Raw genomic sequence first — 288358 nt, forward strand, 5'->3', positions numbered from 1 at the left:
GCGCCACCCAGGCGCCCCTGTATACTTTTAAATGTATGTATGTTTTATTGGAAAAGAGTGAATAGATTTTTGGTTTTATGTAATGCAGGCTGTGTAATTTAGACTGCAACTTACACATAACACAATTTTAAAACTATACAAAATATTTCAAATACCTTCTCTAGAATATTAAAGAGAAAACAACAGTACTCTGACAAATAGCAACAGGTTGACAGTTGTCCCCTCAGTAGCGAAATGAAATCAAAAGACTGTAATAATTTATCAGTATGCTGAAACTAAACATCTTTTATCTAAAAGAAACTCCTTTCAGTATGGGACCTAAAATAAAGCCATTCTCAAACCAAAAATGAAAGAATTCACCACTAGCAGACTGATGCTAAAGGAAATTCTACCAGATAACAAGTGAATAATGCAGGGAAAAACAAAAAAAAAAAACAAAAACAAAAACGAAGAGCACGGAAGCTACCACATATGTGGGACAACTAAATTAACATTGGCTTGTAAACTAATAATAAATATAACAAGAGTAATAATAATGTTTCATGGCATTTAAAAGTATATAGTGTGGTGTTAGCCTGGGGATACAGAAATAGGTGAGTGGGATAGAGCGTCTAGTAACGACTCAGTGATGTATATATACTTGGCATATGACAGACATGGTTTTGCATAGAAGCGCAAAAATAAATGGTCTTCAGACAATTAAGTATTCATGTGGAAAAATGAAATAGGGCTCTCCTCCAGACTACCAATATTCACAGAACTAAATGTAGAAGAGAAAAACGATAGACAATAGAGATTTTAGGAGATAATAAGGAATATCCTGATAATATTTGGACAGGAAAATATTTCCAAAACAGGATGGAAAAATAAATAATGATAAAGAAAAGATTTATAAATTCAGCTGCATTAAAAGTCAGAATTTCTGGGGCGCCTGGGTGGCTCAGTTGGTTAAGCGTCTGCCTCTTGATTTCTGCTCAGGTCATTTCTCAGGGTTAGTGAGTTTCAGCCCTGCATCAGGCTCTGCATTGACCATGTGAATGGAGGCTGCCTGGAATTCTCTCTCTCTCCCTCTCTTTCTGCCCCTCCCCTGCTCTCTTTCTCTCTTTCTGTCTCTCAAAATAAATAAATAAACTTTAGAAAAAAAATCTAAAGAAAAAAAAAGTAAGAACTTCTATTAAGGGCACCATTGGGCGTGTAAACATGCAAATCACATAACAGAATACAGTTAACAGCATATACAAAGAGCTTGCTTCCAGTACATATAAAGAATGCCTACAAATCTTAAACAGAAAAAGGCAACCCAAAGGAAAACTAGCAAAGATGAAGAACGGCCACTTCACAAAAGAGAATATGTAATTGGCTGATCTACACATAAAAAGGTACAACCTCATTATAAATCAGGGAGTTTAAAATTAAACTCCTAGTGAATTATCACTATGCAGGCACCAAAATGGAAATAATAAAAATATGACAGAAAGCATTAGAAAGAATGTGGAACAACAGGAATTCGTACGACGCTCCTAGGAAGATAAACTGGTACGATTACTTTGTAAAAAGCACCCTGAAATTATCTACTAAAGTTGAAAATATACAAAGCCTAAGGCAAGCAAATCTACTCTTATACCTTGAGCCATGGAAATTGCAGGCATATGGACCCCTAGGAAATAAGCATGAGTATGTGGATAGCAGCCTTGTAGGAGTGCCCTAAAAATCCATCAATAGCAAAATAGATAAATATATCTTGATTCATTCATACAACGGAATCAGATAAAATAAAAGGAATGAATGGAACTGAAACATTATTGACAAAATTGTAAAAGCAGTACAGAGCAACAGAAGTCAAACACAGAAGAAATACATGTATTTCCTTGTTTTTTTTTTAACTTTATTTACTTTGAGATAGTGCATGCGTGTGAGCAGGGGAGAGACAGTGAGAGAGGGAGAGACAGAATCCCAAGTGGGCTCCGTGCTGACACCACAGATGGTGCAGGGCTCCATCTCATGAACCTTGAGAGCATGACCTGAACAGAAATCAAGAGTCAGATGCTTAACTGACTGAGCCACCCAGACACCCCAGAAATACATGTATTTCTGCATGATTTAATTTGTATAAAGTTTTAGAATAGCAAAAACTAAGTTATGGTACTTAGGAATGCATTTTGGGGTTTAGAAATATAGAGAAAAACAAGGAAATGATTACATAAAAGTTGAGGAAGGGAGGTGGAGAGTAGAAAAGGGCAATTGGGGAACTTCTGGGAACTCACAATGTTCTCTTGACCTGGGTAGTTTAATTGCTATTCACTTTTTAATAATTTGAAACTGTGTACATTTATGTTTTGTATATTTTTTCTGTGTGTAACTTCATCATATTTTAAAAGAGATAAAAATTGTAATGCAAATAACTAAATTCTGGAAATCAAATGTTTAGACACAAAAGCTGAAATGGTATAAAGATTAAGAAAATAGGAACATGAAAAAATTATATGACATACTTCAAAGGAGGTTGATAGATCTAAAAGGATAAATTAATATAGTACTTGAATTGAATATTTAAAACACTCTTAAGATCCCGTAGGAGAAACAGTAAACAACTTGACAAATCTGGGAAGTAGATTTTTTTATTTTTGTTTTTAAAATCTCAGTCTTCTGACTTATGCTAATACTAACTTTCCTGTAATAAAGTATGTGGGAAAAAGGCCCTGCGCCCCCTACTTCTGAGCACACCAAAGAAAATAAATTTGTCTTCCATTACAGAAAAGAGTGATTAAGAAGTAGAATGAGAGGGGAAAATATAAGGCAGTAACAACTAGAGAAAAAGGGTTTATGGCATTAATATTTTTAATGGTAAATGCTAATGAGACGTAATAAAGAATCATGATTTTATGATTAAATAGTGACTGAAGGGAAAATCTCAGGCCATAAATGTGATGTCAAAAACTGACCAAGAAGGTAAAACACATCAAATAAAACAGGCAGAAAAAAATGCTGTAAGAGAACAATGAAAATCTGTATACCGTATCTCTAAGAGACAGAGATATGGAATTAATACATAGTATGTGTGTGGAATTTCAATTTCTGTCTATAGCTTCAAGAATGAGAATATAATTGTAATGTAGACAACATTAAATCTTCATTATAATAAAAAAGTATGAAAGTTGCATGAGGATGAAAAAAGGAATAATATAGTAGAGTGAATTGTAAAGAACTATTACTACTGAGAACAGGTCCAAAATGGAGTCACTTATGCAAACCCCTGGTCACCCAACTGAGACTTGACTTAATTATGGTTCGGTTCTCCCAGAAATGGAATCTTAAACCGGATAATTAGGAATCACCTGATCAGCACAAGTTAGGTAAGGAAAGTAACCTTGAAATAACCAAGTGCTATTTTGCCTGGTATAACTTCCTTGTCCCTGTTCCCCTCTGCCTGTAAAAGTCTTTCATTAAAAACAAACAACAACAACAATATATATATATATATATATATATATATATATATATATATATATTTAATATATTTTTTTTTTTGAGAGAGAGACAGAGCATGAGCGGGGGAGGGACAGAGAGAGAGAGGGAGACACAGAATCCAAAGCAGGCTCCAGGCTCTGAGCTGTCAGCACAGAGCCAGATGCAGGGCTCGAACTTGTAGCCATGAAATCATGATCTGAGCTGAATTCGGACACTTAACCAACTGAGCCTCCCAGGCGTCCCTGAAAGTTCATTTTAGACAGCTCCTTGGAGTTCCTTTCTATCTGCAGGATTAGATGCCACTGATTCATGAATTATTAAACAAAGCCAATGAGATCTTTAAAATGTACTCAGTTGAATTTTTTTTAATGGCCAAAATAAATTTTTTCTTTGCCTTTTAAGGCATCAATATCCACCTGCTCCCACCTCCATGAAAATTCCTTATTTAAAGGGATTCTGCTCCTCGGCTATCCTTCAAATGTACATATTTTCTGTGGTTCCATCCTTGAGCCTCTTCTATTTTTTCTCTGTTTTCCTTGATGTGATTAAAATCATCCTTTCAAGTGATTAAAATCACCTATATATCACTGATTTCCAAACACAGCCCTTATTTCTGTTGTTCTCATTGCCTGCTGGATATTTCAACCCAATCCCTCCATTTTCCATTTCCCCAACGGAATATATAACTTTTCTGTGCAGAATCACAATTCTGAAATCAGAAATTCTGAATCAGAATTTCTTACATGTGTGATTTTGGCAAACAGTATTAACCATGCATGTAAGTAATTCACGTAGAAATCTTGAAAAATTCCCTGAGCTCCCTTTTCTCTGTCAGTGACATTTTCAACCTTCTCCTCATATACACACACAGAGATCATCATCATCATCATCTTCACCTTTGCCATTCTTACCAACACTCTCCACATAATTTTGTTCTCTATGACACTGCCAAAATTCCCTTCTTAAAAAGCAAGCCTGAATGTATAATATAGTTGCCTGCTTCATGTTCTCTACTACTTCATAATTCTTCTGCTTGTCACTTAGAGAATTTTTAAGCCAGCATATAACAACCTAGTTTTATATCTAGTTTTCTACTTCGTTTACATGCCCATCTCTACCAGAATGTAAATGCCTCAAGAGTCACTCATGGGCTTCAATCCTCAAAATAATCAATATAAAATACCAGAAATGTATGGACTGGATGCATTCTTTGCATGGTTGCTTGCTGTAGACTGAGCATGCTTTAAAGCAGGAATTATTATTTTTTTAAATAGTTTATTTTTTACTTTACATCCAAGTTAGTTAGCATATAGTGCAACAATGATTTCAGGAGTATATTCCTTAATGCCTGTTGCCCATTTAGCCCATCCCCTTCCCAGAACCCCTCCAGGAACCCTCTGTTTGTTCTCTATATTTAATAAGAGTCTCTTGTGTTTTGTCCCCCTCCCTGTTTTTGTATTATTTTTGCTTCCCTTCCCTTATGTTCATCTGTTTTGTATCTTAAATCCCTCATATGAGTGAAGTCATATGATATTTGTCTTTCTCTGACTAACTAATTTCACTTAGCGTAATACCCTCTAGCTCCATCCATGTAGTTGCAAATGGCAAGATTTCATTCTTTTTGATTGCTGAGTAACCCTCCATTGTATATACATACCACATCTTCTTTACCCATTCATCCATTGGTGGATATTTGGGCTCTTTCCATACTTTGCCTATTGTTGATAGTGCTGTTAAAGGAGGAATTATTAACCTAGGGTCCTTGGATCCCAATGGGGTCCATGGATAGAATTTGCAGGTCAGCAAACTTAGTTCGAAAAATATGTACTTGATTTTCACTAACCTCTGACTAAAGTTAGCACTGTCTTCAAACCATAAATTATAACTTTGACACTAATAAAATCATAGATTTATTCATATTATATATGAGTTATTATAGATATACTGAAATATCTTTAAGCCCATAACTACTTTGGAATAAGGCTACTATGAGATCCATGCTAAACTATTCTATGTAATATGTTAATAATCATAAGCATATATTACTGCATGAAAATTTAAAATATTTTGGTAAACATATTCCACAGTAGTACATCCTTTGCATTTCATTTTAGTTTTTTATTATTCATTAAACTGTGAAAAAGAAGCGGGGGGTACCTGGGTGGCTCAGTCAGTTAAGTGTCAGACTTCAGCTCAGGTCATGACCTTAAGGTTCCTGACTTCCTGGACCACGCTGGGGCCTGAACTGACAGGGTGGAGCCTGCTTCAGATCCCCTGCCTCCCTCTCTCTCTGCCCCTCCCCCATTTGCTAGATAGGCATGTACTCTCTCTTTCTCTCAAAAGTAAATAAATATGTAAAAATTTTAAATCTGAGAAAGAAGGGTCCCATAGACTGCAACTGATGACCAAGTGGCCCATGCCACTAAAAATGTTTGGAATAGCTGTTTTAAAAATGAAATGAACAGAACACACCATTAACAGATTTATTCACCATTAAGAGATTTATTTTGATTCTTCTATTAGATAAAGAGCTCTTTTTTTCTACACACAAAATCACTAAAGATGGACCAATAAATAAGTTGAGTAAAAAACCCCCAAAACCTCAAAGGATGTGAAGGCCAGCAACATAAGCAGAAAGAAGAGGAATTACTATCAATGCCTACCCAAGGAGACAAAGAGAGGCATGAGTAGAAAGAAAGGTAAACTACAAAACTAAAATTAAAATATAAGAATGTATAGCAAGGGCTAAAAAACCCTTGGATAATGGAAATAAATGGACATTGAGTTGTTTAATTAGAATGTCTAAGTCTCCTGGAAAATACATAACAAGACAGAAGCATTTCCAAAGAAAATGGTTTGCTGAGATGGATAAACAAGAAGATTTGAGGCACTTAAGAATACAAATAAAGACCAAGAAACAAATAGAATAAAACCCAAAATAAGATAAAACGAATAAACACAGGCCTAACTTGTAAGTTCGTGAATTGTTATAAATTCCACATGGAAGAGAACTTCATTGTCAAATATCAAGTCACAATTATATAGTTTCCTTAAATAAAACTGTTATTAGTTTTATGCATTTAAACTATCTCCTTAGGAAATTCAACTTCAGTTATATTGTCATTATTGTCATATTTTGAATTTCCTGCTTTAGCTTTTATTAGGTTTTATTCACATTCAAAATATAGGCCAACCACACTAAGTACCTGTTATCTACCCTATTTACCACTATCCAGTGATAAAGTATCTTTGGATCTTTTTACCTGTATTTCTTACTACCAAGAACAGAGAATGAGAAGAGATGGGAACAAGTATTTACCCAATGAAAGAGACACTATTTCACAACCATTAAAAACTATGACTGGGGCGCCTGGGTGGCTCAGTCAGTTAAGCGTACAGCTTCGGCTCAGTTCATGATTTCGCAGTCCATGAGTTCGAGTCCCGCATGGGGCTCTGTGTTGACAGCTCAGAGCCTATAGTCTGCTTCAGATTCTGTGGGTCTCCCTGTCTCTCTGCCCCTCCCCTACTCACACTATGTCTTTCTCTGTCTCTCAAAAATGAATAAATGTTAAAAATAAATAAACATTCTCTCTCCCTCTCTCTTTGCCCCTCCCCCCTCACTCTTAAAAAAATATTTTTGACTGACTGTACTCTGCTTATATACAAAGGTGCCACGTGTCATTCTTTAAATATTGCATGATACATTGAGTATTATTCTGGGTCTAGTTAGGCCCTGTGTTAGTTACTAAGGATAAAAAGGAAAAAAAAGCAGACACCATCAGTACCTTCATGAACTCGTCATCTAGGTAGACGTCACATTCAATCAAATCAACACACAATATATAATTTAATATGGCAAGTGCTACAAACACTATAAAGGAAAGATACATGGCGTACACAGGGAGAAATAACCTAGTCTGAATCCCTAAGGAAATGATATTTGTGCTAAGATCTGAATGATGAGTTGGCTAGGTGTTGAGGGAGGTGCATTAGAGGATGGGGTGGCACAGACTCAAAATGAGAATGAATATGATATAACCCAAGAAATGAAAGGTAATCAATGATGTGTACTGAGCATGAGGTAGGTGGCAAGAGGTAAAGCAGAAGAGATCACACAAAACTTTATAGATAGTTTGACCATATACTACAGTTACCTTGAATAGTCTGAGTTTAAGATCAGTAATAATTAAGAATAATAATTAGTAATTAATGTTGCCCTTTCCAGTCTCGGAATTATTCCTCATTGGTGATATATTATTATTCTACTTCTCTTTAGAAGTATGATAGGATCATGGTATTAGTTAGGAATTGCACTTGGTTGCTAGTATCCCATGTCAGAAATAATAACAGCTTTAAAAAAAAAGATAGAAGTTTAATTTTCTCTCTCTCTCTCTCTCATACACACACACACACATACACACACACAAAGTACAGATATAGAAAGTCCTGATGATCTGATGCAGTTATCTTCTTTGTCTCTCAACATTCCTAGATTATGGTTTCTCCTTTTTGTCATTGCATGGTCCTGGATGACTTTTTAAGTCCCAGCCATCATGTCCACATTCCAGGCAAGATAAAGGAAGAATAAGAAAAAAACAATAAAAATAAAACAACAAGGTCTATATCATATTAAGGAGGCTTCACAAAAGACTGAGGTTAGGAGGTTAAAAAACCTTCCATTTATGTTTCATTGACAGGAATTTAGTCACATGGTATCACTTAGTTGCAAAAAAGGCTTTCTAGTTGAGCACACTGCCACCTCATCAAATGGAGGGAGTAGATATTGAGTAGGGAATTAGCAATTCCTGCAAAAAAACACATTAACAGTTTTTTATTCTAAATGAAATGGAAACCATGAAGAGATTTATGTTTTTAATTACTATGCTTTCCTACCTTTCTCTCTACAAGAAGCATCCTTGATTCCTTCAACCGTAAGAAATTGCTTCATACACTCTAGCCTGAATTGCTATACTGCTTGATCTGGACTTGTAGCCAGTCATTTCTAGCCACGATTAGTTATAATTATTTATAAAAATGTTGTAATTAGATTACCTACTAGGTGGTAAAATTCTCCGAGGCAAGGACTGCTTCTCATTCATTTTTTTTCCTATGACCTAAAAGACCATAGTTCTATTGTTTATTGGGTAGTAGCACAAACCCTACAGTCACGGTCTTGAGTAGACTCGATGTTACTGATTGGCTGTGTGACTTGAGCACAGCCACTAAAATTTATATGCCTGTCTCCTTGCAAAATGGAGTAGAAATCTTTCTTGTATGTTTGTTATAAAGATTAAATGAGATGATGTATATAAAAATTTTAATATAGCTCCTGATGTATAGTGAGAACTCATGAAATATTGATTATTTCCATTTTTCCAGCACATAATAAGGCCTCAGTAAATATCTGTTGAATTCTAGTGGGGCGCCTGGGTGGCTCAGTTGGTTGAGCATCCGACTTCCACTCAGGTCATGATCTCACAGTTCATGGGTTTGAGCCCCACAACCAGCTCTGTGCTGACAGCTCAGAGCCTGGAGCCTGCTTTGAATTCTGTGTCTCCTTCTCTCTCTGACTCTCCCTGCTCACACTTTCTCTCTCTCTCTCTTAAAAGTAAACAAACATTAAAAAATTTTTAAAAATATTTGTTGAATTATTGATTCTGTTTTTGAGATTATATATTGATCTGGTTGGTAAAAAGCACAGAAGAGGCCATACCTAGTTAAAGTCACAGGAAAATATTTTAAAATATAATGGCAATCAAGCAGTTCTGCTTTAAGGTAAAATGACTAATTATCCATTCAAATTTTAACTCTCAAGGAATAGCTGTCAATTATTACCCAGTAGTTTATTCTTACGCATGTAAGAATGACATTCATGAGATAATATCAGATAGGGAAGACAAGGGGCAGCTTTATTTGAAAATTTACCCAGAATATTGTAAGATTTCCATCTATAAAAATGAATAATAAATCAAAACCCAAGATTAAGGCTAATTATATTTGTAATTTAGGAAATGAAAATAAGAATTATTAAACATAATTATTCAAATTAAATCAATTGGGACTGAGAACAAATGGGTTTATGGGTTGTTTATTGTTCTAAACAGCAACAAGAAAACCAGATGTTTTCTAAGAAATAGGCAGCAGATAATTATTTTCATCCAACCCTGGATTGTAGTCTTTATAGATTGCCCTCCTTTGATTCTCATGTTGAAATAGTTAATGAAGGATGTTATGACTAAGTTACGCAAATAATATTGCATGCTTGAATTTCTTTTCTTCGACTATTGAAAAGTACAAGTACTATATCATCCTCTCCTGTTATATTTATTTTTGGCTACATGGGAAATGCTATATGAACTACAAATCATTGCTATAGTGGAAATACAAACATAGGTCTGTATTTTTTCTCCAAAAACTTCCCCAAAAGAAAGTTATTGTATTACTCTGGATGGGGAAGGGAGGCATTACTTTAAATGAATCTGCATAGCATTTAAAATGCCACACATGCCTTACTTACATGGTTTCTCTTATCCTTCACCTTCTTAGACTTTCACTCTCTCAGAAGATTTTAACAGAATACTGATAATAATACTAACACTCTTGAAATGCTGAAGGGGAAATAACATTAGAGGTAGGGAAATCATTTAGAAGAGTATTTTAATCATCCAGGTGTAGCTTGATGAAGTCTTGAGTTGGGATTAGTTTCTGTTATCTAAAAATAAACTTTTTATCCTTTATAAATTTTTAGTTCAAGTTCTGGTAGTAAAGGTGTTTCTCATAAAATGGACTCACAATTTAATGAAGCAGTAAGCCATCCAAATCTGAAATGTATAGGGAGAAAGTAGGTGATATACTCAGAGTTACTAGAGTTGAAACATAAATTCATTTGATTTCATGAGTCCTGGAGCCTCTGTGTGATTACTCAGTTCAAGTGGGGAATCTTTGAGAACCTTAAAGCAGTGAACTCAGAGAAAAAAGGAGCTAGCCTGACTGATTGGAAAAGGCAGAAGGGAAAGCCCCAGAAGCAGATAATGTGGAAGCTGGATTAACACATCATGTCATGCAGCAGCAGAAATTCTCTTTAGGTGGATGTAAGATGTTCCAGAAGATGCAAGGGAGCTATTTCCTGAGGGATTGCCCTGATGTCTCTAAATTGGAGTCAGCCTAAAATATCAGGCATGATTATACAGGGGGATAGAGCATTAACAGAAAGGGGAAAAAAAGTTATAGTGTGGGGAAAAAAAAGTTAAAAAGTACAAAACAAAACCCCAAAGCAGTGGTTGCCAAGGGCTGGGACTGGAAGCAATGGATTATTTTTGCTAATAGAAGCAAAAAAAAAAAAAAAAAAAAAAGCACTACATGTGTGAGTGAATTAATCCATGACATTTTAATTTTTTTAAATGCTTATTTATTTTTGAGAGAGAGAGAGAGAGAGCGGGGTAAGGGCAGAGAGAGGGAGACACAGAATCTGAAGCAGGCTCCAGGCTCTAAGATTTCAGCACAGAGCCCAATGCAGGGCTCAAACTCACAGACCACGAGATCATGACCTGAGCTGAAGTTGGAGGTTTAACTAACTGACCATGACCCAGATGTCCCAATCCATGACAATTTTAAACTACAGCATGTGAATTAAGAGATGACCAGAGTTGAAAAGAAGAAGGGGATGGGAAATTGCATATTAACTTGATTTTTTAATTACTGGCTTAGTGATACTGTGTATTCTTTATGTGCAGGGATTTTACATAGTTCTGTGCCTTGAACACGGATCCTGATGGCAGAAATAAAGAGAGATGGTTCCCAGTTTGCCTTTCTAAACTGGTGGATCATCTGTTGGGTTTTCCAGAAGCAAAAGGTGACACTAGATTTAGTCAACACGGTATTTTTTCCAAAAGAGAAAGGGGAATAGGCAAGATTGGGCAGACAAAGGAATCCAACTGCGATGAACTCAACAAAGCTTGGACAACCGGACATGGGGCTCTGGAGAGAGCCCAGGTGGTCCTCATGGGCATGTATTGATCCTCCCTTACCCAGTCGTGCTAGTAAACCCCAGGCTGCCTAGTGTCCACGTGGTGGGGCACCCTGGCCCACTCCTGCCTTACTGTGTCACTCGTTGTGTGCTGTAGCTGAGGCACACTCTGAGGAAGCTGACCCTGAGGCTGACTGCTGACTGCACTCCCAGCAGCAAATCAATATTTGAAGGGCATCTGGGTGGTGCATCTTCGTATTTGTCACAGTTCACCCTTTGCACCACCTTTCAACATATACTTCATATATGTTTAAAAATCAGCTCCTGGTGGGGCAGAAACTGGCAGGCCTCTTTTCCTAAAGGGACTGTTAGAAGTAGGAGGTTAGTGAGACAAATGACAGGACCTGACATGGCAGTTGTGCTTGGAGCCACGCCACAGCTGATACTCAGTTGTGATCTTCTCCCTCCCCCACTATCTACTGTAGGTTTCCTTCAACCTTAGCTACCCCTCTGCTAACATCAGTGACTTACCTGGTGGTGTGAACCAGACCCCCCATTGCAACAGGCCTGAGTCCCTGGTCACCACACTTCTCAGCCTGGGGTATGATGTACCTGTCTACCATCATCATTGGGTAAGGGGTTTTCAACAGGTGCCAGTGTGGATCACCTGAGTTCCACCTGTATTCTCTCTCTGCTCCTAGTGCATTGAAAGAACCCCTATTGCCTCCTGATGATCAGAATCAATTATTCCTGCCAAGGAAGTTATTCCTCTTCTTTCATGTTGGTCCATAGACACAAGGAACCCAGAATGGGCAGATAGCTGCTGTAGGTTATCATGCAATGAGATACTGGCTGTGGTCCTTGGAGAAAGTGTGTCCTCTTTGGGGACCAGGGCATTGAACACTGTAGGGACTAGAGTTGTGAGGAAAAAAACACAAAGTCATTGGGAATGATCATAAGTGGGGCCACTTCTTCCACTCTTTGATTCTGTGTCCCCTCTTTTCTTTATTTGGGAATATAGCATCATTGAAGAATACTTGATTTAATGCATAAACTATACTCTGGAGGATGGCACACTTTATCCTGTAAATTTTGGGTCACTCCAGCTGTGTCCTCCACAGTCCATTGCAATGCTCTATTATGCCAGAAAACTTTTAATGCAGGAAATGTAATAACCAATAGATAGCATGGTTAAGTGTCCTCTCCAGCATTTCCTTTGCTAAAAAGAGGGTTCCCTGATCTGATCCGTTATATGGGATCACATGTTGGATGGATGGATCAAACATTCTATTGGTTTTCAGATAATAGTGGTGGCTGAGGCCCTATATTCAGAGAAGGCAAACCCTTATGTGAAATATGATGGGCTCATTATGACTAAAGGGAACCAAAATGGTGCTCTTGATATAGAATGGTCAGCTGGTCTCCTTAAGGTATGGTGCCATATCATATCAACTAAGCATTGATCTCTATTACTGGCAGATTGAATATGTGGCAGAAACAGTACCTGAATCAGTCTTAGTAAGTCAGAGTCTATACTTTTGGGTCCAGGCATAACCTCCAATTTTACCTCATGGCTGCTTTATGTGTCCGTCATAAGTTCATGGGAGGGGTCAGTGAAAGAAGCTAGCTACTGGTCACTTTGAGTACTTGATTGTTCATGACTCTTGTGGTGAATGCTCTCTTGGGCCATTAACATGTGGAGTGAACATTTTTCCACTTTATGACTACTCTCCTGTGTTCATCCATATGCCTATACTCCAGACATTTTTGTCCCCAGTCTTCCAATCGTTTTCTTTTCAGGCCTCTGAGCAACATCCAGGTCATTTGCTACTGCCTATGAATCAGTATGCATTCTAGTTTTTAGGGGCACCTGGGTGGCTCAGTTATTTAAGCACCTGACTTTGGCTCAGGTCATGGTCTCACTGATTGTGAGTTCGAGCCCTACATCAGGCTCTGGGCTGACAGTGCAGATCCTGCTTCAGATCCTCTGTCTCTCTCTCTTTCTGCCCCTCGCCCATGCTCTCTCTCTCTCAAAAATAAACATTAAAAAATTAAAAAAAAAAAGAACTCTAGCTTTGAGCCACAACTTTGTCTACACAAAGTAGATGATCAGGTGTCCCACCTGAAACTTTTCCTATTAGGGTTTCCCCTCATCACTGTCTTTCAAGGCTGTCCCTGAATAGATCTGTAATACAACTGCCCATGTTGAGTGGACCCATCCATAAACCAAGTTTGGCCTTTTATTTCCTCCTTCATAGAGCTGTATGGGATCCCTCCTACAGCCCTAAGTGTGGACTAAGGGAAGTGTGCTGATTCAGCAGTTGTGCCTGCCAGGGGGGTCTGGGGTAACTGCCCCTATAACTTGCACTCTCTCCTGCTGCTTATGCTTGATTTCAGATGCACCATTGCTATCTTATAGTCGGTCACTGCTGGGTTTGCCTGACCTTATAACTTAGTATGGCTGACAGAACTAGGCCGATTATTGGCAATACCATCTGCAGAGTCGCTGGATGTCCCATGAAGAGGCCCAGTAGCCAGGAATTATTCTATCAAAATGTATACAAGGTGTAAAATACTGTGCTGCAGATGACATAATCATGCTTCAGAACCCCAGCGACCTTCGGAACCCCAGAGTCTCCTCCCACTGGGGATGGCCACAGACGCTATATGATAATTTTGTTTCTCACCATTGCTAGCACCAACACAAAGAGGGAGTTGAATTGTGTTTCTCAAGAAGCAGAGACCTTTCTTCCTCTGGGCCTCACTCAAAGACAGCAGCTTTTCACATCTCTCCATCTATGAGCCAGAACAGTGTCTACAGGTATAAAATATGCTGCCTCAAACACTCAGAGGCAAACAGATGGCATTCTTCCCTTTTCATGGTAGGAGGTACAAAATGTAATAATTTATCTTTGTTTTGGAGGGGATATCTGGGCACACCATGAAACACTAGACCCCTATAAATTTTAAAGAAGTGGAAGATTCCTAAATGTGTTTATCTCCCATCCATGCATCTTGCCATGAACTCCATTGTGCTTGCCATTTCTTGGTCATTCAGCCTGATAAATATGATGTTATCAATGTAATAGATCAATATGCTATCCTGTAGGATATCCAGATGGTCAGCTCTCTTCATACTTTATCATGAGAGAAGACAGGAGAGTAGCAGAGCCTTGAACAAAACGATAGATGCATATTATTGTTTGGGGTGCCTGGGTGGCTCAGTCAATTAAGTGTCCGACTTCAGTTCAGGTCATGATCTCATGATCCGTGAGTTCCAGCCCCGCATCAGGCTCTGTGTTGACAACTCAGAGCCTGGAGCCTGCTTTGGATTCTGTGTCTCCCTCTCTCTCTGCCCTCCTCTGCTTGCACTCTGTGTCTTCCTCTCAAAAATAAACATAAAATTTTTTAAAATGCATATTATTGTTCATTCCATATGAATGTGAACTGTTCCCATCCTCTTTTCTAAATGGCATAGAAAAGAATGTATGTACTCTAATTGGTGACCCCATGCCATGTATTGGGAGCTGGATTCATCTGCTCTAGCAAAGAGACCATTTCTGGCATGATGGCAACAACTGGGGCTACTCCATGGTTGAGCTTGTGATAGTTTATGATCACACATCAGAAATTATTTTCTAGGGGTGGCTGGGTGGCTCAGTCGGTTAAGCATCCGACTTCAGCTCGGGTCATGATCTCGCAGTCTGTGGGTTCGAGCCCCGTGTCGGGCTCTGTGCTGACAGCTCAGAGCCTGGAGCCTGTTTCAGATTCTGTGTCTCCCTCTCTCTCTCTGACCCTCCCCCGTTCATGCTCTGTCTCTCTCTGTCTCAAAAATAAATAAACGTTAAAAAAAGAAATTATTTTCTATACGAACCAATTCAGCTAATTAAGTGAAAATATTATGGTATCACCATCCCTTCTTCCTTTACGCCTTTTAAGGGTGGCACTGATCTCCTTAGCTCTACCTCTGGCTCCTTACCATGTGCTCTTGTTTTTGATTTCCTTTCTTGGTTGGAAGGGAGTGGGTTAGCTTCTAGGGCCTTTACTTGATCTTCCCGCTATAGTAACTTTCACCTCAAAGACCAGGCGTTCAATGTAGAAATTACTCCCCAACTATCCAGTGTTTAAATCCACTGAACGGGTCCATTGACTCAGTGAATTTACTGTAAGCTGGATGTTGGCAATACTTCATTTATTATCTGGAGTGGAGTCCATATGCCCAAAATCTAAGAAGGGGTGTGATGATACTTTGGGTTTTTAGGTGTCAATGTCCAGTCATTAACTCTGTCCTCCAGTCCTCATATTTGGGCTTCCCTCTTTCCTAATAAAGTAGCTATGGCTCCTTTGGGAAAAGACTGGGGGAGACCACTCAAGTATAACTGTTACAGTTTTACAGGGCTGTTTCTCCTAGGAATCAGCCACCTCTGTGATCAGCGTTCCAATTGCAGGTCTGGAAATAGTGGAAATGATCTGTGTGTGTGTGTGTGTGTGTGTGTATGTGTGTGTGTTTATGGGGTCACTGCCCTCTACCTCCCCACCCAGTGATCCAAGTTTGATTTCTTCTGCTGGTTCAAGATGAACAGTGCCCTTGTCAGCTGTCCATCTATTATGCCCATTGATATGTCATGTTCTATTAATCATCTTATTAACTTTCTGTGAATGAGCCCAGTTAGGATGCCAGACCAGACTTATTAGTCATTACATGTATCAGCATATCCTGAGTTTTGGAAGTTAAGCATTATTATCTGGGGGCTCAGTCAGCTAAACATCTGACTCTTGGTTTCGGCTCAGGTCATGACCTCACGATTCATAAGTTCAAGCCCCACCATCAGGCTCTGTTCTGACGGTGTGGAGCCTGCTTGGGATTCTCTCTCTAATCCTCTCGCTGCCCCTCCCCTGCTCACACTGTTTCTGTCTCTCTCAAAATAAATAAATAAACTTAAAAAAAAAAAGCACTGTATCTGGATTATGTTGTTTTGAGGTCATATAAGTCCTACTGTTATTAGTGAGTCTAGTCTTGCCTGAACTACAGAGGAGAGATACCACTGAACACTCTAGTGATGCTGGTGCCCCTGTCACTGGCACATTCATCATGCCCTCACTTAACACTGTGCTGTATGGCCTTCCTGTGGAATAGATACATTCTCTTGATGCTCTTTCTCTGGAGAATGCTAATAGCATTCAGCTAATAGCAGAATGCTGCTATTATGTTTTCTATTTTTTAAGGAGCCTTTTAGTAGAGAATTCATACCAATTCCTGAGGTAGGTGCCACTGTGGTAAATTCTGTATCTGAAAATGCTCTTTTCTGATCCTAGGCAATTCTCAGACACCAGCAGGGTGTCCAAGAATTCAGTTCGATTCTGAAACTATCTACCTAGAGATAGAATCAGATTCCACACGTAAAGGGCTCAGTTCCACAAGACTGCCCTCCACTTCAGATGCCCAGGATGTTATCCCTGCTTCTGAACAACTGGCTATTAATCAGAGGTTCCTACTACCCCTCCTTGGGTTCGATTAATTTGCTAGTACAGCCCACAGAACTCACAAAACCTGTTAGGTCACTAGATTACCAATTTATTGCAATGGATATTAAAGCATACAAATCAACAACTAGATGAACCCATACATAGGGTGAGGTCCCGAACAAAGAAGCTTCAGTCGTTGTAAAGCTTGGGACTAGGCACAGTGACACAAGGAAGAGCTCTTTTTCCTCAACCTGGAGGCTCTCTGCACCCCCTCCTTTTGGGTTTTATGGGGGCTTTGATACATTTACATGATGAACCCAATGGCCATTGATTATTGTCCCAACCTCCAATCTCTCCCTCTCTGGGGAAATCAGGGGTGGGACTGAAAGTTCCAACCTTCCCTTCAGAGTTGTTTCCCCTAGCAACCAGTCCCCCTCCCCAGGTGCTTTCCAAAAAGTCATCTCATTAACATAAACCTAGTTAAGGTAGAAAGGGGCTTTTTATAACAAGACATCCATTTCACCTTTATGGCTCTGAGGCATTTCCAGGAACTGAGAACAAGAGACCAAACAGTATAACAAAAGACGCTCTCATCACTCTTATCGCTCAGAAAATCTCAAGGGCCTGGGGAGCTGTGAACCAGGAAATATGAAGACGAAATATACACTGTCCTCTGAATGACCAAATACATGTATTTTTTATAAATTATACTATCGCAACTGCCAAGTCCACCAACTTTTTACTGTTTAATTTTATGTTTTGACCCCCTTGATTAAACGTCCTTGGAACTCAGTCACACAAGCACTCCCCCAGTTTCACTGGCCACGTCTTGTAACTGCTTTGGGGTATGGTCCTGTTATCCTAATAGATACTGTTTTCTCCCTACAATAAACAGTCTGATACTTAGCTCTCACTAGTGCATACCTTCCACTGGCTTGTCCCCCAAACACTGCTGAAAAGTCTTAACAAATAGACCACCACCTTGTCCCAGAAGTTGTTTGTGATGGCGTCTTCACTGCCAGCAAGGTGATGAATAATGCAGCTCTAAGATCCTATGGTTACATTTGCATTTTCAGACCCCTCTTGATGCCAGCTTTCAAAGGCTCGATTACCTAAAGGCAGATTCTGAGAAATTGAGGGTGCAACATATTTATTAGGAATCAACACCTAAGATGGGAGAGGAGAGTTAGCAGGATTGGGCAGAAGAGGAAATCAAATTGTGACAAAAACTGGCAGGGATCTCCAGAGCAAGTATTACCCACCAGCACATCTCACCTCAGGCCAAAATGACTGGGTTTTTATACACTTCCCACACTCAGTCAACAGATGCATGCTACCCCAAAAAAGAAGCTGACATCAGAAGATATGACTTCCTGCAGCTAAGACAGAGCGTGAAGTTGCTGACATGCCTGCTAACCACACTGTGCATCCGGGCTGCATCTGGGATCCTGGAAACACAAACGTTTCTACCACACGGTCTAAAGTTTTCAAGAACAGTACATGAAACAAAACAAAACCAAGAAACACAGAACAAACTGCTTGGTTCTTTTCCTGTATCTCGCGCCTGATTTTCCTAAGAAAAATTGTAGGCAAGTCCACTTACTATTTAGCAATTTTCTGCTAATATTCCTCCACTGGTTTTCCAAATAGAGGAGGTGACAGAGAAAAAAGCAAAGGAGCAAAGTGTCGCAGATTGTGTTTGCCAAACTGCAACAACCCCTCCCATCCCATATGCTTTCCTAAGATATATCCTGGCTGCTCCCCATCTAAAGGTAGGATCTAATTCCTCTTCTCTGATGTGGTAGGTAGAATTAACCTTCCTAAAGATATCCACGCTCCAATCCCTGGATCCTGTGAATATGTTGTTTCAGGATTTTGCAGATATACGTAAGGTTATGGGCCTTATGATAGATTATGCAGGTAGGCCCAATATAATTACATGAAGCCTTAAAAGCAGAGAAGTTTCTCCAGCTAGAGATAGCAGAGATGCAATGTAGGGCAAGTCAGAGTCGAGGCATGAGCAACAGGTATTGTTGCTTCTTGAAGATAGAGGGTCAGTGTGATGAGGAAAAGAGGTGACCTTAAGGAACTGATAGTCACCAAAGAACTGAGGACCTCAGCCCTACAACTTCGAGTACTTGAATTCTGTAAGCAACCTGAATGAAATTGGAAATAAAATTTCCTCCAGATTGTGAGACCCAGAGCAGAGGAACTAATCAAACTCACTCCGACTTCCAATTGACAGAACTATGAGCTCATAAATTTGTTTTGTTTTAAATCACATGGTGTTTGATAATTTGTTACAGCAGCAATAGAAAACTAATATGGACTATGACTCACTAGTTATCTGTAGAATGCAGTGGAAGAGACCCTGAGTAACTTCTGAATTTAGGTCAATTTCCACGTGGATCTTGGAAGGCTAGCTCTCACTAGGTTGCCTTTTGGAACACAGTCATCATGCTGTAAGAATCCCAAGCCATAAGGAGAAGCCATGTTTCAGTGCTAAGGAGACCCAGGTGAGACTAGCCTTTGAGTCATTCCAACCCAGGAATAGATGTGTGATTGAAGAAGCTTCTAAGTGATATTAGGACACTGTGTTCTGACCTTTGTGGTTGAGGCTCTAGACATTATGGAGCAGAGGCAAGCCAACCCCGCTCTACAAACAGAATCCATGAACATACTGAAATTGTTATTGGTTTATAATACAATTTTAACCTTGTTATATAAAAATAGTAACCAGAGCAGAAAGGAAGAAAAACCACTCAAATAAAAAGAGGGATGATCTTTAAAGATCCCACACCCAGCTCCATATCTAGAAAAAGAGGTAAAATTCTCCAGAATAGTTATGAGGAAAAATTTTATTAAGCTATAATTTGGTTGAGAGACAGAGGGAGAGAGTACAATTTTATGTACTACTCTACAACTGGGTCTGTAGCTTATAATAAATGATTTTTCTTATAGCTAATCATATATATGAGTAATCTTAACTGAACAGGAATTTATTTAAAGTTATGAAGCCAAGAAGTGATTTTTATTTATAAAACTATTTCTGGATTTTGCAATTGTCTGTCTGATTTTTTCTTTAAAAAACTTATTAAGGAGATAAACTTAAATATCAAATTTTAATTAATTTTACTTTGCCTTTGATTGTTTACACAATTCAAATGATGTCAAATCAGTTTGCTTTACTTATTTCATTTCTGAGGGATTATTTCCTAAAAATTTACATATTTTACATATGATAATACCACCTTTCATTTCTATTAAGCTTTATAATTTAGAAGGCAATTCCATTTAATTATCTGGTTGACCCTTCTTTTTTTATGTTTATTTTTGAGAGAGGCAGAGCTTGAGTGGGAGAGGGGCAGAGAGAGAGGGAGACACAGGATCCAAAGCTGAGCTCTGAGCTGTCAGCACAGAGCCTGATGCAGGGCTCAGGCCCGGGCACCATGAGATCATGAGCTGAGCCGAAGTCGGACGCTTAACTGACTGAGCTACCCAGGCACCCTATCTGGTTGACCCTTCTTACTAAGCCAAATCAAATTTTTACTACTTATGAAGACAATAACATTTAAACATATTTGTGTCTTTGCCAATTTAGTGCATTAGTGAAGGGCCCAGCTAGACCTATATCCAGTATTCAGATGCCGAATATCTGAAATACTCATTTCAGACATTATATTGCTTTGACAGTTTTTTATTTTATGTTTTAAAAATCAAACTTAATATGATAACACATGTCCACAGAAATACTTGTATTTAAATATTTATAGAAGCAAATAATAAAAATCATCCAAATATGCATCAACATGTGACTTGATAAAGAACTTGTGGTATTTCCACACAATAGAACACTACTCAGCAATGAAAAAAACAAACTACATACACACAACTAAATGAATGAATTAAAGATATATGTACAGAATGAAAGAAGTCAATAGATTATATCATTCTATTTATATAACATTTTAGAGTAGGTAAAACCAACTAGTCTTCGATGATAAAAACCAGATCAATGATTGCCTGGGCTGTGCAGACAATTGACTAAAAACAGCAAGAGGGAACTTTCTGGGATGATGGAAGTTCTCTAAATCTTGACTGGAGTAGTGGTTAAGTGGATATATAAATTTTTCAAAATTCATCTAACTACACACTTAAAATGCAAGCATGTTTATGTAAGCTATATTTCATACACATTTATTTAACATGAAATAAAGCTGCTATATTGACAAAGAAATCCACAATTTCTGATTGAGTCTTTGGCCTCATGGAAGAAAGCACATTCTCCTTCATAAAGTCTGAGGAAGAACTGTATGTGTCTTTTTTGAAACCTATTTCTGAGTGTGTGGGTAACTCTTCAACTCAATGACTAGGATGGTCTATTCCTGTTTGGATTTAAAAAAACCTACAAAGAATATCATTTAAGAAACCTAATATCCAAATATTTATAATCTGGTGTGTATGTATGAAGAAACATAATTATGCAGTGGATGTAATCACAGCATTAGGATCATAATCAGTCTGAAAATTAAATAAACAGTGTATAGGCTGCTTGAGACAAGCACTACATACATCGAAAAACTTGATCACAGTGCCTGGCAGGTTGTCTAATAAATATCCTGAATGAATGAAGTTCATTGAAGATAAATATTTCAAAGTCATTACTGGATTCCATGACACTGGCCTTGTATTGAGAAGTGGAAGTTTCTCAATGAAAAACAACAACAACAACAACAACAACAACAACAACAACAAAATCGATAAATCTCAGGTAACCACTTACACTGCTAGGCTCCAGCCCAAATCCTAGGGCTAAAAAGGCATAATCACATTCTGTTCATTTGAAACTGATACCATATTTCATATAACAGATCTCACAGAGATCATTTCTTGGGAAAAACCTGTAACAAGTGATAGTACAACATCCTTATCAACAAGATCCCAGAAAAATTAGCCAACATTAACAAATCAATTACTATTACATAGCAAAAGAGCACAAAACAAATATGTAGCTTGGGTCAATTCCTGGCAGAGAGGAAGCAGAAGAAGAGTTCCTGAGTGAAAAAATGTAAGTGTGGCCTGAACTTTAGCCAAAGAAACAAAGTAAAGGCAGTTGAAATTTCAGTTTACTGAAAAGCAGGTAGCTGAGAGTATTTTAGCATGAAATTCTCTAGTGACCTGTGAGGCATTATGTAAATACAAATAGTGACTCAACCTTCAAGGACATACCCGGCATCTGGCAAGTTACTCAATGTTACAAGTTAAACAGGTAACTTTATGGTTGCATTTTATGAAGTGCATCCATATAAGTTAAGTATCTATTTTTAATGTTTTTTAACGTTTATTCATTTTTGAGAGACAGAGCATGAGTGTGGAAGGGGCAGAGAGAGAGGGAGACACAGAATATGAAGTGGGCTCCAGGCCCTGAGCTGTCAGCACAGAGCCCGACGCGGGGCTCTAACTCACAAACTGCGAGATCATGACCCGACCGGAAGTCGGACGCTTAACCAACTGAGCCACCCAGGTGCCCCAGTAAATATCTATTTTTAGTTAATTATAAAAAAAAAAAAAACCCTCTACATAAATATTTCCTTCACTTGTTAAAATTATGCATGATCTTTGTGGATCTTTGCACCCTTGAAGTGCTTGAAAGTACCACAGAGTTTTAGAAAGTTAAGATTAAGTGACCCACCTAAGTAAGACTACATGCATAGGAGAAGGCACTGAAACTTAGGTTCCTAGGTACCATCTTCAGTCATCATTGATTCATTTAAGTAAGTTCAGTAAGTATTAAATAATTATAAGCCACTATTTACAAGATCCCTGCCAGAATGGTTTACAGTTTATAGTGAAAACTTTTAATCCAAGTTTCTAATTTTATATGCTTTCAGAATAATTGAAATATTCAGATGAAGGCATGTATAAGACACTTATAATTAGAATCTATTAAGCTTACTTCATGGATAGCATTAAATAAAATGTAGAATTAGAAAAATGCCAATGGATAGGAGTTTCAATGCAGAATCCATCAAGAGATTTTTAGAACTCCAAAGGTCATCTATTTTGACAAAAGACCTCTCTGGGCAATTGTATAGTTATGGAAAGTCATGCCATACAGCAATGTCCAACACAGTTGTTTTCCCTTTTTTTATTCTTTGCACAATGAGACTAGGTCTGCATTCTCCACAATTCTATGGGAAGCTTCCATAGAAGGTATTTCCAAAGTAGCCTATATGGATGTACTCAAGATAAGAGTCTATAAGCAGTGGAAAGATGTCTTTCACATTTTGTACATTCTGTGAAACCAGGTCAGAGCAATCATAGTCACAGCTGCTAGCCAGCTGCAATCTTAGTTACTGGCTGGCAGGTACACGTTTCTTTTCACTCAGGCTAAGGGGATTATTTGGACATTTGGCCTTTTGTCCTTAGTTAAAACCCATCTATTGTGTGTAGTTTACACACACACACACGCACACACACACACACACACACACACACATACACACCTACTCTGGATTCACAGAGTCTTGCCATGAAAAAGCTGTTAAAAATCTATTGTGAGTCGTGAAATATCTATAGTTAGTCTTAAGAACACGTTATGGAATTCTCTTAAGCTCAATGTTTCATTGGGTCTTTATTTCATTATGACTTATAGTCTTACTATGTAACATTGTGTATTGGTCATAATAGGCTAGGCTATGTTCTTGTAACAAATAAAGCCTGAAATATTAGTGGCTTAACACAATAATGGTAACTTTCTCACCCAAAGACCAGTGCAAGTCTTTATCTTTTAGTGACTCTAGTTTACAGCTACTATATCTAAAACATGAGACTGTTAGAGCAGGGAAAGACAAGAATGGAGGAGGCACACTGGCTCTTAACTCCCTTTGCCCAGAAATGATATATGCCATTTTCATCCATACTCTATTAGTTAGAACTAGTCACATGGGCCCAATATAACTGTAAGAGAAACTGGGAAAAGTAGTGTCATGCAGATCATGGATATTGTGAACACCAACAGCCTCTAGAATATATCCGTTGCCTAAAGTCACACTATCATTTCTTTCCTCCAATTGTCAAACATTATTGATTACCTTCTAGCTGCAAGAATTTGTGCCGGACGCTGGAAGACTGCAGAGATGAATAAACCGTCCCTAACAGATTGGGGAGACAGAAAAGAAATTATAATACAGCCGTACTGTGAAGCAGAAAGAAAATGCCCCAAATAGAGGCATATACCACGTTCTATGAAAAAGAACAAAGAGGAAGATGGAATTAATTCTTATTGGAGGAATCCCTGAAATGCTAGAGAGATGATGACATATTTGCTGGACCCAAAGGGGAAAAAAAAAGACTCAGACCAGTTTGAGATGGAAAAGAGAACATGGGGAATGCAACAAGTTAGCAAAATGTGCGAAGATATGGCATGTCTGAGGAATGAAGAACCTGAGAGTATATAGCTGAGGGTAGACAACCTGGAATATGAGGCTGGGGGTAGACAGTGAAATATGTTTAGCTTTATTAGTTTATATGTTATTTGTATATTCACTAGCTTACTTATTTGTGGAAAATGGGTTGCTAGAATATTGAGTATATTGCTATTTGTTTCTTGCACTGTTATTTCCCCTTATGAATACAAATTAAGGCAAAAATTTTTACCAAAAACATTTCAAGTTCTGGTCATATGGTTTGCCTTTTCCCTACATTGTATTCTTTCCTCAACTTCTGAATAATATTAAGACTGTAAGTCACAGGATAAATTGACTGGATTTACTCCTACCTAATTCTCCTTTGAGATTACTTTTTTTTTAAGTTTATTTATTTAGAGAGAGAGAGAGAGAAAGAGAGAGAGGGAATCACAAGCAGGCTCTGCACTGTCAGCACAGAGACCAATGCAGGGCTCCATCCCACGAACTGAGAGATTCTTGAGAGATTCCCATGAATCTGAGCCGAAATCAAGAGTCAGATGCTTAACTGACTGAGCCATCCAGGTGACTTGTCAGATTCCTTTCTAATCCAACCAGATATTTACATAGCATGCCTGGCCAGAGCTACAATGCAACTTAAGGATGAATCCCCAAATACTAACACTGGGGCAGTATGTAAATTGGATTGAGTTTTTAATGTTGGAAAAACAAGACTTAAAAAAAGAATTCTTGTTACAGTTATGATTAATGCTATGGGTAGTGACGTTTAGGAGTTTGAAAATGAGTTAAATAGGCCAAGAACACGGCGCAATAAAAACAAACAACAAAATGAGACAAAAAATAAAAAATAAGGAAAATGGAGAATAGGGTCAAAATTCAGGAACTATATGGTCTTTCTTCTTCTTCTTCCTCTTCTTTGAAAGGAAATGAGTGATGAATGAGCAGGACAAATGTCAATAGCAAACACTCAAGAACATGACCTAGAGAGGTATGTCTTAGTGTTGCTTCTTTTCAAAACGTGCCATTATTTTTTGTAATAAAAATGAAGTGCTTACAGTCACTGTTAAACATCCCATCACTATAGAATGTACCTTATTATAAATGTCATTTTACACATTTTTGTTTTTATTTTATTTTTAATGTTTATTTTTGAGAGAGAGAAAGAGAGCCAGTGAGCACAGGGGAGGGGCAGAGAAAGAGGGAGACAGAATCCAAAGCAGGCTTCAGGCTCTGAGTTGCCAGCGCAGAGCCCGATGCGGGCCTTGAACACAAGAGCAGTGAGTTCATGACCTGAGCTGAAGTTGAATGTTCAACCGACTGAGCCACCCAGTTGCCCCACTTTTAAAGAAAAACTAAAGTTCTTTCTAGAATTTTCTGCCTTCGTCTTGTAGTTTCTGACACCCCTTCCTCGGTAAAACTGTCATTTCAACTTTTTTTAACAATTTTTTTTTCAACGTTTATTTATTTTTGGGACAGAGAGAGACAGAGCATGAACGGGGGAGGGGCAGAGAGAGAGGGAGACACAGAATCGGAAACAGGCTCCAGGCTCCGAGCCATCAGCCCAGAGCCTGACGCGGGGCTTGAACTCACGGACCACGAGATCGTGACCTGGCTGAAGTCGGACGCTTAACCGACTGCGCCACCCAGGCGCCCCATGTCATCCCAACTTTTTAAAGTTACTAATAATAAGGCACCATTAATTCATCTCATATTATCTACCAGCTATATCACATATATCATCTCACCTAAATCTTATGACAGTAATACGAAGTTGACATTATTTCTATTTTGTAGCTGCAGATACCAAGATTCAAGTTTTGCACAAGACTACAAACTAGCCGTGGCAGAAACAAGGCAATGTGAATTTAGCTAAATGACTTAACTTTGAAGGGGAGCAGAATATGCCACCCCCAAACAAGCCACTTTGGCATATTATTTGCTTGAGAAACAGTCAGTTCAAGGACACTCTGACTCTGCTCTGTCCCCCTTGAAACAGGAAGTAAATCTTTCAGATGAAGTTACCCTCCCAGTACCAGGAGGAAGAGAGCCATCCTTATCACCAGATATAGGGAATTCAGGGCCAGAAAGGAAGTATAAATAAACCTTGTCTACTTTGGTCACTTTCTGGAATCTCCTATTTTATGGGCTCCTAGACATATGAAATTAAATTTGTTTTTCTCCTGTTAATCTGTCTTGTGTCAATGTACTTATTAGGCCAGCCCAACAACATAAAAAGGAAGAAGGGAAGAGTTTTCCTCCCCTACACCTATTTCCAAATTTGTAAACTGTGAAAAATCTTAGTATTCATCCAATAGGCTTATTTAATTAATTGAGAAAACCCATAAAACTGCTTAGGACAGTGCCTGACAATGATAAGGACTTAATAAATCAGTGTTGTTGTTATTATTATTATTATTATTATTATTATTGCTGTTACTATTATTACCATTTGGATTCCTTGTCCCGTGGGCTTCAACGCTCCAGTTACTTCAACTAAGTTATCCTGGCTTCTTACAAATTATTTCAGTTCTAGAATAAACAAGAAAAGCTTCTAGGGAGTTATATTAATATTTAGGATTCACATCACTTTGTATGTTTCACTTTTCAGGAGCAGACACGTGTGTCCGTGGGGGAGGGGTCTGTTACATGGGCAGAAAAACTGCAATATGAATTCTCACATTCAAGCCCACATTTAGTCTTCTGTTCCTTTTCTCCCAAGCAGCACTTCAACAGTAAAGGCACTTAAGGAACCCGATCTTTGGTGTGACTTACATGTTCATTTCCTCTTTTCAGCTTCCCCAAGAAACCTGTTCTAGACAGTGGAGGGAAAAAAAAATACATAAAAGCAGGAGACACCACACCAATGGCTGCGGGAGTAGCACTATCCCCAGCGCTACTCGTTGACAAATACGAAGCCCTACTTTGAAGACTTAAAGCATTTGAGAAACAAAAAAATGGAAGGGACTGTTTGTAAGGGGCTTTCCTATTTCCAAGTTCTCCTCGTACTACTTTCGGCACTCCTCGTCCCACGGTGTACATTTTATTTTTCCTTTAGAGTGTGCCGGTTGGTGAGCCTCAACTCCCGACACCGCCATTCCTCCCTTCGCGGCAAAAAAAGACCTCGATGGCAAAACGGCCCTATCCTTTCGCGCCACACTCGCAACGACAAGCTTCCAACCTCCCCGCACCGTGCCGGCTCCTCTCCGGCGCACACGCTTTCCTCTCACACCGATTTCACAACTCCCCGGGGGTTATCGAAACGGGGCAACGGGGACACCTGGCTGCTAGGTTCGCCGCCAAAGTACTTCGAGTAAAGCGTGTCACGACCGATCCGGAACAACAGTTCTCCCCACCTGATTTCTGACTTTTTTCCCTCCGGGCCTAAACTAAACTCCGAAGCGGCACGCTCCGAGCCCCAGAGAAAGTGTCTACAGCGGCGACGGTCGCTCGGAGCATGCTCAGTCGGCCCGGAGTCACTGGGCGGGGTTCGCCCCCGCCCGCGGGCGGCCCGCTCGCCGATAGCCCGGCGCGCTAGCCCCCGCCCTCCTTCTCCACCTCTCCCCTCCCCCCACCCACGCCGGGCGCGCGCTCCAGGGCACCCACGAGGGCGCCCGGCGGCCGCGCCTCCCCTCCGCCCCCCTCCTCCCCCGCCCCCGGCTGCGGCGGGCGAGGACAAGTCTAGGGCCGTAAATAAATAAATAATTCCATTCACCCGGTGACGGCGAGGCGAACCGGCTGCGGCGGGGGGGGGTGGGGGCGGGCTGGGGATCGGAGAGCTGCGGCGCCCACCCCGTGCCAGAGACCGGGTAAAGTAAGTACACCCCGGGAGGAAGGGAGGAGGCGGCGGCGGCGCTGGCCCAGAGGCGGGCGAGCGTGCCTCTGCCACGCCAGCTGCCAGCGGAGCCGCACGCGTGTGTAAAAATAATGGCCAGCCCCTGACAAACGCGCCGACGCAGAGCTGGCTAGCGAGCCCTTATATAGACAAAAACCCCCGAAGCGGCCGCGGGAGGAGAGCTCGCGTCAGTCAGACGCGCAGACAGCAGCGCGGCAGCTGCCGGGGCGCAGCCGGCGCGGGGTCGTGCGCGCGCGCGCGCGCGTCGGGGAGGTGGGCCCGGGGGGTCCCGGGCGGGGAGCGCCCGCGCGCCCGCGCGCCCGCCGGCTTATGGCCAGGAGGTGCCTGTGTCCCGAGCCGTTGCGCGGAGACTCTGCCGACGCTGTGCTTCTCCCCCTCTGCTCGGCCCACGAGTCTCCCAAGGCCGGTTCCCACCAGGCGCGTCCGCTGCCTGCTTGTCACCAGCATCTCGCCCCAGGCCCGCGAGCACCCTGGGGTGGCCTCGTTGCCGCAACACCTGGGGACGAGTGGTGGTGAAAAGTGTGGGTAGGGGGCGTCTTTTCTTGTAGCAGACGATCGGGAGTCCGAGAGGCTGGGAGGGGACGGAATACCAGGGAGGGAGGTGTCGTTTTCTTTTTTGGTCCCCAGGTTGCATAGTGGGGCGGAGGCGTTTGGAAAGATGTGTGCGGGAAAGGCCTGCGCTGGGGCAGAAGGGAGCATGACGGGACCCGGGCCGAGGAGGGCCTGCGCCGCCCGGTATCACGCTGGTTTCCTGCGCCGCTGCGCCGCTCTGGGGGCGCCAGGTCTGTGCAGGTAGTGCGGGAGGCTGGAGACGCGGCTCGCGTGCGAAATGCCTCCTCTGAGCAGATGTTACGTTGCTCGGCAGCTGCCCTCTGCGGCCCCTTTTCTCCTTTACTTCCGCGAGAGGGATTGCAGACTGCCTTGGCAAAGGCGGTCGTGACCAGGGCCACTTTCCCGGTAGGGCTGGCGAGGGGAGTTTGTGGTCTACTCCAGGGATATTAAAATTATGTGTGTGTGCGCGCGCGCGCGCGCACACACACACACACACACACACACACACACAGAGGAAATGAGCGGTTTCTCTACAAGTGACTCTACCATCCCTTCCTGGAGAAGTAGTACTCAGTGGGATGGGTTGAGTGAGGGCTGGCTGGTGTTAGTAGGAAAGCTAGTATTTCATGTCCTCCTGCCTTTCCTGGTCCAAGAAGATTCATAGTGGAGAAATGAAATAGCAGTCGTGAGGGTGATGTGAAAAAGACTGGGCAGGAGTAAACGGTGGGCGCTAGATGCCCTTTCCTGGCACCCTGTACATTATGGTTAAACACAAACCGAGAGCTCAAGAGCAAACTTTCAAAAGACACGTTAGCTTGAAGGTGCTGTCATTGGAACCACAAATACTAAATGTGCAGTTTGGGGGAGTGTGGCTGAGAAATCAAAGCTGGGTGGTGGCTGCAGAGAGTAGACGAAGGTTGAACAAGGTGACCCTTATTTAGCCCTGGTGAAGCAATCTTAGCTTCGCTTTCTGCTTCTGAACACATTGCATTTAAAGCAATCTGAGCGAGTGGGAAACTGAATGATTCAGTGAAAGGGAAAGATTATTACTTTAATAAGCAACTCAGTGTGTTGTGTAACAACTCATAAAGTCAGAAACCGTTTTTTTTTTTTTTTTTTTCAAAATTCACATCAGCAGATTGCAATTACATACTGCTTCCCCCTGCCCCCCAGGGTGTGTTTTAATAATGGTAAGTGGGCTGAAATTTTAACACCTGTTTCCCAAAGTACATGTTCTTGAATCATCCTATAAATGCTCAGTTTATTTCTGGTTATGCATTTACTCCTATATAATATCCGGCTTGTGTTTTCTGCCTAGAACCCTCCCAAAGAGAAGAAGGGCAATGTGACCTACAGAAATTTTCCTTATCCAGAGTCATATTCCTTGGTCATGAATCTGGAATGAAAGGAAATTCCCTGCATTTACTTTTACTTCTTATATTTATTCACTGAACATTTTTTTCGAGACATTCACATGGGAAAAGGTAATTAACTTCAGAGTTAGATGTACTTCAAGGTCAGTTTTGCACTTTCGTAAGGTTGAGTAATTATTTAACAATCTCCTCAGTTTTTTCTTATCCTTAAAATATGGTTGGTGGTGCCTACCCTGATGTGCTATTGTGAGGAATAAAGTGTGTGGAAAACACCTAAAATATAGACTAGCTAATTTTGAACCCCTGAAATCATTCTAGACACTGCACTGTGGTTACCAAGATGGGTGAGGGTGAAATTCTGCTCTCTAAAGATTCATGTCTGGTTATCCAGGCTAATCTTCCTCCAATACTTTTAGCTTTCTTTGTTTCTTTCTTTTTTTAATATAAGTGTTTTTAATTTTTAAGTTTTTGTCAAATTCCAATTAGTTAATATACAGTGTAATATTAGTTTCAGGTGTACAATATAGTGATTCAGCATTTCCATATAACACAGGTGCTTATCACAATATCCTATTAGCTTTCAGTCAATTTCTTTCTCAGTGGAAGAGACATATATCCTAAATAACTTGAAAGAAATGTTTATAAGAACTGCTAAAAGGCAATTGGAGAAAGGCACCTCGCCTCAGAAACTGGTGTATTCAGCCCTATTCTTTTGCCTGTTGAGAGTGACCCTGTAAAAACAGGAAATGGTGATTTTCTTCTTGCTGTGAGGGGAAGACACTCTCCCTGGAAATTATCTTTGCCAATGAATTGATTTCCATTTTTTTAAAGAAGAGACTAAATTGCAGTTTATTATATGCTTTGATAGACTACCATTCACCTGCTCTGAAGAACCCAAGAGTATAGTAACTGTAACAACATCTCTGTAATGCTTACAATGTTCTAGGCACTGTGTTAGAACACTACTTTCTGTAGGTCTATTAATATCCATGTTTGCAGAAGAGGAGTTTAGGTACAAAGAGTTAACTTGCTCAATTTGCACAGCCAGAGGCCTAGATCTCTGGCAAAAGAGGGATGAGGGTAAGAGCAGGCATCTGTAGTCTGGTCTGTCTGGGTTTTGATCTTGGCTCTGCCATTTACTAGCTAGGGCAAGTTGCTAAACCTCTAAATCTCGGTTTCTTCATGTGTGAAAATGTCTCAAAATCTGTTTCTTCATGTATAAAAAGAGGATAATATTCAATTCCATATATTGGTTGTAAAAATTAAATGAGATAATACCTGTGAAATACTTAGCACTGTGCTGAGCACATGCATAATGGTAGCTAGTGTTAAGATTTTTTTTAATGTTTATTTATTTTTGAGAGAGAGAGACAGAGTGAGTGGGGAAGGGGGAAGGAGAGAGGGAGACACAGGATCTGAAGCAGGCTCCAGGCTCTGAACTGTCAGCACAGAGCCTGACACACGGGGCTTGAACCCACAAACTGGGGGATCATGACTTGAGCTGAAGTCAGATGCTTAACCGACTGAGCCACCCAGGCACCCTGCTAGTGTTAAGATTTAAATGTGTGGCATTAAGGCTGTTAGGTTGTTAGAAGGATCACTGGCTCATTCTTCTTAACAGATAATTTAGAAATGCTTGGAAATGCCTGTTTTCCCATTAGATGGCCTAACAGTGTTGGATTGCATCATAAACCGTTACATGGGCTCTCATTGTCTGAGAGGTCATCCAGGTTTGTCACAGGCTTTCTCAAAACTGGATCAAAGCGATTAGGAAATGTGTTGGGAAACAACTGTACACCAAGTCTCAGTGAGAATCAGAACTTAAAAAAAAAGTTAAAGAAAAAGCTTCATTTTCTCAGGTGTTCCCCTAAATGGTGAAGCCAGGGGCCTGGTCTGCCTACTTGGGAGATTCAGGAGTTTACAGTCATGATATGAGAGAATAGCCTAATGTGGACAATTGTCTAGAGAAAAAAAAATAACATTTACCCCACATACATGGCAGTTAGTAAACAAGAAGGGGGTATGTGCATTTATGCATAAACTGTAATCATCAAGAACACTGGGAAAAAATTAAGCACAAGTTAAACAAATTGAACTTGACTATAATATAACTAGTCCACCCAGCACTGGAGTAATTGGTGCTTGGGTGCACCAGAGACGTGTTCAACATATTCATAAATATCAGTGTTAACAAGTGATGCCAATATTTTTGAAAACATTTTTTCTGTCCTAATATCAAAACCTCTTGCAGATGTTCTTATTAATATTCATTGAAATCCCAAATGAGTTCATGAAAATCTTATAGGGCATTTGAGTGACAGCAATGAGACACTGGTATAAAGATATTTTTTGTTAAAAGTTGTGTGCAATTAGGATAGCCATACAAAAGTGGGTATATTGAATGGTTCGATGATCTAAACAGGTAATGAATTTTTGGTAATATTTGGCATTAAAACAGCAATTTTTCAGTTAGAAATATTTAGTATGAATGGTGCACGCAAGAGAAATATTTGTTTAGAAAACAAAGATCTGGATAAAATGTTGGTATTTTTAGGAAGTGTTTTATGTCAAACACCTGCAGTTTCCCCACCTAGTAATACAATAAAATGTATGCGTGGTAATCGCCTATAGCCCTAAACAGACACTGATGAGAGCTTATATGTAGGTGAATTATAATTTATAAGAAGAAGCTGTCCTGCTAGATAATTTACTTGAAGACCACTTTCTTTAGGAAGTAGATTAGATATGAATCAACAGCAAAACTAAGAGGCGTGAATTTACTTGAAGAGTTTCTAAGGAAGGAACTATATTAATGAGTTTCCCTTATTTTAAATCTGAGTCTCCAAAATTTCAGAATCCAAAATTCTATCAGTTGTTTTCAACTATGCAAAAGGTGTATTCAGTGATAAACAGTGTCATGTGACAGTGTTTCTCAACAGGTGGTACTGTTGGCATTTTGGCGGGGACCTCTTCTTTGTGTGGGAATGCCTCTTTCATTGCAGAACATTTAGTGTCTATGGCCCTGTTAGCTTACCCTCAGTCATGGTAATCACCAAGAATTCCCCTGATATTTAAATACGCCTCTTAGAAGAATCGTACTAGATGTGGTTGAAAACTGTTGGCCAATACGATCAAATTGAGAATGTTTGAAGAAATGATCCTTGAGATTAGAGTATTTCCAAAAGCAACTTTTGTCTTTGCTTCAAAGGCTAGCTCACGTGAAAATACTTGGATTTGAAGGACTAAGTTCTTTCTTGTAAGATGTATTAAGCATAATTATTTAATAGTCATGTTATCCTAGGCTCCAGACTTTTGTTTGCTTTAACTTGTCATCAGCCTTGGGCAGTGTTGGCATCTGCTGCTTCTGAAACTCTTGTTTTGGCTTCCAGGTGCTCCTTGTTTTCTTACTTCTCTGACTGCTTGTTTGCAGCTCCTTCTTGGGCTCTCTTTTCACCTCCTGCTCATTAAAGTATGTGTTCCTCAATTTCTGTGCCGAGTTTTCCTTTTGTGTATATTCTGTCATTTGACAAAGCTCATCCTCTCTTGGCTTCTGCCTTCTCAGTAGGAATAACTCCCACGACATTATCTTCAGCTTTGACCCTCACAAAAGCTTCAAGCCTACCTTTCCAAGTGCCTGCTGGACAGCTCCCCTTCACTTGCACTGCTAACATCTTCAACAACACCCTCTGAGCTCTCTGTCTTCCTTCTTTCCTTTGTTCCCATTGCTTTGGTTGGTATTAGCATTCTAGTCTAGAAGATTTGAGACCTCTCTCCTCCTAGAAATGCATCTCCGAGTCAGTTGCTAACAACTGACAATTGTACAACCAAAATGCTTCATTTCTCAGAAAATTCTCATTTCTGATGTTGCCACAGAGTTTGGGCACTTTTTACATGCTACCTAGAATCATGCCAGTCTCTTAGCGGCTCCTCTCACCTCTGGCTTCTCACTCTACCACTTAATTCTGTATGTTCCACCAGATAGTCTTATTGAAATACACCTCTCTTACTGATACATTCCTAACACGATGGTGACTTCCATTTTCTGGGTCCAAGGACTAGCATTTCAGCCCCTGTAATTCCAAAAATTTTTCTGGGCTTATCTTCCACCACTATCATACTTGAGTCCAATTGAACTGTCCCCTCTGCCTCATTTTATTTCTGGCCACTTCCTTTGGCCATGTCATCCTTTCTTTTTAAAATGCTCTAACTTCCTGCTATTTCGTTTCTAGCTTTAACCTCACCTTCATAACTAAGTTTATGTTCAAATTTCTTCTGAAGCTTGTAGATAAGTAGAAGAAACTTTTACACAATTTTAGTAACATTGCATTTGTAATATGTCTTGTTTTAAACATTTTATTATAGTTGCATTTGTAGAAGTCTTTAGTTTCTCTATATAGTGCAGCTTTCTGGATGCCAGGTATAATTATCCATATTTACATATCTTTTAGCACTTTGGTGCAAGAAATTTAGAGGACATCTGTTTCCATTTTTATGTACTGTTTCTTCAGCATCTTTCATAAACCACCATCTATTGTTTATTTTAAGTATACATACTGAGGGAGTCTATTCTTTTTAAGGCATTTCCAATTATAACAAAGTTGTTTTTGATTCTACCTAGAGTCCTTACTCAGCTTTCTGAGTCTACACAAAATAAAACCCTTTTGGGTTGATTGACACCCTGTACATAGGTGGTGACAACTTATGTCTTATATTTTCTCTATCAATTTCACATATTCAGTCTTTCTTTTTTTTCAAATGTTTATTTATTTTGAGAGAGAGAGAGAGAGAGGCAGAGAGAGGGAGACAGAAGATCCAAAGCAGGCTCCACGCTGACAGCAGAGAGTCCGATGTGGGGCTTGAACTCATGGACCATGAGATCATGACCTGAGCTGAAGTTGGAGCTCAACCAACTGAGCCACCCAGGGACCCCTCACATGCTCAGTCTTTCTACCTGTTGTTTTTGTAACCTGGTTAAGGCTGCTATGCTTTTGGAGCCATTCAGGTTTAGAAAGTCTAGATAGTGTCAGTGGTTACCTCAAATCCACCTTGGGAACCAGCATAAGTTGTGCCTGTGATATTTCAGAGGTATAAGCAAGCAATGACCCAGGTCAAGTTAGTCTTGCTAAGTAAGCTAAATTAAGCTTTGTTTATATGAGTCAAACTGATTTTGTCCACCCAGGAATTCTCAAGGCTGGTCTCTGTTTTTTATTTTAGTAAGACTGTTTAAGTGCCGCCTATGTGTCTGATTTTTTATATACGGTATTTCTAATTCTCATTATTACCATGTAAGATAGATTGTATTCATTTATAGATGAAGCGAATAAAGACTCAGCAAGATGAGGCTGCCCATTAGGGAACTGCAAGAATCAATGCGTTAGTAAATGTTTCAATGCAGGTGAGATGCTAATGGCAACTAAATCTTGCTCCCATATCTTAAATCATTTCAAATCAGTAAATAATTAGCATTGCTATATGAAGTACTCTCCAGAGATAGCTGAATATATGTGTAAGACATCATTCCTGACACCCTGAGGAGATTATAATTTCAGAGACCTTCTTGATGTGCGTACTGGTTATGGGTATAATCCAGAGTAGAATTGTCAAACGGTAGAGAGCAGTGATAGTCTGCAGCAGAAGTTGACAAACTATAACCCTGGGACCATATCTAACCTACTGCTGTTTTTGGTAAGTGAAGTTTTCCTGGAATACAGCTACACTCATTTGTTTCTACATTTTCAGTGGCCGATTAATTTCTTGCTGCTGGATAGAGTTGAGTAGTTGTGACTAAGCCTGTGAAACCTAAAATATTTACTATCTGGCACTTCAGAGAAAAAAATATTTGTTGATCCCTGCTCTAGGATTTCTGAAGAGGGGGACTTTACTGTGTGATGGAGGAATCAAAAAAGGCTTAAATGAAAGAAGTGGACATGTTTTGGAGCTAAGAGGATAGTCTTTCAGTGAAATGAGGAGCTGGTCAATGTAAGTGCCACAGAACTCAAAAGCAAAACCAAACACATGGATAAATATAAAAATCTGCTTAATAAGGATCATAATACTGTATATAGTTCATGTAATATTATAACCATTTGTCTGTGAGTGTACCTTTTGTAAATAGAACAGTGGTTCCTAAACTTGAAGGTGTTGCAGGATTTTTTACCACAATACCCGGGATTTGTTGTCTGGCCACTTCAAAGAATGAAGAGGTGGACACAAAATGAGCAGTAGGCAAAAGTTTATTGGAATATAAGATTAGAAAGGAAGAGTAGTAGGAAAGCTGTCTTTACAGAGAGGGGACATTTGAAAGTGAATGCCCAAGGACCATAGGCAAGGTTCTGGTCAGCCCTTCCCCTTCCCCCCACCCCCTTCCTTCTCAGGTTCTACCCTTCCTTATTGGCTTGAGAGCTCTAGGTGCTGGGTTGTCCATTCCTGATTGGTTTGTTTCCATTGTATGAGAGGTGGGCTGTGGCCATACTTAGGTCTTTTGTCCAATTCCAGAGGGGAAACCTGAGGGGGAGTAGGTGGGGTCTGTTACATTCTTACAGGAACCTTATGCCTGAGGGGGCTTGCTGTAGTCAGAAGCTCCCAGCATTGTTCCAAAATAGGGGTTTTTCTGCACCCAGGGACCTCAGGCCCTAATCGTTTCGTCTCTGCCTACTGAATCCTGTCTTCTATCATAAAGGGACATTTGAACCAATTGGTGAATTACTTCAGGATAAGATTTTGGTTTTACTCAGTAATCTGTGATACTAAAGTATAGCCCATGTGGAAAATCACTGAGTCAGAATACTCATTCACTTGATAAAATTGATTATTTCCTGTAGAAGGACAGAGAAATTTTTTTCTCACAAGTTATCCAAACCTTCAAAAAGTACATGTGTGCTGGACATGTGTTAACTAGTTTTGCTAATCACTAGTTTAGTAAAAAATAAACAACAAAAACTAGATATTGAGAACACAACTAAATGCCAGCACTGTGTCAAGAGCATTTCATACCTTATCTCATTAAAAACTTACAATAGCCCACTGAGGACTAAGGTGGATGTTGTTATACCCATTCTAGGGAAGAGAATACTAAAGATGAGATAGAACAGATTCTTGGTTTAAGGCTGTAATACTAGTAAATAGATCACCATTGTTCAATATGACCAAGAAATTGACTTTTTTAAAAGTAAACTTTTGGAGCTGGGACATAGATAGGAATGGACTTCAATACATTTAAAAAAAAAAAAAGTGAATCTGCCGATTTGTTCTATTGTATGACTGAACTCTTTTTTGTTAAAAGCATTGTGCTGTGTTTTTATAAAACTTGAGTCTTTCACTACTAATTTTTCTGCAGATTTTTATTGAAAATACCGGTGTTTTATTGACCCAGAACTGTCTATGTCCTCTCTGTTTCTTTTTGTCTCTGTCACTTTCTGTCTATAATCCCTTCTCTCTTTTCTTTACCTGTTAATGCTTAGTTGTTTATAATGTCTTCTTTTTTCCCCCTCCATTTTCCTATAGTATCCCTTCCTAACTTTCATAAAAGTCCCACTTACTTATGGCATGGTGTCTTCACTGAAGCAATCAAGTGCTTCAATGCATTTTCCTAAAACAATGGCTTTTTTTAAAGGAAAAGCAAAGAATCAATGCAACTTAATACAAGTTTTTTTCCCCCCTGAACTTAGAAAGCAAGAGATACTGCAGAAATATTTGCATATCACTAATGGATATGACAAAATAATAAGTAGATAGGAAAAGGTGAATGATTCAGAAGAAGCTGCAGGGAGTGTATGAAAATGTAAATTCATCCCTCATGGGCCACATTAGCATCTCTGTGGAGAGTAATCTGGCCACTTGAGCCATGGAGAAGAACATTAATTACATACATTAATGGCCTGCTACAGGATTCACAGATAACAGTTCTAAAGCTCACCTAAAATTATTTCCTTTTTTATCATTAATTGCCAAGTAATAAATGCTGTTAATTAAAAAAAAAAAAAGCTGCTTCATTGAGGAGACATGCAAATTTTTATTGTTATTTTTTTTTTTTATCAATAACAGACTTGTTACTCTATCTCAGTAAGGTACCTGGCTGGGCCCATTATCTACATTTGTTTTCAAATGTTCAATAAAAGGGGGAAGAGACACTTCTGTAGACTTATCACCAATTAAAATTAAAATCTTATTTTGAATGCTTAGAAACTTAATTATTGTTCATTGGGATATTTCACTGCTTATGATAAAAATTATTATGCATATTGGGTCTATAACTTTCACTTAAGAATGAATGTTCCCTCAAACGTCTTTAGTCTATTAGCTATTTAAATTATTTCACATTTTATTAGTCCTCTTACTTTACTAGCTTTTGTCTTGTAGCAATAATACTTAACGCCTCCTCAGCTATACATTCAGATATTGAGTTGTGGTCTGTAATAAAATCTAAATTTAAAAATGTGACTTTTAAAGTATTCTCTTGCGTCCTAAGGATTTTCAAAAAGATTTGCTCACTCAGATTTTTGGTATTGGAAAAGGGGAAAGAGAAGACAAATAGCATAGTTGGTGCAGGTTATGTGCCAAAGAGAAGGTGCAGGATTACCTCACGGAATCCTGAAAGTCATTATCTGAAAGCCTCAACAACACTGTAACATGGGTCCCATTCTCACTAATTTAGGATCCAAATGAAGCATCTCATGTCTCAGGCATGTTAGATAACAAAGCTCTATTTTCAAAATCCACATTTATCCTGTTCCATGTAGTCTTCCCAGGCAGAGTGGAATCTTCCCTCCTGGAACACACATTTTCTAGAAAAGGAAAATATGGGGAAGAGAAAAGAAAAATATTTAGGGTTCTGTCCTTTTAAATTATGCTAATTAAAAAAAATGCATTTTTAAATACCAAAATCACACGTTTAGGTTGTTCTCAAAAAATAAAAGACAAAATTAAAAGGACAAGAAAAATGTTGACAAAATTGTATTTTGCCCCTCTTCCACATTGTCTTAGTCTGTTCAAGCTGTTGTAACAAATGCTGCAGACTGGGTAGCTTATAAAAAACAGAAATTTATTTGTCACAGTTTTGGAAGCTGCTGGTCTCAGATCCGGGTGCCAGTGTGGTCGGGTGAGGGCCTTCTTCCTCCAGGTTGTAGACTTCTCCTTGTATCCTCACATGGTGGGAGGGATTCAGGAACTCTTTGGGGTCTCCTTTACAAGAGCACTAATGCCATTCATGAGGGCTCCACCCTGATGACCTAAGCCCCTGACAAAGGCCCCATCTCCTAATATCATCACCTTGGGCATTAGGTTATCAACATATGAGTTTAGGGGGGCCCCAAACGTTCAGACCATAACACACATACATGATCCTTCTTTTAAAAAATGTCAACTCTGAACTATGTATGTTGCGACTGATGTTAGCACCAAGAAATTTGGTAGACATGGTTAACACTATTGAATTAGGACTGTGTTTAAATAACTGGGATTTGAATATTGTTTTCCTTTTTTTCTGAGTGCTTGATTATGCTTTATTAATAAACAGGTGCATTGATCTCCATTTATATCTTAATAAGAAACTATTCACATCTAAAATCCCAAAATCTTAGTAATAATTGGTTCATTAAACTACCAGAATCTCATCATCATTTGAATTCAGTGTAAGAGTCCATCTTAAACCCATTTCAAAGGGATTTAGGAAAACCTTCATTATATGCAATTTAGCTCGTAACTATAGCATCAAAGGTCAAGTACATTAAGCTGTAGTACCTAGAAGATGGTGCTATAATGAAATTACAGTATAAAGATTAAAAATGTGTTTTTTTGTAGTAAAACAATTTCAGAATACATGATTGAGATACTACGTGCTACAAAATGTGAGGCAGTTGAGTTGAACATTGTCTTGTTTACCAGAGTTTTATTGTGTCTAATGGTCATTCAATGTGAGTGGGATTTTTCATTATAGATGACAAGAGAATATAATTTATGCATTGTAATTATAATATCCCTTCTTAATTCCAAAAAGGTATCCAATCAAGGAGGTATGGGAAAATTATCAGGTATTATTAGCACTTACTGAACAGTATTTTATAGGAGAGAGTTGATGGGTAAAATAAGAAATGCTCCATTGTTAATTGAACATTTTTATGGACAGATTAAGAGCATAGTCCATCTATTTTTAGATAATCTATAGTAATTAAATTTGGTAGTTTACCAAAACCAAGAGTCTAAGGACAATAATTCAAACAAAGAGTGGTTATACAAAGCAGATATTCCTGTATGCATGGGTCTTGCACAAAAGTAGAACTAGAGGTTCAAATTGATCTATTTGGATTATTAATCCTGAATTAAAATATCCCCATATAGTCTGTTGGGGTGAGAAAAGTTTCTATGTGGACTCTTTTGGCTCCTGAAAAGGGCCATCTTTTGTAATCAGATCATTAATGATTTAAAAAGAAATAATTCTAATGTGCTGTCTATGTTACTAAAAAGTATCAGAATAATATAAGCTAATCAAAGTGCCATGGTTCTTTAACGTTATTTCATTAGACAGTCAAGTTTGTTTTAAAAACTAGACATTCTTTGTCTGTACAGCCAGCTCCTTCCTACATTCCTGGAAAGTCTCTCAGATTCCTAGAAATCTGAAAATAGAAATACACATAATCACATAATTTATCAATTTTTCGGTATAATTTCTGTCTTAAATATGCCAGTGATCACTAATAAAAAACTTTCTTTTCCTTTGCTTGACATTGACTTTTACCTTTTTTTTTTTTCCTTTGTAATCTCTTAAATGAGAAATTACCTGATAGGGTTAAAAACAAGTATATGGAGAAAAGTGTGTGTGCCAAGATTGGCGAACGAACATTCAGATGCTCAATTTGCTGCCTCTGTGAAACCACCACACTGTGTGTGTAGCCACACAATTGCTCCAGTAATAATACTAGCAAAGTTATCAGTCATTCATATCTTTGGTGACTATTCCTGTTCTTGGATTGCCATGGATGGTGTTGCCATTGCTCCAGAAATCTGCCTTTGGCCTGTTGCTGAAAGTGTTCTAAGCAACGTAAAGACATTTGTGTGGCTGACAGTTGGATTATCTGGCCTTTACCTTGCTCATAAGATGTGGATTTATCCTGTGAACTCTAAAGTGCCAGAGTCTAAAATGATGAACCTGTTGAAGCTTGCTTGTTGCCTCATCTTGGACCATGACTTGACTCTGTTGGATGTTGGCATTGACTTTGGCCAGGACCTAGTGACTGTTCCCTGAAATGCCCTTCAGTTTTACTGGAAGGCGAAACTACAAATAATAGTCATAAGAACCTAACAGTTGCCAGAAGTCAAACTGAGAAAGAAAAGTGTAATGGACAGGCAACAGCATGATGCCTATAGAACTGGCTTTTAGCTTTACTACCCCAGGCCTGTGACCTTTAAGTATAAATACATAGAATAGGGATTTCATTGTTTAGTATCTTAACTGTCATATAACAGAAGAGTTGGGGGTGCTTATTAAAATATTCTGCAAAGATAGGAAGCATCCTGATAATACCTAAAATATCATTTTATGGGAATTCTCTCTTTTGCTTCTAGCCAAAGTATTTTATCATTTAGTTTGAACAAAACTAAAAAAAAATAGGTACCAACAACAAAAATCATTTGTCATGCAATTGAAATATTCTAGGTAGGCCACTAAAACTTTCTAAATTTGTGCTTAAAATCTCTATAAGGAAGTTCATAGGTTTTCCTGAATTTATTTTCAATATTGATGGATATTTTAGTTTCTTTTTTCTAATTAAAAAAAGCAAGTTTATTTATTTTGAGATAGAGAAAAAGAGAGAGAGCCTGGGAGTGAGTGGGAGAGGGGCAGAGAGGGAGAGAGAGAATCCCAAGCAAGCTTTGTGCTGCCAGCACAACACCCCATGGGGAGCTCAATCCCAGGAGCCATGGGGTCATGACCTGAGCCAAAGTCAAGAGTCAGATGCCCAATTGATTGAGCCATCCAGGCACCCCAGGTGTTTTAGTTTTTTTAATGAAAAAATATTGAGTTATTTATTTTTCACAAATGCAAAAAAGAAATATTCTGAGTTGATTTTAAGTTACCTGGTTAGGGTTTTATTGTGTAAAAATAACTCCATTATCTTCTCAAGACTTTGCTTGATTCTATTTCTTAGTTATTCAGTTGTCTTAAATCAATTGTTTGTAAGGGTGAAAAATAAAGAATATTCAGTAGAACGAGCAGGGGGAACTGAGTCACTGTTATTCTGGAAAAAAAAAATTATCCGTGGATATAAAGGAATTACAGCATTTCAAGAATAAGCCCGTTATATGATACATGTTTTTTATTTACACAGTTCCCCTAACATTCATTATTTAAAAAGGGAACTGAAACTCATCTCTTCTATTATACTTAATAGTATATTTGCTAGCATCATTCCCCAGTTAGAAGTCATATTCTGTCTGAGAATTTACTTAACATGAGTGACATTTTATAGATTTTAATTTTACATGTTTTGGCACAAATACATTCTTTGGAGAGGTGGCTGGCTAATTTTATTAAATAATCTAGATTTTTTAAGCATTATTGTTAGGCCCATTTCACCATGAAGTATGGAATCAGAAAAATTAATCTACATATATTAAGTGCTCTATTCTGTCAGTCTTTAGTCATGTGATTAGTCATGTGAATGTATTACTTAAATTAGTACACATTAATAAGGGCTTCATAAAGGCAAAATGGTTTTTTATTAAATATATGCACCCTTCTCATCCATCATCATTACTATGCTTATAAAGTTCTGCTTGGCTTTGGACAAGCACTAGCCTCTAGTCTAAGTTCAAAATTTTCCAAGCTTATTTGATTACAGAGGTGATTTTGAATAGAATTTCATAGCTTTGGAATTTAATGGAACACCATTTAGGAAGCATTGCCTTGAGACAAGAGCTCTGTGTTTAAGACAGAATTTGGAAGTATTTATAAAGCACTGCATGTGTCTGAAGAGTAACTAAATTTTGGATTTCATTGTCACAGTTTTAAACATATGACATATTCTCAGGTGTCTTACAAAGCATGACCAATCAGGTAGCTACTATCTCTGTTTTCATAAGAGAATGACAAACATCAAGGTCATATGGGTTAGTAAAATTTTAATATTGATATGGCAAACAACAATAAGAAGCAGAATGATAAATGGAATTGTTGAGGTGGGGAATCCATTGTTGAGACCTGGGGTCTGTCCTAGTAGACTCAAAATCCTTTAATCTAACTCATGAACTAAATGAACAATTCCCATGTGAGAATACTATGGTTATCTTGTTTGTTATTCATAGAATCACTCTGCCTTTTCAAATCTTGGGATTTTAATCATTAGAAAAAGCATTTACTATATTGACATCTGGTTCTCCTTGTGTATGTATGATGTGTATTGCCACATCATACATAGAGGCAATCTAAATTTTGAATTCCTTAGCTTGTAAAAGCTTTAGTTACTGAAATATAGCTGTATTTTACCATAGTTGACTGACCACATTTTGTGCAATCCTGAAAGGTTTTTGTTTTGTTTAGTTTTACGACACAGGAGGCAAAGACATCTAGTGTGTGTTGCAGGAATACTAAGAAAAAAATTTAAACCATTGCTTGTTATCTGTATATAGTGTTGTATTGTAGCTTGTAGTCATATCAATGAAGTGCTTAATTATCAACACCATTTATATGACTTTACCAATGTCCTTAAACACATAACTCAACATCTCTAAATCATTTTTCTTACCGCATTCTGAAGTTTTCTGCCATACACGTCACATTCAAACATTTATTAAAACACATGGCTAACCAACATAAATTGTTATATTATAGATTTAAAAGTATGACTGCTTAGTATTTTTTACTCATTATCTTTCCATATACTGTCATTCCATTCTATCTAGTGTGACGGAGACCAGTGAACCTAAAAATATTGTTGTACTCAATAATGGGGCTAAAAGATGAGTAAAAGTCACCTGCCTTCAAGAAGCACAAGAGCAAGTTTCCTGAATTTTGACTAATGTTTGCCAGTCTACTAAAATAGCGCACTAGACTTTTCCTTCCATACTTCCCATACCCTTTAAGGTAATGAAAATTAAGACGATGCAAAGCTAATCCTTTCAAAGTAGAACATTCCCTTCCAGGTCCAAAATGCATGACAATTAGCAGTCTTCCTTGCTCAACACACACTTTGATAGTACGTGATTTTCCCTTCTTAATAGTGGTTCTGGTTATAACGTACACAAAGGTATTCAGGTCAAGAAATTCCAAAGAGAAATGGTTGTTCCTTTTGATCACTGCTACCACCATCCCCTCTTCCTTCCCACAACTCACTTTTTTCTTGATTTTGTGGGAATCACCTATCTGTACTGAAATTTTGGTGCAATAAATGGTATCTTTGATAGTAGCATAATGTTTTGCTTGGAAACTGGCTACACTTTCTACGTAGAATTCTATGCTGATATGATTTTGTGATTTTTCTATTCCTCTATTTTCCCATTTACAGTACCTGACATTTCCATGGATCCATCTTATTTCTCAACCACACTGAAAATTCTATAGGCTAGATGTATCTAAAATGAGCATTTAAACTTTTTGAGTGAGCTCTCACTTTAACATCAAGATTTTACCCCATATTTTCTGTTGAAGTAGACATTTACCTGATTTACAGGGTATTTACCCTTTTAATCATTAGAAAAAGCATTTACTGTATTGACATCTGGTTCCCCTCGTGTATGTATGATGTGTATTGCCACATCATTTTATAGGATTTAAAGGATTGAAACATCATTTTATAGGATTTAAAGGATTTAAATGATTTATAGGATTTAAACAAAGGAAAATTTAAGTTCTAGATTTGCATTGAAGACTTTACTTGAATTTAAGTATCATGGATTTTACACAAAATCTATATAAATTGAATCATGCACTCAAAGAAACTTAGAAGTTGTTTAGCCCAATATTTCAACCAGTGTATTAATATTACTTGCTGAATCCATGAAAAGTGATTACCCAGCTTCAATTAAAAGGTTTGCAGGCATACAGTGAACTCACCATCTTACAAGCAGCTCATAGATGTCTTAGCCAGCTTCATTTGTTGGTAAGTTCAGCCATAGAGAAAAAGTCCCTATGAATTGTGTTCCTGACATTTTTCTTAATCTATGAATTGGCAACATAGAAGAGCAGGCAGAGAGAAGAATGGCATATATGCTCAAAACAAGCAATTATAATAATGCTATCACAATGACTTAGATTTATTTAGTGCCTACTGTCTCAGACACTGTCCTAAATATAAATACTTCATGTGTTATCTTGTTTAATTCATGCACATAAGATAGGTACAATTATTACTTTTTTTTTTTTTTTTAACAGAAAGCACAAAGGCACTGAGACATTAAGTGATTCAGCCAAGTTCACAGTTAGTAAATAGTGGAGATAATGTTTGGGACTAGACACTCCAGATTCCACATTTTAATACTTAGATCATATTCTTAGCATCTGAACTGTTCAAGGCCCTAGAGAGACAGAGGGGGCTGGCAGCTGCCTAACAACATATGAGTTCTGCAGTTGAATTCTGTGTTGACACTGTTTTTGTTTTTTTCTCCTCTTTTCCTTAAGCTGTGCCGAGTGGATTTTGATTTTTTTGCAACCATAGATCCCTGCCTTTGAAAAAGTTTTGATTAATCATGTTATTCTAAGTTCTGACTGCACAAAGAACTCTGAGTGTTACAGATTCATTGTTGAGATTCTAGATGCAAAGCAAAACATACCAACTTGGAAATTATCTACCAATTCATGTAAAAACCTTTTCCTCTGAGGATGTCCAAGTTATTGAATTTATATGTTTATGAAAAATCGCATATGGAGATATCACACTATGGTTTGCATTAGAATTAATACTGAGGAGGCAGGCATCAACCAAGTGGTTACAAATGGGTTTTAAAATGCAGTTTTTGCCATGGGGTGCTGTAGAAGTCATCACATTTCTCGGCATTTTCATTAGCCTGGAAAGTCAATGACTAAGTTTCTTCTCATCAGTTCCTATTCTTGGTTTTGCAAAAAGAATGACATTTGTACTCACAGCTCTGTGACAACAGGATAGAATTAGGGTTGTGTGTCTCCTTTGGAAGGAACAGAACATAGGAAATTGGCAGGAGAAAATGAATAAGAGTCTGTGTAGCAGAGGAGGAGGTAGGAGGCATGTACTTGTGAGGAAGAGAAGTCAAGCGTACAATCAGAATATACCTCAAAAGGGAACCATATGGGACTGTTAATCAGAAATATAAAATTATGCACAAAAATTCATCCCCTCCAAATCTTATGGCCTTTTGTCTGCTTTCCTTAGTTGTGCAAAGTTGGCCTACTGATTAGTTGTGCAAAGTTGGCCTACCAGCTAGCTCAAACCTAATCTCCTTTGGCAGGCCAATCTGAATCGAAGCAGAATATATAATTAAACAGTCTCTGCCTAGGATAGTAGGAAGTAGTGAGGCTAAACTGGAATTGGGTGACCCATTGCTGTCAATCAGAGGGGTTGGCTTTTACAGTGTTTTTCAACAGCAAGTTTGTTTCAAGAGTTGGCCGACTGGTTGAACCATGGGTCTCTACCATTGTTCTCTCAAGTGTATCCTCTTCTTTAAAAGAAAATTTTTTAATGTTTGTTTTTGAAGGAGAGAGGCAGAACTTGAGTGGGAGAGGGGCAGAGAGAGAGAGAGGGAGACACAGAATCCGAAGCAGACTCCAGGCTCTGAGCTATCAGCACAGAGCCTGACATGGGGCTCGAACTCACAATCTGTGCGATCATGACCTGAGTGAAGTCAGTTGCCCAACCGACTGAGCCACACAGGCGCCCGTCTTTTTTTTCTTGATAATGTGAGTTACATGCCTGCATTCATGAGCCTGATATTCCCAGCCTCACTTTCTTCTACTGTTAGGGCTACTTTATACCTGTCTCCACATACCGATCACTGCTTGTAGAATTCTCTGGCTCCCCTATCCTCTATGAATACTGGGCACAGACATGTTCTTTACAGTTTCCTTCCCTGGGGAGAGGGGTCTTTGAACTTCAGTCTAGGAGCTAAAGTCCTGCTATCCTAAAGTGGATCATATTTGTGGTAACTTCTAGTTCACCTAGACTGTCAGCTATCACCCATCATACACACTCCATTCATTAGATTGGGGTCCTAATTCATGGTATGGATTCTTCCTAATTATTACTAGTGATTGTCATATGTCCTCTGATATTCAACCTGATATGAATGTCCTATTATCTCTGCAACTGGCTAGCACTATTCACCTTGTACAAGAATTGCCACACTATTAATTGTTTTCCTTTCATTCTTAGATTACAAAGACCTTGAGGGGTGAAATCATGTCATAGTCTCGTGGGATCCACACAGTGTTCCTATTGTCTATTTCTTTCTGACAAATTAGGTCTACTTGTAGAATCATTGGCTCACTGCCTTTTCTGAGTGTGATCAAATGACTGTGTATTACTGTTTGGCACTTCATGATACTAAGTGATATTTTAAATTATTTGAAGTTGTTTAATATCACTATTGTTTTTACCATATGCCAGAAGCTCAAAAATCTTCTCATGCTTCTTTTAGAATTTGGTTAAAACTAAGATTTAGTGCAAACTATGCCACTTGGGTATGTAGTGTGAGTGTAGTTTTGATTCAAATTTTGAGGTATAGAAACATCAACTTTTAAAATTCATTTCATTAAAATATGAAGATTTTTTTTTCTATATGGAAAGTTAGGAAATTGTGATTTGTTTTTTATCCTGTCTGTGTTGTGTTTTTGGAGGAGAAGAGGGTAAGGAAGTGGATGGTGCATTGAATAATATGTATTCATGTTAATTTAGGATTGGAAACTTGCTTTGAGGAAACTACGCATTTCAGTTATATTTTGAGTATTTCCTCATAGTTTACAACTTAATCTCCTTTTTCCATTCCACCCTCCAGGCACACACATGCCTTTATCTTCTCTGATTCTTCTGATTGAGACAAATATGAGATTAATGCCTTAGTCACCACCAAATTTTGCACCTGAGTGAGAAGGTGGTATAAATATGCTCTGTGTGTCCCAAGTACTCTTGTGTGCTCAAAGTAAGGTGAAAATAAATTGTTAAGGGAACTAGAAAACTGTCTTTTAATGAAGGATAAGCTAACAGTAGAAGTATCTACTTAACTACATGTTCAAATATTATCAGCCTACTTATATGTTGCTGGGATGCTGTCTAAACCAGTATAATCTTTCATCCAGGCCAGAAAATAGATTGTTGTTGGCCCTCCTTACTCTTGATGATTTAAAATGGAACATGCAAATTTGTCAAACGTTTTAGTATATATATTTTGATAAAATAAGTCAAATTGTAATTACCATTTTCTGCCATCACATAAAGTACCTGATAAGTCTTTTGTCCATTTTTCTATGTGAGTGTTTATCTTTTTATTGCTTATGTAGGTGTTTATATATCCTGAATGTTCCATATATACATGTTACAAATACCTTCCTTCAGATAAAGGCTTTTTGGGACGCCTGGGTGGCTCAGTCGGTTAAATGACTTCAGATCAGGCCATGATTTCGCGGTTCCTGAGTTTGAGCCCAGGGTCAGGCCTGGAGCCTGTTTAGGATTCTGTGTCTCCTTCTCTCTCTGCCCCTTCCCCACTCACATTCTGTCTATCTTTCTCTCAAAAATAAACATTAGAAAAATTAAAAAAACAAAGATAAAGGCTTTCTTTTTCATTTTTATATAGTGTCTTTTGATAAATAGTTCTGAATTTTAATAGCTGAATTTTATCAGTTATTTCCATTTTTTTCTTGTTTGTTTAATTTGTTATTTCTTGCTTGATATATCCTTCTCACCCCCAAGAGCATGAAGATACTATCCTAAGTGTTCTCAGCACTGTCCAATAGACTTTCCTCTACTGATGGAAATATTTTATGTGTGGCACTGTCCAAAATGATAGTCACTAGCCACATATTGCTTTTGAGCACTTGAAATGTGAATAATGTGACTGAGGAACTAAACTTTTAAATTTAATTTTAAGCAATTTAAGTTTAAATTTAAAAAGACTCACGTGGCTCTTGGGTTGGATAGCTCAGCTATCTAGCTTTGTTTTCTCATCAGTGGTGATTCATTTATTCTTTATTTTTCTTCACGGTGTGAGGGGAAGATCTTATGTCATAATTTCCAGTGCGGGTGACCAGTGCTTTCCCCTACTTATTGGTAATGCCAGTTTTGGAATAAAAATAAATTCTGTGTGTATTTATTTCCTGGCTTTCTGTTGTGTTTCTTTGGTAAATTCATCTATCCTGGCACTGTCACCTCTTAGTCACCATAGCTGTAAAACAAACCTTGATATTTAGTAATCTATGACCCCCTCCATTTGTTCTGGTTTAGAACTGACTTTGCCATCCTGGCCTTTGATCTTTCAATACATTTTAGACCTAAGTTTCAAGTAAAAATTAAAAAAAAAAGGATTTTTCATTGCATTTGAATCAGTACATCAATTTGGCAGTTTTAACGTATTGATATTCTTAATTCATGAGTATTGTTTATCTCTATTCATTCAGGTCTTCCTTCATGTCTTCCATTTTGAAAAATTGTATCTGAAAAGAATTTGCCACATTTTGTAATATTTTTTAAGAAAGAACTATGTAATGAAGATATATGTTGTCTTTTAAAATTACGTATATTTTGTGATGTATAAATAATTTATTCTTGTATGATATTTTATCTACCAAACTGACCATCTACTTGATTCTAGTATTTTATTTGTAGATTTTTATCCTATGCAGAGAGATATATCTGTTATCTGTGTATAAAAAGAATTTTATTTCCGACCCCTTACATATAATTTCTTTTTCTTGTGCCTCACTGCTTTTCCTGGGACTCTTAAGACATTGTATAGATCTGATTCTAGTCTTATTCCTAATCTCTTACAGTGATAACAGTAAATATGATGTTACACATTTTTATTTGTTTTTCTTTTTGTTTTGTTTTTATACATTTTATTCACGAGATTAAAGCATTTTTCTTCTAATTTTAGGTTGGTAGGATTTTCAGGTGATTTTATGATTTTTCCTGGATTCTATTAATGTGGTGAACTATAATAATTGTTTTTTAAATAGTAATGTGTGTATATATGTATGAATGTATGGTTTGGTCCTCAAGTTTGTGACTTGCTCTCATTATTCATAGGTATTTTAAGTCACTTGTTAAAATAGTGAAAACCAATGAACCCACTAACCAATTCAAGAGCTAAAGTATTAACAGAAATCGAATCTTATCTGTGTTCATCTCCCTAGCATCATTCTTTCTTCCTCATTCTGCGCCCCTCCCAACTCTTCTCAGAGTTAATCACAATTAGAAATTTTATATTTATTATTCATTTGCCTTCTTTTGGTTTTATTTGGTTTTAATAATAAGTCATATATGGGCATAAGTTTTTGATGTTCAGTTCTTGTACAGTTTCTTCACGGTCTCTTATTCTTTAATCACATTTTAGTCCTTTCCTTTATAAAGCGTATTTAATTTATATTTTATCTTTGATAATTTTGTTATCTAATGTCTTTATGGACCTGATTCTCTGTCTGTAGTTTCTCCTGGTTCTTGCTTAATAATGCCTTATTGCTTAGATTTTTGTCATGTGGGAATTATTTGAAGTTTGGGCTAAGCTGGGTTTTTAGTTGAGAGAATTTACATTTCCTTTTGCCAGGAATCTAGAGCATTACTCAACACTGTGAACTGGTTTTAGATGTTTGAGCTACCTTGATAATATGAAATGAGCTGCAAAGCCATGTGAGTGATGACTGTTGGTCATGAATCCTCAGGTGGTTTTTGTTGTTGTTTGTTGTTCCTCTTCACTAGTGCCAGGTTTGGAGGCAGACTGTTTTTTTTTGTTTGTTTGTTTTGTTTTGTTTTGTTTTGTTTTGCAGTTGCCAGCTGTGTGGGTGTGTATATGTGTGTGTATGTGTGTGTACTCTTATAGACTTATTTCTCCTACAATGATGATATAGTTTTATTGGATTATAGGAGGGCATATCACCTTTTGGAGACTTTCCATCTCTGGCTGGCTTTGTGAATTGTGATCTTTGCAAGCAACCTTTGGGCTGTGAAACCTTAAGTCTCAGTCCACCCAGTTCATCAAATGTCCCAAGAGGAAACCTGAATAATGTACTCCTCTTAACCATCTGGTTTCCCCTTTCAGTTAGTTTCATTCTCTGGATATTTCTTTCTTTCTATTTTTCCTATTTTATGTGCAATTTTTAGTTGATTTCCATGGAGGGATTTTTTATGCTACAAAGCACAGAGATTTGTACAAATGAACTCAAATAATAAACTCATTGATTGGAAATACAGAGGGATTTCTTAGAGCCTGATTTCAGGAAGTACAGTCAGATCTTGCTGGAATGGTAACGCATGACTGATTTTCCCCAGGGTCTGCCCATTTTGCATGTTGTTGCAATGCTCAGTGACCTCATGCTTCTAGCATCCAACACAGTCCAACTGACTCAGTCTCTCCATGAAGTTCTTCAAATTCTTGAGGTAGAAAATAAAATTGTCTTAGCCTCACCTATAGATAGTAGTAAAGTGGCATACTATTTCAGGACAGTATACCATTGTGGTTAGAGTTCAGGTTCAGCAGCTGGACTGGCTGGATTTGAATCTCAGCTCCAAATCTTGTTAGCATTGTAATCTTAGGAAGCTTTCTTAATGATTCTGAGACTCAGTTTCTTCCTCTGAAAAGGGGGATGATAATGATAGTAACTACCACATAGCTGTGGTGAGCAATAAATGAGTTACTACCTGTGAAAAGTAATAAGTAAAAGTGATGACTTATGTATAGTGGCTGCTCAGTGAATGTTTATTATTTCTTTCCCTTCACTTGATGTAATTGCTGGTCTAATTGGCTATGGCCTGGGGTTAGGATCATGTGGTACAAGCCTGTCTACCTAGGTATGTTCTATCACCATCATCAAGAAGCAAATTGAAAGAAAGGGAGGCAATTGAAAATATGTCTAATGTAGACTGGTGAATTAGAAACAAAACAACTTGTCATTTTGGGGAAGAAAATTTTTATGTAATTTCCTTTACATAAAAATATGCTTGAGTAATAAAATTGTTACTAAAGAGACAGAAATTTCAATTTATCATATATTTAGTGACAGTGATATTTCTTATTTTGTCTCTCGACTTTCAAGCTCATGGCTGATGACAAGTTGGTCAGATTGAGTTACAGGGAAAACAAATTTTGTTTGGTAAAACCTAAAAGGATATAGATTTTAACCTGGACAGTTTTAATTTCTTTGCCACTGAGTAAAATAGATTTAACTTTCCATCTGAATATATTTTATGTGGGAGTTTAATGTGTACCAACAAAGAGACCTTGTTCTACAACATCTATAAATATTATTTAATATGGTTTTTCTCCTACTCTCAAGAACATGGAGAGAAGTTGTTTAAAGTACTTGACCTTTAAATGCAGAGTGTATAAATTAATTCATGTTATTACTTCAGTTTCACAGTTGAGTTGTCTTGTAAATAAAACTTTTCCCTCATTAGAAATGAAGCCAATCTCGCAGTTCCCTGTAGGTCTCATATCACTTACACCATGCTATGCTTCGTATGTTGACCTGGCACCCAAGAGAGTTTATGCATAATTGGTGAATTAAACCAGAAATAATTTCCTGTGGCATTATGTCACAACCTCAACGATGAAAAAAATCCATTGATTTCTCTTGCATTTAATATGAAAATTTAAATGAATTCTTTCAGAAGTACATAAAATTTGGTAGGTCAGTATTTAGATTTCTTGTGCTATGAAAAGTACATATGCCTTTCTTATGTAAACTGTGTAATCATGCAGTTGTCTCTGTGTATGTATGTACTAGTCTTTTGATTTATATTTATTTATCTTGTCCTGTCTGATGTTTGTCATTAATTTTACTAGAGAGAAACTTTAGCCTCCCGAGGAAAGATTTTTTTTATCTTTCAGTAATGACATATTTTTGTCCACAAAGCTTCAGAGGAAGCAAGATTAAATATGAGGACTCTCTCTGGATAAATCTATCATCTTTACTTAGTTCCTGTTCTTTTTTATACATTTGACAATCTTCCTCCCTATCTTTGTCTCCTTCATAGACTCAACTATTTTTTTTATTCACCCAACACTATTTATTTCTCAAATGTCTGCTTTTTGCTTTCCTCTGTCATTTTTTTTTTTTCTTTTCTTTTCAGTGACACTCCTGTCTTCAGAGTTTCAGCTTAGCCTTTCCAAGGGGATATTTTCCAGGTCTACAAATCTTGCCCTAATTGACCTCCTTTGATTCAGTCCTGCATGGCCATTGCAAATATTCTGTTCTCCCACTTCTTGGTGTTCCTCCATCCATTAATATCCACCCAATCTTGACACTGGATATACAAGGTCATTCTTGACACGGCTAACCCATCTATATCCATATTTTCATCAAAGCCTTAAGACTTGATAACCCTCTTCTCTCTTTTATAATTCTCCACATCATCTCAAACCAATTGTACTAAAAAACAAAACTAATTATGTCCCTCCCATGCCTGAAGATTAACTTTCTGCTTACTGTTGTAACCCTTAGCTTTCCTTTTACTATCAAGTACTGTCATACATTTTCAGTCTTCATTCTTGCTTTTTGTAATCATGCATCCAATGATTCACGGCCATCATGTGCTAGACCCCTTCAAGAATTATGACTTTGAATATTCTGCTCTTTATATCTAAATGATCTATCAAACCTTTTCCTCTAACTGCTTATCGTTCATGATTACTTTCCATTGCCACTTCCTCTACAAAATTATGCCGGAATCCCATAGGAAGTCTTCATTGCTTTCACAGGAACTTAATCTACCTCCATTGTAGCTTTTAGCACACTTGACTATAATTATATGCTTATATAATCTATCACCCCTACCATGTAGTAAAGGAAAACACATCATATTCTTTTGGTGTATGTGTGTGTTTTAATCCACCAGTTAGCTTAGGGCTTTCCATATGGTAGGTCCTCAATTACTGACAAAATGAATGGATCAATTAATTAATGTCCCACCAGCACTCAGATTAAATTTTCCCATCCTTAGGATGAAGATAGAAATATTTTTTTTTCTTTTTTTAAGATAGAAATAATTTCTTTTTTTTAATTTTTAAAAATATTTTTTAAAGTTTTTTTTATTTATTTTGATAAAGAGTGAGTGAGAGAGCAGAGGAGGGGTAGAGAAACTGGGGGAGAGAGAATCTCAAGCAGTTATCTGTGCTGTCAGCACAGAGCCCGATGTGGGGCTTGAACCCATGAACCATAAGCTCATGACCTGAGCCCAAACCAGGAGTCAGACGCTTAACTGACTGAGCCACTCAGGTGCCCCAAAATAGAAATCTTAGAAAGACTACATTGAGTCTCAAAAGACTATCTTCTCTTTTCATTTTTAAAACAGTCAGTTTGTCTTTAGGCAATCGGTCTATCTACCTAGTCATCTGCCTTAGTTAGTTGCAGTGTTGTAATGAAATCTCATAAACTGGTTGCTTAAACAACATTTATTTCTGCCAATTCTGAAGATTGGGAAGTGCCTCATCAAAATGCTGATTCCTGGTAAAAGCCCTTTTCCTGGTTTGCAAATACCCGTCTTCTTGCTGTGTCCTCAGATGGTGGGACAGAGACAGAGACAGAGAGAGAGAGAGAGGGAACAAGTTCTCTGGTTTCTTCTTGTAAGGACACTAATCCCATTATGAGGACCCCTACCCTCCCACCCCCATGACCTCGTATAAACCAAATTACCTCCCAAAGACTCCACCTAATGTCATAATGGGGATTATGTCTTTAACATATGAAGTTGGGAGGGGGACACAAACATTCAGTCCATAATGTTTTTCATCTGACTGTATCTGTCTCCATTTTTTGTCATATGCAATGATAGAACAGTACTTGGACAACCCACTTTTCTCAAATGATAATAATAAAATTTTCTATCTAGAAGCTATGTGCCTGACTATTAAAATGATATGACCTTCTTATATTTAAAACACTTTATTTGACCAGTGTTCATATTATACATTAAATTACAAAAATTATCTACACATAGGTCGAGCACCTGGATGGATCAATCGGTTAAGCGTCTGACTCTCGGTTTCAGCTCAGGTCATGATCTCACAGTTCATGAGTTTGAGTCCTGCATCGGGCTCTGTGCTGACAGCATGGAGCCTGCTTGGGATTCTCTCTCTCCCTCTTTTCTTTGCGCCACCCCCCCCCCCCCGCCTTGCTTTCTCTCTCTCTCTCTCAAAATAAATAATTAAATTAAAAAAATTATCTACACATAGGTGATAAAATGAAAGAAAATAAGTTGTTTTATGAGCAACTTTTTTTTTTTTTTAAGTTTATTTATTTTAAGTAATTGTCTAAACCCAGCATGGGGCTTGAACTCACAACTTTGAGATCAAGAGTCACATGCTCTTCCAACTGAGCCAGCCAGGTGCCTCTGATTTTGTTTTTTGTTTTTTTAATTTTTATTTACTTGTTTTGAGAGAGAGAGAGAGAGAGGGAGAGAGAGAACGAGTTGGGGAGGGGCGGAGAGAAAGGGAGACAGGGAATCCCGACTAGGCTCCACATTTGCCAGTGCAGAGTTCAATGTAGGGCTTGAACTCATGAACCATGAGATCATGACCTGAGCCGAAATCAAGAGTCGCATGTTCAACTGACTGAGCTACTCAGGTGCCTCCAGATGCCTCTGTTTTATGAACAACTTTTAAATGGAAGTGGTTGATGATCCTTATAAGTCATTGTTTTAAAAATCCTCCTCTACAAAAGATTTCAGAATGTGTGCCTACGTAGTTTCTTAAACTTCACATTTTATTGTCATTTCCCAAATATGTTATACAACTTTCTGTATCCAGACTTTTGATTTCTCAACTTAGTGTATTTTCTTTTACAATCTGTACCTATTGATACTAAGGCTGTCCTTCAAGGGCAGCTCAAATTCCACCCTTTTGAATAATGTGTATCCTCATGACCCCAATCAGAATAATCTGTTTCCCCTTTTGAATTTTCATAACACTCAGCAATCGAATAATATTTAGAACTCATTGTATATTTTGCTTTGTAAATTTCTATGAATTTCCTGTAAACTTTTTGAAGAAAACCGTTTACTTCTTTTATGCTGTATAGGAGGCACTAAGGTGCCTTATACACAGTAGGTCCAAATAAAGTTGTTGAAGCAAGGAACAAAGAAGTGTGAACTGAATTGACACTGTGTGAATTGTGATCCTTTCCGATTTTCCCTTGCTTCTCTGTATGCTCCACCGAAAGCCCAGAAGAATGGTAGCTTCCTTTTGTCACTTATCTTGATGTGGTGCATTTCCTCTTGGGAAGCTCAGTCCTTGCTTAACCTTAAATATTATTATAGCTTAACATCAAGTTGCATGTATTGATGCACTAGTGGAGCACTCTTAAAATATAAACAGATTTTCTGCCCTTCGTAGTGAAAATGTAAGCCAGAACATTTTCTGGATAGCAGTAGTTTGACATGATTGGACGTTCATGCTTTAGAAGCACTGTTTACCAGTGGTATGAAAATTGGCAACTTGCTAAACCTCCTTGAGGCTGTTTCCTCATCTGCAAAAGGTAGGTGGTACAACCTCTCCTAGCAACGCTGGATGTTGCAACCAACACGGAACATATGGAAATTGAATGAGACACCCATGGAAATTACTTGGCTCATAGTGGGTGTTCAAAACAAGTCAGCTGTCTTTTCTATGGATGAACAATTAAAATGATTTTTACGTAGCACAGAGTCAGGTAACATTGTGAGAAAATCTAAGATAGTAGTTCTGTGACCTCACCTTTTGGAAATGATCATGTCAATGGAATATATAGGCATTTAATCTTTAGTAGAGTTTGTTTTTTTTTCACACTATTTCATAATAAACTTGTAAGATCAGAATTTAATCTTTCCCAGTGCTACTTAAAGGTTACGCCAATTCCCAGATAAGAAGATGAAAAGACTTGGGGAGCCTGGGTGGCTGTCAGTGGAATGTGTGATTCTTGGTTTTGGCTCAGGCCGTGATGTCAAGGTTTGTGAGATGGAGCCTGGCATGGGCTCTGTGCTAAGGGTGAGGAGCCTGGTTGGGGTTCTCTCTCTATGCCTCTCCCTGCTCACACACTCTGTCTTTCAAAATAAAAAAATAAATATTTTAAAACAAGGTGATGAAATTATTAAAATCAGTGGTTTCATGGTATCCACAGGGGAAAGGCCTTCAGTTTCCTTTCTGTCAAATCATATATTTAGAAACATATATTACATTTGTTCAAGGATAAATAGCCAAAAAATTTGTATTGTGTTATATTCTATATTATATTCTTTTTCTTTTCTTTTTTTTTTTTTTTTAATTTTTTTTTCAACGTTTATTTATTTTTGGGACAGAGAGAGACAGAGCATAAACGGGGGAGGGGCAGAGAGAGAGGGAGACACAGAATCGGAAACAGGCTCCAGGCTCTGAGCCATCAGCCCAGAGCCCGACGCGGGGCTCGAACTCACGGACCGCGAGATCGTGACCTGGCTGAAGTCGGACGCTTAACCGACTGCGCCACCCAGGCACCCCTTATATTCTTTTTCAATAGGAAGTGTTTATAGTTACATATTAATCACTTAGGCAGTCATAGCATATTTTTTATTAAAAGTCAAAATTAGAAATGTTTCAGAATAGGTCAAGGTGAGTAGGGTTTGTTGGAATGTGCTTTCAAATGGCATCAATTTGGCTTCCTGAGGAGTTTGACAAACTACAAAGCTATTCCTTCTGTTATTAGTAATTGAGTTTATTTTCTTACTGAATTTGGACTCAGAGCTCAAACAAAGGCAAAGTTCTGCTTCTGCTAGAATAGGCCTTTGGGAAGGAAAGATTCTGGGCATTTGTTCGTAGCAAAATGTCAAGTCAGTTACCTGCTGAAAACAAGCCTTAAAAACTCTGGAAGATCAAACTTGAAATAGGTGGAGACATCTGCAAGAAAAGAGATTTGGTACCGGATTCAACAAGGCCAGGAAATATTATGGTTCATGGTGTCTGTTATGTATTATTTTTTTTTACCTGCCTCATTGATCCGTTTAAAACATATATTGAGGGGCGCCTGGGTGGCGCAGTCGGTTAAGCGTCCGACTTCAGCCAGGTCACGATCTCGCGGTCCGTGAGTTCGAGCCTCACGTCGGGCTCTGGGCTGATGGCTCAGAGCCTGGAGCCTGTTTCCGATTCTGTGTCTCCCTCTCTCTCAGCCCCTCCCCCGTTCATGCTCTATCTCTCTCTGTCCCAAAAATAAATAAACGTTGAAAAAAAAAATTAAAAAAAAAAACAAAAAACATACATTGAGTGCTTTCCATGTTCAAAGTACTGTTCTACATAGAGGCAGTTGGGAAAATAAATATAAAGAAAACCTGTACTGTGCCCATAAGGAGGTTAAATTACTATGTGTGCATTTGTATGCATGTTTGTGTGGGGTGAGCAAATAAGTGACTGCAGTGCAATATAAGAGGGAGAGAGAAATACATTTGAAAAGGGAGGGATCACATTTTGACAGCAAAGGTATGTTGACATCCGGGAGTTAAAGGCAGTTGGGGTGAGTGAAAGCAGCAGATGGAAAGCCTAGGGCCTGGACACAAGAGCCAGGAAGGAAAGGGTCGAATTAATTTAACTTCATTGCAGATGTGAATGGGAGTAAAGTGGATGGAAGATAAGGCTAGAATTCGGTATTATTTCACTTTTAGGCACATTTAACAAAGTGTGATTTTAAATTGGTAACTTTAGGGGCGCCTGGGTGGCTCAGTCGGTTAAGTGTCTGACTTCGGCTCAGGTCATGATTTCACGGTTTGTGGGTTCGAGCCCCACGTCGGGCTTTGTGCTCACAGCGCGGAGCCTGGAGCCTGCTTTGGATTCTGTGTTGCCCCTCTGTCTGCCTCTCCCCCACTCACTCTCTGTCTGTCCTTTCTCTCAAACATAAATAAACATTAAAAAAAGTAAATAAATAAATACATTTGTAACTTTAATTAAAAAAGAGAGGGAATCATTTTTCCAACCCTGATTTTCTTTAGATTCTTTAAACCAATCTGGGTTTCTCAACCTTAGCACTATTGATATCCTGGACTAGATAATTCCTTTTATGGGGGCTGTTTACTAATGAGGCCTGGGAGGCAGCCAGGCTACAATATTTAAGGAGGCACCCCTTATCACGGCATGTCGTTTAATCTTGCACTTGTATGACCCTATGAATGAGTGAGTGTGTTCTTAAATTTTAAGTCCTAGGCACTTCCCTTGACTCACCATAGTTTTTCACAGACTCCATCCCCTAGCAGCCTTCCCAACTGCAATGGCCAAATATGTCTCCAAACAATGCCGAATGTCCCGTGGGAAACAAAATCACCCCCGGTTAAGCACCATTGCGATCTGGAATAATTCAGCATATTTCTTTTTCAGTTGTAAAATGTCCAGAAGAGCTGCCAGCAGTGTGACCTTTTTTGTACTCAATGTAGCAACTAAAAACAGGTGTATTTTGGGCAGCTTATCAGTGCCTGAAACACACTTGGTACTCAAGGGAGCAGTACAGGTGTATTTTGGGCAGTGCAGGGGTTTTCAGAGTGAGCTATGGAAAGAGACTGCTGTGATTAATGGGCTGGTGGACACTGAAGTTAGGAACAGACAGAGGTTTGTAACCTTCAGGTTACCTAAACGTGAGGAATCCATCCTGCCATTAATAATATACCTGAATTCTAGGCCATGGCCGTGTGGAAGAATAATAATTCTGCTGTTAATCTTGGGGTGGAGATAACAAGATTTCCAGGTACTTTTTCCTGGTCCTTGTACATAGGCTCAAGAAATCCACAACGTGCACTTATTTTCTTTCTACAAAATTTGGCAGTCTTCTTGGCTAATGCTTCATTATGGTATTTATATTTGTTATTGTCGATTCCGCTCTTCCCTCCTCTATTTTCTTGGATTGGGGAATCGGTGGCAGCTGGGCAGTTGCAGTTTGTACAGTGTGACTGCCAACAAGGCTACAGATACATCAGCCCCCAGCAGGCTGCTAATCAGATCAGTTAGTGCAAGGTCACAAAGCACATCACGGTGTATGCTGTCCATTTTCACGGGAAGGGTTAACTAGGAGTGACACGGTTACTTAATGCTGAGCAGTGGAGTGTGGTTCCTAAGATTCCATGTGTCTCACATCCAGTAATGTGTCAAGTAGCACATTGCTTCATATCTTTTTGCATCACTTCCTACGAAAGTTGGTACATGTTAATAAAAATAGCGAATTAAACAAGTGAGTTTCGCAGCTCACTGACTTCTGCCAGGCAGTGTCCTGTGTGTTCTATTTGCATTCATTTCTCAGTAACCCTTAGTGGTGGTTAGTAACATATTCCTTATTTAATGGGTTTGGAAACTGAACTTAGCTAGGTTCATTAACTTGCCCATAGTCACATGGTTAAGACCTCTTGATTTCAGATCTGTCAACTCTGGAGTCCATGTTACTTAAATACTACTTCAGAGCTGCTTGCAGATGGCCTTGCAGACCGTGTAGCCGCGATTCCAGGTGGCCCTGTACATTTTGCGTGCATTGTGAGTGCTCTGAGATGACTCTGGTAGGTACACAATAAGTGCCAAGTGAATTCCAAGGCATTTAAGTGGTATTTATTTTTACATTTTTGTTCTGAATGGTATATGATGAGTGATGGGGCACTAATGTCTTCCTCCCTTCCACCGTCCTTCCTTCCTCTCTTCCTTCCTTCCTCTCTTCCTTCCTTTTTCTTTCCTTGCTTTCTTTCTGTAGGGACCGTGCTTAGCAATAAATTCCATTGAGGAAAGGATGGACTTCACTCGAAAGATTGTGCTTTGCCTATTGTGTTTTCTGTATTCTAGTGCAGCTGATGCACTGAGGAGAATGAAACTACCCCGTTAGAACTATTTCTATAGCTAGTGTTAGTGAAAATTGTATAGTGCCACCAGAGTTCTTTTTCTGAAGCCTGAGGCTAGAATATTGTCTTACCATTATTTATTATTGTCATGGAGCCATTAGCTTTTGCCATTAGAAACTATACTTATACTAAAGGTGTTACAGCTGGATGTATGTGCTCCAAATTCTCATTACATGCTGCTGACCTTTCCCTATAAATCTCAGCTTGGAGTTATCAGCTTTCTACTTGTTGGCCCTAATTGGAAAGTTCTCTGCTATATCCAGGTACAAAATGTACTATCAGAGCTTGAATTTCTGCCCCTTATTAACATTGCCTTTGTGACTTATTTCCTCAATTCTCTTTCCATTGGCAATCCCGCTGAAACAAATTCCTTAGTTTTATATACAAATTGAGCTTATGGTAGAACATGTTACAAATCATGCAATGCAATAAACTCAGAGAGCACAGTCTAACACATTTACCATTTAGAGGATATTAAAATGTCTTTTACTAATTAATTATTTGCATGCCATTTTTTGACCTAATAATCTACAAATAAATTCATGAATTTTTGGCAGTCATTTTACAGTCTGAAAATCCAAGTGTCAGGTATCCAATAGCAAATTTCATGAAGGGCTTCGAGGGAGTTGGTTTTATACTTTCCTGAAACCTACCTATACTTTAGATGGATTCCAATTTGGCAAGATTTGTGTAATCCGAAGATGGTAGAAGGAATGTTTGTGACTTGATTCATCTGTCTATGAGGAAAAGTATTTCCCTGAGAAAATCCTTTATATTTCCCATTTAAGTCATTTGTTTAAGCTTAAATGGTGGGTTTCCAAAGTGGTTTATTACCATGTTCCTCTTTTACAATGTAGGGACCCTATATATTGTATTTAGAAACTCCTTAACACTCAAATACCCCTGTTACAGTTTTATTTGACATATATATTAATAACGAGATGCTAGAAATCAGTATTACTCACAAAGATCCACCTTAAATGCAAACTTAGAAGTATTTATGTTTTCAGTACAGATTTAAATAATCAAACAATGATTTCACAAATCTCAATTAAATAGCACTTAACTTTGAAACAATTGTGTAGAGTATATTGAATGCGAGTTTTCTTCTTCTTAGGCTTTAATTTACTTAATTTTCTATTAAAACCATATTACACAGTGTAAATAAATGAGCTCAAGCTTCATGAACTCATGAGATAAAATGATCAAAACTGTATGTGTTCTAAGTTACGACCTCTATAGAATTATGGGGTGGTGGGCAAATTCACCTGGAGACAATAGGTGTGTTAAGATGAACTGAGGCACATTAAACATTTTCAGAGTTTATTTGAGCAAAACTATATTGAAATTGGGCAGTGCCAATCTGCAAGTGTTTAGGAGTGCCCCTCCGACAGGAGCGTGGGGGAGACTTTTAGAGAGAGAAGGTGGAAGCAAAGTAAGGAAATTATTGACTGGCTGCAGCTTAATGACTAGTTGAGTCTTCGTGATTGGTTGCCTGTAGCGTTTTCATTTTGCAAACTTGAGGCATCTACAGGCTGAGATTTCAGTAGGTTTATGTAGGCCACCATGGCATCGCAGCCTCAGTCCGGTGGTCTCTTTGTTTAATTAATTAGACAAGTAGTCCATATTTAAGGAGATATATTACGAGTTTGATTACGTGAATTTAAGACCAGAGATTTCAGTGTCCATGTAGCACCAGACACGATGTGTTAATCTAAATTGTATTCTCTGAGCACACGGGCTTACTATTTTTCGGATACTTTGTAGATTATGAGAAAATAGTTCCGGATTTCAAATAATTTACAAAATTCTGTTCCTATTTCCGATATGGGTCCATACCAGTCAAATACCACTGACCTCTTTGCTCATTTCTTTGTAGAGAAAATGGAGACCCTACTAATGGTTAAGAATTGTAAGCTTCAACCCTGTGAGTATTAAAGAAGAAACTATCAACCAAGTCACAGTATTCAATTGTAAATCTAGTCTTTTGTGGTTTAGTAGAAAAGTTGCCTTTGTTTCAACCTCAGATTGCCCTTAGGAAAGAAGCAGGTCATGCCCTATTCTTTTTATATGCACACTGGAAGAAAGCTGTCACATATATTTAAAATTTTCCAAGGTACATAAATTTAGTATACCATAAAATCTTAATCTCAAATCTAAAGTTTTCTGCTTACATGGCTAGGGCTTAAAGGACTAACAGAAAACATTTGGGGCCAAAAGGATCTTTTTCCCTAAATAGTTAGCATATAATAATAGTCTGACATTTTATTGTGACTCGCCATTTTCAACTCTTTATGTTCTGTGGCTTTCCTTCTCCTTATCATTCTCTTTGTTTTCTCCTTCCTCTTGCTGTAAATAGAAATGTATCCTACTGGCATGGTCATTGCCTTTTTAAAGTTGCCATTATTTTCCAGTCTTGTGTTTCTTATTTTGCAGAATTCTAGCCGGAGGAAGAATTTTTAAAATAAAGGTTCTAGCAACATTCTCTTTTCTGTTGTCCATTCCACTGGGTTAATAACTGTTTTCTGAAAAAAAAAATGTATAATGCTGTGTGTCATACAGGTACTAAGCTATCTACAAGTAGCAGATCATTTATTCTTTCAATGACCTATGAGGTATTCCCAGTTTAAAAATGAAGAAACATAAAGGGGTGCCTGGGTGGCTCATTCAAGTGTCTGGCTCTTGATTTTGGCTCAACCATTTGTGAGTTCGAGCCCTGCCTCAGGCTCTACTCTGACAGCATGGAACCTGCTTGGGATTCTCTCTCTCTCTTTCTCCTCCATTTGCACTCTTTGTCTCTCAAAATAAATATATAAACTTTAAAAAATATTTCAAAAACAATGAAGAAACATTGGTATTCAGGGGTTAACTAAAATTTCCAAATTCACATAGTTCATTAATAGTTGCCTGAAGAAAAAAAACAACAGATCCTCACTCTTAATTCTTAAATGGTCTGTAACTAATTCTTGAATATCTTAGAATTAAATATTTACTAAGTCTTTAGTCCATCAAGTATAAACACCAAACTCTCTTCCATGATAATTTTTTAGGTAAAAAAAAAAAGTTTTACAGACTTCTAAAAAAAGTAGATTAGAATCTCTGATAGTTGTTTGCTCATAATTAACACAGGGAACAGAATACAACTTACATGAATATCAATTTAAGAGACAGTGTAGGTATTTTCATGTGTCCTGATGGGTTACTATGTATTTGTATACCTTTTCTATTAATAATTGTACTGTGGTTGTTGACATTATTTGAGTTAGAATGATTAATTCTTATATGAGCATCAAATACTGATTTAATAACTTGCAATTCTATCAAGTTTTTGTCTATCATTTGAAAGTATCAATTCAGTAATACATACCTGATCAAACTTAATAATCCTTTTTGCTCCTAGACTTTCACATTAAAGCCTTTAAAAAAAACAATGTTGATTTTATTTTCCAAAGATTCTTTTTTTAAAAAAAAATGTTTATGTATTTATTTTTGAGAATGAGAGAGTCAGTGCACACAAGATGGGCAGAGACAGAGAGAGAGGGAGAGAGAATCCCAAGCAGGCTCCGTGATGTCAGCACAGAGCCCAATGCAGGGCTCGATCCCATGAACTGTGGGATCATGACCCAAGCCGAGATCAAGAATTGGCTGTATAACCAACTGAGTCACCCAGGAGCCCCTTATTTTCCAAAGGTTCTTGGCAATTCCAAGACTTGATTCAGGAGTTTTGAAAGCTAATTTTTCATAACAGTCTTGTAATTGTTACCATCATTCTTTGGGTTTTATCATTCCCTGTTCTGAAAATAAGTTTTTAGTTTGTTCCATCAATTTTTGTATGACACAAAACAGGGTTGTTGTGCCACTATCTTTTTTCTTTTCTTATATTGTTTTTATAGATATCACTATTTATAAGCGATAAAACAAACATGAAACAACCTAAAAGTACACCACAAAACTCTTTGTGATAGTGAGGGAGTTGAAGCCATGCTGTATAGCCAAAATGATGTAGCAAAAGGCAGTCTTGCCAATAAGGGATGGTAGTGATTTCCACTGGATCATTCTCCTCATGGGCTTGCAATTCACATCTAGTTAGAGCAACATCAACAGCCTGTTGACCTGTATTTTAGCCTTGTGCCAGATTTAAGTGGTTGTTAGGAAACCCAGGAATATTACTAGAAACATAGGAGGCATTGGCTTATGAATAAGTAGACCAAAATGACATTTGTGACTTATTACTTGTTTTTAATATTTAACTTTTGGGGGTAATTCCGTGCTTTCAAATTATACATTCAATAGTGGATTTTGGTGAATGTCCTTTTTTGTCATTTGAAATGAAATCTTACATTAACTTGAAGTTTGCATTCTGACAGAAAGAAAATACATCAGAATTTTAGTTTTCTAAACATTGTGATCGTTATTTTTGTTTGCTACAAGAAATTAAATGGCTGAGATTCTGAAAAAAAAAATAGTGCTTTCTCTAAAATAATCTTGGATTTTATCTACCCAGATAGCAGAAGGATCCATGTCACTCTTGGCTACTGAAAGTACTTACCATGCCAAGTGTTTGCAATTGTGTAGGCTTTTTTTTCAATGGTATGTTTCTTTTTTACCATTTGACTGACAGATATAATGAAAGTCACTGGTGGCCTTACTAGAAACAAGTACTGCCGTCTATTAACAACTGAAAACATACACCTTTCATCTTGAAAATCTAATAAAAAGCTTAATAGTCTAAATGTCTTTTCCAAAAATTTTTAAATTTTAAAATGGAATATTTTGGTGGTTAGTCAGAGTTCCCTCAGGAACCTTTAAACTAATGGAGTGCCAGTTTTTTGAGAGGAGTTGCATGTATGAAAAATGACTTGGATGGGCAAACTGAGAAGTCTAACATAGTTTCTAGTTGCACAAAACATTGAGGGCAGCATTTACATAGAAATTCTTTTTTTTTTTTAGTTCATGTATATGTATATTTACACATTAACATACATATTAGTTGAAACAATCTTACGTAAATTCTGTAAGCTTAAATTTCTCTGTCTATAAATTGGAGGTATGATAGCTGCCAGGATACCCTGTGATGAGAGCTATGTGAAACATACAAAGTATTTACCTAGGTAAATATTGTATCCTACCCCCACCTTTCCCATCACAGAGGCCTTCCCTAACCAACTAGCTGAAGGAGACATTTCTCCCACCCAGTATTCCTCAGATTCTTTTTTACTTTACTTCATATAAAGCCATTCTTTTAATTTGTCTGTTTGTATCCCCTACTATGGTGAAGACACTGTATTCATTCATTTGCCACCAAATTCTCCTGAGTTTAGTCTTATACATAGCATGCATTCATTTATTCATTCATTTACAAATATTTTTTAGAACTTTTATTGAGATGGAAAAATGTGATGAAAAAATGAAGACTTTGCTCTGATGGGACATAACACTAATTGTTGTATTAATAAATACATTTCTGGGGCACCTGGGTGGCTTAGTCAGTTAAGTGTCCAACTTCAGCTCAGGTCATGATCTCGTGGTTGGTGAGTTCCAGCCCCTCATCAGGATCTGTGCTGACAGCTCCCAGCCTGGAGCCTACTTCAGATTCTGTGTCTCCCTCTCTATCTGCTCCTCCTCCTCCTCCTCCTCCTCCTCCTCTCTCTCTCTCTCTCTCTTTCTCTCTGTCTCTCAAAAATAAATAAACATTAAAAAAATAAATACATTTCTTTTTTGATGGGTCCAAATTTATTTTACAATTGTGCAGTAGTTTCTAGGGTTATTATTATACATGTATCAGAATGGAAATTAAGTCAGTCTTGTTTTTTCCCAAATGTCTTCATAATGTTTCTACTTTTACATTCAAGGGAGTCATTTTAGTGTGTGTATTTCTGACTTGGAGACAATCACTAAACGATATTGGGTATCACTGGTTCTTATGCTCTCCATTTGTCAAGAGGGAGCTCATTCCCATGCTTTTCTATAACCAAGGGCTTATTGAACCCTTATTGTTACCAGTTGTACCTGTCCGTGTGTGTCAGTTTCTCTTTATAGAGCGCCATTGTGGTCTTTCCTAGATCTCACTAATAAGATTAGTCAGTTTAGAACTTGTGTTTGGTGGGAAAAATGTACAGTAATGCGAATATTCCACCATTTTGGAATATCGTGACTGTATCTGTGTGATCTGAAACACTGAATAAAATATAACAAAACAGATTCTTCCTAATATTGCTTTATACGGTGGTAAGAGAAAAATGTTTGAATTTACAGATTAAAAAGGATTGTAATGTTAATTCATCTTAAACAAAATCTATGACAAACCCTTTCCTAATTTATGCTGGAGACATCTTTGTGAATTGACGTAACAAAAGAGTTTCAAAGTAAATTTGCTGTGTTAGTGAACAGACCATCTATGGTTTCAATGCTTCATACTGGCCCTCAGGCCTGGAATGCCCCTCCCCTTGTTCTTTTAAGCCTGTTGTTTCCTCTTTATAAGAACCATTGCTTTCTAGGATTCTGTCCCAGCTCCTCACTTACTCCAGGCTGGTTAGATATCCCTTCTCTGTTTTCAGAAAGCCATGCACACAATTATTTCACTTGCCACATTTTTCACACCTGTTTCTAAGTTTGCATTCCCTAATTAGATTTGAGCTCTTTGATACTAGACACCTTACTGTGTTCATCTTTGTAACTCTGTATTCTAGCATGCTATCTGGCATATAGATTGGGCTAGTCTGTTTCTGCTGCTATACCAAAATTCCACACACTGGGAAGCTTCTAAACAACAGAAATTTACTTCTAACAATTCTGGAGGCTGAAAGTCTGAGGTCAGGGTGCCAGCGTGGTCAGATGAAGATCTTTTCTGGGTGGCGGATTTTGTGTCATAGTCTCAGATGGTGGAAAAGAAAAGATAGCTCTCTACAGCTTCTTTTAAGGCAGGAATCCCGTTTCTGATCGCCTCTAAAAGACCACATCTCCTAATACCATTAACTTAAACATTAGGTTTTCAACATATGAATTTGGGGGAGCACAAACATTCAGACCAGAGCATGGATGGTACTTAGTATATGCCCATGAATGAATAAATAAATGTTAAGATTTTAGACTGGATCCGATTGTTCATGCAGAGGAAAGAGCCCGAAAGCAGGTATAGTCCAGAACGGAGAACACAATCTAGGGAAGATTTGCTTTTTACATTGTGATAGTGGTTGGAATTATGAAATATAGGGGCAATAATGAAATGAAAGTTGATTGAAAAAGAGCATGCAATGTAGGCCACAGAATTGAACTAACCATGAATTAAGATTGTAGTTATGGGGACCAACTGAGATAGATTCCAAATGCTTAGGAAGGATTTGGAAGTAGTGTACAGAATAACACATGATGAAATTTAATTGAAAGCAGCTTACTTAAACAGCTTCTAATAATTGGGAATATAGGCATAAAGGCGCTGGAAATTTCTGTTTAGTGCCATAAATTATTGATGAATTATCACTGCGAACGTATGCTCAAAATAGATTGATTTTGTCAATTTTAAAAAGCTCTTGGATAACATTATATATATATAAATAAATATATATAAATAAATATATATTATATAAATATATATTAACATATAAATATAATGATAAACATATATTATAATATATTATAATATATAATTAATATATATTTGTATACTTATATATATATAATTCACTTACAAGCTATATGAAATATTAGTAAGTGGTATTACCTACCACATGAAAACCTTGCTCTGTGCCACGGACTGAACTGCATACTTTTGTATGCATTAATTTTAATACTTCAGTGCAGTTGTTCATATTTTACAGTTTTTTAATACTTACTCCAATGCAAAACAGAGAGAGGGTTATAGAGTTCAGTCTGCTTGCCTTTGATCACACAGCTATTAAGTACCAGATCTGGTATTAAATTCATTCCATTTGAATTGAAATTCTGTGCTTTGTTATAGTATGCTATTCTATGTGCCACCAAATCTCTGAAATACGTATGCATTTTCAGCATGAGTTTAGAGTGACAAGCATAAATGTATACAAATGTAGTTATCTCTTCCGGTCATCATTCATTCATTTATTCACTCATCAAACATTTCTTGGTTGGTCCTCTGGGCACTGTACGAGGTGCTACATGTACAACATATCCACAAGCTATAGTGAAAGAGAATGGCATTAGAAATATATAATAGAAACTGTGTAACAACTATTTTGATAAAGGCTATGAAGAAAAATATAAAGCCTTTTATTAAGTGGATTACAGAGCAGGATTCTCATGTACTTGCTTTCCTTTGGTAAGTGTAATTAGATTTACAATATAGCTTACTGTAACCCAAGAAGATGCTTAAAATAGCTTTAGATAAGTTGTACCACACCAGTGTAATCAAGCTGAACAGTTTGAAAACTGGTCTTACAACAGCCTTTCCACAGCACAAAGGGAATTCTGGTGAATTGAAGAAAATTGTGTTATATAATGGCTTTGAAAATTTACCAAATGTCAAATCTGTATTCCAGCTTTGGAAGGTGACTTTGAAACTATCTCAGCAATGACCTACATCTGTTCACAAAAAAAGCATAAATATCCATGGAGATGATTCTTGCACTGACCTTTAAAGAGTCGTATCTATCCTGCTGCAACTCTGAGCATGTGGAAGGTTTTGTATTAAAATATTGAGGGAGTTTTTGATAAATTTGAATATTTGGCCTCATCTATTGCTAACATGTGGCATAAAATCTAAACAGTGGTAAAGAGAGAATTTATGTCGTATAGAACTTAATAAAGCTAGATGGCCCAAATAAAACAATTAAACAACCAAAAATAAATGCAAAGCAAAGCAATGTGAAACATTGGCAGATGTTAATAGCAACCTAGGCTGTTTTTATTGCAGTTCAAGGTTATAAAATCCTAAATTTCAGTTTCAGAAGTTACCTTTGGGCTGTATTATAATGATATTATAACTAACTGGTATTCAAGGAATTTGTGAAAATTACAGAAAAATCAATATCAATGTCTCTGTATATTTGATGTTGATTTTCTCTCCAACAAACGTGTGTTGTAGCCTGACTTCTTTTTCCACCCTCCCCTTTTCAACTCACTTCATAAACAGATGGAAAGCTGGTAATTTCCTGACAGTTGGAGATATTTTTGTAATTATCTGCAAATTTGAAAGGTTTAAGACTCTATTTCTTAGCTGTCAGGGAGCAATTGAAATGCTTTTCATGAAATAAGTGTAAATGTACGTGAAAGATAGAAGTTAAGCAAGAAACCCAATATCATAATTGAAACTCATTATCATCTATCAGCTCTAGATATTGTGAGGCTTTCTTATTATCACCTTTTCTGGGAGGGTTTTTTTTTTTTTTTAATTCTGCCAATACTTCTCATTATCCTCTCTTTCATGTCTTTCCTGTACACTACCCTCACAGAGAAGGGACTCTTAAATTGGGTCTTGAGGAATAAATAGGAGCTTGCGTAACAAAAGCGAGAAGGTTCATCTATAGGCACTGACACCAACTAAGGCAGTAAAGGCACAAAGGTGTGAAATAGTATGGGAATGAACTGGAAACTGAAATTAATTCAGTGTTAGAACATATAGTGCAAAGGAAGAAGTGGCATTACAGGACACTAGAGTGGGGGTTCGATCATATGGCGAAACTCTCAGAGGTCAAGAAGAAATCATCACCTATCAGGTGAGGGTCTATTTGGTGACCAAGAAGGGCAGGTTTTGTGTCCAGCAAAGAACAAGACTTTGTGAGATTTCATGCCTGGTCTGATGGCTTTCTTTTTCTCTGATGGAGAAAAATGGATGGGCCACAGGTGATGACTGGAGGTGGCTGGGGAACTTAAGGAGAGGGGAGGATGTATAGAACTATAGTGGAAGGGAGAGGAAGATACCAACAGGTGTGAGAAAAGCTTACTGGAGAGGCATTAAAGATCTTGCTGAAATTGGAATGTGTAGTGGCATTGGTCTATACAGTTAATCCATTTTTTTCCAGTTCTACTCAGTTATTGCAGGGTCTACTCTAATTGCAGGGCCCATTCCAAGTTTGGAGTTTTCAAGGTCCTTGTTGCCGGAAGACAAAGGTGTGAATGACCTAAAATGTTATAGGGTATATTAATATTTATTGAGTACTTATAATGTACTAGGAATTATACTTAGTATCTTATATATGTTACCATATTTATTCCCTTCTTTCCTATGAGATATAAATATTATTTCCATTAAAAAAATGAGGATCCTGGGGCGCCTGGGTGGCGCAGTCGGTTAAGCGTCCGACTTCAGCCAGGTCACGATCTCGCGGTCCGTGAGTTCGAGCCCCGCGTCGGGCTCAGGGCTGATGGCTCAGAGCCTGGAGCCTGCTTCCGATTCTGTGTCTCCCTCTCTCTCTGCCCCTCCCCCGTTCATGCTCTGTCTCTCTCTGTCCCAAAAATAAATAAACGTTGAAAAAAAAAATTAAAAAAAAAAATGAGGATCCAGTAATTTCCCAAGGTATCTTACCAATAAATAGCAGAACTGGGATTTGAATGAACATGGCAACTGAACAGAGAAGAAATTGAGGTTAAAAAAGGTCTAATAATTTGAGAGAAGATGTCAGTGTCAAGGGAGTGAGTATTTCAAGGAGATTCCAGAACAGTATTGATGGAAATGACATTTTTAAGGTTGCACGAAAGATAGGAAACTAATTGAGAAGTAGAATTTCAAGGTTTAAGACTCCAGTGGTAGAGGCCTTCAGCTTGGCCGGTAGGATCCAGTTTGGAAGTTGGTTACTGACGTGAGAGTGGAAGTGGAGGTCATGAATTCTCTGGATCAATAAGATATTGATTGCAATGTGTGGGTATTGATTATGAATATTGATTATGGTGAGACCTTGGAATGAAAATAAATGAATTTTAAGGAAATGACCTGAAAGCTGATGTGTCCTAGTATTCAGGGTGATATAGCTTGGTGAAAGGAACTTAATTGAAAAAAGATTTCCTTGTATAAGTTAAAAAAGGAAAAGTAGTTATATGAAAGCCACAGAGGGGAAATAGGATTATGTTGAGCCTCTGTTCTGGATTTGATGATATGGGTATGTCTTCAGGGACTTCATGTGAGTCAGGTCCTCAAGGAGAAAAGGATGTGGATACAGCACAATGTCCATGCTAGGAATAAGGAAGTTTGTTTATTAAAAAAAAAAGGGGAGATCAAGAAGATATGGTGGAAAATGTTAGGAAGTATATTAAGGGGGTGTGGGAAGGTGGAGAGCATAATGGAAAATAATACCTAGCCATGTGAGTGTGAGATTGAGAAAGAGGATTAGTGATTAGAGGAACATTCATTTAGGGCTTGAGAGTGATGGGGACCAGAGTCATTAGTGGAATTTGATGGCTTCAAATTTGTAAATGGAACTTTGCTTTAAAGGTATTTTACTATTTTGATTCCAAATCGTGCCCTGACTTGGCTTCAACCACATTAACATTTGAACTAAGTGGGGGTGGTGCTGTTTGAAGTTCTCTAGATGCTGGGCTGATACATGTGCCTTGTTGGTCTGTTCAGTATAAGATTTGGGTAAAATTAACTGGATTTCTACCTCTGGTTTTGTGATCTTGCTTAATAGTATTTTGCTTAAAAATTCCTAAACCTGATATTAGTACATATTTCATAGACGTATCTTTCTAATATTTTACTTGCTCAAAGCATTACACTGTACTGATTTAATATTTAGTGTCTAGGATTTATATATCATCATCTTTTGATTATAAGAACAGATACCTAATTCATAATGTTAATTTCCATTGCTGTATTTAGAAACAACATAGTCTTACCTGAGCACTTTGGTAACTGTAATCTGAATTAAGAATTTTAAGTTGGCTGTATTTATACATTTCCTTGTTCCACAGTGTATGAAAAAGAAATGTTACTTATATGAAATAAAACAGCTCTGACATCGTCAAGTGAATTTTCTCATAAAATTCATCAAAGTTTAGCACTGGAAGTGTTTTTACATACCACACAGTTTGACCATCCCTTGGTGACTGAGGCAAGCATTCAGGATCTTTTCATAGCAGATATGTCTTCTGACTCTATGGTAATTGTGGGGGGAAAAAAGGGTGAACAAATTTGAGGTTGGAATATTGGCTCCTGCTCCTGAAATTGTTTAACCCTGAAAACTTGGCTTCTCCAAGCTGAGTGTTTCCTGTCCTGTGAAATGGAGATGTTAGTATTATCAAAGAGTAATTGAGGGGATTGGAGCAGTCCATTTAATTTTTAGATACCTCTGATATCAGAGGTTATATTTACAAGGAACAAAAATCTCTTTGTAGTTTTCTAACCCATTTGTTGTACTTTAGCTTCCTAGAATAACATTGGAAAGCTGAAAATAATTTTATTTCTTTAAAAAAAAATTTTAATGTTTATTTTTGAGAGAGAGAGAGAGAGAGAGAGAGAGAGAGAGAGAGAGATAGCATGAGTGGGGGAGGGGCACAGAGAGAGGGAGACAGAGGATCTGAAGCAGAGAGCCTGTTGTGGGGTTCAAACTCAGGAATCATGACCTGAGCCACCCAGGTGCCCCTGAAAATGATTTTAAAACTAAGTTTCACACTTAGTCAGTTGCTGATATTTATGAAGCAACCGGGCTTTGACAACTCAATAATAATAATGGTTTATTTTCCCCAAAGATAGCTATTGAATATCCAACTTAGGCCAGGCAAGACTAGGCCCCAAATTGGTCACCAGAGGAGTCCCATGTGTCCTAGGTACAGTCTGCCTTAATATCCCTGAGGTGCTCACGTGTAGGCTGAGAGCACCCAGTGGGAAGTGTGGACTCTGTGCAAATCCAGCAGTGGATTTCAGAGCTCAGCAGCTGGGGCCGTTGGTCCATTACACTCCCTCTAGTTGGAGGTTTTGAGGCACATTCTTAAGGGGACCATACCATATTTGTCCACCCTACTCCTGTGTAAAAATAATATTGCTAAAGGCTCTGGTGCACAATTTGCTTCATAGAATGAAAGATAAATGTAAATTTGGCTGTAGGGGAGAGAACCACTAAGCCTCTAATAGAAGCTCCTATGTGTTTGAGTCTCTTCACTTTGCCCATGCAAGCCCCCTCACAGCCACCCCCACCTGCATCATAGAAATAAACTTGGTGACATATCAACAAGACAGGATTATTAAGATACGCTTTTGCAATATGTTTTGGATTTGTCCCTCTTTACGGTTAATTTTCAATATAATACTAAAGACATCCTATTTGTTTTCAATACCAGTCAATTTTCTTTCATCTTTGACTTCCTCAGTTAGAGGGGAGAAGGATTTATATCTCCATAACAAAGATATTTGAGTGAACTTTTTGTCAAAGTTCTGCAATAAACCCTTTGTTTTAATGTGTTTTCACTTTGTGTTCATTCTGAGATAGTGAAAGTCATTTCCTTAGATTCCACTCATGTAATTTTATTACACTTGTTTAGAGATTTTAGATTATGCTGCTTAGTAAGGTGTGCAATAGCATGTCTTGAAGTTGGCCGTGAAAATGGCTATACACAGTAGCTGTAAACACTTATTTCTGTAGTTGTATGTAATAAGGCTTAGGAGAATCTGTCTCCTATGACTTTCAAAGATCACCTGCGGTGGTTGTATAAACTTGAAACAGTGGATTTGTTACGGGATATCTAGGTATGACGTGGTGCCACATGTCAGTCACGGAAGCAAAAGGAATGTTACTCTTTAGCTTTGCCATAATGCCCTCACTGTTCTTCAACCCTGGGCCTGTCAGACACTTGTCAGCTGATGTGATTTTACGTTTTTGCCTCAATCATAACTTACTCTAAATTCTCCTTTAAGTGTTTGATGTTTGCTTCCAAACAAACATCTGTTCTGGGTTTGTGAGGAAAAGAAGGGAGAAAGAGATTTAAAGAAAAATAAAAGAAGGGTTCTGTTATTTTGGGCTTTATTGCTGATGCTAACTACTATCATAAAGTATGGACTTACGATTGAGGGATTAATGAATAATTCATTCCAAGAACTTTTTCTTAAGCCCTAGTGAACACTGAATGTTTAGAAACATAAATGGATGATGCTGTTAAGTTTAAGGAGAAAACACTTTCTCCTAGGAGAGGAGAATTATCTGCTATTTCTTCTGAAAGTTTGAGTGTGGATTTATATAGTGTTAAATATTCTTTTTATGCTTTACTGTGTTTTCCAAAATAGTTCCTTATTTTTGGAAGACTTCCTGTCTATGTTTTCAAATATATCAATAAAATTACCTATTTCAGCTAATATAGTTTTTCCTGTTTATCACTCTGTCGGTAATAACCAACCATGTGTAAATATGAATAATATATTTCCCTTCTCAACATCATACATTCTTAGCTCTTTTAATAAACAACTTTATAAAAGTATATTTTATTTATGTCTTAATTAAAATTTTTTCATGAGCTAGAAGAGATCACAAACCCTGGGTAATGCATTTTAGTTGCAATGAAAATTCCTAAGTCAATTAATTATGAGATGACCATACACCAGACATAGAACTTTATGATGCTGCGGAGTATTAAAATGGCAATATTGAAATAGCTGCCATTTCTTTCTAAAAGGTAGGGCCATTTAAATCACCTAAGTAATGGTCTCTGAAATTACAGAATTAAAAATACCATATTTTTTCCTACCTGATAATTGGATGGGACATTGGACATTAACATAAACTTCCAAAGGCTTAGAGTTTCCTGTGGGTTTTTGTTGTTGTTGTTTTTCTTTGTTTCCTTTTCTTATTTGTATTGATTTCAGCATAATGGATCAAGGAATTTCTCTTGACTTGTAGACTTTCCTAGAAGTACACCTAAGGTTGGTATCAGTTTTATATTCAGAGAACTATAAAACAAGCTTTTTTTTTTTCCAATTAGTAAAAGTCTATGTAAAACTTATCTGTGATATAGAGTTGCATGTTTCAGCAGGTCATATATCATAACTTTTGTACAAGGTGAAGATTACTCACAAAGTCAAAAGGCATGCCAAAACAAACAGAAAACGTTTTATTTCATTTCAACTTCCTTTCCTTTAAAAAAACATATTTAATGGATATGATCATTTAACTGTCAATTTAGTCCTTTTGTTTTTTGCATATCAGACACAAACACATACCTTTTAAGGTTTGTTTCTGTTTCTGTTTTAAAAAAAGCTGCACATTAAAGTGAAGGAGGGAACTTCTATTGCCCTATTTTTGCATAACAAACTACTGTAAATTAAACTTAACTCTGATTTTCTAATGTTCTAGTTTTAATATTCTAGTTTTTAATGTTCTAGTTTCTAATCAGAGAATTTCTAAACTCACATCATTTTAATAGGTTCATAGTTGAGACACAGAAAAAAAACCTGCCTTATCTCATTATTCTCAAATATGAGTGACATTATTTTATCTCACATGAGAATCAAAATATGAGAGAAGTTGCTTTTCAGATATGGGATAAGGAATGTAATTATGCTGATGAAAGCGGATTGTAGCAAATAGTACCAGTATGTCATTGTATCTATAAATGAAATGAATTCAAAATTATATACTTCAGTGGTAGTCACTGAAGCAAGAAAGAAAATTAATTGTAGTAGGATGTTATGTTCTTAGATATGTTAACTTTATCATATAAATTTTACTTATTGTGGTATGATAATGCTAGTAATTTTATAAAATGTATTCTAATATTGATTCTAAACTCAAATAGATTTAATTATCATTGGAAGAAAAATTCCTTGCAGGTAGAATGGACAAGTTTTCATGTGGTATTTACTGAATGAGACAATTATATGTACATAGTCCGCTTATGATAGTCTTGGAATTTCACACAGTAAACACTTTCACTGCCAGCCTAAAATTCCTTCCGTTGTAGGCTGTAATGTCAAAGTTCTCTGGTCAAATTAGGTAATGATATCAGTACTATCCAAATGACATTGTATTACCTCCATTCTCTCCTCTTAGTCTTTGCTCCTGTGACGTACATTTAAATAACTTTAAAAATTTTTTGATCTTTTTAAAAATATTTTATTCTTTATTTTTGAGAGAGCACAAGCAGGGGAGGCGTATGGGGGGAGGGACAGAGGATCCAAAGTGGGGCAATGAACCCGATGTAGGGCTTGAACTCATGAACCTTGAGATCATGACCTGAGCGGAAGTCAGGCATTCAGCCGACTGAGCCACCCAGGTGCCCCTTGATGATCTTTTTAAAGTGTTCCTAATTTCTTGTTAGAGCTTTGAAATCTTACTGCTGCTTCAGTTTGTTTAAATTAATAAATTTAATGTAAATAGAGTTTTAATGTATTTATGTAATAATTTCAAACTATCGCTTTATAAAAAAGACCTATACATACACTTATATATTATCCTACCAAAAGTGGAGGGAAATGTCTCCCAAAAGTTAAAAACAGGTTATAGTTTTGAAATCCCAAATACATTGGACTGAAGTGGGTCTCTCTGATGTTTTGTTAGGAACTCCTCAGCACTTTGGGAAATAGAACTTACGACGGAAAACGTAAAGGCAGGCACAAACCAAGGCAGGCACCACAATTATGATGTAGGATTCATGGTGAAGTGAAGTAATATAATTAGATCTGTCCGTATCTAAAGAGGGCCTTTAAATAAAACTCTGGAGACCTAGAGAAAGCAAACAGCAATTTCAGCCAGCGCAATAGAAAGCTACATGCTATATCTTTCAGAGATGGAGTGAGGTATCTTTTTCATTTTTTTTTTTAAACATGCATCTCAGTATTTTAGATAGTTATTCTCAGGTTCTTTTAGGAGTGGCTCTTCAGATGTGATGCTTTCCTGTGAAAACTCAGACACGGGAATCTTAGGAACCAAAGGACTTAGGACTCTGTGCCGACAGAACTGCTTTGTGAGGGCTCTCGGTGGGTCTAGTTTCTGCCAAGTCATGCTGCTTGTGGAATTGGTGGATCTTAATGTGAATGGGCATATCGTCTTGGCTGGTGTTTAACTCTGTTTTTAAAAATAGAATGGATTTGGAAGTTGGCACTCTTAGCCTCTAGTCCTTCTATGACTCCGTATTCTGTGTGATCTCAGGCAAGAGATTAAGCTTCAGTTTCTCTGTCTATAAAAGAGAGCTGGATATAAACCCTTCCTTCACCAGAAGAATATTTTAAAGGTAATAAATAATAAATTTCAATAATAATAATAAGAACTATGTTATTATTACTAATGTGAATGCTTGTTTTAAAGGAAATATGGAGACTGTAGGTACATACTTTTATTTTTATCTTTGGCACCCTTTGAAAAATAAGTATATTTTGAACAAAAATAATGATACTGGGTTTCTTATGTTTATATTTTATTTGTATGAAGCTTTATTACTCACAGAGTTTTCACAGTCATGGTTTAATCTGATTTGATTCTCAGTATAATCCTGGTGTAGAGTATGTCAGGTGTTATTTTCATACTGTGTAGATGAGAAAACTCGTTTGGCACTGGATCAAGACTCATGCATTGTTGAGAGATCATTTGAAGTCAAGTGTTCTTGTAACCAGTGCATGCTCTTTTCAGAGCTATGTTTAATTGGCCAAATTTCCTTTTTGGATTTGGATTGCTACATATTTTAGCTATATTCATAGAGTAGCATGATAAATTTATAAAGATGTGTCATACTCGTGACGTGTATGATCTTCTACCTTAAGTTCACGAACAGAGTATGGTTATGTCCATATGGCAGGCAGAATCATGTCTCCCCACATCCTAACCCTTACACCCTATGAATATGTTCCTTGGGGTGGGAGAAGTAAAGTTGCTAATCAGATGACCTTGAGATTATCCTTGATTCTATGCATGGACCCAATGTAATCACCAGAGGCCTGATAAGTAAAGGAGAAATGGTAGCCTGAAAAGGACTTCAGGTGTTATTGCTTGTTGGACGATGAGGGAATGTGGCCGTAGGCCATGGAATATGGATGACTTTTAGAAGCTGGAAAAGCCAAGGAAACAGATTCTTCCCTTGGCCTCCCACTGACACCTTGATTTTAGCTCAGAGAGACTTCTGACCTTTAGAACTATAGGACAAATAAATTTGTGTTGTTTTAAGCCACTAATTTTGTGCTAGTTTATTGCAGTAGCAGTGGAAAACTAATATAGGCTGACACACTGCAGCTAGGAGAAGCTTGAGAGTAGAGTCATTTATGCTAGGATGACCTCAGGTCGATCATGGGGGGATTTGCTCCTTTGATTTAATTTTTGTTCCATACTAGGTTTATAATTGTTGAGGTAGGTTATAATATGTCATGTGCTTCCTTTGGGATGCATTGCTTATTAGGGGAACTGGCTATTCCTTAACAGTTAAGTGTACAGATTATGGATCCTGAATATATAAGTTCAAATGTTGGCCCTGATTCTTACTAATTATAACCTGCCGAAACATCACTTTTTCATCTGTGAAATGAGAACAGTAAAAAGCATCTTCTTCATAAGGCCGCTGTGAGAATTAACTGTGTTAATTTATGTTAAGTACTTAGCACAGTACTTGGTACATAGTAGGGGCTATCTAAGTATTACCTATTATAATTATTATTTTTATTCCTTAAATATTTTCCTTCAATGCTTTCTAGAGTCATACTTTATTTTCAGATATAGTCAGGAGAGCGTCCAAACTTTAGGGTGACTATCTTTGGGGTAGAGGCATTCTAATGCAACTAAATTCTGTCAACTTCATAATTTGTTATTGAATGTAATTTTTAAAATTTCTTGTACTTTTAAATAACTCTCTTCCTTGCCCGTTCTCATTATCACTAATATGTAGATGGAGCAAATTTTGCATATTCTATAATCACTTCATTTAATTCATTTGTATTTCTGTTTTATCTGTCATATTGTAAGCTTTTAGGTTTATTTTGATGTCATTGTTTAAGCATGCATATTTCTTGGTTCTAGGAAAAGTATGCAACACCCTGTAAAAAGAATTCCTCGGTAAAAAATAAATAAAATACTCTGCAAGTGAGAGAAACCTAGTCAGAATGTTGAATTTTCGAACATTATGTTAAGAGAGGAACCTCTGAAGTAGATGGATAGAAATTGCTACTTCTGTCAATGTTACATTCCATGTGTCTGGCGATGATGCGGTAGGTCTTCTTTAGGCCTAATAATATATATTTGATCAGCCTTTTGACTTTGGCCACAGTAGCTATATTCCAGGGCACGATACAGGAATTGATTCAGTCAACATGTATTGTGTACCTCTGAATGGCAACAGATAAATGAAGTCTGTTCAAGACTTTCCTCCTGTGGTGGGGAAGAGCTAATGATCCCTGAAATAGCAGAGATCCTAGTAGTGGAGTTAGTTGGATGTAAGAAGTTGAAGAGTTAGGTTGGGTGTGACATCAGATCTATGTACTCGCTCTGGCTACCTACACACAATAGAAGCATGCCACGGTTTCTTAGATAGTTTGTAGTCATGAATTGTTCTTATAGAATAGCTTGTCTCTACTGGTTTGTTTCTTTGTTTAGCTCCCCAGGTTCTCTCTAGAAACTGGATACTTAAAAACTATAATCACAGACCAATGAGTATATGGTTTAGAAACAAACCCCAAGGGGTGCCTGGGTGGCTCAGTCAGTTAAGCCTCTGACTTCAGCCCAGGTCATGATCTCGTGGGTTGTGAATTGGAGCCCTGTGTTGGGCTCTGTGCTAACAGGTCAGAGCCTGGAGCCTGCCTCAGATTCTATGTCTCTTCCTCTCTCTGCCCCCCGCCCCCCCCCCCTGCTCTGTCTCTCAATAATAAAATAAACATGAAAAAAAAAGAAAAAAAAAAGGAACAGGCACCAATAGTCACGTTGTGTGCTTTTATTTTTATTTTTTAATGTTTTCTTATTTTTATTTTTTAATTAATTTTTAAATTTACATCCAAGTTAGTTAGCATATAACATTGTGTGCTTTTAGTTCAATGATATTTCTATTTTTCTTCAAATACATTTGACATCTTGGTGGTATGCTTTAGTTGATCCCTTCCATACCTATTTCATAGCCTCATTCCTCCCACACTTCACTAAACAGCATCTCTTTTGCCTGGCAAAGCTAAAAATCACAGAAAATTAGGAGGGGCTTTCCTTAAAGCACTTAATTGTGTGGAAATATGTAGATTGTTGTATGCCTTTAGAGAAACTTCTGAATCTACAAAGATATCACTCTTGCCTCTGCTTTAACTTTAATCCAGCAGTTGACAGGGGATGGCAGGAAAAAAGAGAAATTATTTCAACAAAAAAGTCACTGGAATGAATGAGTCAATGGCAGGTTTCAAGTAAATTACATATAGAATACCTTGTCATGTTTTCTTACCTCTATATACCTTTTTACCTTTGAAACCACATCAAGAAATGAGTAGGGAGGTAAACTGAACATGCCTGACAATATTCTCCGTATTAGATATTCTGCTAAGTCACTCACTGTGTCCTTGTTTCTTTTATGTAAACTTTGGATTCTGTTGGTAATGTCAATGGTGATGACCAATAATTAGGCGTTTTCTTTCAGGCAGAACTGGCCAGATTTATGTACTTTTGGCAGTGTCTTAAACCTAGGGAAAATTTTAAATTAAATGTGTAGTCTTCTCCATTCATGTTACGGTCCAGAAATAATAAATTGAGAGTTCCCATATGAGCAAATCAGTCACATTTGCTAATGTGTCCATGGAAAATCTGGTTGATAATAAATATACTGGTTTCAGATCCAGGGGAACATTTCTATGATATTGTTCTGACTACCAAATTCTAACATTTCTTAACAACTTTTTGATGTTACAGCACATGCCTTGAGTAGGTAGTTTTACGGTTTTGGTTCTTACCTTTAGTGTATGTGAATGTATGTAGCAATGAATTAAATTATACAAGAACTACAGTAGATGACAACTCTAATAATACTTTATATCTCTATTTTAACTTTAATAATTCAGACTTGTTAACTGTATATTAATCTATCTTCCTACACGGAAGAGTGATTGAGAAAAGATAATTTGTTTTATTTATCTTGGCATCATAATATCTTTTGTATATGCTAGCCGCTCACCAAATGTTGGTTAAATTGATTAGTTAACACAAGGGAAAAAATAGATTCAGCTAGTCCTTTGACTCATCTATTTCTTTAAAATGATGCTAAGCTAGAGAATGTGGTTTGGATATATGGTCAAATGGGGTTTCTAGTTGAACTTATTTGCAACACTTAGGCTTTTCTTTTGTAGGAACAGAATTTGGCCCAGTAGAATTATCACATGGTATAGACCAAACCAGAATGCATCTCCTCTGTAGGAAGGCACATAAGGAAAAGAGAGAACCCAGAAACGTCCATACTAAGCTTGCATAGTTGTTTTTTTTTTTTTATTTTTCTTCTTCCAAAGTCATCAGTCACATGGGGGATGAACTGAAGTGTTATTTTACCAGAAGTGTCTCCATAAGGAAATATGAAACCAGTAGATAGGTGAGAAGCCTGAGATTCAGAGACATTAGGTAATTTGTTAAGGGTAAAAAGGAGAGGGTATATCTGAACCTAAACTTTTTAACACTAAATCGAGCACTTTTTTTTTTTTTAAAGAATCCTTTAGAATAGTGTGAGGAAGGACAGAAAGGGGCTGTGCTGCACCATGGTAGGAAATAGCTTGTTCCCCAAGGGGTGAAGCCTAGTGAGTGGGCTGTGGCCTGTCTCATGGGGCCACAGCTAAAGGCACAAAAGTTATGTGCTCTGGCTGCTGCTCAGTGGGACACCAGGAAGGTCAAAGTCAAAGTCAAGTCCATACAGGGAAACCTGAGATGAATAAAAAAAATTGAAATTGTATGATTTATTTATTTATTTATTAATTTTTTTTTTCATTTCATTTATTTGAGAGAGAGAGAGAGAAAGAGAGAGAGAGCAAGTGGGGGAGGGGAGCAGAAGGAAAGAGAGAGAGGGATAGAGAATCTCAAGCAGGAGCTATGCCCAGTGCAAAGCCTGCCATGAGGCTTGATCCAACAACCCTGGGATCATGACCTGAGCTGAAATCAAGAATGGGATGCTCAACCAGCTGACCACCCAGGCACCCTGAAGCCATAGGATATTTGTCACCTTCTAGACATGATTATAATTCCTAGAAATTGCCTTTGCCATATGACTTGACTTTACTTTTTTTTTTCCCCAGCTCTCTTGTGATATAGTTGACATGGAACATTGTGTAAGTTTAAGGTATACAAGGTGATGTTTCGATACAGATGGATATGGTGTAGTTATTGTCACCATAAGGTTGGTTAACACATACATCACCTTACATAATTATCATTTTCTTCTTGTTATGGTGAGAACAACTAAAGCTCTACTTTCCTACCAACTCTTAAGTATATGAAATGGTGTTGTTGACTATAGTCACCGTGCTGTACCTCAGATCCCCAAAATGTATTCATCTTATAACTGAAAGTTTGTACCATTTGGCCGACATTTCATTTCTCCCACCCTCCAGCCCTCCACCATTCTACTGTCTCTGAGTTCAATATTTTTAGATTCTAAATATACATGAGATCATACCTATTTGTCTTTGTCTGACTTACTTCACTTAGTATAATGTCTTAGAGGTACATACATGTTGTCATAAGAGGCAGAATTTCGATCTTCTTTTATGGCTGGATAATATTCCAATGTGTGTGTATGCCTGTGTGCCTGCACACGTATCACATTTTCTTTTTTCATTCGTTCGTTGATGGACACTTGTATTGTTTCTGTATGTTGTTTTGGGTATCCGTGAATAATGCTGCAGTGAACATAGAACATAAGAGTGCAGGTATCTCTTCGAGATAGTGATATCATCTTCAGCCAGTATATATATGCATAGAAGTGGGACTGCCAGATCACCTGGTAGCTCTGTCTTGAATTTTTGATGAACTTCTGTACTTTTTCCATAGTGGCTGTACCAGTTTGCATTCCTACCAACAGTGCACTAGGCTTCCTTTTTCTGCACATCCTCTCCAGCCTTTGTTATTTCTGGTCTTTTTGGTAATAGCTATTCTACTTTTCTTATTTATATTACATTGCATCTGCATTTGAAGATTTTGTACTTCCATTTAAAATAATTTAAAGGGCACCTGACTGGCCTAGTAGGTAGAGCATGAGACTCTTGATCTTAAGGCTATGAGTTTGAGCCCCATGTTGGCTGTAGAGATTACTTAAAAATAAAATCTTAAAAGTAAAATAAAATAGGGGCGCCTCAGTGGCTCAGTCGGTTAAATGTCCGACTCTTGGTTTTGGCTCAGGTCACGATCTCATGGTTTCGTGGGTTTGAGCCCTGCGTTAGGCTCTGTGATGGTGGCGCGGAGCCTGCTTGGGATTCTCTCTCCCTGCCTGTCTGCCTCTTTCCCACTTGTGCTGTCTCTGTCTCTCTCAAATAAATAAATAAAACTTTCAAAATGAAATACAACAAAAAGTCTTAAAGGCTTTTTAAATTAACTTTTACTAAAGATATAAACTTATTTTGAGGTGTGGAAGACTCTCATACCTGGTGACATATGACTGGGCCAGTAGATAGAATGTTGCCTTAAACTCTGTTGGCTCATATCTTGTTAATGTCTAATGCCTTTGTGGTATTTTTAAAACAAGGAGGATTAACGGCTTCTAATATACTAATGGCAGTGAAAAGCGAGTGCACGTTAAAACACCAATGTTAGTATTGTTGGCTCTAGCAATAGATGGAAACTACACACTTGATCATATTATTTTATAACCTATCTCCTGGTGTGTGTGTGTGTGTGTGTGTGTGTGTGTGTGTGTGTACTCACACATACAGATAACTGTGGTGTCAGTGTTGGGAAGAGGAGGCAGGGAGTTACTGACCAATTTTGACTTGGGGTGTGCCATGGTCTGAGCTTATGTTAGCTGTCTAATTTAGGCAACGATATTGAGGCTTTACTCAAATAGAGAGATTGGATGCCGGGACGACAATTGGAAAGCTACCAGATTTATTGAAATTAAATGATGCTTGTGGGAAAGAAGAAAGGTAGATCGATTTGAGTCTCTGTGGCAGTAGAATCTACAAGGATTGGCAACTTTGATTTGATGATAGAGAAAAGAAGACAATACTGCTGACTCTGAGACTTTGAGCTGAGTCACTGGCAGGATGCTAGTTTATTTAATAGAAAGCTATGAGGCCCTAGTGCATGCTGAGGGGATGGCAGAGAGCTAAGTGGATTCAAAGGCTTGGGCTTGAAAGGTTTTTTTTAAAGCACTCTGAACATGTTTCCTATATTGGGTGAATATAGTAGGATCTTCTGTTGACTGGATGACGGTCAAAGAAGGAAGGTTCTTAAATGTTCCATATTCTCAAATCACTCTTCCAATAATTCTGTTCAACTAATGAGTAACTATCTTCAGCAAAAAGGGGGAAGTCTGTTGAAATGGTAGAATACTTGTATATTTTGTGTTTGGGACCATGTTGCTCCCATCTTATTTTCCTGTGGTATATTGAAACCTTAAAGGAAGTATTCTGTGCAAGTTTACTGAAGACTTTTTCCTTTTTATGCTTATCAAGGTTAAAGAAAAAGATTCCTTTACCTTGTAACCTAAGGGATAATGATCTCAGGATTGTTTTCTTCTGTGTGCTCCTTTTAGCTCTATTATTATTCTGGACTTCAGAAAATAATAGGATCACAATCAGTAGTGCAAAATGAGTGTTCAGATGATGGTACTTGCTCCAGGAAAAGAAGAAGAAAAAAAATTTTACTCAGATGAGGAAAGCAATCCGTTCAAAGGTTCCCACTGTGTTTGGGAGGTATTTATTTGATTTTTTTTTTTTACCTTCTCACTAGTTCTCTGCTGTTTCTCACCCTAAGTATATACCTGAACTTTCTGCTCTGTGGAATTTCTTACAGTTTTTATTCAGATGACAAACTTGGGCTTTCCACATTAATTCAGTTTTCACTCCTTAGTCATAATACACAAAGCATCAAACTCTCACAAGGGAAATGTACAAATGCTGCGTGGAACTTGGGAGTAATGCTATAAACAAATTCATTGCCAAGAACTTATTGTCATGTTTCAAATGCAGAATTAATAACCTGTTCCAAGAGCACACATGCTATTCATCAAGATTTTCCCCTGAGACTATATTTCCTCTCTCTACTGTCCCCACATTATTGAAGAATTGTGGAAACTGGAATTTAAAAAAAAAAGTCTCACATTATGATAGTTTTGAAATTGCTCTTGAGAATTTGTAACCTTGGCAAAGGTTAGTCACCTTCAGCCATTTTTCTCCCCAGGGCTCCTGATGAACAAGTCTGTTTTGCATGTGGCTTTTCTTTTCTCAAAGGTTTATGTAGCAAACATGACTGTCTGTATTTATCTCACATCCCACAGAACTGAATTGTTCAACTTTAATACCAACGTGATTTCTCTGTGCTTTAAGATATATTTCTTGTTGAAAGAAAGAGTCAAATTGTTGAATATTTTAGTGTGATTACAAAGCTGTCCAAAATTGCATATTTAAGTCAATTCATTATTTTTGCCGTTTTTTTCTACTTGAGTAAACACTAAATCTGAATTAGGTGATTTTGGCTTTTTGGTAGATCTGCTGAAAATGCATATTTAAGATGATAAAATAATTTAGTACAGAAATATCTTATGTGACAAAAATAAATTCTACATTGAGAAAGCAAATATATTATTTATAATCAGAGATCTTTAAATTTGTCTAACAAACTCTATAAAGTTAACTAACAGACCATGGGTTCTATCACATAGTAATTTTTTTAAGGATTTACTATTGTGACACCAATAAGCAAAATCATACAAAATAAGAACAAGATATATTGTACACATTCCTTCCAATTCTAATATTTCTAGACCTTATGTTGTTACTTTCTTGATATAATTTTTACATATCAAACTTTGATATGTCTGTATTTCTCTTTTTATTTAACTTTGGAAGTTTTTATATATATGCACTTACTTAACAAAGTTAATAATCATTTCTTTGCAAAAGTTGAGTCTTGTTGTCATATTTCCATTATATAAAAGCAGTTGATAAAGCATGTGACTTTATTGAAATTTTGTTCAATAATTTGGACAAATTTTTTGGAAGGCAGCTATGCTCACCACTAACCACCAATGCCGGCTATTTTTCCACTTTTTTTTTTTTTTTTAAAGTTCACGTATTTTGAGAGAGAGAGCACAATCAGGGTATGGGCAGAGAGAATGGGAGAGACTTCCAAGCAAGTTCCATACTGTCAGTGTAGAGCCCTACGCGGGGCTCAAACTCACAAACCATGAGATCATGATCTGAGCCAAAGAGTCGGACGCTCAACACACTGAGCCACACAGGCACCCCTGTTCTTCCACTTTTTGGGAAAATAATCTACTTTGAGGTGTATCTACCAAATACCAAATTAAGTTATTATTAATTGATTAATCACCTATATTACATTAGGCAATTTTACTCCAAATAAATATAACTGAACATTGGCTAGCTACTAAGCACTTTGCTGTGTTGGAACAAAGGTATTTGAAGAGTTCTCAGTAAAGATATTCTTTGCTTTTGATTATCAGATATACTACATAATTGTAAAATCCATACTACAATTTGTTCAGGATATTACAACCTCAGTGAGTGTCCCATTTTGTGTGAGGCAAAATTTCTTAACAATTTTATTTTATTTTTTGAATTGAATTTTAATAAGGGAGAGAGAAAAAATACCATGTCATATTTTGTAAAGGCATTTGCTTTATATCATTAAATAAATTAGGGGAAATGCCCAGAGACTATTTATGCTATTACTTGGTGATTGAAACCATGATATGCATTTAGAAATCCAGCCTATTGAAATATTTGGGGGACACCTGGGTGGCTCAGTCAGTTGAGTATCTGACTCTTGATTTCAGCTCAGGCCATGATCTCACAGTTCGTGGGTTTGAGCCCTGTGCTGGGTTCAGCCAGTGAAGAGCCTGCTTGGGATTCCCTCTTCCTCCCTCTCTCTTCCCCTCCCTGCACTTGTGCTTTCTTGTCTCTCAAAATAAATAAATAAACATTTAAAAATAAATAAATAAAATATTTAGGAAGCATATTTTATAGCTAGTTATTACTTAGTGCCTTGGTCTTAATAATGGCATCTTTTACATGGGGACTCAAATTCCTCTCACCCACTGACTATGCAAAGGATGGTCTACTGTTCAGTGGAGAGGAATACAGATTTGGATTCAGACAAACCAGAATTGGAACCCAGGACCCAATAATTATCAGCTATATGGCCTTACATATGAGTGATCAAAACTCAGTGCTTCAGTGTTTTCATACTTAAAATATGTATCATAATGTCTATATTTTACAGTTTATTTTTATTTTTTTAAATTTAATGTTTATTTATTTTTGAGACAGAGGCAGAGCTGAGGAGGGTAGAGAGAGAGAGGGAGACACAGAATCTGAAGCAGGCTCCAGGCTCTGAGCTGTCAGCACAGAGCCTGATGCGGGGATCGAACTCACGAACTGTGAGATCGTGACCTGAGCCCAAGTTGTGCGCTCAACCAACTGAGCCACCCAGGTGCCCCTATATTTTACAGTTTAGAGAATGAAGTTGTGGATATGAATTGTTTGCTAAAATAACTACCGAGGATATGAGAAACACCCAGTAAATGGTAGCTCTTCGTTTCTCCAAAGGTCAGTGTAATTTCTTCAAATACAAAGATGGCAACACTGACCCATCATCAGAATTACTGTCACATTCTTAAGTGAGGACGCTTTCTGATGGAGGTCTTGCATTTATAGAATGGCTGGTCGAATAAGGAGTGTAATTTGTGATTAGGCAACAAAAGGAAGCTGAGGACTCCTGGAGGGATTCAACACATGACCTTGGCCTTATTGTTCATTCCTTTCTGAATTATCTAGTTTTAGACTCAGTGAAGATTCACTGGCACATGAACTTATATATTATAGTACGTTTGCAGTGTCTATACATGAATGAAATCACATTGTGGTAAATACATTTGAAACTGTGGTATATCAACTCAGAGAAAAAGGATTAGAAGATTAAATTTAGCAGTTCAAATTGCCAGACTTGGTTACCTTCTTTGACCCAGGATATAATTTAAGCCAAGTTAACTTTATACTGTGAAAAGTATGAACTAATTGTGCCTGTCAAAGCAAGTTCCTCAAGAAAAGAGGCTACCTTTCCCCTATTTGAGAGAAGAGAGAGGGAAGGGAAAAGCAGTCTCTTGAGATAAGTGTGCAAGTTTGCTTCTGGCTAAAAGTTAATGATTAGTTGCCTCTGTTCTCAACTCTGAGCCCTGAGAAAAGTAGAAAACTCGTGTTCCCTATTCAGGTAACTTAAACAGATTGTATCCATGTTAAGCTTTCCTTAGATTATAGACATGCGTTTTTTTTTTTTAATTTCTTTAATATCCACTGATTTCATGTTATAAGCTTAATGAAAGAACAATGAAAAACTGTAGAAAAAGACTAGCCAACATTTAAAGATTTTGCTTTTGAGTTGTATGGAGTTAAGGCTAGTGAGGTATTCTGTGTCTGCATTAGGGAAATAGGATTTTAAATGTTTTTCTAAAACTAGTCATTCTTCAACCTCTTGGCTGAAAGATGTATTAACCGCAATTATGTAAAATAATATGGTATATTATGTAGCCTGCCAAGTCTTCATTAGTAAGGGAAATCTTAAAGTTTGCTTAACACTGACATTTTGAAAATAACACCATCTTCAATCACTAAAATTTCATTTTTATTTGATGTTATATAACAATGTCAAAAATAATCTAATTTTTCTTATTTTAAGTCATTATGTTTTATAACTGTCTGTGTGTACTTTGCTGAAAAAATTGCAAAAATAAATTTATTCTTTATGGGGCTTAGGTAATTTGTTCCCAGAATGTTCGAGACTGTATTATGGCAAGATAAGAAGTTCCTGACAGCTACATTGCAGGTGATGCTGTCTTTATAGGTTAGATGTAATTAAAGACATTGCTTACTAGAGTTTACAGTTTTCAAAGTTGGTTTCTAAAAATAAAAATATTTACTCTGTACGTTTACAGAGTAATCATATTCTGTATTGAATTCTGAGGATAAAGAGATATATTGCTTAAGCCACTGGAGCCATAAATTAGAAGAAATTTTATGTTGGGAGTCTTGGTTTTTTTCTAGAGTGTCTGACCATTGTTATCGTAATTCAGCAAGTATCCAAGGCCAGGAAAACTTGTTTTGGTTGTGTTGAGACTCAAGTGATAAAGACGAGTAAAAATTAAAAGCTAAATGTTAATTGTGGTAGTTTTCCATGTATGTTTCTTTTGAACTGCAATTAAATGTCAATTGAGGATTGATGATTTTGCAATTGAAATTTGGAGCTACCAGGGATCTTGAAGACCATCACATTATGTCTGAGAAGCGCAGTCCAGAGATGGAAAGTAACCACAGCTGCTGGGAGAGCTGGGACTAAAACCAAAGTCTCTACTTACTGGGGGACAATGGAGTTAATGGGTTATTAGTCAATGTTTATACTGGTTTTGAATGGGAAATCATATTTTAGTCCTTAAAACATTTTTATTTGGAGGTGTAGCTAAATAAGCACGAGCATTATTAAGGAATTGTTTTCTAGTGATATTTTCCAGATTCACCCTTCGCATTGCTAAAGTTTGTGTATCCATTTATTATAATGTATAGAATCCAGTCTTCTCTCTGAATATGGGCATGCTTAGGTACATTTAAGTTCTCAAGGTTAGAGAAGAGAGTGTTTCTGGTACTCGTATGAGACACAATAAAGCCATGCCAGCAGGTTCCTCATTTATAACTTAATGTTTAAGTGGCTGTAGTAACACTAATTAAAGAAATTTAAAATATGAGTAGAATACAAATATGCAGATAAATATGAAGTATCTTTATTTAAAGTTTGAAACAATCTGGGAGCACCTGGGTTGGTCAGTCCGTTAAGCATCCAACTTCGGCTCAGGTCATGATCTAATGGTTTGGGAGATCGAGCACTGCTTTGGGCTCTGTGCTGACAGCTCAGAGCCTGGAGCCTACTTCAGATTCTGTGTCTCATTCTGTCTCTTCCCCTCCGCCACTTGTGCTCTGTCTCTGTCTCTCTCTCTCAAAAAAAAAATAAATGTAAAACAAAAAACGTTTGAAACAATCTGCATGTCATCCAAGATAAAACAATTATTTGACTTATGATTAAAAAAATTAAGTTTTGAGGCCCTAACAATCAAGGCAGTGTTTTTATTTTTTTTAAATGTTTATTTATTTTTACGAGAGAGAGAGAGAGAGAGAGAGAGTGAGAGAGTGAGAGAGTGAGAGAGTGAGAGTGTGTGAGCAGGGGAGGGACAGAGAGGGAGGGAGACCCAGAATCTAAAGCAGGCTCCAGTCTCTGAGCTATCAGCACAGAGCCTGATGTGGGGCTAGAACTCACAAACTGTGAGATCATGACCTGAGCCAAAGTCAGACGCTTAACTGACTGAACCACCTTGGCGCCCCAAGACGGTTTATTAAAGTGAGGTATGCATAGATTTCTTATCATATTTTTTAGTAAACTCTATTCCTCTTTTATTATTAGATATTCAGATATTCAGAATCATAATATGTAGGTCCTTTTTCCAATTCACTGTGTCCATTGGATATTCACCTACTTCTCAGTTTTCCTTTGGGAATATACAAATCAAGTTACCATCAAAAACGTTGTCTGTGTTCCTTCAGCCCATTATCCCATAAACTCCATGAATTGCTGAAAAGTTCACTAAGGCCCTTTGGCAATTACCCATAGATATTAACACATACATGCGTGTGCATGCACACACACACACACACACACACACACACATGCACACACAAGATCTATCTCAAAGGTAAACAGAGAGTACCAGTCCTTTCAATGCTGTAAAGGGTAGGTGTCAAAACCTAGCTCACGGCCTCAGCATCACAGTTAACTTGCTTTGCAATCATGGGTAAATCACATAACCTGTAAGAGCCTCTGTTACATGAGTTATAAATGGGGGCTATAGCAATAATAGTGCTTCCTCCACTTGTTTAGTATGAGAATCATGTGAATTTATATAGAATGTTACCTGGTAAACTATAAATCCTTGCTAAGCACTTCCTAGGTCTGCTGTAACAAAGTATCACAAACTAGATGGCTAAAAACAACAGAAATGCATTCTCTGTATTTTGGAGACCTGAAGTCTGAAGTCAGAGCTTTGGCTCCTCTGGGCTTTCTTGGAAGCTTTCTAGGAAAGAATCCTTCCTTTCTTTTTATACCTTCTGACAGTCCCAGGCTGTGGCAGCATAACCCCAGTCTTTGTCTCTGTCTTCACATGACATTCTTTCTGTGTCTCCGTCTTCACATGGCCGTCTTCTTATAAGGATTCCTGTCATACTGGTGTATGATTAGGAGTCCACCCTACTTCAGCATAACCTTATCTTAACTATTTCCATCTGCATTCGCCCTATTTCCAAATAAGGGCACGTTCTGAGGTATTGGAGGTTAGGACTTAAATGTACTTTTTTTTTTTTTTTTGAGGGACACAGTTCAACCAATAACACTCTGCCTCTGACCCTCCCCAAAGTCATGTCCTTCCCGTGTAAAAATACATTCACCCAATCCCAGTATCCTCCAAAGACTTTAACCATTCTGGCGTCAGCTCTAAGTCCACATTCTATCTAAATCAGTAAAGGGTGGGACTTGGGGTCTAGTCCCTCAGGGGCAAAATTCCTCTCCGTTTGTGGACCTGTGAAGCCTAGCAAGCAAGTCACCTGCTTCCACAATGCAAGAGGGCAGATGCAGATTAGATACTCCCCTTCAAAGAGGGAGAAATTGGAAGGACGGAAGGGTCACTGGTCTAAAGCAAGTTTGCTACTTAGCAGAGCAAATGCCATTAGGTTTTGAGGCTTGAGAACCATTCTCTGTGGCTCCATGCTCTGTCCTCTGTATTAGGCAGGGTTCTACAGAGAAAAACAAAAACAAAAACTGAGAGATTAATTTTAAGGACTTGGCTTATGCAGTTACAGGTCCTGGAAAGTCTGCAATCTGCGAGGAGGCCGGCAGGCTGGAAATTTGTGTAAGAGTTGATATTTCAGTCTTGAGTCCAGAATTCACAGGGCCTGCCAGCAGGCTAGAAACTCTGACAGGATTTCTATGTTACAGTTTTGAGGTAGAATTCTTTCTTCTTTGGGAAACCTCAGTTTTTGCTCTTAAGGCCTTCAGCTGATTGGATGAAGCCCACCCATGTTGTGGAAGGTAATTTTCTTCACTTAATTAAAGTCACTTGGTTATAAATGTTGATTACCTCTGCAGAATACCTTCACAGCAGTTATCTGGACTATTGTTTGACCAAACAACAGGTCCCTTAGCCTCGCCAAGTTGGTACATAAAATTAACCATCACAAATAGGAGGTATATGGAGAAGCCCTTGATTTCTTTTTTTCTTTTTGCTAAGTGTTCTGTCTTTTTTTTTTAAATTTTTTTTAACGTTTATTTATTTTTGAGACAGAGAGAGACAGAGCATGAACGGGGGAGGGGCAGAGAGAGAGGGAGACACAGAATCCGAAACAGGCTCCAAGCTGTCAGCACAGAGCCTGACACGGGGCTCAAACTCACGAACTGTGAGATCATGACCTGAGCCGAAGTCGGACGCTTAACCGACCGAGCCACCCAGGCGCCCCTGTCTTTTTTTTTTTTTAAGATAAAAGTTGACTGGGAATTTGGACATTTTCTAGGGAAACTAATATTTCCACTTTTTATCTTTTGCCTCTTCAGCCTTCCTTCTTTTAAGTCTTTTATGACTTATTCTCAGTGTGATATAGACTGCTGAGAAGTTGGTAGACACCTGAATCCACGTATAGTGCATTTTTTATCTCCCACCAAACCAGAGTTGTTTTAAAAGAACATAACTATTCTTCTTGTAGCTTTTTATTATTTGCAGTGTGCCTCTACATCTATTTCCTTTTGTAAATTATTTTTAAGTTTATTTGTTTTTATTTAATTTGAAAGAGAGCTGGAGAGAGAGAGAATTCCAAGCAGGCTCCGCACTGTCAGCGCAGAGCCGAATGTGGGGCTTGAACTCGCACGAATTGGGAGATCATGACCTGAGCCAAAATCAAAAGACAGACGCTCAACTGACTGAGCCATCCAGGTGCCCTGTCATTTTGAATTTTTCAGGCACACCAGCCTCAGGGCCTTTGCATGTGTTCTACCTTTACCAAGAATTCTTTCCTCCAGACATACTTTTTATCTTGTACTCACATCTTTTCAAATCTTCTCTTAAAAGTCACTTTCTCAGTGAGGCTCTCTCTATGCAGCACTTTCTGACTCTGAGGTTTAGACCTGCAGCAATCTACCCTCAGTTCTCCATGTCTCCCTTTTAGGTTTGATTTTACTGCAAAACGGTCGCCATCATGGGGAATGCTTCACATCTCACTTACTTGTTCCTTCTCTGCTGCCTCCTCTTTTCTACTGGAACATAAGCTCTGTAAGGGCAGGAGTATTAGTCTGTTTTGTTTATTGCTTATACTCAGTGCCTAGAATGATGCCAAGCACACAGTACGTACATAATATAGTTACTGATTGAATAATTAAATCTTGTCTTAGTTACTTAAGTACTAATAATTTGTAGACACAGAGGAACGCCCATGTTACTCTCCTGTCCTGTTGCTCCCCTTTTCCCCTTACCTGCTTCCTGTGATAATGGCCTTGCTGAATTTGAAGGTTATCATTCTCATGATTTTATACTTTATATGTATTTATTTATATTTTGTTATATTTGTTTATTGTATTTTACTATACTTTCTGTTCATATAGATTACATATTTTTTTTACAGAGTTTTATGAGTTATCAGGCCTCGTGATAAATAAAAGCATGCATTATTTTGCCACATGCTTTATCTGAGGTGGCTCAGACACACAGCTTGCTCTCATTCAGTTTAACTCTGTATATTCCATTTTATGAATATGTATACTTTATTTTTTCCTGTTTATTTTTTTAAAATTTTTAATGTAAATTCAAGTTAGTTAACATACAGTGTAATACTAGTTTCAGGTATAGAATTTAATGATTCATCACTTATATACAACACCCAGTGTCATCACAGGTGCCTTTTTTAATACCTGTCACCTATTTAACCAATCCCCTGCTCACCTCCTCTCCAGTAATCCTCAGTTTGTTCTCTATAGTTAGTCTCTTTTTGGATTGCATTTCTTTCTTTCTTTCTTTCTTTCTTTCTTTCTTTCTTTCTTTCTTTCTTTCTTTCCATGTTCATCTGTTTTGTTTCTTAAATTCCATATATGAGCGATTACATACGGTATTTGTCTTTCTCTGACTGACTTATTTCACTTAGCATAATACTCTCTAGCTCCATCCATGTCATTGTAAATGGAAGCTTTCATTCTTTTTGACAGCTGAGTAATATTCCAGTGTGTGTGTGTGTGTGTGTGTGTGTGTGCGCATGCGCACACCACATCTTCTTTATCCAATCATCAGTCAATGAACATTTGGGCTCTTTCAATACTTTGGCTATTGTTGATAGTGTTGCTATAAACATCAGAGTGCATGTTTCACTTAAAATTGCTATTTTTGTGTCCTTTGGGTAAATACCTAGTAGTGCAATTGTTGGATTGTGTGATAGTTCTATTTTTAACTAACCGAGGAACATCCACACATTTTCCAGAGTGGCTGCACCAGTTTGCATTCCCACCAACAGTGCAAGAGGGTTCCCCTTTCTCCACATCCTCACCAACATCTGTTGTTTCCTGAGTTGCTAATTTTAGCCATTCTGACAGCTGGGAGCTGGTATCTGTGGTTTTGAAATGTATTTCCCTGATGATGAGTGAAGTTGAGCATCTTTTCATGTGTCTGGTAGCCATCTGGATGTCTTCTTTGGAAAATGTCTATTCATGTCTTATACACATTTTTTAATTAGAATATTTGTTTTTTGTGTGTTGAACTTGATAAATTCTTTATAGATTTTGGATACTAACCCTTTTTCAGATTTGTGATTTGCAAATATCTTCTCCCGTTCCATTGGTTGCCTTATAGTTTTGTTGTTTCCTTTGCTGTGCAGAAGCTTTTTATTTTGATGAAGTCCTAATAGTTCATTTTTGGTTTTGCTTCCCTCGCCTCTGGAGATGTAAGAAGTTGCTATGGCTGATGTCAAAGAGGTTGCTGCCTGTGTTCTCCTCTAGGATTTTGATGGTTTCCTGTCTCACATTTAGGTTTTCATCCATTTTGTGTTTATTTTTGTGTATGTTGTAAGAAAATGGTCCAGTTTCATTTTTTAACGCTTGTGCTGTCCAGTTTTCCCAACACCATTTCTTGAAGAGACTGTTTTTTTTTTCCGTTAGATATTCTTTCCTGCTTTGTTGAAGATTAATTGGCCATATAGTTGTGGATTCACTTCTGTGTTTTCTATCCTGTTCCATTGATCTGTCTGTTTTTGTGCCAGCACCATACTGTTTTGATGACCACAGCTTTGTAATATGGCTTGAAGCCCAGAATTGTTATGCGTCCAGCTTTGCTTTTCTTTTTCAAGATTGCTTTTGCTATTGGGGGCCTTTTGTAGTTTCACACAAATTTTAGGATTCTTTGTTCTGGCTTTGTGTAAAATGCTGGTGGTATTTTGATAGGGATTGCATTACATGTGTAGATTGCTTTGGGTAGTATAGACATTTTAACAAGAATATACATACTTTAATTACCTATTCTTTTATTTATATACATTTAAATTGTTTCCAATTTTTAAAAACTCCTATTTACAGAGAGCTATAAACATTTTTTACATGTCTTCTGCACAAACACGTTCACCTAGGAGAACTGAGGATTGTGAGATGTGCAGAGCTTCAACGAACATTTCTCAAAATGGAGAAGAGTTCCTACTGTTCCACATCCTGTGCTTGTTTGAAATCTATAGCAATCTACATGTAAGCCATGGACTAGCTTTGTTTGACTTTTGTTGCCCAGTTCTGCCTGTGTCCCATTGGCTCTAATGTCAAGAAATATTGTTCCGGTTGTGATGGGCAATGGTTTGCTTTTTTCTTCCTCCACTCAGGAGGAATTGAGGGAGGAGAAGACAGGCCTGGACTGGCACCCAGCTTACATCATTGGGCAAGTCTCTAATATCTGGTGTTTCATGGATCACTTGCTCAAGTTCTCCCCTCTATTGTACAGAAGATGAACTTTTGCTTCATTGACCGCTTCTGGTTCCAGATTCCAGCAGAATCGTGTTTTACCACATCGTGCTCTGGTCAATGGAAATGTTTCTTGTTGTTGTTATTTGTTTATTGTTCTTCTTATCATCATCATCTTCTTCATTTAGATTAGTTATTTGCTTTGATTTTCTCTTTTCAGGTTTTATTTTTCATCATCATGTACTTACAGCAGACGGGTTATATCCAAATGCAAATTTACAGAATTATCTTGATCTTGACTTTGGACTAAAGTTGTATAGCAAATAATTAAGACTGAAGTGTTTGGCAGTTCTGTATCACCTATTGCAATAAGATAGATCCACTTTGTATTCTAATTCGGTGGATTGTGAAAATGGCATTGTTACATACAACTCAGAGCCTTGCTTGTATCCTTATCTAGGGGAAGAATGTACCATCTCTGTATCAATATGGTTCTGCAAGGGTACTTTATAGTAAGTAGTCCAAGGACTTTAATTCAAATGCAGTTTTGGATCTAGTCAGCTATTTGAATTAAAGCTTTAATAAAGTTACAAAATTCTGCACTCTGAAGCATAAAAGGGTTGACTCTGACCTGGGATGTTTTGTAGGCAGGAAGTTTCCATTTCTATCACCTCTATCATAAAATAACTTACAAGGCTCTTACAAAATTTAGAATTTTGAGCAGTGTAATAAGCATGTCAGGATGATTTTGCTATATAATACTCCCATGTGTAATAAAGCTAACCTGTTGCATAGAATTTTTAGCATTTTATACCTGTAGAAGAATAGCTACCAAAAACGATGAGTTAGGTTTGGTGTAATTAATACTGAGCTATTCTTTCAGACAGTAATTAGCAATAGAGTCCGTTGTTTCTTGAGGCTACCTTTGAAATATCTAGTAAGACCATGTCATCAACATAGACAGAATAAACACTGAAGATAAGAATCCAAGAACGTTGAATAAAATTAAACCTAATTCAGGAAAGTGATGCACTGTTACTTAAAGACTAGGCAAGTTGCCAGCAAATGTGGGTTTTTATTTTGCTGTTCTTGTTGTTTTTCTACTGGTAGTTCTTAGTGGTTCTTAGCAATAAAACATTTTATATTAACATTTAATCAATACACTTTCTTTTCCTTAGTGTAAGTTAAAATTATGTAGACTAAGAGGCTATCAGCAACAGTGAAAAAAATCGTAACATCCATTTCTTATCCATTACATTGAACTTACTTTCGGAAACACTTTATAAGGATGAAACTGTGTTTCTCATTCGGTGTGTTAGTTCTTCCAAGTGATTATAATTTTAGTCTGTATTGGACTTTGCTATGCTGTTTTCTGGGGCATCATTGGTTAGCTATCAGAAAGAGGGAATCGATTTTATCTGTTAGTTTTGCAAGTGTACTAGCATCTCTCCTCCCAAGACTCTGTGCGAAATACTCTTTAGTTTTTCTTACTTATTTTTTTAAATGTTTATTTATTTTTGAGAGAGAGTGCAAGCAGGGGAGGGACAGAGAGAGGGGGACAGAGGATGCAAAGTGAAGTAGTCTCCTTGCTGACAGCAGCGAGCGTGATGTGGGGCTCGAACCCACGAACCATTAGATCCTCACTTGAACCGAAGTTGGCCGCTCAACTAACTGAGCCACCCAAGCATCCCCACCTCCCGCCCCCTTTTTAAAATAGTCTCCATGCCCACCATGGGGCTTGAACTCACCACCCTGGTATCAAGAGTTGCATGCTCTACCGACTGAGCCAGCCAGGAGCCCCCAAAATATTCTTATTTGATTATTTTCCTCTTTTCTTTTCACTTGACTGTTCATGTTCATCAATAAAGGCTCAACCAAAATATATTTATAATCTCTTCAGGCTGGTTTGTTTGTACTTCCTAGTGCAATAGTTATTGATACAGACTGTTTTTTTTCTCAACTGGAGTTTGATGAGACAATTACTCTTAATGCCATAAGTCTTAGAATGGATTGAATTAACTTACTGTCTATATACTGAGGTACACACTGTTTATGTAACATACTTGAGACAACTGAGAAAATAGTCACTCAAGTCATTTCTGTATTTGCTGGTTCAGATCATTGTAGTTGAGAAAAGCTGCCACAGGGTATTATTCCCCACCCCTTTAAAATTTTTTTAAATATTTATTTATTTTTTGGGAGACAGAGAAAGACAGAGCATGAGTGGGGGAGGGGCAGAGAGAGAGGGAGTCACAGAATCCAAAGCAGGCTCCAGGCCCCGAGCTGCTAGCACAGAGCCCAATGTGGGGCTCGAACTCACGAACCATGAGATAACTTTCTGAGCCACCCAGGCGCCCCTGCCCCCTTTTTTATTGTTATCTGCCAACGAATTACATACTGTGTGAATGCATGGGCTGCATCTTGTTCCATGGTTGTGTCCCTAATCTTAGCCTGTTGACCCCTTTCCATGTAGTTTGAAAATATTTGTGAATCAAATGCTGGAATGAAGGAAGCTTCTTTTGGCAGAAGTTTGATAGTAGAACTATTTAAGGCGATCACTAATTCATGTCACAGTGTCCAAGGAGGAATATGTGGAATAGTGGTATTCCACTAATGAATCACTAATTCATGCCACAGTGTCCAAGGAGGAATAGTGTTAGTATTTGAAAGGCCCGGTGAGGTGGGGAGAGTGGTAGTAATCTGCAATTGTAATTGTCTCAGAGTGTGGTAAGACTGATCCTCAGCTATCAGGTCATTTTACTCATGAGCTAAGTTAGTCTGGATCAGCAAGAACAAAGACGGAATAAGGCCACTTGTCTCTTATTACCCAGCGGGCTACCTCAGACTCCTTTCTTGGGTAGTGATGATGGGGGTCCAGAAAACAAGAAGAAAGGAGGGACTCAAATGCACAAATGGTCTTGAAGTCTCTGTGTGATATTTGCTGTTGTTCCATTGGCCATAATGTTACAGACTGAATACTTGTGAGTTCCCCTGCTTCAGTCCATTTATTAAACTCCTCATTCCCAATGTAATGGTATTTGGAGATGGGGCCTTTGGGAAGTAACTGGGTTATGAGGGTGGGGACGAGGTCTGATGGAATTGTTACCCTTATACAAAGAGAAATCAGAAAGCTTGATATTTCTTTGCACACATGCATTAAGAAAAGGCCATGTGAGCACATAGAAGGTGGCTTTCTGCAAGCCAGAAAGAAGGCTGTCACCAGAATTCTACCATGCTGGCACCCTGATCTTGGGCTTCCAGCCTCCAGAAGTGTGAAAAAATAACTCTGCTGTTTGAGCCACCCAGCCTATGATATTATACCGGGACAGCCTGTACAGACTAATACATACACAGTAAGTCACATGGCCAAGCCAAGAGTCAATGTGAAAGGGAACTATTTAGAGAGGTGGATACAGAGAGGGGAATATTTAGTAGGCAATTTTGCCTTATTACCATTTTGCATCATGGTCTTTAAATAAATATGATGCATGACGTAATAACATTTATGTAGGTATCATAAATTAATGAATTATGTTTCTTTGCATATGAAACATTCTTTAAAAACTCCAAAAGCTAACCCTTTAGAAAAAATGATTCGGAGTCACACATTCTGATGTTATTCAGTGCTTATATGCCATGTAATTACTTGTTAAGTATACTTCAGGACTATTGTGTGTTTTACTAGTTTTGCAGGCTATGTGGTATCTTCCAAAGGATATGTACATGAGACCAAATGACAGTGCAGGTTACATATTCATTAAATCCACCTTCACATAATCTGTTCAAAATTTAAAATTTCTATTATTTCATTGCCAATTGACCTTGAGGCAAATTGTCAAGAAATTTATGAGGGTAACAGCATGAATATTGTGTTCTCAAGTGCCTCCTGGGTAAAATATGACTCATGGCTTTCTTGCTTCTAAAATGATTAAGCCTCAAACCTGAAGTTGACAGCAGAGTCATTGTACAGATTGATGTTCTCAATGACTAACATTTGACAGAGCTTGCTTCTGATTTATTATGCTTCTAGGTAAAAAACAATTTACCTCATTTTTTAGTATTTTGACTATGCGCTTTCACTAATTGGATAAAAAATTCAATTTCTTTTATATTGAGGACATGTGCATTTTAAATAATCTAATCATTTTAAATTAAAGCTTTATTTTTAAAAAAGTAAAGTTTCATTGTGTTTTTAATTATGCTGACATGGTCCTGCTCTTCTTTTTAAATGGCAAGTAGCTCCTGAGATTTTTTTTTTAATTTGTACCTAGCAGTAAACCTAATACTTATATGAAAAAATCTGTTTACTAGTTATTGGATTTTTGCTACAATTATCTATTTGAGTACAGCAAATGTACTTGAAAAACAATCATAGATAATTAGGTGCAGCCCTCACTAACTGAACTTGTAATTTCTGGAAAACAGAAAACTAACAAATCATTTTTCTCTTTCTTCTCAAGGGTACTTTGTACTATTGTAACGTTATAAATTTATTTTTTTAAAGAATTAAAGTGTGTCACATTGAAAAGGAAACAAAATGCAAGAAATGGAAGGAAGGAAAATAATACACATTTGCTATAGTTTTCTCATCTACTAATATGAGAAATATAAAATAACATTACTATTACTATGTATTTTCTTTATCACTGAAACATATGTGATAAATACAAAACATTTTAAGTAACATTTACATAAATTAGAATGCATATTGATATGATAAATATCCAGAAACCTACCATTCAGCTGGATAATTTACTAGAAACATCCCTTGAAATGACTTTATTCCCCTCCTGTTTCCTCTCCAACCTGCTCCCAAAGGAGGTAACAGTTATTCTAAACTTTGTATTGATCCACTTTGTGTGTGTTTCTCAGATTTATTGAGATATAACATTGTGTTAGTTGTTGTGTAAGATGTGTTAAGATGTAAAATGTGATTTTTTTTTAAGTTTATTTATTTTGAGAGAGAGCAGGGGAGGGGCATAGAGAGAGTGAGAGGGAGAATTCCAAGCCTGCTCCACACTCTGTCAGCGTGGAGTTGGACACAGGGCTCCAGCTCACAAATCATGAGGTCATCACCTGAGCCGAAATCAAGAGTCCAAAACTTAACCAACTGAACCACCCAGGCGCTGCTACACTGTGATGATTTGATACATTTAAATATGGTAAAATGATTACCACAATAGGGGTAGGTTACACCTCCATCACCTCATATAATTACCATTTTTATTTTGTGGTGGGAATATTTAACATCTGTTAGTAACTCTGAAGTATATAATAGTTTTGTTAACTATAGTCTATGCTCTATATTAAATCCCCAGAACTTATTCATCTTATCAGTGGACATTAGTACTCTTATTTAACATCTCCCCAATTCCCACACCCCTCAACCTCTAGCAGCCACCATTCTACTCTCTGTTTCTATGAGTTCACTGTTTTTAGATTCTGCATATGTGAGATCATACAGTGTTTTTTTTCTTTGTCTGATTTAATTCACTTCCCATAATGCCCTCAAGATCCATCCATGTTGGCATCAGTAGCAGAATTTTCTTTTTCTTGTTTTTTCAATTTTTTAATGTTTATTTATTTTTAAGGGAGAGACAGACAGAGGGTGAGTGGGGGAGGGGCAGAGGGAGAGAGGGAGGCATAGAATCAGAAGCAGACTCCAGGCTTCGAGCTGTCAGCACGTAGCCCGACGTGGGGCTCAAACCCATGGACCACGAGATCATGACCTGAACTGAAGTCGGACACTTAACCCACTGAGCCACCCAGGCACCCCCCCTTTTATTAATGATTGAATAGTATTTCATTATCTGTCTGTATATATTTGTGTTTGTATGTGTATATATATATATATGTTTGTATGTATATATATATATATATACACACACACACATACATGTTGTATATCTCACATTTTGTTTATTCATTTAACCATCAGTAGACACTTAGGTTGTTTCCATGTCTTGCCTATTGTGAATAGATGCTGCAGTGAACATGGGGGAGCAGATATCTCTTTGAGATAGTGATTTTATTCCCTTTGGATATATACCCAGAATTGGTATTGCTGGATCTTATGATAATTCCATTTTTAATTTTTTGAGGAATCTCCTTGCTGTTTTCCATAGTAGCTTTACTAATTTATATTCCTACCACCAGTACACCAAGGTTCCCTTTCCTCTGCATCTTTGCTCATTCTTCTCTTGTTAATAATTTGCCTTCTATATCTTGACTATTGTAAATAATGCTGCAATAAACATAGGAGTACATATACCTTTTGAATTACTATTTTGTTTGTTTGTTTTCTTTGGGTAAATATCCAGTAGTGGAATTACTGAATCATATGGTGATTCTATTTTAAAATTTTTGACAATACTCCGTAAGGTTTTCCATAGTGGTTGCACAAGTTTGCATTCCCGCCAACAGTGCAGAAGGGTTCCCTTTTCTCCACATCCTTGCCAACACTGTTGTTCCTTCTTTTTTTTTATTTTTTAAAATTTTAAAATTTGTTTATTTTAGCCTACCTGACAGGTATAAGGTGGTATTTCATTGTGGCTTTGGTTTGCATTTCCCTGATGGTTAGTGATGTTGAGCATCTTTCCATGTGTCTATTGGCCATCTGTATGCATCCTTATGTTTATTGCAGCATTATTTACAATAGCCAAGATATGAAAGCAACCAAGTGTTCATCCATAGATGAATGGATAAAAATATGGTATATATATACAATGGATTATTACTCAGGCATAAAAAAGAATGAGATCTTGCCATTTACAACAACATGGATGGAACTAGAGGGTATAATGCTAACAGAAACAGAAATACCATATTATTTCACTCAGTGTGGAACTTAAGAAACAAAACAAATGAACAAAGAAAAAAGAGACAAAATACAGACTCTTAAATACAAACTGGTGGTTGCCAGAGGGGCCATAAGTGGGGGAATGGGTGGAACAGATAAAGGGGATTAAGAGTACACTTATCTTGATGAGCTCTGAGTATAGAATTGTTGAATTGTTACTTTATACACTTGAAGATAATATAACTCTGCATGTTAATGACACTTCAATTAAAAAAAACTTATAAAATATAATAAAAATAATAGTTCTTCTAACAGGTGTTATGTGATATCTCATTGTGGTTTTGTTTTGCATTGCCACAAGGATTAGTGATATTGAGTATCTTTTCATATATCTGTTGGCCATTTGTATGCCTTATTGGGAAAAATGTCTATTCAGGTCCTCTGCCAAATTTTTAATTGGAATGTGTTTTTTTTGTTTTTTGTTTGTTTGTTTTTTGCTTTTGAGCTATATGAGTTCTGTATATACAAGATATTAATTAACAACTTTTTATAGAGATGGTTTGCAAATATTTTCTCCAGTTTTATAGGTTGAATTTTTATTTTATTGATTTTTTAATTTAGTATGGTATAGTCCTACTTTTATTTTTTGTTTTTGTTTGCTGTGCTTTAGTGTCATATCCCAAAAGTAATTGTGAAGACCAATTCAAGGAGATTTTCCCCTGTGATTTCTTCTAAGAGTTTTAGGATTTCATTCTTATGTTTTAAGTTTTTAATCAGTTTCAGGTTATTTTTTGTGAGTGGTGTAAGATAGAGGCCCAGTCTCATTCCTTTCATGTGATAATCCAATTATCCCAAAACTATTTATTGAAAAAGCTATCCTTTTTCCATTCAGTGTACTTGGCTTCCTTGTCAAATATTAGTGACCATATATCTGTGGATTTATTTCTGGGTTTGTGACTCTGTTATAATTGATTTATGTGTCGGGACGCCTGGGTGGCGCAGTCGGTTAAGCGTCCGACTTCAGCCAGGTCACGATCTCGCGGTCCGTGAGTTCGAGCCCCGCGTCAGGCTCTGGGCTGATGGCTCAGAGCCTGGAGCCTGTTTCCGATTCTGTGTCTCCCTCTCTCTCTGCCCCTCCCCCGTTCATGCTCTGTCTCTCTCTGTCCCAAAAATAAATAAACGTTGAAAAAAAAATTTAAAAAAAAAATAATTGATTTATGTGTCTATTTTATGATTATACCATAATGTTTTGATTATGCTAGCTTTGTTTTACAGTTTGAAATCAGAAGTATGATGCCTTCAGGTTAGTTCTTTTTTCTCAAGATTGCTTTGGCCAGTCAGGGTGGTTCCATATGAATTTTAGGATTGTAATTTTCTATATATTAAAAAAAAATGCCATTGGTATCTTGATAGGGATTGCAGTGAGTGTTTAGGTTGCTTTAAAATTATTAATTCCTTTTATTTACTGCAGATATGTTTTCACTTATTTCTGTCTTCTTCAATTTCTTTCATCAAAGCCTTATAGTTTTTAGTGCACTGATCTTTCACCTCCTTGGTTTAATTTACTCCTAAGTATTTGATTGTTTTGATGTAAATGGGGTTTTGTTCTTAATTTCTTTTTCAGATAGTTTACTAGTAGCGTATAGAAGTAACAACTGATTTCTGTGTATTGAATTTGAATCTTGATTAATTTTAAGTTTTTGGATGAATTATTTAGGATTTTCTATGTATAAATTCATATCATCTGAAAATGGAAATAGTTTTACATCTTTCTTTCTAATATGGATGCCTTTTATTTCTTTTTCTTGCCTAATAGCTCTGGCAAGGACTTCTGGTACTGTGGAATCTAAGTGGCGAGAGTGGATATCATTGTATTGTTTCTGGTCTTAGAGGAAGCTTTCAATTTTCCTCTGTTGAATATCACATTAGCTCTGGGATTATGATATATGGTCTTTATTATGTTGAAGTACATTCATTCTATTCCGAATTTCTTGAGAGTTTTTATCATGCAAAGATGTTGAATTTTGTTAAATGCTTTTTCTACATCTACTGAGAAGATCATATGATTTTTATATTTCATTCTCTTTGTATGGTGTATCAGATTTATTGATCTGTGTATCCCTTGCATGCTAGGGATAAATCCCACTTGTTCATGGTGTGTGCTATTGTATTTGTTTGCTAATGTTTTGTTGCAAATATTTACATCTATGTTCATCAGGGAATTTGATGCTTAATTTTATTTTCTTATAGTGTCCTCATCTTACTTTGGCATCAGGGTGATGCTGGTTTCATAGAATAAGTTTGGGAGTGTTTCCCCACCCAACCCCCTCTTTTTTTTTTTTTTTTTTTTTTTTTAAACATTTTGGAAGCATTTGGGAAGGATTGGCATTCATTCTTTTTAAATATTTGTTAGAATTCAGTACTCAAATCATCTTGTCCTGGCCTTTTTGTTGTTGGGAAGTTTTGATTACTGAATCAATCACCTTAATTGTCATTAATCTGTTCAGATTTTCTCTTTCCTCAAGATTCAGTCATATTAGGTTGTGTGTTTCTTCTAGTTTATCCTATTTGTTGGCATATAACTTTTCATAGTGGTGTCATGATCTTTTGTATTTCCATGCTATCAGTGGTAATGTGTCTTCTTGCATTTCTGATGTAATTTATTTGAATGTTCTTTTTTTCCTATCCTAGTCTAGCCAAAGATTTTTCAGTTTTTTTATCTTTTCAAATAAACCAGCTTTTCGTTTCATTGATCTTTTCTAATTTTTTTTCTGGTCTCTAACTTATTTCTGCCCTAATCTTTGTTATTTCTTTCCTTCTGCTAACTTTGGGCTTATTTGTTCTTCTTCTTTTAGTTCCTTGAGGTTTAAAGTTAGTTTATTTCAGATCTTTCTTTTTTCTCAAGGTCGATGTTTATTGCTATAAACTTCCCTCTTGGAATTACTTTTGCTACTTCCTATAAGTTTTGGCATGTTGTGTTTCCATTTTTTTGTTGTTGTTGTTTGTTTCAAGATATTTAAAAAAAATTTAAGTTTATTTATTTATTTTGAGAGAGAGAGTGTATGAGCAGAGGTGGGGCAGAGGGAGAGAGAATCCCAAGTAGGGTCTACACTGTCAGTGCAGGCTCAATCCCATGAACGATGAGATCATAACCTGAGCCAAAATCAAGAGTTGGATGCTTAACCGACTGAGCCACCCAGACACCCCGCAAGATAATGTTTTTATTTCTTCTTTGACTCATTGGCTCTTCAGAAATATATTCTTTAATTGCCACATGTTGGTGAATTTTCCAATTTTTTTCCAGTTATTGCTTTCTAGTTTAATTCTATTCTGGTTGAAAAAAATACTTGGTATGATTTCAGTCTTCTTAAATTTTTTAGTACTTGTTTTGTCACCTAACATATGATCTACCCTAAAGAATGTTCTGTGTGCAATTGAGAAGAATGTGGATTTTGTTGCTGTTGGGTGGAATGCTTTGTATATGCTGTTTGGTCCATTTGGATAAAGTATATTTCAAGTCCAGTGTTTCCTGATTGATTTTCTGTCTGGATGATCTATCCATTGTTGAAAGTTGGGTATTGAAATCCTCTAATATTATTGTATTACTGTCTTTTTCTCCTCTTTAGATCTGTTAGTGTTTGCTTACTGTAGTTAAGTAGTTTTTGGCTTCATATATGTATTTATAATTGTTATATCCTCTTGATGAATTGACCATTTTACCATTATATGATTTTTTCTCTTCCTAGAGTTTTTGACTTAAAATATATTTTGAGTGCTGTAAATATAGCATTCCAATTTCTTTAGATTTACATTTGTATGGAAATCTTTTTCCATTCCTTCACTCTAAGCCTATGTGGATCCTTAAAACTGAAGTGAGTCTCTTATAAGTAGCATATATTTTTTTTTCTTTTTTTTTTCCATTTGGTTTTGGTGACTCCATGACTTTTGACTAAGAATTTAATCCATACATTTAAAATAATTATTGATACCATTACTAATGTCATTTTATTGTTTTAACTATTCTATAGCTCCATTATTTTTTCTTTTCATTTCTTGCTGTCTTCTTTTATGAATTGGCGAGTTTTCTTAAGGGTATGCTTTAATTTCCTTCTCTTTGTCTTTTGTGTATCTTCTATAGGTTTTTGCTCTGTGGTTACCATCAGGCTAACATAAAACATTTTACAGATATAATGGTCTATTTTATGCTGATAACAACCTAACTTCAATTGCCTGTAAGAACTCTACTCTTTACTCCCCTTCTTTTCACAGTTTATGCCTTTAATGTCATAATTTACCTTTTTTATGTTGTATATCCATTAAATTATTATAGCTATTATTTTTAATAAATCTGCCTTTCTGTCTCCCTGGATACTGTTTTCTCATGTCTTTTCTAGATTACTGTAATAGAATTTAACTACTTTGTTAAACCATCTCTTCCATCATCTTCTTCTCTACTCTATATCTAGGATTATTTTCTAAAATGGTAACTAACTAAATCATCCCCTTTCTCAAAAAGCAGAATGTAAGTCCCCAAACTCTAAGATGAATAGAATATATGCCCTTTCACCTAATTTCTCTCCAACTACATCATGATGTCATTCTGTCTTTTATTTCTGGGACATACCAACTGATATATTTTCTTGTCATCTGTTACCACTCCCTATCCCACCAGACCCCAACACATCCCAGGAGTGGATCCCATTTATATTTCAAGAGTCAGCTTACCCAGGTCATTGTGACTTTAACTACTCTTGAGATAATTCCTTAACTTCAGCATGTGGTCTCAGTTTTCCTCATCTTTCTCCATAGAAATCTGAATTTACCCATTTAATGATGTTTATCATACTCTGAATAGACCTACCCTATGACCCAGTAATAGCACTGCTAGGAATTTACCCAAGGGATACAGGAGTACTGATGCATAGGGGCACTTGTACCCCAATGTTTATAGCAGCACTCTCAACAATAGCCAAATAATGGAAAGAGCCTAAATGTCCATCAACTGATGAATGGATAAAGAAATTGTGGCTTGTATACACAATGGAGTACTACGTGGCAATGAGAAAGAATGAAATATGGCCCTTTATAGCAACGTGGATGGAACTGGATTGTGTTATGCTAAGTGAAATAAGCCATACAGAGAAAGACAGATACCATATGTTTTCACTCTTAGGTGGATCCTGAGAAACTTAACAGAAACCCATGGGGGAGGGGAAGGAAAAAAAAAAAAGAGGTTAGAGTGGGAGAGAGCCAAAGCATAAGAGACTCTTAAAAACTGAGAACAAACTGAGGGTTGATGGGGGGGTGGGAGGGACGGGAGGGTGGGTGATGGGTATCGAGGAGGGCACCTTTTGGGATGAGCACTGGGTGTTGTATGGAAACCAGTTTGACAATAAACTTCATACATTGAAAAAATAAAAATTAAAAAAAAAACGGAAAAAAATATCATACTCTGTTGTAACCATCTACTTCATAATTTACCTCCTAGATGGAGTTATTTCATAGGTCAGAGACAATATTTTGTGTCCTGGTCATTTTTATATGTCTAATGCCTTGCATAAAATGAGATACCCAGTAAATGTTAAGTGAGTGAATGAATGTATCACCACAGGAAACAAGAAGATATGAAAACACAATGTTCTGTCTTGATTTCGTCATGAGGGCAGACAATTAGAATGAAGGAAGAGACTTGCAAGGCTTATCTCCAGGAATGAGAACTCAGGATAGAGATTCATTTTCCACTTTAATTATCATCTCAGAGACAGGCAAAATCTCTAATTGAAGACCAGCACAGTTAATACTCTAAGCTGTAGAACTAACCATATTTATCATTTTTACTATCCCCATGTATTTCCCCACAGTAATGATTCATAATAACCCCCAAAACAAAGGAGTTTTCTGTCTAACTTTAGGACTGTCAAGAAATGAAAGATTTAGGGAAACTATCCCACTTTCCAGTTAAGACTACAAGAGTAGAATTTAAAAAAAGACAGAGAGGCAACAGACAAGAAGACTAGAAAACAGGCTGAGTTCCTGGGACCCACAGCCAAGAAAGAATGAAGCAGGCGGTGAGTTGATCCTTAGAGCATCCAAGAGCCCTGGGGCTGAATATCACAGAAAATGGGGGCATTTTCCAATATAATGTTTTCCAGAAAACAAACGGTTAACTATGTTTGAAAAACAACTTTGAACTTCATAGGGATTATATCTAGTCTTATTTCTCTTAGACTGAGGATGAGTTATCTTGATTGCAATTAAGTTTAGGATTGAGAAGAAGTCAGGGAGAGAAGAAGGTTCTTCAACTTCTATTTAGAAGGAAGTGAAATAAAAATTCCTCCACATTTTACTTCCTTTACTTCCCCTGGCTACTTTATTTGCAAGCTTGTTTTTTGTTTGTTTGTTTGTTTATCCCACCCGTGAATGATGAATCTCTATCATTATACCCTGTTTATTTTCCTTTTTACACGGTATCAGTCTGTTATTATCTTGTCTATATTTATAACATTCTTTTTGCCTCTCTCCTCCACTAAAATATGCAACCACGGGTGGGGTTTTGTTTTGTTCAGCACTGTAGCCACTGCACTTGGCATACAGTAGGCTTTCAATTGATACTTCTTGAATATTAACTGAATATGGAGTCAGGTTATATATATTTTTTTTTAATTTTTTTTTTCAACGTTTATTCATTTTTGGGACAGAGAGAGACAGAGCATGAACGGGGGAGGGGCAGAGAGAGAGGGAGACACAGAATCGGAAACAGGCTCCAGGCTCTGAGCCATCAGCCCAGAGCCCGACGCGGGGCTCGAACTCATGGACCGCGAGATCGTGACCTGGCTGAAGTCGGACGCTTAACCGACTGCGCCACCCAGGCGCCCCAAGGAGTCAGGTTATATTAATGATCCCAGTTCTTCTGACTCTTCACCTTTTACTTTTTTATAAGGACTTTGAATTCTCTGAAAAATCTTCCATCAAACATTTCTGGGAATCACATGAGATCAGAAAGAGATCAAATGAGGTTTTCCACTACTGCTTCTCACCAGTAATGCCCTCAGTGGAAACAACAACAAGAAAAACAAAACATTGCCAATGGAAAAGACCTTGTCTTCTGATGCTCAAAAGTAATTGACTACTGAGGGCCTGAAGCTGGCCAAACTTTATCTTCTGAATCATAAAACTTCTGAATATACCAAACTTTATCTTCTGAATCTTAAAACATCAATGTGTACAGACCTTCAAAGTCTTTTGGGAAAACAGTTTTCTTGAGCTTCTGTCCCTAAACTCTCTGTCCATTAGAATCTGCAGACTGAGCGTGGGTACCATGCCATACATCTTGTTTACTGGATTATTTTACTCTCTCCTAGGCCTCCATGCACTCTTCTCTCTGCCTTTAGCCACATAGCAAGACAAAACAACAACAGCAACAACAACAACAAAACAGAATTGTTAATTCGTGCAAATAGATTCCTAGAATCATCTTCAGCTCACTAGCTCTATGAGCATAGTTTGGAACCTCAATTTTACCTGCATCAGAACAATCGTCTGTATAAACATATTGTTCTCCTTTGAATCTAGAAGTCTCCATACCTCATTACAAACATTTTCTTAAAATTAGAACTGCTCCAAAAATTGTAGAAAAGTTGTTCATAACATTTTTTGTAACCAGTGAATCTGCTATAATCTCCTGGTTTACCAGGAGATGCATAGTAATGAGAGAGAGGTATAAGCATGGTTGGGAATGAAGAGAGATGAAGAGTGTTTCTCATTTGGTAGCCCCTTTTAAGGTCGGGTGTTACTGAACATAATATTTTAAATAGTGGTTCAACCTACAGCATGTCTTAGTCTTTTATATTTGGATGGGGATCTCTGTTACAGGTTCTTTTGAGAGAGTCAGCTCTAGACATAGATGGCATCTGTGTCATTCAGGGCATTTTTCCTTAGGTCCTGAAGGAACATGGCTTAGTCAGTCTGAACTCCTCTCAAGACAGGGCTAGATTCAAAGGCATATTTATTTCCATCACTTTGATGGGTCAGCTTAGAACCAGATAGAATTATGAGCCTCTAGGAATCCCATGATACAGCTTTATTCCCCACGGTCCTTGGTAATACATTTTACATGTTTGACCCCAAAGAAACTGGGTGAAACTAGAAATTCTAATTAGTTTGACTAGAATCTGACTGGCTTTTACAAAGTTTTCTGTGAGGGACGCCTCCGTGGCTCAGTCGGTTAAGCTTCTGGCTCTTGATTTCAGCTCAGGTCATGATCTCATGATTCGTGGGTTTGAGCCTCACATCGGGCTCTGCACTGACAGTGTAGGGCCTGCTTGGGATTCTCTCTCTCCCCCTCTCTCTGCCTTTCCCCTGCTCACACTCTCTCTCTCAAAAATAAATAAACATTAAAAATTTTTTTAATTAAAAAAAGGTTTCTGTGAGACCAAAATTTACCTAGTTTCATTTAGTTCTGTGTGAATCCCCGACCCCATTTACTGAAATAAATTGAGCCATTGAAACTAAATACATTGAGTAAATTTTGTCATTATCTGCAGATAATGATTCTAGCACCAATGTCTATTTTAGGATTGTATGAGTAACAAACTCCACGTTGGGATTTTTATGTTATTACTAAGTGCCAGTTTATATAATTGAATGTACATAAATTTCTTCATTCGAAAGGACTATAAGAAGTGAAGTACTCTAAAACACAAAAACAACCTGTGTCAAGTTTTATATATCCTGGAATGAAGTTATTTACTTAATCTGAGGTTACATGGTAGGTACTATAGAGAATATAATATGATTTATTCATGGTTCATGGTCTCAAGATACTTACAGTCCAGGATGGGGGATAGACGTGAATAATTTCAAAATAAGATATGGCATAGTATAATAAAATGGCTTTCAGAGTTTAGAGAAGGTAGATTTTCCCTTCTCATAAGTTATTAGAAAGACTTCCATGATTTTATTTTAAAAGGCATCGTTTATTTGTGTGGAAGGATGGGCATTATTTCATCATGTGACTATGTAGGAGGATTGAGTAAATGAAGGGAAGGTAGACTTCTTGGGGGGAAAAAGCCCCTTTCTGCCCTAAAACAAGTCTGGGAGCTTTGTATCCTATAACTAAAGCAAACCAAAATGCATATTAACAGTGAAGACTGAGAAACTGTGAAATAAACACATCATTTAGCAGAGAATTCCTCAAATCTACCTGATTACTTATATGTAAACATCCTGTGGGACAGGTATTTTATGTAATATATAGATAGAGTATTATGCAAATTTAAAACTTGAATGATAAAAATGAGCAAGAAAGATTTAGTATAGTCAGATATTGCAATGCCTTGTACTCTGCAGTACTACTGAAGTTTTTGAGTGATGCAGTAACCCAATCTGAGGGTACTGTTGGGAGGTTAATCCTGCTGGGGAACATCAAAGGGAGGCTGGCTGTGTGAAGAGGTTATAGGAGGCAAGCATGGGAAATTGAAGATGGGACAGTCCCTTAGGGGACAATGTGAGATGAACAGGAGTGTGAACCATACTGGTCAAAGAGAAATTAAAAGAAAGATGCATTCAAGAGCTATTAAAGAAAAGTATCCATGCGTAAGGAAGGACTTATGGATTTATAGCCTAGGACCTGACTGTTACTACAATTAACAGACTTAGGGGAATTTAACATTTCAGTGGCATATCCTTTTGAAAATGTCTAGGGAGTAGTACGAAATAAAGGACTATAACTTAGGAAAAACATAGCCGCAAGGGATAGAGAATTGCTACCTCACGTGTACAAGTGGTAACTGAATTTTTAGAGGTAGATGCTATTATGGAGAGTAGGTAAAGGAAAAAGAGAATCAACAATATGACCTTTATGAGAACCCACATAGTTGGACCTGAAGAGGAAAACTAGTCATGGAAGGAGGTAGAGTGAGGGAGTGAGATAGAAACCAAAGTCTCAAGTACAAAGTACAATTAAATATTGTTAAATACCATAGAAAATTCTGAAATGAGCGCCAGTGGTTTTGGAGATTAGGAAGTCATAGCTCGTTTTTAAGAGAAAATTCATTCAGCGAAGCTTGCAAGTGATAGGTTCCAAGCAAGGAATTACGAGTAGATGGGGAGAAAATAGAGGTTTTAAGGGAAGATGGCTCTTGCATGAAGTTTTGAGGTAAAGATGAGAGAAATATAATGAAAGCTCAGGAAAAAAAAATGGTAACTGGAGTAGGTTATGCTTTCCTGTTCTTTTTAGGCTTGAAGAGGTAAACACAGTTAGTAGGCTAAAGGAAAGAGCCAGAATAGACAAATACATTAAAAATTAAAAATAACGCATGGAAATTATTGTTTCCAAAGCCCTTAGAAAGGTCAGAGAGAGTTCCTTAACAATGATAAATAAATGAATTAGCATGAGAAAAGCGAAGGATGTCTTTTTGTCTAGAACAGAACAGGAAGAGAAGGTTTGTTTGCAGTGGAGGTTAAAGATAGGAATCCCCTTTCTGCTGTCCCCAGGTTTGGAAAGTTCTAGGGAGAAACGGTAGCAGCCTGTAGTTCCTACCTCAGCTGCTTGTCTTGCTGTCAGTCAGGCTGGGATGTGTTGGACGAGCAAACTAAAAGTCAGAGAAAGCTTAGCGCTGTCTTGTAAAGCAGCAAGGAGTGTAAAGAAAGCCTCAGGGTGGGGGAGCTCTTCCCTGGCTGAGGCAAATTCAGAACAAATAGGAGTGAATCGCCTGGAACAGAGTGGTACCCAGTCAGGCAGGACAGTCTCTTGAGAAGATGGGTGGATGCCAGGATCTACAAGAGAACAGCAAGGTGGAAACAAAATTAAACTAATAAAATGATTAAAGGTAGAGAAATTAAATTGTCCTCAAATTGCTTGGAATTATCGATATCACCCTTGCCCAGGTGGCAGCAAAATCTGAGTGAAGCCTCCAGGCTTTTAGGAGAAAGCTAAGGGGGAAAAATGGATACAGCGTGCAAAGATGAAAGGGTTCTCATCATTTCGTTACTCTAACTTTGTGTGGTACTAGTGTGTCGTCTGTTCTCAGATGACTGCATTTGTTTCTGTATTTTTGTGGGATTCACAGCCTTGACTAGTACTGTAAGGAAAGGAGAAAGGAAGTGAGACGATTTTCTTTTCTCTGCGTTGGGGATGATGCTTCTTTCTGGTGACCTTCTAGAAGTGACAAGCGGGATCGAACCAATGGATTTATTTTCAGTGGCTCCCGTAGCTCTCATCTAGGTTCTATTTAACTTTGGGTTCATTTTTGTTCCAGTCAGCATCAACTTCATTATCAGCGTTCGGTGCATATCACATAACAATAACATCAGATTCTAAATATGAGGGCTTAAAATTGTGGATTCTGTGGGGCTTTACAGGGAAGTTTCCTGAGAGGATCTTCAGAGTGATTCTTGAGAATGTCATAAAATGGGATGAAAGTAATCACTTCGGCTCTGCCTCCTATTTCAGCTGGGTTTTATTGATCTTTTATAAGAAATAACTGCAGTTAACGGTCCCCACCAATGTCAGTGTCATAAAATTTATATATAAGTTAGACAAGAGGGATACCTTTTGGAATGTTTGTAAATAGTCAATTCTTATGCATTATTAATGATATCTTCAGTGACTATTTAAAATTCTATCGAACATGTTATTTTTACTGAACAATAATATGATGACCTGATTCCCATTTGGTAGTTGTATAGTACATTTTTTTTTTTATTTAGGGACATATAAATTGGGCAAATTTGGGAACTAAAAATATATAGTGTATGAATTGAAATATTACATAGTTTTTAAAACACTTTGAATATATCATGTGCAAGGTGCTGTTTTCACTCTGTTTTGGAAAGATGCCTTCACGTGATTTATTTGCAACACTGAACCAAATTGTCCTGCTTTTATGGGAACATATTCTGTTAAAGAACATGGCAATATGCTTCAATATTTTAATCCTGATCATGAAAAACCATTCAAACACATACCAACCAGGTCCTCTGAGGATCTCATATAATAATTTTTATGGAAACTAAATTGTGATTTGGGAATTGAATAAAATTCTAAGCACACTTAAGGAACTAATACTTGTCCTATAGGAGCCTTCTTGTATTTAAGTACGTGGCCCAGTCCCCTTACATAATGAAATTCCTTCAGAGGATTCTTTCAAAAGAACTTCTCTCATTTCCAAGTTTTTGGAATCTTGGAAAACTTGCTCAAATAATGTCTATCTGTTCATTACTTATTTTTGGAGAGAAAGAAATTTGTATTTCACAAGCTAAGAGAGTCTATAAAATAGGACTATTTTTGTGTCATAGAATCAAATATAAGCTGAAAGGGACCTCAGAGAATGCCTAATCCTGCTGTCTTTTTACAAATAAGGAAACTAAGAGCCAGTGTGAATGCCACTTGCTCAAAGGGTTACGGCACTTTAGTGACATTTAATGTGGTCTATGTATTCGAATTTTCCAGTGTTAGATCTCTGTATGTCACATAAAGTAAGATGCAGGATATAGGAGTCATTTTAATCACTTGATCATTTTATATTTCCAACAGACACTATTCCTTTCTATCCAGGCTGATGACAACATTTTATAATATAACCCTTTAAAATGTTTTTAAAATTATTTGATTCCAATTAGTGCAAATAAGAACATTCTCAGTTCTTTATGAGCAATGCCTCTCTAAATACACTTAATGAGAGACAATTTAAGGTTACTAGACCTTCAGAGACCAACGATTCATTTCTTTTCCACCCCTGCCCTCAACTATTTTTTAAACTGAAAGAACTTACTGGTGTCTGACTCAAGCCAGTAAGAGATTTTAAGAAAAAGCACTAAGGCTGCACCCTTGGTTTGGCCTTTTCCCGTGACCTTTTGATTCAGTTTTTGCAATGAGGCAGTGTCTTAATTTGAGAATCTTTTACCAGGCTATCTATAGGGGATGGAAATGTGTCTTACAACCCTCCACGTCCCTGTAATACATGGATTGTCCCTTTTTCCTTTCCACCCTTGCTTGCAAGCAGATCAAATATATTATGACCTTATTGCCTCTGCTAGTACTTATTAAATGTAACTAGTTAAAACCAACTCATGATACCAACATTCTTTATCTAAATCTCTTGTCCCCAAATGCCAACTGCCCTGTGTGCATTTTCTGCCTTCCAAGATGCCACAGACAAATAGTTTTACCAAATATTTTGCCTCTGCTTAACATAAATTGTCATTTTTCTAATCTCTTCTAACAGGGTCCTTCCTCACAACCATCAGCCTATCCCTAAAGCCAATGCCACACATTTTACGATTTTGTTTTACAGACACCGCCTCAAATTTTGCTGTTCTATCAGACAGCTCTAATATGTTAAGGCTTATGACAATAGATATTTATTTCTTATTCATTCTACTTGGAAACATGGGTCAGCAATAGTGCCGGTTGGCTCCTGGCTAACCTTCAAACATCAGGGATCTAGGGACATGTTTTCATATTAGAAGTAAGGACTATAGGCATAGTGTCAAAACATGCAAACATATTTTAAGGTGACTCTTACTGCTTTATATCGCATTGACAAAGCATGTCCAAAGTTAGTGGGAAGGGAGTATATTTTGCTTTCAGAGAAGCAGGGCAAACATGAGTAGACCAGGACAAATAATGATGAAGAAAAAATAAAATTGTCAATCGAATCCATTGCTAAGTGTGTAGTAAAAGAAACAACTGACAACTTGGTTAGGTTTCTAAGAGTTGCACAGCCCTTGCCTTCAAAGCCTTATAGTCCTGACTCTTGATACCATTTCCTGAATGCACTGGATGGTTAATTTTCCGTGGGCTCCAGCTTTTGTTTCCTCTTCATAGTTTGGCAATTACCAACTGAATGTCTCCTGAAGTCTCCTGGGAAGTACAGAGCTGAAATGGGTGGAAGGCAGAAAGCCTAGGCAAGTGACAAGAAGCAAAGCAGAATTGGAACAGGCAAAATAGATAGTAGGGTGGAAAAAGGGCGGCAACGTGCACACTGCCAGTGGTTCAGGATTGCAGAGTAACATGAAGATAGTAGGAAGCGTACAGTTCTTAACTCTGAGCGCCTTGTCCTAGAGTGAAACAAGTGCAGTAGGTAGACTTAAGGAAAGATACCCGACATGATTGGCTTTCAGTTCATTGTCTGCAAAATGGAGACAATAGCTACTCAATAGAATTATGAGAAAATACAGGTCAAAATGTCAGGTGTCTTAATCAGTGATGCTTACTTGTAATTTAAGAGGTAACAAGAAGTGTTATTTACATGGGTAATTGGTAGTGAGAAAATGTAATGTATATCTAAACTGATACATGGAGACCATCTCTGGGTATCCTCTTTGCAATACAAAAGACTCATCATTTCATTTAGGTATAACTAAAAACAAAATCATATAAAGCAAGACAAAAGGAAACAAAAACGGAGGAAAGGTCTCTAAAAATATAGCTTCCAATTTCACTCTATTACTTACAATAACCATATTTGAATTGGTTGTGTATGAGTTAAAATTAACCTATTTTTCAAAGCAGACATAAACCCCAAAATAAGGGCAAATAATTAAATGTGTAAGATCAACTTAAAGCATTTTATATAGTAAGATATTATAATAAGTGTTATTCCAAACTAGTATAGTTAAATATATATATTTTTTACCAACCTCACCCCAAGACTATGACCTATGTGTTGTTGTTTTTTTTAAAATAAATATCCATTTTTGAGAGAGAGAGAGAAAGAGCAGGACCAGGAAGGGGCAGAGAGATGGAGACAGAGGATCCAAAATCCTGATATGGGGCTCAAACTCACAAACCCTGAGCTCATGACCTGAGCTGAAGTTGGACGCTCAACTGACTAAGCCACCCAGGTGCCCTTTATGAGGTCTTTTTAAATGCATCTCTTTTGTCATATATTTTGAATTTTGCTATCATACACATTTTTAGCATCGTGTTTTCACTGAACATTATATAATACATATTTCCCTTGTTACTGCACAATTTTTGTAATTATCATTTAATGTATGTATAACAGTTTACCAAGCGAATGGCAGTGACATATGTTCAACCACTTCCCAGCATTGGTCATTTAAGTTGTCTTTACTTTCCCCATATTATAAATACTATTACTCAAGGGCGAGAGGATGCAGGTGTTGTAGAATTGGGTTACAATTCTATTGGGGGACAAAGAGGTATGTCATAGATGGAACTAAAACAGGATTCTAAAAGAAGCATTGCTTCACAGGAAGCTTCAGCCACCTGGTGAGCAGAGGAATAAGGGAGCTTATCTTGGTGAAATGGAAGACCATGTTACTTCATGCCTCTGGCTGGGTTGATTCACCTTGCTCTGGTACTGTATCTTAATCCTGCCCTCAACAGTATTGTATTTTATAGAAACTTCTAGGAGATTCTAGCATATTTCTCAATCTCATCCTTGGTATCAGGAGATCTTACGGATTTTTTTCTTTACTTAGTTTCTTAAAGTGGGCTTTGTAATAGAAAAGTGAGAAGGGTATTCTATGGCCCTGTAATCTTCCTGGAAATCTTCAGGAATTTTTTTTTAACACCCCTTTCTTAGTGCCAGTTAATTACCTTCCTTTCAAATTGAGGAAAGAAACAAATACCAGAAAATCTTTGAAGACTAAATGCATAATGGAAGACCCAAAAATCTGTAAATATAATTCCATTTTTCCAGGCTGACCAGAGAATGTCACTAAAATATAAGAGGTAAAAAAGATAATGTCGGACAGCATCCTGCCCCCGGTACCGAGTTTTATCTTAGTCTGTTAAGGCTGCTGTAACAAAATACCATATACTAGGTGGCTTATAAATAACAGAAATTATTTCTCACAGTTCTGGAGACTGGGAAGTCAAAGATCAAGGTGCCAGCAGATTCAGTGTCTGGGTAGGGCCCTGTTCCTGCTTCATAGTATCCTCATTCGACAGAGGGAGCAAGGGAGCTGTCTCGGGGCCTCATTTAAAAGGGCATGAACCGTATTCATGAGAACTTCACCCTGGTGACCTAACTGCCTCCTATAGGCTCTGCCTTCAAATACCGTCACCATTTGGGATTAGGTATCAACATCTAAATTTTGAGGTAACACAAGCACTCAGGTTCTAGGACCATATGAGGTATATTGCAGATTCTAGGGATTAGACATGGACATCTTTTGGGGGGCCCCTATTCAGCCCACTAAAACTGCTTTTACACAATTCTAAAGTATAGGATTAGAAATTGGGAATTGCTTGGTGTGGGATGTCCATTTCCAATTCTTTATAAATAATTATGGGCTGGTTCATATTATTTTTTATAATTTGCCCATTATAAAAACATCTTCAGTTAGTTTGACCTTTATTATCAATTAGCATTCTCAGAGTCCTTTTAACTACAGCAGTAGTTCACATCTAAAAATAGGTTTTGTGTTACTGACATTTTGTGGGCCATGCACTATTGATATCTCTCTTGTCTAGTTGTCAAAGTAAATCAGTCTATAGGATTTAAAAGATGGTCCATCTGGAAGAATAAAATAACCTCTCAGCATTAGATTCCCATTTTAATTCAATTACCTGTTGGAAAAGAGAAGATTTGGTTCAGTTTAATTCCTATTGTAAAATTGGGTGAGTTATCATCTAAACTTAACTATCGTACGTTAATTTGACACAACTCTATCCTTTTGTATAAGAAAAAGGAAACAGAAAGCAAAAAGTCTTCTTCATTATTCTTTAAGGAACATAGTAATCCCTTTACGTGAAAACACAGCCAAGGTAGGATGTGAAGAACAAGCCATGCTTTATCTATGGGCTATCTAGATGAACTTATAACGAAGCCAATAGTCTCCTAACATCAATTGATTTAATTTGGGACTCAGTTTCCTGAGAATATTATTTCTGGACTGTATTTTGCAACACAGACTTCTGTATGGCTTAGACTATTGATAAGGGTTCATAAAATTGAGGCATCCTGATTTAGATTTGGGTAGTTGAAGAAAAATTATTTGCAAAATATATAAAGGAACATTCTGATATTCTGTGCAACTGAATGAGAAAGGGCCCTAAATATAACACTGGAGTCTACCCATTGATCATCACTAATAGTTATATTATTTCTTTGTACTACATCTTCCTCTCCATAGATTAGTGAACCCATATTGATTGCTAGAAGATAAAGCAAGGTTTTGGGGCTTTAGCATGTCCCCCCACATAAGTTTTTTACTTTAAAAAATTTATTTTTTTACATTTATTTAGTTTTAAGAAACAGAGTGAGACAAAGTGTGAGCAGGGAAAGGGCAGAGAGAGAAGGAGACACAGAATCTGAAGCAGGCTCCAGGCTCTGAGTTGTCAGCACAGAGCCCGAAGTGGGGCTCGAACTCACGAGCTGTGAGGTCATGACCTGAGCTGAAATCGGACACTCAACCGACTGAGCCACCCAGGCGCCCCCTAGGTTTTTTACTTTATAGCCAGATGTTTTCAGTAGTCATTAAGTCACCCTTTTTGTCAATGACAATGATATATTGTAGTCTATATACTCAACCACATTATAGAGAGGGTAGATGTAAATAAGCTGAAATAGTGATGAATTCCTAAAGACTTTGAAGGATAGTTGAGGTTTAGAATTAGAGAACAAATATTTGAATTCCAATGGACCAGACAGATAAAGATATATGCAAGAATTGAGATTTGGAAATTCACCATAGAAATAAAACCGAAGGAATGTATTTGTTAGCAGAAAGAGCAGCCTCTAAGTTGCTGTGTCAAAGTGGAATCGGTAACAATGGGCCTAACAAAAATACTAGTCATGGTACCAATTTTATCACTTACTGGACATTACACGTTGGAAAAATCACTTTGCACCTCTAACTCTTCATGCCCTCATCTCTCTCTCTCTCTGTGTCTCTCTTTTCACAGAATCCAGTGATTTGTTTTGTTTTAGCTTATTTATTTTGAGAGAGAGAAAGAACATGAGCAGGGGAGGGGCAGAGAGAGGGAGAGACAGAGAATCTGAAGCAGGCTCTGCACAGTAAGCAAGGAGCCCAGTGGGGGTTCAAACTCATGAACTGTGAGATCATGACCTGAGCTGAAACCAAGAGTCGGATGCTTAACTGAATGAGTCATCCAGGTGCCCCATATGCCCTTATCTCTAAATGTGATTAAAAACAACACTTCCTCTTCATTTATGGAATTATGATAATTAATTGAATCTTTGGGGGAAAAAATTAAGCATTGCTGTTTTTTTTTTTTCATGCATCCTGTTGTAAGTAAAAGCCATCATGAAACAAGTGGCGTATGTGAGAACTGCTAAGAAACCAAATTAGCTGAGAGCATAGTCCAACTTGCACCTATGGTAATTAACCCAGCTTTTGTAGGGACACATAAGCTTTATGCCTTCTTGGACTTTAGGAAACAATCTCCAAAATAGTTGCTTTCCCAAATTAAAAGAAAACCTTCCCATATTCTTAAGGATTGTTGATCTTCTACTATTTTTTTAGTAGGGCACACAATTCTAAAACACTACTTTTCATTTTTAAAACTAAAGACTGGAGCACCTGGGTGGCTCAATGGGTTGAACATTTGACTTTGGCTCAGGTCATGATCTGACAGTTCATGAGTCCCGAGTTGGGCTCTGTGCTGACAGCTCAGAGCTTGGAGCCTGCTTTGGATTCTGTGTCTCCCTCTCTCGCTGCCCCTCTCCTACTTACACTCTGTCTCTCTTTCTCTCTCTCTCTCTCTCTCAAAAATAAATAAACATTAAAAAAATAAGAAAAAACCTAAAGACCAATATATGGGTTGTATGGATATAAATATATTTGCATAAACATGTATTAAAATATGATAGTTTTAGAGATGTAGAGAAAGGGGTGTAAAGTAGATTAATATAGTTATAATTACCAAGCAGGAAGTTATAACTTACTGGATTTTTGGCCAGTTTGTTGAAAAAGCCATGCATATGCGTTGGTCTTTCTGTAAGAAAATGGACCAGTCAGGTTAAAGCACTGTGAAAGTTTTGTAGAAATGTTAGATGGCATTTAGAATGTGGACTTGTCAAGATTGCTTGTTGTGGCCTCTCTGCTGACCTCCATAAAGCATGATGATAATTAAGCATGGACTGCAAGGTCGGAGCCCAATTTTCAGGAATGCCTCAGGCTTTCCTCTGAGGCTTTGCCCTGAACTCAGGGCAGTTCTCTGTGCCAGAGGAAACGGACAGAAACTGTATTTCGTAAAATATAAGAAGGGTTTTCTGCATTCGGATGGGCTAGTTACATGTAGTAGGATGGGGCTGCCATCCCTAGATTACCTGGCTTAAAGTTACCAAGGCTCCCAAGGCACCTGGTAAGACCAGAACAGATGTTTCTCCTCACTGCTGTTACCCCAGACCTGGGAGACCCATTTAGCATGAACTCTTTTTTCCTAGTCTAAGACTTTAATTCCAGCCTTATCCATTTATCAGATTTTATTCTTGACTTTATAATCCCCTGAGTACTCTTCATTCTGGTCCCCACCCTCAGTTTCTCACTGACTTGGCAACTAGATCACAGGCTTTGCTCATCCTGTCATACAAATCTCATTTGTGTGGTCTGGTGGCTCTGTTGCCTGCCTTCAACACTTTAGATACAGCAGCCTTGTGTGCAAAACAGGAAACTGATTATTTAATTGAAAGAGTTGACTTTTTCTCAGCTTTAATCTGGGCAAAGGAATGTCTAACCCAAACAAAATAAACTCTAAGTACTAGCTTCTATATATTCAGCACAAGATTCAAGTTGAAATAATAGTATTTGATGTATTAGGGAATTTTAGCCTATTTGTCTGTCACCCAGAACTGATTAGGAAGTTTTAATTCTAAATCAGAAGGTCCCTAAAATACTTTTATTCCTTTTCGTGACCCAGTCTGTCTCATTGTGAGACATATATATTATTGGTAATATTTCCCATAATTCTCTTTTAAACTTTGTTTCCTTTGTCAATGGATATTTTCTTTAATTGAATTTTACAGCAAATTATTTAAATGAGTATAGGAAATTATTTGAGTGACAGCTAATGAATGCCAATAAATTTCCTTCTCATATTGATAGATATGCAATCTATTATTTATTTTTTTAAAAAATGCCTAGTTCTTCATTTTATACTTATAAATTTTTTTTTCTCACACATGTATGTTTGTCATTTTGTTCATACTGTAGTAATCCAATTGATGGGTTGACAAAGAAATTTTGCTAATTATTAAAACATGGTCACATGTTTTCCTGGGATGATTAAAGCTAGTGGCTTTAATGAGGCTTATGGGATTGAATTATACACGTAACCTTTGTTTTTTTTCATTTCTTTAGGAAATACAGAGTCTGCTCTACTCTCCCCTTTGCATTGCCTTCACATATCACTTCAAAGAATAGTGACTAGGCTTAAAAATTCCACGGATAATCCAAATAAATCTGTTCAATTTGGCATCTATCAACAGGTAAAATTATACTTTTAATTCCTATTTTTTCTGATTATTTCCACAAACAAAAGGAAAAAGACACAACAGCTATAAGTTGTGTAAAATATTAACAGAATTGTGCACAGGAAACTAACGAGACCATTGAGTATGTGAATTGGATCTGACTTAATCAACTCAGGGGTTTTTTAATACCGAACAGGTTGGGGGCACCTGCATCCGACTTTGACCCAGGTCATGATCTTGTGGTTTGTGAGTTCGAGCCTCGCATCTGGCTCACTGCTGTCAGCACAGAACCCACTTGGATCCTCTGTCCCCCTTTTTCTCTGTCCCTCCCCTGCTCACGCACACGCTCTAAAATAAATAAACATTAAAAGAAATAATGAACAGGTGAAAGTGGAATATTTCAAGGGCTAATTGGTTAGGCTGTACTTTGTAATGATTTAGTTAAGAGATCATGAGATATCAATTTATATGGAAAAAACTAAACAGCTAGGAGATAAGAAAGTGAAGAGGTATAAATGGTGCCTCTCAACCTGGAGTATGTGGTTATAATTAAAATCGAGCAAATGTGCTGTAAACAGATAACAAAAGATCGCATACTAAGATAAACTGGTGAAAAAATAACAATACAAAACAAGGATTGAGGAGAAAAAATATTTCAGTCATATAATCCTTTTTTGTTAAAAATTTTTATTTTTGAGAGAGAGAGAGAGAGAGAGCGAGCACATAAGCAGGGGAGGCGCAGAGAGGAAGGGAGAGAGAATCCCAAGCAGGTCCCATGCTGTCCGCATGGAGCCTGACTCGGGCTTTATCCCATGAGCTGTGAGGTTATGACCTGAGCCAAAATCAAGAGCCAGATGGTTAACTGATGAGCCACCTATGCCACCTATATAATCCTTTTTTTAAGGGCCTTTATGAGCATAGATTCCTGTCTATACAATAGAAATCCTAACATCAACCTAGCTTATTAGTAAATTTCAGTATTCATATTCATAACATGATTTGAATATTAGTAAATTTCAATATTCATATTGATATAATGCTTAATGATTTAAAAGTGTATTTAAGATTATTTAGAAATGTTATTTTTGAAATGATAAAACAAATCATTCAGTTGTATTTCTGAGTGTTTACAATAGCAGATGTAATAAAAACTGTAATAGTTTAAACTCATGAATTAATAATGAAAGACAGATTCTTTTATGCAAACAGGAAAATTGCAGAGAACTGCTCTACCTATTTTAGGTTTCATTTTTATCATTCTTCCTATGTGAATTTCTGAAAGCAAAGTCCTTCAGTATAACTATCAGCAGATTATAAAATTTTAGAATTTAGACTATTTTCATTCAAAATCTAAATAAAAAACACATATAAAAGATCACTGAAAGTATCCCTGATATAATCTGACATTAAAATAAAAAATCTGTCTCTGTTTTTATAGATATATGTTTAGTTTTTTGGTAGGTTTTCTGAAAACAGGTGGCAAAATTAGTTTTTATTAACTCATTTCCAACATTATTTTACTAACAGAAAATTGCTTCTCTCTCTCCTCTGCATTGCAATTGAAATATGTTCACAAATAACATGAGAGTTGTAATAAGAAGACACTGAGAAAGGCTGGCAATTGCAGCAAAAGCTAAGCAAACAGCTTTACAAAGAAACATTGATGTTAGGCAACCAAGGTGTTTTAAAGTTAACTTCAGTTGTATTAAGTATGTGTGATCATTTCTTCCACAGGAGAGTGGGTGCTATGTACCATAAAGTTAGCAGTTAAGTGTTCCTAGTCATATCCAGAGAGAAAGTCCTTTCTTTTAACAAATAACATGCCATTCATCTGTTTGAAAGAATTTCATTGCTATGAAAAAAATGCATAAAATATATCATTCATTAAATGGTAGCACCATTTTGAGAAGAGTGGTAATGTTAATTCATTAAAACCATATAATTTCTAATGCTATGAGTCTAGAAAACAGATGCATGTGAAATATTTTTAAGGGTTCTCAATTATTAAAAGAAAAATTCTAAAATGTATCTAATGATCTAATATTTCTACTAATTTAAAAATCTATTCTTTAAAATCTATCAGATTTAATACATGGTCCTTTAAAAATTTTTTTTAATGTTTATTTGTTTTTGACAGAGAGAGAGAAAGAGTGCGAGCAGGGGAGGGGCAGAGAGAGAGGGAGACACAGAATCTGAAGCAGGCTCCAAGGCTCTGCGCTGTCAGCACAAAGCCTGACATGGGGCTTGAACTCAAAGACCGCGAGATCATGACCTGAGCTGAAGTTGGACGCTTGAACCAACTGAGCCACCCAGTTACTCCATACATGGTCCTTTTTAAACTTTGTAAAGAAAATACTAAGTATTTTGGATTAAAAATGTAATCTGGGTTTTCTTTTTAAGTTTTTATTTATTTACTTCAAGAAAGAAAGCACAAGTGGGGAAGGAACAGAGAGAGGGAGAGAGAGAGAGAATCCCAAGCAGGCTCCACAGTGTCAGCCCAGAGCCCAAAGCAGGGCTCGAACTCATGAACTGGGAGATCACCACCTGAGTGGAAATCAAGAGTCAGACATTTAACCTACTGAGCCACCTGGGACGCTCAACCAACTGAGCCACACAGGAGTCCCCAAATGTATTCTGTTTTTAAGTGATAATAGCTCTGTTTTTACTATGTTTAGAAATCAGATTGAGATAGCTTTTATTTTGGAGTTGGTACTTCAGTATAGAACTGAAACCGTTGAGTAATTTTTATTTCTGTAAGTGAATTAAATGGTTTCAACTTTTAGCCCATAGCAAAGTGACATACCTCATTACATTTTTTTTTTGTTAATTTTCTGAGTATAAGAGTATTAAAAAGTATTCATGCAAAGTTATATAATTGCAGCTATAACTGGAATATACTATTTTGGTGATTATCAAGAGTAATGTATGAAAATGGAAATATGGTTTCAACTGTTACTTCATTTTCTTTAAACAGGTTATTTGAATTTCAAATAGAGGAGCAGACATGCCACCCCCAGCAGGTGCCCCACAGCATCCACCTCCTGATGGAGGATGGGGCTGGGTAGTGGTTGGAGCATCTTTTATCTCCATTGGATTTTCATATGCGTTCCCCAAAGCAGTCACGGTGTTCTTCAAAGAAATTCAGCAAATATTCAACGCTACCTACAGTGAGATAGCCTGGATATCATCCATTATGCTGGCTGTTATGTATGCAGGAGGTAAGTTTTCTGGTAATAAATGGAATTGCCAATTAAGAAAACAATTCTTCCATACCACAGTGTTTCACATGTAGTGTCTTGGTGTATATATTGTCACTTAAAACCAATCAAGCATATAATTCCAAATGAGGGGCGCCTGGGTGGCGCAGCCGGTTAAGCGTCCGACTTCAACCAGGTCACGATCTCGCGGTCCGTGAGTTCGAGCCCCGCGTCGGGCTCTGGGCTGATGGCTCAGAGCCTGGAGCCTGTTTCCGATTCTGTGTCTCCCTCTCTCTGCCCCTCCCCCGTTCATGCTCTGTCTCTCTCTGTCCCAAAAATAAATAAACGTTGAAAAAAATAAAAAAAATAAAAAAAAATAATTCCAAATGAATTCTTAATAATTTTGTTGATTCCACCTCTTGAACTATTCACCTGAATCTGAGTATTACTAGAGTATTTATTTGAACGATAATTTCTTTGAACAAACTAAGATTCACTAAATTATAGAATTTCCGAGGGAGCTACCTTTCCATTTAATTTGGAGTGAAGTCTATACTGTAGTGTCAGTATCATTTCCTACCACTGCTACAGTTGGTAGAAATGCTTTCTTCTTAATGAGAAATAACCTACAATTGCTGACAATCTATAAGCCTAGGAAGTACTTCACTTTCAGCTGCAAAAATGGAGTGTTATCAGTACATTCTGGATCCATTCAGGTTTGTGTGATCAAAATAATTCCTTATCTCTGTCGTACTCATTAAATATGACAGGTTTTAATTTAAATGGTTGCCTGAAAATTATCTCGTTACATTCCTTGTTTAAATGAGGGTAAGATTCATGAAGGATAAAAAAATAAAACAAAGTACCGTATCACTTCTGAATATTTTTTTAAAAAATGGAATTATTTGTGCATTATTATGTAAATTATTTTCTTTAAATCAATCTCAACAGCAGACTAGACTGTCTCTAATTTTTTTAAGTCATTACTTAAAATATTTAGGTTTTTGAGTTTTCATTTTTCAACTGGATACTTGATTTTAAGATACAGATGTAGGCTTAGAATATAAGCACTAAGAGAAACCATACAAATCATTTAGCACAGTTTCTTACTTGGCAGTTGAAGGTAATATGGCTCATTAGTGATAGGGAGATACCATTAGAAATAATATTCAACATTTATTAGTATTTACTTTCACATAAGTTCTCTCTAAACGCTTGTTATGTATCATATGATTTAATCCTCTTAACAATATGTGAAATAGGTATTATTTTCTCTCCATTATATAACTGAGGAAATTGAGACATAAAATAGTTTCCCAAGACAGACAGCTCATTAGTGGCAGATGGAAATTGAGGCTCAAAACATTGTCACTATGCTCTTATGCCTTTCTCATTTCTTCCTCTCTGCCTCTAGAAAGTGATAGAGCCAGATCTAGGCCAGGCCTTCTACTGACCTGATTCAGTGATACCTCCACCGAGGTCATTTGTCAATGGCATATGATTATTCTGTAGGATATTGGTCTCTTTAGTGTGCTACCGAGGTGAAAATTTTATCCTCCAATAATCCTGTGTGTGTGTGTGTGTGTGTGTGTGTGTGTATGTGTGCACATGTGTGCTCATGTTGATATGTGTTTTCCATTTTCTATATGTCACTGATTTTACATTAATCCAGTTTGCCTTTCTTAGCTTTTTAGTTAGGTTAAATTGCTGCATTTTTTGTTCTGGTACCAAAAGGAATCTTTAAAATGCTACTTGGGGGGCGCCTGAGTGGCTCAGTCGGTTGAGCGTCCGACTTTGGCTCAGGTCATGATCTCGCGGTCTGTGAGTTTGAGCCCCGCATCGGGTTCTGTGCTGATGGCTTAGAGCCTGGAGCCTGCTTCGGATTCTGTGTCTCCCTCTCTCTCTGCCCTTCCCCTGCTCATGCTCTGTCTCTCTCCCTCTGTCAAAAATAAATAAACATTTAAAAAAATTAAAATGCTACTTGGGTGGATCAGTGAAAACTTCTGCTTCTAAAACACTTTCTGAGTATCTCCTTTGGACAGTTACTTTAAGGAATATAATTATAGTATTTCTGATGACTATAGAAACAGTAGATACTGTGCACCCTGTCTTGTTCCTCTGGCAGAGGGTCAGGTGTTCTTTAATAACACTTCACTAGAACTACACACAAATTCCTCTTGTCCTGAGCTACAAAATGTGCTAATGTTAAGATATGAATTTTTCCCCTTCTTAAATACAAATGAAACAGATTCCTCTAGAAGTCCATTGAATTTGAACATCAAAATTTTTTGTTGAATAGGTAGTTGACTAACTCACAAGCAAGACAAAAATTTGTATAACTTTTAGATTAACTCAAGTCTTGACTTTATTACTTTTAAGCAAATAACCCAAAAATCCCAGTGCCTCAAAGGAATACATGTTTATTTATTGCTCAAGCAATGTTTCATCTAGTGGCTCTGCCATCACCTGAGACTTTGTGGTGTTTCTAAAATCTGTTCCATTTGTCTGGAGAGAATGAACACAGACATCATGGAAGAACATGTGGAGATATTTTAGGGCCAGGCCTGGAAAGGATAAACAGCACTTCTGTAATATTCCACTGGTCAGAATTTGTGTGTGTGTGTGTGTGTGTGTGTGTGTGTGTGTGTGTGTGTGTGTGTTTGTGTGTGTATTTTTCAAAATTTTATGTAAATCCAAGTTTGTTAACATAGTGTAATAATGGTTTCAGTAGTAGAGTTTAGTGATTCATCACTTACATATAACACTCAGTACTCATCCCATCAAGTGCCCTCCTTAATCCCTTCACCCATTTAGCCCATTCCCCCACTCACAACCCCTTACAGCAACCCTCAGTTTGTTCTCTTTGTTTAAGAGGCTTTTATGATTTGCCTCCCTCTCTATCTTATTTTTCCTTCCCTTCCCTTATGTTCATCTGTTTTGTTTCTTAAATTCCACATATGAGTGAAGAAATCACACGATATTTCTCTGACTTATTTCACTTAGCATAATACGCTTTAGTTCCATCCATATTGTTGCAAACGGCAAGATTTCATTCTTTCTAATCATTGAGTAATATTCCATCGTGTATATATATGTACCACATCTTCCTTATCCATTCGTCAGTCGATGGACATCTCAGCCTTTCCATAATTTGGCTAGTGTGGATAGTGCTGTTATAAACATTGGGGTGCATGTTCTCTTTTGAAACAGCATAAGCGTATCCTTTGGATAAATACCTAGTAGTGCAATTGCTGAATCATAGGGAAGTTCTATTTTTACTTTTTGAAGAACCTCCATATTTTCCAGAATGGCTGTGGCAGTTTGCATTCCCACTAATAGGGCAAAAGTGTTCCCCTTTCTCCGCGTCCTCACCCACATCTGTTGTTGTCTGAGTTGTTCCTTTTAGCCATTCTGACAGGTTTGAGGTGGTATTTCATTGTGGGTTTGATTTGTATTTCCCTGATGCTGAGTAGTATTGAGCATCTTTTCATGTGTCATTTGGCCATCTAGATGTCTTCTTCAGAAAAGTATCTCTTTGTGTCTTTTGACCATTTCTTCACTGGATTATTTGTTTTTTTGGTGTTGAGTTTGGTAAATTCATTATAGATTTTGGATACTAACCTTTTATCAGATATGTCACTTGCATATATCTTCTCTCATTCCATAGGTTGGTTGCCTTTTAGTTTTGTTGATTGTTTCCTTTGCTGTGCAGAAGCTTTTATTCTTGATGAGGTCCCAACAGTTCATTTTTGTTTTTGTTTCCCTTGCTTCCAGAGATGTGTCTAGTAAAAAATTGTTGTGGCTGAGGTCAAAGAGTTTGTTGACTGTTTTCTGTGCTAGGATTTTGCTGGTTTCCTGACTTACATTAGGTCTTTCATCCATTTTGAATTTTTTTTTGTGCAGAGTGTAAGAAAGTGGTCCAGTTCATTTTTCTGCATGTCCGTGTCCAGTTTGCCCAATACCATTTGCTAAAGGACTGTCTTTTTCCCATTGGTTATTCTTTCCTGTTTTGTAGAAGGTTAGTTGGCCATATATCTGTGGGTCCATTTCTGGGTTCTCTATTCTGTTCCATTGATCTATGTGTCTGTTTTTGTGCCACTACCATACTGTTTTCATGATTACAACTTTGTAATACAGCTTGATGTCCAGAATTGTCATGCTTCCAGTTTTGGTTTTCTTTTTCAGTGTTTCTTCTTTCTTTTTTAATATGAAATTTATTGTCATATTGGTTTAAATACAACACCCAGTGCTCATCCCAGCAGGTGCCCTCCTCAGTGCCCATCACCCGATTTCCCCTCCTTCCCACCCCCCATCAACCGTCAGTTTATTCTCAGTTTTTAAGAGTCTCTTATGATTTGCCTTCCTCCCTCTCTAACTTTTTTTTTCCCCCTTCTCCTTCCCTATGGTCTTCTATTAAGTTTCTCAGGATCCACATAAGAGTGAAAACATAAGGTATCTCTCTTTATCTGTAGGACTTATTTCATTTAGATAACACTCTCCAGTTCCATCCACGTTGCTACAAAAGGCCATATTTCATTCTTTCTCTTTGCCAACTAGTATTCCATTGTGTATATAAACCACAACTTCTTTATCCATTCATCAGTTGATGGACATTTAGGGTCTTTCCACAATTTGGCTATTGTTGAAAGTGCTGCTATAAACATTGGGGTACAAGTGCCCCTGTGAATCAGCATGCCTGTATCCCTTGGGTAAATTCCTAGCAGTGCTATTGCTGGGTCATAGGGTAGATCTATTTTTAATTTTTTCAGGAGCCTCCACACTGTCTTCCAGAGCAGCTGCACCAGTTTGCATTCCCACCAACAGTGCAAGAGAGTTCCCGTTTCTCCACATCCTCGCCAGCATCTATAGTCTCCTGATTTGTTCATTTTAGCCACTCTGACTGACATGAGGTGGTATCTCAGTGTGGTTTTGGTTTGTATTTCCCTGATGATGAGTGACGTTGAGCATCTTTTCATGTGTCTGTTGGCCGTCTGTATGTCTTCTTTAGAGAAGTGTCTATTCATGTTTTCTGCCCATTTCTTCACTTGATTATTTGTTTTTTGGGTGTGGAGTTTGGTGAGCTCTTTATAGATTTTGGATACTAGCCCTTTGTCCGATATGTCATTTGCAAATATCTTTTCCCATTCCATTTGTTGCCTTTTAGTTTTGTTGATTGTTTCCTTTGCAGTGCAGAAGATTTTCATCTTCATGAAGTCCCAATAGTTCGTTTTTGCTTTTAATTCCCTTGCCTTTGGAGATGTGTCAAGTAAGAAATTGCTGCGACTGAAGTCAGAGAGGCTTTTTCCTGCTTTCTCCTCTAGGGTTTTGATGGTTTCCTGTCTCATGTTCAGGTCCTTTATCTATTGTGAGTTTATTTTTGTGAATGGTGTAAGAAAATCGTCTAGTTTCATTCTTCTGCATGTTGCTGTCCAGTTCTCCCAGCACCATTTGTTAAAAGACTATCTTTTTTCCTTTGGATATTCTTTCCTGCTTTGTCAAAGATGAGTTGGCCATACTTTTGTGCGTCCAATTCTGGAGTCGCTTTTCTATTCCATTGGTCTATGTGTCTGTTTTTGTGCCAATACCATGCTGACGTGATGATTACAGCTTTGTAGTAGAGGCTAAAGTCTGGGATTGTGATGCCTCCTGCTTTGGTCTTCTTCTTCAATATTAGTTTGGCTATTCAGGGTCTTTTGTGGTTCCATACAAATTTTAGGATTGCTTGTTCTAGCTTTGAGAAGAATGCTGGTGCAAGTTTTACTGGGATTGTGTTGAATGTGTAGATAGCTTTGGGTAGTACTGACATTTTAACAATATTTATTCTTCCAATCCATGAGTACAGAATGTTTTTCCATTTCTTTGTATCTTCTTCAATTTCCTTCATAAGCTTTCTATAGCTTTCAGCATACAGATCTTTTACATCTTTGGTTAGGTTTATTCCTAGGTATTTTATGAGTCTTGGTGCAATTGTGAATAGGATCAGTTTCTTTATTTATCTTTCTGTTGCTTCATTATTAGTGTATAAGAATGCAACTGATTTTTGTACATTGATTTTTATCCTGTGACTTTGCTGATTTCATGTATCGGTTCTAGCAGATTTTGGAGTCTGTCAGGTTTTCCATGTATAATATCATATCATCTGCAAAAAGTGAAAGCTTGACTTCATCTTTGCCAATTTTGATGCCTTTGATTTCCTTTTGTTGTCTGATTGCTGATGCTACAACTTCCAACAATATGTTAAACAACAGTGGTGAGAGTGGACATCCCTGTTGTGTTCCTGATCTCAGGGAAAAAGCTCTCGGTTTTTCCCCATTGAGGATGATATTAGCTGTAGTCTTTTCATAAATGGCTTTTAATATGTTTAAGTATGTTCCTTCTATCCCGACTTTCTTGAGTGTTTTTATTAAGAAACTATGCTGAATTTTGTCCAATGCCTCTTCTGCTTTGATTGACAGCATCATATGGTTCTTTTCTTTTATTAATGTGATGTTTCACATTGATTGATTGGCAAATACTGAACCAACGCTGCAGCCCAGGAATGAATCCCATTTGTTCATGGTAAATAATTCTTTTTATATGCTGTTGAATTTGATTTGCTAGTATCTTGTTGAGAAATTTTGCATCCATATTCTTCAGGGATATTGGCCTGTAGTTCTCTTTTTTTGCTGGGTCTTGGTTTGGTTTGGGAATCAACATAGTGCTGGCTTCATAGAATGAGTCTGGCAAGTTTTCCTTCCCTTTCTATTTTTTGGAACAGCTTGAGAAGGAAAGGTATTATCTCTGCTTTGAATGTCTGGTAGAATTCCACAGGGAAGCCATCTGGTCCTGGAGTCTTATGTGTTGTGAGATTTTTGACAACTGATTCAATTTCTTCACTGGTTATGGGTCTGTTCAAATTTTCTATGTCTTCCTGTTTGAGTTTTGGAAGTATGTGGGTGCTTAGGAATTTGTCCATTTCTTCCAGTTTGTCCAGTTTGTAGGCATATAATTTTTTCATAGTATTCCCTGGTAGTTGCTTGTATTTCTGAGGGATTGGATGTAATAATCCCATTTTCATTCATGATTTTATCTGTTTGGGTCCTCTCCTTTTTCTTTTTGAAATGTCTGGCTGGAGGTTTATCAATTTTGTTTATTTTTTCAAAAAACCAACTCTTGGTTTCATTGATCCGCTCTACAGTTTTTTTAGATTCTATATTGTTTATTTCTGCTCTGATATTTATTACGTCTTTTCTTCTGCTGGGATTGGGGTGTCTTTGCTTTTCCACTTCTATTTCCTTTAGGTGTGCTCTTAGATTTTGTATGTGGGATTTTTCTTGTTTCTTGAGATAGGCTTGGATTGCAATGTATTTTCCTCTCAGGACTACCTTCACTGCATCCCAAAGCATTGGGATTGTTGTATTTTCATTTTCATTTGTTTCCATATACTTTTCAATGTGTTCTTTAATTGCCTGGTTTACCAATTCATTATTTGGTAGTGTGTTCTTTAACCTCCATGCTTTGGAGGTTTTCCAGAATTTTTCCTGTTGTTGATTTCCAGTTTCATAGCATTGTGGTCTGAAAGTGTGCATGGTATGATCTCATTTCTTTTATACTTATTACAGGCTGTTTTGTGACCCAGTATGTGATCTATCTTGGAGACTATTCCATGTGCACTCAAGAAGAAAGTATATTCTGTTGCTTTAGGATGCAGACTTCTAAATATATCTGTCAAGTCCATCTGATCCAATGTATCTTTCAGAGGCCTTGTTTCTTTACTGATCCTGTGTCTAGATGATCTATCCATTGTTGTAAGTGCAGTATTAAAGTCCCCTGCATTTACCACATTCTTATCAATAGGTTGCTTATGTTTGTGATTAATTGTTTTATATATTTGGGGGCTCCCATATTCGGCGCATAGACATTTATAATTGTTAGCTCTTCCTGATGGATAGACCCTGTAATTATTATATAATGCCCTTCTTCATCTCTTGTTACAGCCTTTATTTAAAGTCTAGTTTGTCTGTAATTCTGGCTACTCCAGCTTTCTTTTGACTTCCAGTGGGATGATAAATAGTTCTCCATCCCCTCACTTTCAATCTGAAGGTGTTCTCAGGTCTAAAATGAGTCTCTTGTAGACAGAAAGTAGATGGGTATTGTTTTTTTATCCATTCTGATACCCTATGTCTTTTGGTTGGATCAGTTAGTCCATTTACGTTCAGTGTTATTATTGAAAGATACGGGTTTAGAATTGTTGTGATGTTTGTAGGTTTCATGCCTGTAGTGATGTCTCTGGTACTTTTTGGTCCTTGCAACATTTCACTCACAGAATCACCCTTAGGATCTCTTGTAGGGCTGGTTTCGTGGTGATGAATTCCATCAGTTTTTGTTTGTTTGGGAAATCCTTTATCTCTCCTTCTATTCTGAATGACGGAATTGCTGGATAAAGGATTCTTGGCCGCATATTTTTTCTGTTCTTCGCAGTGAAGATTTTCTGCCATTCATTTCTGGCTTGCCAAGTTTCAGTAAGTAGGTCTGCTACTACCCTTATGTGTTTACCTTTGTATCTTAGGGACCATTCATCCCTAGCTGCTTTCAGAATTTTGTATTTTGAAAGTTTCACTATGATATGTCATGCAGATCGATTCAAGTTACCACTGTAGGGAGTTCTCTGTGCCTGTTGGATTTTAATGCCTGTTTCTTTCCTCGGATCTGGGAAGTTCTCAGGTATGATTTGTTCAAGTACACCTTCAGCCCCTTTCTCTCTCTCTCTCTTCTTCTTCTGGCATTCCTATGATACAGATATTTTTCTGTTTGATTGCATCACTTAGTTCTCTAATTCTCCCCGCATATTCCTGGATTTTTTTTTATATCTTTTTATCAGCTTCCTCTTTTTCCATAATTTTATCTTCTAATTCACCTATTCTCTCCTTTGCCTCTTGAATTCGTGCTACGCCGCCTCCATTTTATTTTACACCTCATTTATAGCATTTTTTAGTTCCTCATGACTATTTCTTAGTCCCTTGATCTCTGTAGCAAAAGATTTTCTGCTGTCCTTTGTGCTTTTTTCAAGCCCAGCAATTAATTATGACTGTTACTTCTAAAGTTTTGTTCAGTTATATTGCTTAAATCGTTTTTGATGAATTCGTTAGCAGCCTCTACTTCCTGGAGTTTCTTCTGAGGAGAATTCTTCCATTTTCTCATTTTGGAGAGTCCCTGCGGTGGCTCCAAACTCTAGGGCACTTCCCCTGTGCTGTCTGAAGTAACTTGTGTTGGAGGGTGGGGTCATAGTCAGACCAGATGTCTGCCTGCAGCCCACCTCTGAGGCGACAGTCAGATGGGTGTGTACCTTATCTTCCCGTCTCCCAGGGGAAGGACTCACTGTAGAGTAGTGTATCCCCTGTCTGGGCTGCTTGCACACTGCCCGGCTTGTGGTGCTGCTTTGATGGAATCTGGCCAAGGGTGTATTAGATGGGTGGATCTGCAAGGTACACAGGGGTGGGAGGGACAGGCTTAGCCTGCTTTGCAGTTGGTGGTACCCTGCGGGAAGGTCCCTGCAACACTTGATGTAGGCAGGCCCGTGGGAGGGATGGATCCACAGAAGCACAGCATTGGGCATTTGCGAGGTGCAAGCAAGTTCAGGAATGGGAACTGGTTCCTTTTTGGAATTCCAGCTGGGGGATGTGAGAGGGAAATGGCGCTTGCCAGCACCTTTGTTCCTCCCGCCGAGCTGAGCTCTGTCTTCTGGGGCTCAACAAGTCTCCCTCCTGGCGTCGTCTCGCCCTCCCCGGTCTCCGAGAGCAGAGCTGTTGACTTTTAACACTCCAGATGTAAAGTCCCGTCTGCTGTCAGGACTCTTGGAGTCTGGCCTCTCCACTTTTTCAAGCCAGGCTTCGGGGGCCTCTGCCTTGCCGGGCAGGCTGCCCTCCACTGCCCTGGCTCCCTCCCGCCAGTCCGTGTAGTAGGCACCGCGTATCCACCCTTCCTACCCTCTTCGTGGGCCTCTTTTCTCCACTTGGCTCTGGAGAGTCCATTCTGCTAGTCTTCTGGAAGTTTTCTGGGTTATTTAGGCCGATGTGGGTGAATTTAAGTGATCAGCAGGACATGGTGAGCCCAGCGTCCTCCTGCGCTGCCATCTTCCCCACCTAATCTCTTTCAGGGTTTCTTTGGCTACTCCAGGTCTTTTCTGGTTCCATCCAAATTTTAGGATTGTTTGTTCTAGCTCTGTGAAGTATGCTGGTGTTCGTTTGATAGGGATTGCAGTGAATGTGTAGTTTGCTTTGTTTTAACATTTTTAAATATTTGTTCTTACAATCCATGAGCATGGAATGTTTTTCCATTTCTTTCTGTGTTTTTCAATTTCTTTCATAAGCTTTCTGTAGTTTTCAGTGTATAGATCTTTCACCTGTTTGGTTAGGTTTCTTCCTAGGTATTTTATAGTTTTCGGGACAATTGTAAGTGGGATCGATTTCCTTGATTGCTCTTTCTGTTGCTTCATTATTGGTATATAGAAATGCAACTGAACAACTGATTTCTGTGCGTTGATTTTATATCCTGCGACTTTGCTGAATTCATATATCAGTTCCAGCAGTTTTTTGCTGAAATCTTTTGGATTCTCCATGTAAAATATCTCGTCATCTGAGAAGAGTGAAAGTTTGACTTCTTCATTGCTGATTTGGATGCCTTTTCTTTCTTTTAGTTCTCTGATTGCTGAGGCTAGGACTTCCAATACTATGTTAAATAACAGTGGTGAATGTGGACATCCCTGTCATGTTGCTGACGTTAGGGGGAGAGTTCTCAGTTTTTCCCCACTGAGGGTGATACTAGCTGTGAATCTTTCATATGGCCCTTAATGATCTTGAGGGATGTTCCTTTTATCCCTACTTTCTTGAGGGTTTTTATTAAAGGATGCTGTATGTTGTCAAATGCTTTTTCTGCATCTGTTGAGAGGATCATGTTATTCTTACTCTTTCTTTTATTAATATGATATATCACACTGATTGATTTGAGGATTTTGAACCACCCCTGCAGCCCAGGATTAAATCCCACTTGATCTTGGTGAATAATTATTTTCATGTATTGTTGGACTTGGTTTGCTAGTGGTATCTTGTTGAGAATTTTTGCATTCATGTTCATCAGGGAGATAGGTCCTTAATTCTTTTTAGTGGGGTCTTTGGTTTTGGAATCAAGGTAATGCTGGCCTTATAGAATGAGTCTGGAAGTTTTCCTTCCATTTATATTTTCTGGAGCAGTTCAAAAGAGTAAGTTTTAAATCTTCTTTAAATGTTTGGTTGAATTTCCCTGGACAGTCATCCAGCCCTGGACTGTTGTTTGCTGGGAGATTTTTGATTACTGATTCAATTTCTGGATATGGGTCTGTTCTGATTTTCTATTTCTCCCTGTTTCAGTTTTGGTAGTTTATATGTTTCTAGGAACTTGTCCATTTCTTCCAGATTGCTCAATTTGTTGGCATATAATTGCTCATAATATTCTCCTATTGTTTGTATTTTTGTAGTATTGGTTGTGATCTCTCTTCTTTCATTCATGATTTTATTTATTTGGGTTCTTTCCTTTTTCTTTTTTATAATCTTGGTAGGAGTTTATCAATTCTGCTAATTCTTTTAAAGAACCAGCTCCTGGTTTCATTGATGTGTTCTACCGTTCTTTTGATTTTGGTATCATTGATTTATGTTTTAAGCTTTATTATTTCCCTTCCTCTGCTAGTTTTGAGCTTTAATTGCTGTTCTTTTTCTGGCTACCTTACGTATAAGGTTAGGTTGTGTATTTGAGACATTTCTTCCTTCTTTAGGAAGGCCTGGATTGCTTATATACTTTCCCTTTATGACCACCTTTGCTGCTTCCCGGATGTTTTGGTCTGTTGTGTTTTCATTTTCATTGGCTTCTACGTACTTTTTAATTTCCTCTTTAATTTCTTAGTTAATCCATTCATTTTTTAGTAGGATGTTATTTAATTTCCAAGTATTCATGGTCTTTACAGTTTTTTTCTTGTAGTTGATTTCAAGTGTCATAGTGTTGTGGTCTGAAAATATGCGTGTATGATATCGACTTTTTTGTACTTGTTGAGGGCTTATTTGTGACCCAGAATGTGATTTATTCTGAAGAATGTTAATTTTCCATGTGCACTCAAGATGAATTTGTATTCTGCTGCTTTAGAATGAAATGTTCTGAATATATTTGTTTAGTCTATCAAAGTATCTGTCATTCAAAGCCATTGTTTCCTTGTTGATTTTTTGCATAGATAATGTGCTCATTGTTGTATTTGGGGTGCTAAAGCCCCTTACTATTATGGTATTATTATCAATGAGTTTCTTTATGTTTATATTAATTGATTCATAAATTTGGGTGTGCCAAGTTAGGGGCATAAATATTTAGAATTGTTAGATTTTCTTGCTGGATATACCCCTTAATTATGATATAATGCCCTTCTTCATCTCTTGTTACATCTTTATTTTAAAATATAGTCCGGGGCGCCTGGGTGGCGCAGTCGGTTAAGCGTCCGACTTCAGCCAGGTCACGATCTCGCGGTCCGTGAGTTCGAGCCCCGCGTCGGGCTCTGGGCTGATGGCTCAGAGCCTGGAGCCTGTTTCCGATTCTGTGTCTCCCTCTCTCTCTGCCCCTCCCCCGTTCATGCTCTGTCTCTCTCTGTCCCAAAAATAAATAAAAAACGTTGAAAAAAAAATAAATAAAATATAGTCCGTCTGATAGAAGTATGGCTACTCCAGCTTTGTTTTGATAACCATTAACATGATAGATGGTTCTCCATTCCCTTACTTTCAATCTGAAGATATTTGGTTCTAAAATGAGTCTCTTCTAGGCAGCATATAGATGAGTCTTTTTTTTTTTTTTTTAATCCATTCTCATACCCTGTGTCTTTTGCTTGGAGTATTTGGTCCATTTATACTTAGAGTGATGATTCAAAGAGATGAATTTCGTGCCATTGTGTTGCCTCTAGGGTTCATGTTTCTGGTAATATTCTCTGGGTCTTTCCAGTCTTTGTTGCTTTTGGTCTGTTTTGTTTTGTTTGTTTTGTTTTTCTCCACTCAAAGAGTCCCCCTTAAAATTACACGCAGGGCTGGGTTAGTGGTCATAAACTCCTTTAGTTTTTGTTTGTCTGAAACTCTTTATCTCTCTTTCTATTTTGAAGGACAGCTTTGCCAGATAAAGAATTCTTGGCTGCATATTTTTCTGATTCAGCAGGTTGAATATATCCTGGCATTCCTTTCTGGCTTGCCAAATTCCTGTGGACAGATCTGCTGTGAACCCGATCTGTCTTACCTTGTAGGTTAAGGACTTTTCTTTCCCTTGCTGATTTTAGGATTCTTTCCTTGTCTGTGTATTTTGTGAATTTGACTATGATATGCCTTAGTGATGGCATTTTTTATTGAATCTAATTATCTGTGTTTCTTGGATTTTGATGTCTGTGTCTTTCCCCAGATTAGGAAAGTTTTCAGCTTTAATTTGCTCACATAAATCTTCTACTCCATTTGCTCTCTTTTCCTTCTCTGGGACTCATTCAATTCAAATGTTATTTCTTTTTAATAAGTCACTGAGTACTCTAAGTCTCATATCATGATCTTTTCCCTTTGTTTCCTTCTTTTTTTCAGCTTTATTATTTTCCATAATTTCTTCTTTTATTTCACTTATTTGTTGCTCTGTTTCATACATCCTTGCCATCATGGCAAGATCCATTCAAGATTTCATCTCAGTTATAGCATTTTTAATTTTGTCCTGACTAGATTTTAGTTGTTTTATCTCCACCAAAAGGGATTCTCTGGTATCTTCTATGCCTTTTCAACCCCAGCTAATGTCCTTATAATCATGGTTTTCAATTCTAGTTTAGACATCTCATATCTATGCTGATTAAATCCCTGGCCATAATTTCTTCCTGTTCTTTGTTTTGGGATGAATTCCTCCATCTTGTCATTTTGGAGGAAGAAAAAGAATAATAAGATAAAAAAATAAAAGTTAAAAAATTAAAAACAAAACAAAACAAAATCAACGAAAGGGAGCTATATCCTAAGTGTGTTACTTTCTGCTTGTTGAGAAAGAAACAGAAATAGAAATAGAGAAAGAAGATGAAGGAAAAAAATGTTAAAATAATTTAAAATTTTTAAATAATAAAATTGAATAAAACAAAAAAGAATTTGCTCTTTCTGTTTCCAAGAAAGAGAAATAAAAGAAAGAAAAAAGAAACAACCTAAGCAAAAACAGAAGCAAAGAAAATGAATAAGTAAACAAACAAGCAAACAGAATGAAACCTGAATAAAGTTTCATCCTGTTTCCCTTATAATTGAAACTTTGCAGTACACTCTAGTCCATAGATTGATTTGCAGGTGGAAGGGGTTTATGCTGGTCTTCTGGGGGATTGCCTGAAGGGCACAGGTGGGTGGGGCTTGGTGTAATAGCTCTGTCACTTGGTTGTGCTGCTTAGCTTACTGGGGTGGAACTGTGCCTGCAGGCACACTAGAAATGAAAATGACTTCAGCTAGCTCCCTCGTCTTATGTGCAAGAATTCCACATCCTCACCAACCCAGGATCAAGCATCTCTCTTTTGTCTCAGGCTTCTGTCCACTCCCTGCCTCTACCCTGTCTGTGTTCAAGCTGTCTACCTTCCAGGCAGCACCTCCCTCCAGAGTTTTATCTCAGAGGGGGATGTGTTTCAAAACCCCACACTTCAGAGACCCTTGCAGCATGGACCTGCAGCAACTCTCTGGGGCAGTGTCTCCCTGAGCAATGGCTAGATGCTGGCTTGTCTCAGAAAACATTCATGGTTTCACACAGTGGCAGAGGCCCAGAGTTTATGGCAAATCACATCACTGAGCCCGTGTCTGGTTTTGCTGCCCTCAGGCAGTTTCAATATCAGTCAACATGGCTGCTCTCCGGGGTCTGCTGGGACTTTTGCTCATGGGGAGGCCATCTGACCTCTACCAAATGCAATCCAGTCAGGGGAACCGCTTCTCCCTGTGTGACACACTGACCCCTCAGACCCTGCTGCCTGCTCTTGGGGATTCACCCTACTTCCTCACCAGAGCACTGCTAGTCACTGAGCTCTGAAACTTCAGACTCTGTGCTCCAATATTTATGGAATCCTGGGCATAGTGAAGCCCTCTCCTTTCTCCCCATCAATGGTTTCGGGGAACAGATTTTTTTCTCCTGTCTCCTGCAAGTGTTTCACTCCTCTCTCTCTTTCTTTCCAGCTACTTTCAGGGGGAGTGCTTTTCTTGCACGATCCTGATGCTCTGCACTCTCCCCATTTCTCTTTCTCTCGGTCCTCTCTCTGCGAAAATGGCTCCCTACGCTATGTGGCTCCATGGCTTTTCTCTTTCCACTTATTCACCTCTCTGTACCATATACCTGCCAAGTTCTCTGTTTCCAATTATGCAGATTGTTGTGTTAATCCTCAGATCAATTTCCCAGGTGTTTAAAATGGTTTGATCCTGATCTAGCTGCATTTCTGGGATGAGACAAGTTCAGGATGGCCATACTAATCCACCATCTTAACTCCTCCCCCATTGTCTTGACTGATCAGAATTCTTATACTGCTCTGCCTAAAGACAGAGGCCAGGGTTGCTGGAAAATGCAAGATTCCTAGAGGAAAAAATAGAGTTGGTATCATCCAGTGAGTCTCATATAGAGCTTGATACCCCAGCAATTATTCTTCATCCAATGGAAGCACAGTGTGTTTATAGACTTGCCAGTGTCAGTTGATAGCCTTCTGCTCCCTGGCTGGATCTACAAAAAGGCTTATTAGAATGAAGAATGATAAATTTCTTTTCTCGAACCATTAAATCTCAGTATCAAATTATAATATGTCAATACCTATAATATATATTTATCATGAAATAGTTTTTATTTTATTCATTTTCCTATTTTAAATACATATAGTATACATGTTTAAAAAGCACAACAACGAACTCTTTTGAAGCTCATAAAGAAAATGGTAGTTTGGTTAAGTAAGTAGTTATCAATTTGGGATAAAAATGCCTTAAATGTTTAGGGTAATAGATGAAAAAAATGTGTCTAAATTAAAGATCAGTAGGGAGTTTCTATCTGAATGTTTCAAGAAAGCAAACACTAGACACATAAAAATACTCAGTATGTAGTAATTGATAATGGTAATATCTAGGTGAGATCCAAGTAAGTAATTAGAATATTGCTAGAGTCCTTAGTCATCAGAGCTGAGACATTTTGTTTATTATCCCTGGCCATAGAGAAAAGTCAGGAATTCTAGAAATTCTTCTACACTGTGTTCTTTCCCATGAATTTTGAAAGCAATCCCAGGCCCATGGGCTGCAGGATAGAAGTGTCATTGCCTTCCATGTCCCCTGGTTAATGGAGAACTCATTACACTTTACATGGTTTGTTGCAAATAACATTTGTGTTTCATCTCAATAATTGTTTTTAATCTTTTAACAAGAAATAATTGGTACATTTAAAACTGTAATCTCAATATGAAAATCCCCCTTATATGGATTCAGATAATTTTTTCAGAAACCTAATAACTATTAGAAAAAAAATTCTGATACATTCAATTAATCTAAGAGACAGATATTGGTCCTGTTACCAAAATGGTAGTGCTTTTTCAAGTATGGTCCACAGACTTTTTGCTTTTTATTTAATGGGTCTCTTGTTTAAAATGCATAGTCATGGATCTTCTCCTAAACCTCCTTTTTTTAAATCAGAATTTCTATTGGTAGAGTCTAGATACTTGAATTTCAACAAATATCACTGAAAAATACTTCATTTCATTTATAGCATGGGGTTTCACTTTTGATCAAGAAAATCCATAATTGATGTAAAAATATTTAGCTTATCCTTTAATATTTGAAAGATCTCTATTTACAGAGGACTTTTAGGTTGATGATTATGAAATAAATTTAAAGACCAAGATGTGACAACACATAGTTTAGTATGAAGTTTAACGAGGCTCTCTACTAAGTAACTGAAATACTCTGTTCAACATAATGCTAATTACATTAGCCTAGAGAACATCTAAGATCTGACACACTCATTAGGCCTTAGCACTCAACCTATTAATCACCATGGTGGGGTCACCGGGTAAGATGGAGTGTGTTCTGAGGCCTGGCCTGTGATGTCAGGACTGGAGTCTCTTGTAGTAATTAGTTGGCATCTGAGCCTTGGTAGCAAGGTATTATCTTCCCTTCTGATGTCTGAATTAAAAATGAAACTAATAAAAGGTATGCAGGAAGAATGGAAAAGAATGCAAATTATGTTTATACCTTACTTCATCCTTCAAATAATGACATTAAATTACAGCAACCCATCTGGTCATCCATATGGTCTCCTGGAGCTCTAACGAATTTCAGCAAATAGGTCAAGCACAGTGGTCACTCCATTAATAAAGCGCTAAGTAGAGGTAGAAAACATTACAATTTAAACTTTCCACATTGTTTAGATGGATATAGGGGTTTATTTTGTAAACAGTGATTACATAGGATTATCTTTCAGTGCAATGTTTGCCTTTGTTACTCTATCAAAAGATAATGCAAACTTGCTTAGCTCCATGATAACTGAATATGGATTTGGGGCTGCCAGTCTCTGTGAGTACCTCTTGTTATTTTTCTGGTAGTATCTGTTATGACTTGGAAGAATCAACCATTCTGGAGGGGAGAGTTGGTTTTGTCTCCATGGTAACATACTCTTCTGTTTTATGTGAGCAGTGACTGCCAGTTGTACTAAGGTAAGGGTGATGGTTTTATGATGGAATACTTTACACAGGGGGCCAAGCCTCAGACCACCAAGTTTTGTTTTGGTTTGTTTTTACTGGAGGCCAAGAAGCAAAAGATTTTAGGCATGAGTGGTTGGTGGTCATAATATATAATGTGTATTTTTCTATTCTTTTTTAAGTCTAAATAAGCTCACTACATTATTTTGCTTTCTACTCTGAATATTTTGCAGAATAAAAGAGCCATTAAAATAATTCATAAAGTGCTGTCTTTTAGTAGACAAAACAAATGAAGTTTATTCCATTCCTGTGATTGAGATAATGCAGGGCTTTCATATTAGCTTTATAAAATCCCAAAAGTACCAGGTACATTTGGATAGTCCTATGCAAGCAGGCTATGTACCTTTTATACCTACAGGATGGTAGCTTTTTTTTAAATCCATGAGCATTGCTAAAGATATTGCTAAAGTTTTCCTAGGAAATATGGTATAGTGTGGCAGAAAGCATTTTGCTTACTGTATATATCCATGTGTTCCTGTACATTTTCCAGCTTCTCTATGCTCACATTGAGATCAAATGATTAGTTCTGACCAATGAAATGAAAGTGAAAGGATGTATATATTCCCCGGACACCTGGACAAAACAGTTCCAGCTGGTGTGCAACTTCCTTTTTCCTCTTCTCCTGGCAGCAATCTTGTTCCATATGACATGGCTACAAGGGGAAGATCCTTGGTCCGCCTTATACTTTGAGTAATTAAGAAAGAAATTTTTATTAAGCTTCTATAGTTTCTTGTTCCGAAAAACCTATATCATACTGACCAATACAAACATGAAGGCCTAGATTGTTATGTAATTACAATATAAATTATGGAAATTGTAAATATGGACTAGAATAGACTTTAGTCATTTGGCTCATATCATGAGAAGGTTTCTACATGGACTCCTTCTTCAGAGCTCTGTTAGGGAAGAGGGAAGCCTTCAGTTTCTCAAATGAAAAAGGAGCTGTACATGGAAATAGTCATTGCCAGTTTTCATGGGGATAGAAGTGAGAGGCAGACACTTGCACCTTAAGGCACAGAGATTGGGATCAAATCATGCCAGTGGAGCTTTTTATAATTAAATGTCTCTTTGTCCCTCCCAGAACTTGGATGGTAAGAGACAGGATCAAGGGCATATCTTAAGTATGCTTAGGCCTAACTAGTCCAGGAGATACCGTCCCTATAGAGGGGTGATAATTCAAATAATATTGGATTATTACTAAATTTTATTTCCAGGAGAAAAAAAATTAAGGGGTGCTTGTGTGGCTTAGCTGGTTGAGCGTCCGACTTTTGATTTTGGCTCAGTTCATGATCTCATGGTTCATGAGATCGAACCCTGCATTGGGCTCTGTGCTCGTAGCTCACAGCCTGCTTGGGATTCTCTCTCTCTGTTTCTCTGCCCCTCCCCTGTTCTCTCTCTCTCTCTCTCTCAAAAATAGATAAATAAAAACTTAAAAATATATGCATTAAAAAATTAACAAACTATTTAAATCCTTTTTGATGTGTGTGCTTTAGATAGTGAACATTTATCAATGTATAAAAAGAACCTTCTTAATTTATGGCTTAGTAAGAATAAGAGTACGTTTCCTGAATTTTGGCTCAAATTCCTCTGAAATATGTCATTGTATCATTGCATATGCAAATGTGTTTTGGTTGCAAATGACAGAAACCTGATTCAACCCCTTGTCTAAAGAGAAATGTTCCTGCATACAAATCAGAAGTGGCACACAGGTGTCAGTGCCTTCCAGGTCAACCAGCAGCAGTGATTTCTGTCTGTCATATTGTTCTCTCTTCTCTCTCCTCTGCCTCTTCCAGTGAGGTAGCTTTGTTTATTTATTTTGGTATACTCCCATTGACAGAGGGAAAATGATTACCAGCATCGCAGGCTCATATTTCAGTCTCAAATTTGACATGAGACTGCCCCTCTTCCCTAAGTTATAGTTTGACAAATGCTAAGGACGATTGCTAGGATCTGGGCTGCTTTGCATCAGCCCCTGCAGGCAGTGGATGAATGAGGGGCTAACACTGGCAGTCTGAGTGGAACAATATATGTGGGGTAGGAAAAGAGCAGTTCCTAAAAACTAGGGTGACATTCTTCCCAGAGGAGAGAAGGTTTTTGAAGAGACAAAACAATCAGTACTCACTACTTCGCTGTTTTTAAAGTAGACTAATATGTGATTTTCAAGAATAAAATATGTTGCTTTTTTACTAGTCATCCATGATTACATTTAGATAGTTTCTTTATAGCTAAGTGGTTAGATGTGTGTCAAAATCCATATTCTGTATTTAGAAACTCGATCACCTAATGAAATATAATACTTAGTAGTTATCTAGACTGCTCAGTTGCACCTTACAAGGTTTGGCCCTTTGAGTGGAGCTTAGATATGGAAAGTCCTGGGATCTCATGAGGGTTTTTTAATGGTTTATGTTCAGTGAGAGGCAGAAGAGCATTGATATTAAAATAATGAGCTCCAAAATAACAGACATAAAGTGTGGACTTTGCCATTTCACGGCTTGGGCCACCCATTGACCTGGGATCTTCACTTTCCCCATCTGTAAATCATAGAAAAAATACATGTGAATGTACATATGATATCTACTCCTCAGAGTCATGATAGAATGCAACCACAGATTAGGTGCAAGGAAGATAGTAAGTCTGATTAGAACACCCCGTGCCAGTAAGGTTTTTAAACAAACATTAAAGTAACAAATAGGTCAGTAGTCAGTTCTAACAGCAATGCCATGGCCTTTACACGTATTTGCTGTGGCATTTCCCTACGCCACATGCTATTTGGGTAGCGCAGTGGATATTTGTCATTCTTCTGGGCTATCATATACCTTTGGGATCCTTCCTATGTTTAGGGGACTCCCAACTTTGTGATTTCTTGCCTTCCCAGATAAAAAGTCAGAAATTCACTTTCTGAGAATTCCTTGCACCTAGGGCACCCAAGCCCCATCAACCTAGTTTGGTAAGGCCAGGTTTAATTCAGGAACTACTGATGTGAAGAAACAGATGCCTCAAAGAATACATTCAGGCAAGGTGGTTACAGATAATCCATGATCCAGAAGTAGCACAAAAATAGTGTCACTGTTGGAAGTCGGTGGGATGTGTTTCATAAGCTGTAGTGTATGTGGCCATTGGTAACAGCGAGTGATGTGCTTACTGGAGCAATCAGTTTATAATGTTGATTCGGGCAGTGCTGTGGACTAAGTAGCATCTCTCCACCAAATCTCAAATTCATATGCTCTACGATTTCTATAAAGAAATAATCTTCCTTAATATTCTGTGAGTTACTGTTAGTCCTCAATGAATGTGTTCTTCTTTAAGTAGAATAGACATATGATAGATGTATGTCAGGTTAAGTTCCTAAAAGGTCCTAGCATAAAATACTTTCCTGAACCATATTGATTAATTTAAAAACTGTTTCTGAGAATATTTCTTTTAAATCAAGGAAATGTTCTATCCCCTCTCAATCAACATTAGGATAGAGAATATGTAACAGGTGTTTTCAATTAGCTATCTTAAAAGGACATTAGGAAAATAGGAATTAATTTTCATTTTTTTGTATTCTGTGAGTGACTTAAGTTTGATGGTTATGGAAGAGAATTTGAAATACCCTTTGATTACTTCTTTTTCTCCCCTTCCTTCCTCCCTTCCTCCCTTCCTCCCTTCCTCCCTTCCTTCCTTCCTTCCTTCTTATAGCAGTAGTGACAGACACAGTAATTGCACTTTTCCAGAGAGTTTTTTAAATGATTAATCTAGATGGCTGTTCTTGTGCAAGTATTTGCTCAGCTAGTTAGCATTAGATATGCAGATACGGGGTTCATAGATCTGACCTTAAGATGAGGCCCCTGGCTATGGCAGAAACTCTGCTTCTGCCTAATTAGTACACAAGTACACAATTAGTATGCAAGTATTTGTTTGTGATCATCAGAGGTAGAGATATGTGGGTAATCCAGTGTCATAACTGGGGAGAATTACTTATGGGGAAATTACTTATGTAATTTCATTCATTTATTTATTCTACAGATACACACTGAGCATCAATAACATGCAAAGCACTGGTTTACCTGGGAAAGTCACATCGAGCAAGCAGATGCAGTCTGTGCTTACAGGATAATAAATTTCATTTATTTAATTATAGCTATCATATGTATAAGTAAGGAAGCACAGCAGTTGGCGTGAAACTGATAAGAAAGGAAATGGATCTCATAAGTGTGTGATCAGGAAATGTTTCTTGGAGCTGAACTTAAGTGATGAGTATGCAGCATTAATGAAAGTAAGGAAAGTATTTGAAGCAGAGCACATAATGCAAGTGAAAGCCCTAAAGGGAGAAAGGTCATAGAGAGTTCTAGTAGCCCAAAGGAAGTGAATGTGATTGATACAGGATGAAAACATGGAGAGAGGTCTAGCGGATAGCCTAAAATTGACTGAAATTATCCTGGACAACTAATTTGTGTCCATGCAGACACGAAAGAAGACAATCAGAAGATGACCAGCTGGGATACCAAAATCACAACTCTGGGCAGTGTCCCAGTTCTTTTTCTATTCTAGGATCATAATTCTGAATGTATTAAAATGCAGCTGATTCTTGGTATTCACATTAGTTATGTTGGATGAAATTGCAGTGGATGCCGAATCAGTGAATACTGAGGTCCTGCTCCCGGGGAAAATACAAGGTTAGGTTCCTATGAGCCTCTGGTCATATTTTCATCCACTGCTCAATATATAATCTTGTTTTATGTGTTTCTGTTCAAAGACATTTTTCTCCATAAGGTACAACACAGCCTTCTTGTGCTTAGAAACACTAGCCAGTACTTAAGCATTTACGCCTTAAGACCACTTTTAAACAGCAAAATCATCAACAAAAAGTACAAAAATGTGGAAAACATGGCACTAAGGAAGGAAAAGGATACTTGTTTACAGTAGGAGAACTGAAATAAGAAGGCAGAGTGTCACCTTGCTTGACCTTGGGAACTTGCATGTCAGGAGGTTCCATTTTTCCCCTACTCTGCACATCTCTGAATGACTGTGAGTACTGATTTGGGAGTTACAAATAAATTTTAGTGAGTAGGCAAGTTCACCTAAACAAGGAATCCAAAGAGAAGGAGGAACCACCATACCTGTAGACTTTCTCTGATAGAATTACTGTTTCCTGTGCTGTGTACAATAATTTGAAGTTACCCAATGTTTTTGTTACAGTTGTTTTCCCTACACTAACATTTATGTAGATATACCTGGATTACAGCCATAGATTTTATCAAGGTCCTTCAAAAGGAATACAATTTTCTCAGGCTATTAAAATAATAATAATTACACCTAGAAACATTATAGTCACGAGAGGGGCATTAATTCTAAAGCTTTGTAGAACTGCTATGGAAAGCACTGATGGATTTTTGAAGACTGATACATAGATGATGCCCCATAGCCTTGAATTATTCTGATGAGAATGTGTTCTGCATGGTGCTAGTGGCAAGATGATATGGTATGTGCTGTGGAAATGACAACTGTGAAATCCGTGTGGCACAAAGAACAGGCAGTTGGATATTTGACTTTTTGGGCAAGAACTGGGCTACAAAAAGTGTTTGAAACAGAAGTCTGTCTCAACGGTACAGATTTCTATCATCTTCCCAAGGGTGGATGCAATCTAAAGATTGAGAAACTTTTCAAAGCTTCTCTGTGTTCTGTGCCCTTGTTGTTGTCTGGGACAAATTTTTTATCTTCTATCAGAAATCTGGAAAGGGTTGACTTTTAATAACCTCACTTAGAGTGTTCTTGAACACATAGAGGTTGTTATTAATCTTCCAAATACTTCTTGGATAAGAGAAGTCATAATTAGTGTAAGATACATGTAAAATATCTGTGTAGAGTTATTTTTTCCTTTTCAGATAACGAAAGACAAGTTTAAGGCAATGACTCTGATAAAATGAACAATAAGCCTTTTTGATGAATACTCCTTCACATGAGAAATGATACTAAATACCATTGTGTTGTGGCAAAAATATTACTTCAAGGTGTTCCTTAAATCAAACATGATGTGTTTTAGAAGCTGAATAAAACTTTCCACAGGCAACATAACCTCTGCTCCTTAAAGTTGGCTCCCATTTAGTTCAAACACAACTCAACTAGAAGCTTGAGGCAATTTGAAAGTGCTTGCGAAACTACATGTCCTGACAAAACAGCCTGGCTCCATACACTTGACATTCCAAAATAAATCTCTGGGAGAAGAAAGGAAGACCGTTTTATTCACTTCATATTTTAAGTTCATATTTGTGACCTCTATTTTGTCTTTTTGACTACGTTTACTCTCTTAGGTTTAATGAATGAAGCATCAGTTAATGTTGAATAGTTATTAGACACAGGTATTTTTTTTCTCTCTACTTGTGAAGCATCAAAATTGAGAACAGAAATGTTTCTGTTTCCTTTATGTTCACCATTCATTCATTCTCCCTTGGGGGTCGGCAGTAGCAGCAGAAAAACATGTCTCACAAAGAACCTGAATTTCTGTTTGGTTTCAGACAATACTTTTTGTTGCTTTAGCTAAGTCATAACTATTTCTTTACCATAATAGGAACCTAATAGCCTGAAATTCAATTAGCTAAACATTTGAATATTAGTTTTACTTTCAATGATAGTTATTCCTGATCTTCCAACTGTAACTGTTTTTTCGAAGAGGTGCTCCTCTTTCAACTGGCAGGCTGTTTCACTTACCCTTTTGTAGTGCATAATCATTGAGTCTAGATAAATTGTTGTTTAAAAGCACACCAGAAACTTTCAAAGATGAATAACTGATCTTTTTCTTTACTAAATTTCTAAGCAAAAGAAGTCTTATTATGTTTTTTTTTTTTTTTTAAAGATGTGATGTAACATAGTGGAATAGTGGTTTAGGGCACGGACTTGTATTTTTGACTGTGCTCAGATTCCAGTGCTGCCGCTTAACTAGCTGAGTAGCTCTGGCAAGTTAATATTTCTCAGCTCAAGTCCCTTATAAATAAAAAGTCTGTGCTTTTTTTCATGAATATATATTTCTGAACTCTCTGTGGATTAGTTTGATCTCACCTAATTAAACACAATAAGGAAGAACAGTGTGGTTATCTGGGCAAACATCTTACCATGTAAACCTGTATGTGTTAAAATAATATTCTAACAATGAGCTTAGTTTAGGTGTTTTGAAAATTCAAAATTATTCAGAGACCTGGACACCATCACCAGTGTGGAAGAATGGATTAAGAAGGAAAGAAAACTTCCTATGATAATGTAAACTTTGCCTTAGATTTCAACTTAGAAAAAAAAAATCACAAAAAATAAAGGGGAAAAAAGGATCCATGTTTCTATTACTTTGACCACATTTTGCCGTTCTAGACATTGTCTAAATTAGATGATTCAACCTTTAAACTAGATTTATGTTCTGTCTTCTAAGTTTCCTCCTGTCTTGTCTTTTTCAATGCAACATACGGAGAAAGTATGTGAGAATGTATGAGTTGCAGAATCCATCGTAACAGCAGCTAAGCCATTGTGCTTTATTTTTGTGGTGAATGGCTGTATATTATGTTTGAGCAGATTTTAACGCAGTAGATGCACAAAATGAGCACCATACAAGTAACGTAATGCAGGCAGAGAAACTAAAATGATCAGAAACACATATTTGTGAGTTTTTGTTTGTTTTTGAAATGGAGAATCCTCTTCTATCAAGACAAATCATATTTTATCTTTACACGGTAGAAATACCAAGTCTAAGAAAAGATAAAACAATAAAACAATATGAAGTTCTGAAGGGTATGGATTATGTGAATAGATGTGCTAACTGAATTCTACAATATTGGAATTGTGAGAGAAGAAGGAAACATGAGGACCAACAAGAGGAGACTGGAAAAGATAATTTTTATTATATAAGGGAATGATGATCCCATATAATTTGTGATCCCAATAAAAATGAATTAGGCAAAATTTTTAACAGACTCAAAGTTTAGATAAATTCATGCATGATATGTCTACATAAAAGTGGAAACAAAGTAATTTAATACATATTCTTAATCAACTCATCCTTATTAGAGTCTTACATTTAGGTCTTTCATCCATTTTGAGTTTACTATTGTGTATGGTGTAAGAAAGTGGTCCAGGTTCATTTTTCTGCATGTCACTGTCCAGTTTTCCCAGCACCACTTGCTGAAGAGACTGTCTTTATTCCATTGGATATTCTTTCCTGCTTTGTCAAAGATTAGTTGGCCATACATTTGTGGGTCCATTTTTGGGTTGTCTATTCTGTTCCATTGATCTGAGTGTCTGTTTCTGTGCCATAGAAATATATCTTTCTATTTCTGAAAAGGGCCAGTCATTGTAGTGTAAACTTCTCATGTCACAAAAATTAAGAAGAGAAAAAAGTATAACTTTGAAGTCAGATAAACCCAGGAATGTCCTGTTTTGGATACCTCCTTAACCATGTTATCTATTCCCTCTAAGCTTAACTGCTTTCTCTACAAATCGGAAGGACATTATAGATTCCAACCCAGACATTTGGTGAAATAAAAAAGGTAATGCACAAAGTAGTAGTTATCACCACCTTCACCATCACCACCGCCACCATCATCCAGTCCCTCTATAGTAACTCCTGTGTTCACATCCTTAAACTGTCCTCACCAATAACTTTTAAACCCTTCATAGTCCCAATTTTCTAATATTTGACTCTCTACCAGTAGGTCCTGTCTTCTACCCATTTCCTTTCGTCTCCCAGCTCTGCTAATCCTTCAGCCCCACTGGTCCTATCCTTCTATTTATACTGCCATGTTTATCACAGCTCCCCTGATGCCATCTTTCCCCTCTTTACCTAACTAACTGTCAGATTCGGTGATTATTACTTTTTTGTGTGTGTACATTCTCAATTTGCTTACCTACTGCTCATTTTCCTGTACCCCTTAATGCAACCAGAGCCAGTTAAAGCAGGCTGTCTACCTGCTCAGTGCCTGCATCTACACAGCTGACTGTCACTAAAGAAAAATATGCTGCAGGATTTACTGCTCTATTTTTATTCACGATCAGTAATCTCAAGTGGATCCTTAAACTGTCTGGTAACTGTACTTTATATTCTGTTGTCCTAACTCAGTCTTTCTCCCATTCTATGAGATGGGTATTTCTCCTTGAATTCTCATTCCTCAATTCCACTATCATCTCCTTCATCCCAGGTGACAACTTTGATTTTTACTTCATTTAGAAAGTTGAAGTAAGACATGTCACATATTTCTAGCATCACAGTTTCCCACATGTTTACATCTGGACCTATCTACCCCCCCTTCTGTCTTGCACTGTCTGCATCCTAGCTGGGATCAACCTCTTTACTCATGCATTTCGTTTTTTTACCACTCACTAGCTGAAAGACATGACTATAGACAAAAATTGCTTCGCGTTAAAACAGAATCATGCCCGTAGCATATATACATATTTTATCTTCTAACTTCCAAATAGGTTAACTTCCAAAACAAGATAAATAAAAAACGTTCTCTTATTTCCTGTCAACCACAAACCCTACTTATGTCCTTCCCTTTAAGCAAAACTTCTTGAAAGCATTGCTATATTTAATATCTCTGCTTTCTTTTCCATCTCTTTACCCCATTCCAGTTGGATGTTTGTTCCCACCATTTACCTGAAATCGCTGTTTTCAGGGTCTCCCTGACTGCTGTGGGATCAGTTTTGTCATTTCTCAGTTCTCGTCATACTGACCTTTCAGTGATTTTAGACACAGTAGCTGTTCACTCTCTCTTCCATCAAACATTTTCTTAATCTTACTTGTAAAAGACTGCACATGTTATTTTCTTCTGATGGTGTTAGTCATGCCTTCTCAGTGTGTGTTTCTAGCGCTTTTTATTTCCTTAAACTCTCAGCATTTGAAAATAGGCTCTTGGATTTCTTTTCTGTATGTATTTGCTCCATAGGTGGCTTGTACTTCTCTATGACTATAGCTGTTATTTCTACGTTGATGCCTTTCAAATTTATATCTCCAGTCCTAATCTCTTCTGAACTCTAGACCTGCATATAAAGCATTCCTTCAACATTTTCACTCAACTTCTTAACAGATATCTCTAACTTAACCTATCTAAAACTGATCTCCTGAAATTCTCCCCCCATTATTGATCAGTCCAAAAACATTGGAATGTTTCTTAATCTCTCTCTCTCTCTCTCTCTCTCTCTCTCTCTCTCTCGTTCTCTTAATTCTGATTAGCATATCTTTTGGTTGTACCTTCTAAATACATCCAAAATTTGATCACTTTTTATTACTTCTGCTGCTCGGTTCAAGACACTATTATTTGAAGTCTAGATGAATATTATAGCCTGTAATTTGGTGTCCCTGCTTCTGCATATAGCTACCAGTGAAATCTTGTAACCTAAGTCCAATCTTTTCTTTCCTCTGTGTGTGTTCCCATCTCACTCAGAATGTCTGCTGTCCCCCATTACTTCCCTGACCCTATTATTCTATCTCCCTCTGCTCTAGCTATATTGCCCACCTGCTGTTTCTAGAATATAAAACATCATTGGAATGATGTTCCCTTGATTTTATAAATGACTACCCCTATGCTCTCCATTTCTTTCAGGTCTTTACTCAAAATTCACCTTCCTAGAGAGGTCTTCTCAAGCTTGCCAACATCATATCCACACAATTTTATCCTCTTTCCTTGCACTGTTTTTCCCACCTGTATCATTTATCACTATCTATTATTTAGTTTTTACTAGAATGCTACTGCTCTGTAGAACTTTGTGCGTTGATAGAAATGTTCTATAAATCTGATTGTCCAGTAAATGTTATCCACTAGCTACATGTGGCTATTGAACCCTTGAAATGAAGTTAGTTTGAGAAAGGAACTAAATTTTTATTCCATTTTAATTTAAATTTTAAAAGCTTCAGTTGGTCAATAGCTACCATATTGGACAGTACAGGTTCAAAAGGTAAACTTTCAACCTCAAGGAGTTTTATCCAGCTGGGAAGAAAAATAAATAGAAATTATTAAATCTATGTGATAATTTTAATGACAGAGATATTAACTGGTGGGGGAGAAAAGAAATAAAAAGTATCCTTAATGGTCAAAGGAATAGTTGGTGGAAATGGGAATGATACGGCTTCCTGGAGGATAGAGAGGATTTAAACTGTTTAGAAAAAGTCAGCATTTTAGTATAAGGACAACAGAGATCATCTTTGAGACTAGTTCCTTCCTCTAACATGAAATGTGGAAGTATTATGGGATATTTGAGTGCAAGGCATCGCATAATATGACATTGTGTGCTATTATGAGGTCACAGTATAAATATTCAGAGAATACTTTTATAAAGTTGGAAGTCCTTCAACTACTTTCTGTTATAAAATCCTAAAGCAATAATTATTTGTTTTCAAATGTTGTTACCCCATTTCCATTGTTCTTTTTTTATTTCCATCAATTTTCCATCTACACAAGGAATATTTTCTTGCTTTATAGTGAATACAAATTCTTCTTTTTTCATTCCTAAAGAGGCATCCAGTTTACAAAAAATGACAATGAAAGTTTCTTTAGACAAACTTTAAGTTTTATTTTACTTTCAAAGATTATGGTCAAGTTCTCTCTGCTATGTGGAATCTTTTTGAATTGTCTAATTTTCTATTAAATTTTTAGTTTTAGGGGAGGCTGGGTGGCTCAGTCAGTAAAGCGGCCGACTTCAGTTTAGGTCATGATCCCATGGTTCTCATTAGTTCAAGCCTGCATCAGGCTCTCTGCTGTCAGTGCAGAGCCCGCTTTGGATCCTCTGTCTCCCTCTCTCTCTGCCCCTCCCCCGCTTTTGCACGCTTTCTCTTTCTCTCTCAAAAATAAACATTTAAATTTTTTAAAAGTTTAATTCCAAAATATTTACCATACAGTGTTATATTAGTTTCAGGTGTACAATATAGTGATTCAACAGTTCTATACATTATTCAGTGCTCATCATGATAAGTGTACTCTTAATCTGCCTCAGCTATTTTATCCATCCACTCATGACCACCCCCTCTGGTAACCATCACTTTGTTTTCTATAGTTAATAGTCTCCTTTTTGGTTTGTCTCTTTTTTTTCCTTTGTTCATTTGTTTTTGACAATGATAAATTTAATTGTGGAGATAAACAATGTATGTATACATAATGTCTGTTCTATATAACATATGTGTGTATATGATTTTAATATCAGAGATACCTCATAAGCTCCATAAGTCGTCATAGACACTCCAAGAAAACTTGAGTGCAGAAAAACCTGAAAGGCCACCTGGTATACAGCAGCAACTCATAGATCCTTTGTAGAATGCAGCTTTTGTGTCCTTCTCTTATTCTAGTGCCGAGGATTAGGTGACAGTGGAATGAAGAGTACTGTTAATTTGGTAAAGCAAGGTGCTATTTCAAACCTTTCACACCAGCCAAGGAACTTATCAGGTATCTCCCCTGAAAGCATAGCTGATTGTCACAGTTCAGTATCAGTTTTCAGGTGCGCATAGGAAAAAGAAAATAAAATTATTAAATATTAACATCAATATTAACAATATGCTTAAAAACCCATATCTCAAGTCTTTCTTAAGGTTAGTCTTCAGGTTTTTATATCAATTGTATACAATAAAAAAGAATCATAATTGAACTTGCTAATCGGATATGTTATTTACCAAGTAAACATATGTTGCGTTTGGTAAGATAGAACCTAGGGGAGACTTGTTGGAGTCAGTTTGGTTCTTCTATCTGAGGTGTTTGCTAAGTTGTCAAACAGAATAGGACTAGAATTTGAGACATAAATGTGATTCTAACTTAATTACACGGAGCATTAACTAGTTAATTTTATCATAAGAATATTTTCATTAAAAGTATACTTGAAGGTGCTTTTGCATTTTAGGAATAGTTTTTTTTTTAATTGAGATGTACATGAAATTTCTACATTTGAGAGTATAATAACAAGAAGTCCAATATAAATCTTTTACCTGTGAAATGAAGGTGATAATAGAAAACTTTTGGTTTATGAAAATTCCAGTTAGATAAATTACCCAAAGTGTAGTAATGCTATGTAATAAGTTCCAAAAAAATTATAGTTATTGATATTCCAGTGCCAAAGAATAATAGTATATCTCCAAAAATACTGTTACATGAATACTTTCCCTCAAGAACACAATCCTGTTGAAGCGCAGAGATACAGGAATTAACTATTTGGCTTATATTCATAACTAAATGGAATGTTGCTTATGGGTTCTTAGTGTATGTTATTGGTGTGGTTTATCATTAAACAGCTAGAATCCACTTCCAACTCCATATAATTTAATATTCTTTAAAGAAACATTTTATACTTTGCCTCATAATTACATGTGTTCATAGACCTTTACAAAGTGAAGGGAAGTTTCTTCCACTTTACTGCTGCTTTATTTTATGGATAAAATACCAAGAAAGTTCTGAGTTTTTCAAAAGCCATATAGTATGTACCAGTGAGAGGATGAGGGCATTGGCTTCTGACTTCTAGGAGTCATCTTTCAGGATTCCTTCTGCTAGATCATTCTCTATCCTTCCTATTCGAAATAGCACATAACATTCTTTGATTAGAAATAACTTTCCTCAAATTATTTTCACCACAAAAAAAAATGTTTGATGGGTATAAAATGTTTGTACTGCTTAATTACATTCTGAGGTATGTGAGATGTATTTTGAAAATTATACCAAAGAAACATAAGCTATATAGTGATTATTATTATATCTACTTGGTAAATAATAAATGCTTTTACTTTTCAACATGTTAAGTCTCTCAAAAAATATAAGTAGTTGTTTCATTGTCCTCCTTGGCATTATTTGACCAAGCTACTTATTTTCTGTTCTCTTAATCATCCCTCATAAATCAGTCTCTAAGCCTTTTAGACATTTCACTTATTTCTCCCTGAACTGCCTCCTACATGTTCTTATTATTGTAATTTATTTTTTGAGTGTTGACAGTTTGTTTGGCACCATTCAAAACATAATATCTTTCTATTTAGAGAGGTGACTCAAATTGCCACATTGAGTTTGTGTGGTCTCAGCAGACCACAGATGGAGTGTGGACTAACCCATCCCAATCAAGTTGGAGATATGAGGAAGGGATTATAACGATTAGTTAGTGCGTAGAGCTCAGAAGCATTTTTTAGCCTCAAACTCATGTTCCCCATGACGGCGTTTAAAGTTATTTCAGTTATAGTGCAGAATGAGTGCATGTGGCTAATTTGAGTTGCTTTGGACCTATGGATTACCAGAGAGCCTTGAGTACCAGTGGAATTCATATAGAAAATGAACGTGACTTGAAACTCTTTTGAGAAAGGTCTTTGGAGTATGAAGAAATAGCTATATTAAGTTAGCCAAAGTGTAATTTTTAAACTGTTTTGAAAAAAGCATATTTAAAGTTTTTAGGTATAGATTGGTAGACATTTAAGTATATGGCTTAAATTAGACATTTCACTTTAAAAGAGAGAAAGAAATTATTGTAGGGAGGTAAAAGTGCAAGGAAGGAGAAGCTACAGATTTCAGGAACTATGATAGGCAGGTTGTTGTTTACTACAACCTTGTCACTACTCTCACTGACCTTGGATATCAAATTATATGGTCTAAAATCTTATTAGCCAATTTCTGATCCACTAGATTTTAATGACTCTGTTAATAGTGAGCAAGTTAGTACATAGCATTGGAAATTAATAGGGTACAGAACTAGGCACCAGGAAATCTGACTGTTAATCTTGGATCTTCCATCTTTGGGCTATTAGGGTTGCTGGCTATGATGGTACAGGCTGTGCTCTGCCTCAACTTCCTGTCCTGGGACCTAGCACTCTCATTCAAGTCCTCCAAACACTCGCCACTCAGTAATCATTATTTATATCTCTGGAAAGAAGTTAGGAATTTTATGTGATATAATACTTGGGAATAAGATTGTCCAGTGGTATATTCTTTATGGCCAATGCATAAGTGTATTAGAATAAAGATAGGCACCATCACCTTAAAGGGTAAGAAAGGAACTCTAAGCTGCAGTAGTAATCATACTAAATCCAGTTATCTAAATAAGAATGTTTTTCAAAAAGAGGGTCGTAAGATATGTAAGTGATGAATCACTGGGTTCTACTCCTGAAACCAATACTAGGGCTTTGAGGACCAAGGGAGTTGGGTGTGAAACCTCAGACAATGGGAAAGCTAGATTATTAGAAATCACATAGCAGTATTGAGACACTGTTGAGATTCCATTTGGAGTTTGATGTCATGAAATGTGAAGGCATCTGTTACTACAGTTCTGTGATTTTTCTACAGCAATTTTCAGGTCTTTAGTGTAAGCCATCCAATTTAAGTTCTACAAGGGAAAGAAAAGTAGGAGACCTTGATAAATGTTGGATGTTGGAGGGGGAGCAGTAGCATCTATAGATTGGAAATCTTGATGAGACCTTAGAAGTTATTAATAGTGAGATTGAGAGCAAGTGAAATGAAAGGCCCAAGGTGGTGAAGGGGATGTTTGCATTCAAATTGTCAGGGGAGAGAAATGCCATATAGGTTGATGACAAATTCCAACTATGACCATTTCAATGTATCATTGAGGTAGAATGTGACAAAAAAGAATTAAAGGGAAAAGTTTGGGGTGGGGGGGAAGCTCAAGAAATTGAGAAGTCACATGTATATTGATGTCCCTAATAAAGATGATTGGCAGTGGGGTAGAGAGAGACTCTTAGCTATGTGCCAACCTCAAAAGCATGATTGGTTAAGAGACCCAGGTGCCAATCGATAATAGCAAGAAGGGGGTTGGAGAGAGTGCAGAAACTTGATGGAAATAGCTTAAAAGAAGCACAAAGATTCATAAAAGAAAGGGTAAAGTTGGAGAGGAGGTTTGAATTTGATAGAGAAAAGGTAGAACACTTATGCCGCCCCCTAGCCCTGACGTAGTTGGGTGGAGGAAGTTCCCAATTGAAAGGTTATCAAGGGAAGTAGTTTCGCTTTAAATTTTTTTGTAATGTTTATTTTTGAGAGAGAGAGAGACAGACAGAGCACGAGTTGGGGGAGGGGCAGAGACAGAGGAAGACCGAATCTGAGGCAGATTCCAGGCTCTGAGCTGTCGGCCTTGAGAGCCTGATGCGCGAACCATGAGATCATGACCTGAGCCAAAGTCGGATGCTTAACCGACTGAGCCACCCAGAGGATCCAAGGGAAGTAGTTTTGTAATGGAACAGCTAGGGCACTCAAGGCAAAACAATGAAACACAAACAGAGCATCTTCATAGTGTACGGGAGAAGGACAGAACAGCGTAATGGGAACAGGACAGGTAGAAAAGCATGGATACTCACTCAGTTCTAGTTCTCTGTTCGTAAACATTTTCTTTAGTGATGTGGTGGCACTGACTGCATACTCTCCTCTGAACTACATGCAAGGGCATGAGCCTGATGGCTGTGAGCAACCCTTTAGGCGTCAAAGAACAGTGTGTCAGTGAACGACAGTGGCTTAAACTAGGATGGCAAATGGTCAATATGAGTTTGCCCTTGAGAAGTGGATATGCTTGCAGATTACTGACAACTAGTGTTTAGTCTAAACACTAAAAACCTGCCATCAAGCAATGTGCACCTATGGGGTAATATCACCCATGCTTCCCCCTGAAAGGACACACGCTTCTACATACTGTGGTGTACTTTTCTTTTTCTATTGCACAGGAAAATAGAAACCTAGAAATTCTGAAAGTTTACCAACTTCTGAAATGAGGAAATATCAAACAGAGAGGTTTCCTATGTAGATATGTATCTGAGATTGTTTTTTCCAATTTGCCTAAACTTGTACCTTATAATTCATTTTTTTAAATTAAAAATTGCAAAACACTTTTACACTTCAGAGTATTAGTGGTACCATTATGTTGAGTGAAACTCACGACCCATGTGTATTGTCACCGGATACACCAACACATTCTCATTAGTTGCGTCTATGTGTGGTTTGAAAAAATAAGTTCATAATTATTCACATTTCTTCTTAAAGTCATTTCTTCTTAGTAATGAGCTTGCCCTTAAGATCTACACAGTTTCAGGGGACCCTGGGTGGCTCAGTCGGTTAAGCATCCGACTTCGGCTCAGGTCACGATCTCATGGTTTGTGAGTTCAAGCCCCATGTCGGGCTCTGTGCTGACAGCTCAGAGCCTCGAACCTGCTTCGGAATCTGTGTCTCCTTCTCTCTCTCTGACCTGTTCCCACTCGCACTCTCTCTCAGAAATAAACATTAAAAAAAAATAAAAAATAAAAACAATTTCATAGAATCCATAGAGTTTACGGGAATTGATTGGTATTATAACTCACGAGGTTGATTACCAGTCAGGTCAGATGGGTATTTCCTTTCCTTTCCTTTTTTTTTTCCTAAATTTTATTTTTAATTTTTTAAAATTTACATCCAAATTAGCATATAGTGCAACAATGATTTCAGGAGTAGATTCCTTAGTGCCCCTTACCCATTTAGCCCATCCCTCCTTCCACAACCCCTCCAGTAATCCTCAGTTTGTTCTCCATATTTGAGTGTCTTCTATTTTGTCCCCCTCCCTGTTTTTATATTATTTTTGTTTCCCTTCCCTTATGTTCATCTGTTTTGTCTCTTAAAGTCCTCATATGAGTGGAGTCATATGATTTTTTTTTTATTTCTCTGACTATTTTCACTTGGCATAATACCCTCCAGTTCCATCCAGGTAGTTGCAAATGCCAAGATTTCATTCTTTTTGATTGCCGAGTAATACTCCATTGTATATATATATACCACATCATCTTTATCCATTCATCCCTCGATGGACATTTGGGCTCTTTCCATACTTTGGCTATTGTTGATAGTGCTGCTATAAACATGGTGGTGCATATGTTCCTTCGAAAGCACATCTGTATCCCATGGATAAATGCCTAGTAGTGCAATTGCTGGGTTGTAGGGTAGTTCTTTTTTTAGTTTTTTGAGGAACCTCCATACTGTTTTCCAGAGTGGCTGCACCAGCTTGCATTCCCATACTTTCCTTTTTTTATCATCTCTTTATTATTCTTTTATTAAAATATTTATTTATTTTGAGAGAGAGTGCATGTGCATGTGGGGAGGGGCAGAGAGAGAGGGAGGGAGAGACTCCCAAGCAGGATGGGGCTCAGTCCCTTGAACCATGAGATCATGACATGAGCCAAAATCAAGACTCGGATGCTGAACTGACTGAGCCACCCAGGCGCTCCATCTCTATGATTTCTTACATCATGTAAGTGTTCTGTGAAAAAAAAGAAAGGAGTAATTTGGAAAGGGTGTCCTCACTCTGTCTTTCTCTCCCTTTTGTTTCTCTTTATTAAATGTCACTTTCTAATTCCCATGTCATTATTTATTCAACATTTTCATGCCTCTCATTTGATAATGTTATAGTCTTAATTCTTTATTTGTGAAAACTAAAGGTTTTATGACTCAACCTTTCTCCATAAGAAGTTCAACTTTAAAAACAAGACTGTGGAGAGACTCTCGGAAGATGGTGGCATAGGAGGACGCTGGGCTCACCTTGTCCTGCTGATCACTTAGATTCTACCTGCAAATGCCTAAATAACCCAGAAAACCACCAGACTCTAGCAGAACAGACTCTCTGGAGCCAAGCGTAGACAAGAGGCCCACGGACGAGGGTAGGAAGGGCAGAGACACATTGCGTACTACACAGGCTGGCAGGAGGGAGCTAGGGCAGTGGAGGAGCAGCCCGCCCGGCAAGGCAGAGCCCCCAAAGTCTGGCTTGCAAAAGCACAGGGCCCGGACTCTGTGAGTTCTGAAAGCCAGCGAGACTTAACATCTGGAATGTTAAAAGTCAACAGCTCTGCTCTCAGAGAGTTGGGAGGGTGAGAGGACACCAGGAGGGAGAGCTGTTGAGACCCGGAAGACAGAACTCAGCTCAGCGGGGGAGCAAAGGCCCTGGCAAGCGTCATCTCCCTCTCCCATCCCCCAGCCAAAATTCCAAACGGAACCAGTTCCTGTCACCAAACTTGCTTGCACCACGCAAACGCCCAAAGCTGTGCTTCTGTGGATCCATCCCTCCCACGGGTCTGCCTCCCTCCAGGTGATGCAGGGCCCCTCCCGAAGGGGAACACCAACAGCAAAGCGAGCTAACCCTGCCCCTCCCACCCCTCCCACCCCTGTGCACCTTGTGGATCCACCCCAGCTAATATGCCAGATCCCACTGAAGCAGCACCACAAGCCTGGCAGTATGCAAGTATCCCAGACAGGGGCCACACCACTCCACAGTGAGTCCTGCCCCTGGGAGAGGGGAAGATAAGGTACACACCAGTCTGACTGTGGCCCCAGTGGTGGGCTGGTGGCAGACATTGGGTCTGACTGTGGACCCACCCACCAACACAAGTTACTCCAGACAGCACAGGGGAAGTACCCTGCAGTTTGGAGCCACAGCAGGGACTACCCAAAATGAGAAAATGGAAGAATTCTCCTCAAAAGAAACTCCAGGAAGTAGAGACTGCTAATGAATTCATCAAAAATGATTTCAGCAATATAACGGAACAAGAATTTAGAATAATAGTCATAAAATTAATCACTTGGCTTGAACAAAGAATAGAGGAGAGCAGAGAATCTATTGCTACAGAGATCAAGGGACTAAGAAATAGTCATGAGGAGCTAAAAAATGTTATAAATGAGGTGCAAAATAAAATGAAGGTGGCCATAGCACAGATTGAAGAGGCAGAGGAGAGAATAGGTGAATTAGAAGATAAAATTATGGAAAAAGAGGAAGCTGAGAAAAAAGAGAGATAAAAAAATCCAGGAGTATGAGGGGAGAATTAGAGAACTAAGTGATGCAATCAAATGCAACAATATCCATATAATAGGAATTCCAGAAGAAGAGAGAGAGAAAGGGGCAGAAGGTGTACTGGAACAAATCATAGCTAAGAACTTCCCTGATCTGGAGAAGGAAAAAGGCATTGAAATCCAAGAGGCACAGAGAACTCCCTACAGACGTAATTTGAATCGATATCCTGCACAACATATCATAGTGAAACTGGCAAAACACAAGGGTAAAGACAAAATTCTGAAAGCAACTAGGGATAAACAGGCTCTAACTTCCAAAGGTAGACGCATAAGAGTAGTGGCAGACCTTTTCTACTGAAACGTGGCAGGCCAAAAGGAATGGCAGGAAATCTTCAGTGTGATGAACAGAAAAAAGTATGCAGCCGAGAATCCTTTATCCAGCAAGTCTGTCATTCAGAATAGAGGGAGAGATAAAGGTTTTCCCAAACAAACAAAAACTTAAGGAATTCATCACCACTAACTAGCCCTACAAGAGATCCTAAGGGAGGCTCTGTGAGTGAAATGTTGCAAGGACCGCAAAGTACCAGAGACATCACTACAGGCATGAAACCTACAGACATCACAATGACTCTAAACCCATATCTTTCAATAATAACACTGAATGTAAATGGACTAAATGCTCCAACCAAAAGACATAGAGTATCAAAATGGATAAAATAACAACACCCATCTATTTGCTGTCTATAAGAGACTCATTTTAGACCTGAGGACACCTTCAGATTGAAAGTGAAGGGATGGAGAACTATGTATCATACTATTGGAAGTCAAAAGAAAGTTGGAGTAGCCATACTTATATTAGACAAACTAGACTTTAAATTGAAGGCTGTAACAAGAGATTAAGAAGGGCATTATATAATAATTACACGGCCTATTCATCAGGAAGAGCTAACAATTATAAATGTCTATGCGCCGAATATGGGAGCCCCCAAATATATAAAACAATTAATCGCAAACATAGCAACCTTATCATAAGAATGTGGTAATTGCTGGGAACTCTAATACCCCACTTACAACCATGGATAGGTCATCTAGACACAGAATCAATAAAGAAACAAGGGTCCTGAATGATACATTGGATCAGATGGACTTGACAGATATATTTAGAACTCTGCATCCCAAAGCAACAGAATATACTTTCTTCTCGAGTGCACTAGAACATTCTCCAAGATAGATCACATACTGGGTCACAAAACAGCCCATAATAAGTACAAAAGAAATGAGATCATACCATGCACGCTTTCAGACCACAATGCTATGAAACTGGAAATCAACCACAGGAAAAAGTCTGGAAAACCTCCAAAAGCATGGACGTTAAAGAACACCCTCCTAAAGAATGAATGGGTCAACCAGACAATTAGAGAAGAAATTAAGAAATACATGGAAACAAATGAAAATGAAAATACAACAACCCAAACGCTTTGGGATGCAGTGAAGGCAGTCCTGAGAGGAAACTACATTGCAATCCAGACCTATCTCAAGAAACAAAAAAATCCCAAATACAAAAATCTAACAGCACACCTAAAGGAAATAGTAGCAGAACAGCAAAGACACCCAAAATCCAGCAGCAGAAGAGAGATAATAAAGATCAGAGCAGAAATGAACGATATAGAATTTTAAAAATCTGTAGAGCAGATCAATGAAACCAAGAGCTGGTTTTTTGAAAAAATAACGTTGATAAACCTCTAGCCAGATGTCTCAAAAAGAAAAGGGAGAGGACCCAAATAGATAAAATCATGAATGAAAATGGAACTATTACAACCAATCCCTCAGAAATACAAGCAATAACCAGGGAATACTATGAACAATTATATGGAAACAAACTGGACAACTTGGAAGAAATGGACAAATTCCTAAGCACCCACACACTTCCAAAACTCAAACAGGAACAGATAGAAAGTTTGAACAGACCCATAACCAGTGAAGAAATTGAGTCAGTTATCAAAAATCTCCCAACAAATAAGAGTCCAGGACCAGATGGCTTCCCTGGGGAATTCTACCAGACATTCAAAGCAGAGATAATACCTATCCTTCTCAAGCTGTTCCAAAAAATAGAAAGGGAAGGAAAACTTCCAGACTCATTCTGTGAAGCCAGCATTAGGTGATTCCCAAACCAGACCAAGACCCAGGAAGAAACGAGAATTACAGGCCAATATCCCTGATGAATGTGGATGCAAAAATTCTCAACAAGATACTAGCAAATCAAATTCAACAGCCTATAAAAAGAATTATTCACCGTGATCAAGTGGGATTCATTCCTAGGCTGCAGGGCTCATTCAGTATTCGCAAATCAATCAATGTGCTACATCACGTTAATAAAAGAAAAGATAAGAACCATATGATCCTGTCAATCAATGCAGAAGGAGCCTTGAACAAAATTCAGCATCCTTTCTTAATAAAAACCTTTGAGAAGTCGGGATAGAAGGAACATACTTAAACATATTAAAAGCCATTTATGAAAAGCCTACAGACAACATCATCCTCAATAGGGAAAAACTGAGAGTTTCCCCCTGAGATCAGGAACACGACAGGGATGTCCACTCTCACCGCTGCTAACATAGTGTTGGAAGTTCTAGCATCTGCAATCAGACAACAAAGGGAAATCAAAGGCATCAAAATTGGCAAAGATGAAGTCAAGCATTCACTTTTTGCAGATGACATGGTATTATTCATAGAAAACCCAATAGACTCCACCAAAAGTTTGCTACAACTGATACATGAATTCAGCAAAGTCGCAGGATACAAAATCAATGTACAAAAATAAGTTGCATTCTATACACTAATAATGAAGCAACAGAAAGACAAATAAAGAAACTGATCCCATTCACAATTGCACCAAGACTCATAAAATACCTAGGAATAAACCTAACCAAAGATGTAAAATATCTGTATGCTGAAAGCTATAGAAAGCTTATGAAGGAAATTGAAGAAGATACAAAGAAATGGAAAAACATTCCGTGCTCATGGATTGGAAGAATAAATATTGTTAAAATGTCAATACTACCCAAAGCTATCTACACATTCAATGCAATCCCAATCAAAATTGCACCAGCATTCTTCTCAAAGCTAGAACAAGCAATCCTAAAATTTGTATGGAACCACAAAAGACCCCTAATAGCCAAAGTAATATTGAAGAAGAAGACCAAAGCAGTAGGCATCACAATCCTAGACTTTAGCCTCTACTACAAAGTTGTAATCATCAAGACAGCATGGTATTGGCACAAAAACAGACACATAGACCAATGGAATAGAATAATGACTCCAGAATTGGACCCACAAAAGTATGGCCAACTCATCTTTGACAAAGCAGGAAAGAATATCCAATGGAAAAAAGACAGGCTCTTTAACAAATGGTGCTGGGAGAACTGGACAGCAACATGCAGAAGAATGAAACTAGACCACTTTCTTACACCATTCAGAAAAATAAACCCACAATGGATGAAGGACCTGAACGTGAGACAGGAAACCATCAAAACCCTAGAGGAGAAAGCAGGAAAAAACCTCTCTGACCTCAGCCGCAGCAATTTCTTACTTGACACATGTCCAAAGGCAAGGGAATTAAAAGCAAAAATAAACTATTGGGACCTCATGAAGATAAAAAGCTTCTGCACTGCAAAGGAAACAATCAACACAAGTCAAAGGCAACCTTTTATGGGAATGGCAAAAGATATTTGCAAATGACATATCGGACAAAGGGCTAGTATCCAAAATCTATAAAGAGCTCACCAAACTCCACACCCAAAAAACAAATAATCCAGTGAAGAAATGGGCAGAAAACATGAATACACACTTCTCTAAAGAAGACATCCAGATGGCCAACAGACACATGAAAAGATGCTCAACATTGCTCCTCATCAGGGAAATACAAATCAAAACCAAACTCAGATACCACCTCACGCCAATCAGAGTGGCTAAAATGAACAAATCAGGAAACTATAGATGCTGGCGAGGATGTGGAGAAACAGGAACCCTCTTGGTGGGAATGCAAACTGGTGCAGCCGCTCTGGAAAAGTGTGGAGGTTCCTCAAAAAATTAAAAATACACCTACCCTATGACCCAGCAGTAGCACTGCTAGGAATTTACCCAAGGGATACAGGAGTACTGATGCATAGGGGCACTTGTACCCCAATGTTTATAGCAGCACTCTCAACAATAGCCAAATTATGGAAAGAGCCTAAATGTCCATCAATTGATGAATGGATAAAGAAATGGTTTATATACACAATGGAGTAATACGTGGCAATGAGAAAGAATGAAATATGGCCATTTGTAGCAATGTGGATGGAACTGGAGAGTGTGATGCTAAGTGAAATAAGTCATACAGAGAAAGACAGATACCATATGTTTTCACTCTTATGTGGATCCTGAGAAACTTAACAGAAGACCATGGGGGAGGGGAAGGGAAAAAAGTTAGAGAGAGAGAGAGAGCCAAAGCATAAGAGACTCTTAAAAACTGAGAATAAACTGAGGGTTGATGGGAGCTCGGAGGGAGGGAAGGGTGGGTGATGGGCATTGAAGAGGGCACCTGTTTGGATGAGCACTGGGTATTGTATGGAAACCAATTTGACAATAAATTTTATATTTAAAAAAATAAATAATCGGGGCGCCTGGGTGGCGCAGTCGGTTAAGCGGCCGACTTCAGCCAGGTCACGATCTCGCGGTCCGTGAGTTCGAGCCCCGCGTCAGGCTCTGGGCTGATGGCTCAGAGCCTGGAGCCTGTTTCCGATTCTGTGTCTCCCTCTCTCTCTGCCCCTCCCCCGTTCATGCTCTGTCTCTCTCTGTCTTAAAAATAAATAAACGTTGGGAAAATAAATAAATAAATAAATAAATAATAAATAAAAGCAAGATTGTAGTATAGTTGAAGAGTAGTACAGATAGGTTTTACTAATCCATGCTTTTGTGGCTTTTAAAATAATCATGCAACAAGTGGACAGATCCTTACCTTGTAAACAGACTAGTTTCTTTCTTTCCTTTTTTTTCTTTTTTTTTTTTTTTGCCTAGGCCAAGTTGTTATTTGTCACTTAAATGTTAAATGTTAAATGTAGGTATTGGAAGGCAGAATGACGGTTCCGGAAAAGCTACACATAGCTTTCAAACAGCACAATGAAGCTTGCTGACAATGTAGCTGACTTTGATACCTAGATAGTACTATCTACTTGTCTGTCTGTGTGGAAAAGTTTAAAGTAGGTCTAGGAAGAGATTGCTTTAAAATTATTGGTAATTATTGAGGATCTACCTTTGTTATAATAGGTTGCCTGCCAGCTTTCACATTTACAAAAAGATTTTTCAGTGTCTACACAGAGGTCAATTATGACCCAATCACTTGTGAGAATCTAGAATGAATTTTCAGGACAGAGGTCCTCAGTCATTAGTTCAAGATCTACCAGGTATTATTGAAGCCTTACCTTGCAAGTATCCACACCAGTTATTGCTGCCACATTTTTTTTTATTGTTGTCAGTGTTCTTTGGGATCTGTCATACCAAAGGACAAAATCCTCTAACACTTAGAAGCATCTCTGTCAACACTGTCTGCCACAAGAACTCTTAATCTTTTAACCCTATCCACATAAATAGTCTTAATTCTTCTCTAAAAGATTGGGCTTGCTAGAATTAAAAATAACCAGAACACGCAGTTCCTAAAATGATAAACTGCTGGTGTTTCCAAAATTTCCCCTATTTCTTGAGCTAGGATATAAATAGAGTTTTAGTGTGAGAATTAGATACGTTAGCAGTAAGTATATATAGACTTACTGTTATATAGTTGCATCTGAGGAAAATATTGGTAAAGCAAAAACAGTATTATTTCATAAAGGGAGCCACCAAAAAGCAAAAGGAGTGACTTAGCTACGGAGGACTAGAGTGGTGGCCATATCAGAGAACATCTTGCTTGAGTATCTGGACCAAGTCCATCTATTTTACTATTTTCCTAATATATTTTGAGATGTATTCAGATTCCATGTGGCATGTTTTTCATGATCAGAAACTTTTTTGAAATACATGCTTTTCAGGATGGAATGGTTTAGTGCTATTTATTCTACTAAAATATGACAGTGGTCATAGATCTCAGAAACTTTCAAATTCTCAAGTCTCTTCACCACCTGTGCTTATCCATAGCAGTGTTATCCATCCAGCCTTCCCACACACATCCCAAGACGTGTGGAGAGCTTTTTAATAGATTATAAACAAAAGGGGAGGAAAACCTATCATTCCATAAAATGAATAATCATGAAAATGTAATCTAAAGCGTATGTATTGAATATCTGCCAGGACAGGTTCTAAATATCTTTATGTCAAAGTACCTTCTGTTTGGACCTGGTCTGATTCCTTTTATGTAATAAACAGTTAACAATGCATACTGCAAATGAAATTAAATGCAGAGTATTCAAGCTCAGACATGTTTAGACTTTTACATTTTATTCTTGTGTATGCCCCAAACTTATAAATTAAGTAAGAAATTACCCTTAAGACGTTTTCAGAAAATCGTGACAAAAAACACTAACATTTTGTATTTGTATAGCATTTTAAAGTTTGTAACATTCTTTAACATGAATGACCTCATCTGAATTTTAAACAACCTATGAGTTTGGAGAATGATCTGATCATCATTCTCCAGATTACAGAACTTCTGAACTGCAGTTCAGAAAGGTTAAATGACTCACGAAAGATCACAGGACTAGTCCCTAGGAAACAAGCCTTGCAGCCCCCTCGGCTCAGTGCTTTGAAGCGTTTGCTGGCATTGTAAGAGTCCCGGACACATGGCCCATTATCCTTTATGTCTACTCTTTCAAACCCTTGAGTTCATAGACTATCTAAACATTTTGGATTTAGTATAAAAAGACCACATTCAAATCTTTATTGCACTGTCTGTTAGCAATGTGACCCTCATGCAAGTCACCTGAGCTCTGTGAACCTGACTTCTTCATCATAACGTGGTTATAATGCAGCTCTTGGCTCAGCCCGCAGAGGTCATATGACCCACACTCGAAAGGGAAAGTGTTCCAAAGAGGACTAAGTGCTGCTGTTCTAAAGTATAAACAAATACTATTTCATAACATCATGGCATTTTGTAATGAGGGTTTCACCCGGACGTAAAGACAGGGGGTCACACTTCAGCTCTATCACTGGGAGCTATGTGATTCCAGGCAAGTCCTTGATCCAGTGTGAGAATCCGTTTTGTCCACCATGAAGTAATGATTGGGAGTGATATTTATATCACTAAAATAGTGATATTCATGCCTTACAGTGTTTCAAGAAGCCAAATGGAATAAATAAAATTGTGAAGTTCTTTCTAGACTGAAAACGTGCTATGCAAATATATGTGTATGTGGAGAAAAGCCTCATTAGCGTGTAGCATATTTTAAAATGTTACATTTTTCAGTCCTTCTGTCAGAAAATGTAGTGGTTCCTGAATCTTTGTGGGTTCTACAGGAAATAAGCCAAAGCAGTATGAAAGGGAACTAAGTCCAGGTAAAAGGCCATATGTGACTAAAGCCTAGTGTATGACTTAACTGGCTTATTTTTTGCCCTTCTCTGCAGATTTCAACCATTCTCTTCCTTTATTTCTTAATTTTCTCAAGTACACAAGGTTCTTACTTTTCTGCTGCTTCATAAGGAATTTCATAAAGGTTGAAGTGACTTTCCATACTGACTCCTCCCTTCTCGTGTGACTTATCAGCCCATTGACCCGGTGCCAGTGCGTGTCCCTCCACAGATTGAGTTAGACTTCTAGCCTGGCCAGCTCAAGGCTTCCTCACCCCCTCCCACCAACACCAACTTGAAGAAAGAGAGGGTGTTAAAGAGTTGATTTCTATTATAGCTGACATAAGGGATCCCTTTTGAAAATGCCTTTGTTGAAAAACTATGCAGTATGTTCTCACTAGTACATGAAAAATATCCCTGAAGTTGCCAACACGGGAGAGCCACAGGGGGAGGGGGACAAACAAACGTATCTAAGTGTAGCTTTACACCCTCAATATGGAGATGCTGTGGGTTGTCTCAATTCAAAACGGACTTTCTGACTATAGAGGGAATCCACAGAATAATCTGGGAGATTCATGTTAGAATTGGAAATATTCCTAAATTTTCTTAAGATTCCAGTTGATGATATGGATTTGGGGACTTTGATGATGGAGGTAATTGAAATTCTTCACTTTATTTATGTAATTAGCTATTGTTCAAGTGTTATATGCAAAATAAGAAAAATTGTGAAGAGATTAAGAAAGCTTGTTTCATTAAGAAAGCTAAGTTTCATTAGGTTTATAATCATATTTAAAAAATCCTCCCATATTGCTATAAATTCATACATTCATGCATTACTCTCTGGTTTCTTAAAATTCAACTTGAAGTTTCCTTTTCTATGACACTAACAATAAAGCCCACTGCATTTCCTATATAATTAAATCATCTTGAAAAGAGCTTAAGACATGATACAAGAATGAAAGCAAAATAGTCTTTTACAGCTCATGAATATATTTTGAACACTCCCTGTGTGTTTTGTGATTTAGGTGGCAAACAGCTAAGATATAAATAGTCTACCACTATGAGGTCCTGAAAAAGTCATTTTGATTTGAGGCATATTTAATTTCTACCTCAAAAACATAGTTTTTATAATGGAAGAAATGCGTTTTGCTACCAGGAAACCTAAATAATATTCTCATCACAAGCATAACATGCTATATCCTTCCTGAAGTCAGCGTGTATTTCGTTGGATCATTTTAATGTGCTCTGACTGAAGAATATCAATATCACTCTTCAGATGAAAGGTGGTTCCAGTAATGCCTGATGTCTAAGCATCATTTGTAATACAAATGATGAGGAGCCTGTGGCTTAATGGCCACTAATTTATTTTGAATGTATGATGCATTGCAGCCATTAGAAGTAAGCTGCTTTACATCAGTTCATGGGGAATAAGAGTTCTATTTGTGGTAGGTTTTATTTCTTGATGTCAGATAGGAATATATGCCCATTTCAGAAGGTAGAAAAAGGGAACAGCTCTGTAGTAAAGTGGGATAGGTCAGAAGTCTACCAGTTCTGTGTAACAGTTCTCATACATCATGCATTTCACTGTGCCTTATCACAGGTGACCATGAAGATGTTTTTAAATGAAAGAATGTGCATCTGATAGTTTTGCATTATATTTCAACATAAGTTTAATAATAACTTTCACCATTTTCAACACTGTTTCTCAATATATGTTTATCATTAAATACTTAAAGATTAGGTAAAATATTACAAATTTTGCATAATGGAGATTGCTGTACGTTTGAATACACATCAACATCAGAATAAAGTTAAACTCTCTAACACGTATCAAGTATAAATATTCTGTGATTGGTACTATAGGAAAAAGAAGCAGAGCATTCATTTGTCCATCGAGATTACCATCTACTTGAGATGACAAAATTTTTGTAGGAAAATACATTTTGATGCCTGGTTTTCATAAGAACTCAAGGCAATAGGCAGTGAGATATATAGTCCTGTTAACCAGTAAGAAATTGATTCCTGCATCTGACAATAGATGGCGCCAGTGGTTGGAAACATGAGAGCAAGGCTCCAAGGACAGACCTTAGATGTGGTAGCATTTAAGCTGGATCTTAAAGGAAGAGCAAAATATGAGCATAAACTCCATGTGCATGTAGTATGGTAGAGGCAAAAGAATAAGAATTTCTAGAGCGTGGATGTGAAGTCAAATTGTTTATCCAGGAGCAGAGATTTCATAAATATGGAAAAATAGAAGGTAGAGTAGGCTTGGGTGAAATGCTTTAAGTGCACACCAAAAAAACCAAAACCAAAACAAAACAAAAACAAAAACGAAACTCTTCAAAAATAATTTCAAACACAGTATGCAAATTTCTAACTGTAGCAGCCATTAAGGTCCATTGAAGGGTGAGTTCCTGTAGTGAATTAATTTTCTCCTCAGCCTTCTGTTCAGGTATCACTTCAAGGCCAGATTGGTCCAGGAGGCTACAGATGGTCTCTTTGCACCATAAACTGCTGCAGATGTCACAGGCACTGCAGTTAAAAAGTCCCTTTTAAACAGTTCTCTGGGAAGATACCACTTTAGGGTCCCAACAAAAGAAATTTTTGACCAGCCTCATTAGACCTCACTGCCTGATCCTGCCTGGAAATTAAGACCATTGAGTTCCTTATTTCTGTCTAGCCTTTAGTACAAGCATAAGTTTTCCTGATCATCTGCTTCCCTCACACATACCTTCCTCCACATGCTGACTAATGTTTCTCTGATGATTTCTAGTCCCCCCTTGGCATCCTTACCAATCCTTCCCACTGAGCTCTATGGAACTTCCTTTATGTATTATGTATTAGAGGACATGTATTATGTTCTCTAGGCTCTACATTGTCAGCCTCTTTCAATGAATTAGCCCTCTGTCTCCTTATCCTAAACCCACCCTAGTTTCTTCTCAGACTCTACTTCCTCTCAAGTGGGGACTGCATATTGTCGCACAGTATTTACATTTTTTTTAATTTTTTTTTATTATTATTTATTTTTGAGACAGAGAGAGACAGGGCATGAGCGGGGGAGGGGCAGAGAGAGAGGGAGACACAGAATCCGAAGTAGGCTTCAGGCTCTGAGCTGTCAGCACAGAGCCTGACGCGGCGTTCAAACTCATGGAGTGTGAGATCATGACCTGAGCCAAAGTCGGACGCTTAACCGACTGAGCCACCCAGGCACCCCTGTCCCACAGTATTTTAAAAGCATGTGGCCAACACCCTCCCCACCCTCCCAAGATTCAGTATTTGTGCTTCTGCACCAAGGCATAATTGCCGACGTGGTAGGGGGAGCAAACGAAACACAAAGGACATTGCAAGCCAGCTTCAAATAGGATGTACAACTTATTTTGCCTCCTCTACCTAATGCTACAGAAGACCATCTTCTTTGAAAGGGTTTTGGTACATACCTAAAAGCTTAGCAAATAATAATAATGAAGAGACTGCTTGTTATTCTATGAAATCGTTGACAAATTAAAATTGAAGTTTTATAATGAATGAAAATTCCAATATTTGAGCTGATTGCATTTTGGAGAAAGAGGAATTTCAGACCAGTTTATTGGAGTTCTCAGAAGTGATTATTGCTTAGTAATGGGCCTTTTAAAGTAATCAACGCAGTCACTAAAACCCCATTCCTCTTGTAACGCCATAGAATAATTTTATTACTAACCAAGTGTTGATGTTACTTAACATCCTTAAATCCCTGACTGGGATAAAAGTGAGCTGACTTTTTGAATAACTGAGTAAATTACATGGGACTTTTCCTAGTTTTCCTAATGCCATTGCTGTGATAGGAAGAAACTGGGCTTCTTTAGGGTGACTCGGCCTCTCACCTTGACTCTAGATTTGTCCCTGTAACAGCTCCCCTGTATCTCTAAACCAGTGTTCCTGACCCTGGTAGAACAGCATAATTGACTCATACTTTGACTATGGTTCTGTTTCTATCCTGCCAACCAGTCCAACTAATGAAATAGTTCCTTGCTTCTCTAATGGTTGAATATCTCTGCTTGTGTCCCATAAGTCATTGCTCTAAACTGGACCACATGCAAAGATTTTGTGGATTGCAAAAACAAGTAATGCTCAGCCTTTATGGTATGAGATAATGATCACCATTCTCATATTGCCATTCATTCTGTATGAGCTTTATATAAAGTAAAACCTTCGAAGAGCTCTAGGCTATGCATTCACAGAATGACGCTTTATCACAGAAATATTGCACTTGAAAAAAAAATAGGTTCACAACAATTCCAGGACAGATATCTGGTCTCAGTACACCTACCAGGTTCGATTTGGGAAGTGTCAGGTTTTGATTTGGAGAATCACTTTAGCAGTCTAGATCACACCATCACAAGAATGAAATCTTTCCATTAAAGAATAAATTTAAATTCATCCACCAAGTATGGAACTATACTGTAAGATTTTCAAAGATAGCCCATCATTTACTAACAAAAATATAACTCTTGAAAGCCTATGTGTGAGTGATTATGAAACGCAACTATAAATTGGAACTGAGTGTGGAAGATACAGCCAAACTGAAAAATCAAATTAGGGTTTTAAATATTCCAAAATACTTGATCTTCAGTCTTCATCATCTTAATATTTCCTGCGTTGGTAGGTTGCAGGAAAGTTTATAGTTTTGCACACTGGAAGTTGAGAAGTAGTTCTTGCCTGGTGCCTTCTGTGTTCTCCACTTAAGCCTGGAAAGTGCCTTCTGTGTTCTCCATATAAGTCTGAGTGATGGCAGAGTGGGAAAGAGAGAGACTTACACATTTGAAGAGATTGGAAGAAAATATAAAATAGGCTTTGCATATATTTTGAGTGACCTGACTTGAATTGGAATAGGATGGCTGAACAGCTTGGAGATAGATACCTTTAAATGAGACAGGTGACCATGAATTTCAATTAAGTACAATTTCTTCCTAGACCTTAAGGGAATAAATACTAGTCAACATCAGATGACCACAGCAGGTCTAATGAGTAACTTGTGACATTGTCGGAAATCTGAGTAGGGCACCTTGCTATTGGAAACAGGACAAAGAAAGCATTCGTGCTGGATTATGATCACATTTATATGTGAGGCGCATTGATGACAGGAAGACTTTTTGTTTTGAGAACTTTCCCAATTTCATCATATTGAGGAATTAAATTATTTCTAAAACATTAGCACCACTTTGATGTTAGAAAACTGACTTGTGTAGCTACACCTTTCAAAGGCAGAAAGGTGGGAACAGGCAACATGGTATTGTATCCTGACAAAAACACAGTGGCCCAAACAAATCTCTGAAAGAATTGCTCTGGCCTGTGCCCTCTTAAAAATTCTCCTGCCTCATCTTCTTATTTGCCCCTGTGATTTAAAAAAAAATTTTAATTGTTTTGAAGTTTCATTTTATTGTGGTAACAACACTTACCATGAGATCTACCCTCTAAACAAATTTTTAAGTATATAATACAGTATTGTTAGCTGTAGGGACAGTGTTGTGCAGGAGAGCTCTACAACTTATTATCTTGCTTAACTGAAACTCTGCCTTTTGATTAGTAGCTCCCCATTCCCCTGTCCACCCAGCCCCTGGCAACTATCATTCTACTCTTGATTCTATGAACTGGACAACTTTAAATACTTCATGTAAGTGGAATCATATTGTCCTTCTGTGACTTGCTTATTTCACTTGACATAATGTCCTCCAGATTCACCCGTTCTGTCCCATGTTGTGGAGTTGCCTTCTTTTTTAAGGCTGAATCACATTGCATTGTATGTAAGTGCCACATTTTTTTCGCCATTCATCCGTCAATGGACATTAACATTGTTTCTCCATCTTTGCTATTATGAATAGTGAGTACTTTAATGTACCCCAGAAAGTGCTAATAGCTCTTTAAGATTCTGATTTTCATTTTTTTCTGATTTTCATTTTTCTGATAAATACTCAGAAATGGAATTATGGGATCATTATTGGTGGTTGCACTTTTAATATTTTGAACAGCTTCCATACTATTTTCCAAGGGCTGTACCTTTTTACATTGCCACCAGCAGTATCAGGGTTCGAGTTTCTCCACATCCTTGCCAACACTTGTTGCCTTTTGTTTTGTTTTTAAATAGCCACCCTGACAGGTGTTAGGTGATGGCTCATTGCTGTTTCGACTTTCAATTCCTTGATGGTTAGTGATATTGAACAACTTTTCACATACCATTTGTATGTCTTCTTTGAGAAAATGTGTGTTTATTTAAAAAATCAATTCTTGGGGTGCCCATGTGGCTCAGTTGGTTAAGCCTCAGACTCTTGATTTCGGCCCAGGTTGTGATCTCATGGTTCCTGGGATCAAGCCCCGCTTCGGCTCCACACTGACAGTGCAGAGCCTGTTTGGGATCCTCTGTCTCCCTCTCTTTCAGCCGCTTCCCCCTCAAAATAAATAAATGTAAGAAAAGAAACCTGTTAGTTTTGTTGAACTTGTGTTTGTTTTTTTAATGTTTGTTTGTTTTGAGAGAGAGAGAGAGAGCACACACAGAGAGAAGGGGCAGTCACTCAACCAACTGAACCACCCAGGTGCCTCTCTCCTGGATTTTTAAAATCTTATTTACTAGCTCCAAATTCTGATAGAGAACAACTCTTTGCCCTATTTCTAAAATAGGGACTGTGTTTTGACATTCATGTTACCTTTTACTGGCATTTCAACTTTTTGCCTTCCACTGCGTTTGTCTCTATGTTCCTGAGTATCTATAGCTGACGTTAGTACTGGGCCACTGCAAAACCTTGCCTCAGAGAAAGAAAATGCTGTGAGCTCACAGCTTAACCCAGAGAGTTAAACTTTAGGTACAAAAGAATCACTTGGGGATACTGATCATTTTTAACAGCAGATTTCTTTTCCCATGCCCAGAGGTTCTAATGCAGTAGGTATACACTGTAGCCCTTTCTACCATGGAGCACTTGGAGAAAACTTAACTAGTTTGTTTGCAAATGCAGTGTGAGGGGTAACAGTTCCTTCAGAGCTGTGTTGCAGCTGCCAGAACCTTCTTCTTTGCTCATGGTACTGGGTTAGTCCCAGGGCCCACGAGTCTGCTTATCTTATAGTAGACCCTTACTAAAAATAGGGCAAAACGGGCACCTGGGTGGCTCAGTTGGTTATGCATCCAACTTCAGCTCAGGTCATGAACTCACAGATTCATGAGTTGGAGCCCTGCCTTGGGCTCTCTGCTGTCAGCGTAGACACCTCTTTGGATCCTCTGTCTCCCTCTCTCTCTGCCCCTTCCCTATTTGCAACTCTCCTCTCTCTCTCTCTCTCTCTCTCAAAAATAAATAAACATTAAAAAATTAAAACTAAATAAACATTAAAAACATAGGGTAAAACATTCCAAAGGTAAATAAGGGATGAGTTGCCCTGGAGATAGCATGCTAAAGCTGCCACCATCCTTTCCATTTGGAAAGTTTTGGAACTTTTCTTTTAAGAAGCAAGAAACCATTGGCTTGAATCTAAAGAAAATCACCTGGAACCCCTGAGGCCAACCAGTAGCTGAAAGCAGGAACTATATGCTATTGATTAGTTGGTTCACAGCTAATTTTAGGACATAGAGGAAAGAGGGGCCTCCACTATGTCCCTGAATGGCAACCTAGAAAGGCAAGTGAAAAATTCCTAGGGAAGTGGGGAATTCAAGAGGGTTCTGAAATGGAAAGAGGAATTCAAGACAAGGAAAAATATTCTAAAGATAGTTGATGGAAACAGAGAAGTTTCAAATAAGCATCTACAGAGACTATCATGATCTAAAAGATAGAGGGGGCGAGAGACATCATATAAATTGTTTATAGAAAAATAATGTTATATGACAATATGAATTTCTAGAGACATCTTTTAGGCCAGGTGAAGAGGAAGGGGGAATGAATGATGTGCATGGGCTCCATCTAAATCAGTATCTTCATCAATGGATAGAAATGTATTTGAGAGATTCCTTTTTTTTTTAGCATATTCCTTTTTTTTCCCCTCTGTCTATATAAATCCTTGCACAGTAAACTTAATGTTCATCATTATTTTTATTTTAGTTTTGTTTTGTTACTAAAGCTACATTTACTGGATGTTTAAGAAAGGATCTTTCCATCTACAAGAAAGCGTACATTTGTAAATCGTGAAACAAACAGATGATTTAAAGCATGGAAATTATTCTCACAAAGGAGGAGCCATTCTTTCAGATTAATATGTAGAACACTAGGTTCCAGGAGGAGCGATGGCTGGTGTCCCAGAGGAAAAACACTCAGGAATACCAGCTATTAGCAGACTCACTGTGCTGTTTTACTAATAATTAGCAACATTGTGTTAAAAAGAGAAGTTTATGAGGCATTAGAGGCAGAGAAGTTAGAATAATTGGTAATGAACTTGGACAAAAGTCAAACTTTGTAAATTACTTACCTCCAAACTGGTAGAGTTTTTCTGCACTGATTTTAAAAACCACCAAAGTTATATTGACAAAACATGTCATTGGGTTTCATTTGGTTTTAAATTTCATTCACGCAGTTTCTCTACACGAGAGAAACATACTAAGAGAAAAGGAGACATTATAATCTGGTATGACAAATTCTACATTTTTAAGTTCATTTTACTGTAGAAGCCCTAACCAAGTCTTTTCTCCCATTTTATTGGCTCAAAATAGTGTAGTTCTAATCAACCCCATACTGTACCAGCAAAAAGGATGAGATTTCTGTCACTGGTTTGGGCTCCTTCCTCAACATTTCACCTGGGGTTAGAATGAATGTTGGAGAGTTTATCACAATGTCCATGATAACGATGATGACAGAGGGGATGAAGGTAATTGCTCTAGAAATTGATACAAAAGTTGCTAAATTTCAAGTAAAGACTTAAATCAACAGGTATGATAATGGAAGAAACTGTACATAACAAAGTAGAGATGTAATGGGTTAGTCACCAAACCCACAGTGAATGGCACAAAAGAATTTACATTCTGGTGAGGAAGACAGATGTATCAGAAACAAAGTAATACATGTCATAATACAAAATTGTACCAGTTATGATACATGCAAAGTAAAGAAGCAGATACTTTTCCTGAGAGATAAACTCCACAGGGAGTTACATTTAGGACAAATTTTGGAATTTATGTAGACGTTTTCTTTTTTTTTTTTTTTTTTTTTTTTTCAACGTTTATTTATTTTTGGGACAGAGAGAGACAGAGCATGAACGGGGGAGGGGCAGAGAGAGAGGGAGACACAGAATGGGAAACAGGCTCCAGGCTCTGAGCCATCAGCCCAGAGCCTGACGCGGGGCTCGAACTCACGGACCGCGAGATCGTGACCTGGCTGAAGTCGGACGCTTAACCGACTGCGCCACCCAGGCGCCCCTATGTAGACGTTTTCTATGTTGGAAAAGAAGGCATCCCAAGCAGAAAGGATTAAAATGAATACAGTAAGAGAATAGGACATTTAATTTTCTTTTGTTTTGTATCTTCAATGCCTAGACCTGTCTAAAACATAGTAGGCACTCAGTGTCTATAAGATGAGTTAAAACAGCATTCACAAATATAATAGATCTTGAAAGAATGTAAAAAAAAAACAAAGTGGAATGTTGTGAAGTTAAAGACAGATAATATGATAAATGGGTCATATCTCATTTTTAAATATGTAAGTGTTTATTCTAAAGCTGATAGACAGTCAATTAAGGGTTTTGGAAAGAAAAACCATGATCAATAAAATGCTTTTTGAAAGATCGCTCTGGTCATCTATTTGTGTCCAGTAAAAGGTGATACAAACTCTAAGTAAGGAAATGGAACAAGGATGAAAAGAAGCAAATGGTTTCAAAGTATAATTAGGAACTGAAATCACCAGTACTTTATGATTAATTTGATATCAGATATGAAACATAAAGAATTATTTAGGATGGTATCTAGCTTTCTGGCTTGATTGAATAGATAGTGATGTCACTAAATGAAATCAGAAATACAGGAACAGAACCAATTTTTTCTGAGGCTTGAATGAAACAATGTTTGTGGCTTGACTGATTTTGAAATGGTGGTGATTAATGCTGCTGAAAATGCTAGAAGGAACTTGTTTTTCCTGTGCCATCATCATTAAAGAGTTTTGGTCTAGAATTTTGGATTTGGGACTTCTCCAATAATTAAAGTCTGAAGAAAGCTTTGAGAGTAGCTTCACATTTAATTGTGAGCTGAGCCAAAGGAGACAGTAAGATAATGTGTCATTATTATTATTATTTCCAACCAGAGCATACCTTAAGAGTATCCTAGTTTAGTTCTAGCCAGTTGGCATTCCTCATAGGCTGTACCCTCATGCATCTGAATCTAGCAGAAAATTATTTTAGGTTTCCTTCAAAGAATATTGACAGAGTAGGCAGCAGAATAATTAGGGATTTTATGGATGAAGATGTCTATGCAATCTGATTTTTTTCCCTAAAGTCAGGCAGGCAAGATTTAGTATTCTCACGAATAATAGTGAACTACCAAGAAATACACCTACATACATACATACAGTGACATAGTAACATGGGAGAAAGACTTTGAACATTTTAAGTTTCTATTTAAGCAGAAATTACTACAACTATTAGACTGACTTGTAACAGTTATTACTGTGCTATGCATTTAAATAAATTAATTACAGCTGTAGACATATAATGAAATTATCATTTGATATAATTCAAAATATATCTGTGCAGAAAATATATTTATATTTTTTCTGATTATAAAAATTATGAAATTTTTTTTCTATTTGTTTTATCTTTATTATAATGAGTTAACACTAAATTCTGTCTTCCTATTCCCTGATTCCCACCACATATCTAGATCTTGTGATCTTACCTTTTTCTGGCTTGGTAAATGAAGGAGCAAACTTGAGTAAGAAATGAAGAGCATAGAAGTAAGACATCATGAGTGAGAGGGTGTAAGGTACCTAGTTCACATATTTTAGAGCAGATGATATCATTAAATAGGTTTAATCCATTCCCAGACTCTAACCAATCAGATTAAAATTCATCCTTGTTAGGCCTGGAATAGGCTATGGTATTGGAGCTATAAAGAAAAGGGCATAAGCCGGGGTGATCTTGGTGCAGGAAGAGGAACTGGACTTTATTTCTTTAACTGTCCCAAAACTCTTTCATGTGTATTACCTCTTTTGATCCTCCAGAGACCCTGTGAAGTAGTCTATAGACTGTAGATTGAAAACTCTATTACAGAAGTAATATGATCACCATAAGCCACTAATTTATAAATTTTAATCTGAGATTTGGCCATAAAGGTTTCCCATTTTTTTTTAAAGGAATTATGCCTGTGATTGTGCTGTGTGCTACCCCACATATAGACTTCATTTTCTATGACACACAGCATTATATGTCTTTTGTGTTGAATCTGTGCATTTGACATATGCAACCTGCAGATAAACATTTAAAGCCAGTGTTTGGTACAAGTGCGGGGTGATGTCTTTTCTGATCAGTGGGTGAATTGATCCAGATTAAAATAGGAATTTTTTGTGTGTGTGCATGAACTCTCTTAACCCTACCTAGCAAATTAAAAATAGACATACCCAGTTGAATATGAATGGAGTCACTAATGGTTATCCAGTTTATATGTATATAATGCATATTTGAAAATGTGTAAACCATTGTCGACTGATGTGAATTTTTAGTAGCATTTCTAGATCTTACAAATTTAACATATTTCTCAGCTGTGATAATTTTTCATGATGTTGCATTTTCATGTGCACATTTCTGTTTCCCTCCATTTTGTTTATTTATTTTTAAATGTTTATTTATTTTGAGAGGGAGAGAAAGAGAACAAGTGAGGAAAGGACAGGGAGAGAGGGTGAGAGAGAATCCTAAGCAGGCTCCAGGCTGTCAGCACAAGCACAGGGCTTGATCTCACAAACCATGAGATCATGACCTGAGCCAAAATCAAGAAGAGTCTGATGCTTAACCGACTGAGCCACCCAGGCACCCCTTGTTTCCCTACATTTTAAAATAAGTCTGTACTTTACAGTTAACTGATTCTTGAGCATCTATTTCTGAAAAATAGACACGTCTTCATTTGTCAGACTGCTTTAGGATAACATTATTTTAATGAATATTCTTTTCATTTTTGTGTCATCTTGTTGCCATTTTTAAGGCTGTCAGCTTTATTGTATAATTTGATATAAAAGATATTCTTGGGCCAATCATAAATTTTTATCATGACTGTTCTGGATGGATTATTTTACTACTTAAGGAATTATTTCTGTGTATTCTGAAACTAGGCATATTTTAATTCATTGTGTGATAATTGCTAGCTATGAATGTAGTACAAGGCTTATAATTTGGAACTTTTATCTTTCAGAATCATAAGCAAACATAAGTATCATAGTACTTACAAAATATTAAAAAAATATCTGGTAGAGTACCTAAATTAAAATCTGTCAGTCTCTCTATTATCTACCTGCCCTGTCCATCTGTAAAGATCCATTTTTCATATGTGATTGTATTCATAGAAACATTAAAGAGTCATTAAAATAGTATCCTATTTTTTATTCACTTTGTAGAATTCACTTCATATTTATGTTTTTCTTAATACCTCTTGACACAATTAGGGAATTATGAAATTATAAATTCCACAAATTCCATTGGTTTTCTACAAATTATTAGACTAAGAAAAAAAATCCAGACTCCAAAAAAGGGATACAGCTTTTTTTAAAATTTTTTTAATGTTTATATATTTTTGAGACACAGTGACAGAGTACAAGTGGGAGAAGGGCAGGGAGAGAGAGAGAGAGAGAGAGAGAGAGAGAGAGAGAGAGAGAATCTGAAGCAGGCTCCAGGCTCTGAGCTGTCAGCATAGAGCCTGACAGGGGCTCAAACCCATGAACTGTGAGATTGTGACCTGAGCTGAAGTCGGACGCTTATCCAGCTGAGCCACCCAGGTGCCCCAAGGGATACAGATATTTTTAATAAATGGAAATAGACATCTCTCTAGAGACCTATAGTTTTAAGACACAACAGGAAATATTTTATTGGATAAATTTAGGATAAATTCTGAGGAAAACATTTTTTGTTTTAATTTATTTAGAGAGAGAGAGAGAGAGTGCATGTGAGCAGGGGAGGGGCAGAGAGAGGGGGGAGAGAATCCCAAACAGGTGCCTTTCTCTCAGCGTGGAGCCCGATGCAGGGCTCGATCCCATGAACCAAACCATGAGGTTATTACCTGAGCTGAAATCAAGAGTTGACACTCAACCAACTGAGCCACCTGGGCACCCCAGAGGAAAACATTTTAATTCAGAATGCTTTCATGTTCTGCCTCTGAGTGATAGAACAATGCAGTGGTATATTTAGGGTAAATTATGCAAATATTGAAAGCTGTGTCTGTTCAGCAGAATTATTTTAGGTCAGTTCTTATAACTCTTTGTTTCTTCAGTTGTACTGATTACTAATATTAGCATGACATGAAACCTTGTCATTGTGTTTTTCTAATGAGATTTATTTGTGGTTCAGAAATAGATGGCCTGTGTCCTCAGTTGTCATAAAGAAACTAAATGTTACGGGTTTTTTAGCACCCTGGAATTTTTCCAACTCTGGATCACATTAGTTTAACAATCATAGATTGTAGTAGCTAAGAAGTGCACAGACAATTCTCCTGTTACATGATCAAAACAATCTAGGCTTTGTGAAACTAAGTCTAAATTTGAAATTTTATTTATATTGCAGCCAAAAAATATTGGCATTTCTAGGAGTAGATCTAGATTTTTTTGTCCTTGTAATTTTGTACCATTTGGAGGAAACTTTTCAAGAAAAAAACGTAAAAATATCTTACTTTTCAGAGTTTACTAAATGTATGACCTTGTGAATACATCTCTAGCCCCTTCCAGGGCCTTGCAAGGGACCCATGAAAGTGTAGGGTTTGTAGCTTAAGCTGCCTTCATTTGACAGTAAAAGTACATTTGGATATAGCAAAAAGATATGAAGAAAGAAGCAGATTGGCTAACGGCTTCATTATCATTAGTTAAATATTTGGCAACAGTGCACATAGATACTCCTGTTAAATATTAAATCAAGTATTTTTTTAACCAACTAGTTCTCAAGACTTTCAATATTTAATTCCATTTGCAAAAAAAATTCACATGTATCTTAATCTTTAATTTCAGGGATTAGTGCAGAAGGTACATGTGTTTTTGCAAGTAGAATATTTGAAATTGTCTTGTTCTCTACAGCCTTCATTCAGTGCAGCTTAATCACAGGAAATCTCAAGGCCATGGAACTATTCATTGTTAAATCATCAGTAGATAAGATTTAGTTTTGTTTTTTTTTTTTTTTCCTTTCCTGCATTAGGAATATTTGTGTTGATCCATTTACTACTAAGTTCAACTTGGGGGATATACAAATGCTTTCTTTATTATTTGTAATGGAACATACAAAATCTTAATGCATTTGTGATTCTCTCACTTGTAGCCTATGTTATAAAGATGCAGGAAATATAGTACGGCTGGGTGGCTCAATTGGTTAAGCGTCTGACTCTTGATTTCGGTTTAGGTCATGATCTTACAGTTAGTGAGATCAGCCCCAAATCAGGCTCCAAGATGATATAGCCCAGTATCTGCTTGGGATTCTCTCTCTCTCATTGTCTCTCAAAATAAATAAATAAACATTTAAAAAAACAGAGATGAAGGAAATCGCAATTGACCTTAAACTCTGTTGTATTGGAGTCTGTCTACTCAACCCTTTTGTATTTTTTACCTTCACTTAGCTATCATAAATTATTTTATTTTTATTTTTTGCTAATCATAGTGATAACAGATCTTAGTACACAGTTTTATTTGAAGCATAGATTGGTCTCTAAAAAACATACCACAAATACTTGTATGTATCAATGAATATTTGGCATTTGGCATTTCAGGTAAACTATTTCAAGTGAACAACACACATTCTTAGCAAGAAACAGAAGAAAATACCTGATTCCCCGATGCCGAGGCACAATTCCCTGAAAATAACAATGCCAGAATGTCCGAGAAAACTTTGGCAGGGCTATATATTTTCATATGTTTCCCTGTTTATTCCCTTGGTATCAAGTCTCTACATGCAAATTCAGAACATTTGCATAGTGTCTGGGCATAGTTCTAACATCTCCTCAAAGAGGAGTACTGAAGGTAGACATTCTATGAGAGGAATGAGTAGGAAGGGCCTTAGGCGGTGTTGTGTTTGATCTTACCAGGATTGTTCACTCTGTCCTCTTAAGAGGCTTCTTTCTTTACTACTCAGGGCTCTCACCAAACTACCGCCATATACGGTGGAGGGATGGTACACATTTAAGCTCGGCTGAATTGTTGTCTAACATAAACTGACTCAAGCAAAAAAATAAAGAGGGGCTTTACCAACAATCTACCGCTTTTTTTTCTTTTCTTTTCTTTCTTTTTTTTTTTTTTTGAATTATCTTTCACTCTAGAGTCAGAGTTGCTCTGGCCTTAACCAATTATTGGAGAAAATTCCACAGATTGTGTCTCTTAAGCCAGAATGCCATGGGTGGGTCAGGAGCCATTGTCTTTATACTGTCACTTGCAACTCCTCGTGGAAAGTTTTTGTAATGAGTTGTTTCATTCTACCTTGAATATTCAAATATAATATCTCATAATTACATTTCCTTTATTATAGAATGTATTTAGTTATGACATTGACTGTGGATTACGTGTAAGGTTTTATAAAACTTTATGTGTAAGGTTTTATAAAACTTTGAAAATCTTTGCTTATGCATTATTTCTAGGCATGTTTAAAATTAACCAGTAAGTAACCTTGCAAAATGTCCATCAGCAACAGTCACTACCAAACAACCATTCCCAGAAGTCAAACAGGTTTAGAGAGGTTTTTTTTAATTTTCTCTCTGATAAAAATTTCTATACAAGCAAAGGATAGAAATAGTGACTTCTTTCTGAAGCAATAATAGAATCCAAATACCAAAATGATCTGTTGACCATTATCATTCATCTAAAAATAAATGAATGAATGAGCATTCAACTACAAAGTGGCAAATTTTGCATCCAATCCATATTTGAACTTACATTTCCATTATACTCCTGCAAATTACTTTCATGTTTTTAGGTATTTTTAATTTCTTTTTTCTTTCTTTGGAAAAACATGGCTTATATATCTAAATTAATTTGTAATTTTTTGGGATTCTAAGGGATTCACAGAATTATTCTGATCGAGTTTCATTATAATATTATTATAGCAGATTTGATCAAAATAGGATAATTCAAAAAGTAAACATTTAATGGAAAGGTGTCTTTTAATGAGATTAACAGGCCACCTTTGCTTTTACAGATGGATATTCTTTAGTGCTAGTTGAGCAGATACAGATTTTGTCTCAATTATATTCCTGTTTTGTTTCTATAGATGTAAACACTGAGTAAACTATTTACATAATAAAGTAGATCACAATGGAATGTATTTGATTTTAGCAATATCAGTCAGCTCTCTGAATTTGCCAAAAATCATATAATGATTTCTAATAAAAAATTGTAATGATCGATTAGCTAACAATTGAAGTCTTCCCGCAAATTATGAAAAGCAGAGCATTGAAAATCTATCTCACCAAAGAATTATTTTTCAGTCAATAAATCTCTCAACTTTTGAGAAGTTTATTTAAAATGTTTACCAAAACTAACTAAACAATAAAATTTTATATTGCTTTTTCATAATTCAGAGGCAGATTTTTTAATCTAATAAAGTCATAAGGGGTAGAGAAATTAAAATATACACCTTTTTAAATAAGGTGTTTGTGACTAAGAGCTTTGTCTGTCATGTGTTTTATGTATATATTTGTAAAAACATTGGAGGCACAGACTTAGCTTGTTCAGTGTGTGGGAACATGATTCCTTCTCATTTAATTAGCAAAGCCAGTCCTACTCAAACTAATCAGCTAAAACAATTTAATTTCAGTCAGAGAATGTCTGAATTGATTTTCAAGTTCAAATAAATATTTTAATATGCATTTGAAGATTATTGTAAAAGTACTGAAAATTAATTACAGGGTGCATCTTATAAAAAGTTAACCTAAATTAATTTTGTAACATATTTAGGTGTTTTTGCAAAAAGCTTAAAAACAAGAACAAATTTGTAAGCTGTTCCTGATACTTAGTATAACATGCCTCTGATTCCTATATTTATGAAGTCAGAATATGACAAAAGGCACAATATTATTTTAGTAAATATGTATCTGGAAGTATTTTAAGAATCAGGTGTAGGGGCGCCTGGGTGGCTCAGTCGGTTAAGCGACCGACTTCAGCTCAGGTCACGATCTCGCAGTCCGTGAGTTCGAGCCCCGCGTCCGGCTCTGGGCTGATGGCTCAGAGGCTGGAGCCTGCTTCCAATTCTGTGTCTCCCTCTCTCTCTGCCCCTCCCCCATTCATGCTCTGTCTCTCTCTGTCCCAAAAAAAATAAATAAACGTTAAAAAAAAAAGTTTTAAAGAAAGAATCAGGTGTACATATCCAAAAATATCTTACTTTATTTTTAGATTCATTATTATGAAATTTTCATACGAGTTTAACAAACAGAAAAGTATATGCTGCTGAAATACAATTAGTCCCATGGCTATCTTAGTATTTATCCATGAATTTAAAGTAAAAATGTGGTGTTCCAGAAAACATTTCAGGTACAATTAAAGGAATACACTCCAACGATTTGAACTGCTCCAGCTGATCAAAGGTGCTTTTATTTCCAATGACGTGTCCTAAGAGTGAAAAGAGAGAATAGCTGGAAATTATTAATTTAAATTTTGAATCTTTAACAAGCATTCATTTTTATTAATGCTCTGTTTACATTGTTCTCATCAGACTCTCCGTCAAGAGCAATGCATTCTTTGTAGTTGGAAGACCTGAAGCTGCTGAACATAAATTACCATCACTTCTGCTATCCACACTACAATGTATGTGGTTTCTGAACACTTAAAAATAAGACCTCAGATACCCCATGGACAAGCCTGCATTCCCCCCAACATTAATATGCACAAGATAAAGAAAGGAGGCTTTACAGTGGGTTTTTAAAAAACCTTTATTAATCCTTTAAAAGCATCTAGGGAAACTTTCCAAATGTCTTGCTAGTGCTTTTGGGGGTTTTAACACCTCTAAGCGGTGGACCCTTATGAAAGCAGAGGTAGGATAGAAGAATCTACGTGATATTTGAATTTAGAGCATATGGAAATTGTGGATTGAAATAATTGAATACCTTAAACTACAAACGCTTTATCCTTTGGAAAGTTTGCATTACCTACAAGGGTAAGAACACCTCAATTTGAAAACCACTCTTCTAGAGAGGTTCCAACTTACTGAGTCATACCACTCTTTCCACCATCTAGAATGTTCTCCCTTTTACCCACTGTTCAGTTTTCTTGACTCCTGGAGACACCTTTAAGTGGTCCTCTCTCATAACTGTTTTGAGATCTCCATAATAACAATACAGGATTGCAATTTACTCTATTTCCTTATATGTCTGAACCACCCTCCTTTACTGAACGCTGAGATCCTTTAGAATAAGATTCTCCTGCCCCCAAGTTTGGGGTAGATAAGGTCTCTTTATTCCCAGCAACTAAGGAAACACTTAAAATTCCTGGCATATAAACAAAACTGTCTATATGTTTATTGACTGAATAAATGAATTCCAGAACAAGTTACTGAGGCATAGGATTCTCAAACTTTTCTATAAAGAAAACCTAAAAGTCACTTAGCCTAATGGTTCTCAACAATCATATAATCAAGTGAAGCACAGTCTTTGCTGACAAGAAACAAAAACACTCACTTTTTCCGAGTACCTTTTTGGATGTGAAAATCTGCCTCTCTTTGAAAGTACTATCTCCATGACTGCTCAAGCACAGATGGCTGATTGATAATTGGAGATTTTTAGAGATATGCTTAAGGTTATAGAACCACGACCCTTTTTTCCCCCAGCTTACTAAACAGCAGTGACACTTAATCTTATTTTCTCAGTTTGAAATGAGAAACCAATTATCCATTACAAAATTTTTGGAAAAGCATCCACCTTACTACCTTTCCAACAGTGTGCCCAACATCTAATTTTTATTGAGTCAATTCTCCTTATTAACTTAAACAGGAATGAACTGTGTATGTTCCAGAATGCTGAAATTCACTTGCATCCTTTTAAAGTTCTCTGCTTTTCCAGCATTCTTTCATACTCATGTTATTTTTAATAATGTAAATAAAATTATAATAAATATGTCATGAGTAATGACTGTTTATACTAAAATAGCAAAATCAACAGAAGGTAGAAAAGCTGAGATAGTACTTTACTTAATAATGAATCTACAGATTGCATGTTTATTGTAGGAAACTACTTTTGATAAGTAATTTACATTGTTTTTTAAGAAATGTAAGGTTCACCATAGTAGTTAGACTTAAAAATCATTTCAAAACGAGATTGGAATCAGTCATGCAAGGAGTTCATAATTTAGCATACTTTAAACTGCAGCTTTTATATGTAAGATATATGAAATATTTTCTTTGAAAATCCTAGGATTAAAAGAACATAAATGTCTGACCAACTTTCATTCCTTAAGTCTCTTTACAATATTCTTATTACGTGGTCACATAGCTTCTGCTTGAACAGTTCAAGGGCAAGTAACTATCTCTCAAAGAATTAAGAATATCTTTTCTATACAAAGATCTTCTATAACTTCTGTTGTATCTATTAACCCTCTCAATGTTCTTCAAATAATGAAAGGAAGCTGTTATTTTTTTTCCTATATCATATTTATCAGAGCTAAGTATATACATTTTTTTCAACCATTCCTCATTTTATCAGGTGTTCATGTGTGAAAACACTCTCCTCTTCAGGTAATCTGCCTCTATTTTTCTAGCCCAGAGTATTCCATTGGGAGCTTAGTGGAATTTGAAATTGGCCAAATCTGTGTAATGGGTTTTACACCTTTCGGGAGGTTTAGCATCTCTGATCCCATCCACCAAATACTAATAGTGCTCCAAATTCCCACGAAAACAGACATATTCTCTAACACTGCCAAATGTCCCATATGAAGGATAGATTTTACCTCAGTTAAGAAGTTCTGATAAGCAAAGGACCTGAATAGATGTTTTACCAAAGAAGACATCAGAGAGCCAACAGATATATGAAAAGGTGCCAGACATCATTAATCATCAGGGAAATGCTAATCAAAAACACAATGAGGTATCACCTCACACCTGTTAGAATGTTTATTATATAAAAGACAAGAGAAAACAAATGCTGGCCATTATAGAAATCAATATAAAGTTCTTTAAAAAATTAAAAGTAGAACTACCATATGATCTGTCAATCCCACTTCTGAGTATATCCAAAGGAAATAAAATTACTGTCTTCAGGAGATGTCTGCACTCCCATATTCATTGCAGCATTCTTCACAGTAGCCAGGATATGGAAACAACCCAACTGTCCTTCAATAGCTGAATAGTTAAAGACTGTGCCGTATATGTATATATGCAGTGGGATATTGTCCAACCCTAAAAGAAAGCAAATCCTGTCATTTATGACATTATGGATGAAGCTTGAGAACATTATACTAATGATTAAGTCAGAGAAAGACAAATACTGCATGATCTCACATATGTGGAATCTAAAAAAGTTGAACTCCTAGAACCAGAGAGTAGAAGAAGAAGGTGGTGTTGCCAGGAGGTGAGGAAAGTGGAGGAAATGAGATGTTGGTGAAATGCACAAACTTTCCATTATAAAATGAGTAATTCCAGGGGCGCCTGGGTGGCGCAGTCGGTTAAGCGTCCGACTTCAGCCAGGTCACGATCTCGCGGTCCGTGAGTTCGAGCCCCGCGTCGGGCTCTGGGCTGATGGCTCAGAGCCTGGAGCCTGTTTCCGATTCTGTGTCTCCCTCTCTCTCTGCCCCTCCCCCATTCATGCTCTGTCTCTCTCTGTCCCAAAAATAAAAATAAACGTTGAAAAAAAAAAATTTATAAAATGAGTAATTCGGGAGACCTAATGTACCACATGGTGACTATAGTTAACAACCATGTAATGTATACCTGAAATTTTCTAAGAAAGTAGATCTCTTATGTTCTTACCCCCCCACACACACACACATGGTAACTATGAGAGGTGATGGATATGTTAATTAGCTTGACTGTGGTTATTCATAATGTAGGCATATATCAGATCATCATGTTGTACACCTTAAATATATTCAATTAAAAACAAGCTCTGATAATGTAGGTGAATTTTGTGGTGGAGTAGTTTAGTTTTTATTTGTTTTTTGGTAGTCACAAGTTCTCTATTACTTGACTAGTAATTGATCATAGCTTTCTATTCTAGTTTTTCTAAAAAAACATCTTTCAATAATGTATGCTAATTTGTTCCTAGAAACCTTCAGATTTATTATTTATTAATCTATGGAAGACATATTTTTGTTTGTTTCTGACAAGTGGGTCTATATTTCCCTGACTCTACTTTTCTCTAACATCTTCTTTGTTCTTTTTATCTTAACACTATAATTTAATTACTTCATCAGCAGCTGTCAGTGCTTAGAGATACTCCTTATTCTTCCATATTTTTTCTCCATAAAAATCTTAATTTTCAGAGATTTGAACCTCATACCTCCCTTCTCTCGGTTTCTCTTCATGACTCTAGTTTTAATTCCATGAGATATACCATTATTCTTCTCTTGAGTTGCCATTTCTTCTCCAAAAATCCACACTTGTCTTCCATTTTGGTCATCTCAGGCTTATTTTGTATTTGTGTAATTTTTCTAATTTCGGTACCAAATATTTTTCTTTAAAAAAGTGGTTTAAAATATCCTAGAAAGAATGTTGGAAATAATATAAAAAGTGAAGGAGTAAGTGTAAATGTCTGGAAATGTGAGTTCAAGCCAAAACCAAAAGATGGGGAAGTATATTAAGGAAAAATATTCTGCAAATACCTTCCAAGGTTGCTTCTGGAAACCACTGTTCAGTGCCCATATGTCAGTTTACTCCTCTATCTGTAGGCCTGCATTGCAGGTGCTATTTCCACAGGTAACCTGTAGTGCTTTCTGGAACTTGTTGATTCCTCATTCAGAAAGACAAGAATATCATACATCATATATTTACTAAACAGTTGGATTAATTCATTCATTCATTTTTTTAAATATTTATTTTGAAGGAGAGAGAGACAGAGCATGAGCAGGGGAGGGGCAGAGACAGAGAGGGAGACAGAATCTGAAGCGGGCTCCAGGCTCTGAGATGTCAGCACAGAGCCCGACTTGGGGGCTTGAACTCACAAGCCATGAGATCATGACCTGAGCTGGAGTCAGACGCTTAACCGACTGAGCCATCCAGGCACCCCTCATTCATTCATTTTAGACTTACTCTGTGAACACTGTTATAGCTGGATCCCACTCATAGAGGTTCTAGAAGATGCCAAAGGATATAAAATGTCTTACTGTGACTTTTAAAAAAAATAATATTGTTCCCTGGATTGATAGTAATGTTACATAAATTAGAACATATATGTCCCATAATTAATAATAAATAATGAGATTTCTGAGGCCATTATTAACATTTTTTAAAATTTTATTTTGAGTTCATACGTGTGTGTGTATGTGTAAAAGATGGTGGTTATAAAGAGGTTAAAATACAAACCAACCGCAAAGACGTATCTAGACAATGTCATATATTTTATCTAAACCCCCGTGAAATTCCAAACACCAAAAAACCTTTGTCAACCTAAAGTTTTTATTTAATTTATGAATGTATGTATTGCCATAAATTTATGACTGCCACTTACTTCAGGAAATCTATAAAGCAAGCTATTAAATGAAATACCCAGTTCTTCAAAGTAAAATTACAGTTTTTCAGTTAGGCATGTGATTGAACCAAACTTCTTTTGTTGTAATTACTCTTGGTATTTCCAAATCTATCTTTCATTAGACCACAATATTTAAGGAAAAGTAGTCTTTTTCTGCACGTTTATCTGCTAGGGTGCTTTCAGTTTAAACACTAAATAAATACATTCCTTCATTTAACGAGGATTTAAAGTATAGAGTGACCATAAAATGGCATCATTAGGTTCCAAGTCCACTTCATTGTGATGCTCTGTGAAGTTCTCTAGCTTCTGTGTTTCACCTTTTCCTCAGGCCAGCTCTCTTCATGTTTGTAAGACAGCTGCTGTGTTTCAAAGTAACATACATATAGGAGACAACATTTAGTGATTTATTTTTCGTATCTCTCTCTGTCTTTTTTTCTTTTTCTTTTAGAAAGAGAGAGTGGGAGCAGGAGAGGGGCAGAGAAAGAGAAAGAATCTTACGCAGGCTCAACACTCAGCATAGAGCCCCACATGGGGCTTGATCCCACAACACTGGGATCATAAGTTAAGCCGAAGACTCAGATGCTCAACTGCCTGAGCCACCCAGGTGCCCCCTCTTTGTATCTCTTTTTAAGAAAAAGACTTTTGGGGTGCCTGGATGACTCAGTCAGTTGAGCATCCAACTCTTGGTTTTGGCTCAGGTCATGATCTCCTAGCTTCATGAGTTCAAGCTCCGCCTCAGGCTCAGTGTTGCTTGGGGTTCCCTCTCTCTTCCTCTCTCTCTGCACCTCCCCCATTTTTGCTGTCTCTGTCTCTCTTGAAATAAATAAATGAACTTAAAAAAAAATGAAGAACTTTTCCCAGAAATTGCTAGATTTCCTCTCATGTCTTGGCGGCCAGAATTGTGTCCTAAGCCCAGACCTAAATCATTCAATGGAGAAGGGAATGATGTTGTCACAACTGGCTCTCTATGTAAATCAGGATTTACTCCTACCTCCATAATTCTCTTAGCATGTGGCTGCACAGTGAAAAGCAGAATCCTGCAGGGAATCCATGTTTTCTCAAAAGAGAAAGCAGGAGAAAATGGATGCAGAGATGCAGAGTTTATAACCAAGAGTATTAGACACAGGAGGACTCACTTAAATATAAGTTATTGTTTCTCTGGTGATGACTATTCCCTAGAATAGGTGGAGAATACTAATTATTATCACTCTGTAGTACTTTATACCAGCACTTATGTAAAAAGTTCACAAAGGACAGTAGGAGCACATTTTCTTGGTACTGTGTGTCTTAGGTTCAAAAAACACCTACACACAAATATATATATACACTATATATACACTATATATACACTATATATACACTATATGTAGTGTATGGAGTCAAATATGGTAATAAGTAGTGACAGAGATATTGGGGTATGTGGACCTCATACCTTTAGTTAGGAATTTTGTATGCGTAAAACCAGTCTTCACTCACAAACAAAGGCACTTTAAAGAGAAGAGTTAAAATCAGTGGAGCTCATGTACTCATCTCTAAATTGACCTTTAACCTGGCATATGTGTTTCTTGTTTTGTTTTGTTTTACATATCATCTTTAGATGAAAAGAAAAAGGAACCCAGTAGATTAAATACCCTCTTTAAAACCTGTCTGCTGTGATAAATACTGATATCATGTCGAAGTGAGGGTGGCATCATATGACAGTTCTAAAATCAACTTAGAAAATAATTCCATCTAATTAAATTAAAAAATAATTCCTATCTCCTATATGAAATAAATTGTCTTAAGTCTAAGTAAATTATAAATGAGTCACATTATGCCCTTACCCTCCCAAGAGCTGAGATTCTAGTGACTAATACAAATATGGAAATAAATATCACAAAGTAGAATATTAATACTAACTTGAGAGAAGAACAAAGTAGTTTAGCAGCTAAAAGATTAGAATACATTAGATGGATGCGTTCATGGAATGCATTAGAACCAAGTTATTTAAAGCTAATTTTGAAGAACACATGGAAGGAAATAATATAAAATTTCATAGGACTTCATGCAATATTCTATGTACAGTAAGAATTATGAGGGAAAAATATCCATGAACAGAAACATATTTTAGCACCGTTTAGAAATGGTCATATTGTTTATTAGTTGCCTAAGACAGGTATGAACCTTCAATTTACAGATTGAACTTTCCTGACTGGTTAAGAGAAATACATATATTTTAAGATACATTATCAATTACATATCCACATTTCAAAACTTCCATTGAGGTTAAACTATTACGACATTTAATTGAGTATAACAAATTGGAAAAATGTTAGAATCACTTTAAATGTTGTATAGTTAGAGGGGGTGCCTGGGTGGCTCAGTCAGTTAGGTATCCGACTCTTGACTTTGGCTGAAGTGACGATCTCACAGTTTGAGTTCAAACCCCACATTGGGCTCCCCACTGTCAGCTTGGAACTCTGTCTCCCTCTCTCTCTGCCCCTTTCCTGCTGTAAAGTAAACTTAAACATATATGTATATCTATATAGTATTATATATATAAATATATCCATATCCGGGTGCCTGGGTCGCTCAATCATTTAAGCATCTGACTTTGGTTCAGGTCATAATCTCATGGTTCATGGGTTCAAGCCCCACATCAAGCCTCTGTGCTGACAGCTCAGAGCTTGGGGCCTGCTTCGGATTCTGTGTCTCCCTCTCTCTCTGCCCCTACTGTGCTCATGCTCTGTTTCTCTCTGTCTCTCAAAAATTAATAAATGTTTTAAAATATTAAAAATTATTAAAAATGTATAAATAAATGTTCTATAATTAGATTTCACTGAAATAATTCTGTGAAACTAAATAATTTTTTTAAATAATATATATATATATTTTATTATTTGTTTTAATTTAAATCCAAGTTACTTAACATATAGTGTAATAATGATTTCAGTAATGGAATTTAATGATTCATCACTTACAAATAACACCCAGTGCTCATCCCAAGTGCCCTCCTCAATGCCCACCACCCATGTAGCCCATCCCCACACCCAACACCCCTCCAGCAACCCTCAGTTTATTCTCTGTATGCAACAGTCTCTTACGGTTTGTTTCCCTGTCTGTTTTTATCTTACTTTTGCTTCCTTTCCCCTATGTTCATCTGTTTCATTTCTTGAATTCCCCATATGAATGAAATCATATATTTGTCTTTCTCTGACTTATTTCACTTAGCATAATACACTCTAGTTCCATCCACATTGTTGCAAATGGCAAGATTTCATTCTTTTTGATCCCTGAGTAATATCCCATCGTGTATGTGTGTGTGTGTGTGTGTCTATATATATATACATAGACACACACACACACACATACACCACATCTTCTTTATCCATTCATCAGTTGATGGACATTTGGGCTCTTTCCATACTTTGGCTATTGTCAGTGGTGCTGCTATAAACATTGGGATGCATGTGTCCCTTCAAATCTTGAATCAGCACTCCTGTATCCTTTGGATAAATACCTAGTAGTGCAATTCCTGGGTTGTATGGTAGTTCTATTTTGAAACTAAGTAAACTTTTAAGCTTTAGGGGAAAAGAAGGTATTTAGTAGATGTCAACTATTTTTTAGTGTGAGATAGTATTAATAGATTTTTGAGATAGTGTTAATAGTATTAATAATAGTACTTTATGAGATAGTATTATAGATACTATAAAGACTATTATAAATATATTTTATAGATCTTATTAATACTTTAGATAGTATTTTATGAGATAGTATTAATAGATTTTATTTTTTATGAAATATATTTAATAGGAATTGAATTTTTTCTATTATATCAGAATGTTTTAGACTGCAAGCAGGGAAAAATCCAATGTCCATTGGTAAACTAACCAGCACTGAAGCTTTATGATGTTATATCACAAGAAGTCTGGTTTGGTTAATTTATTGGCTCTTTGGTCTAATCAATGGCTTAAATGTCAGTCTCATCTTCAAGAACACTTTACAGTCAAAAGATGACTATGGAACCTCAAGGCATCACATTCTCATGAAAATATACAGAGGCATTTTATTGCTTTATAAGACTAAGGACATCCTTTCCCAGAAGCCCTCAGAAAATTTTACCCTATATAAATTGCCCCCAGATGCTCATGTTTAAGCCAGTATTTGGTGATGGGAATGGTCCTATCATGATTGGCTTACAGTACTTACGATTCATTCCCCAAGCGTTAAGGTCTGGGGTGTCACAGAAGAGATTAATTATAAAACAAAATCAGGATTCTTTAGGAGAGAGTAATTATAAAACAAAATCAGGATTCTTTTAGGAAGAATGAAGGGCGTAGACAACCAGAGTTTCTGCAATATAGTCTTATTTTTTCTGTCTTCTCAAAAATCATTCCAAAGATCAGGGATTATAAAGTATACATTTGCATAATGTAATATTAAATGTAATTTTTTATTTTGAATAAATGAGCATCATACATGTAAAAGAAATGTGATCTCTGCTCCCAGGAATAATGATACTTGTGCGAGGCATGCTCTAGAACAGGTAGGTGTAGCAGAGGGCTTGAGCAATCCTTCAAAGTTATCACTCTGCAACTCAGTTTCCTTATATATAAAATGGGAATGAAGAAATCATGCCAACTTTTAGAGAGATTTTAAGGATTCATTGTGATTTTATATGTGAAGAGTTTAGAAACATGCCAAGTCCTCAAGAAAGGTTTTTGTTTTTGTTTTTGTTTTTTTACGGAGCCATTGTGCCAGCCTTAAACAAGTGAAAATGGTTTTCCTGGTTGGGAAGCATGTAACCTGTAAACACCAAGGAAGTGTTCGGCATTTCTGCCAGTGCTCACAGGGAATGTTCGTTTTCAAACACTTTGATTTGTAGTGAAAGGTTTTGAGGTCAGTTTGTTCAGTCTCGCACCCCTCGCCCATGCAGAGTGACCGTTCCTTTAAACAGCTGTAATGATGCCAGGTTGGTACGTTCATCCGTTGAAATGGTGAGATGTCTGTCTGAGGAGGTAACATATGCACGGAGACCTGAATGTGAGAAAAAAGAAGCCATTTATATATAAAGGGGAGAACATTTCAAACAGAGGGAACAGAAAATGCAAAGATGAGTTCGTAGACCATGTCACCCTCCAGTACCCTCTGTCCCTGTTATGCATCAAAATACACCTAGCATATTAATCACCCCTTTCTTGATTTCTACAGCTACTCAAACCATTCGTTCAAAACCCTCATATACTTAAAAATCTAAAATACTAGTTGAATGCTGAATGAATATACTATGAGTGCCTTCAGCCGACATAAAAATTCATCTTTTGTAAGAGCCTGAATGAGCTCTAGTAAATCAAACCAGCGCGATTATCATTGAGCAACATGCTAACTGACGATGATTTACCGGCATAACATTTATATCTCCATCCTTTGTAAAGGTAAATGCGATAGCTGCTTCCTAACTATGAGGGACTCTCCCCTCATGTTTTTCACTGACCTTAAGTGAAATGAGATCACTTGGAGAAAGAAAGCAGGGGAATTTTCAATTCCAACTTCAGTGCAGGGATAAACGTCAGGCAAACAAGTAGTTAATGAGGAGGCTCCCACCCTCTGTCCCAATTAAAATAGCAACAGTTTTCTAATTCAAAAAATCTCTTTGAAAAATCTTTCAAATTTAGAAAGTCCCTGTCAGTAAGAAAAATACTACAGTAGTAAACACAGATAAATTTCTGTAATTGCAAACAACTTTCTCCCAGCCCTGCACTAGTGCTTTTTATCATTTGATTTGACAGGATACCACATATACAAATTTGAAATAAAGCAAATGAAAAATAAATTATAGCAGTTTATCATCTCTTCTGTTAGTGTTTATGCTATGCATAAAATTTTTATATGGCTCAAATTGATAGTCAATTCCAATTCATGGTTTTAGATTGATCAAATATATTTTATGAAATGTTCATTACATAACATATTCTCTACATTTTCTCACAGCATTTATCATGTACTCATGCCATATACCAAAGAAATAAAACAAACACTATGAGTTCATGTTTAAAGAACAGAATAACAATGCACAAAAGAATAGACCAGCTCCTGTATACATAGGTCATACATTTTAAAAATATTTACCGAAAAAAAAAATCAGTTGTTTAAATATAACTACTTGCAAAACTCAAAATTAGAAGAGATATACTATAGTAGTTGTATTCAGAATCCCCAAGACAACTTTCAGGTTTGATGATTCACTAGAAAAGTTCACAGGACCCAACAATGTCTTTTTCATGGCTATGGTTTGTTATAACGAAAGGATGCCAAACAAAGTCAGGAATGGCAAAAGCCCATGGGTCAAAGTCCAGGAGAAACTAGGTGCAAACTTCCAAGAGTCCTCTCCCAATGGAATCACAGAGGATAAGCTGAATCCAGCAACTAGTTGTGACACAGGTGAAGGGTTGTCTACCAGGAAGATCACTGGAGACTCGAAGCTTATGGTTTCTATTGGGTTGCTGGTCACATGGGCATTCTCTGTCGCGCATGACCTAAAGATCCACACTCGGGGTAGGAAAACAGATGTTTGGCTTAAACCACATCATGAAACAGTTCAAGCACAGTGAGCCACCTCACCAGTTAGGGAATGGTGGGAACACGTCTGAAATCCAAGTTCCCAGGTGCCAGCCTTGCAGGCAGGCCTTTCTAAGGATGGCAGTCTCATACATGATATGTTAATTCTTTTCTGCACAGTAGTAAAAGGTGTAAGTTTTATAATCAGATGACCTGAGGCTCATATCCACATTCTACCACTTATATTGATGTGTCCTTAGACAAGTTATGTAAACATTTTGCATATATCAGTTTGATCAACTCTTACATTACTGTAATTATCAATTGCCATGAATATCACATGCAATAATTCATGTACAATTCTTAACACACTGCCTGCAAAGAGTAATAATTCAATAAATGTTGATGAATAATAATAGTATATGTGGTGACTAATGTCACAGAGCTTCAAATAGAATATATGAACAAGACTCAGATAAAATAATGAGTAAATAAGTGTTGCGGTATGTGTGTGTGTGTAGGGGGGGAGGGGTGACGAACTATAAGTGCAACAGTTCTAAGAATAGGCAAACACTGTCTGTAATTTGTAAGAACCCACAAAAACTTCCTTGCCAGAGTATTCTTTTGCTAAGTGTTATGGAGCCATAGTCATTAAAAGACAGAAGTAGCTGACAGAAGTAGCTTTCAGAAAACAAAGAAGGTGAAATATGGGTGACAACATTGTGATCTTCATACTGCTCTCTGAGAAAGTCCTCCTTTACAGCATCACAGCTACCATGAAAGTGACTACTATAATTGACTCTAAAAATTCTGAGATAGTTCGGAAAGCAGGGTCAGAAGAAATTAGTGGGTAGATCAGGCTGGTTTGGATACAGTCTGATAGTTTCTTGGATTTTTTGGAAGTAAGACAATATAAATAATTCTTACACATCACTTTTTTTAATTACTTGAGAAATAAAACACAGCATTTGGATGAGTAATACCTTTGCTCTACTTAGATATGGGCTCAGATACAACTCTCAGGAGGTAGAGAATTTTTTTGACATACTAATGATTAAACATCATAACTACTTAAAAACATATGCTGAGTAAAAACTTCCACACTGATTGAATTAATAGATAAATGAATGAATGGGCTCAATATAATTAGGCCTATGATTCATCAACAAAGGATAACTGCGAGGCTAGTGCATGTTTAACAAAAATTACATGTGATGAGAATTTATCTTCTTAAAACTTTATCTTTCTTGTTAATACAATGAACCAAGCTGTTTGTAGGTTGGAGAAAGAGGTATTGAGTGGCATTGTGTTTTACATCTAATTTTAGATGCCTCCTCAAGCTAATATTAAGCATTTAAAGATTCTTTACAAAATAAGTATAGTTTGTCCTGTATCATAATTTTAATTAGATCCACAACTGTTACAAATAGAAATACTTTATGACATTTTATAAGCATTTAATATGAAGAGGTAAGGAGCTTTGATTATTTCTAAATAAATCAACTTAAAAAGTATATATTTTTAATATATTTTTTATATATTTCTTTTTGCTAGGAAAAGATTATAGATGAATTATGTAAGTATATTCCTTATAGATTATTTTAAGGATCATCACTTAACTATATGATTTACAGAAAAATCATTTGTTAAAATCAGAACTCTTCATTGCATCTTGACTGATACTACAGTAGAAACTATAAAGGCCCCTTCCAAAAAAAAAAATGTTAACACCTCTAAATATTTCCTTTACTGGCTACTCTTTTTTTTTAATTTTTTTATTGTTTATTATTTTTGAGAGAGAGAAGCGGGGGGGGGGGGGGGTGGGGGCTGAGAGCAAGCAGGGAAGGGGCAGAGACAGCGGGAGACACCGAATCGGAAGAGGGCTCCAGGCTCTGAGCACTCAGGACAGGGCCCAACGCGGGGGCTCAAACTCACAGGCCATGAGATCATGACCTGAGCTGTAGTTGGCCGCCCAACCAACTGAGCCACACAGGCGCCCCTTTATTGGCTACTCTTAATCAGTCACAGTTGGGGGTGGGGGATGAAAGCCTTTATGTCGTTATCCTAAACTATAGACATCATTATTTACAATGCATTGCAAATTAAGTTGTGATTCATAGCCTCTGTTCAAATTTAAAATTATACCGTTTAGGCAAATACATTTGTAAAATGTAATTAGCCCTTGTGTTAGTTATCCAGGCATCACATAGAAAATGGCATATATAATTTCAACGATACTGAGAAAATTGTTTTTAGTCCAAGTAATTGATAAATGCCTTAGAATAGTCTGGTATTTAATCAAAGCACTCATCACAGTTCTTAAAATAACTTGTTGTTAATTTCCTCTGGACTATAATGCATTGATGTTTATAGCTGTGCGTTTATTATTTTATGTTTGGTGTATGTCAACTGGTTTTAAACTAGAAGCTCAAGAAATATTGCATTGAACTGATTTGAGTTAAAGTGAAGTGAAGTGAATTGGTTAAGTAATTTTAAGAAAAGGAATATACACTAAAATTCAATACTTAATCAAAGCTAATCAATTCAGTTCTCACAAAGGCTATCTGAATTTAGCTATGTGCTTTTTAATTAAAATGCTCATTTCCTAAATCATATGAGTTTTTACCATCTTAGTGGTAGAAATCTATTCTTTTCACATTATCTTGTACAATTTTCATTGATTTCTCCCCCAACTCTGTTGTTTTTATAGAGCTATCTTTCATATGGCCCTTTTTAGTTTTGCTTTGTTTGGTATTAAATGCAAAATGTGATATTCTGTTTTTGAGTTCTTTTTGTAAAATAATGTGTTTTTACCAATACCATTTCAGAAGATGTGTGGAGTAATATTAGGCCATGAAGTTTTTATTTCAACTTATAGTTAAGGAATAAAAATAATAACTATAGTTGTATGAAAGAATAAGGCTTATTGACAAATGAATCTGAACATATTTCAAATACTATCCACGTAAAAATTCTCAAATGCAGTACAATTGCTAAATGCTATTGCACTTAGCAAAATTTTAAGTTATAGTATTAACTAAAAATCATTAATTATTTTCTAGGCTAAATATTGGACTGAGAATTCTGACCTAATGTAGTATTTTTTTCCTCAAAGCAATGGCCCTTGTTATAGATGAAATATGATTTTTAGTTAAGAAGGAAATGTCAAATCAAACCATTTACATGTTGACAGGTCTCATAAAATAGTATAAACTTTCACGGAATCTAAGATGACCTCAATTGTTAGGTTGTACCATTATTTTATGAGATACTGCTAAAAAATTGCTGTGATTAAAATAAAACAGCTCTTAATATTTACAGCCTTTATTTTATAACTACCAAAAGAGGTTTTCTAGATGTAAACATAGATGATTTTAATCCTTTTAATCACTCTTGCACATTTTATATATATACACACACACACATGCATTAGGAAGTGTACATTAAGTAAATTGAGTAAGGCATTTCTAAAACTTCTTCCCATTCAGTATATGGCTCTCCTAAATTAGCTTTTGAGTCAGCGTTCTCAGTGTTTGTGTTTCACACGTAAGCTTGTTCTCTTTGCCAGTGAGGCAGCATATCTTACTAGAGAGATCTGCCATTTTCTCTGGTAATTTCATCTCAGCTGCTCTACCTATTCAGTATGTTTTGATGCTGGTACTTTCTTGACATTATCAGAATGTGTCAACAGGAGAATATTTCAGACAATAATCAGGATTCATATTCATATTACTTCTTCAAGTAGTCCTTATATGGTTTGATTGCAATTTGAAATATATGAAATATGAAGAATTGCCATTGTCCAACCAAGCCACAGAATTAACCAAATTCAAGCATGCATAGGCTGTGATAGCTACTTTGCTACCTATGACCACCACCTGTCAAACAGGGATTGTTAAGAGACCTCTAGTGTGAGACATCCTCATTTCTAACATAATAAAATATGAAAACAATTGGTATCTTAGAATCAAAAGAAATTTTTCAAAAAAGGATTTATAAAGAAAATCACACTGTGGTATCATAAAACAATTTTGAGCTCTAATTAATTAAGAGGATATGTATGTGTTTGCCCATAGAATATACTATTCTAGAAAATAAAATGATAACAAGTGATTTCTGTAATCTCTAGATTGTTACATAAATTTGTTTGCATTTATTAAATATTGGGTAGTATAACTATGTCCTGTTGAAAAACTTTTGCATCAAAAGTTGAATGATTATGGTCGTAAACTATATGTTAAACACTTAGAATTTATTATTTTATGTGCTGTCATATATATGGTTAAAGAAAAACAGTCAATCTGATTAGGAAGTATTGAAAAGTCTTCATTATATTCTATGTGAACTAATATTTTTGTTTGATCATTAAAACGTGCTTTCAAAATTAACAAATGTTAAAAAATAAACTGTAAGTAAATGACCCAGCAATTGAATATTTATTCATTTCCTCTCTACCTCAGGTCCCATAAGTAGTGTTCTGGTGAATAAATATGGTAGCCGACCAGTAGTGATGATAGGAGGTTTATTATGCTGCTTGGGAATGGTCACAGCCTCTTTTAGTACCAGCGTAATAGAGCTCTACCTCACTGTGGGATTCATTACCGGTAAGTCGTTTTGTTTTCTGCTGATTTTCTTCTTAACACTTCCATTGTTTGCAAAGCTCTGTAAGAAGCATAAACAATAGAACATTTACATTGTTTTACTTGAGTTTATGTCTTATAGCAGATGCTATCTTAAAGTATTTTCATCAAGTACAATGAAATACTACCGTGGAATGGCCAATCAAACTTATTTCAAGAAATGGAAGAAACAAAATATTAGACACATTAGGTGCTATGATATCAATGTCAAAAAGAAAACCATTTTCATTTAATTTTACCATTTCACCATTTGCTCATCAGCCAGTTAAGATGGGGTATTATGGACATAATCTTTCTGGCATATAAATAGCTTCATTTTTTTTAAAGTTATTTTTCATTACTTACCACTATTTAGAGTATCTGACTTATGACTCATTATAGGTTAAAAAATGATGTCAAAATATATTTTCTGCATGCACTGATTTAGCTCTAACAATAGAATTATTTTTATTTGTGTTTTGGTTAGTGGTAGGGCTCTGTATTAGGGTCCCTTCTTTTCCTTACAAAAGATTCCAGTTGCTTAAAGGCTCTGTAAGGCACATTTGCTGCTAATATTTTTAAATTTTATACTGTCACTTGATTACAGTTGTTCCTCATGTGTAATGTCTGTTGACCTAAACTGACCTAAATATGTACATTTGGAAAACACTACTTTTATTAGCCTTAACAATAAATTGCATTAAGCAAATCTACACGCAAAGTTTTAAGGAAAATTGGATTCAGTGTATAAAGAAATTGAATCTTTTCCTTATGCTCACAGCAAAACAGTAAGTGTATTTCTCTTTTTATAGTAATTTTAGATCAGTCTAACCCTGCAGTGGCATATCATTTGATGAAAAAAAAATAAGATGTTGTAAAGCCTATAGTAATAGTGATGTTAAAATCTTTCCCTTTACAGCCTATCCACAACACTCTACCTTTTTGATGTGATAAAATACTTTTCACATTGTAAATGAGAATCTTCTATCTAAGAATTGTCATAGTGCAGGGAACACCTTTTTTGTTTTGTGCAGAAATACCGTATATTGCATTTGACCATAGGAGTCAGGCTGGGCCCACAAATAGATGTAATATGGAAACGATCATTTTGATATTACTGTCCCACAAATTTCAACAGCATTATATGCTATTCTGACTTCAATTCCATTTATTTTGAGTCTTGAAGACTTTGGTGCTTCTGGAGTCAACCCTTAAATGCACCTATGAGAGATTTATCTTAAGGCGTTATCAGCCAATACTTTTTGATAGACAATCTAGTTTTAATCCTGACTTAGCACATATTAGCTGATCATGGGTAAATTAGCCTCTTTCTATCTTTTTGTCTTTAGAATATGGAAAATGATAGCTCTTTCTTTTTGGAGTTGTTGGGATGATGCATGCAAAAAATGAATACTCAGTACCTTACAGAGTGCCCAGAATTTCATTACTTTTAAATAAATATTTGCAGATAATTACCATCATAATGTCATTATATAACATCTTAAGAGATCTGGAACTTACTTGACTTTGGCAAAACCCTCATTTGTTATTGTTGAGGGGATTGGAACTCAAGAAGTCTAAGTGTTTTGCCCAATAATGCATATAGGTGGGGTGCCTGGGTGGCTCAGTAGGTTAAGTGTCTGACTTCGGCTCAAGTCATGATCTCACAGTTTGTGAGTTCAAGCCCCGCATCGGGCTTTGTGCTGACAGTGTGGAGCCTGCTTGGGGTTCTCACTGTCTCCCTTTCTCTCTGCTCCTCCCATGCTTGTGCTCTGTCTCTCTCAAGATAAAAAAATAAAACTTAAAAAAAAAATAAAAATAACAAAAGTGTTCACATAAATTGCACTCTTGCCCACAAGGTAGCAATCTATTGTATATGTGTGTATATAAATATAATGCATATAAAAATTTATGTTACATAAATGGAGAGAGAATTAACCTATCTGTGGAATTACATGATTTTAAGTAAGAACTAATAATTCTGTCCTAATTTCAACCTATTCTATGAATATAGAAACATCAGAAGTTCTTGGGTTTAATTTTGTGCTTTTACATGAAAGCAATGTGAAGCTGTCATACATGTCAAATGTCCAGTTATGAGAACCTCTTTGTTGATGTGCAATTCTGTGATAATAATTATCATCAAAAATTACCACCTGCTGTTGTACTTTGGGTCCTGACTTACCCACGTGAATGTACCTTTTAAGGAGTGATTTCTTTTGTGAGTGACATAATGTGTTTGTGTTTTTCTTCCTTTTTGTCTTTCTTTTTAGGTTTAGGTTTAGCGTTCAACCTGCAACCTGCCCTAACAATCATTGGCAAATACTTCTACAAGAAACGACCCATGGCTAATGGCCTCGCCATGGCAGGAAGTCCTGTTTTCTTAAGCACGTTGGCTCCTTTCAATCAGTACCTTTTTAATACTTTCGGTTGGAAAGGAAGCTTTTTGATTTTAGGAGGCTTATTGTTGAATGCTTGTGTGGCTGGATCCCTCATGAGACCTGTTGAACCCAAACAAGCTACGAAGAAGTCTAAAAATAAGATTGGCATAAGAGAGAATGACCCAGATGTGAAGAAAAGCCATAGGAAGAAATCAAGATGGGAAAGAGTTAATAAGTATTTAGATTTCTCCCTTTTTAAGCATAGGGGATTTCTGATATACTTATCTGGAAATGTCATTATGTTTCTAGGGTTTTTTGCCCCCATTATATTCTTGGCTCCATATGCCAAAGACAAGGGAATTGATGAGTATTCTGCAGCTTTCTTGCTGTCTATTATGGCTTTTGTTGATATGTTTGCTAGACCTTGTGGAGGAATCATTGCAAACTCCAAATTTATCCGACCCCGAATCCAGTACTTCTTCAGTTTTGCAGTCATGTTCAACGGAGTGTGTCATCTCCTGTGCCCGTTGGCAGAGGACTACACAAGCCTGGTGTTGTATGCTGTGTTTTTTGGTCTCGGATTTGGGAGTGTTAGCAGTGTCCTCTTTGAAACGCTCATGGACCTGGTTGGCCCTCAGAGGTTTTCCAGCGCTGTGGGACTCGTCACAGTGGTGGAGTGTTGCCCTGTTCTTCTTGGCCCTCCTCTTGCTGGTAAGAATCATTCTCATCCAGAGGAGCAGAGAGCATAAAAGGAATATCCACTAGCCAGGACCTTCTTTGGAATGTATGATATAATGTGGCTTATAACAATAAACATGAATAGCCTACAAGGCTGTGGGTGTGTTAACTTTAGGGTTTATTATACATGTATTTTTAAATTGCATAAATAGTTGATTTTAGACATAAATTTTCTTCAGAGCCTGGACCTATGAACTTAAGAATTTAAGTTAGACTGGGGCGCCTGGGTGTCTCAGTCGGTTAAGCATCCGACTTCGGCTCAGGTCATGATCTCACAGTCCGTGAGTTCAAGCCCCACGTCGGGTTATGTGCTGACAGCTCAGAGCCTGGAGCCTGTTTCAGATTCTGTGTCTCCCTCTCTCTCTTACTCTCCCCCGTTCATGCTCTGTCTCTCTCTGTCTCAATAAATAAACGTTTAAAGAAAAATATAAAAAAAAAGAATTTAAGTTAGACTGATAATTAGTAACATAATCTTCAGGTTTTTATGCATATCTGTTTTTATTGTGCTTATAAAAATGTATAATAATAAAATTCCACCTTTTATTTATCATTGATGAACAAATTTCTGTTTATATTAAAAAGAGTCAAAAATTTAAAATAATGCTATCAAAAGGTCAGGATCTCTTTTCTTATTGGAGTACATTGGTTATATTAATATGTTACGTGCCTAAGGATAGCATACTTTTATAATATTGCTGACAGAAAAATATGAATATATATACATATGTGTGTGTCTATATATATATACATATATACATGTACATATATATGTGTATATATATGTGTGTGTGTATATATATATATATATATATATATATATATATATATATATACAGGAAGGAAAAGAAATTCATTTTCAACAGATACTTACATTTCACACTTATAAACTATAAGGATTACTTTTAGATTTTTAAGATCTGAAATATTTCAGTCATGCCTATGAAAGTATCTGTGCTAGGGGCACCTGAGTGGCTCAGTCGGTTAAACATCTGACTTCGGTTCAGGTCATGATCTCACAGTTCACAAGTTCGAGCCCTGTGTCGGGCTCTGCACTGACAGCTCGGAGCCTGGAGCCTGCTTCAGATTCTGTGTTGCCCTCTCTCTCTGCCCCTCCCCACCCTCTCACAAAAATAGACAAACATTAAAAACAATTTTAAAAAAGAAAGTATCTGTGCTAAATTGCACACTAAGGAGACTAAAACAAATGTATAAGTGCATTTTTGAAGTTAAGACTTTGTTTAATCTTAGACTTTCATGTCGTAAACATTATGTGGGCCAGTCTTTTCCAGTAACCACTGGAAACCATTGTTTTGCTTAATACTAAACTTAGGTATTCAGTTAGACTCTTGGCCTGACACCCAGTGGTCACAGTAACTGCCAGGCTCAATGTAAATTTTTCCATGTATGTAAGTCAGTCTTTAAACTGTTTCCTACATGACATTTAGGTATAATTTTTTTAATACCAGTATAATTTACATACATTGTTACATTAGTTTCAGGTATACAATATAGTGACAAGGAATCATTTTGAATTGGGAAAATTTGTATTTAATTTGTTGATCTTAAGGTATCATTGACCTTTTGCCTTGCTTTTCCACTTGGTCAGGAATGAGTGGTACAGCTATTGACTTTTTCTGTCTACCAGGGAGGGCTGTCCTCTCCTGTCTAGCACAGATGTTTTGGGTGGTATACCTTTTAATATGTATATACTGTGGCACCAAAGCAATTTTCAAAAAGAATGAAAGCTAGTCTTATTTATCAGCCAAATGATTTTGCTGCATAAGACAAATACAATTGACCTATCTTTTCCTACAGAATTAGTTTTACCAAATGGGTTTTAGAAGCCTATTCATGAGCAGCAGAATTCTTAGTATTAACAGAGAAAATTGTATTTCACCAGCCATGGTGGGAATAAAAAAAAAAAAAAAAAAAGGTCAACAGACATGGTAGGTAGGCTGTAAGAATGAAAATGAAGGAATATGATTTGATTATTTCTACCTGTGCTGAGAACCTGTATTAATGGGGCTTCTGGATGGCTCAGTCGGTTGAGCGTCTGACTTCGGCTCGGGTCATGATCTCACAATTTGTGAGTTCGAGCCCCGTGTCAGTCTCTGTGTTGACAGCTCAGAGCCTGGAGCCTGCTTCAGGTTCTGTGTCTCCCTCTCTCTCTGCCCCTTCCCCGCTCATACTCTGTCTCTCTCTGTCTCTCAAAAATGAATAAACGTTAAAAAAATTTAAAAAAAAAAGAATATTTACATCAGTTTCAGTGTTCTTGAGTCCTTATTGTGTTAATATTGCCAAACCATTGCACCAGTAGTGACAAAGACAATAATTAATTTGGGGCTCCTTGTTGAAGCTCTCAGACCATAGCCACAATTATCCATTTTTTTCATACTGTATATGTCTCCTGCTACCACAGATTCTCCTTGATGTTTAGACTGGCTTCTTTTCTATAGCCTTGATCGCTGATAGAATAATGTCTGGCACATGGAAGCACCCAGTAAATACTTTCGAATGAATAAGTGTTGTATTTACTTCTCATACAGTTGCTGTTGGTGCTACTTTTTTTTTTTTTTTTTTTTTTTTTTTTTTTGCTACTCTTATGAGTAGAACAGTGGAAGGTAGAGAGAGTATGGTTTTGATTTTTTTTTTTCAGCTCAAATTTTCACTGCTGTCTCACAAATAGCTGAAGTTTCAGTACTGGAAATCACATCTGGTTTCTTGATGATGCTAAGAAATTCCCCAGACATTTAGAAAATATGTCAATATGGTAACCCAAAGTGATATTAATTCTGATGGGGGCCATAGGCCTAATGTTTATGTATTTAGAAGTAGAAAAATTATTGCATGAACAGAAATATTTGACTTAAGTTAGAATGGAAATGTAAGTTATGCATTATTGTTATGTTTATATATATGGCACACTTAAATAAGCCAATTTTAAAAGTCAATAAACCTTCAGGTTGTATGATACCAGGCTAGTTTTTAAATGTTCTTAATAATCAGATGGGATACATACTTTCTTCCTGATTAGTATGGCCTTAATAATTTAGATTCAGATAAACTAAAAAATTGTGATCAGCCTAAAGAGTTAATGACTCTTCACCAAGAGTTTCGCTGAACCTATTTTGCAGAGTAGTTAAGAACCAGAGATTCAGACAGATTTTGGTTAGACTCCAGATTCTGCCACTCACTGGCTATGTAACCATGGTCAAATTACTTCCTAGTGCTCTTATAAAGATTAAATGAGATATTACCTCATTTAAAAGTGTTGAGCCTAGGGGCACCTGGGTGGCTCAGTCGGTTAAGCGTCCAACTTCAGCTCGGGTCATGATCTCACAGCTCGTGGGTTCACAGCCCTGTATTGGGCTCTTTGCTATCAGTGCAGAGCCTGCTTCAGATCCTCTGTCCCCTCTCTCTCTTCCCCTCCCCTGCTCGTGCTCTGTCTCTCTCTCTCTCTCTCAAAATTAAATAAATAAACATTTTTAAAAAAAAAAGTGTTTAGCCTAGTGCTGGGCATAGAGAAAGCATTGAGTAAATATTATGCCCTGTCAAGAACCTTATAAAAGCTTTTGTGTCGGGGCGCCTGGGTGGCGCAGTCGGTTAAGCGTCCGACTTCAGCCAGGTCACGATCTCGCAGTCCGTGAGTTCGAGCCCCGCGTCGGGCTCTGGGCTGATGGCTCAGAGCCTGGAGCCTGTTTCCGATTCTGTGTCTCCCTCTCTCTCTGCCCCTCCCCCGTTCATGCTCTGTCTCTCTCTGTCCCAAAAAAATAAATAAACGTTGAAAAAAAAAAAAAAAAAAAAGCTTTTGTGTCTTTCCTAAAAATGTAATATTTTCCTCTGTATTTTCTTTATTGAAAAGAAGCATGAAAAGGATGAAGCAGTCTCAGTGTGTAAATATTAATAGATAAATAGATCTATTTATATACATATAAATACAAAAAACATGCCTCACACATACATGTATTTACAAATATACACCCAAACAGATATATATACCTACTTTGTCTTGGTTGTACAATTTTACTGAGGGGAATAATCTTTAATAAATTTAACATACTGGTAGTATAATGCTGTGTATGCCTGTACATGCCTTTTCTATGCATATATAGAAGACATAATCGAGGACATTTTTTTGTTAAAGTCTCATTCAATATTAAATAAGAAATAGGTATACTTATTGAAAATGTCATCATTTTATGGCTGTTTTATTATGCTATCTTAAAAGATATTCTTTTGTCTCTTAGGTAAATTGGTGGATCAAACTGGACAATATAAATACATGTATATCGCCTGTGGAGCTATTGTGTTCCTATCAAGTGTGTGGCTACTTATCGGCAATGCTATAAACTACAGATTGCTTGCAAAGGAAAAGAAGCTGGGAGAAGCAAGGCAGAAGAAAATGAGTTCGCCTGAGTCCAAAGAATCTGAACCTTTGAACAAATCTAAACATCATGATGTCAGCATCAGAAGTACAAGAACAGAGAATAATCCCTCAGAAAGAGAAACTAATATTTAATAAGAATCACATCTCTGATTTCAGTGTTTATGACTTTCTTAGGAGTATTTTTTTTTCAAAATATTGGAAAGGTTTTTACTTGAAATGAGAAGTCATAATTAAGGATAGAAGTGAGATTTTCCTCAATGGCAAATTTTTATAAGTTTGTTTTTTAAAACTTGTTTGGGTAGTTAAAATTCGAGGTTATGCCTATAAAGAATCCATGCAATGGGTTTATTTCCATACGTGACTCTGGTTGTGGTGGTTAGAGTAATTGTAGAGTCTTCCAGTGACTTCTGGTCTTGGTTATAGAGATCTGAAATCCCAAATCCCTGGTTTAAATAGCAAGAAGGAATATGTTTAATCAAATAAGAATACCCTGTCTAGATTTTAGTTTTCAGTGTTAGATGGAATTGAAGGAAAATGAATTTTCTTCTAAAGTGCACATGCACACACACACACACTCACCTGTATTTACACACATGCGCACAGAGTATCTAGAGGACAAAAGACAAATAAGTTCAGAAAGAATATTATCACTATACTTTTTTTTTTTAACTTTAAAAACAAATTCGTGGAGAGTGAAGAAATGTATTAGGTCTGCATACTACTTTGTAGTGTAGATTTTAAATATAAGAACATGGGTGAAATGAAGATGATCTTAATTTGAAAACGCAGTTAACTGCTGTAAAAAATAAAAGTATTTGCATATATAAAATAAATTTGAAAAAAAACAACCCTCCATTTTAAACCATTATTTCTGAGTACTGTTAAATTTGATGAATCCATGCACATAGTTTCTTTGAGGATGGCTATTAGTACTTGGTGCTAGAGAATAGAACCCTCAAACAATTTTCAGAATTCTTACTTAATATATAAATCAAATTAAAAGCCTAAATGATTCTTAGCAATGAGCTACGTTCATTAATTTTAAAAGGATTTTAGTTGCTAAGCCAGAAAGTAATAAGCAGGGATTTCTTTTAATCAGAACTCAATCCAGACTCCCTGTCATAGACTTCAGAATGGAATCTACCAGAAACCTGGTTGACAGACTGACAAATAGGCCAAATTCTAATTTTTCCCAGTCACGTAGCAGTGATCAGAGAGTTACTGTTATGAGTGACCCATCTGAATAAAGCTAAGAGTGAGAGGTGCTTCTACTGAGGCCTCCAAGTTCTCCCATTTTTATCCCCTCGCCAAAATGCAAAAGCGAAACAGAGAAACCCAAATGGGCCTTTGATTCCACCACTGAGATTCCTCACGTTGTAGGAATGGCAGCTCTTCAAAATCCCACCTACTCCCAGTCAGACTTCCTGCTGCCAGTGAACATGACTAGGAGACTGTTAAAGGTTTCTAGAACTGGAAGCTGTATGTTAGTTGGCATATACTTGTGAAGGGTAGGCATAGTTTATCATACGATAGTAAGAAGCTTGCAGCATTGCGGGCTGGGTTAATTTAGCGGTTTCTCATTTTCATAGTGATGTTAAAACATCTGAGAATCTGAATCACCCTTGAGTATGGAAGCATATGACAGTTACTGTGCGCTCAGAACTATAAATACCATTTAGAGTAATAAAGTACTTCTAAACAAGGAAGAATTTGTGCCTTATGGCTAATGCGATAAGTATTTATATTAATAAATCTAAAGTTTAAGCATATGATTAATAAAAAACATTTAGTGCTTGATTATTGAAGTGATGTTACTATTAAGATGTCAAAATGCATTTGCCATTCTTTTTTTTTTTTTTTTAATTGCTGTAGAGGCAGGTGCTATTCTTGTTTCTTATAAGAGTGCACCTGGACACCAAGCTTTTGTGATAGTTAATGTTAGGGATTTGATTTGTAAAATTTATGCACTGGTTAAGCATGGGGCTCATATTTAGGAAGCTATAGAAAATTCCACATCTCATTTATCTTTTTTGCAGATGAAGAGGTATTTGTATTTTTTAAATATTAAATAAAACAACCTGTGCCAATATGATAGGTAGATAAATCAGGCAAAATGTGGCAGTGTTTGGCTGTCTTTAATTTAGTTTTGCCCAGTCTTGAGTTTTGAATGAGCTGTTTTCATTTTATTAGTGCTTTTGTACTCAACTCTGATTCATCGTAAGAAATGCAACATGATAAATTGTGTAGTGGCTGTCCAATATTAAAGATTTCCAAAAACTGTCTTCAGATTCTCTGAGGATACCTATTTAAATTAATACAGATATAATATCCCAGGGGGAAATAAACAGCAAAGTATTGATAGTGGGGTTTTGTGCCTACGACTTTATAGTCCTTTTTGTCACTTGCTGGTACAGACAAGCTGGTGGGTGTATTCCAGTGCCTTCCTCCATGGAAGGGGGTTTATTCACTTATTGATGAGGTTTTTGTCAAGTCAAAACCGATTCGAATTTGTTGTGTTGGTCTTTGGTCATCCTCATTAAATTTTCATTCCTAACACTGTATATTAGATTGTTAAAAAAGAAAGGGAAGTAAAATTGCACAAAGCACGTGATATGTATGTAGCCATACCCAGCAGTAGCATTACACAACGTTAAAAAATGTGCAAATATTAATTCCCATATGTACATGTTGGAAATTAGATCAGAACACACCTGAAACACTGACACAGACTCACTTACAGGATTGAGAATTGTTCCGGGGTAAAGTAATCTTCTAGTCATTCACTATCCACTCTCTTGAACTTGTTAGAATACCTGTTGCTTTAAGAGAATCTTTGGAGACTGAGCAGAAGGTACCAACCTAGAAATTCACATAGTTGTGTAACTAGAGGAAGCAGTATAGTTGGCCTCTGAGTCTGCAGCAATTTGCGTATTTCTTCCCCTAGGGAGTGATGGGTTTTAGATGTTCAAGGTGTCATGAAGCAAATTCAGAATATACATCATTAAATTTCCTTTTAGTCTCATTCTGTCACTGAGGAATTGTGCAGAAGGGAGGTTATAAACCAAGGTACCAAAATAATTAATGATCACTGGATACTTTTAGGTATTTTTTTACTTGTGATAACTGAGCAGCCCATGTCTTTCACAATTTAACCTTAAATATGCCTTCACTAATTTATGAATCGAATATTGGGTTTAGGCTTGTCCTGACCTATCCCTACTCTCTTTCCTTTTCTGGGTCAGTATCTAGTGTATTTCACATTGGAAGACCTGATGTTTTCTCAATGTAAATTCACAAGGCTCATGAGTTTCACTTCTTTAGTATCAAGTTCCAACCACCTTATCTCATGACCCATCCCCTGAAACTAGAAAATAAATAAAATAATTGTCTGATATATTTAAATGTGCACTTTCAAAATCTAGGCATGTTTTTTCACTCCTCCTTTGTAGCTGTACATGACAAATGAGGATACAGGAAAAAGACTTCAAGATATATGATATAAATGTAAGTTTTTATATTGATGTCATAAAACATAGAGATATCCCTAATCACTTAATTCAAAATAATTTTCCATCCAAAAGGACCTTTTAAAAAAGGCCCTCTCAAATGTATAATGTTGCACACTTTTAATAAAACAATTAAAAATCATGATCATTAGGATGCATTTAACAGGGAGAAAGGATAGGAAGTGAAAAGAGAAGTAATATTTATAGCATGCATTTTGGCTACATAATACCTTTTAATATTCAAACCAAATTATAAGTAGAGGCTATTGGCCTGATATGATAGATGAGAGAAACAAAACAAAAAAATCAGACACACAAAGGTCAGCTAATTACCCAAAGTTGAAAAGTAGTATGTGACAGAAATAGAACTAAAACTCAGGTTTATCTGAGAGCAGAAAGAGCCCCTAGGGTGTTCACTACCATGCTTTCTTCCAATAGAATCTATAGAAGCAAAGGTAGATAAGATATAGATATAAGAAATTTAAATCCTATATGGTAAACTAGTTAGGTTTAACTGTAATTTGTAATCTGATTTATTTAGTGTTCATTAGAGACTGTTTGCCATAAACTGAATATATAATTTCAAGTTGCTTGCTTTTCTAGCCCATGAAAATTATCCCAAATAATGGTAATGATTGTATAATAACCCTAATTGTTTTAATACAGCTTTTTTTTCATAAAAATAATGACATTTATATGACTCAGGCATAATATATTTTCCCTGAGGTTGGATTTAGAAGGAAAATGTTATTTTCTTTATGGATAAATAATTCCCATATTAGTTGCTACTTATTATGACTCAAAAATAAAAAGTACCTTATACAAATCATATTCAGAGATACAGAGATTCCCATTTATAGGATCATCCCAAGCTATCAAAGAAATTTAGAAAGATTGTAAGATATAATTGACTTGATTTATCTATAAAGTATTTATTTTCCTCATTGAATGCAACTGTCCCTTAAAGCCCTAACTCATTTTTCAAGTTTCCTTGAGCATCTGTAATTGCCATTCTCCATTCTGTCCATTTGTTCTTTAGACAGAAAAGTGTCATTGCTTTTGTCCTTTCCCTCTAGACTTTTGGCATCCATAGAATATTGTTCTCAAAAAAAATATATATATATACATATATATATGTGTGTGTGTGTGTGTATATATATATATATATATATATATATATATATTCTCAGCATTGTCTCAGATAGTACACTTCTAGTATCTTACATCTTTCACAAAACCACACATGCTGTATCTGGTCTTCTTTATTTGTGATTTGTAGGAATGGCCATATTCCTGGAGCCAGCAGTATATATTTTTGGCCATGACCTCTCATCTTCACAAATAAGAAAACTTGTGTGACTATAGGCTTGAGGTATCCTGCATAAGGAACGTGCTTATATTCTAGAAGACATTTTGTTAATGAGTATTCCTTATGCATGATAGATATATAAATGAATATGATTTTTAGGAATCTAGAAAAATCGATCTTCCTGTCCTTGACACTCACTATCTTGGATGTTTCTAATTTTCTTAAAGTCCCTCACAACTTTGAGAAGCAAAGCTTAACACCCCATCACAGCACCATTACATATCATCCTATACGCAGTTTTAATGTAACGACATCCCCGACACATCATACCAAGTAGATTCCCTACCAAAACACTTCACAGTACCAAGAAGCATCAAAATTATTCAGATATAAATTGAAATTATCATCTTTACTTTATTCAACTCACTTCGTTTATTATGTTTTGATTTCTACACTTCCATGTGCGTGGTCTCCATGCACTTAGAAGCTGAGGGGCCCAATTATCAGTAATTATAATGCTTGTATAATGAAAACCATAAACTATCTTTGTTGGTAATTAAAAAATGAATAATTTTCTGAGCTCACATCATTTTTTATAGTTCTTATTTTCTCTTCTTTGCTCTCAATTGTTTGCACACTATTTCATTTTTAGCTCCTACAAGATCCTGCGATCTGATTGATGTTAGTCTTCCCCCACTACTGCCTTTCTTTCACTTTATTTCACTTACATGCAGTTCTTGAAAGAATTGTTAGAGTATTGAGAATCATAATTTTAGGTCCTTGCCTTAAGAGGAAAAGTAATACTGCAAGCAGAATGTTTGGCGTTAGTAGAGCATATGGGAATTTTTTAGACCAAATTATTTCTCCCATCGCACCCCTGTGCTACCGTAACTCCTCACCTCCTTTTTTCCCCCTCATAACTATTTAAAAAAGTTATTTTTTTTCCTTTTGGGGTGCCTGGGTGGCTTAGTCGGTTGAATGTCCAACTCTTGATCTCTACTCAGGTCATGATCTCAGGGTTCGTGAGTTTGAGCCCCACATTGGGCTCCACACTGAAGTGCCCAGCCTCCTTGGGATCCTCTCTCTCTCTCTCCCTCTCTCAATCTCTCACTCTCTCTGCCCCTCTACCACACATGCACATGCAGGTGCTCTCTGTCTCTCTCAAAATAAACTTAAAAAAAAAGATAAATAAAAATTATTTTCCTTTGTTTTTCACAATATCTAGGTCAGCTTCTTTAACATTTTTCATCTAATTCTGGGCATTTTTAATATAGAATTCTTGTTTTTCTGGCGGGTTTTAGTTACACTTCCCCTATGTGCATGAATGCCATGTTTTCCAGTGTCTGTATGTACTTGTTAATAGTGTGAGTAACATTCAGGAATATTTCAGTAGGTGATTAATTCATCACCTTTTCAACAAACATTTCTTCTTCACATGGCAAAATAAGCTTTTTTTTATTTCCTTGTTTAAAATTCTAATATGGCAAAATAAGTTAGAGAGGCTCTGTATGAAAACACAGATATTCAATATCTGTCAAGGCATAAGTTGGTAACAAGTTCTGTTTGGGGACACCTGAGTGACTCAGTAGGTTAAGCATCCACCTTCAGCTCAGGCTATGATCTCATGGTTCATGTCAAGCCCCACATCGGTCTCTGTGCTGACAGCTCAGAGCCCGGAGCCTGGTTCAGATTCTATGTCTCCCTCTGTCTGCCCCTCCCCCATTTGCACTCTGCCTTTCTCTCAAAAAAAAACATTAAAAAAAAATTTTTTTTTAAGTTTCATTCAAATGAACAAAAGAATGGAATTCTTATGTGAATTTCAGGGTGAAATTTTAAAACACATTCTTTTAAGCTTTTTATGCTGCATTTGTTTTTTGTTTTACTTTAATATGCATCTAAAAAAGATTTTGAAGTTAGTCCTAGTTATATAGCTTGTTCATTAGAGTAGAGTACAAATTTTGGATATACTATTTAAAGGACTTTATTTTTCTACCACATGCTTTCTATTTCTAACTGAAGGATGAAGATTTCTGGATTTAGTGAGAAAGGATACACAAACTAAAATGTTTATTTTCTGATCATTAGATGTAATTGTATTTTGATTTGTATTGTATTTTGGGTTTGATCTATTTATGTATCAAAAATATATTTAATTCATTTCATCTTCTCAACCCTCTAAATTAGGTTTGTTAGATATGCATGTTTGTACAGAATAAGACTATAACAGGTTAAGGGCTTTGCCTAAACAGATTATTTTGAATTTTGAATAAATGCAGGGTAGGAAGTAGAACCCAAGTCTTTTGAATCCTGACTCATTTTTTTTTTCTCCATTGCACTGAATAGGCCATACTATTTGTAATGGTGAACTTTATAGACTGAATACAAATTTACCTGGAAATATTTATTCTAACCTTGCTTCATAAAACCTTTATTTCCAGAGTGAATATATTTCTCCTGAGTCATACTTTGCAAAATCACATTTGTAAATTGAATTTGAAGAATATTTAATGATTTCCCACAGTGGATAATTCTGAGTAAACTGGACATAATAATTGGTGGGATGAATGATTGTGCACAATATGTATTGTTATAGCAATATCTAAGTCATTAAACATACTCGCCAATAATGTGTTTATAGAAACCATGTGTCAGTAGTCCATTAATTCCTTTATTGTGTATGTTCATATTTTATTTTAGAAGCATCATTCACTTGTTTCCTAAAAATTTAATGCCAGAGCACAGAAAACACAAGTTTGTTAAATTATTAAGTTCTATGCAAGAAATTATTGCCACTGTATAATCTTGAAGAGAACACTCAACAATATTTCTTGATCCAGGTATCTGAGGATGGGTTGATAAAATTATTAGGATAAAATCTATCTAGAAAATTCTTGCTTTGTTAAATGGTCATTTCATGTATTTAACACCAAAATCTACAACAGAGGTCTGGCAACAGTAAAACTATAGTTTCTTTTACCTTAGAGATCCCACCTTCCTCTGTCCCCATTTATCTAGATAGATATTATTTTCAGATTTTCCCTTTGATTCTATTCCAGAAAAAAAATCAGGTCTAAATAGAAAATCCCTTGTGAAGGGGATAGTGGTTGTTATTTGGAATTTGCTCTGTGAAAGTGTGAAAACAATTTGTACTCTGTATTTGCTTAATTCATCAAGGCTATTCACCCTAAGAACATACTTTAATAAAAGTTTTGATAAACTGATGTGTCACAGTAAAATCTTTGATGAACAGGGCACATTACGTGTTTGCGGTCAGTGACGTGTTATTCAGCTAAACAGACATCCATATGTACTCAGTGCCTTGTCATTGGGATGGGGAAAGCCTCAGTAGCTGCAGTGAGTGCATCAATAAATATGAGGCCCCTTCTTTTTAATGATGATAAAAATGAGATCGCAAATTGCTTAGATACGAGTCAGGTATAGAAATTCCTATGTTGGATATGGGAGAGTAGGATATTTCCATATATTTGCTAAATATTCCCTCCAGCTATTTTAAACTACTGTGTTGATTAGTATTTCCTAGGGTGAATAATTTCCCATTTCTGAGGAATTTAAAAAAGTATTTTATTGGGGTGTCTGGGTGGCTCCGTTTGTTAAGCATCTGACTCTTCATTTTGGCTCAGGTCATGATCTCATGGTTCTTGGTGTGGAGTTCCACCCCTTGCTGTCAGGCTCCACGCTGACAGCACGGATCCTGCTTGGGATTCTCTCTCCCTCTGTCTCTGCCCCTTCCCTGCTCGTGCTCTCTCTCTGTCTCTCAAAATAAATAAACTTAAAAAAATGTAAAAGAAAATTTTAAAAAATTACTATTTATATTCCTTCAATAAACATTTTTTTTCTTATCCCATTGGTATATTGGAGCAGATATTAAAAGTAAAATTATGGGATAAAAGTCATGCATAATGACATGTTGTTAAGAAGACAAATAAAAGATATTCCTTAGCAATAGCCACATCTAGCTAACTTTTCCAAGAATCCTTTAGGAGCTAGATTTAGGGGTTAATCTGTAGGATTACTTTTTTTAAAAATATAAATTGTATCTTGGGCTGTATTTTTATGATTTTTTAAGTGGAAGAATTAAAATGTAGTTGCTTTGTTCATCCTAAAGACCACTGAACAAAATGATCCTACTGTCACAGGGCCTATAGACTACAACTAAAATTAAAGAGAAATTAAGAGACAGGGTGGTTTTGCTTGATAGGTAAGATGATTCGGTCAGTTGTTTTTATGACCTAAACCATGGTTGCATATAATTTCACTTTCCAAAAAAATCAGTAAGGTATAAAATAATTTGAACATCAATCAAAGTTTTAAAATGTAAGATAGAATGCACTTCTTTTTGCCTTCTTACAGATGAAGGTACTTAAAGTATATGTATTTATTTCTATAATTTTTGCATATCCAGTAGTTCTGGACTTGGTAAGTAAAACATGGGGGGAAATTAAAATGAAAGAGCTAGCATTTTCATACAAATACATATTTTGTTGTTAATTAAATATAATGTAGATCTATTTCAATCAGGAATATATTATGTTGTTGATTATTTTAAAGTATATTCAATTCAGTATGTTCCTACTTTATTTTTTCCTACTTCATTTTTAACGAAACTTGTTTGACTACTGAATCATTTACCACTTAACTTTCATTTATACTGTCTCCGTTAATTGTATCTTCTGTTTCTCAGCATAACTAATTTGAAACCAAATGTTGAATTCCTTTATGGGAGTACATATTTTGCCTGCAGTTTTGAATATATTTTCAAATTCATCTGTTTCTTACTAGAATGTGAGTTTCTTGCAGACAAAAATGTTAGTTAACTTTGTTATAATAACAGCTTAAATGCCTACCTAGCTAAGCACCATGGACAGAATAATTCATTTATTGAAATAAACGGATGGATCTAGATTATTAAATTAATACTATAGCATCCTATGATGCAGGCTGAATGGATATTAGAGGTATTCTCTGACTAATTTTCAAAGTAAGGTATAGAAAACAAATACCTGTACCTTTTTTGTTATCTTAAAATTGATAATTCTGCTTTGAGGAATTCATTTTTATTTCATTAGTAAACATTCTGTGTAAATTCTGAAATATGCAGTAGCGAAACTTCCATGGTACATATTAACTAGTTTTATTTACAAAATCAGAAATGCACTATTAGGCTTCCTGGAAATAAATGTTGACAATCATTTTATTGACCAGAGGTGCTACTTATTTCCCAATATTTACATTCATCATAAGTGCTCTTGTCTACTAAGCTTTGGTTCTTCTTTTTTGGGTGTGGGTAGGGGGAGAAGCACACAAAACTAAAGCATCCTTTTGTCTGAATTATGCAATTTAGCATTGTATATATTCCTTTGTACTGTATTCTTATTGTATTTTAATTATTATTTCTCATTGCTCACTAATTTTTATTGCAGGCCTATGCTGTTTCTTGGAAAGTATATGAATATATATTTATATAATATATAGAAAACCTGTATTGCATATTAGGTTAAAACGACAAATAAATGTTCATGCTAAATTTTTTTTATATATATATGAAATTTATTGACAAATTGGTTTCCATACAACACCCAGTGCCCATCCCAAAAGGTGCCCTCCTCAATATCCATCACCCACCCTCCCCTCCCTCCCACCCCCCATCAACCCTCAGTTTGTTCTCAGTTTTTAACAGTCTCTTATGCTTTGGCTCTCTCCCACTCTAACCTCTTTTTTTTTTTTCTTTTTTTCCTTCCCCTCCCCCATGGGTTCCTGTTAAGTTTCTCAGGATCCACATAAGAGTGAAACCATATGGTATCTGTCTTTCTCTATATGGCTTATTTCACTTAGCATCACACTCTCCAGTTCCATCCACGTTGCTACAAAAGGCCATATTTCATTCTTTCTCATTGCCAACTAGTATTCCATTGTGTATATAAACCACAACTTCTTTATCCATTCATCAGTTGATGGACATTTAGGGTCTTTCCATAATTTGGCTATTGTTGAGAGTGCTGCTATGAACATTGGGGTACAAGTGCCCCTATGCATCAGTACTCCTGTATCCCTTGGATAAATTCCTAGCAGTGCTATTGCTGGGTCATAGGGTAGGTCTATTTTTAATTTTCTGAGGAACCTCCACACTGCTTTCCAGAGCGGCTGCACCAATTTGCATTCCCACCAACAGTGCAAGAGGGTTCCCGTTTCTCCACATCCTCTCCAGCATCTATAGTCTCCTGATTTGTTCATTTTGGCCACTCTGACTGGCATGAGGTGATACCTGAGTGTGGTTTTGATTTGTATTTCTCTGATAAGGAGCGACGCTGAACATCTTTTCATGTGCCTGTTGGCCATCTGGATGTCTTCTTTAGAGAAGTGTCTATTCATGTTTTCTGCCCATTTCTTCACTGGGTTATTTGTTTTTCGGGTGTGGAGTTTGGTGAGCTCTTTATAGATTTTAGATACTAGCCCTTTGTCCGATATGTCATTTGCAAATATCTTTTCCCATTCCATTGGTTGCCTTTTAGTTTTGTTGGTTGTTTCCTTTGCTGTGCAGAAGCTTTTTATCTTCATAAGGTCCCAGTAATTCACTTTTGCTTTTAATTCCCTTGCCTTTGGGGATGTGTCGAGTAAGAGATTGCTACGGCTGAGGTCAGAGAGGTCTTTTCCTGCTTTCTCCTCTAAGGTTTTGATGGTTTCCTGTCTCACATTTAGGTCCTTTATCCATTTTGAGTTTATTTTTGTAAATGGTGTGAGAAAGTGGTCTAGTTTCAACCTTCTGCATGTTGCTGTCCAGTTCTCCCAGCACCATTTGTTAAAGAGGCTGTCTTTTTTCCATTGGATGTTCTTTCCTGCTTTGTCAAAGATGAGTTGGCCATACGTTTGTGGGTCTAGTTCTGGGGTTTCTATTCTATTCCATTGGTCTGTGTGTCTGTTTTTGTGCCAATACCATGCTGTCTTGATGATGACAGCTTTGTAGTAGAGGCTAAAGTCTGGGATTGTGATGCCTCCTGCTTTGGTCTTCATCTTCAGAATTCCTTTGGCTATTCGGGGCCTTTTGTGGTTCCATATGAATTTTAGGATTGCTTGTTCTAGTTTCGAGAAGAATGCTGGTGCAATTTTGATTGGGATTGCATTGAATGTGTAGATAGCTTTGGGTAGTATTGACATTTTGACAATATTTATTTTTCCAATCCATGAGCAGGGAATGTCTTTCCATTTCTTTAAATCTTCTTCAATTACCTTCATAAGTTTTCTATAGTGTTCAGCATACAGATCCTTTACATCTTTGGTTAGATTTATTCCTAGGTATTTTATGCTTCTTGGTGCAATTGTGAATGGGATCAGTTTCTTTATTTGTCTTTCTGTTGCTTCGTTGTTAGTGTATAAGAATGCAACTGATTTCTGTACATTGATTTTGTATCCTGCAACTTTGCTGAATTCATGTGTCAGTTCTAGCAGACTTTTGGTGGAGTCTATCGGATTTTCCATGTATAATATCATGTCGTCTGCAAAAAGCGAAAGCTTGACTTCATCTTTGCCAATTTTGATGCCTTTGATTTCCTTTTGTTGTCTGATTGCTGATGCTAGAACTTCCAGCACTATGTTAAACAACAGCGGTGAGAGTGGGCATCCCTGTCGTGTTCCTGATCTCAGGGAAAAAGCTCTCAGTTTTTCCCCGTTGAGGATGATGTTAGCTGTGGGCTTTTCATAAATGGCTTTTATGATGTTTAAGTATGTTCCTTCTATCCCGACTTTCTCAAGGGTTTTTATTAAGAAAGGGTGCTGGATTTTGTCAAAGGCCTTTTCTGCATCGATTGACAGGATCATATGGTTCTTCTCTTTTTTTTTGTTAATGTAATGTATCACGTTGATTGATTTGCGAATGTTGAACCAGCCCTGCATCCCAGGAATGAATCCCACTTGATCATGGTGAATAATTCTTTTTATATGCTGTTGAATTCGATTTGCTAGTATCTTATTGAGAATTTTTGCATCCATATTCATCAGGGATATTGGCCTGTAGTTCTCTTTTTTTACTGGGTCTCTGTCTGGTTTAGGAATCAAAGTAATACTGGCTTCATAGAAGGAGTCTGGAAGTTTTCCTTCCCTTTCTATTTCTTGGAATAGCTTGAGAAGGATAGGTATTATCTCTGCTTTAAACGGCTGGTAGAACTCCCCTGGGAAACCATCTGGTCCTGGACTCTTATTTGTTGGGAGATTTTTGATAACCGATTCAATTTCTTCGCTGGTTATGGGTCTGTTCAAGCTTTCTATTTCCTCCTGATTGAGTTTTGGAAGAGTGTGGGTGTTCAGGAATTTGTCCATTTCTTCCAGGTTGTCCAATTTGTTGGCATATAATTTTTCATAGTATTCCCTGATAATTGTTTGTATCTCTGAGGGATTGGTTGTAATAATTCCATTTTCATTCATGATTTTATCTATTTGGGTCATCTCCCTTTTCTTTTTGAGAAGCCTGGCTAGAGGTTTGTCAATTTTGTTTATTTTTTCAAAAAACCAACTCTTGGTTTCGTTGATCTGCTCTACAGTTTTTTTAGATTCTATATTGTTTATTTCTGCTCTGATCTTTATTATTTCTCTTCTTCTGCTGGGTTTAGGCTGCCTTTGCTGTTCTGCTTCTATTTCCTTTAGGTGTGCTGTTAGATTTTGTATTTGGGATTTTTCTTGTTTCTTGAGATAGGCCTGGATTGCAATGTATTTTCCTCTCAGGACTGCCTTCGCTGCGTCCCAAAGCGTTTGGATTGTTGTATTTTCATTTTCGTTTGTTTCCATATATTTTTTAATTTCTTCTCTAATTGCCTGGTTGACCCACTCATTCGTTAGTAGGGTGTTCTTTAACCTCCACGCTTTTGGAGGTTTTCCAGTCTTTTTCCTGTGGTTGATTTCAAGCTTCATAGCATTGTGGTCTGAAAGTATGCATGGTATCATTTCAATTCTTGTAAACTTATGAAGGGCTGTTTTGTGACCCAGTATATGATCTATCTTGGAGAATGTTCCATGTGCACTCGAGAAGAAAGTATATTCTGTTGCTTTGGGATGCAGAGTTCTAAATATATCTGTCAAGTCCATCTGATCCAATGTCTCATTCAGGGCCCTTGTTTCTTTATTGACCGTGTGTCTAGATGATCTATCCATTTCTGTAAGTGGGGTGTTAAAGTCCCCTGCAATTACCACATTCTTATCGATAAGGTTGCTTCTGTTTATGAGTAATTGTTTTATATATTTGGGGGCTCCGGTATTCGGCGCATAGACATTTATAATTGTTAGCTCTTCCTGATGGATAGACCCTGTAACTATTATATAATGTCCTTCTTCATCTCTTGTTACAGCCTTTAATTTAAAGTCTAGTTTGTCTGATATAAGTATGGCTACTCCAGCTTTCTTTTGGCTTCCAGTAGCATGATAAATAGTTCTCCATCCCCTCACTCTGAATCTAAAGGTGTCCTCAGGTCTAAAATGAGTCTCTTGTAGACAGCAAATAGATGGGTCTTGTTTTTTTATCCATTCTGATACCCTATGTCTTTTGGTTGGCGCATTTAATCCATTTACATTCAGTGTTATTATAGAAAGATACGGGTTTAGAGTCATTGTGATGTCTGTATGTTTTATGCTTGTAGTGATGTCTCTGGTACTTTCTCTCACAGGGTCCCCCTTAGGATCTCTTGTAGGGCTGGTTTAGTGGTGACAAATTCCTTCAGTTTTTGTTTGTTTGGGAAGACCTTTATCTCTCCTTCTATTCTAAATGACAGACTTGCTGGATGAAGGATTCTCGGCTGCATATTTTTTCTGTTGATCACATTGAAGATCTCCTGCCATGCCTTTCTGGCCTGCCAAGTTTCAAAAGAGAGATCAGTCACGAGTCTTATAGGTCTCCCTTTATATGTGAGGGCACGTTTATCCCTTGCTGCTTTCAGAATTTTCTCTTTATCCTTGTATTTTGCCAGTTTCACTATGATATGTCGTGCAGAAGATCGATTCAAGTTACGTCTGAAGGGAGTTCTCTGTGCCTCTTGGATTTCAATGCCTTTTTCCTTCCCCAGTTCAGGGAAGTTCTCAGCTATGATTTCTTCAAGTACCCCTTCAGCACCTTTCCCTCTCTCTTCCTCCTCTGGGATACCAATTATGCGTATATTATTTCTTTTTAGTGTATCACTTAGTTCTCTAATTTTCCCCTCATACTCTTGGATTTTTTTATCTCTCTTTTTCTCAGCTTCCTCTTTTTCCATAACTTTATCTTCTAGTTCACCTATTCTCTCCTCTGCCTCTTCCATCCGAGCCGTGGTGGTTTCCATTTTGTTTTGCATTTCATTTAAAGCGTTTTTCAGCTCCTCGTGACTGTTCCTTAGTCCCTTGATCTCTGTAGCAAGAGATTCTCTGCTGTCCTGTATACTGTTTTCCAGCCCAGCGATTAATTTTATGACTATTATTCTAAATTCACTTTCTGTTATATTATTTAAATCCTTTTTGATCAGCTCATTAGCTGTTGTTATTTCCTGGAGATTCTTCTGAGGGGAATTCTTCCGCTTGGTCATTTTGGATAGTCCCTGGTGTGGTGAGGACCTGCAGGGCACTTCCCCTGTGCTGTGGTGTATAACTGGAGTTGGTGGGCGGGGCCGCAGTCAGTCCTGATGTCTGCCCCCAGCCCACCGCTGGGGCCACAGTCAGACTGGTGTGTGCCTTCTCTTCCCCTCTCCTAGGGGCGGGATTCACTGTGGGGTGGCGTGGCCCGTCTGGGCTACTTGCACACTGCCAGGCTTGTGATGCTGGGGATCTGGTGTATTAGCTGGGGTGGGTAGGCAAGATGCACGGCGGCAGGGGGGCAGGCTTAGCTCGCTTCTCCTTAGGTGATCCACTTCAGGAGGGGCCCTGTGGCAGCCGGAGGGAGTCAGATCCGCTGCCGGAGGTTTGGCTCCGCAGAAGCACAGAGTTGGGTGTTTGCGCGGAGCGAGCAATTTCCCTGGCCGGAGCCGGTTCCCTTTGGGATTTTGGCTGGGGGATGGGCGGGGGAGATGGCGCTGGCGAGCGCCTTTGTTCCCCACCAAACTGAGCTCTGTCGTCAGGGGGCTTCGCAGCTCACCCTCCCTTTGTCCTCCAGCCTTCCCGATTTCCGAGCAGAGCTGTTAACTTATGACCTCCCAGACGCTAAGTCGCGCTTGCTGTGGGAACACAGTCCGTCAGGCCCCTCCGCTTTTGCAAGCCGGACTCGGGGGCTCTGCTTGGCTGGCGAGCCGCCCCTCCGCCCTGGCTCCCTCCCGCCAGTCCGTGGAGCGCACACCGCCTCGCCGCCCTTCCTACCCTCTTCCGTGGGCCTCTCGTCTGCGCTTGGGTCTGGTGACTCCTTTCTGCTAATCCTCTGGCGGTTTTCTGGGTTATTTAGGCAGGTGTAGGTGGAATCTAAGTGATCAGCAGGACGCGCGGTGAGCCCAGCGTCCTCCTACGCCGCCATCTTCCCTTCTTTCCCATGCTAAATTTTGAAATGAAATCTGCCACAGCTTTTTTTAAGGACAATTAAATGCTATGCTATGCTATGCTATGCTAATCAAAACAATTTCCCACATCAGCTCAAATATTAGGGTACTACTTTTTCAGAATGCACAAAATTGATGAATGTTATTGGAAGTCAAATACAGCCAAAATACAAATTATTCTGAAGGGCTAAAATGAATGTCTACTCTTTGTTATTTTCCATGAGTATACAGAAGGAACACACTCATTTTAAAAAGAGAATATTACCTGCACCATAGAAGTTCCCGTCAAACCACTTTTTAGCTTATTTTCCCTCCTTTAACTTTATTAAATAGACTTTATTTTTTTAAAGCAGTTTCAAGTTCAAAGAAAATGGAATAGAAAGTACAGCAATTTCTCATACTCTCCCTGTCCCATATACGCATAGGCTTCCCCATTCAGCATCTCCCCCACCACCACCGCCATCCAGAGTAGTAATTTTGCTACAATTCATTTTTGTAAAAATACAAAGTATTTTTAAATTTATCTTCACATTTCTTCTTTGAACCCTGTGTTACTTAGAAGTATGATGTTTAATCCCCAAGTGTTTGGGGATTTTCAAGTTCTCTGTTAATTGTTCTCTAGCTTAAAATTATTGTGGTCTGAGAACAGACATTGCATACTTTCTATTATTTTAAATTTATTAAGGTCTGTGTTATTTGCCAGAATGTCTATGTTGGTGAATATTTCATGTAAACTTGACAAGAAAGTGTACTCTGCTGTTGTTGGATGAAGTAGCCCATAAATGTCATTATATTTAGTTGTTTGATTGTGTTGTTGAGTTCAACTGTGTCCTTACTGATTTTCTTCTTGCTGGATCTGTCCATTTTTGATGGAGGATTGAAGGTCAACAGCTGTAACAGTGGACTCATCAATATCTCCTTGCAGGTTTGACCTCATATTTTGATGCCTTGTTTTTAGGAACATACATATTAAGGATTGTTGTGGAAAACTGACACCTTAAGTAATGCCACTCTTTATCCCTGATAACTTTCCTTGCTGTAAATAAAGTGTGTACTATCTGAAATTAATAAAGCTACTCCTACTTTCTTTTGATTAGTGTTACCATAGTGTACTTTTTCCCATCCGTTTAGTTTGAATCTATAGGTGTCTTCATATTTCAAATGGGTTTCTTAGAGGCAACATATAGGTGGGTCTTGTTTTTGTTTTACCCTAATAATCTCTTTGTTAAATGGTGCATTTAGACCACTGATATTTAACATGATAACTGAATAGTTGGAGTAATATCTACCATAATTTGTTACTACATTCTATGTGCTGCCCTTGTTCTTTGTTCCTATTTTTGTCTTCCACTCTCTTTCTGCTTTTCATGGCTTTAAAGGAGCATTTTATATAATTCCATTTTCTCTCCTTTCTTAGCATATTGATTATATTGGTTATATTTCCTTTTATTTTTTTTTTTTACTTTTTTAGTGGTTTGCCTAGTGATTGCAATACACATTTACAACTAACCCAGTACTTCACAGGTTGTGCAAGTACCTTATAAACACAACACAGTCCTAATTCTGTTCTCCTATCTCTTGTATCATTGCTGTCATTCATTTCATATATGTAGGCATATGTATATATATGAATATACATGCATACTTGAGGACATTATTGCTATTACTTTTTTGGACAAAATATTATTTTTAGAGCAATTAAGAATAAGATAAATAAAAGTTCGTATTTTACCTTCATTTATTCTTTCTCAAATTCCTTTCCTTTCTGTCTATAGATCTGAGTTTTTGACCCCTATTATTTTCCTTCTCTCTAAATAACTTTTTTAAACATCTTTTAAAGGCTGGTCTACGAGTGAAAAGTTCCCATAATTTTTGTTTGTCTTAAAAAACACTTCTCCTTCGGTTTTGAAGGATAACTTTGCAGTATACATAGTTATGGGTTGGGCTTTTTTTCTCTCAAAATTTTCAATATTTCCTTCTACCCTCTTCCTACTTGAATGGTTTCTGAAGAGAAGTTGGATGTAAGTCTTAACTTTGCTCCTCTACAGGTGAAGCGGTTTTTTCCCCCCTCTGGCTTCTTTCAGGGTTTTTTTTTTTTTTTTTTTTTTTTTTTTTGCCATATTTTTACTTTTCTATAGTTTGAAAATCACATGCCAGGTATAGTTTTCTTACATTTATCCTGCTTAGTGTTCTCTGAGCTTTCTGGATCTGTTTGGTACCTGATATTATTGGAGAATTCTTGGTCATTATTGTTTCAAATATTTCTTCCTCTCTTTCATCCTCTTCTGATATCCCCATTATACGTATGTTACAACTTTTGTAGTAGACCCAATTGTTGGATATTCTGTTCTGTTTTCTGTCTTTACTCTTTGTGCCTTTCAGTTATGAAGGTTTCTATTGAGATAGCCTCAAGCTTGCAGATGTTTTTCCTCTGCTGTGTCTAGTTGACTAATGAGCCCATCAAAGGTGTTCTCCATCTCTGTCACAGTGTTTTTGATCTCTAGCATTTCTCCTTGGTTCCTTCTCAGAATTCTGCCTCTCTGCTTCTAGTGCCTCTCTGTTCTTTCACGCTGTCCACTTTATCCATTAGAGCTCTTAGCATAGTTGTTTTAAATTACTGATCTGATCATTTCAACATCCTTGCCATAACTAAGTTTGGCTTGAATGCTAGCTCTCCATCTTCAAGCTGTGCTTCGTTCCTTTTAGTATGTCGCATAAATGCTTTTCTTGATTGTCAGACATGATGTTGGTAGAAAGAACTGGAAGAAGGAAGTGCTTAAGTAAGCCTTTAGTAAGATGTTCTGTGCCCTGCACTGTGCAGTTCACACGTGCTTCTTATTTTTCTTCCTTGCCACCCTACCCCCCACCCCCCACCAGCCCAGCCCTGGGTGGGACAGGATGGCTAGAGTAAGCTAGAATTGAGTATTTTCCTTCTTTCTCACAGAAAGCTTGGCGGGGGGGACTGTAATTGGATATTTCCCTTCCTTTATGTGGAAGCCTACAGCCAGGTGGACCTGGGTATTTCCCTTCCCTTAAGTCAGTTAGGCTCTGATAAGCCCCAGCAGGTTAGGCTCTGGTTAAATAGTTTCTTCTTTTTTATTTATTTATTTATTTTTTTTTTTATTTTTGGGACAGAGAGAGACAGAGCATGAACGGGGGAGGGGCAGAGAGAGAGGGAGACACAGAATCGGAAACAGGCTCCAGGCTCCGAGCCATCAGCCCAGAGCCCGACGCGGGGCTCGAACTCCCGGACCGCGAGATCGTGACCTGGCTGAAGTCGGACGCTTAACCGACTGCGCCACCCAGGCGCCCCCTAGTTTCTTCTGAGGACAACCTCGCTGAGTAAAAAGAGAATGCTCTGGAGCATTTCAAAATGGTTCCTTTTCCCTTCCCCCTGCCAGAAGCACAAGGGAGTTTTTCTCTGATATCCACCGTAAGCACCTGGTAAAGCTCCTAGAGGAAAACCCAGAATGTGTGGGGCTCTCCTCTCTGACTGGGTTCCCCTGGAGTTTTTAATTCTCAGACTTTTTCACGCTGAGACTTTGGCAATTACTGTTGAGGTTTTCTTACCCCGGCCCTGGTTCCTGTGGAATTGCTGCTCGCAGGTGTCTGCTCTGGTAAGTCGTGGTTATTCGTATTTGCCCGTCCAGCTCTCCAAAGTGGGGGGCAGCAGTGTGCCATGGTACCTCATCTCTCTCAAGGCTCCAAGAAGAAATGTTGATTTTTCAGATCCGTTAGCTTTTTCACTTATTGTTAGGACTGGCAACTTCTAAGCTTTGCATAACAGACCAGAAAGCAGAAGAGTTTTTGTTTTTGTTTTTGTTTTAAATGGCCTTTGAAATGGATCTCATCTCCTACTTATTTTTAATTTAAAGACATAATTCAACATTTAACTTTTGTCGTGAGCTCTTGTCCCCACATGATTTCAAATTAGTGATTAAACCTACATCTTCAGAATAATAAAGAAATGGCTCTGAGAGCTATCAACCTAAAAAGTGTAGCTCACGGTAATGGGAAGACTTAGTTGCTTATATTTAAAGTACATTCAGTGGGGCATTGGTATTGAATTTGTGTGTCAATATCGTCTACTAACAAGCTGTCTTAACACAGTCCTATCTAGAATGAAATTAATTAGGTCATATCTCCTTTCACTTTTTTTTATGATGTGGGATTTAGAGAATCTCCTGTGGAAAAATGATGTATGCACAACAAAGAGAACTGCAGAAGTAAGTACCATAGGTTGACATTTGATTTCACACAAACGTAGAGCATCGGGTGGAATATTAAATGTTAAGCACTCACTTGCCTCACTTGTACTAAACAACGTGTTCATGAACAAGTATCGTTACTATGAGATCCTCCCCCACTTTTTTAAAGATCCTCCCTTTTGAATATAATTTTACCTCATGAAGCCATTAGCTCATTTCAGTAAATTAAAATTGTATATTAAATTCCCTAATACCCCATTATTACTTTAATATAGCTCGTTGTTATCAAAGTATTTCACAAGGAATGTACTATTGCAAATAAGCAAGATGTGTAGCATGGTGTTATTCTATTTATGCAGCTAATTACATCAACACATTTGAGTCACTACTACATCAATTAGGAATGTAATCAGAAATACAGAAAACCCGAGTACAGTGACTTAGGCAAATCAATTTTTGTTTTCCACATCATGAGAAATCCAGAAGTCGGCTGTTTGCAAGCACTGAATGATGCCATCAGAGACCAAGGGTCATTCTGATTTTCTGCTCTGTCAGTCTTACATTTTGGTTCTGCTCATGTTTATCACCTTATGATGGCTACACCTGCCATTATCACATTCACAATGCAGGCGGGACAAATGAGAAAGGGGAAGGATGAAGTGTAGAAGAGTAAAGCACCCTGCCATTTGGATTTGACCTTATTATCGGGGAAGCAGAGACTCTGAAGCCCATTTCACTAGCTTCCCACTTCTATCCCACTGGCCACACTAGGTCACATGGCCAATCCTAAACAAATTTCTGGCCAATGAAATTATTGTATCCACTTTGGAGTCCACTGATGATGATTCTCCTGGGGAGTAGGTAGAATTTGTCTTCACTGAGCTCAAGGGCCCTTCCTATATTTCTAACAAATCAAGGCAATAAGTGGGAGATGAATATTGGTGTCTATCACATTGTGGAATTTGGCATAATATATATACTTTCCATTTAGGAGAAAAACAATATGAAATATAGCACCATCTACACTGATATTAAGTCAGAACAAAAATATATATTTTTTCTTTTCTTACATTCTCTGAGAGAGAGAGTAGGGGTAGGGAAGGCCTGGTAAGTGGGACTAGGTGAGATATATCTAGTGTCCAGAGATTTTCTGGATGCCGATTAGGCCAAATTCACAAAGTGGTGGTGATAGGAGGTATAGATGAAGGAATGAATAAAAGTATATAAAGCACACAAGCAGCTACATACATTGCAAAGCATACCACTTGATAATTATTTGACAAACATATTTGAATACTTGAAATTGTAGAAACATTTGTTCTAAATGCTAAGTTTATGGTAAACAAAATGGTGAATATATTTAGACCTTATGAAATTTAAGTTCTACTGGAGAAAACAAGAAACAAAAAAATGAACTCATTTACTATGTTAGATACTAGGTGCTAAGGGAATAATAAAGCAGGGAAGGGGATAAGGAGGTTACAATGTTAGGCAGGGTGGAAAACATAGATGACATTTGTACAAAAACCTGAAGGAGGTAAAGGAAAAAAATATACAGATTTCTGAAAGAAGAACATCCCAAGCAGAGGAAACTAGAAGTGAGAAACCTCTGAGTTAGGAGCATGTCTGGCAAATTCAAGAAAGGGCAAAATGTTCAGCCTAGGGAGAAGAGCGACAATGAAGGGGGTCAGGGTGGGGGGGAGTTGCAAATGAGATCAGGGGAGGCCTTGGGAGTGTTTTTAGAGACTTAGTGGTCAAATAAAGGACTTTGACTTGTATACTGAGGGAAAATACCATTAAAAAAAAAAAAACTTTCATCCAGATAGAAGACAAAACCAAGAAAAACAATGCAATTGTAGAAGAAAGCTGCAACCAAATCAACGGCATCCTACCTTTTCCACATACAGTACCACATCTCCCACATCTCGTCTGTAGTCTCTGTTCTAATTTACATAGGTCTTGAACAGTCTATTGTTAGCATCCTTTTTTCTCTATGACTATTTTATTCACATTCTAGCTCTATTTCTATCAAATAACCACCACTCTCCCAAATACTCAATGTACTCTGTTTTGTGAAGAAAAAGATCAAAGTCCTGAGCATAGTATTAGAATTCTCATTAGCTATTGCCACTTACCTTTCCAGACTGGTTTCTCAATAATCCTTCAGTAATTACTAAAATATAGTCACATGGGTCTCTCCTCATTTTTATAAAGCTGCCATTGCTTTTTGCCTCATGCTACCCCATAAGCCTATAATATTTTTTCTCATTCCTTGACCTGATTAATTCCTTCTTATAAGTGTTCAATAAATGTTTTTCAGCTATGGACTTTTATACTGGCAGACTTAATTATTAGACTTCAGTTAAGACGGAAGCTTAAATACATACATCTAATATCACCCATTCCAAAGTCTGAATAAAATTATCAGCAGAGTAATAAGAAAAATAGTCTACAGTTGTATTTGAAATGGGAAAAAGTTACATAAGTGTGCCAGACTCTGAAATTTCTTGATGAAGTCTAGAATGGCCATGTACGAAATACCATAGGAACATTCCTTTTTGGGAAAAAGAGAGTGAGGGAGGGAAGGGGTGGGTGAGGGAGGGGCAAACCAAGAAAGAGACTCTTAACTATAGAGAACAAACCCATGGTTACCAGGGAGGGAAAGGTGGGTGAAATAGGCGCTGGGGATTAATTAAGCAGTGCACTGTGATGAGCTCTGGGTGTTGCATGGAATATTACACCATATATTATTTACACTGTATATTACAGTGTATATTACACTGAAACTAATATGACACTGTATATTAATTGGAATTTAAGTAAACACCTAAAACAAAAACACCTTCCCCTCTGATCACCCCGGGATTCCAGACCCTGCTGCACTACTAAGCCAATATTCTGCCCTCTTTGGACCAAATTCTCTAGCTCCCCTGGATGGAACAAAATCACTGAGACAGAAAATAAACTGCGATGGGAACGTGGATCTCTTTGCTTTTGTTAAATTAGAAACTTGAATTATTCTTTTGTGCTTTGTCCACAAGTAGAGGATAAGGTCCTTGATATGCTATTATTTCGACAAACAAAAGGCTGAGCATCCCTGAATTGTTCCTAAAGTAGATGCCTATTTATCTGGCTTCTATTTATTTCATTCAGTGATCTGGAGAAGACAAAATAGGATTCGAGTTCTTAAAAAAAAAAAAGAGAGAGAGAAGAAAAGAGCATTCCTAACATTGGCTCCCGATCAAATGTCCCCTATTCCTCTTACAAACTCCTATCTTATTCATTATTTAACATAGATATAAAACTCAACATTTTCTGTAAACTTTCATCTGGTTAATCTCTCTGGTTTTAGCTCTTTATTAGGTTACTATTTCCAGAGTCTGACTCTTTGCCCAACTCTACTGAGGTAGACTTGACCAAAAAAAATGTATATATTTAAGGTGTACAATATGATGTTTTGATATGTGTTGCAAAATGATGACAACAATCAAGCTGATGAACATATGCATCGCCTCTCATAGTCATGATTGTGTTTGTGTGTATGTGTATTTTTTTGTGTGTGTAGTGACAAGCAAGATCAAGTCAGCAAATCCCAAGTATACAATATAGTATTATTAAATGTAATCACTGTGCTGCATGTTAGATCACCAAAACTTCTTTATCCCTCATAACTGAAGCTTGTACCCTTTTACCAGCATCTCCCCATTTATCCCACCCCCCCCCCCAGCCCCTGGCAACCACTATTCTACTCTGCTTTTATGAGTTCAACTTTTTTAGATTCCACATATAAGTGAGATCATGTAGTATTTGTCTTTCTGTGTTTGGCTTATTTCAATTAGCATGATACCCCCCAGTTTCATCCATCTCCTCCCCAAATGGCAGGCTTTCTTTCTTTCTCATGGCTGAATAATATTCCATTGTATGTACACCACATTTTCTTCTTTTAAAATGCTTATTTATTTTGAGAGAGAGTGAGCGAGTGAGCAGGGGAGGGGCAGAGAAAGAGGGAGAGAGAATCACAATATACTCTGTCAGCACAGAGCCCCAGGCAGCGCTCGGACTCATGAAACATAACATCATGACCTGAGTGAAGATCAGGAGTTAGGTGATTAATCAACTGAGCCACCCAGGCTCCCTTAGACCACGTTTTCTTTATTCATTCATCTGTCGATAGACACTTGGATTGTTTCTATGTGCTGTCTTTTGTGAATAATGGTGTAATAAACATGGGAATACAGATATCTCTTTAAGATACTGATTTCATTTCTTTTGGTATATATACAGAAGTGGGATTGCTAGATCATATGGTAGTTCTATTTGTGACTTTGGGGAGAATGTGTATACTGCTTTCCATAGTGGCTATACCAATTTACATTCCCACCAACGGAATAGAAAGTTTCCCTTTCTCTACATCCTCACTAACACTCATTACTTTTTGTCTTTTCGATAATAGCTACTCTGACAGTTATGAAATGATACCTCATTGTGATTATTATGTACATTTCTCTGATGATTAGCAATGTTGAACACATTTTCATATACCTGTTGGCCATTTCCATGTCTTGAGAACTGTCTACGCAGGTCCTTAGCTCATTTTTAAATTGGGTTAATCTATTTTAGGTATTTAGTTGTTGGAGTTCCTTATATATATTGGATACTAATTTCTTACTGGGAATATGGTTTATAAACATTTTCTCCCATTCCACAGGTTGCCTTTTCATTCTTTTGATTATTTCTTTTGCTGTGCAGAAGTTTAGTTTAATGCAATCCCACTTGCCTATTATTATTTTTGTTGCCTATGTTATTGACATCATATCCCACCCAAAAACATCACTGCTCAGACCAATGTCAACACTTTTTCCTTATATTTTCTTTTAGGAGATTTACGGTTTCAGGTCTTATGTTTCTGTCTTTAATCTATTTAGAGTTGACTTTTGTAAATAGTGTGAGATAGGAGTCCAACTTCATTTTCCTGCATGCTGATATCTAGTGTCCCCACTATCATTTATTGAAGAAACCATTCTTTCCCTATTGTATGTTCTTTGTACCCTTATCAAAGATCACTGAACTATAGATGCATGGATTTATTTATGGGCTCTCTATTCTGGCTTAAAACATAGAGCATCATCTCTTAGCTGCTCCCTCACAAGCTTTGGGATTCTCTCTCATTGGACGATTTTAGGTCATATGCCCATCTGTTAACCAATCCCTGTTTCTAAGATAATCCGGGGCTTTGTTTTACCAGGCTAAATCTGAAATAGAGTCTTGGATAGAGTCCCTTCTGAGCTTTGTTACCTGAAGTTGGGTGGAGGATATTCTCCCAAAGGCAATTTGAAATGCTGTACCAGAGAGGAGAGGATGTTGGGTAGGAAAAAAAAAAAAAAAAAAAAAAAAAAAAAAAAAGGCTATATTGAAAAAAAAAACCTGATGACTTCAAGTTGCTATGTTTCTATTGATTATGTGTTTTCATTTTTAATTTGCTTTAATTGAGATAACTGATGCCTCATGAGGTTCAAATTAAAAACATCATCATCATTACCATTATCATATCAACCTTCTTGACTTCTATATGAAAGGCACTTGACTAAAATGAAATTTCCTCATTACCCAAAGTGGAAACTCATGTAACCATTTCCTATTTTAAGGGCTAATTGATTCTAAATCATAACTATATTCATTATCACAAAGTTAAACATTCGTATTTCACTCTTCAAGCTTAATTATCAACAAGAAAATATATTTAGAGTCATTTCCTACATTTTCTTCTTCATAGAATTTTCTTTGTAAATATTGTTTATACAACTTTTATTTTAAAATTAAGAAGTCAAAAACAAATAAAAAAGAAGTCAATTTAAAGCTTGGTATCTTAGTTTTGTGTAATACCAAGACTCAATGTTATAGCAAATGAAAAATACATTGAAAACATAATGATAAAATACAAATCATTGAATATAATTTTCAGAGAAATATATTCCCCAGTTTTATATTTACATTAGGAAATTGGTGGAATCATACATATTTCTCTAAAGCTAATTATTCTTTGCAGAATTTTTCATACAACACATTAGGTAAAGGATACCTCTAACAAAAGTAGTATGAGGAGGCAAAAGTTGTCTAGAGATATCACAGAGCAAAGTGTGATAGAGATATGCAGCTACCCTCATGTCAATGTGTGTATATATGTGTGTGTATGTATATATATATATATGTGTGTGCATATATATTTATGTATGTGCACATGTATGTATATAACTATATATGTGTGTATATGTGTGTGTATATATATGTGTGTATATATATATATATATACATATATATGTATATTGTGTGTGTATATATATTTTGTAGAATCTAAACAAAAGTCCAAATCATAAAAAGTGGAAAAGTAATTGCCAAGGACTGGGGTGGGATGGGAGGATATAGCAAAGGTTGATAAACAGGTGCAAACTCTTATAAGAATAAGGTCAGGGCACCTGGGTGGCTCCTTTGGTTGAGCATCTGAGTCTTGATTTCGCCTCAGGTCATGATCTCATGGTGGTTTGTAAGTTCCAGCCCTGCATCGGGCTCTGCACTGATGGCACAGAGCCTGCTTGGGATTCTCTCTCTCCCTCCCTCTCTCTCTCTGCCCATCCCCTGCTCATATTCTTTCTCTCTCTCTCAAAATGAATAACCTTAAAAAAAAGAAGAAGGTCTGAAGATCTAATGTAAAACACGGGGAGTGTAGTTGAGAACACTGTATTGTATAATTAATATTTTCTGAGAGAGTAGAGATTAAATGTTCTCACCAAAAAAAAAAAAAAAAAAAAGATGCAAGGTGATGGATGTGTTAATTAACTAGATAGGACTCGTCCTTTCACAATTTATATGTATATCAAATTACCACAATGTACATTTTAAATATCTTATAATTATATATTACAATTATATTTCAATAGAGCTGAAATTAATTTAAAAAAAAAAAGGAAAGAAAGAAGCAGATGAAGTAGAATGTACGCTTTGTTCCCAGGAGGACTTTCCCGGTTAATTTTCAGACAGTGTTTTGCAGAGACAAAGGCCTTTTTGCAGAAAGTAGAGGAGTCACCTCTGGGACAAGGGGAACTCCAAGAAGGCACTAAAGACCAGGACCTTTATTAAACCTGCTTCAAGCCAAACAACTTTTTCTGTGGGGTGAAGGTCCTCCTACTATTTCACTTGAAAAAGATTCCATTGCTTTAAATAAATGCTTGAAGAGCAAAACACACAATAACCTAAAATTGTAGTGGTATTAACCATTTCAACTGTGAGAGATCAGAACCCCACTTGATTCAGCTGGAGTAAAACAAGAATTTATTGACAGGACATTGCACACGTCTCAGAATTGAAGACTTGTAGGACATCTCTGATACATTGAAACTTGACACTCTTGGGGTATTCTCTGTCGTTTCTCATCTCTGTTTTTCTCTGTGTGCATCTTTATTCTCCGTGTGATGAGGGAATATGCTCAGGTGTTATGTTTATACGACTCTGTGACCACAGGGGAAAAAAAAATCCCCTTCCCCTCTACACGTGTATGTGTACACAATATCCCCAACTGTAATACGCAGACATGTTAATTCCAGTTAAAACTCCAGGAGAGGATTCCAGTTGTCCTTTCTTGTATTATTATTCACACCCCTGGACCAATCTATTTGTCTAGTTTATGGATTATGAGTCTCACAACTTGGATCACATGGTTGCCCCTGGGATCGGAAACCAGGTTCTGTTAGCAGAAGAAAGGAAGAGTACTCCTGTGCAGATATGATATCAGGCACCACGATAATTACAGAAAAAAGGTTGGTTAAAATAATTTGAATAATTTTCTATTTATTTTTGCTTCCCTCTGGGTAAACGTGTAAAACATTAAGTATATAACACATTGGGGGGTTAATGAAGGCAAAGCAGGAGGGAACAAGCATGGAGAGAATCATGCTGGAATCTTTGAGAGACCACTTAATTTCAAAAAATTGTTTTCAACATTGTCGGTACCTTTATTAAAATAGTTATTTTACAATTTCAAATTACGTTAAGTGAGAGGTTCATATTTTTATGTTTATCAAAAGAGACCAAGGGTTTGTAAAGATTTAGAAAGCTAGTGTAACAAGACTTGTCTGTTGACAAAACATAAACTCTGAAATTGATCCCAATGTATTGCTTGCAAATTTGCTACAAGTCAGCAAATGAACAAGGATTAACTTTCCACTCATTTGCCATTCTATAGCTAGGGAATATTTAGCAAATCCTGTGGCTGTTGCTGAATGAACTCTAATTTCTAATTGGACTTGAGATAACATCTCCAATCTCTTGTCCTTTGTCCCTATTGCATTATTACTAAGAAAGATCGAAAGCACGATGTTAGCAGCACTCCCAACAGGATTTGCAGATACTTTCCTTAGTGGCAGAGCATTTCTTGCCCTTCTCTGTGAAATTTCTAGTTTTACTAATTTAATTTATTTTTTTTTATTGAAGACATATACTAAGGGGAGGAATTTAATTAACCAATCCATCTCCTGAATATTTAGCACAGTTTTATCCATGTGTTTGTGCTTGTTTGTGCACATACACGTATATGGAAAGGGAGCTCAGAGCTTATATGAGAATTTCCAAAGCATTTCGGAACAACAACAGAAGCCTAAGAATGGCCAATAAGAATGGGGGAAACAAAAAATTATTGCTTATTTGAATAGAACTATGTTAGAAATTTTAACACTTGAGCACTTCATTCCACTTGGGGCCTAAAAAATATATTGAATATTAATAGTAGCAATACTCACAAAGATAAGTCAGATGCTTGCTGTGGGATGGTGTCTGTTACATTCCACACATTAGCTAATTTAACACTTGCCACTCTTCTCTGAAATAGATAGGGCCAACCGTACATTGTACTTCAGAATATTGCAAATCAGAAGAGCGAAATCCTTGGCCAGGGTCATGTAGCAGTGAATTAAAGGGCCAGAATCAGAATCTATTCCTGGTTATCAACCCCATTATCTTGCCAGGAATAGGGTAAATACTCAATAACATGAATTGATTCAATTAGAATTTTGACATGAGGAGGATATAATAGGATAAGAATGGAATATCTACCCAGCTCTCATTAAACAGTCCTTCAAATAGACTATAATATTCCTTCTTTTCCATCTCATCTCATAAATATTCTTTTTTCTAATTTTTAAAACATGTGATAATTTTATTTAGTCATCTCATCATTTTGATCATTTAAACAAAATGTGCCTCCAGAGTGAAGCAGGATTCCTTAGAAGTACAGAGAACAGTTGAACTGTCACATCCTTTCTTCCGGGCACTCTACTTCTATTAATGTAACAGAAGGTCGTGTTAGCCTCTTGGTCAGACATATCACGTTGTTAATTGCAGTCAAGGAAACTGAAATCGTTTTCATATGGGATTCTGGAAAACGACATCTTCATCTCTACACTTGCTCTGGGTTTTTGGATACAATTGTAGTCTTTTATGTTCATTTCTGTGACATATTTGAAATACTAGATTCAATTCAATTCTAAGCTAATAAGAATTTTGAGATGCTAATTGCTACATCCGTAATATTAGTATTCCGCTTTTAAAGTAAAATGATTAGATTTATAAAAGAATCCACGTCAAGTAGAAATGCACCTTTGGAAAGGGAGAGATTATTATGATATTCATTTTATTATTACTAACGATGAAATTAATAAGTAGTTATTTAGATAACACCTTCTAATTTGCCTTTAGAGGAGTGAGAATAATCAAACCTATCTATACCCAGTAGAATTAGCCATGAAGCAACAGATTTCAAGAAGGGAACACACTGCTGGAGAAATTCTTTGTTACTCTATACGACAAAATATATGCCTGGGGTGGTTGAGGCATGAGACAGGGTTGTAGAAAAGGACATCCTTGCTGACTTTTTCCTTTTGATTCCTGGTGCACCCCCTGAGACAGCCCGGACAACTGGGCCTGGTTAGACTTTGACACATTTTAAAGCTATGTGAGAAATTAATTAATTAGAGTTATTGCAGGAAAGCAACTAAACAAAATAGGATATTATTTTCTGTAAATCTTAGAAAGAAATAAAGTCACATCACTTAAAAACCTAAAGAAGTTTTCCTGAAATTCTCCCTATGCTTTACGGTAATACAGTTGGGCACTGAAGCATGTCTTACAAAAATCATCACACTCTGGCTTGTTATAAATAAAAGTTTATAAAAGTCTGACTGGAAGTATCCGATCCCAACTTCAATTACCAAAATATCCTGCAGGCAGTTGTGGGAGTGGAAATGAGATTTGCATCTGTCATGGGCTCGAGGCTGCCCCAGTGCAAAACACAAACACACGTCTGTGTGGGGAGGAAGTCGATGGAACTAGTTTGCGAATTACATTTGACCTGGTAAATAGTTCTTAGTTGTCAAGGGACAAGAGCCAGAGATTAATGAAGTGGGAAGAGAGAAGGAGGTATTGTATCAACTTTTAAGTTTGGCTACAGAAAATAATTTTTCTTGAAATGCACCCTGCAAAGATAACATAGGGTGTTGAAGAGGCATACCTGGGGGCATAGGTAGTGAAGTTTTGTCACTATTAAAATGAAAGATTTAAGGTCCATAAAATTAAGGATACGTTTTGCTAAACATCCCCTTAATCACATGTTTTCATTCTCATCTGGGCCTTATTTTAATTTGGAGATGAAAACAGGTCTCCTGCTTTACAACTAAATGGGAGAGAACACTAACCATAGAGGTATCCCTGTAACGTCATTTTTCCATTTAATGCTTATATTTAAAATGTTTATTTACCTTTCACTATAACCAGATTTGGGAGGGGTCAATTCAATAATTTATGGAATTGCACTGTATAAAATATGTAGCAATTCCACATTGATGAACTGTCTGGGTCAATTAGAAATGGTCAGTAGTCGGGGCGCCTGGGTGGCGCAGTCGGTTAAGCGTCCGACTTCAGCCAGGTCACGATCTCGCGGTCCGTGAGTTCGAGCCCCGCGTCAGGCTCTGGGCTGATGGCTCGGAGCCTGGAGCCTGTTTCCGATTCTGTGTCTCCCTCTCTCTCTGCCCCTCCCCCGTTCATGCTCTGTCTCTCTCTGTCCCAAGAATAAATAAAAACGGAGGAAAAAAAAATTAAAAAAAAAAAGAAATGGTCAGTAGTCTATTCAATAAAATCATGGCCTTTAACTTGTGCCTTTGGTGAATGCTTAAAAGATACAGTCTCACATACCTCCTTTATCTTATGTTTAGATGAGATAAAAATATTTTAATTATAGATGAAATAAATGAAGCAGAAGTTATATGGCATGCCCAAATTTGCAAATCATGGAAGATAAAGAATTTAAATATGAAACTTCCTATGGTATACAAAATTGCCTTAATTTTTTCCATTTCGTTGCATATTAGAAAAGTATAACAGATACTATAATGACTGATCCTAATTAATCACTCACAGTTGATAAAAATTCACTATTTGCTTTGCTGCTGGAACTGAAACATTTATGTTCGTTAGTGTTGAAAGAAAATAATAGAAACTGAGATGATCAAGAAGATAGAATATTGTGGGGCGCCTGGGTGGCTCAGTCGGTTAAGTGTCCAACTTCAGCTCAGGTCATGATTTCACACTGTGAGTTCAAGCCCCACGTCAGGCTCTGTGCCAACAGCTCAGAGCCTGGATCCTGCTTCAGATTCTGTGTCTCCCTCTCTCCCTGCCCCTCCCCTGCTCATGTTCTGTCTCTCTCTGCTCAAAAATAAATAAAAAACATTAAAAGAAAGAATATTGAGAAACTATGAGACAGAATACATTAAAGCAAAATTTCTATGTCAGTTAAAGTTTTTTTTTTTTTCAGATCTCTGTGTATAGGTCCAACAAGAGCTGCATGGATAGCCAGACCAGAAGAAATTTCTCTATAAGTCTTATCTTTTAACCTCTTACTGCGGAGACAAACACTAACAAGTTAATGCTAAATATTCATTTCCTATGCTGCTCTCCGGGTGATAATCTTCAGAATTATAATCTGTATTATTAGCTAACAAGACATCACTGAAAAGTATTGTCTCTTTCAACTTTTAAAGCTTCTGTAATATAAAACTGGTGATGAAGGTTTTGTTCCATCCCTCAGATTTCTCCCCATATGCTGTGAATCAGCTATGAGTGAAAAGCCAGAAGATAAAAAGACATCCCTATCTATCTATCTATCTATCCATCTGGTAGGTACATAAGAGTTGTGTCTGATATGAGACATAACCTATTAATAATAATGTTCTTTTATTACATTTTAATGTTTAGGAAAACAACTTTCCTCTACCCTCTTATGTTTTATCACTGGGGTTGGTGAATTAGACTGACAAAAAACAGATTAACAGGAGGAAAAAAAAACACAAAAAACACATTTATACATGTAACACGTATATATGCAGGAGAACTTGGTGATGAGTAACTCCAAGGGGTGGTTAGAATTTTGGGCTTATATACCATCTTAACAAGGAATGATAAATTTGTGCAGAAGTGACAAAACAAGGGAGATTTGAGTTGGGACTTGTAGGCACAATAAGTTGCGGGAATGCAGATAAAATTAATGGAAGATAAGAGCTACTTTAGTAAGTAAGGGTTGTTTGTACCGACCCATCTTGGTGCTGCCTTTCTGTCTCCAGTGATGAGGGTTGTTTCCCTCCTCTTGGTACCGAAGACAGAGAGGAGAACACCTTATTCACAAAGGAAGTTTATGTTCTGCTATAGGAAGATGGGAGATGCTACATATGCTGCTTCTTAATTGCCTTCAGTTCAAAATAGCCCATATGCCAAAGTGGCGATGACCATCCATGTCATCCTCCCTACCTTCTGAGAGGAGTGGATGAGGAGAGGTAATGGCCATGACAGTTAAATTTTGTGCTATTGAAAGTAATATGGCGTCAGCAATTCTTCCAAGTGGTTTATGTTGCCGGAAGAATTCAGTTTATTCTGATTCTGATTTAAATCAGAAAAGTCTAAGGGTTTCCTTTCAGTGACATACTGTCCAGTAAAGAAAGAACCATGGGAATTATGATACATTAGATATCCAGGTACTGATAAATTGGGTGCTAGGAAAATTTTGGAAGAGGATAGATCTATTGATCTTCCCACAGAGATGCACAATAACTAATAGGAATGGGAAAATATCAAGTTATAGATAAAATTGAGTGTGACAAAATACTTATAATGTGAGTTTTATTTTTTTAATTTTTTTTAACGTTTACTATATTATATATATATATATATATAGAGAGAGAGAGAGAGAGAGAGAGAGAGCATGAGTGCAGGAGGGGCAGAGAGAGAGGGAGACACAGAATATGAAGGGGGCTCCAGGCCCTGAACTGTCAGCACAGAGTCTGATGCGGGGCTCGAACTCACAAACCGGGAGATTATGACCTGAGCCACAGTCAGATGCTTAACCGACTAAGCCAACCAGGCACTCCAAAATGTGCGTTTTAAATAGCTGTACATCGTATCAGTCCTTAATTATGTTAGAGTAACAAATGAGCCTCAAGCGTCTAGCTTATTTCCCACTCATGTGACATGTGTTGTGGATCAGCTGTGGCTCTACTTAGGATTTTTTCCCGTTCAGTGTCCAGACAAGAGGAGAGCCCCTGTCAGAATATACTGTGCTTCTCGTGGAGGGAAAAAAAATGGTAAGGGAACCATAAGATAGCTCTTTAGGTTTCTTCTCAGTGGGGTACCTGGGGGCTTCCCTTGGTTATCTCACACTTGGTGAGTTGGAGCCCCACATCCTGTGCTGACAGGGCAGACCCTGCTTGGGAATCTTTCTTCCTCTCTCACTGCCCCTCCTCTACTGGTGTGCATGCTCTCTCTCTCGCTCTCTCTCGCTCTCTCTCTCTGTCTCAAAAATAAATAAATAAACTTATTTTTAAAAGAGCAGCAAACATTACTTTCTTTCGCTTTTTTTTTTTAATTTGAGAGAGAGAGAGACAGACAGACAGATCATGAGCTGGGGAGAAGGGCAGAGGGAGAGAGAGAATCCCAAGCAGGCTCTACCCTCAGCACAGAGCCCGATGTGGGGCTCAATCCCACAACCCTGGGATCATGACCTAAACTGAAATCAAGAGTCCTACGCTCAACTGACCAAGCCACCCAGGAGCCCCTCTTTCACATTTGAACACTAAAAGTAGTGCTGTGACTAATATTAATGTTATTGGGTAGGGAAGTAAAATACTCTTGAGGATATAATTTTGAACAATAGAAATCCATCACATAAAGATGCAATTACTCCTTATAACAAGTCAAAATTTATCTCCTTCTAATTTTTTCTACAATTAGTAAAGTCAATTATTTCTCACCATAGATATGTTCTAGGATCCTCTTACTTCTGTGTTCCCAGTCCTCATCCTCATTCAGCTTACTTTCATTTTTTTTTTTCTTCAACCATGATTGCTTTGCTTCCTAGCTGGTTTTCCCCCTCTTCTTTCCTTGTCTCCATCCCCAATATACTCTCTACACAAGAGTCATCTCCTTTAAATACCAATATAATCGTGCTGGTCATGCTGGTGTTTAAAACTCTGTAATCATAATCACTTGTGACAAGACTATCATTCTTCTCCATGGTTAAAATGCCCTACTTGATCTCTTTCCTGATTTCCTCTCTACATTCTCTTCCTATGCTTTCTCTCTGCCTCCAGACACTCAGTGTAGATCAAAATCTTTCCCCGAACTTTTCAAATGGCTCATTCCTTTCCTTTATTTTGTACTCAGTTTAAATGTCACCTCATCAGACAAGTCTTCCTCATATATCCTGTCTAAAGTAGAACCCCTACCACATTATTTCCTATGTCAGCCAGTTTATTTATTTTATAGCATCAATCTCTAGAATGTTTTGTAATGGGGCACCTGGGTGGCTCAGTCGGTTGAGCGTCCAACTTCGGCTCAGGTCATGCTCTAGCGGTCTGTGAGTTCGAGCCCCGCGTCAGGCTCTGGGCTGATGGCTCAGAGCCTGGAGCTTGCTTGGGATTCTGTGTCTCCCTCTCTCTCTGCCCCTCCCCCGCTCATGCTCTGTCTCTCTCTCAGTCAAAAATAAATAAACATTAAGAAAATATCTTAGAATATTTTGTAAAGCACTAACATAATATTATTGTGTTCTGAAGTTAGGATGTATGGATCCAGAATCATGAATTATGCTTAGAATCAGGCCTCTGGCCATTCCTCCCAGAGACTTACTTGGAAATGTCTTTCTCCTCTGTATAACTTTAGTCTCTGCTGAGTTAGGCTTTATTTCCCAGATAAGGAACACTTCCACCATGGACACAATGATGTTTTCACTGAAACTGGAGCTATGACAGTTGCATTGTCACTTGGGACATCCTATTATATGCCAGTAGACTATCACAGAAAGGAAATAGGTACCATTTTACTGAGGGAAAAGGTAACTCTGATGGTCATGAGGAGCTAGGCCCACAGCTATGTAATCAGAATGGGGAGGAATGTGTCTGGAACTTAGAGAATTTATTGAAGCATATTTTGGGATTTTCTTGCCTGTTAAGAGTGGAAGGAAAATTGCATCTCCCACAGCTTGACAAAACCAGATGCTCAGACCCCTAGGGAATAAAGATCTGAATCAGCTCATCTAGAATATGGAGACTTAATAGAGCATTTATCAGCAACCAGACATTGATAAGAAAAAGGCAACCAAAGTCTCAGACTCCTCAGGAAAGGTCCCCATCATCTGACTAGACACACACCTAAACCAGCGACAGTGCTGGAAAAAGGGCAATCTAGAACGGGTTGTTGTGGATGGAGATAACGAACGTTCTGACCTCAGGAAAAGCCACCTCAGTGAGCACTATAGCTTGTCTCATTAAACCTAATTACTGAATCTTTTTAAGAGAATGTGGTTGGTTACCACCTTGAAGAGTAAGTGACAGTAAAATTAAAATGGGTTGCAAATAGATCTGAGCAGTGTAAGCAGATGCTTTTGCACATCCTCTTACCCCACCCCTACTTTCAGTTGTGATATATATATCATATATATATATATATATTTTTTTTTTTTTTTACTCCATGGTGGCAAACACTTCTTTGAGTCCTGATGGCACCCCTCCTCAAGCATGTGCCATTAATCTTGCTGCATTTCTAGCTCATAATTTTCCCTGATCATGCAGAAGCCCACTCAGCTCACATACAGGCATTGCTTGGCCGCGCAGGGGTGTTAATGCTGCAGGTGTTGGGATCTGATGCATAACTGTCCTAGCCATCCTCTGCATGGACACTGTTTTGAGGCATTCTACGTATTTAATCAGAGGACCTAGTTGAGTTGAGCCCCTGTTGCCTACAACTGTGACCTCAAGAATGTGCCTTTTATTGGCTTTTCCTACTTCATATCACATTTTCCCTGTTCCCCCACTCCAACATTCTGGACTGAACTCCCAACTAAAATACCTGTACCAAAATGTGTGTCTTAGGTTCTGTTTCTGGGAGAACTCAAACTAAGCCAGTTATGGTATCCTTTGGAAAACAAGGATATGGATACATAATGGATTGCATGTAACAATTAACTTGGGTGTCTAGAAAGCCAAATAGGACAAGGAATAGCAAAGTACAATTATTTAGCAGCAAAAAAGAGATTTATATTACATAAGCTGGACATCCAGGAAGAATTTTATTGTTGGGGGAAAAGTCCATCTGTCATTTGTGCAAGATGCTTATTATTAGCCATCCTACATTGTTGTGTTTCGTATACCAGATTAAAATAGATCAAACAGAACAACTGTGTAAGTCAGTTTTCTCCTCAGTGTGTTTTTTAATACAGTGCATATTGTGTGTCTTCCTATTTGTAAAGTGATATGTATTCATCACAGAAAATTTGAATATTATAAAAACATATGGAAATATTACTTGCCAGCCTACCATCCAAGAATTTCCATCAGGTAGTGTGAAACTAAAACAAATTTAAAGTTGTGTGATATATACATTTCAATTCCATAAGTATAAATCTGCAACTGTATTTATATGCCATGTGGCTCTAAAGTGAAAAGTCCATATTTCAGACTCATTGTGAATGTAACACTCAGATACTAGTTCCTTGCTCCTTTACTCCTTCTCCTGTATCTCCTCAAAGCCCCTCAACTGTCATAAGCTTGATAATAATATTTCAGCCTACAAATATTCTGTGGTCTGCTGACCTACTCTTAGATTATCGGGATTGTTAATTATTATTATATGGGCAAATCTACAATGAGACTACGAGGCAAGAAGAAACACTTTTTGTTTTTAATAATATTGCTGGATTGCTTTTCTGAAAGGTGAAATCATCTTTCTACCAGCTAGTGGTGAATAAAGCCTCCTACCCTTACCAACGCTGGGTTTTGTTTTGTTTTCCTTAAATGGTGAGAGGCCTGATTCATCAGGGGAACCATATTAAGAGGGTATCATAGACAGTGACTTTAACAGTGCATTACTGGGCCTTAACAGGTACCTAAGGATAAGAATGAACCTGAAAACTGGATGACACCTTCTCATGGTACTATCTATACCTGAACTAATCAATGGGGTCTCATCTACTTAATAGTCATTGCTCATTTTTGCATGCATATTGTTGACTTTACAACATAGAAGTCTATTTAAAAACGTAACCCTTACAGGTGTGATATTTTAATAAGAACTAAAATTTTAACTTAAAGCAAAAGAAAACACAAAACAGATCATCCTCAATGCTGTTGAACCCTCTGAGTTAAACCCAAGCCCTCCCCTATGTGTAATGTTGTCCTCATTATTATTTTTTTTTCTGCCAGATGGCTTGCTAATTTAAATCCCTGAAGTGATAGGTGTTTTATTATAGACAACCCACTTGGCTGGGAGAAGACCGCAGCCTTTCACACCTTCGCTGATGAAGTTAATGAGTTCATATCAAGTTTATGAAACTCATTTCACATTTTCAGATTTGCAGAATTAGATGTAGGGAGGATAAACATGGATTTCAAGTTGGGAATATTTTGATAAAGCTTATCCAGAAATAGTTTTGGAACCAAGAGAAAAAAATAATGTTATTTTCCATTAACATGACCAATATTTCTAGTCAAGCTCTTTATTAATTCAAAATCAGTCAATGGCCAAAGGTTTTTAACTGGTTTTCTGCTTTTAAACTCTTGCTTCTCCAAACAACTCTTCATATGGCCATTACAATAGTATTCCTCTGATGTCTCTAACATCATGCAACTAATAATTATTTAAGGTCAAATGTCCTTGGCCTATTGTTCAAGTCCTGCACTCCTCACTTACCTTTCTCACAAGGTTTCTTCTGCACAAACTCTGCACTTTTGCCAAGATGAGACCACTCGTGGTCCAGTCGTGTTAACTTTGATTGGTTCAACTCTGCTTGTATTTCTGGTCTTGGTTTATCTGTTTCATTTTATGTATCATTTAGATCCCAGCCTAAGAACCACCTCTCTTATTAAGTCTCCTTTATCTCCTCATCTATGCCTCTTCTGAACTCCTACAGGATTTGTTTTCTGCACCACCCATGGGCAACAATTTAGGTGCTGTCTTTTATTGCAGTTAGTTAAATTTATATGTGAACACTGCAGATTATAAGTTATTGGAACGCAGGGAACATGGTTTATGAATTGTTTACATTCCTTACTGTACTGAACAGGTAACTTGGCAAACAGTAGGTGTTAAATGAATATTTATTTAATTTCAAGTCCATGTGTATTTTCTAAGGAATGTTGATATTAAGTGACTCATAATAGTACAGTACAGTGAGTTACTTACCAAGAAAGATTCCAATACAAATTAAATAATGTACTTTCTTGTTGGCACTGCTAACTAAGGTGCATAAACTAGAATTTTCTAATAAGAGGTCTAATTGGATAATGTGGACACTTTAAGGGTTGAAGTATATGTTTAAAATAGCTCAGACTAAGATATGACATTTAAATGGATACGATATTGTGAAATTAAAGCATCATATGAGATCACGTAACTCAGCAAGTGCAGGTCGATAAAGATATACTTAAAATTATATAATTTCAGTTTAATAAAATAAGCTTTTTCCTTCTTTGGTTAACTATTATGGAGGGGTTTAGGCTGTTTTCAAGAAGTATTCAGAAAATCTAGCTTAATTTATATACTAACGAGTTTAAATACAAAGAGTTCTGTCTCTTTTTCTACATCATTTAAATCTTGATCTAAAGATTGTGTAATATGTTAACTGTGTGTTGAAGCAGGTCATGGGGAAGATACACCACTGGTTGAGCTGTGACCTAGGCAATTAGAGGCTCCTCACCCCCTCCCCTGTCCTGGGATATGGGTTCCATTTGCCTTTCCTGATCCCAGAGGCTGCTCCAAGGGCATAACCATGAGATGGTGAGGTTGAGAACATCTGCACAGTATACGTGACTAATCCCAGTTAGGGTGTCTTTATAAATGTTTACAATTTGGCAGGCAGGGGTGGGGGTTCACTTGTATTGCTGTCGCCCATGATATGCCTTGAATATAATAATTCTTTTTTTTTTTTCAACGTTTATTTATTTTTGGGACAGAGAGAGACAGAGCATGAACGGGGGAGGGGCAGAGAGAGAGGGAGACACAGAATCGGAAACAGGCTCCAGGCTCTGAGCCATCAGCCCAGAGCCCGATGCGGGGCTCGAACTCCCGGACCGTGAGATCGTGACCTGGCTGAAGTCGGACGCTTAACCGACTGCGCCACCCAGGCACCCCTAATAATTCTTATTAAAACTGCCACCTGCCAACCTACAGTGGCCTGCCTCTTTCTTTGGCCTCTCCCTGCCCTCTGACCTTGGAGGCTGGTTTCAGATTTTCACGAAGCTCCCAAAGAGGTTACAACCAATATATGTTTTCTTGCCAAAATATCAGAATGCCAATATAGGAAACCATTTCTCTCATGCTCTTTGAAATCTACTCCTTGTTTATCAAGAACTAATAGAATTAAGATTGTCAAATATTCATTTATCAACAAATATTTATTTGGCATCTATTATGTACCAGGAGGTATTTCAAATGGCAAAGTATTACAGATGTAAACCTGAACATATGGCATGTCTATTATAATCGGATAAGGTAGATGAAAAGCAAAACATAGTAACTAAATTTACATTATAATATTATAAGTTCTCAAGATAAAAGAAACAGAAATAGGTGATTAGGAATTTGGAGGAGTACAGCTTACCAAATCTAATTTAACTTTCACTTTTGATCTCATGTATTGACCCAGTACAAAGTGAAAAATAGTATCATTGTGTTATATTACATTATGTTGTATTATGTTATGTAGTCCTGAGAACAGTAATGTCAGCAAAGTAAAACAAATCACCAATACATCTTACGTATTTATGCATTATTCATTACTAAACACTTGTTTTGTATTTGTTGCTCTTGTGTTGAGGGTAGAGTGGTGATAAAGAGACAAGTTGTCTGCTCTTATGAATCTTATCAGGAAAAAACACATAAGTAAATAAACAATAAAACATCATAGTAATAATAATATTGTATCATGAGAACTATTGTCATGTTTATGCAGTAGAGAATAATTGGATGGGTACCTAACAATAGGTGTTTAGAGATGGGCCCTCCCATTGAGTGAGGTAGGGGGCCTTACATGGGATCAGATCAGAGAGTTAAACAGGGTCAGCTGCCAGAGCTGGTAAATATGGGTATGCCATAATTACATTTACATTTTAAGATACTTCTTTGACTGCTATACAAAAATAGACTGTTGAGAATATAGAAGGCTATTACAATTATAAGGCAAGAAATGATGGTGGCTTGATTAGATTAGTAACATGTTTTGGAAACAGACCCATGGGACTTGCTCACATGGTAAGTAATACAAAAATGAGAAATTAATTAAGACTCTTTAGCATCTGACTTAAGCAAAAGAATGATGCCATTTACTACTAACGGGAAAGATTGAGAACAGTACAGGATTGGAAGAGGTTGGTATAAATATTAAAAACTCTGTTTTATAGAAAGTTAAATGGTGGTTACCAGGGATTGAAGGAGGGAGATAAGACTGATGTTGTTTAAGGGTACAAACTTGCAATGAGTAGGAAATAAGCCAGAGAGATCTAATGTACCATGTAATGGATATAGACAACAAATTGTACTATAATTATGTAATGTGATAAATATCACCACAATGGCAATCATATGACAATATATAAATGTATCACAGTAACATGTTATATACCTTAAATTTATACAACGTTATATGCAATTTTTTTTTGATTCACAACAACAAAATAAGAATTCTGATTAGCTGAGTTGCCAAGTTTAGTTTGTTAGGCTAGTAGATATCCATGTCAACAAGTCAGTTCGTGAGTTACCTATGATCCTGGGGTTCCGGGAAGAAGTCAGGGCTGGGATTCCATACCAAAACCAGTTTTTTAAACTAAATAAATTAATGAACTTCAAAATTAAGTTAGAGATGTCTTTTAGAAACTATGTCTATATCACTCTGATCATATACTCCCATAACTGCACAGTTGGTGGCGAAACAGGCCAGAGGCACTCCCTGGGAGGCGATAATCAAAGGCTATCTTTTGCGTTGAAACCACGTGGTAGACGTGGTTTCAAAGTAGAGGATGATCTGCAAATATCCTCATCACACTTACTGTTTCAGAATACAAATGAGTTGCTTATACAAAGTGAAACATTTCACAGCTAAATGAAAATCTTTAATCTAAATATTCTTTAAGGTGTTTTTGCGGGAAAAGTTAGATCGCAACTGAGGAAATGTAATCAGTATTATCAAGACCAATGGAGAAGAACTGACATACTTTACATAGCTAAACCTCAGCTTTCAGTGGATAAATCTACTTGGTTTTCTTATTTTTTTTTTTCCTGTGAAAGGAAGTGTTAAATTTTAAGCTCATCAAGGAGAAATTGTGTTCATGGTATGTGTTCATTATTCAGGATATAAGAATGACTCATACTGCTAGGATTGTTTTTCCTAATTAATCACATTAAGTTTTATATTCTTCTGATAGCTCTCATTTTTTAAAACACCTCTCTAACCACAGACCAAGCTGGTGTGGGAATATTTCTTCATTATGTGATTTCTTTTATCTCATTTCTGTTTGACTTTACACCAAAATCTCATTGCTACCAATTTTCAATGAGTTAATGGCTGTGGACTCCATCAGGATCGTAAGGAAAAAAAGCACATGAACTGTGGAAACATTGAGAATTACAGTAGAGTCACATTAATTTTGCTAATTGATATCACTAGCTTGCAAAAGTGAAAAGTACATATTTTAGATGTGTTATTTACAAAATCTTGTAAGGTTTAAACAAATGTAAACTGTAAAGCTTGAGGAGAAAAGATATAAAATAGATGAGGAACAAACAGTGTATTTAATGCAGTTAATTCCTCCAATCTTACTGTCACCAAAGATACAATGATTAATTCATGACTAGGAAAAAAGTCTGATTGATGGTAAAATGCTAATACTGCTGTACTCACCCTGAGCATAGGCTTAAGGGAGCATCTTAGAGTCCGTGTGGTTCCTGCAGGAGACACTTGCTCCAGCATTGTCTGTTGGTATTTAACTGGACCATTCATTTCCATCCCTCTCTTTTTCTATGTTGTGACTCAAAAAAAATTTTTTTTAACATTATACATTGTATATTCCACTACTTTGAACCCACTGTGATGGTCTTTGAAGAATCATGACAATGCAAATTTATTACGTAAATGAATCTGGGCTATTTTGAGTAGTCATTTCTTCTGTGAATCTTCTAAGTTTGGCTAACTTAGTAGCTTATTCTTTTTGTGTACTTCACCTTCCTGACAGAAGATATCAACTTTGATGCGAGTCACTAGTTATAGGTAAAGAAAATGTCAATGTTTGTTCTTTGTTTTTAGACTTCCTTCTTGATTTTTTTTTTTAACGTTTATTCATTTTTGAGACAGAGAGAGACAGAGCATGAATGGGGGAAGGTCAGAGAGAGAGGGAGACACAGAATCTGAAACAGGCTCCAGGCTCTGAGCTGTCAGCACAGAGCCCGACGCGGGGCTCGAACTCACGGACCGTGAGATCATGACCTGAGCCAAAGTTGGACGCCCAACTGACTGAGCCACCCAGGCGCCCCTTCCTTCTTGATTTTTCAAAATGCTTATCCGAGTAGGCCTAAAAGCTTTGTCACCCATTTCTATTCTTAGGATGCTAATGAGATACAGTGTATGGCATGCATAGGAGAAATTTGTTTTCCTCCTATTTAAAACTAAAAATGACTTTTATAGTACAGTTTTCCTGAGAATAAATCAGATACTTAGCATTACCTTGCTATGTATGATTTTCTTTTTTCTTTTCATAAAGAAAACAAAATAACATAGTAAATTTCTATTAAGTAACTGGCTTGCATCAAAATGGGATTTCTTATCTCTAAAAGTAGATTTAAATTAAATAAAGGTTGTACATTGACTATTCTTTACAACAGGAGAATTTATTGGCAATTTTTTTTTAATGTTTATTTTTGAGAGAGAGAGAGACAGAGACAAAGTGTGAGCGGGGGAGGGGCAGAGAGAGAGGGAGACACAGAATCCAAATCAGACTCCAGGCTTCGAGCTGTCAGCATAGAGCCCCACACGGGGCTCAAACTCACGGACCCCGAGATCATGACCTGAGCCGAAGTCGGCCTCTTAACCGACTGAGCCACCCCTGGCACCCCAGCAATGTTTAATATTAAATCTACTAAACCTTTTTTCCAGAGCGATATGAATAGAGGTGCTAAGCCGAACTTTTTATAAGACTATGACATAATGAGGCTCAAATACAGATTTAACAGTCATGCAATTATTATACATATATGTTTTTATATATCTTCTATAGAAACACACACACAAATATGTAGTAGGTTTTTTTTCCTATGAGCTTTGTGCTGTGTTTTGCTGCATAGAATCAAACTTGAGATGAATACATGCATCTCATTTTCAAGTGAAGTGAGATGATTTCTATCCTAGCTCTTGTAAAAAATAAACTTGCTCACACATGTAAGGGTTGTAAATTGCAGCAAATTGTTCAGTACTTTCCTATGAGTGGCAAGTTTCTCTTCTTTCACAGAAATTGAGAACTTGTCTTGGGATGGTTGGTAAATTTCATCTTCAGTGTATAATCGAACTATAGGTCACAAAGTTCTTCCTCTTTTCTCCAAGTCATTTCTTAGGCTGAGAAGATTCAAAGAAAGGGTCACCTCCCTGTTATACACTTACCGTGAAAGAGGGTCATGGGGGAGATACTGTTCAGTTTTGTAGTGCGACTCCTCCAGATGGTTTTCAAGACGACTTGAGATCTACCAATGTATTTCCTTACTCTCAAGACCAAGAGGCAGTGGCAACATTTCAACATTCCTTTTGCAGCATAATTTTTTTTCAAAAGATTCCATTTTCTTTTAAGTCTAAGACTCTCATCTTGTGAAGTCAAAACATTTTCTGAAGGGCCTTAAGGGGACTTACTCAGCTGCTTCATGTGATTAAAAAAAAAAAAAAAAGTGTGCTAAGCAGACAGGTTTCTGTAGCCATTCTTCATCTTCAAAACACTTAGCAACATCTGCAATTTACCTTTCGACTCACGCTGTTAAGAATTCTTCCTTTGTTAAACCGTCCGATTTCTGTAGGCAGCAGGAGAGTTAAGAGCTCTTTTCTAGGTGTTTCCAGGGTTTCTAAAGCAGCTGCAAATAAGATGTCATTGTTTAATAAAGTTAACCATTTTTGGACCATCATCCAGACATTTGTTTTGAAAATTTCATTTCCAATGATTTTTTGATTCCAGCCCCTCTCTGTAAAGAAAGGAGTGTGCCGTGACATTATTTTACAAGGGATGAAACCTCGCATGAAGCCCATCATTGAAAGGGCACTATCAATACAGATGTCAACTCAGTTCCTCCAAGATAAATCTTTTGTTTACAAAACTTTAAATATATCTTGTCTTTGCCTCCTTTTCATGGAGTTGGTTGCAACAGAAAAAGTTTTCTTGGATTTCAACATCATTTACAAATCTTACAAATGCTATAGCTTGACATTTATTGGCGAAATGTGTTGACTCATCAACCTGGAGAGAGGAGCTGTTGTTTTTCAGTTTATTATGTCCATCCTTTTCAGCGTGATGTGACACACCACCAATACATCAACTTATTTACTATTTGAAAGTGGAATCTTGTTTTATCATCCTGCATCTTACAGCATGTTACTTGTTCTAATTGCATATGCTGGCATTATTAGTTTTCCTTTTCTGGGCAGTAAGTTTTGCTGCTACTAAGTAAATTGCTTCCGGGCCTTTCAGAACTAGGTTTTGTTGTTTGGGGATTCCAATCACTGTTTAAGCTGATCAGCGCTCTATTTGTCAAATGGCTGTGAATTCAGTGGAGCCACTGGTATCTTTTAAAGTTGTTTTCCATAGACAGTGCCCAGTGGGATAGAAGACCTGAATTACCACTCATGTAAGACGTCTTCAGGAGTAACTTCCATTGGAAAAATGGGAGTTTGTGTCTCCTGACACAGGGGATTTTAATTTTTCAACTTTTTTTTTTTTTTTTTTTTTTATTTTTGGGACAGAGAGAGACAGAGCATGAACGGGGGAGGGGCAGAGAGAGAGGGAGACACAGAATCGGAAACAGGCTCCAGGCTCCGAGCCATCAGCCCAGAGCCTGACGCAGGGCTCGAACTCACGGACGGCGAGATCGTGACCTGGCTGAAGTCGGACCCTTAACCGACTGCGCCACCCAGGCGCCCCTAATTTTTCATCATTAACCTCATCGAAGTTTCCCAGAGACCTAGACCTAGGATCTTCCTCTTCTGTTTCACATTTCATCTTCAAAAATTGTCATCTTGGACCTCAGATATGTTTGTAATACGTGTGTAATATGTGATATATAGGTAATCAAATGTAAAACAGAATAACAAAACATTGCAGAAAAATTACAAACCCCTCAAAATACAATTTATTCCTAAGTTACACCATCCACACTTGATAACATTTGACTCAAGGGTAAAGAGGTAGAAGCAGGCTAGGGAAGGAGAGTAATTTGAATCATGGCATCTAAGATTTCCTTCTGTAGAATAACAATTTCTGTCGGGTCTCCACCCTCACAGTCTCCCTCTTGGTTGCATGCGCTTTGGCTGAAATTCAATACATTGGTGTTGTATGGGTCTTGGTATCTTGATAAACATGAGGAGGGGAGGAAGACAGGAATCTCATGAAAAAAGCTGAATATTCCACACATTATTTAAGGAGAGACTACTCTAGAGCTGGAGGAAAATGTCTCCATTATGCTAGCAAAGATTTCTTAGTTTCCACTTCTTTCAATGAGATAGGATCAGAATGTACAAAAAGCCCTCTTGGAATGACTCAGGAAGGCTACACCCGAAGCCACAAAAGCGGATTCTGCTATTGACTCTTGGGCCAGCTGGACTCGGTTCTCTCGTCCATTAATCTGGTAGGTTAAATGATGAGGGAACTTCAGGTTCTGAGATCCTACAAGTTTGCTCCTTTATCTCAACAGGATGATCAAGTTTAAAGGAAAGGTATTTCTCCCTTTATCATAAACTCAGATTTTTAAAAAACATTCCTCCAATTGCTACATTGGAGAATTTCACTCCTGCTTTGCTCCTTTTAAATAAGGAGGCACCGTCTTCTGAACTATAGTATGCCATCTGAAGAAATGAATGCTTTGAAGTAGCACAGAGGGAAAGAGTAATAGGTGAGGTGTCACAGAAAGTTAAGCAGAATAACGATGGTAATAAAATATGGACATCACTTCTTCCCCCCTTCTGTTCTGCCTCAGGTTTCAGAGTCTGCATTTTCACATCCTACAAAGGATGTGGGGAAAATCTCGTTTGAAATGTGCCTTGCACATAGGTACTCAGTCTGTTTATCTAGGACAGTCATGCCATGGCTCAATCCTCAAACTGCACGACTAAATATTCAGCATCTGTTATACTCCTCCACACTTTATTGTTGATTGGAAGCCAAAAAAATCACGCCTTCCTCTCTTCACACAACAGAAGGTAAACTATTGCCACTCAGATGTTAAATAATGCCATTGCAAAAAAATTGCTATGTATGAAAGGTAATTAAAAAATAAACTCGTATGCCACTTGAAGAATTTTTTCTAAGGTTATGCTAGCCACTGGGATGGCTCAGTTGGTTAAGTATCCAACTCTTGGTTTTGGCTCAGGTCATGATCTCACGGTTCATAGGTTCGAGGCCTGAATCGGGCTCTGCACTGGCAGAGACAGCCTTCTTGGGATTCTCTCTCTCTCTCTCTCTCTCTCTGCCCCTTTCCTGCTCATGTTCTCTTTCTCAAAGTAAATAAACAAGCATTAAAAAAAAAAAAAACCAAACCAAACAACTACTGATCACTTTCAAATCTCTCTTAGGTGTATTAACCAAAAAAGCAGGGGCTTCAAAGTTAAAATTCATGTTATAAACTTACTCACTTTTGGAGTACCAATTCACTCAGATTTGCCCTTTAACAACACTGGATTATTTATGTTCATTGACATGAATAAAAGCTGGAATGTCACCTCATATATTCCTCTCTGACTCTAAAATTGTATCTAACTTTTAAAACGAGGATTTTAATAGTTGAACATGGGTGACATTCTGATATGTTCATTCACAGTGGCAATACAGAGGTCAAGCAATAACAAATGTAATATCCTGGGCGTTTTTATAATTTGCTAATTGGTGGATGGAACCTCCATTCAAGGCCATAGTCTTATAATAAAATCAGCATCAATAATCATTCTAATACAAACCCAAGTATTAGAAGGTTAATAAAAGGAGTCTTAACCTTGTAAGATAGTAATAAAGAATGAAAAATGTCATTGTCAGATATGCTGGGTTTGAATCCCAGCTCCATATTTCGCAGGCAGGGCCCATTATTTATATCTCTCTCATCCTTGATTTCCTCTTTGTGAAAGGAGTTATTGAATACCTCTCTCATTGGGTGGTCTGTGCATTAATTCACTATGTATCTACAGCAGTGAGCACATTGCCTTGTACTTGAGAGAGTGTAGCCCATGGAAGTCTTAGCTTAGCTTCTGATCGCTAAGCTCTGTAGAGAAGGGTCAGTATCTCCTTGACTGTTGCATTCTCACTGTGTGACCTGCCAGCCAGCACATAGTGGACTTGCTCCTGTTACATTTCTCAACTCGCTTTTCTTTTTCTGTCCTCAGGTCCCACAACATACTGTGTTCTAAAAATTAAAGTTGTAGCTGCTTCTACACCTTCTTCAATTCTTTCCTACATCTGAGACAAATTGCTATTTCTAAGAATATGGAGAAACAATATTTAGAGAGGCAAATACTTATTTTTCTAATCAGGGACATTCTAGAAAGTGTAGCCCAGTAGTTAGTCTCTAGCAGTCTTACTTACCTAGAGAACTAAATATAAGAACCAATACTCTCCTAACTCCATGCTGAGTATGGATAAGAAGAAATCACATTTCTCCCATCTATGCAACTTTAATAATTGTTACTTGTTAGTAATGTCTCCTTGGTAATGAACAATGTATATCATATGTAACGCTTTGTCATAACCCTGACCTACTTAGCAGCAGCAATTGGTAGATCTCTGATACCCTGGAGCTTGGATGTCCATCCAAATGGTAACTCATTACAAAAGTTAGCCAAGATCTACCTTCCTCCCTTTCCTGTGTTTCCTAGATACCTTCCATTCTTCATGAGTAAGAGTCTTGTTTTGGAGTTCCTTGAGAGTTATTTTTTAAACCTTCATGGCCAATGCTCAGGACTGATGCTACCATGGTGGTTATTAGGACTTTGACGTAATCACTACTGTTAACAAAGATGGAGGGGCATTTCTCCCCACCCACATTTTGGTTCCCTAACATTCAGGTCCAGGTACTCATGGGTGAATGGCAGAGAGGACGTGCCTCCCAAAATCCATCGTACTCCGCTAACCAAGCCATGTGCCCTCCTCAACATGGTGTCCGCCTGGAAGGGCACCTTGTCACAATTTCACAAGGAGCCTCTTGAGCTAGTGATGTACATTGTTTCCCTCTCCCTGACACCAGCACTAGAGTAAGAAGAATTATCAACTTACTTTTAATGGATTGGCATTTGGGTTACAAACAAGTATTTTTGGCAATCTTAAATTGTTACTCATAATGAAAGCTTTTTCCTTCCCTGTCTCCTAATGTGTATCAGTGCCCTCATCTTAGGGAGGCAGAATATTTCTGATTTGAGGGAAGTTATGTGATTATATGCTTCCTGTCACAAATTCCCAGTGCAAAAAAAATTCTTAGTTTTATGTGTATTGACATTAGAGGTATTAAATATTTCTTCTTAGCCTCCTCCCCAGCTTGGAGGGAGGCTTCTTCTCTTCTCCATGGTAGGTTACATCCAAAAATAGAAAGGAAAAGATTTCTGACATAAACCTCAGGGTTAATTCAGAATATCTGATTCCATAAATGTTTTATAAAGTTTCTACTTACATACATTTTTCTCACTTCAAAAATTAACAGATAACCTATCTGTTTATACATACCCGCATACATACACAGATACATAGTCTTTGACTTTCCCCAGTCTAGTTCTTTAACCACTATAATTCTGGACTCCCTGAGGGAAGTATTTTTTATTGTAGAAGAATTGTACAGAATAAGCTATTGTAAAAGCCATGAATTCTGTCTCAACTAGATTCCTGGTTGAAATTCAGCAGGATAGAAAGACAGTAATTCAAATCAGGAACCATTTATTGGATATACCAATTTTACTGTCCTTTCATTCTTACCCACCAACATAGATAATGGGAGAAATTTTTTTAATGGAATGACCCAATGTGAATAGGAAGCTTACATGAAATGAACTTTAGGCATGTGTGTTTCAACATTGTGATACATTATGGAATGGTCAACACATCTGTTCACTAAAATAATTCTCCTTTCAACCTGGTATGTATGTGACCCTCTTAGATCTTTTATATTTTACGGCCTCTGTCATTAGTTTAGGATAAAAATAATATTGCACTTACTTAACTTTGAAGATAATTTACCAAAGATCCTCTATGTTCTAGTGATAATGTCTTTTATCCTTCCTACAGATCCCTTTCTTTAGTATATTGAAAGTGTACCATCCCTATGACTTAGAACATCCTATTCCAAGAGTTCAATAGTGGTCACTAGACTTTCTGCTGGAGAAGGAAGTTTTATTTGTGCACCCCCACCCCCACCCCGCCACCCAGCTCTCTGCCAGGAATGAAAAGCTCCAGAAGGGCTAGTGGGTGCTGGGTGCCTGTGGGATGCGCTTGTGGTTGCGAAGCCTGAGGCAGGTATCACCACTGATTCCCCAAGTTCCAGAGAGCCCTCTCAGCTCAGCATTGGCTGGAAGGCCTCGTTACCATCAGTAAGGTTGAAAAGGATTGCATTCTTCCCCACAGAGGCTAGAATTCAGAGAGCCTGGAAGCTAGAAGACTCACAACGACTACTTTAATTTCATTGTTCCATGTCACAAGAGGACTAACGCCCAAGTGCCTCTTTTCAGTATGAACTCTTCCTCTCCCCCCACCACTCCCCCCCATAATTTTCTGTGACAAACTTCCCTAAGTTTGTCCCTTGTTTAAAACATGAGCCAAATCATGGCACTCCTATACTTAAACACTACAAGGGCTCCTGTTTCTTTAATAGTAAACATCCAAAGCCTTACAAGATCTGTCTACCCACAATTATAATCTTTTTGACTTGTGACCTCAATTCCTACTACTTCCCTCACTTTCTGGAGTCACATTAGCTTCTCACTTTTCTGTGGAGAGCCCAAGCATTCTGTCATTTCCAGGCGTTCTCCTCCTGATGTTTTCTTTCCTGGAAACATGCTTCCACCAGATAACCATCCATATCCATTTCCACCCGAAATAGTCTTTCCTGACCTTCTTTAGGCTTCTGTTCAAATGTGAGCTTTCCAATGGAACCAACACAGACTTCAATACTCTCAGAACTCTTCTCGTGCTTTATTTTTAAAATGGATGCATATTATTTTATTCTATAAGGAATATCATAGATCAGTATACAAAGAAGATTTTTATACTGTGTTTTTAAAAGTTTCAATAGACTTTATTTTTAGAACAATTTTAGATTTACAGAAAAATTGAAACAATAGTCCAGAGAGTACTCACACACTCTGCACAGAGTTTCCTCATTAGCATCTTACTTTACTTTGGTACATTTATTACCATGAATGAAACAACATTGATACATTATGACCACCTAAAGTCCATATTTTATCCAGATTTCCTTAGTTTTCACCTAATGTCACTTCTTTCTGATTTTTTTTCCCCCGTTCTTGGTCTTGTCATTTTGGCCCATGCCTTATTTTTGGAACTTATTGTCTTTATATATAGCACAGTCTCATACCCTCTTTTCATTATCTGATCTGAGCAGCCGTGAGTATCTCTGTGGCTTTGATATATCACTGCAACAAGATTCTCTTTCTCTCTCTAGAGATAATGTCCACTCAATTTATTGCCCTTTCTTAATTCCTGTTGCCAAGTCCACACAAAGATGCAGACTTCTCCAAACTGACAAATCCCATACCTGACGAAGAAATCCTAAAATCAGAGAAGGCACATTCACGTACAGAATAGGCTACACTACTGAACTATCTCTCTAATGAGAATTGCTTAAGCATGATTTGTGATTGACATCATTTGTGATTGACATCTTTTTGGTCAACATTCTATATTCCTCCACTCCTTTCCAACTTCCAATTTAATAATCTCTCTGTTCTCACTTTGGCAAAAAATCCACTTTCAGAACTTGCCAGGCAAGTATCTGGAAATATTCACACTATTTTTTTGCTTGGGTTTACAAATCATAACTATAGCATTGTAATATTTTATATTTAAATGCATGCATTGTTTTGACATGCCCCTGTCTCCCCACTTTGGATAAAAAGCAGAGAACTGACATTCTTCCAATTTAAATTTGTTCTTATAGACTGTTCATCTCAAAAGTATCCTTAGTCAAGAGTTGTGGGTGTTTTATCTGGTTTTGTAACTCTCTTCAGTATTCTTTCGAACTAGGAAGAAAATCTCCACCATGTTCAATTGGATTGCCCTCTATAACAAAGTGTTCTACTAGCTCACTGAGTTTTCTCTTCAAGCATTTCCCAGTAAGCCCTAGATTTTTATTTTAAAGATCCTAATCTGATTTTCCAGTTCACTGTTTTACTGACTAAATATACTTATGCAGCAAGCTGCTTTTAGCACAGGCTGTTGCTTAAGTCTGAAGCTCTTTTCCTCCTTTTGTAGCAGCCTAATTTGCTGGCTTCATTCCTTATGATTTGTTTTCATATACAAGCTACCATATAAAGGTCAACAGTACGAATCCAACATCCTGAAACTGAGCATCTTGGTCATTATTTAATGTGTCTCCTTTTCTCTGACTCAGGTATGAAAGAAACTTTGCTTGGACTTAGGACACAAGAATATTTTGTTTTGTCCCATAGAACAAATATGTTTGGTAAGAGCTTGGGCCTGAATGCATTTACTCTCTCTCAGAATCAATATTGGATAGCCGGAGCATTTCCATTCCACAGCTCCCCCCAGACAAAAACAACAGAGCACAAAAAGATACTGTCTATAATAATCTGTATTTTAAAGTAAGAAATTAAGGGTTAGAAGAGATGCCAAATGGACCATTATTCGGCCTGTCTTTAGTACAGGCACACAGCACCGAAGCCAGTAAAGCAGGCTTTCTGGTGCTACTGTGCCATTATGCCTGCGTCCCCATCCAGAGGGACCACTGCTCAGTATTAAAGGCAAAGTAAATACATACATATATATATATATATATATACACACACACACACACACATACATATATATATATATATATATACACACACATATATATATATATATTTACTTTGCTGTTCTGTTGAAAACTTAGATTACAATGTCAGCTAGAAGGCACACTCCAATTCGTGGGGTCCCTGCCTTACAACCTGTTAGCTTCTCTCAGCAAGCCAATAAACAAGAATCTGCTGGTATGGCTCTAGGCTTGATGGGGTTCAGGGCTGGCTGCCCCAGAATATGCCACTTTGGCATGTGGATTATTTTGAGGTAAAGACAATTAAAACCCAACAGACTCAACAAGAGCTTTTTATCTTGCCCTTAACTGGCTTAAATAAATAAATAAATAAATAAATAAGACTGGGAGCCTGTTCCAGGAAGAGTGGTTTTGGTTCTTGTTTATGTAAGACTTCTGTTCTTATGGCAAACATTTGCTTACCATCTACTTGCTCCTTCTGTCTTCCTCCTCTCTGAAGTCCCACATCAGACCCCTTTCTCCTTAGTCCAGGATGGTATATAAGCCTCAATGCCTGACTGTCCAGGAGCCTCTCATGCCTTTGTGGATCTTTCATACCTATGTAATTAAATTTGATTTTCTCCTGTTAATCTGTTTTATGTCAGTGTAGTTACTGAATTGGCCTAAATAACTAGAAGGGGGGAAGGGAAAAGTTTTCCTCCCCTATAGGCTACAATTGCTCTCAGACGGATTGTAGCCAAACATAAGGAAACTGGGAGTGTGGAATCTGTGCCCTTGCCAAGGAAAGTTTATATTACTCAGTCCTGATAAAAATAGATATTCTAATTAGCGGAAATGCAAAGACTCTTTAATCATTGAGAAACTGGACTTATAAATGTAAAGGTATCAACTTTCAAATGTGTATGTTTTGTTTTGTTTTGTTTCCTGAGGAGATCAATAGATGGGAATGAGATTAAAATAATGAACTACTAAAAAGAAAAAAAAAAGGTTAACTACTGAGTTGACTTCCTCTCAAGTAAACCTTACTACCTATTGTTTCCCAAACTAGTCTCTGCCCTTTGACATCCATGATTTTTTTCTCCTACACTCTTCCATCTGCCTGAGGTCTCTCACATTCACCCTCTTGTTTCCTCCCGCTCCCGATTTCCCTGAACACTCATCGTTTGTCTCTGTATTTCTTTAACACTTATTAATGGGCATAAGCATCTAATGTGGAGCAGATGTGGATCCTCTCCCAGTCACTAAAATTGGGTATTGAGTGTAGTAATGATCATGTTTTACCAGTAACAATAATGGGGAGCCATTGCAGAAGCATTATTTTCGTGAGGGTTTTGCCTAATTCACTCATGTAATCCTCATGCTACCTGCCACTCAGTAGGCACTGTTGTTATTTCCATTTTACAGATGAGGACAGTGAGGCACAGAAGGAGTCAGTGTCTCCAAGTTCATACACCTAGAGAATGGCAGGGCCAGGCTTTGGTGCCAGCTCGTCTGGTGTCAGAATTCTTACCGGTAACCAGCACACCAAACAAGTGGTCGAGTAGTAAAGGTGCCTACCCCATAGGACACTCAATAAACGTTAGTTTTCTTCCCATTGTCTTCCCTCCTTTTGAACCTTTAATAAAAATGATATCTTCACTTAAGTAATTCAAATGACAAATATTTACTTCATTCCTCCTCTATCCCAAGCACCGTTCTCCATGGCAGGGGTAAAGTGGTGACTGAGGCAAACATGTGACTATCACACATTAGATTACACTTGTAATATATTTCAAAAAAAATTTTTTTTACATTTATTTATTTGAGAGACAGAGAGTGACAGAGCACAAGCAGGGGATGGGCAGAGAGAGAAGGAGACACAGGATCTGAAGCAGGCTCCAGGCTCTGAGCTGTCAGCCTAGAGCCTGACGCAGGGCTCGAACTCACAAACTGCGAGATCATGACCTGAGCCGAAGTCGGATGCTCAACCGATTGAGCCACCCTGGCACCCCTCATTTGTAATATTTTTATTCTCATGAGTGGCACCTGTGGGATGATATCTATGTCTCTCCTAGCATTTTACACACAGCACAGACACCACAATTAGGGCAAAAACTATGTGAAAAATGGGCAAGAGATTTAAGTTCTGTGTGTCTCAGTTTCCAGATAGGTAGTCTGAGGATAAGAGTGCTGTCTCTTAGGGTTGTGGGGATCATTAACAAGTTAATTCAAGTCAAGCACTTGGAACCATGACTGGAATCTATCAAGTGCTCCATTGCTCTGTTATTGTTCATCCTCGCTGTTCCCCCCCATCCCACCCCAAGTGCTTTCCACATGTACTTCCCTCAGTAAGTATTTGCTGAATAGACGACGCACAAAAAAGGGGAACCACTCCCAGCACTGCTCAAGATAATGCTATTCCTTGAAAGCTGTTTCTGCTTGACTAATTTGCTGTGATTTTTAAATTTCCTTTAGTGTATAATGCCGAACACAAATCTTACCTATGGGAAGGTCTGCCTTTGGCCTCTATATACTATTAGTAAAACATAAGCTTTCCTCATTAGTCAACTAATGAATGGGGGTTCAGCCATTGCTGGAGAGATTTGAACTCAGAAGGGAAAAGGGTTATTCTTTTTTCATTGTAATGAACCTATTTATATGAGAATGAGTCATTATGTCTTTGGTATGAAGCCTGTGCTTTTTGAACAGTTTCTTGAATTTTATTCCTTTTCTTCCCTTTTAACAAACCCTTATTAGTTTCTTCTTCTGACTCATTCTTTTGAGAAAGGATACTTTTTTCCTAATGTCCTAGACAAAACAGTTTCAGACCCTTGTTTTTTGCTGTTAGCAATATCACATTGCCTTTGCTGGAGAATTTGGTGGAGAGGTATTTAAGCTTGACTTAAATTTGTTCACTGCAAAGAATTCACTGTAAAACTTCTATCCAAATCACCTCTAGGAGTGTTCATTGTAAAACAATCTCTCAAGGGGTCCATGTGCATTTTATGTATAGTGTTATTAAGTCTCCTGTGACTGTGGTGGTTTCACACTGGACTTAAGCAAAATATGAGTCAGCTAATAAATGTGAGAAATTTCAGGACGGCATTTATAATCAAACAGGAAACAAATTTTCTGGCAGATTATGCCATGAGTATATTCATTTAATCAAACATTTATTGAACATCTCCTAGGCATTATGCCAGGCATGGTGTTAGGTGTTGGGATCAGTGATGATGAACAAACATTCTCTGCTCTAAAGGAGCTCTCAGAATAGTTTGAAGAAGCAGACTTGCAAACCAACTGCTTTTCTTTTGATTGGAGAAATGGTAGTGGCAGATGGCAGATGGCAGCGGAAATACCTAGTCAACCTGGTGGTGAGAGATAGGTCAGGAAAACTTCTTGGAGGAGGTAATGCCAAAGCGAAATCTTACAGGATGGCAAGGATTAGCTAGACCAAAGGTCTAGCTACGTAGGATATGGCATGAACAAAGACCTAGGAGTGAGAACTAGTATAGCAGGTCTGCAGAATAGCATGTGGTTCTATATTGCTTGCGTATAAAATATAAGATGGAATGTCACGAGGCAAGGTCAAATCTAGGCAGGAGCCAGTTAAGTTATGGTGGCTTGTTTTTTTACTTTCTGTCCTGTTAAAGAGATGCGGCTTTAGCCTCAGGGCTATGTGGTGTTAGTTATAGGTTTTTAACCTGGGAATGCCATGGTCAGATTTGCATTTAGATATATCATTCCACAAATTGTGTGGAGACAGGGCTTTGAGCAACCCAAGTTTGGATGTACAGGGTGCTGTAGAAAGCTGTAGTTGCAGGGCGCCTGGGTGGTTCAGGCCGTTAAGCGTCTGACTTTGGCTTAGGTCATGATCTCGCGGTTCGTGAGTTCGAGCCCCGCGTCAGGAGCCTGCTTCAGATTCTGTGTCTCCCTCTCTCTCTGCCCCTTGCTCGCTTGTGTGTGTGTGTGTGTGTGTGTGTGTGTGCGCGCGCGCGCGCGTACGTGCACGCGCTCTCTCTCAAAAATAAATAAACATTAAAAAACACTAAAAAAATAAAAGAAAGCTGTAGTTGCAAGAGATGGTAAGAGCTTGAAATCAAGTTGTGTAGTAAAGCTGTGGGGGACAAATTTAAAACAGTACATGAAATTAGCAGAACTCAATGCTTGTTTGGATATGGGGAATGATAAGGATGAATCCAAGATTGTTATGTCAGTAATTAAATGTATAATAAAAAGGAAATCAAATATTTTCAATTAATTCAAAAAGTTCAATTAATTTTTAATATTAAAAATTCATGTTTTCGATTAATTCAAATAATTTCAATTAATTTACACAGACACCTTGTCTAAAGGAAACAACAAAACACATAGGTCATAATAAGCAGATCAGATTACAGAATGGTCTTTTTTTCCTGGCTCTAAAATAAGTAAAAAAAAAAAAAACAAAAACAAAACGGACAAACTGAATACTTTGTGAAAAAACTGAAATTGCAGAAAAATTAGTCATTTTGTACCAATCCATGTAAATGTATCCTTGGATAGTTGAAACTAAGACATGAATTAGCTGGATTTATCCTATCAACTCTTGTCTTAATGCCATGTTGGCAATGAAGCCAGACTGTCTAGTCTTGGTTTTATATTTCTGCTGCCTTGACAAACCATAGAAAATGAAACATTAGAGAGTCTTGATCCAATTCCATGATAGCTGCAGAAACCTAGCCCGAGGGTTTGTTTACTATTGTTGGTGTTCACAGTTTCTGCTGATAGCCCAAGTCTGGCTGAATTAGATACTATTTTAGTTGGATTGAGGGTTCCAACTGTGCCTTCTTTTTCTCTGATGAAAGGAAATTCATAGCCTTTAGTTTTAATCTAGGTACAGCAGATATGTATGTCCTTCATTCTTGGTAAAAAAACAAAACAAAACAAAACAACAACAAAAAAAACAAAACACACAACTCCAGCAGCAGCCCCATTTTACAGATAAGTAAATGGAAGCCAGGGACTTCGGAGAGCTAGAAGTGAAGGAAAGGGGATTTGAACTAGTCCTTCCAGAATGGGTGTAAATGTCCTTCTAACAGTGCCCAAAATAAACCATAGTATTCTAATCACTGGACAGAAAGAACATGACACCAATTATCTTCAGTCACTCTATTATAATTTAGCACACAGCTTTCTTTTTTCCTTTTTTTTTTTTCTTTTTCTTAGATAAATACACTTGCTTAAGCTAAGGGGAAAGTGGGATAGGAACTAAAATGTATTCAGTGCTTACCTTGGGCCTCACACATGAATTAGGAAGTAGAAGTAGCAAAGGTTTCGAGTCCTGTTGCCTGGGGTCTGACTCCAAGCACTCCTGTGTGACTGAGCAATCATTTAAACTCTAGAAGGCTCATCTTCATAAAACTGAGTTTTGAAAAGACTAAATGCAATGTTCCAAAAATACTGCATAAAATAGGTAGCCTCTCTTATATCTCTAACCATTGGTCTGGGTTATTTCATACACATAAGTCTACAAAACAATTTAATGAGGTCATTTAAAAGTTCTTTAAATTTAAATATTGATATAACTGAGACAGAAATTAAACGAAACATCAACATTGTATTATTAGAATGAAACAGATGCAGATTTAAATTTCAAATTAATTCCAAAAAGTATTTGTTCTACTATAATATGGATTAAAATGTATTTATTAAAAATAGTATATTTCTTATTTACTTGAACCAAGAACTTGGCTTAATGTTTTTTGTATATATATTTAATTCTAAAAACAAACTGTAAGGTAAGTAGGATTTGTCCTTTTTGGATAAATGAGAGAACCTGTTTTTGGAAACGTTAATGAACCTACCCAAGGTCACACATTAAGAAAATGGGGAGCAATTTAGCACTCTAATCACACCATTAAATAGATACCTGCTTTAAAGCAGATACCTTCTGTGATCGACCTGTTTTGCCGAATCATGTTTCAAACTTGTAAATACTCTAAAGAATTATACAATTAAGCTTGAATATTGTTGCACAAGTGACCATGACCGTATATACTTGGGCCAGTCCCGTGTATTAACTGCATACATCATGAACCGGTTCCACCCCATTAAAGCAGCAAAAGAAATTTATAGAAAGACTATTGAGTGATTTACAGTCTCAGTGGGGAAGCTAAGACATGGAAAATCATCGGTAATATGGCAGGCAGACCAGAAGCCACAGTCAAAGGCCACCAGTGCTGTGAACACCAAGCCCTGCTCTACACAGGTAGGGCCTCAGCTCCCATCCTGCATTGAGCACACACTTCCAGCGCAGCACCCCTCCCCCGAACCCCAGGGATTGGGTGCCTAACCTCTGCACTTGCCCCTGCTGGCCTCCAAATAAGCTTCTGGCCGGCTTTAGGGGAAACTGGCAAAGAAACTATCAGGCAATTTCAAATCTTACTTGAAGTGTCTTGGCTTCCCTCCATCCTCATACAGAGGAAGAGGGTTAAAGTTCTGAGAGGCAGCCCTCCCCCACAAAAAAGACAAATGTCGTTTCCATTGCACAAGTCTAATGCTCAGGCAATTCAACTTCTTTATTTTGAATTTGTACTTATCAAGCCTTTTCTTAATATATCTGTCTTGAGTTTTTTCTTTTTAAGGCTGAGTTAATCGTGAATGTTCAAAATCATTTTGTAACATGCATTTTCAATTGACCCCGTGTACATTATGCTTTTGTTTTTGTTTTTGGTTATTTTGGTTCTTTATATAACCTGAGAATTTTGGAAAACTTTGTGAGTCAGTAACATCTAATCCAAAAATATTGATTAGTAATATGCATAAGGCAATTATGCTATATATTAGTCAGCCAGGTGACTCATGAGATTCTAAAATTTCAAGAATAAAAGTCATGAAAAGGTGATTATCTTATACTGACATCATAATTTTTTAAATGAGCAGAAAAAAGTCCAGAGATGTAAAGTGATTTTTTCCCCTAAATCCTATAACTAGATAGGGATAAAATAAGGAGTTTATTTGTCTTTGTGTATAAGCTTATACCTACCACAGTAAGCACTTCTTGAATTAAACTGGCTTGAGCCAAGTTTCCGTGATTCTCCAACCTTTCCACTATGGATGGTCTAGTCCTTTCAACTCTTTTCTCACCTTTTAAGTTCTTGACATCTAGCACCATAGACTGAAGTGGCGTAATTAAGATAACTTCTGTGTTGAGAGCACAAGATCTGTTAAACCAGCCCCATCTATTATCAAGCTCTTGAATTTACATAGGTACAGAGAACACCTAATTATTGTTTCCATAATATGTTGTATTTTTGAACTATCTAGTTGAATACTGTGACACAAAAACAGAAGCCTAAATTAAGAGGGGGCAACTACCTAGCATATTTCCTGGAACTATGTTTTACCTCTAGAAGCACAGTCTGCAGAATCATAAAGCCACTAAAGAGAATTATGGAGAGTAACTACCATCATCTCCTGTACACAAGTATCTCGGGAAAAAACCAAACTTGTGGTTTCCACGGAGGAGAATAATATCTTCTTGTGGCACTTAGGCTTTCTCTGAATTATTGACTGTAGCTGCAGATAATTTATTTAAAATGTGGTAACGCATTTACCAACTATTAGAAAGCAAATACAGATTGTTTTATAACTCACTGCAGGCGTTTCTGGCCCCGTCATTCCCAATCCTTCCATTTTCATGTTAGTGGCACACTGTGCAGAAGCCAGAATTTCCTGGTTCTCTGATTGCACTAACTGGGTCGATTTTTGGAAACACTGAAATACTCCTTATTGGAGGTTGAAATCCAGCAAAATGTTCAAGGGAAGCCAACATTTTGTTTCTGTTATAGTCTCTCACGTGCATGAATGTGGATCCATTCAATGTAAAGGAATTGGTTCATTCCTCTTAAGTGAATGTCACAATAGCATCTGAATGAACTGGATGAAGCAGGGATGCAGAGGAGGTGAAGGTGTAGCTAAGGTGTTAGTTTGCAACCTTGGGAGTTCCCTGGATGAAATCTGAAACCGACTCTGTACCCGGAGGGTAAGGAGAGCCACGAGAAACAGGCCACTCTCAACTAGTAGGTGGCAGTTTTAACAAATAAGGAACTTAGATACGAGGCTTGTTTTGAGTGGCTGCAAGATGACTAGATCTCTATACCCATCCTCCAGATCTTAAAAATTTATATAGCAGTCTTAATTGGGTTCCATCGTACATTCAGTCCAGATGGTTACTTGCAAAACAGTAGTTTGCAACAGCAGTTTACTTGCAAAATGATGTCCTTGAAGCAACTCCTAGTATGGGAATGGTGGCTGGACCTGACATTTTACGGTCAGGAGAGAGGATGAAAAGCCTCTGATTGCCTGGTCCTAGCTAGGGGATCAACCAACAGTAACGTCTTCTTGATGACCAACTCCAACATAAGGTTAGCTGGAAGGTGCTTGGGGAAGTAGGAGAGGACCAAGGCCATCTTAGAGGAACAAAATGTGTACCATTTCTTAGCAGTACATTTAAATGATCCTCAAATGGGGCGCTTGGGTGGCTCAGTCGGTTAAGCGGCGGACTTCGGCTCAGGTCATGATCTCACGGTCCGTGAGTTCGAGCCCCGCGTCGGGCTCTGTGCTGACCGCTCAGAGCCTGGAGCCTGTTTCAGATTCTGTGTCTCCCTCTCTCTCTGACCCTCCCCCGTTCATGCTCTGTCTCTCTCTGTCTCAAAAACAAATAAACGTTAAAAAAATTAAAAAAAAATAAATGATTCTCAAATTATTTTTTGAGAGGCAATGATATGTATCACACAGGGCTTTGGACTTGGGTAAACAGAGAAAAGTTGATTCTCCTTTTAAAGTGAAATACCATAGAGCATCCTGACAATTGAGTGACTAAGAAGCGCTTCTAATCAAGAAATTAGTGAATGGCCTCAGGCTAAGTCTGGCTTTTGGGGGATATTTGAAACTCTGGTTTACTCTATGCTATTAGCAAGGTGTGTTAAGCAAAACTGCTTCTATGAAACTATCTATAGACAGTACAAAAGACAAAAGTGTCAGAAAGGAGAACTGTGCTTCATTATGGGCATCTGGGAAATTCTGACTAGGCAAAGGGGCTCAGATACTAAAGCCCTTGACAGGTAGGTTTATTTCCTTAATCAAAGATAAGTGCTAGAAGCTTGCTTAGATTACCAAAATTCTTTGTTCTAAATCTGTATCTATCAAGCAGGCTTTTGATTACAATTTAACTTCCCATGTACTTTCCCAGAGGGCAGAGAACATAACTGATCTGTGAGCATTTGAGGAAATATTACTGTTTTATTTGTCATGCCCTAATGCTTGATTTTTTTTGAAAGAGCTTCATTGAAACATAATTCATACAACATTTAGCCATTCAATTCAACCATTTAAAATGTATAATTCAATGTTGTCGTCATTGTTGTTTTGTATATTCAAGTTGTTCAACCATTACCAAAATCAAATTCAGATTCTCCACTACTTACATCAACCCAAAAAGAACACTTGTCATTAGAAGTCACTGCCCATTGTTTTGTTTTCTTTGTTTTGCTTCAGGATTTTCTCTTCTAGTTTTACAGAAATATAATTGACATATAACATTGTATAAGTTTAAGGCATACAGTATAATGATTTGATATATATATTACAAAACATTTACGATAATATAGTTAGCACATCCTTCACCTCATATAAATACCATTTATGTTGTTATAGTGAGAACATTTGGTACCTACTTTAACTATAACTATAGCAACTTTAAAGCCTACAATACAGTAGTGTTAATTATAATCACCACACTGTACATTAGATCCCCAGAACTTAATCATCTTATAACTGAAAATCTGTATCCTTGGACCAACATCTCCTCATTTTCCCCATTCATCAGTTGATACGCATTTGGGTTGTTTCCACTTTTTGGCTATAATGAGTAATGGTTCTATGAATATTCATATATAAGTTTTGGGGTAAATTTATGTTTTCAATGCCTTGAGGTATACACCTAGGAATGAAACTACTGGGACATATGGCAACTCTATGTTTAACATTTTGAGGAAATGCCAAACTGTTTCCCAAAGTGACTGCACCATTTTACATTTCTACCAGCAGCGTATGAGGGGTCCAATTTCTTCACATCCTTTTCAACACTTGATAAAGTATGTGGGTGAATGCATGGTTATCAAAAGTGTCTGTTGTTTCTATTATAGCCATCCTGGTGGTTGTGAAGCAGTATCTTATTGTAGTTTGTGCTTTTTGGTCATCTTTGGGGGAAATGTCCACTTAGATTCTTTGTCCATTTTTAATTGGGGTCTTTATCTTTTTATTATTGACTTGCAAGAGTTCTTTATATATTCTGGATATGGGTCTTCTCAGTAATGTGATTTGAAAACTTTTCTCCAATTATGTGGGTATTTTTTCACTTTCTTGGTTGCGTTGATCGATCTCAGCTTTTTAGAGCAGAATAGAGAGCGTCAGAATGTTCATGGTCAATAAATTGAAATGAGGAGGGAAAATATAGGCAAATACTTATAAATAATGTAGAAAACATAGTCATGGAGATTTAGTCCATTGTTATTGAAATGCTAAAGATGAGATGTCCAACTCAGCTTGGGAAGGTCAAGTAAAGCTTCTTGAAACAATTGATAACAAAACTGAGGCTTAAGGTGAATCAGGTGCTTTAGAAATTTTAGGCATGAGCAAAAGCAAGAGAGAGAGAACCATAAACAATTTGATGTTGTTGGCTTATGACATGAAAGGCAGGGAATGGCTGCAAAATATGATTACGAAGGGATTGGTAGAAGTCAGATACCATCACAGTGCATGGCCAGATACAGAGTTTAAACTATGTCCTGTTGTCGATAGACTGAGCCCCCCCCCCCCCCCCCCGGATTAAAGAACCACATAGCTGAGCTTTAAATCCAAATGCATATATACACACAAATACAAATATAAACCTGAAAAATTGTGATAAAGAACTGGCATAAATTCAACAAAAACATTAAGCTTTTTCTAAATGTAATATCTTCATCTGTAAAAGTCAATTTGAAAATGAGTTCAGCTAATCTTCCCTGCTGTATGTGACTACAACGAATTTATTCACTTTACTCTCTTTACAGTTTTGGCATTTCTCACACTTCTCTTCACTTTTGCCTATATCCCTAGAAAATTAAGGGCAGACCCTTCCCGATATTATACATTGTTGATTTCCTGCTTGTTTTGGTGTCTTTGAGAGATCATTAGTACTGTACTGATTCTGCTATTTAGTAAAAACATGGTACTCGGACAGGTAAAATAAATCTTTGGAACAAGATGACCAGAGGACAAAAAAGAATCTAGTAGATTTATTCTCTTTCATGCTATTTTACTCAAGAGATGTCAGCCACATGTTTGAGAAGGAAACTCTGGACCGTCCTTCCCCAAGAAACCCACTGATTCAGAACAACTCCTAGACAAATTTCCTTTATGAAATTTCCTTGTTGAAGATATATGCTGAAGACCATACATGCATGGGCTTATTTCTGGCCTCTCTATAATGTTCTGTTGATCTATGTGTCCTTTTTATGCTTTACTATATCTTTGTAATATAGTTTGAAATCAGGAACTGTGATACCTCCAGCTTTCTTCTTCTTTTTCAATATTTCCTTGGCTGTTTGGAGTCTTGTGTGTTTCCGTGTGAATTTTAGGATTCAGAAGTGTTTCGTAAGAGCAATTGTGTTATTTCTTTTGATGCCTCTTCATCATGTTCAAGATAACATTTATTCTCCTTATCACCCAGTCTCTTGTAATCTGATTCCCGCTTCTCTCTAGTTTCAACTTCTTCTGCTCCCAGGCATTAATACTCCTTTATGGGGGAAAAAGTCCACCACATTGAATTGCTGCTTCAGTTACTGGCTTGGCTTTAAACCTCCATGCTTCAGCACCCACTGTTATGTACTTGAAAATCGTTTGGTGGCCTCTTCACCAGGCTTCAAGTTTTTCAGCAAAATATCACTTCCTGTAAGAACTCTAGGCTTAAAAATAAAATTTAATGCTTATTTATTTTTGACAGAGAGAGAGACAGAGCACGAGCAGAGGAGGGGCAGAGAAATAGGGAGACACATAATCCAAAGCAGGCTCCAGGCTCTGAGCCTGACATGGGGCTCATGGGGCTCGAACTCACAGACCGCAAGATCATGACCTGAGCTGAAGTCGGACGCTCAACTGACTGAGCCACCCAGGCGCAACCTAGGCTTAAAATTTAATATAAATGCACTGGCATAAATCCTTTGTATCATTGTTCATGATTATGTTCTGTTGAAATCCTTACTTTATTTACTGTGTCTCCCATGAGGTTCCTTGAGGAGAATTTCCAGGTTGTCAACCTGTGCCTTCCCAAGGCCTAGTACAGTGCTTAACACATTGTTGGTGCTCAGGTAATGGGCATGAAATATGAATAAATACGAGTTAATTAGTTAATTAATGAGTGAATTATGGTATATTACCAAAAGGTAATGAAACAATATTTATATTAATCCTTAGAACACTTTGTGCTCCAAAGGTGTCAATCAAGATGCCTATTTCATCTTAATATCACTGGCATGTAGCAGACATACCAAGTTTATTGAATTGAAGACATTTTGAAGTCAGTAAGAGCTGTCAGAAATATAAAAGCTTTATGTGTTTGTTTTTGTTTCTTTTGGTAGATGGCAATCTCAAAAAATTACTGGCCCAAAACTGGCTACTCAGGTCATTCAATTGCAAGTCAAGGGATGCTGTTGGATTTCTTTCTCTGAGAAGTCTTTTGTAAATATAGCAAATTATTATTTTTTTTATTGCAAGCAGTTGAGATATGAATTCAGTTCAGTAGAAAATTGCACAATTGCTTTGACTTCTGTAGGGTACAATGATAATTTATAGGGCATAACCAACCACTCAGGTAGTTGAACTTCTGTGGGTGCATGCTCAAATAGGTGACAAAAAAGTGAAAGATTATTATCTGCATATCTGACTTCCTATCTGGCAATTGTGATTTAATGTCATGTTCAATAACACTCTGTATTTTTACTTAACATGGTTTGGCTTCTTCTGTAATGTTACTATTAGCATATGGCATGAGACTAGTACATTTTCATATAGAGAACACTTGTGAATAACAGATCATACAATTTATATCTATCAATATATATTTAATTTTTTAATGTTTTTATTTTTGAGAGAGAGAGAAACAGAGTGCAAGCAAGGAAGGGGCACAGAGAGAGACACACACACACAGAATCCGAAGCAGGCTCTGAGCTATTGGCAGAGTGCCTGACGCAGGGCTCGAACCCACAGACGGTAAGATCATGACCTGAGCCAAAGTCAGACACTTAACTGACTGAGCCACCCAGGCGCCCCACAATTTATATATTAATTAAATAGAAAGATTTACAAGTTTTTACCTCTTAGAATCAAGCACAGTTATGAATTTTGGCCTCATATAATAATTATTTATGCTAAAAATTAAGGTGTCATAAAATCTCTGTCAAATTCTAACATTTATAGTAAAATAAAACACATTAAAGGTATAAAAGGACAGATTCTTCTTTTTGATACTGTTAGATTTTCATGACCCTGGAGGATACCCATTATGATTAATATTAATTAGCATTCAAAATATCTTACAGTGTTTTACTCTTTCAAATCATCTAGATGTGTGGTTAGTAACTACTTTTTAAATAGTGGAAATTTGGAAATAATCCCTTGACCAGAAGTGTGATTTTTTTTCTTTTTTGCAACTCCACCTGATGAACTCCTATGAGCATAGTGCTATCTCTGTAGTCATGAAAATGATGAACTAGGATCCAGTTAATGGGTCACAAAGCTGAATGAGCAAGGCCCCCTAAAGCCATAAGATTCAACTATACTGGTCACTTTATCCTTCACTGAAAAATAAGTGTTGGAGGATAAACTCATTCAACTCTAGCTACTTTAGAGAATAAAATCAGGTCTCGGTTATAGCTGCATTTTTCCTATAATATAGGACTTAAAAATAACTGCCCAAAGTGGGCAAAACTGTGAAAATATCCTCAGTCACAGTCCTGATGCATTACACTTTTGTTCTAAGAAATTTCAAAAGACTGACAGAAAACAATAAAAGGAGATAATTTGTATTGGATCGGGTAGGGAAACTTCTCCCACAGAAGTGGAGCTATTGTATGGATATCGAGTATCAGCTTTCCATTTTGGGGAGATGGTGGGTTGTTTGCAGGAGAGAGACTTAGTCTGCAAATATCTGAATACCATATAATCTTTCTAAATTTGAGCGATAATGGTTTCGTTTGCCCTTTTGCCCCTCTGCTTTACCCCTTATTATTCTTCCTTACCATCATTTTCTCCTTCCATCTTTATCCCCTTTACTATGTCCCATTCTGGCTTCTCTTTCTATTTTTCCTTGTAATCTTGCTCTGCACACACTACTTTTCCAGAGCCAATTTGTTTCCCAGAATGGAAGGGACTGTTTATCTCAGAGAGGGGAACTTTGCCCCATGGAGCTGTTCTGGTCAGATAAGCAGCCAGCTGCTGATTGGACAGGACAAGGTTGGCTGCCTTCTTTTCTGGATAAAACTGAGTAGCAGAAGCAGAGCCACCTGAGGACTGAGCAGGAAGCCACAGCCAAAGCTGATAGTAGGGAATGTTTGAGGGTAGGATAAACATTCTGTAGAGTCTAAACCTAAGTATGTTCTGCTTGACTTGGTCATATTGTCACAGGTTTTTCTCTTTGGCTGCTATTCAACATCTTCCTAATGGGTTTACAACGGCAAGAAACCAGGGCTATCTCATGTACCTGAATAGTGAAAACATAAAATCTTCCTCAGCGGGTCGTCATGAGATACCCCCTCTATTATCAGCAAGCCTCCCACTTTGGGGACAAATGGCTCAGAATTGGACTTAATATATGTTTAGCATTTCATAATCAACAGGACTGTGCATAATGATAAGTTAAATACAAGCGGTTCATTTTGTTAAGGTGCACGACAGGCATTTTAATCAAGGAATTAGTTGTGTAGCTCTTTGCCAACAAAGATGATGCTTCTGACCTTGCAGCTGTGTGCAGTTGTGGCCAGTTCTGCTAATCAGTGACCCTTGCCCATCATATCACAGTTAGCATACATAACTTAGCTTGACGACAGAGGCTGGGATTCTTTTCTGACTGCCTTTCGTCATTGTTCTTTCATGTTCCCTATAGGATTAGGCTATTGCCATGTGCAGACAAGGCCGATGAGAAGGTATAAGATTTTTTATTTATGGGGGAGGGGGGGGTTTCTGAGAAGAGACTACATTCCCATGCAAATTGTTGCAATGATTTGGATAGATCAATAGTTTCCAAATTTGAAACTGCATGAGAATCACCTAGAGGGTTTGCTAAAATCAGATTGCTGGGCTCCACCCACATTTCTGATTCAATGTGTCTGTGTAATTTGCCTTCCTAACCCATTCCCCCAGGTGATGCCCCAGCAGCTGGTCCAGGACCACACTTTGAGAATGCCTGGAATAGTTGAGTGGATTATCCTATAGATGCTCCTGCAGGTATACCTTAGGCTCTGGTCCTGTGCATGTTTGGGTGCAACAAGTATTAACATTCAGAATCTTGTCAAAATCTCAGCAGCATTTTATAATTAGAGGACATGCTTCAGGCTGATTTCTACATTCATAATCGACTCTCATGTTCCCATCTCCCTGCCATTTCTGAGATGCTTCATAGTGATTCATTTTCTTCAGACAATATGCTATGTATGACTTTTCTCTCAGAGGGAAATAGTACGTCCTCTGAAGATGGATTAGGCTTTAAGAAATTGTTAGTGGCTCTGTTTCTTTTAAATGCTGAGCTGGGTAGAGGTGCCTGGGTGGCACAGTAGGCTAAATGTCTGACTTCAGGTCAGGTCTTGGTCTCACCGTTTGTGAGTTCGAACCCCGTGTCAGGCTCTATGCTGACAGCTGGAGCCTGGAGCTTGCTTCGGATTCTGTCTCCCTTTCTCTCTGCCCCTCTTCCACTTGTGCTCTCTCTCTCTCTCTCAAAAATAAACATTAAAAAATCAGAAAAAAAATTTAAATGCTGAGCTGGGCACATAGACAAGATTCATCAAAGGGTTTGAATAAACGGGAGTCACATATCTATTATCTCAGTTCTGCTCATTGAGATTGGGTGACATTAGAGATTCTGATTTTAAGTTTGGCTTGTAGCTGAAGTCTTTGTTGTCTGACTGTAGGCCAATGTGTAAAAAGATATATTGATTTTCTTAATCTTTTTTTATCTCCCTGTCTAGTCTTGTAAAGGTCTAATAAAGTCACTTCCTTTACTTTGAAGCTGTTGATGAGGATGTTTGCAGCAGATGTGATCTGTCTCAGAATGTTGGTATTTGACAGTTTTGAGTTATATCCTAGGCTCATGCCATTTTGTTAACATAACATAACATAACATAACATAACATAACATAACAATGGCTACATGTTCTTTGGAAGGGGATACTACTGAAACACTGGGATGCATGAAAGGTATCCCTTGAAGGATTGTGGGGGGTAACTTTGAAACGCCCCAGTTACTTAGAGTTCAAGTTCCTTGAGAGCAAGAGCCATATAGCTTCTTCCTTCTTGATGATCAGTTCCACAAATCTGAACTACATTTTGCCTTCAACATTCACACTTAATCCATTTATTAAACAAATGATACTACCATAATCTCAAGGAAAGGAAATCCTGAGATATAATATAATCCAGCGTTTCCAAAAGTGGGATCCGTGGAAAATTAGTGTTTTACAAGTAGTTTTCATCATCAAAGAACTTTGGAAAATGTGGAACAAATATAACCAAACTCCTCCTCAGAGTCATAATATGCAGAAGCAAAATAAAGTCTCCAGGAGGTGCTGCAAGAAAAAAAACAACTTATCTTCAAATCAAAACCACATTGCTTAATCTCAGATTCTTTAAATTTATTTAAACACAAATCCCACTCTCTCTCATTTTTCTTTTAGAGAGAGAGAACACGGGAGAGAAGGGCAAAGTTAGAGGGAGAGAGACAATTTTAAGCAAATTCCACATTAAGTGCAGAGCACAATGTGGGGCTTGATCTTACAACCCTGGGATCATGACTTGAGCTAAAATCAAGAGTCGGATGCTCAACTGACTGAGCCACCCAGGCATCCCACAAACCTCTCTTTTCTATCATGATAGAAAGATATCCCTTGAAACCAATGTATTAACTAATACTACTTTAGAAAACATTGATATAGTTTATGTTTGAAAACAAGACTGGAGAGTTAACAGAAGAAAAAGTTATTGAGCATCTCTAGTACAAACCACACTGCACACACACACACACACACACACACAAACTTGCATTTGATTTTCCAGTACCCCCTCCAAGTATGTATTATTATCCCCACTTTGCAGATAATAGCACTACAGAATAAAGAGATTAATCAATTAATTATTTTTTAATTAAAAATTTTTTTAAGTTTATTTATTTTGAGAGAGAAGGTGGGGAGCAGGGGAGGGGCAGAGAGAGGGGGAGAGAGAGAATCCCAAGCAGGCTCTACTCTGTCAACACAGAGCCCGATGTGGGGCTCAAACTCACAAACCATGAGATCATGACCTGAGCTGAAACCAAGAGTTGGATGCTTAACTGACTGAGCCACCCAAGGCACCCCGAGAAATTAATTATTTATTCTATGGTTTTCACAAGTGCCATCCCAGATAATCATTCATGGGAAATGATGCACAGAGCTCAAGTACTCAAAAGGTGGGCTGATCCCTTGCTTAGGGCATTTGTAACATGTAACCACTAACATGGCACAAGGTTATTTTCAGGAGAATTTGATAATACTACTATATAAGCAGCATTGAAATAATAGTCATGAAAGAATTAATTTTTTAATCTCCTTCCACTTATGTCATAGATTGGAGCTTCTGTTTATTTTGTATTTCATAAGGTTCTCCCCCAAACTTTCCAGTGTGACATTTCTGAAGTTCTTATTCTGTCTCTGCTATTTCTCCTTCAAAATTTCAGTTTCAAGCACACATTCTTAAACTATTAACTCCTATCCACCTATCTCACTTACTGGAAGCATAACTTCAAAATATCCTTATTGAGACTTTCCATTCACTTACCATATACTTTTTTACTGTTTATCACTCCCTCACATCCATAGTTTCTATCATCAAAACTATGCCCTTACAAATGTTCCCCCTACTTTTGTCCCCTTTTGTATTTAACTACCTGGTTAAACCCTTTCTTGTTGAGTTCAACTATCATCCTAAATTCCAAGTTACATGCTTTGAATAGGCACTGAAATAAACATGAAATCTGATTCTACACCTGGCTAAATGCCCTGGGTGGGGATTTATATACTATACTTTCCCCTTCAGTTTCCCACATCCTTTCCTGGGTCCTCACACTAAGTTGATGTTCTTGACTCCTAATAACACAGAGCAAATCAAATGACTTACTCAAACCCTACTTGCATCTATGTTGATGTTTTCTGTCTTCTATTTCTTAACAATAGAGAAAAAAATGCTTCCTCTAAGCATCTCTAAGATACAGATATCCTATTCTGTTTTCTCAGGAGTCTGGAGAACCCTGATTAATATAGCATCCCATTATTTGTCACCCCAAGAATTTTGATGAGGCTGTTTTTCTACCCTCTTTCTATTACAGCATCTGTTTCTATTGCTCAAACAGATTGTTTCCTTCAATATACAAAATGCATGATCAAATCCTATGAAAACAAGGGGATGATCACTTTGACTACTTCTCCCCTATGATCCAGTGCTCTGGAAATCAGAATTTACTATTTTACTTCTTAAAATCACCCATTCACATTATTTTTTGGTTTCTTTTTTTTCAAATTTTTATTTAATTCTAGTTAGTTAACATATAGTGTAATATTGGTTTCAGGAGTAGAATTTAGTGATTTACCACTTACATACAGCATGCAGTGCCCAACAAAAAAAGGGCTCTTTTTAATTCTTCTCATCCATTTAGCCCATCTCCAAACTACCTCCCCTCCAGCACCCCTCAGTTTGTTCTCTGTAGTTAAGAGTCTCTTATGATTTTCTTCCCTCTCTTTTTTTTCCTTCCTCTATGTTCATCTGTTTTGTTTCTTAAATTCCACATATGAGTGAAATCATATGATATTTGTCTTCTCTGACATATTTCTCTTAGCATAATACACCCTAGCCCCATCCATGTCGTTGCAAATGGCAAGATTTCACCCTTTTTGATGGCTGGGTAATATTCCAGTGTGTGTGTGTGTGTGTGTGTGTGTGTGTGTGATGTATATATCATATATTCTTTGTCCATTCATCAGTCACTGGACATTTGGGCTCTTTCCAAACTTTGGCTATTATTGATAACGCTGTTATAAACTTTGGGGTGCATGTACTCCTTCAATTCTGTATATTTGTATCCTCTGAGTAAATACCTAATAGTGAAATTGTTGGATCATTGGGTAGTTCTATTTTTAACTTTTTGAGAAACCTCCATAGTGTTTTCCAGAGTGGCTGAACCAGTTTGCATTCCCACTGACAGTGTTAGAGGATTGTCCTTTTCCCCCATCCTCCTCAACATTGGTTGTTTCCTGTGTTGTTAATTTTAGACATCTGACAGGGGTGAGGTGGTATCTCCATCGTGGTTTTGATTTGTATTTCCCTGATGAGTGATGTTGAGCATCTTTTCATATGTCTGGATGTCTTCCTTGGAAAAATGTCTGTTCATTTTTCTCCCCATTTTTAATTGGATTATTTGTTTTTGGAATGTTGTTTGACAAGTTCTTTATAGATTTTGGATACTAATCCTTTATCCAATATGTCATTTGCAAATATCTTCTGCTATTCCATAAGCTGCCTTTTAGTTTTGTTGATTGTTTCCTTTGCTGTGCCTCTTATTTTAATGAAGTCCCAATTGTTCACTTTTGCTCTAGAAACCTGTCTAGTAAGAAGTTGCTATGGCCAAGATCAAGGAGGTTGCTGCCTGTGTTCTCCTCTAGGATTTTGATGGTTTCCTGTCTCACATTTAAGTCTTTCACCACTTTGAATGTATTTTTGTGTACGGCATAAGAAAATGTTCCAGTTTCATTCTTCTGCATGTTGCTATCCAGTTTTCCTAACACCATTTGGTGAAGAGGTTGTCTTTTATCCATGGGATATTCTTTCCTGCTTTGTTGAAGGTTAGTTGATCATATAGTTGTGGGTCCATTTCTGTGGGTTTCCTTTTCTGTTCTATTGTGGGTCCATTCTGTGGGTTTCCTTTTCTGTTCTATTGTGGGTCCATTTCTGTGGGTTTCCTTTTCTGTTCTATTGATCTATGTTTCTGTTTTTGTGCCAGTACCATGCTCTCTTCATGACTATAGCTCTGTAATATAGCTTGAAGTCTGGAAATGTGATACCTCCAGCTTTGTTTTTCTTTTTCAGGATTGCTTTGGCTATTCAGGGTCTTTTGTGGTTCCATACAAATTTGAGGATTGTTTGTTCTAGTTCTGTAAAAACTGCTGGTGGTATTTTGATAGGCATTCCATTAAATATGTAGATTGCTTTGGTAGTACAGATATTTTAACAATATTTTTTCTTCCAATCCATGAAAATTGCCCTTTCATTTTAAATCATGTTATTTTTGCATATATGCCTTTTCCCAATGAACTTCCCCTTTATAAAATTGCAGATCACTTCCACATTACCATAGCCACTAGTTATTTCTTTATCTCTCATCATAGTCTGCTCTCAGCTTTTTCTCTTAGCTTTGTTCTCAGCTTGTTCTCTTAGCTCTTAGCTTGTTGATATTACAGTTTCCTAATTTTCTCTTTCACTGACATGTCTTTCTTAGGGCCTATGCTCTTTCTTATTTTAACCAACTTCTAGATGCTATAGTGGTCCAGGGTTGGAGCTGTGTCAGTTGCTATTTTCTACCTATACTCTCTTTCTAGGTATTCTTATCTACTCAGTATTTTTGCTGACGGATTCCACAACTTTTGTGTCTTGAGCTATGACCTGTCCCCCTGAGTTCCAGGATTCCAAAGCCATAAATCTAACAGACTATTGACAGCATCAGTTACAAGTCTAATAGAAATCTCAGTTATCAAGGTCAAACTGGGAATCTACAGAACTGCT

At 37.2% G+C, this 288358-nt stretch overlaps 1 protein-coding gene across 5 annotated transcripts; it reads left to right on the forward strand.

Annotated features, from left to right (window-relative positions):
• The first annotated feature begins 28060 nt into the window (after positions 1 to 28060).
• SLC16A7 (solute carrier family 16 member 7) lies at positions 28061 to 219709 on the forward strand. Of its 5 annotated transcripts, XM_030323088.1 has the most exons (7): positions 28061 to 28138; positions 119156 to 119260; positions 124233 to 124360; positions 127320 to 127563; positions 206305 to 206448; positions 208737 to 209555; positions 213830 to 219709. In XM_030323088.1, exons 4-7 carry the CDS (start codon positions 127350 to 127352, stop codon positions 214099 to 214101), a joined length of 1449 nt encoding a protein of 482 aa, XP_030178948.1. In that variant the 5' UTR covers positions 28061 to 28138; positions 119156 to 119260; positions 124233 to 124360; positions 127320 to 127349; the 3' UTR covers positions 214102 to 219709. The 5 variants fall into 5 exon arrangements, with proteins under 5 accessions (XP_030178948.1, XP_030178946.1, XP_030178949.1 ...); XM_030323086.1 differs by lacking the exon at positions 119156 to 119260 and having other exon boundaries at positions 28063 to 28138; XM_030323089.1 differs by lacking the exons at positions 28061 to 28138; positions 119156 to 119260 and adding an exon at positions 78106 to 78197.
• Positions 219710 to 288358: the final 68649 nt, after the last annotated feature.

This window comes from Lynx canadensis, chromosome B4 (genome assembly GCF_007474595.2).
Source record: "Lynx canadensis isolate LIC74 chromosome B4, mLynCan4.pri.v2, whole genome shotgun sequence".
Classification (NCBI taxonomy): domain Eukaryota; kingdom Metazoa; phylum Chordata; class Mammalia; order Carnivora; family Felidae; genus Lynx; species Lynx canadensis.

Excerpts from the sequence above, each read along its gene's own strand:
- SLC16A7 (XM_030323088.1), top strand. The coding sequence starts at position 127,350 with ATGCCACCCCCAGCAGGTGCCCCACAGCATCCACCTCCTGATGGAGGA. Across the intron at positions 127,564-206,304 it reads GGCTGTTATGTATGCAGGAG|GTCCCATAAGTAGTGTTCTG; the intron begins GTAAGTTTTCTG and ends TCTCTACCTCAG. Across the intron at positions 209,556-213,829 it reads TCTTGGCCCTCCTCTTGCTG|GTAAATTGGTGGATCAAACT; the intron begins GTAAGAATCATT and ends TTTGTCTCTTAG.